Source organism: Astyanax mexicanus, chromosome 17 (genome assembly GCF_023375975.1).
Source record: "Astyanax mexicanus isolate ESR-SI-001 chromosome 17, AstMex3_surface, whole genome shotgun sequence".
Classification (NCBI taxonomy): Eukaryota; Metazoa; Chordata; class Actinopteri; order Characiformes; family Acestrorhamphidae; genus Astyanax; species Astyanax mexicanus.
In genome coordinates, this window is record NC_064424.1 from 18,450,929 (window position 1) to 18,739,286 (window position 288,358).

Genomic DNA, 288,358 nt, shown 5'->3' on the forward strand with positions numbered 1-288,358 from the left:
CTAGCAGTTGTATGTGCTTCATTCTTCATATAAAGAGATTTTTCTTTTTTTTTGCAGAAGTACTGAAGCATACTTTACTCCAATTACGTGTAACATTGAATTGATCTTTGCAATCTGAGAACATGCAGACGCTCTACAAATGTCACAGAGAAGAGAAACTTCTGCTTTTGCATTTGAAAAAAGGAAGACAGAATCGAAAAAGCAAAACAGATTGGACGGTCCCTTGGTCTGTTTCTCCAAACCTTGTGAATATTTATCTCAGCACCCTTGGAGAAGCTCGCATGTATACGTGTCTGTCCCTTAATGCTTGTTGTTGTCCAGATGCAGAAGTTTCTTTGGCTCTGAAGCAAAAGGGGGTTTAATGCTCAACTCTAACTTAATACTGTTTTGGGTGACTTTGACCCCTAGCTTGTGGGAAAAGAAGTTTCCTTTTCTTCCCCCCTCTCACTCACTCACTCTCCCTCCCTCTGCTTTCCTCTCTCTCTCTTTATTTCTGTCTCTCTCTCTTTCTCTCTTACTCTGTGACACACACACTTGGAGGAGAGTGTCTGCAAAAATTGCATGCAGATTTCTTTTTTTTTGCATCAGGAGGTTGAAACTGGGAAGCAAAACCTCTCCTCCTCTCACCACGCTCAGCTGAACGGACTTCTCTTCTCTTCTGTGGATGGGGTAACGGAATAAGGAGAGAACAGGAGAGTGAGAGTCTTGAGGGGCTTCAGGAGAAGCACGTGGATATGGCACACACGGTGAAGACTCCACTGCGGAGGTCCTTCAGCGAGCATGTGAAGGATTCCACCAATAAAGCCTGGGATATATTCTGGAAAAGCGCAAGAGAGAAACGTCTATCAGGTACAGCTGCTGTTTGGCGTCAGGTGCTTCTGAAACACCACAAGGCATTGCTTTACGTTCCTACTGTCCCTGAGGGCTGTTAGCTTCTTGGTTTAGAAGCTGTTTTGGAGAAATAGGGAAATGTCAGGTGTCAGAGAAGTTGTGTGATGTGCCAGAAGATAATCTTGGAGTTTGAACAGTGAACAGCAAGGGATGGAAGGTTGCTTGCATTGCCAGAAAGTTTAAAAATGCTGGTTTAACTTTGCTGATGATGCCTGCGTGTGATTGTTGCAACTTTTACTGTCACTTTTACAAGTCATCAGCCAATTATTCTCAAAGTTCTGACCTATTAAACTGAGCTGATTAGTAAAATATCACAATCTCAAGAGTGAGATTTAAAAAATAAAATTGAAAAAGAATTAAAAACCTCATGACCGTGCAGCTATACTTTCATATACTGTAGTAGGTGGTGTTAAAGATGAAGTGTCCTTACGCTTAACTTGACTAAGAAGCATTTGGCCAATCAAGGCTAAACTGACATGCCAGGAAACAGTTAACAAGACAGGGCTAATTGCTCGGATATCCACATAACCGAAACCTCAAAGGCCTGAAAGGGACCTCAGGAAGTTGCCTCAGGTCAATGAGTGCTTCTCAGAGGACCCAATTTTCCTCTTTATATCCTCCAACCCACTTATCTTCCTCTCTCGCTCTCAGAATCTCAGCATACTCACGTAGGGTGGAGCTTCTACTCGCCATTCATCACAGGCCTGTCCTAATATTTACGCGCCGAGCCGAGTTGTCATAACCCAACCCAAATATGGTTGCATGCTCCTGAGCTCACGAGTGCAAGTCCAGTGCAGGGCCAGCTGTCTTTTAGATTATTTAACGTCAACCCTAAGGATTTACACCATTGATGAAAATGGGTGACTGCACATTTCTATAAGAGATTTATAGTGGTTAATTAATAAATACATTGTGTGAGTTATTAGATGTTTGATATAGATAATGATCCATGTGATAGCTTGTAATTTTTAGGGTTTAAATAAAATAAAAGTTGCATGTTTTCAGTTATTATTCTGGGCTTCATAAGTGGTTACTAAATATATATTTGGCTCACAGTATTTTCACAGTAGTTACTGAATAATACATAGTAGGAGATGTTAAATATTAGATAAAAGTTCAGATCTATAGCTGAAAACATGCAAATGTATGCGTTAAAGTATGGTTTCAATTAATATTCTGGGTTTTAATATTCAAAGTGATTACTGAATAATTACATAATATTAGCTATTAGGTATTAACTATTAAGATGCACAAAGATTTTAAGGCAATATTAGACAAAACTTAAGTTTTGTTTTATAAGTTGCATGTTTTGAGATATTAATTTGAGCTTTAAGATTTATAGTGGATACTGCATAATAAATTGTATAATTTTTTTGATAGTAGATCAAACTTAAAATCTATAACTTAAAACTTTAAGTTTAAAAATTTTAGGGGTTAAACCCCACACGTTTTGCATGTTTCTGTTATTAGCCTGGGCTTTAAGATTCGTGCAATTGTTTTTTCTTAAAAAAATACATGTTCAAATTGTACATAACATTGCAATGTTGTTTTAGATTTTGTTTTTTAAGGAAGTGGTTGCAAAAATGTGAGATGAACCCTTTTCATATTATATGTTGATTATACTAATTAAGGAAAGCAGAAGAAGTTTCACACTGAAAAAATTGACCCGGAACATAACAAGAGGGTTAAAACCTGGATTAATAACTGGAACCATGCTACTTTTGTGGACTTTAACCCCTAATTTTTCATGATTTCAGTTCAGTTACAAATCTTACCTTTTATCTAATGTCTAATATCTCCTACTATGTAAGCTCAATAACTGAAAACCTTTGGGGTATTAGGCATTTTTAGGGGTTAAAGCCAGTAAAGCCTGCAAAAGTGGCCCCTTTATGTCAAACTTTAGCGAGCACAATTAAATCTGCTTGTGATGCAGAGTTGCCACAGCACTTCTCACGAGCCAACAGCCAATGTAAACAGAACCTAGCGCTGTACGAACCCTTCCAAAAAAATGACAGCCTGGTGGCGTCTGGGGTAAACATCTGGCTGTGGGAGCGAGCTGGGGGATTTTATCGGAGCAGGCTGAAGTGTGAGACTGTAGCCTTATCTGCTTTTTGTCTGAGATGCAGGAGAACCCAGAGCAAACACGTTCAAAGCACCCTTCATCCAGCTTCCCCTCGCACTTTTCCTCCTGACTTTTTGCATTGGGCAGATCATGGCTGATCGCCTTGCTTCCCTCAACCACATCGGCTCAGGCATTACCTCATCACACCAGAGCCATGTGTTTCTGTGTGTGCCTGTCAATACAGTGTATGTGTGCGAGAGAGAGCGAGAGAAAGCGAAAGAGGAGGGGGTCTAAGCTCTATTATGATGCAGAGCAGGCCCCTGAGCTGGGGGAGATTACTGCGAGAAAGCCTTCCCAGATGTTGCAATGTCAAAAAAAAAAAAGAAAACGATAAAAAAAGAAGTGTAGAAGTAGAAGGAGAAGAAGTAAAAGGAAAAGAAAAGAAACACACAGCTGGGAAAAAAGGGAGGGGGGAGGAAATGGGGTCAGGTTTCACATTTTTCTTGGCTACAACAACTGCAAAGAGAATCTCTGAAAAAGCTATGATCTATTTACGAAGAGGGTGTCTTTTTTTCTCCCTTCTCTCGGCCATGAATATTTCAGAATCTCGCTTTCCAGAGCATTTTTAACGGGAAATGTTTGATTTCGATACTTTACATCTGGGAAATACATTCCACGCTAAAGCCACGAGAGTTGGTGCGGTCTGTCAATGAAGGGGATAAGGCCTATCAACTTTTCCTTTCTTTCTTTTTCCTTTCTTTTCTTCGTAAAAACGAACCCAGGCCGAGAGTGGAATATTAACAGCAAACCTGATATCAGAGCAGCCCGGTGGCTCACGCCAGCTGATATAAACTTACATAAGTCACAGTCACTGCTAGAGAACAGAACCGTTCTGACTTTAAGCATAAAAGCTGCAGGTGTAACATAAAAAAAAATGGTGCGGCTGGCCTTCGACAGGCCGTAACAAGGGGTGAAATGACTGGCAGCAGCATCCTTGCTGTTTATTCCGCCACCCTTTTCATAGTATCTGGTGTTGCATCTTTTTCTTTCATGTTGCAAGACCACTCTGCCCTGCATTTAGATGAAAGAACACCAGACCACGTTTGTGGAACGAATACTAAACCACAGGCCTGGTTGAATCGCAGGGTTATTTGCCATTATTACCAGTACGGAACCCAATACGTACTGCATGCCTTCAAGCCTCGTTATGCCTTTCACAAGCAAGGCCTTTGGAATGACTGCTCTCCATCACCGTCCAAGACCATAAATTCCACAGGCTTGCATTTCGCCATTCTCTCTCACTTGTTTTCGCACTCTGCCGTCAGTTTTATTAGCTCCGCTGGCACGCAACTGTTGCGCTGTGCCATTTATCCAGCATCCCTGTCCGTGTTTGTATTTTCGCTAATCAGTTATATCTTCATGCTTCAACGAGATAATAGATAGACGGTACGTTTCTTAAAAACAAAAGCACAGACATGACAGAAGTGTCTAGCTCAGGTGTCTGAGGATAATAATGAGAAAGAATGTGCCTGCTGTGATCGTTTCTGATACTTTATTCTTTATGTTCAGATGCTTGTAGATACAGTTTAGGAAAAAGAAATAAGAGACCACTTAAGAAATTGTGAGTTTCTGCTTGAATTTCTGCACCAAGAGTAAAGGCATAAAGTTGTCCAAAAGCAGTGTGTAAGACTGGTGGAGGAGAACATGCCAAGATGCATGAACACTGTGATTAAAAACCAGGGTTACTCCAAATATCAATTTCTGAACTCTTAAAACTTTATGAACATTAACTTGTTTTCTTTGCATTATTTGAGGTCTGAAAGCTCTGCATCTTTTTTGTTGTTTCAGCCATTTCTCATTGTTTTCTCTAGAATGATGGTGCTCATCATCAGACCAGGCCACCACTGCAAGTTTTATCAAGTGTGTGTGTATAAATATCATGAGGGACAACATAAAATTCAAATTTAGTAAAGCAGGTTTTGGGACAGGTTTTTTTGAGGGGCAGTTTTTTGCTCTTTCTATTGGAAAAAGTTGAGAAATGTTATACTTGAATGTAGAATGTAATTATTGTAATGGATTGTAAGTGTTAAATCACAAGTATTTTAAACAAAATGAACGTCTTACTTCATATTCATATTTTCTGCTTAATTATTTCCACAAGTTTCTGCATATTTATCATTATTTAAGTAAATATTTTTATTTATTGTTGTTGTCTTGCCTGGCATTGTGAGTGTGATGTAATGTTCTCTGGAATGATGGTGCTCCATGAAAGGAGTAGTCAACGTTTCTGGATGCAGCACCAACCTGGATATTTTGTTGTAAAGATGATTGTATAGGTATTTATGTGTTAGAAATATTACACTACTTTGGTTAAAGATGTAGATATGTGGTTCTAATGAAAGGAGATCCATGTTAAGTCAGTTTTACCAAAAGCCTAGTGAAGGCAAGGACGTGCACTGACATTACTGTATATGATTAGGACCAGAATCAACATTAACAAAGGGTTGTGACCTGAGTGTTGGATTCAGTATTAAGGAGGGGCATCAGCAACAGCACACAGACAATCACAATAAAGAACTTCCAAATCAGCATTCTAGACACTTAGCGATTAGCGTGCGCTAAACCGAAAGTCGAAGGATTGATTATGTCTGGCGACGGAGCGCTGTAAACAATGCAAATAGCTTATTAGGAAAACAGATTTACACATGGCCCTCTGCATAAAGAGCGAGCAAAGGTCAGGGAGGCATGAGAAAGGTTTTCATACCCTCATAAACGTATATAATCTGGCTTCTCATTGCCAGCCAAGGCCCATTAAACCAGCTGCAGGGCAGATTTACTGCCAGATCTCCATCTAGTGCCCCATGTGACCAGTAAGCCCGCCACTTTGATTGGACAGCAGACGGGTTGCCATTTGTACTGCTACGCCTCTGTGGGTGCAGACCAGGCCACCACTGCAACTTTTATCAAATGTGTGTGTATAAATATCACGAGGGACAACATAAAATTCAAATTTAGTGAAGCAGGTTTTGGGCCTTTTTTTGAGGGGCAGTTTTTTGCTCTTTCTATTGGAAAAAGTTGAGAATTTTTATACTTTAGAATGTAATTATTGTAATGGATTTTAAGTGTTAAATCACAAGTATTCTAAACAAAATGAACATCTTACTTCATATTCACATTTTCTGCTTAATTATTTCCACAAGTTTCTGCATATTTATCATTATTTAAGAAAATATGTTTGTTTGCTGTTGTTGTTGTCTTGCCTGGGATTAAGAGTGTGATGTAATGTTCACAAAGTCTTTGTTGTAGATCTCAAAACACTTACTTGGACCTGGTTTCCCAAAAGTTTTAAGTACACAGTTCGATGGAATCTGGACAAGTTAAGCTAATCTTATTATCATCATGTGTTGGGAAACTGGAGCCAGAATAATTAAAAGCAAGTGGAATTATTTTTTTCTAACTAACTGAATCTGACCGTCACAATTCTAGGCCTCAACTCTTTCTATGCTGATTCCAGATCTGATCATCCTCCCTCTGTCATATGCTGACCTTCGGTTCACCCGTTAGACCTCATTATCTGTGTTTTAAAAAATCAGGTTTGCACTCTCACTTTGCAAAGTATTGCCAACACACCCTTTTTGTCGCATTCCGGTTGTTTACCAAGCCCAATTAAGCCTGGTCTGTTCATTAAATCTGACACTGACCTACTGACACAAGGTACAACAATGTCAGTTCACACTAACCATCACCATCTAAATGAAAAGGGATTCTATAGAAGGATCCCCAGAATGACCCCAGTGTTGACACAGAGGCAAGGCAAGTTTATTTGAATAGGACCTTTCATTCAGAGTGGCTTTTTGTAAACAGATATAAAATACAAAGACATAAAAAAAACTAACTAGATGTGAAAATATACATTTAGACATGTCGTCGCTGTCCAATAAAAAACAAGTATCACCAAAACTTTAACAGGAAACAGTTGAATCCTTCTTAACTTTCAATGGAAGTTGGTGTAAAACAAATTTAATTTAGCGCATTTCTATTGGTCCATTCATCAAAAAACGTTGGGGGTTGCCAGAGCTTACCTGAGGAAGTTGAAACATGGCACTGGACTCCTTAACTGGGTGCATGGGATTACAAATTCTGAAGACTCCCAAAGATTGTTAAAGAACAATGTTGGGCCTAGTGTCAGAAAGCAGGCATTCTTTCAAAGGACATGGACCTTCCAGCAGGACAATGACCCAAAACATACTTCACAAAGCACACAGTACTTTACTGTACTTTACTGTACTGTACCTTTTAGTCCAGTTAAATTGGACTAGATTATTTTGGCTCATTTTTACTCTGTGCAATAAGTTTGAGCAGGATTGAATACACTAATCACATTAAATCCAGACCAAAACAACCGTATCAAGACCCCTGAGAGGAGTTGGTCTCGGTCCAGTCCCAAACAAACTCTGTGGTGATTCATTTGTGATGAGAACATGATTTGACCTCAATCTGACCCAACTATCAGATGCACTCTGCAAGTTTCAACTAAAAAATACAAGTGTAACACTTAACACTCATTAACACAAACAAATAATACACTCCTGATTGCTGCAAAACTCAGTATGAAGTAATTGTATGTCTCAGGAAGGTATATAAATTATGAGGTGTGGTCTGATTGGAGACTGGGTGCCCATCATACACTCTCCAAAAGGCATGTTGCAATGCTCGTTGCTATCTTACACCCCGCCAACAGTCTATTTTCACGCCTTGCGTCCCCGTTGTTAAAATAGCATCAGAGTTTGGGAATATATGTACACTGATGGGTGTGGTGGTCTGGAAGTGAGATGCGTTCAGGTAAATTTCTGGCATGTTTCTATCTTGGTGGCTGGAAATACAGGTGCGCCACTGACTCAACAGTCAGCCAACCAATCCAGACGTGTTGCATTGCACAAACTTGACTTTCACCTCAAAAATAAACAGAATAAAAAATAAAATAACATTGCTGTTCCCTTAAATGAGCTGCTGGTACCTTCACAGTGTGAACGCACAGGTCAGTATCCTCTGCTGAGACACTCAAAGGCGCCACTCTGTTAAGATACCAATGAGCCAAAGTCAGAGTTTACATGGATCTTAAAGGGAATGACAAGTGACAGACTGATTTCGCATTATTAAATCAGTGGGTTTTTTTTCACATTATGCCCAAAACGCACCCCTGATTAATTAATACATGCCTTTTGCGCATTTTGAATGGCACAAGGTGTAGTTCTTGTACCCTCACAATATTAAAGACACACCGACACGCCCTAAATCCAGCTGCATGTTATGCAATTGGTCAATGCGCTGTAGAGCGCTAAAATAGGGCTCTGGTTCTTGCCGAAAGAGGCCACAAAAAGTGCTTCCCCCATTGCCCTATAAACAAAAAGGTTCTCAGGGGCTTCTTTTGGGTAGTCTACCTGTTGGCATGCCTTCTAGACCTGACTCTACAATACACTCAAATACATTTTGCCAAGGAATTACAGGTGTCTATAAGCTTTTGTAACATAAATGGCAGTTAACCTTTTCCTTCAAGCTTGTATAAGCAGCACAGGATATGTCTAGTAGTTTCATGAACTCAAAGAAGCACCTTCCCAGCAATGGTAGCACTGTGTGAAAAGGGGAGTCTCAGTTAATAGGTGTGAAGTGGAAATTGAAGAAATCCTCAGATGATCTGTAGAGACACAGGATATTGGTTTTATTATATTTGGCCTTGTCAATGCAATTTAGGAAGCTAGCTACATAAACTAAACTTGACATGGCTCAGGAAATACTGTACTGGTCTGCTCCTTTGAGAAGGGTTGATGTCCCTGTATTGGGGATGCTATTTGATTGAAGGCAATTTTCTTTTTACAGATTTACTAACAATTTACTTTGATTTCCACTTTGTCCAAAATAAGATACAGTCAGACTATTGATGTGTGAGTTTTTCTCGCTGTGCCTGAAGCTGAATCTTCGTTATTTAATGCTTGGAGTTCCATTAGGAGACATTTTGAATTTTAAAGGAAATGTCTAGAAAATTATGCAAGCCAACAGTATTATTTGCCTACATATGGTTTAATGCTACTTCTAGCAAATCCAGCTTAAAAAATACTCTTTCAGATAACCTCATTTGTTGCAGTAACTTTTTCAGTATACCAAGAAATAAACAAAATCTGATGAATTAACCTGTTAATTTTGTTTATGTATTTCCACTTGGGTCTCAACTGCTCCTATAAACACTTCAAGCTCTAAAAAAGCATCTATCCATTTCTGTTTAAGTAGTTTTGTATCAGAAATCATATCCGTTTACAAACAGTTTGGATGGTTCCCTTATTGTAACATCATAATAAGGAAACATATATAGAACCACCCTGGTTTTCATTTTGGTTGAAACCCTCAGACAATACACAGCAGGATTTGCCAACAGACTTTGTTTGATGAAGGGATCTGTACCTTCTGTCTCTGGCAAGTCTGCAGATGAGGGAGATGTAAGAACTTTTAAATAATAAGTTTTGTACTTCTATCACAGTTTAACATTAATTAAATTGTTTGTGTTTTGCCATTTAGCACAAGCGAACGTGTGGTAAATTCTCAGCGTATACATGACATGGCCAGCAACAGCTTATTTACATATACGTGACAGAGCCCTTAAATAGCTCATTGTGAAATGGACTAAAACTAGCAAGAAAAGAGCTGGTGAGATCTTGTGATTTTGCGCAAAGAACTTTATGATCATGCTTTGTACAGTATAGCCCATAAAAACTATTTTAACCTGTGAAAAAATATATAGCATGTCCCCTTTAAATATTTCAAACATTGAAATATTAAAAAATAGTTTGCTTTGTTAGTTTGCACAAATGTATTGACTGAAATAGTGCTGAATAAAATAATTATTTTTGTAGTCACTAGACTTTCACTTTTGTAGAAACTGACTTTCTAAATAATTAGGTAAGTTAAAAAGCTATTTTTACTGATGTTCTTTCTATTTATATGTTGTAAGTATTTACAACTTAACTTTTAACTTTTAACATAAATAAATTCCTTTATAAACTTGATAACCCCTTTATAAAGAAGCAGAACCAAATAAATCAATAGGATAAGTCTAAAAATAGACTAAAGTGTTTGGGAAATTAAAGGAAAATTAATTTTCTCAAACCAACATTCAGAAACTCTTACCAAAGTCAATTATTTTGACTGTTATTATGTTATCCCACTGTATGCGTGTTGATGCGCTATCTGCTTATAAAACAAGAGTAGTCACGTGACTCTCCCATGTCCATTCTGAGGCATGTGCTGTGTTCCGATACGCAATCCAATGTCCCGCATGCATTTCTCGGCTGTTACATCATGAAAGGCCGTTCCCAACTGGAGAATCTTTTGCGGCCTTCAGTCACCCATGATTTACTGCTCGTGTGTGTGTACGAAAGGCGAAAGGAAAAAAAATAAACGGCACAATAAAAAAAATTGAGTGAAACTGGTGGAAAGCAAAACCTCCATATTTGAGGTTGTTTTATTGTTTAATTTTTATCATTTTTGTGAAGAACACCATACCCCATATCAGCAATTTTTTTTTTTTTTTTTTGCATTTGGTGTCAACACAAAGTCTTGTTAGACTGTTCTAACTATGAATAAATGCTAAAATGATGCTAAAAATAAGTGATGTTCTTATCCAAAGCAACTTATATTAAAATTGCTACACAGTTTGCCAAATGTAGTGTTAGGAGTCTTGCCCAAGGACTCAAATATGATTTTTTGCTCAGATCGGATTTGGCTGTCTTGTTGGATTACACTCACAAATGTAAGTGACCTATATCTGTCTGTAATGTGAACGAATGTGTCCCTGAAATGCCTCACATGCGCACATTGTTTCTTGTATAAATATCACATTTTTCACCACCAACAAAAAACGTCATATTTGAGACGACTCCTAGCTTTAGCAGCTCATATGTGGTGCATCGTTTGTTGGAGTGGAGAGTAATCAGCTGGTCTGAAGTACATGCTCAGGTCGAGGAGGTGAAAAAAGTAAAAGCGTCTTGCTTTTGCTGTTTTTATCAGCTATAGCTGCACAGCTGCACCAAGAGATCTGTGGGTACGAGAGAGAGGCACGTAGCGCTAATGCTAATGTGTAAAAGCAAAAAGAAGCACAAATTCTGATTTGATCTTTCACATTCATGTCGCATGTCCGTGGATCAAATACGTATTTGATTTAGGATCACATATGAAAGTGACTCAAATCTGATTAGAAAAAATCTGATTTGGCACGTTCACACAGCTATAAAAAAAATCTGATCAGAATCACATTGAGCAAAGAATCAGATTTGAGTCACTTCAGCCTGGTAATGTGAACGTAGACTTATTGGTGTTAGGTGATAGTATGCTTGGGTCCCAGTCTGCCGAAAGGAATGCAGTGTTGTTGCCCACTACACTTCACTAACCAAAGTTGTTAAAAACTTCAAAGTACTTCTGCCTGTTTAGCGTTTGCTTCCCTGCTGTGCTCGAGTACAACTTATAAACTCAAGGCAATATGAGCCCACAGGCTAATAGCTAATAAGTAGACTCACCCTTATAATGGCCAAAAAAAGTCCAAAAAAAAAAAACGATCCCCCAGTTTATGAGTTTCCTTCCATGATGCCCCTCATTTCCCTCATCTTAAATCTTCTCCAGCGATGGCTCCTCCTCTAGACTGCCTCATTTTAGGCCTGTCTAAAATGATTATACAGCATTATGGGCTTAGTGGAGGTTTTGCCCCAGAAGGAAAGTTCCGGTTCCTTCATCACCTTTCATTACGCATGAAATCGCCCGCCACCTCCGCCCGCCACCGCCACAGCAGCTGTCAGTCCTCCCAGCGAGTTATTAAATCAATTTCTTAATCAGCACTTTTTCAGGGACAAACCCCTCCTCCCCCCCATCTCTGCTGCACTCCACTGCATATGTAAATGGCGAGCCCAGAAGACTCGGGCTCACAGGCCAAGCCAAACAACCGTAAATCTTCCTCCTTTATCTCCCAGGTAGTTCGGTAGACAGAGATTTGTATTTGCCAATTTAAAAGCATCGTATAAAGATTTCACGTTCAGAGCTTTTTATGTTTACGGATAAAGAAAAAGAGAGATTTGTTATTATCGCAAATTAATACAAGTAAAATGAAGCAGAGGTATTTCTATATTTCTAACAGTCAATTATTAACTAAATAAAAAAAGGCATAAAGAATTAGCTTACAGGCTAACATATCTTAGCTAACTGGCTGATAGACCTGCAGCAAAAAATACAAAACAAAAACGCAGCCCAAGAACAACTTTAGCTGGAAGCTGGTTTCTGATGGTCTAAGCACAATTTAAACCATCCAAGTTGGTTTAAAAACTCATCTTCGAGTTTAAAACGTACCTTGTGCTGGTTGTTTAACTTCAGGTTAGGTTGATCACACTTGTGAACTAGCTAAACCATTATTATATATATATTTTTTTTATACAGGGATATCTTTGTCAATGTCCTCTTGTTTATGTCCTCTTGTAGAGGCTCCTTATACAGTATATTCCCACTGTGAGTACCAGTTAACCGGATAGTTTAGCTAAGCATGTTAGCAAACATTTAGCCTAAGAAAATAAGTAAACATTTAGCACCGTTTTCTTACTGAAAGAGATTTTACATTTAAATTGAAGCAGTTTAACATAGCTTATGGACTTGGCTTGTAATTCACTCAGATTTACCAAACTAAACATTCTCCACAAAGAGGTGCTATAAGCACTTGAGTAGATTTTAGGAGACTTGGAAGTCTTTAGGAGTCTCTTGCTTAGAGTCAGCTTTATGAGGTAGAGTTACCTGAAATGCATTTCAGTTAAAAGCTGTGCTGAACTGTTAAGAGTTCATTTTCACTTTTATTAATTCCTTGTGCTCTTATTGAGACCTTTAAATTTGAGAGCATCAGTTGTGAAATTGTGAAGAGGTAGAGTGGGTATACAGTGAATATTTGCCCTATTTGAATAATGTTCTAATCCATATTCCTATCCACTACTCAACTAAAGTAAAGAGTCAATCAATGCAAAAAGTGTAATCGCAAATACCATCAAACGTTATGATGGAACTGGCACTCATCAGGACTGTCCCATGTAGGGAAGACCAAGAGTTTCCTCGGTTGCACAGGATAAGTTTATCAGAGTTATCAGAGAGCCTCAGAAACCACAAGGTAACAGCTTTCCAGATAAGAGCTCAACTAAATGCTTCACAGAAGACAAAAAGAAAACCGTTGAATGAGAATGAACATTCTGTTCAGCTCTATCCAATGTTTGAGATAAAACATGTGGTAAAACCATGGCACTAACCATATAGACTTAATAATAATGGTACATTCTATGTAGTTTGAAGTCAAAAAATCACATTTATCAAAATGTCTGAAACTATAATATGCTAAAAATATGTATGCTTCAAAAATTCTACCTAAAACTATTCACTTAATGAGTTAATGGAGGCTTTTTTTTTAGGCTGACATACCTCTTTACATTGGTAGAGTTGACATAATCAGGTTAGAGATAGAAGTTAAAGGGTTGAGTAGGGAGTTCAAATAAACATTACTTACCAGTGAGTGACCGGCATCACTCTAAATTCCCTTATTTAGTTTAGCAGTGCAGCTTTTAACCTTTTCTGTTTGTGCGAGATATTTAAAGAACTTTGAAGGTCTAGAATAATTTTTTTTGTACTAGAATACAGCATTCACCTACCCTTCTTCAGGTCACTCAAGAGCGAAGCCAGCAAGTGTGGACGTGTCTGGCTCTTGAAGCCCAGCACACGGAAATGTTTCTAGGAAAATGAAATCTATCTCTATCAAGAAGCAATTTCCTTTATGTGGCTGAAATATGCAAAGCGACTCAGTCCTACGCAGGTTTGCATCATCCTCATTTTCATAATCATCATCATCTTCAAAAAAACAGAAAAAAAGAAAAAGATATAAGCAGGTTGACTGTGTATAATGCTTTTGCCCCTACTATTGCAATCTGTATACTATAATGTCTCTTATGGTTGGTGCTGCTTGGCAAGCAGGTCTGTTATGGAAGGTCTATGGTAAGTGGCTTATACTTGAGCATGGAGAGCCTCATTGCCCTACATGGAAAGAGGCCATCTGAGTGAAACGTGGCTTCAGCTCCATCTCCAGTCTGTTACCAGGCAAAGGTAGAAGTGGAACATTCCAGTCTCTTGGCCACAATCAAATGAACAAATGTAATTAGCAGCTTGTGACAAAGCTCCAGATGCAGCTTGCAGTGAAACAGTGAATAATAAAGAGGCTCTTTAATTTGTTACGCTTCAGTGTCTCAAAGCATTTGCCATATGCCAAACGAGCATTCTAAAGCAGTGGTCTTCAGCCCTGCTCCTGAAGGACTAGCTACTGTCTCGCAGACTATGTAACTGGGGTTCCAAAGCCTATAGGCTGCATCAAGGTAAAGCATTTTTTTTGAAGACTCTACAGCCTAACAAAGTACGGCAGCCAAGAAATGCTACCTGGAGTGTGGAAAGCAATGTTTAAATCCAACCCTAATAGACCCTAAGATAATTATCTAACTAAATACTGCCCTTTAGAAGTCACTGATTGGCTGAATGGGGTGTGCTAGTGTTGTGTAGTGGTGAAATAAATGTAGAAAATAACACGAAGGACTCAGCAGTAGAGTTTAGGTTCTTCTCCTTTACTTGCTCTCACACACTCTGCCCACTCTAGTACATGAAGCTCTTTTTAACTTAGTAGTGACACCTACTGGCAGGAGTATGATATATAACATATTTCCCCTTATGTAGAAAAGCATAATGTTTCTTCACAAGAACTGTGCACAAAAAACCACTTAAACATGTATGTTGTGCATATACAGTAGTATACAAAACAGAATGAACATTTCTTTTGAACAACAATTTTCTTGTAGCACATATACAAAACATACTGAACAGTTTTAGTTTTCTTACTTCCTTCTTTCTACACTATTAAGTAACATAGTCCTTAGCCCAGAAGGGAGCACGGCGAACCCTAGGTCGATGGTTTGTAGCAGGAGGGTCCGGAAGCAAAGCATCAGGCACATGCATCTGGTGTGGGATGTAAGTGTCCTCAGGCAACGTTGATGTGGATGGAGCAACAGAGGACAACGATGTTGGGGCAAGATGAGCAGCATTCCACACTTTCCCATCAGATAGAAGATAAGTGGCTGAGCCACGCTTTGCGACGACTTTATAAGGCAGACTGAATTTGGAATGTCCTTTGCTCACAATTCCTGGTTTCCTAATGCGGACAAAGGAACCCACCTGAATCCCAGGATGAGTAGCAGCACAACGTTTGTCAGTGTACACTTTTGCCTTTTGCTGCTTACGTTGAACTGTCAACTTCCAGGACTTCGTGGACTGTGGAGGTACCCCAGCAGGAAGATCTCGGACATGAAGTTTTGTGTGGATTGTGCGACCATGAAGCAATTCAGCAGGGGAACAGGTAGTGACTGCATGGGGTGTCGCCCTGTAAATGTGAAGGAAGTCAGTGACAAAGGATTTCCATGGCTTACCTTCGATGGTGGCAGTTTGAAGGCAGTCTTTAAAAACCCTGTTGAATCGCTCAATTTCCCCATTAGCTTGAGGATAGTACACTGAGCTGCGACAGTGCTTGATATCTCTCTTTGCTAGAAAGCTTTCAAACTCAGAAGAGGTGAACTGCGAACCATTGTCCGTAACAATCTCACAGGGATTTCCTTCACGACTGAATACAGCAGAAAGAAAAGCAATGATCGTAGCAGAGGTAACTTCAGATGCAAATGCCACCTCAGGCCATCTGCTGTGATAATCAATCAGTGTAATGGCATAGCGGCAATCATGAGAAGCATGGTTGTAGGGACCAACAATGTCAATGGCAACTTTTTCCCAAGCCGCTGTAGGGGTAGGTACTGGATGGAGCGGGGCAGCACGAGTTATGGCGGTCTTATCATGCTGCAAGCATGTGGTGCATGTTCTAATGGCATCTTCTACTTGCAAGTCCATGCCTGGCCACCAATAGAGGTCTCTCAAGCGCTGTTTTGTTCTGACAATTCCTTGATGTGTGTCATGTGCGAGTTGAATGAACTGGGGCTGCAAAGCTGCAGGTACCACTATGCGATGAGTGCCACGAATTATGTATCCCTCATGCACAGCAAGTTCATCTCGTAAGCGATAAAAGGGTGTAAATCTTGAATCCATGCCTTTAGCAGTACAAGGCCATCCTTTCAGCATGTAAGCCTTAACCTGTTGCAAGACAGGGCAGTGGTCAACAGCATGCTGAAGTTCAGCAGCTGTTACAGCAGCAAAATCAGGTAAAATTAGTGCAACCATTTCAGGCTCCTGTTCTTGTTCTCCCTTCACGTTGGGTAATGGCAAACGAGATAAGCAGTCAGCAGTTACATTTTCTTTTCCAGGTTTGTAGGCAATGCTGTAATTAAAGCATAGCAAGCGTGCAGACCATCTGGCAATTCGCATACCTGCTCTACCAAGACCTTTTGTAGAGAGCAAGGTTGTTAGAGGACTGTGGTCTGTTTGCAGTGTAAAATGACGTCCCCAAAGGTATGTGCGCCATTTCTCAGTAGCCCATACACATGCCAAGGCCTCTTTCTCAGTTGCAGAGTATTTTCGCTCACATTCAGTTAGCGTTCTCGAGGCAAAGGCAACTGTCATTTCAGCGTCACCATGCCATTGTGTAAGCACTGCACCTATGCCATAATCTGACGCATCTGTGGTGACAGTGGTTTGGCAGGAGGGGTCAAACAGTGCCAGAGCAGGGCTGGTGGAAATGATCTGCTTTACACAGGAGAAACTTGCCTGTGCTTCATTTGTCCAACAAAATCCAGTAGATTTACGCAGCACAGCACGGAGGGGCTCCACCAAAGTAGCATAGTTTGGTATGAACTTGGAATACCATCCTGTCAGTCCAAGAAATGAGCGTAGGGCGTGTGCGTCTTGTGGAGGCGGGGCTTGCGTCACGGCCAGAACATGCTCAGGATCTGGATGAAGGCCAGCCGCCGAAATGACATGGCCTAAAAAAGGAAGCTCTGTTTTTCTGAAGGAGCATTTCTCCATGTTGAGCTTAAGGCCACGGTCTTGTAGGCGATGTAGCACAGCACGAAGTCTCCACTCATGTGTTTCAGGTGTGTCAGCATGAATTATGATGTCATCAAGGTAGCATTGGACGCCGACCAGTCCATCCAAGATCTGAGACATCATCCTCTGGAATGCACTAGGTGCTGAGGCCAGTCCATATGGGACCCGAGTGAAACGAAACAATCCATCATGCGTAATAAACGCTGTAAGGTCTCTGCTGTCCTCATGCAAAGTCACTTGGTGATATGCATTTTGCAAATCAATAGTCGAAAACACAGCTGACCCCCTGAGATCTGTAAAAACTTCTTCAATGTGGGGTAATGGATGGCTATCAATCACAACAGCTTTGTTTGGCTCTCTCAGGTCAACACACAACCTGATCCCTCCCGACTTCTTTTGGATGACCACCAGGGGTGAGACCCATTCAGAGGAGTCTACTTTCTCAATAATGCCTTCTCTTTCCAGCCTTTTTAACTCTTGTGAGACAGAGTCACGCACAGCAAATGGAAGTCTGCGCAGCTTTTGTTGCACAGGTGGCACATCTGAGCGCAGTTTGACTTTGTGTACAAATCCTACAGCTACACCACAAGTATCAGTAAGGTTGACAGCAGCAGGACACTCAGCATTCTGAGGCATTACAAGGCCATTTCGTATTTCAAGTTGCAGTGCAGTGAACAAGTCCATGCCAAGCAATGGTGTTCCATTCTCCACAATGTAAAAGTCCAGTCGTGTACAGTGAGCATGACATGCAACATTTAGAGCAATGCACCCCAGCACCGGAATTTGCTTCTTCAAGTATGTCATCAGACGAACTTTTGGGGTAGAGAGTGGCAGAGTAGCGAAGAACTGGTGGTAAATGTGTTCAGGCAGAATTGAAACAGCAGAACCAGTATCGACAAGCAAGTCTACATGAATGGACTGTCCATCATCATCACTCAGAGTCACCTTACAGGTAAGTTTGTTCCTTTGCTCTTCAGTAAGTGGGTCTGCAATACTCAGAACTGTAAGGTCTGGTATGGTCACTTCTTGTATATTGCATGCATTTTCAGAACTACGACAGACCCTTGCAAAGTGACCTATTTTCGCACACTTTTTGCATTTCACTTGCTTTGCTGGACATTTTGAACAGTTTGCTAGGTGTGAAGATGAACCACAGCGATAGCACATCTTACCCTGGGCTGGTCGATGAGAACTGGATAGCTGCTTTGGTGCCTTCGCAAACTGAGAAAATTTCTGAGGCTTTACAGTTGAATGTGCACGAGCATTTACAGCCTTTACTGTAACATCACCTGGGCATGTCATTGCTTTAGCTTCAGTAACTGCCGACTCCATTTGTCCTGCAATTGTTACAGCCTTTTGCAAAGTAAGATCAGTCTCTAAGAGCAAGCGCTCTCGAATTCGAGGGTTGCATGTTTTCTCCACAAGCTGATCTCTTACCATGTCATCTGCTAGAGCACCAAAATCACAGTTCACAAGCAGTCCACGCAAAGCAGCCACAAATTGGACAACAGACTCACCCGGTCTCTGAGCACGTTGACGGAATTTATTGCGTTCAGCAACTACATTGATTTTGGGCACAAAGAATGACTTCAGGGCACTTAATGCAGCTGCGTAAGTATCATTCTCCACTTCCAAAGTGTAGAATATGCGTTGGCCCTCTGTACCAAGGCAGTGGATAAGTAAAGCTCTCTTTCTTGTTTCTGGAACGTCGTCTGAGCAGAGTGCCACAATGTAGTTATCAAACATTCGAACCCAGGAGTTAAATGGCATAGCAGGCTCACCAGGGCTCTCCAGAAAAGCAGGTGGTGGTGGAAGTCCAAGTAAAGCCATCCTCGTCGCCAATATGTTGTGTAGTGGTGAAATAAATGTAGAAAATAACACGAAGGACTCAGCAGTAGAGTTTAGGTTCTTCTCCTTTACTTGCTCTCACACACTCTGCCCACTCTAGTACATGAAGCTCTTTTTAACTTAGTAGTGACACCTACTGGCAGGAGTATGATATATAACAGCTAGACTTTGGTTGGTGTTTAAATACCTGCAGGGAGGCAGCTAGCTAACTCTCTAGGTGAAACAGGAAGGCTAGAGACCAAAGGAACATGCTAAAGCAGTGGTCTTCAGCTCTGCTACTGAAGGACTAGATATCTTCTCACAGACTTTGCAGCTGTGTTCCAAAGCATATAGGATAAATCAAGGTATGGTAGGTCCTGTGAAGTCTCTACAGCCTTGCGAAGTCTCATAAAGCTTTGTGGTCATAAAAGAACTTTATGTGCTTCACGTAAATTTATTCTAATTATAGACACAAACATTTTAAATTTGACTCTAATCCCAAGGCTTTTGTTTCCTCCAGTGTTACTCAATTCCTGTTGTGCTTTATCCCCTTCACATTGTACCTGAGCAATGGGAAATTGTGAGTAAGCCAAGGACTTCAAAGGATACATCAGTTGTTTCCATCCAATTGTTTCAATTATGGCAACATTTCCTGGCTGTATATGAAGAGCCTTCGGTGTCAAATCAGCCAAGAAATGCTACCTAGACTATATTTGAATACAGTATTGGAATCCAACCCTAATCCACCCACATAACCAACCAAACACTGCCTTTAGAAGTCCCTGATTGGCTGAAGGGGGTGCGCTAGACTTTGGTTGAAGTTTAAATACCTGCAGGAAGGTATCTAGCTAGCTCTCTAGGTGAAATAAGAAGGCTAGAGACCAAAGGAACATTCTGAAGCAGTGGTCTTCAGCTCTGCTACTGAAGGACTAGCTACCTTCACACAGAATATGTAGCTGTGTTCCAAAGCCTATAAGCTGCATTAAGGTAGGGTAGGTTGAGCCTTGGTTCTTGTAAAACTGTCCTTGAAAGACTCTTCTCAGAAGGCTGTTGGTCACACATATGGAACAGTCTAACGAGGTTTCTAGTGATCTTAAATTCATGTGCTTTTTCATTTCTTTGTGTAAATTAATTATAATTATAATATGTGAACATTTTAAATTTGGTCTTAATTCCAAGGCTTTGATTTCCTCCATGTTTACTTAATTTCTGTAGTGCTGTGTCTCTTGTTTTTCCTTCACATTGTACCTGAGCAGTAGGCAATTGTGGGTAAGCCAAAGGTTTAAAAGGATACATCAGTTGCGTCCAACAAATTGATTCGAATTATGGCAGCATTTATTGGGTGTATATAAAGGTTCCTTCACTTTGGAACAAAAATGCAATCTAGACTTTTCTAGAGATTAATGCGATCATTTTTACCTTGACCCTAATCCCAAGGCTTTGATTTCCTCCATGTTTTCTCAATTTCTGTAGTGCTGTGTCTCTTGATTTCCCTTCACATCGTACCTGAGCAGTGGGCAATTGTGGGTAAGCCAAAAGTTTAGGAGGATACATCAGTTGCGTCCAACAAATTGATTCGAAATTTGGCAGCATTTACTGGCTGCATATGAAGGTTACTTCGCTTTGGAAAAGAAATGCAATCTAGACTTTGGAACGCAGTGTTTGAATCCAACCCTACTCCACCCACATGACCCAAATAAATACTGCCTTCAGTGTCACTGATTGGCTGAAATTGAGTGTGCTAGACTTTGGTTAGAGTTTAAATACCTGCAGGAAGGTAGCTTAAGCTCTCCAGGGCTGGAGACCATTGCGTTAAAGCTTCCATGCACATGCCCTGATTTTCTCCATACAGCTACAGGGAACTGAAGTGTGTGGCAGTAAACTGAGGGGTTATGAAAGAAGTCAAAGGTTTTAGTATATCTCCTTTATGATTTCCTCTGGGGAATCCATCTGAGATCAGACAGTGGCATACTGCGATGCCCTGCGGGGCTTACAACCCTGTTCTTCTGGCTTGTGCTTGCTGCATTTCAAGTCTTCCCGGAATGATACCCCCACACCATTACATCAGACTCCCAGACTGAAAAAAGGCCCCTCGGGGAAAGGGTTTCGAATGGTTCTCTCCAACGCGACACACTTCTCCCAGCAGATGATATCCGTAGAATGTTATTGAGTCCCGTGACATTGACTCCCCTAGTGCTTCTTCGAGTGGAGCTGGCTCCGTGACCGATGCATCTGTGCCATGTAGAAATGTGCTTGAAGCTGATAATGCAGAGTCTCTGTATCTGTACTATCGGGGCTCAGAGCTTGAGCTGAAACAGAACTTCCTGCTGCTAGCTGCAAGATGATCTCAGCCTCAATCCTCCAAAATAACCGCCCATGGTGCTGCTGAATCCAGATTGTAAATAATGCACATTGCCTCGGTTTTTCTTGCTGATGGCAATAGCAAGATCTGCTGCACCAATGAGTTAGTGCTGGACTTCGCAGTGTTCACATACAAGTCCATATCAATAGATTTGCATTTGCATATTTCAGCATGTTTATAGTTGAACGTTGCAAAGTACAATTATATGATTTTGTGGACCTTTCAAATATCATAGTAAGCAAACTAGTAACACCCAGTCAATGACATTACTTGAGCAACCACCTAAGTAGAAACCACCTGGGATACCACAACAACAGCAACTGCCTAGCAACCACTTACGTACCAACACCTTAGCAAACACTAAGCAACATCAGGGCAGGCATCGAAATACCAAATGAATCACCTTGCAGTGCTGTTTGGCAACAACATACAGTACCCAGCTCTTACCAACACCAGAGATACCCACCAAGATCATAGTAAACACTTTGGAACACCACCTCAACCACATTAGAGACCCTTGCAGACATTGCAACTGCTTAGCAACATACTGTGCTTACAAACACTTAGTATTGTGCAGCTATTATGTAATGTTGGTTATATTGCTAACCCAACCTAACCTGCTGCAAACCTAAATTCCCCTGTAGGGGACAGTAAAATATAAGTAAGCATTTTTAGCCGAATCTGATACTCTGATACTCTGATTTAGAGCATGTCAGTGTGTCTTTGCTATTGTAACAACGGGAAGAGTACACCTTGCATAACTCCAAATACACAAAAAGTATGTACTAATTAATCTCTTAAATAATCATGGTTGTGTTTTGGGTATAACATGCAATGAACCAATCAGCATGTCACTTCCTGTTTTTTTTTTTTTTTTAAGCGCCAGGTGTGCTCTGACTTTGGCAGATTGCTATTCCAGGGGTGCAGCTACCCCTGAAGTGTCAATTGTTTCTCAGCAGAGAGAACTGACCTGCTTGTTTATGTTCATTCATTCTGTTTACTGTTGATGTAAAAGTATGCATAGCTGAGAAACCGACATGCACTATGGGTTTGTGCATTGCTGTATGTCCATGTGTGTGTAACAAGTGGCGGTGTGAGCATGTTGAGAACGCAATTGTTGACAATTCACTGCCAAGATAGCACCGTGAAGGTAGACTTCTGTCTAGGTTGAATTCAGTCAGTGGCGCACCTATGTTTTCCATTTTAAAGATAGCAATACTCCAGGAATATACCTAAACACACCTCCTTTTGAGACCACCACACACATTGAGGTGGATATATTCACAAGCTATCACTGTTGCTATTTAAACAACACAGGCGCAAGACATTAAAATAGACATGGTGTAACCAGTTTATTTTTCATAGTAAAAAATGCTGGCATTAAATAGTCCACCCACTTTATTTGAGGTACGCTCTGGGTCTACTTCCTAAAATGAAATGGTGGATTTTGGAGATGATAACCTGTAGCATGTGTACCATTTTCAAAAGTAGAAATGTTCTGTTCTTTTCCGAACCGTTGCCTTAAAGTCTGGCGATATTGTGCAAATGGATGCTTTCAATCAGTTGTAAATGCTACAGAAATTGCCAGAAGTCTATTTGTGCAGGATAGATGCCTCTAAGCTAAGATAATGGATTGTAGTTATATACTACAGCAGTTTTCAGTGACCCAAATACATATCTATTTACTATAGTACACCAAAGATCAAGAGACAAGCACACTATGTAGACAATCCTATCGAGAGAACAAATCATAGACACAACAGACAAATGTGATTAAGCCTCGGGTAAGACATACTCTACTCTATGCATTCATTCAGCTATTTTTATATATTTTTTTACTACTTCTGGTAAGGGTTGCGGTGGCTCTGGAGCCTACCTTGAATCATTGGTGCAAAAAAAAAACTTTAAAAAAAAATATTTAGAGTTTTGTTTCTCAAAAAAACTCAGATCTGTTGAAATGACCACACTGTCCACAATGTCCTTTCCAAGTGATCAGATCGGATTTGTGTGTCTGAACATCACACATGTATTATATCTGCATGGATTGCTGTGGTAACAAAGTCTACAACCACTGCACTCTGGACTTCATCAATTGTTTGTCATGTTAATAGTGATGCAAAAGAGACACTGAATAGTGATGCAAAAGAGACACTGAAATCATCCATTTTTAAATGTGGTTTTGATCTGTTGAGCAAAGCAGTCTGAACACTGCTTTAGTTAGCCAGTCTGGGTTTGTGAGGTAAAAGAGTAAAGTGCAGAGATAAGAACTAAATCTTAAGAAAATGTAATCATATAGACTGAACCTTTTAAAAGGGTTATTTAGTACTGGCAACGGTTCTCAACAGAACAACACATACATGGTTTAAAAAGACTCAATAAAGAACCTTTTAGAATGGTTTTACTGTTGTCACCGGGGAAAGGATGCACACCAAATGACAAAATACTTTTTTCTTGGGTATTTTATTCTGATTTTTATGAAATATAAAAATGTATATGAAATAAAAGCAAAATAAAAACAATCAGCACTTGCTGAGCAGAAATATTAGTCTCAATGCACAACAACACTGCACCACCTATCTTTGACTTACTGCAACTGCAGTGTACAGATTTATAGACTTTTATTAGAGCTTGTACTCAATTGTACTCAAAATAACAAAAATAAAATGAATACACTGTAAAACCCTAGCTTAGAACACAGTACAGTATTTGGTAGTGGCACTAATTACAGAAAATAGATAAATAACATTAATACCACATTAATACCATTAACAGAGCTCTTTTAATATTTGTTTTTAAGCTCACCTCAATTTACTCAGCTTTACTCAACAAGACTTGAGCATTTCATTAAGAGAACTTGGATAAACAGCTTCTGTAACCCAGAAAAATACAAGGCTTGAACACGAGGAGCACACTACCCCACTGAAACAATGCCATCTGCCCGCATCTGGTTGTGATTCACTCAATACATGTTTAGAAAGGCAATATAGGCATCTACTACTGTTATAGGCCAACTAAACCTTATATTGTTCAGTATTTCCTGATTCTTACCTCTAATTTCATTAGGATGGCTCTGGATGAATCCTAAAATGGAGCACCACCATTCACTGCAGCTTGAGCCTCCTTCTCTACCATGCTCTTAGCTCCTCCCTTTCCTCTCTCAGGGTGACAACACTTCTGATTGTGTTTCTTAAAGTTACAGACACACATTTTAAAGGTGTATTCTCAATTCACCACCTGGCTACACTGTGTATCACACTTCGAATGGAGCTTATGATAATAGGACCACGATCGGTCCAACACTACTTGCCATCAGCGGCTGGAGTCTGAGAGAGAGCACAACTAACTGGCTATACTCTCTCAGGGGTTGGGTATAGCACCCTGGGTGGTACTTTCTTCCCACATCACTCTTAAAAAAGTCTCAATAACAAACCTTTTAGAATGTTTTTACTGTGTATCACACTACGAATGGAGCTTACGATAATACCACTATGATCAATCCAACACTACTTGCCATCAGCGGCTGGAGTCTGAGAGAGAGCTCACAACTAACTGGCTATACTCTCTCAGGGATTGGGTATAGCACCCTGGGTGGTACTTTCTTCCCACATTCTTCCCACTCAGTGTAATATTGGTCAGCACAGGCATCTATTAGCTGATTGATCAAAGCTGGGGATCTGGTGCTTTCCTTCAAGTGCATTGGTTGCCCAGTGATTCTGCATTAGCAGTGGTTTAAAAAGAGGTAGTCGCTAACTTCACATGTGTCGAAGGAGGAAGGTGCTAGTCTGTGGGAGTTCTAATGAATAGGGATTGGGTAATTGGGTAGAAAATAGGGTTAAGTAAATGGAATTAAGTAAAATAGTTAGATTGTTTTGAATGTTTGGATAATTCTGCTTGATAACATTAGTCAGAGTGCATTTCCTAGTGAAACTAAAATAGGATATGCTTAATCTTTTAAAGCCTCAGCTTTATTACAACCAAAAATGATTTTTTTCGCAGTCTCACAGCAGTTGGCCATAGAGGTCTGGTCATGCTGGGCTTTTAAGGCATTAAGTAAGCTACTAAGCCTATAAGACTCACTGGTCAACTGCCCATACTGTACTGCAAAGGAGTGACAGTGTTAGTGACAGTTAATCTAGTGATTTTTCTTCAGCGAAGAGATTGAAACAAGTGCAAGTGACAGTTTTGACCTCAAATCTGGTCTTATACAGTCTATCCTCAGTAGGCATCCAGTGCTTGTAAGCTCTCCAGCTGAGAAGCTATAGCTTCCTTTTGATATCTCTCACCAGATACAGTATGAACACGGCTGAGGGTCTGCTCTTTTACACTTGGTATCCTGGTAAAATGTGATATAGGATTTGTGGGCGTTCGGAAGGATCTTGATAATATTTCATATATATTTTTTTGTATGTATGTATGTATGACTATATTTCTAATAAATGGTGCCAGATGCTATTAGCAATGTGCCAGGGCAGAGCAGTTAAGGTAAAGTAAACTTGGAACATGAAAGCGAGTGAGATATTTTAAGATCACAGCTTCCTAAGTGGTTGCAAAGTGTTTCTTGTTAAAATTATTATTATTATTTTTTTTTTAAATACACCCAGGATGTGAGTCTGTATTTCTGTGTAGGACTTTATTTGTTCATTTGTGTGAATACAAATACTCTGAGAAACATTTAGGGTGGTGTTCGCTTAGATGAACTTACCCTGTGGCAGTCCTGATGAGTGCCAGTTTCATCAAAACTTTTTTAATGGTCTTTGTGTAATGGGGTGGAGTGCTACAGATAGGCAGCCCTCCAGCCCAGAGAGTTGTTGAACCCAGTTGCAGAACAGTAGATCTCAAAGCAGGTAAATCCAAAAAAAGAGATATAATAATATTAATAATAATAATAATAATAATAATAATAATAATAATAATAATAATAATAATAAATGTAAATTCATTAAATTCAGTAAATATAAGATGTAAAATGAATAGGGGTGGGGAGCTGTAGTTCATAGGCCTGTCACGATAACAACATTTTGAGGACAATATATTGTCCCCAAAATTATTGCAATAAATGATAAAACACTATAAAAAAATGCTTTTTTTCTGCTTCTGGGCTCCCAAAGGAGCTTTAGGACAACGTGCCACAGTATTAATATACTAGCATAATAATACTATTACACCATTTTACAGTGAAACCAACTTTTTATTATTAAGAACAGACATTGGGCTTCTAATATAAAAATATTTTAATATCCTAAATAAATAAAACAAATAAAGTACAACCACCCTGGGGTTCTGAGAAAACTGCACTAAATAAACAGACCTTTATATAAAAAAAAAAAAAAACTCTTTGTTAACAAAAAGTGCAAAAGGATGACATTAAGTAACACCAAATAGAATTAAGTAATATTTACATTAAAATCAACTTTTTTTTTTAACTCTGGACACAACACAGAGGCACAGATGCAGATTCTTTTTTTCTACACTCTAAAAAACAGAGGTACGATATGAGTACTTTTTTGTACTCAAAGGTACACTCTTCATAATTGAACCCTCAGAGGTACAATATTGGTCTTTACAGGATCAGATTTGTTCCCTCTGAAGTACAAAGTAATTTCTAACAGCAATAAGTACAAATTTGTACCATTTAACCAGCCAAAAGGTACATTCAGTATTCTGTATCACTGTACCAATAAACAATAAATATTTTAATTGCACATTTTTTATTTGAACACCAGACAATTTTGGATCATCACGTTTTTGACACATATTCAGTTGATGATAAGGTTTATAATCTTTATAATCTTTACTGGCACAAAAACCATGGGTACGAAAAAGGACTTTTACTGAAAGGTACTTTTTTGTACCTCGATATAAGGTACAGCCCAAGCGACAAGCTTTGTGCCCAATCTGTACTTACATTTCTTAGTGTGTGATCATATATGTATATGCTATAAAACACAAATTGGTATGTATTTTAACTGTCAGACAGATTCAGAGCAAGGAACACCAACATGTTTAGTATGGGGGGCTTCAGGGAGGATCTCTCTCGGGGAACTATATTCCAATGAAAAACACTTATCTCCAAAACAGCAACTTTACAGGAGAGAGAAAAAACTTTGTAAACTTTCAATGGAAGTCAAAGTAAAAAGAGTTTATTTCAGGTCATTTTGAAGAGTTTCTATTGGTCCGTTCATCAAAAAAAATTGCATAGTTTAAGGGAGAGTTTGTCTGTTCAAATTATGTATTAAACTAAAAATCAGCAAAAATGGATAAAAGTGTTTTTCATAGGGCAACGACGATATTCAATATTAAGCTCGGAAAATCAAACCTAAACGAAACCCAATGGCTATTATCATCATTGTCAAAAATGATTGCAGTTAAAAAAAATATCGGAAGATAAGTCGATAACATAATTATCGCGTCAGACCTAGTAGTTCATTAATATTTAAAGGGACAGACACTCTAACTGGCCAATGGTTATGTATATATACACATACATTTCTTGAGACTTGAGAGGATGTTCATGTAAACCTGCCCACCCCTGCTCTAGATCAATATGCTTGTGAGATCATACCAGGATTCTCGATTCTGTTTCCCTCATATATTACACATATATTGTTTCATATCTATGATGGCCGCCTCTCATCCTTCTGTCTAAAGTTCTGTACTGCATCTTTTGTTCCTATAAGCATAAAAGGGCTCAAAATTGACGAAAATTTCCCTCCAATTGCCCGATGCGCACATTCCTTTTCGGTGTAGCTAGCACAATTTATCCGCCATTAAAACGCTGCTCCTTTGTTCACAGCACAAAGAGGCCTTTTCTTTTTTTTTTTGCAATTCTACCCCTTTATTTTCTCTGCTCTCTCTTCTTTTCCAGGTGCAGCAGCACTCCTCCACTTTTCCCTCGCTCTCGTTTTCACATTTCCGCACCCGGCTTTACAACTCCTCCACCTTGGCTCCGATTTATTACTGCCATCTTTCCTTATCGCGGGGAATCGGCCTCCCATCTCCCAGCACCGTGCCGTTTCGGCTTATCCGTGCCATCTCGCCTCCCTCCATCTCTGTCTCTGTCTCTCCCTCACCCGCCCTATCTCTTCCCCGCTCGCTCCATTGATCCAGTGCTTCCATCTCCCGGACGTGTGCTTCCTCTCATCCCTCTACATCTTCCTCACCTCCTTCTCTTTGAACTCTGCCTCCTCTTACAGAGAGCCGGCATCTCCTACTACTTACTTTCAGTGATAAGGGGTCTTGCGGGGGCTCGGCTGGCGACGGATTCGGGTTGGCCCGAAAGCGTTACCCTAGTTTTAGGGTCGTCCGAGGGTGGAATAGTGCTGGATTAGCACACTGTAAGCCTGGATAAGTGGAATTTGCTTAAAAGATTGAGGAAACCGGCCTTAAAAATAGTTAAGTAATGGGTAATGAAAACTTAAGTTAGCATAACTTAGAACATCAAGTTATTACAACTAAAGGGGAAGTTGATTTAACTTTTTTATTTTTGTTATACTGTAAGAACGGATAAATTGAGTTACTTAACTTTTTAAGGCAGCCGGTTTGCTAAAATTTTTGAGTTGAATTTACTTTAAATATTGACGAAACCGGTTGCCTTAAAAAAGTCAAGTAAATGGGGAATGAAACCTTAAGTTAGCATAAATTAAAACATCAAATTATTACAACTAAAGGGGAAGTTGATTGAACTTTTTTTATTTTTGTTACACTGTAAGACCGGATAAGTTGAGTTTACTTAACTTTTTTAAGGCAGCCGGTTTGCTTATTTTTTTTTAGTTGAATGTACTTAATAAATTTGAGGAAACCAGTTGTCTTAAAAAATAGCATAAATTAAAACATCAAGTCATTAAACTAAAGGGGAAGTTGATTTATTTGTTGGGTAGCCCAGGGGGAATCACTACACACTGATGGTGAGTGTCAGAAACTGTTGGACACACCCAGTGTGCAAATAGATTGTGAGAGAAGCCAATGGGAAAGAAACTGCCAATGGCAACAGTCTAAATTTAGTTATTATTATCAAAATAGCTGAGTATTGTTTAGAAATATCCAATTTTATGTAAAACAGACTTAAATCATTTGAGTTGAAACAACGTATGGGTTTACAGTGCAGGTCGGAGCTGGAGAAGCAGCGGAGGGGCAGAAAAAGAGCTGACTGGAAAGCAATACAGCGGAGAAAAGCTGGAATGGCGTTAAAAATATGTCCAGAGAGAGAGAGAGAGAAGGAAAGAGAGGGAGAAGCTGGGAGAGAGTAAGCAGCAGGTAAACGAGTAGGGAAAAAGGTCACTTTGCACATCTGATCCAATTTGTAGCGAGGGCAGGATGAATGCAGCGTCTAGAAGTGTAAACATGAAGATGCCGGGGTGCAGAGGAGCAGGCGGCTGATGCTATCACAGCTGGATGGATGGGCTCGAGCTGAGACATGCAAAGGCTGCGTACGGGACACTTGATCCACATTATTTTACGTCAGAGATTCCTCATCCCCGTCCCATGCAGCGTTTTTAGATGTAATAGAGCTGAGTCAGCTCACATAGGACTTAGTAATCCGTAGAGGGGTTACATTACGAGTGTTAGAAAAGAAAAACAACAGAAAATATGCAGCAGAGAATGCGTTTTTCGAAGTTATTTCTAATTTAGCTGTATTTACAGTACTGCTAAATAACTTAGCCTCTTAAATTTTTAGCCTCTGAAACTTGGTGTACCACCTTTGGGAGTTGCATAGCCTACACATTAATATTCAGATGCCCCAAAGGCTTTTGTTGGGGCCCAGATACAGCAGGGCCAAAAAAAGCAACAATTAAACTCTTAAGGTATGAGAATGTGTTGTAGAATGTATACCAGGTGTTGGGCAGATCGGTGGCTTAGTGATCAGAAAATTGTTTTCTTTTTTTTGTCATTTTATTCTATAAACTACTGACAACATTTCACCCAAATTACAAAAAAAAAATAAAAATATTGTCATTTAGAGCATTTATTTAGAGCAGAAAATGAGAAATGGAAATAAATGCAATGCTTTCACACCTCAAATAATGCAAAAAAAAAAAAATCACAATACCAATTGTTTTACCCAGGAAGAGTTCAGAATTCAAAATTTGGTGAAATAACTCTGTGTTTTTAACTGCAGCTTTCATCGTGAATGTAATCAAGAGGAAAATGGATGATCACAAGCCATCAAACCAAGCTGAACTGCTTGAATTTTTGCACCAGGAGTGGCATAAGGTCACCCAAAAGCAGTGTGAAAGACTGGTGGAGAGCATGTCAACAGGAAAATACTTTTATTTGGAATTTGGTCATTTTGAAGTGGTCTCTAAATTTTTTGCAGAGATGTATTTTGTCTAACAATTCTTTACCATGCATATGACTGTTGTTGTCAGTCCTGATGCTGACAGTCTGCCTGCTCTGAACTCTGACTTAGTTACTCAAAACTTCACTTCCCAGCATGCACCCACACCAGACTTTCTGGACTCCACTGTTCCCGCTCTCCAAGCTACTATTTATTTCCACCTGTATTCCCTTGTATGTGCATACTTCCACAAGTACATGTTGGACTGGGTGTCTGTTTGAGACAACAAAGGGGTATGAAAGAGAGGAGTCAAAATAATACAAAAGTAAGTTCTGTAACGATATAACAATAAACTAGGCAAGGCAATAAACGATAGTCGGTAATACAAAAAAGGGCAGATAACAAGAAGGCAAAATACAAAGAAGCTAGATAACTAGTTTCAATATTCAGCAACAAGGAGAGCAAACAGAGAGGTATATATACAAGGGAAGACAGGTGGAAACAATTAGTAGCTTGGTGAGCGGGAACTCCCTAGCATCACATGAACAGTGGAGTCCATGAAGTCCGGTGTGGCTGCATGCTGGGAAGTGGGAAGGAGTTTTTTGAGTAACAAAGCAGGCAGGCTGACAGCATCAGAACTGAATGCAGTGAAAATGAATGGAAATGTTATCCAGTAGATTATTTTAATAATGATTTGTTCAACACGTGAATGAGTAAATGGTTGTGTGCAGCTCTCATAAACAGTACGATTGTTTGAACAGCACGTCAGAGATTGGCGTCATGCTGGCTCATGTGCACTCTTTCACTTTCCTGGTTAACGCCCCACGTGAAGCCTATCAGGAAGTGACACGATTGGCCTGACCTGGCTTCACTGGAAACAGCAGGATGACAGCAGGGTCTAGTTTATATATATACTGTCAGAGCTCAGACTGCAGCATTCAGCATTTCACACACAGCAACCGAGCCAGCACCAGGCCAATGTGATTTAGCGCTAATCTGAGACTTTTGTCAGGGATTTCTAAAAACTGGAAAACAGGAAAGAATGACATTGCATTCTCGCAAAAACCTTGTATCACTATGTTTACAGTGTGTCAAAAAGTCATTAGGAGGAAGACAGGCATGAGACAGGCCACAAAGTGGACATCTACGGTGGCCGAGAAAGCCCAGCGCAGTGCAAATTGAAAAGCGCTGCAAAAGCACAAAACACATCCATCAAAATTACAACACAGGCGCAGCAAATAGAAAAACGCGCTGCAAATAGAAAAACGCGCTGCAAATAGAACCACAACACAACGGAAGTGAGTTACAACACAACGGAATTTTCCCGGGGGACCTTAAAAGATGCTGTACCAGCTGTATACAAAGGACAATAAGTGGCAAACAAGCTTCTGAAAAGTAAGTTATGTTTATTACCTGTGATTACCACGGTTGTGTGCATATTAAAAGTTCTGCTTCACAAAACGCCTTGTTTGCCACTTATTGTCCTTCACATAGTGAAGTCCGAGACGTTACTGAAGACGCAGCTTAGCTGGTACAGTATCTTTTAAGGTCCCCCGGGAAAATTCCGTTGTGTTGTGACTCACTTCCGTTGTGTTGTGGTTGTATTTGCAGCGCGTTTTTCTAGTTGCAGCGCGTTTTTCTATTTGCTGCGCCTGTGTTGTAATTTTGATGGATGTGTTTTGTGCTTTTGCAGCGCTTTTCAATTTGCACTGCGTTGGGCTTTCTCGGCCACCGTAGACATCCCATGAAGAAGACAACCCAAGAAGATTATCCAAAAACAAATGAGTCAATGGCAGAACAAGCTGTTTGGCATTGGCAGAGAGGATTTGGCAAATTTTTCATTGGCACAAACCACATACTCTGCTCTATTGCTCATCCCACAAATCCATGTTCCTTACAAACGTGGCCCTATTTAAAACGGGAAATTAAAAGGCTTTCCAAGAGTATGAGATTTGTTGTCTATAAGCATTGTTACAACAAGGAAATTTCTTTATTTTTTGTCTTATGATTATTTAAATATAAATTGTGACTGATTTAGTACAACCCACTTACAAGGTTTCATAACACTTTACATTAAGTGTTGGCTAAATAACATGAATTAATGCATTAGATACCATTAATAAGACATGAGTTAATACATTAACAATGCTTAGGTAATGTTAACAGCATTAACAACAGCATTAATTAATGTTTCTTTCACATTACAAGTGAAACATTTCTTAAGGTGAACAATAAATCATATACTTTACTAATGTTAGATAAGCAAGTAACAACTGCATTAGTTAATCTTCTTGTCATTTGCTTATGTACTGCAGTTATACGTACCGTAATCATTAAATATTTATTAAGTAAATATTAGTCTGGGTAGTGCTTATGCTTCATTTCATCATATATTTGTGTGAGTGTTTGTTGGAATTCAAATTCAACATGGGGAAATTGAGAATATAAACCACGATTAACCAATAATGCCTTTGTTAAGCATTTTTAACATCTGTTAAACATTACTAAGCACTTATACAGTAAAATGTTCAGTAAAATAAATATACCTGATGTAAAGTGAAATAATTCTAATCCATGTAGAGATGTATTTCTAATAGAAGTAAAAACGAAAAAAATATATATTATTATATTAGTTGACTGACATTAGTAAACAATACAAGTAACTGGCTACCACTGCATAAGTCTTATCACGGCCAAATATATTTATAACTTATTATATTTCATTAATAAATATTTAACAATGACTGTATGCATAGCTGCAGCATACTATATTAGCAAATGACAAGAAGAGCAGTTGTTACTTGTTTACCGAACATTAGTTAACATTATGAATGAAGTGTATGATTTATTGTTTATCTTAACAAATGCTTTACTTCTAACGTTAGTTCATGTGAAAAAAATAAAAAATAATTAATGATGTAGTTCAATGTAGTTTAATCAACATTACCTAAGCTTTGTTAATGTATTACCTCATGTCTTATTCATGGTAACTAATGCATTAATTTATGTTAGTTAGTCAACACTTAATGCTTAATGTAAAGTGTTACCCAAGGTTTCAATGAAATTTGCAACTTGGCACGTCCTCTATTACTTGCGGCCAAATGGCCAAATGTTATAAACTGGAAGTGTCCTAAGGCAACCTTTCAAGTTGTTAGCTTGAACTTGCCAAAACAATGCAGACGACTGACTAGATCAAAGCCATACAAGCTTGGCTGAGAAAGATAAAGTTTCCGTCTCACTAATCTGCCTATTCTCTTCCCTATAAATCAGCACTGCGCTGTCATTTAGCAATATTGCAGCTGTTTCCGTTGAAACAGCAAGTTGTTCCTCAGATTTATTGATGAGGATTTCTTGACAGAGGAGCTTCTCTCGTCATCTTTCTCCATTTGACAGCCTATCATTTAAGAAAGAACCCCGAAAAGGGATCGACAAAGGCCGGTTACGGCCTCTCGATGCTGACTCCACCAAAGAGTGTGAAAGTATGCATCCCGCTAGGACATAAATAAGTGTGCTAACCTTAAGGCCATGAAATGCTGGGAGCCAATCATCTCCCTGGTCAGCGCAGCTGGAATTACTTCCATTTACAAACTGGGGTGACCTCGCGGAGGCGCCCAAGGCTAGCACCCGTCAGCCATTGTCCTGTGGCTCTGATGAAAGCCATGCCTCTTTCGCAGCTCTAATGGAGTTTCTCAGTGGGAAGCCTTATGAAGTGAAATAACAGAGCCAAAGCTAGAGCTAGAGCTATGGATACTAAATGCAGTGAGAATAAGCCCAGGTGAAAGACTGCAAATCTGAGCCTTGGAGAACCAGCAGCCCATTCGGAGAGGCTATTTTCACCTTCTGAAATCGTAACAGTGCAAATTCCCAGCATATACTGTATATGGAGATGTGGTGCTAGGGGAAGGTTCAATTTGACACATACGGTATAAAAACGAAACCGAGGCGAGCGTATAACTTTGAAAGGGATACGTAAAAGCCAAAGATGAAATAGATGACGTAGCTAGCAGTTAAAGGAAGACCTCCCAGCACCAGTCTAGACGTAAACATGCGATCCTTTGTCTTGCTCATCTCGGATGTGATGCAATTGGTCGCTCTTGGGAAAGTGTACCTACCTGCACAGGCATCAGTGTCTGGAGAGCTTGGCTTGTTCCACATCACAATGACGAATGAGGCTTCTGAGGGGCCATGTTAGCCGTAATGGAAACCATGATCATAACCGAGTTCGCCGCTCCCGGCCTCCAGTCCATAAAAAGCACCCTAACCTTGAAACTTCAGTCGCCTCCGCTTAGTTCTCGAATTTGTCATGCTACGGCGGTGGCACTCTCTTGTGCCAAACCATGACTGTGGACCTGAATAAGAGATGAGAGGCCTGATGATGTTTAATAACTGATTGACCCAACGAAGACCTGCTTTATTTATTTTTTTTTTTTTCGTTTCAAGACAAAGCACAGTAATTTTTCTCTGTTCTGGCTGGAAGGGCAGATTTGAAAGAAATAGATGGACTAACAATGTAGGGCAGGTCTGTATATTTATAGACTCGTTGTCATAGAAACGGTTGCAAAAATGTCATATTACAATGTTAAGTAGTGTGTAATATGTAAAGCATATGTAACAAACACAACATGCCTGATGTCTTGGCGTTGAGTTATACTGTAGAGGTTCCTAATGGTAAGTCCTTGAGATGGCAGCAGTATGTGGACGAACATTGTGCTGTTGTGCTTTCAGAAAAGTTATGGCCACTAGTTGCAGGGCCTTCTAAATGCAACATTAGGCTATCAAAGTGATTGTAACGAAGACCAAATGTAACCTGGCATTGTACAAATGGCACACCATCAACTGACCTTGGCGCTGTGCACAGTGCCTCCACACATTCATTGGATTCATTGGTCGTCTCCACCAAGAAAAAAGCCGGACTGCAATTCTAAGTCACTCCATGACCGTTGGGCACAACAACCTACCAAGTTTTCAAAGTTCTCTACTGTTGATTCATTATGTATGCAACTGTATTGCAGTTTTGAGAGTTGCAAGAAAGACACGGATTGCCAATGGAAGCGCATTTGGAAAAGTGCATGTAGAGAAGCTGTCTGTCTTTCTGTCTCTCTCTTCAAACATACAAACATTTTATTGAATAAATACAAATCAAATCATAATCAAAACAAAGAAGATTCCATAGTGGATGACTTATTCCCCTTGATAAATGTCCCTCCTTTCTCCTTGGCACAAGAAAGCAAAAAAAAAGCAATGGGGGAAAAAACTAAATCAAACAAGCTCTTATTAATCAAGTTAAATGTCTATGGCAAGGAGACCAGACCGAATGATTTGCCCTGTAATGCTTCCAAATATCTGTCTGGCATGAGCCCGAACTGCCTTGCTTGAGATGCCTCGATCGACTTGCCCTAGGAAGGGTGCAATGTTTCAAATTCTGGAGAACATGCTCTTTTGGTCATCAACCAGCTTGACCCATCAGTCATGCCATGGAAATCAGACAGTGAGACAAGCAATCAATTAGCAAATGAAGCAACCGATCAACGTGGTAATCTTTCATTCGCCTTGATTACGACTTAATGGTGCTTTCAGTGCGGCTATTTATTGTTCAGGCCTGGGGGAAACAGAAAGACTGTGAAGGATCAAGATCAGGTCAAGACACCAATATAAAAGCATACTCAAGTACTCAAGTCAAGCAAGCAGTCAACAAGGTGCCAAACGGCAGATAAATGCCAGGACAAAGCGTACTTCTGGACAGAAAAGCCCAAAACTTTCTGAGTCTCCCCACAGCTACGATGATCCCAATCAGTCTGGGAAGAGACCCGCAGACTGCATAACAAAAGGCATTAGCATCCATGCCATTTGTTTAGTCTCTTCGACCGCGGGGAGAGCACTTTATTTACCTGCCGCAAAAGGACATCTCCCGTGCCCTTGCAGGTGCTGTGACAAATAAAGTCGGGGCGAACCGAGCCACACATGCCCGGCACACCAACTTGCACTCGCTGTTCTCTCCTCCGTCCCAGGCCAGAAAAAGCAGATGGAATGATTCAGAGGCCATGAATCACTTCAGAGCCGCGCCGTTCTCGGCTAATTCTCATCTTAGCCAGGTTGTTAATGGTGTCATGTATGGATAAGCAGTAGATGTATTGAGGGCATTCGTGAACATAATAGCCAGTGTTTCTCCATCGCTGCAACATTTAAACATCGCGACTCTTTTGTTTGATGGTGATTGCCTCAAATACTCTTGTTGTTCCTGAGCTCTGGAAGGTTTTAATCTCATAAAGCTGGAAAGAAAAGACTTTTCATTAGCAGGGGGAATCTAAGGATTAGCTAGGAGGACATTGGTAAAAGCAATGAAAAAAGGGCACTTAGCTTATTAGATAAATTGAGAAGAACTGTGTAAAAAACTTTGCTTTTTTGAACTTCCTTCACAGTAACTGGAGTAATATTTCTGTAAAGTCTTGTAATAAGAGTCTACTACAACCATAGTTCATAGATACAGTTCTGTATCTCTTAGCTTGTCCAGAAATGCATGTGTAAAGCATTTCCTTTCATGGTACCTTGGTCCACATGTTTCCTTTATTTTGGATGCCAGTTTTGCAGCGTGGAGTCAACTAAAAGTAGCCACATTTAGGAAATGACCATCAAACAAGTACAAATAAGTACTGTATAAGACCTAATGAAATGTTTATAAGTTGACATGAGTCTCTTAAAGTATAATTGTTTTGGAATTATGAGAGTGAAATTATTAAAGGATCAGTAGGTTCCTTCTGGAGCTATGGAACAATACAAGTGATTTTTGATTTCACGTGATTGGCTGTAAATATTTAAAGAGCTATGATGCTACAATCTTATCGGGCCCACTACCTGATGGACCATTTTGGCTGACTCCACAATCTCTCTCAGCTTGTCCAGAAATGCATGTGTAAAGCGTGTCCTTTCATGTGATCCAAAGCATGAGTTATGGCCCTTTTTACAGTATACGTCTGCTTTAAACCTTTGCTGTAGCCTTACACATACTCTACTCATTGCGGCTGACCCTACGCTGTAGCCTACACCGTATCCTGAAAGGGACCTCCCCAGAAATGTAACCATGGAATTGATGTGGAGATCAGCACAAGTGCAGTAGCCAGAACATATCTTTAACATCACTTTTTTGTTCATTATTGAGCCCAACACTACAAACAATTCATAATAATTGCATCAGCAATTTGAAATATGTTTTTGAAACAATAATTTGATCTTGATTTTTTTGCAATTTTGTTCTTTTTTTCATTCATAGAGACCGGACCAGAGTCTGGACTTGTGTGACTAGAGACTAAAGAATATACAGACTTATGCAGTCTTTTCCCAATTTGTAATATAATTTGTCAACCCTCCTACACTTACAGCATAACCAGTGCAATAGCTGCAAATTCTGCAATAGCATTTAAATGATTAATTTTAGTGATGCCTGGACAGGAGACCTATAATTCCAAACAGCAATTTCTGAATGGTTGACAGTGTAAGGAAACCAAGAACAGAGTGCAAAATTATGATTATCAAGGTGCCCCAACTTTGCCAGCAGCAGCAGCTGTGATTGGTCGCTAAGTCACCCACACATTGGCTTTTCAAACGCTTCCTAACTAAAAGTAGAGTTCAAAAGTAAGAAATACAGATTCTTACATAATGTTTTTATGTAAGACCTTAAACTTTTCTCACGTTTTTCTTTGTTAAGAACGTAACCATTTAATTAAAACTAGATAAGCAAGTCTAGCATCAATACTGGATTCATCTCCCTCAGCTAAAAAAAAGTCTCCAAGTCATTTGAATAAAGATAAAAACAGCACTGTAACTACGTTGAAGTCTGTGTAGACAGTTTGTGGCTCAAAAAAAAATACAGATATGCTACTCTAGGGTAGCATATCTGCAGGCTTTGTGTTGTGCTGAATACTCGTCTAAGGCTTGAAAGGTTGAGGCAAGTTTCTTCAGCACTTCTTGTTTGGCAGCAGTATATGATATGATTAAACTGTAGAACGTTGCAGGGCTTCGCTTTCTCAGAAGTGTGTGACTGAGTTTTTTAAAAAGCTCTTTGTGATTAAATGGATTGCATTGAATCCAGCCTCTCAGAGCCTAAGAAATCTGGAAGCATCAGAAAGTAGACTTTTGCTGTCTGTCACACAATCTTACCTCACTCTCACTACAGGTTCAAATGCAAACTGCATGGATTGGTCTGTTCTTGAAAGAGTCTTCTATGAATGCCAAGGACAACTGAAGCTCAGAGCACTGTGTGAGAGTTTCAGACTTACAGTGATCATGTTGTAAGGTGCTGCAGAAAGCATTCGTTAAATGTTTGAAGGTTTTTGATGAATGAATAGTATGAATATGTATGAAATGTAGACCTTGGTTGTAGGAGTGCAGTGAAGGATGGGTCAGTGCCATCTTTATACAAGCGGCTATCATTCCTCTTGGAGAATCGTTTCGCGTATGCTTATAATGCTGCTTAATATGCTTCAAGATATGTTAGATATTAGATGTATTAGATTAGTTTTATTAGAGCTAAAACCTTGGGTTCACTACACAACATGTATAGTCATAGAAAATCTTTAATCGATAAATTGACTGATTAAATGACTGATACAATCTAAAAAAAACTTATGGATGGTTTCCGGCTCAATTAGACACAAAAATAAGTTTTCCTTGGGTTGATCTGGCTTAATCAACATTGATGGTGCCTTAAATATTTGAATGAGAAAACTCATTGGAACTGGTTGGAAGAGGAAGTGAATGGGAGAACACATAATACATAAAAGGTCCCAGCCTTCCATAATAAAAAGCCAATCAGCTTCCTAGATACAACATCAGTAGAAGAAGTGTCGACGATATTGTGGTGCTAGCTTATACTCGATGTGGAGATCAGCGCAAGTGCAGTAGCCAGAACAGACAAAAACACATCACTTTTTTACTTTTAATATTGAGCCAAACACTACAAAAAATGCATAAGTATATTATCAGATTTCATCAGTGATTTAAAATATGTTTTTGAAACAATAATTTGATCTTCAGTTTTTGGTATTTTGTTCTTTTTTCATTCATAGAGATCAGAGTCTAGGCTCTACAGACTAAAGACTATACAGACTTCTACAGTCTTTTCACCATTCGTAACATAATATTGTCTACTCTCCTACACTCACAGCATAACCATAAACAGAAGCTGAACATTCATATTTCAACCATTTATCACTTCAAACACTGCTGCAATAGCATTTTAATATTGTATTAATATTTAGTGATGCCTGTACAGGAAACAAATTATTCCAAACAGTAATTTCTGAATGGTTAACAGTGTAAGAACCATCATTTTTGTACATTTGGGGAAAACAATTCAGAATCATAGGTGTGATTATGGTGTTGGGTATGACCTGATTCACATTGTATTGCAACTTCTTAAACAGATTTATATCTGACCAACTAGAGGCATTTATTTATTACTTGGTTTCCCTCATTTTTCCACAATGACAAAGTCCATTAATATGAATGTACAACTTCATTAGAAATGCCCCGTCACTAAGAGGGTGAAAACGTGTCTTCTCCGACACATATAAAGCAAGTCCCTACTTCTTTTTCAAGCTCCTGCCAGTACAGCATCTCTAGGCATCTAATACATTTGAAGCTAACATACATCTTTGCTCAGTTAGGGCATCATACTGAGTATTATGGGGAGGGAATATTATCAATCCATCACAGAGAGAGCAAGACCAATTGTGCTCTCTCAGATTTTGGCTGCTGATGCTTTAGGTAAGCAGCATGATCTAGGATTTGAACCCAAAACTCTTGGGGATCATTGTTACGGAGGGAGATGTTTATATTTTTCTTTGTTGCCTTCCCTTTTCTAAGCTACCTCATTCTTGCGCTCTCCTTCACTCTTTCTATCAGTCCTGCAGGTTACCTGTGAGAGGGAGGAGCTGATTAATTGATCCTGGTCCTGCGTCACTATAAAGCGCTGGCCGATGTGGAGTGCAGCGCGACACCCGACCCATTCAACCACCACGCCGCCCAGACCAAACCACCTGTCGTACTATTCTGATTGTTTGTGCTGTCGTGAGTCAAAACGGAGCTGTTTAGATAACTAAAATATGTTACTTAACTTTGTTATACTACTTCTGTAAATACACTTCAAATAATACTAAAAGCCAAGGTAGCACTGTAGGGGATAAGGCCTGTTTCTTTGGGAGGGGGTTTCTTTTCTCCTGTGTTTTGTTAGTTAGGGAGGGAGGGAAGATTTATGTATTTTTATTTCCTTTTTTTTGTTAGGTAAGTGAGCTCTAAATTTCTAAGTTAGTTTTGTTTGTTTGTTATTTTAGGCATTTCTTATCCCTGACGTAAATGCTACTGATTATTATAAATAAATCATTTTGGCTTGTATTTCTGTGGCTGGTATCATCTTTGGTCTGGGCTAAAAATGCGTGAGCGGGTGTCGTCCTAGCATATGTTACTGGTCTGGCTTTCCAGGCCGTAACATAATTGGGGGCTCGTCTAAACGCCTTTTTGAGCCTGTTGTATGGGCGTTTTTATTTGGTTGGCAGTTTTTTTTTGGTGTGGGGCGGTAGAGGTAAGTGTTAATTATGGCTTCTGGTACCTTTAATTTGACCACTTTCACTCTCTGTCCTTCTATAGAGGAGTTCCAACGGTGCCGTAAGGTGGATTTGTTGCGGATTGCTGACTTCTTTGAAGTTTCTGTACCTGGTGGAGCGTCAAAGCACGTGATCCAAGCTGTGCTTTATACTAAGCTGGTGGAGCTGCAGGTATTGCCAGAATCTGCAGAGCTTGAATCAGTTGCACGTGCGGTCCTTGGGGTGGGCGGGTCAGAAGCGTCTGCGGCGGTGTCGGATCCAAGTCCTGGCCTGGATCAAGCCGCTTCTCCGGAACAGGTAATCCCTCCGGGGGAAGACGTACCGGCTGTAGGGCCATCTCAACTTTTTGCTGCTGCTCCTGTAACATCTCAGGCTGATGCTGTTTTAGCTATACAGCTTAAAGAGCTCGATCTTAAAGTTAAAAGGCAGGAGTATGAGACACAGTTAGTTCGGCTCCGGGCTATTGAACTTGAAACTGATCGTATGCTGCAGTTGAAAAGGCTTGAGTTAGAGGTGGCGTCATCTGTTAAACCCGTCCCAAAACCGAGGCTTTTAATTTCTCCTGCACCTGCTGCATCTAGCTCCCCAAGTTCTGTAAACGCTTCTGCTATGGATCCTGGAACGCCAACAGGTATTGCAACCCCTGCTGTTTTTGATGTTAGCAAGTACATTAACTTGGTGCCCCCGTTTAGAGAGACTGAAGTAGATGCTTATTTCTCTTCATTTGAGCGCATTGCTGCTGCGTTAAAGTGGCCAAAAGAAGTTTGGTCTCTGTTGCTCCAGAGCAAATTTGTTGGGAAAGCGCAAGAGGTGTGCTCTACTCTCTCAGTTGAACAAAGTTTAAATTATGATCTTGTGAAGGTTACGGTCTTACGAGCTTACGAGTTGGTACCAGAAGCCTATAGACAAAAATTTAGAGCCCATGTAAAAACTGCCAACCAAACGTATGTGGAGTTCGCTCATGAAAAGAGAGCCCTTTTTGAAAAATGGTTGTATGCAAGTAAAATCAGTGACATGGAACAGCTAAAGGAGCTGATTTTATTAGAGTCTTTTAAGGAGTGTATTTCGGATAATATTGTTGTATACTTAAATGAGCGAAAAGTTACTTCAGTTGCTAATGCTGCTGTATTTTCTGATGAATTTGTTTTGACTCACAAAACCGAGTTTTCTCCTTCGTTAGGAAGGGAAACGAAAGCGCGCCGTGTTGCTGAAAAGAGTAGTGTTCCAGTCGAGACTTTTCGTAGCGCGTCTACTAAAATAAATACAGCACGAAAAAGTGATAGTTCAGGTGATTCTCGAGTGTGTTTTTATTGTTTGGATCCTGGTCATCTTATTGCAGACTGCAAGGCTTGGCAAAGTAAGAAAACTCCCAAGAGAGGTGGTAGTGGTGCTAAAAATGTTGGCTTTGTGCAGAAAGCAGCTGGTCCTCAAGCCGATTTTGGTAAAGCGGATCCTAGTTACGCACCTTTTTTATTAAATGGTTTCGTCTCCTTTGATTGTGACAGTAGTGAGTGGACGTCTGTTACTATTCTTAGAGACACTGGGGCCGCTCAATCCTTTATACTGGATAGTGTGTTGAATTTTTCTGATTCCTCGTCATGTGGGGTAAGCGTGCTGGTACGCGGCATGGAGCTGGGCTGCATGAAGGTCCCGTTACATACCGTGTACCTTCGATCAGGGCTCGTAACAGGACGGGTAGAATTAGGTGTGTGCTCCAAATTGCCAGTGGATGGTGTAACCCTGTTGTTGGGTAATGATTTGGCTGGGGGAAAAGTGTTCCCTTTACCTGTTGTGGTTGACTCGCCGGAAGGAAATGTGAGTGAATCCTCTGAATTGTTTCAGAAATTTCCCACGATGTTTCCTGCATGTGCTGTGACGCGCGCACAGTCTCGTAAGCTGGATAATGATTTTAATTTGGCCGATACGTTCATGCTTTCACCACAGGAGACTGTGGAATGTGAAATTAAATTGCCATCACACAAAGTTGAACCTTCTTTGAATTCTGAAGGGCACGGTACTTCTAATGCTTATTTTGGCAAAGAAAAACTGGCTCAAGCTCAGAAATTAGACCCTTCTTTAACTAAGTGTATTGACTCTGTGGTAGAGAGAGAAAATATCGATCGCTGTAATTTGGCTTATTATTGGGATGATGGGGTGTTAATGCGAAAATGGTCACCAACCGAAAGTAATGCACGTCAGTGGAATACAACTCACCAACTTGTTGTCCCTGCTTCTTACCGTTCGCACATCCTGGCTCTTGCCCATGATCATGTTCTATCCGGTCATTTGGGTATTAATAAAACGTACGAGCGCATACTTCGTTATTTCTTTTGGCCGGGGCTAAAATCCGACGTTCGGGAGTACTGTCGGTCTTGTTCAGTTTGTCAGGTTGCAGGCAAGCCGAATCAAAACATAGCTCCTGCTCCATTACATCCTATTCCCACCATAGGTGAGCCTTTTGAGCGTATAATATTGGACTGTGTCGGGCCATTGCCAAAATCTAAGTCGGGCCATCAGTATCTTTTAACTATAATGTGTGCGGCCACGCGATTCCCCGAGGCTATACCATTACGCACAATTAATGCCAAAGCTGTGACCAAAGCTCTTGTAAAATTCTTTTCCACTTTCGGTTTGCCGAGAGTTATTCAGACTGACCAGGGGACAAATTTTATGTCCAAGGTGTTCTCGCAGATTCGAAAACAGCTCGGCATTGAGCATAAGTTCTCTAGCGCATGGCATCCTGAATCCCAGGGCGCTTTGGAAAGATTCCATCAGACATTAAAATCCATGCTGCGCACTTTCTGTTTAGATGCAGGTAAGGAATGGGATGAGGGTATTCCCTTGTTGCTGTTCGCGATCCGGGAGACCGTGCAAGAGTCGTTAGGGTTTAGTCCTGCGGACTTAATTTTTGCGCACACGGTTAGAGGTCCACTTCGGCTTCTTCGCGAAGAGTTGTTGTCTGAAAGATATGTGCCGACAAACGTGCTGGATTACGTTAGTGAGTTTCGTGACCGTCTTCAGCATGCTTGTAAATTTGTTCAGACACAGCTGGGTTCAGCTCAGGAGAAAATGAAGAAGAGGTTCGATAAAAAGTCTGTACCCCGCACGTTCAGTGAGGGTGATAAGGTACTTGTGTTGCTACCAGTTGTGGGTTCTGCTTTACAGGCTCGGTTTACCGGTCCTTATGTTGTTGATTCAAAATTGAGTGAAACCAACTATGTCATTTGTACACCTGATCGGCGCAAGAAAACTCGTGTCTGTCATGTTAATATGCTTAAACGGTATGTATCTAGAGAGAGCAATAGCGCGGTGGCAAGTGCTAAAGATAACATGCCTGACTGTGATTTGAAGGTAACTCCAGCTGCGACTGTTACTTTTAATCCTGATTATAATTGTAAAGATGACAACATTGTGATGCGTGATGTTCCAGTCTCTTGCGCACGGTTGGAAAACTCAGTTATTTTATCTGATCTTGATTCGTACTTGTCTTATTTGTCCGAGGCTGAGAAAACGGATGTCACTGACATTTTAAAAGATCATGTGGATCTTTTTGCTGACATTCCTACTAGAACCACTGTGACGCAACATGATATTGATGTTGGTGATTCCCGTCCAATTAAACAGCATGCATATCGTGTTAACCCACATAAAAGAAACCTTATGAAAGGGGAAGTTGATTACTTACTCCAACACGGTTTGGCTGTACCTAGTACTAGTCCGTGGAGCTCTCCGTGTTTGTTAGTGCCTAAACCCGACGGTACATCCCGATTCTGTACAGATTTTCGTCGGGTGAACTCAGTAACAAAGACAGACTCATATCCTCTTCCTAGGATGGATGACTGTGTCGATAGGATTGGGGGTGCTCGTTTTGTAACCAAGTTAGATCTGCTAAAGGGGTATTGGCAGGTACCCTTGACGCCCCGAGCTTCCGAAGTATCTGCTTTTGTGACCCCCGATAATTTCCTCCAGTACACCGTTCTTGCGTTTGGTTTAAAAAATGCCCCTGCCACCTTTCAACGCTTAATGCATTCTGTCTTAGCTGGTGTTGACCACTGTGAGGCGTATTTGGATGATGTTATTTTGTTCTCCTCGTCATGGGGTGAACATCTTCAGCTGCTTAGAACAGTGCTCGGCCGGTTACGTAAGGCATCACTAACTCTAAATTTGGCTAAGTGCGAATTTGGGAAAGCTTCTGTAGTTTATTTGGGAAAACGGGTTGGACAGGGACAAGTGTGTCCTGTGAATGCGAAGGTGGAAAGCATCGCTGATTTTCCCACGCCCACCACCAAACGAGAGCTGCGCCGCTTCCTGGGTATGGTGGGGTATTACAGGGGGTTTTGCAAAAACTTTGCTAGTGTGGTATCCCCGTTAACAGATCTGCTGAGTACAAAAAGGGAGTTTGTGTGGTCTGTAGAGTGTACTACTGCATTTAATTCGATTAAAGCGCTATTGTGTACTGCGCCCGTGTTGGCAGCCCCTGATTTCACACGCCCGTTCAAATTAGAAGTGGATGCTAGCGCTATAGGTGCTGGGGCGGTGTTGCTTCAGGAGCATGCGGATGGTATTGATCATCCTGTTTCTTTTTATTCCAAGAAGTTTAATAAACACCAGGTGAAATACAGCACTATTGAGAAAGAAGCATTGGCACTGTTGCTTGCACTGCAAAACTTTGAGGTATATGTTGGGTCTAGTAGTTTGCCTGTTATTGTATATACGGATCACAACCCGCTGGTATTTTTGAACCGTATGCGTAATTCCAGTCATCGCTTAATGCGCTGGTCTCTTCTGGTCCAGGGATTTAATTTGGAAATCCGGTATAAAAAGGGTTCTGAGAATGTCATTGCTGACGCGCTCTCTCGCGCTTATAGAGAGGTTTAGTCTCAAACATAGTTTGCTCTAAAGGGTGGGGGTGTTACGGAGGGAGATGTTTATATTTTTCTTTGTTGCCTTCCCTTTTCTAAGCTACCTCATTCTTGCGCTCTCCTTCACTCTTTCTATCAGTCCTGCAGGTTACCTGTGAGAGGGAGGAGCTGATTAATTGATCCTGGTCCTGCGTCACTATAAAGCGCTGGCCGATGTGGAGTGCAGCGCGACACCCGACCCATTCAACCACCACGCCGCCCAGACCAAACCACCTGTCGTACTATTCTGATTGTTTGTGCTGTCGTGAGTCAAAACGGAGCTGTTTAGATAACTAAAATATGTTACTTAACTTTGTTATACTACTTCTGTAAATACACTTCAAATAATACTAAAAGCCAAGGTAGCACTGTAGGGGATAAGGCCTGTTTCTTTGGGAGGGGGTTTCTTTTCTCCTGTGTTTTGTTAGTTAGGGAGGGAGGGAAGATTTATGTATTTTTATTTCCTTTTTTTTGTTAGGTAAGTGAGCTCTAAATTTCTAAGTTAGTTTTGTTTGTTTGTTATTTTAGGCATTTCTTATCCCTGACGTAAATGCTACTGATTATTATAAATAAATCATTTTGGCTTGTATTTCTGTGGCTGGTATCATCTTTGGTCTGGGCTAAAAATGCGTGAGCGGGTGTCGTCCTAGCATATGTTACTGGTCTGGCTTTCCAGGCCAGTACTTCAAGATGTTTTCTGGCAAAATTGAGACAAGCCTTATTGTTTTTTTTTGTTTGTTTTGTTTTTGCTCAGCAATGGTTTTAATATGTGCATTGAAATATTGTTGTGAGGTATTTAGTGACCTCTTGGATGAGTCGTCGCTGCACTTGTGGGGTAATTTTGTTGGAACACTGTTCCATGTTTTCGCCATTTAGAGATAATGGCTCTCACTGTGGTTCACTGGAGTCCCAAAACTTTAGAAAAGGCTTTTTAACCTTTTCCAGACTGATAGCTCTCTATTACTTCCTCATGTTTTCCCTGAATTTTGGTTTACTTCACTTTGAAAGACTTTTTAAGTAATTTCTTGATTGAGAATAGGTGTGGAAGTAATCAGACAAATTGAACTCAAGTGTGATAAATCACAGTTATGTTTAACTGGGGGGTAAACACTTTTTCACACAGGGCCATGTAGGTTTGGATTTTTCTCCCATAATAAAAAAACTTTGTTTACAATGATCTGAAACATTTAAGAGTGAAAAACATGCAAAAAAAAAATAAGAAATGATGCAAGGGGCAAACACTTTTTTACACCACTGTGTGTTTGACCACCGAGTAAAAAATTAATTTAAGTAAAATCTTGTCAGATTCTAGACACTAGAGACAACCAGGGTTACACAAGATATCACAGTCTGAAGAAAGTGACAGCATGTTTTTTGGAAATAAAACTGATTATCGAACAGAATGTCAGAGTCTCAAACAACAACTGTAATTTTCTGTTATGAATACTCACCGTACAATTTCTGCCCCTCCCCCTTTAGAAATCTCAGACCAATCAAAACTAATGCTACCTGTCAAGTTGTGTTGTAGCATTAATGCAAGAGCATGTATTGTAACTGGCTGTAAAACGGTAATGGGCTATGAGCCTGAATCTTATCTGGCCGATTTGATCTATTTTAGTTCTCAGCTTGTCCAGAAATGCATGTGTAATGTGAGGCCCTACAGGGGTTGGACAATGAAACTGAAACACCTGCTTTTAGACCACAATAATTTATTGTGGCGACGGACAGTTCTGGTGGAAACAGGAGAGTTGAGGTGCACAATGAATTCTGCCGTGATTTGAGCAGCCGTGGTTTTATGTTTTTTGGATACAATCAGGGTTAGCACACGAACATCCCTTTCAGACAGCTTTCTCTTACAGCGTCCACAGTTAATCCTGTTGGATGTGGTTCGTCCTTCTTGGTGGTATGCTGACATTACCCTGGATACTGTGGCTCTTGATACATCACAAAGACTTGCTGTCTTGGTCACAGATGCGCCAGCAAGACATGCACCAACAATTTGTCCTCTTTTGAATTCTGGTATGTCACCCATAAACCCTGCTAATTGAACCTTCACACTCTGCTCTTACTGGTGCAATAATGTGCAATTAATGAAGATTGGCCACCAGGCTGCTCCAATTTAGCCATGAAACCTCCCAAACTAAAATGACAGGTGTTTCAGTTTCATTGTCCAACCATTGTAAGTGTGAAATACACTTTTCAACTATAATTAGAGCCCAGGGGTAAAAAATGGCAATTCTGACATAACTCTGCTTTAACCTTTTCTTATGTTTCTTATGAGCTTTTCATATCCAAATGCTCTGGTGATTAAATGTTGTAACCACTAATTAAAACTAGAAATGCATTTACATTTTACACCTAAAAAGAGCCCAAGTCAATTTTGAATAAAGATAAAAAAAAACAGAAGTCTGTCTAGACTGCTTTGGCTGAATATTTAGAAAAACTCAAGAAAAAACAACTCAGGGGTTCGCAAGATCTCACAGTCTGAAGAAAGTGACAGCATGTTTTTGGATTGAATACTGATTATCTTCAGAACAGAATGTCAGAATCTCAAACAAAAGCTGTAATCATTAAAAATCTAACCTCTGAACATGCCTAACAGATGTCATATTACAATTAGAAAACATCTCATGTGAAGATGGCGCTAACTTATGCATTTCAAATCAAATCCCTGCTACGAAAATGGATTCTAACAAATGAATCCTGACAATGACTCCCTCATTTAAATGGATTCTGACAATTACCCTTTCATAAAATGGATTCTGACAGTGAACCTCCTGTTTGAAGTCAGACTGGATTATCACAACAATGGACAGCTATATTTAAAAAAAGACCCATTTAAGTATTCCTTTAGTGTTGCCTTCCGTCAGTCAATTCCCAGCAGCGGGAATGAGAACGTGTAAAATGAAGAGCATCGCATTTGCCTGATAGTCGATAAGACAATTGAGCTGATTAAATAATTACTTCCTTTGTCATGTGGTCTAATGTGTTTATTTAATGAGAGGTTCAATATGTTTATATGCTGCCTGTTATGTAGTACTTATGACTTTGGAGATTGTAAGTATGATAGGATTTGTGAAGGGAAGTGGCTTGGTCAAAAAGAACATCAACACCTTGAGAAACACCTTATTTTACAATAGTGATTTTTAAAGCTGGTAACTCTGATGAACTTATCCTATACAATAGTTAACTCTTGGTCTTCCTTCCCTGGGACGGTCCTGATAAGTGCCAGTGTCATCAACATTTCATCAACTTTTTCTTTTTATAATTTATTTTTCATTTTTTCCCCCATTTTCTCCCCAATTTACACTGCCAATTGGGGTCATTAGGACTCCCCCTATCACTAGTGATGCCCCAACAACAGGAGGGTAAAGACTAGCACAACGACTCGGTTCTGATACATCAGCTCACAGACGCCTTGTGCTGATCGACATCACCCTTTGGAGTGATGTGAGGAGAGAGTGCAATCTACCCACCCAGAGAGAGCAAGGCCAATTGTGCTCTCTCAGGACTCCGGTAGCCGATGACAAGCTACATAACCGGGATGCGAACCGTGATCTCCTAATCATAGGCCCTAAGCGCTAAGCCCACTGGACTGCACTTTACTTAATACTTAATTTCTTATTTTAATATTTTAAGAGAGGCAAGAAATTCAAGTAATTAACTCTTGACAAGTTCAGCACAGCTGTTAAATGAAAACTGATCATTCCAGGTGACTCTTCCCCATAAAACTGACTCTATTTAAGCAAGAGGTGTCTGTGCTGAGGTAGCATCCGTTTCCTACATTAAGACTTAACCTTTTCTCAGCATATTTAGATTGAGATTCTTATTTAACAAACACATTTTAAATTTTACTCTAGCCACACATTTATATATTTTTTTCTCCCTCCCAAAAATACAAGGCTGAAAGGTTGAATCGATGAGAATTTGATTTGACATTGTAGATTCCAAAACCAGACCCTATGGTAATCAATTTTAAGCATTTATTTATTTTACTGTTGATAATTATGGCTTATGTCTCAGAAAATAAGAGTATTATATTAGACCAATTGGTACATTTGGCAGTGTGGGCAGAGTGCCAAGTCCTGCTGGAAAAGGAAAATGAAATCCACATATCCATAAACGTTTTCAGCAGATGACATGGCTCCTTAAACTATTACTGACCATTAGTAAATTTTACTTTTCATTTGTAAATCATGGGACTAGATTCTGGAGGAAGAGTGGAGAAACACACAGTCCAAACTTCTTGAGGTCTAGTGTGAAGTTTTCACGCTCAGTGATGGTTTGGATGTCATGTCTGTCATCTGCTGGTGTTGATCCACTGTTTTGAAGTCTAAAGTCAGTTTAGTGTTTTTCCATAAAATCAAAAATCTTACAGCACTTCATTCTTCCTTCTGCTGACTTCTTTTATGGAGATGCGGATTTCATTTTCCAGCAGAACTTGGCACACTGACTGCCCACACTGCCAAATGTACCAATTGGTCTTATAATATAATATTCAAATTTTCTAAAACACGGATTTTTGGGTCTTTTTTTTTAGTTGGCTGTGAGCCATAATCATCAACAATAAAAGAAATACACACTAAACATAGATCCCTCTGTGTGTAATACATTTATATTATAATATATGAGTTTTATATATAAAGTAACTTTTCAATGATATAAAGTTTTTTTTTTTCTTCAAATGCACTAGTACTATAGTACTATAGAGCAAAACTTCTCCATATTCCTTTAAGGGCATTACAATACAATTTTACACATATTTTTATTAAAATATTGTTGTGATTTATGTCATTATGTGATATGCAATTTTTTCTTGAATCAGAGTGCTACTTTTTTAAACTACAGTTATTCTGTATTAGCATTTTTATTAACACAGGGCTAGCAAGTCAGGGCTCATCAAAACATCAGAGTTCCCCCACTCATAAATACATAAGTACATGGTGTTCACATGCACACAATCTTATAAATATGATATTTCCATCACGACTTGAAGGCGGCATAGAGGACAGCCTGTCAAAAGGCTGCTAAAAGGACTCGTTTCATAAAGAGACTTCCCCAACTATTAACTTTACAGTACTTGTCAGCATGTGTATACGAGCTGATAAGAACATCATTTGACTACAAGAGAGCAGCATGAATCACAGGCTGGACAGCTCTTCCGACACATCTCCTCCTCAGCTGATGAATGAGCCTCTCCTCCAGCTATGACATTTTTGGCAGATGCGGCTAGGCCAGTCGCCTCCGGTCTCTTTGGTCACTTGGCTGGATTTTGCTTACTTGTCTGCTGTTTACGCACCCGGGCCAGCTCTTTAATGTCATGATCTTTAACAGGTAATGATTTTCAATAAGAAAGGATAGCATGACATTTTCATCAAAGCTGGGCTCATCCAAAGCATTAGGAGACAGGTGATGGCTATTGGCCTGCAGCTCCACTGCTCTGCACGCATCACACCTCCATATCCACTGTCTATACAAAACTCAAGCTTTACCACACACACACACACGACAGGGGTTGGACAATGAAACTGAAACACCTGGTTATAGAGCACAATAATGTATTGTCCCGACGGACAGTTCTGGTGGAAACAGGAGAGTGATACAATCCGGGTTAGCACCCGAACACCCTTTTAGACAGCTTTCTCTCGCGTCCACAGTTAATCCTGTTGGATGTGGTTGGTCCTTCTTGGTGGTATGCTTATTAATGACATTACCCTGGATACCGTGGCTCTTGATACATCACAAAGACTTGCTGTCTTGGTCACAGATGCTCCAGCAAGACGTGCACCAACAATTTGTCCTCTTTTGAACTCTGGTATGTCACCCATAATGTTGTGTGCATTGCAATATTTAGAGCAAAACTGTGCTCTTACCCTGCTAACTGAATCTTAACACTCTGCTCTTACTGGTGCAATGTGCAATTAATGAAGACTGGCCACCAGTTTTTTATTTTTTATTTTACCAAATTGAAATCCTCTGGAATATAATCAAGAGGAAGACAGATGATCACAAGCCATCAAACCAAACTGAAGTGCTTGAATTATTGCACCAGGAGTGGCATAAAATTATCCAAAAGCAGTATGAAAGACTGGTGGAGGAGAGCATGCCAAGACACTTGGAAGCTGTGATTTAAAATCAGGGTTATTCAAACAAATATTGATTTTTAAGCCCTTCTTGAGCTATGACATTAGTATTTTTGTTGTTGTTGTTAAATTAATTTTAACTTGTTTTCTTTGCATTGTTTGAGGCAATGAAAGCAATGCCTCTTTTTTGATAGTTTGATTTCTCAAAAAAAATCTAATTCTGCAAATAAATGCACTAAATGCTGATATTTTTATTGTAAATTTGGGAGAACTGTTAAGGTATTATGTCAATAGTTTATAGAATAAAACAACAATTACATGAGAGATGAGAGATCTTACTGTGTTTCTGCTACATATATTTTATTGCTGCTAATACTTCAGAATCTTGAGAAATGCCATAAATTCTTATCATTCATACTGAGGGGAAAAAACAAGAGCGTAGTCATAATACAAGCGGTGGTCAAAACAAAAGAGAAAACCTGAGAGATAACCTGAGCCAGATACAGTCCAAACAACCAGAAAACACAGTACAAACAGAACAAAAGGGCTAGCCAAAAATCGAAGTTAAACACAGGAAAAAAGGGTCAATACACAGAAATACAATCAGAAAGTGAACGCTCGGTATGTTGCTGTATAAACAGTGGCAATTCTTTGTGAAAAATAATATAATTATATACATGTACAAATTAGTCAAGTCAAGTCAAGAGTCAAGAGAGAGATAGTCAAGAGGCTTTTATTGTCAGTACAACTGAGTACAGGTACACAGTGTAGTGAAATTACGTTCCTCCGGAACCATGGTGCAACATGGAACAACAAGCAATAGACATAAAGTGCAGGAGTGACGACAGTGCAACATAAACTATAAGACTAAATAACAATAAATACAATAAATACAAAAGACGAGACAATTTAAAGACAGGACAGTGCAGTACCGATACAGTATAATAAAGTGTATAGTGAGGATAAGGTGCAGAGATGTGTAGCATACTGTGACATATAGAACATATATAATCACAGCAGTTACTGAGGTAGATAGTTTATAGTTATTGAGAGTGGCAGCAAATATTGCTGATAGGAATAAAGTCATGTCAGCCTCCGTGTGCTGAGTGGGTGAAGTTCAGTCTTTGTGTGTGTAAGGGGGGGGTTCAGTTCAGTTTTGTGTGAGTGTGTTGGGTGTGTGGTGGGTGGGGTGGGGTTCAGCTATGTCTCTGTGCGTTGAGAAGTCTGACTACCTGGTGGATGAAGATGTTGCAAAGTCTAGTAGTGGAGGCTTGGATGCTCCTGTATCTTCTATTACTAACAGCTGATATCAATTCTAGAATTCTGGAGAAGACGTGAGAAAGACTCCGAACATGTGATGTTGTCAGATGCATGCTGGGGAGGAGTATGTCCATTTACGGGAAAGGGAAAGGCAGAATTAGAAACTCCAGTGTCCATATCAGGCGTGGCAAAATTATGAAATGGACATACCCAAAAAGAGGGATACCCCACAGAGGGAAAGACACAGTAAATTACATGGGAGGGAAATGTAATAAAAAAAAGACAGTCTTTTGATAAGTAAAGAAATGCTAAGTCTAACTTAGCTTGGCTAAAATTACTATCCTAGCCCTGTACAGCTTTTTTTTCAGAAGAAGTATTAATATAGCTGATGGGGAACGTTCCCACAACCTTGTCTAACATTATCTATATTTTTTCCTAAATCTAGGATACGTAGAATGTAACATTTAAAAGATGTTATACATCCTTGTTCAAAGTTGCTCCCATAACATTAAGGTAACATTCTAAAAATGATACACAATCTAAGGTTCAAAGGTTATTCAAAGCTTATCCAATGTTGGGAGGAAATGTTCCAACAGTCAAAATATCCCATTACATGATTTTATGGAATCATTTATGTGTTAAAATGTACTTGAACCTGGGGTTTAATGACTCTCTCAGCCTCCCTCTGCCACCAGCACTGCTAAAAAAAGCCACTGTCTTAATTTAAAGAGATCTTGGTTTCACATGCACTGTCTTACCAAACGCAGGTGTGGACTTATTTCACGGCTGAAAGGAATGATTTGTAAAAGTAGAAAAGATCTGTTGCTGAGCACAAGCGTTCGTCTGTCAGATAAACACGCAGTAAGGCACCCCAGCGGTTATTAGCAGCTTGAGGAACTGTTTGACTGACTAAATGACTCACTTCTGGAGCCGGTAGACATTTTGATTGCAGTAGCACTAGCACAAACATGCATTATTCACACTGTTCAACCCTGTTTAGCAGCGCCTCTATGTATATAGCTGCAAGGTACGGCCTTAATTCAGAGTCATAATTAAGTTGTCATTTACTGGAGATTCTTCCCATTGTAAATTCAGCATGTACTGCAGGGACTGTTATTACCTGTATTAGTGTCTTTCTGCTAAATTCTAATATTTTTAATAGCATTACTGTTTTTGTCTGTATTTATCTATGTAGTCAAATCTGAGTCAAAACTGATACTTTTAGTAGTCGAGTCCGAGTCAAGACTGATACTTTTAGGAGTCGATTCCAAGTCAAGACCAAGACTTTTAGTAGTCAAGTCCAAGTCAAGTCCGATACTTTTAGTATTCAAGTCTGAGTCAAGTCTGAGACTTTTAGTAGTTGAGACCAAGTGAAGTCTAAGACTTTTAGTAGTTGAGACCAAGTGAAGTCTGAGACTTTTAGTAGTTGAGACCAAGTGAAGTCTGAGACTTTTAGTAGTTGAGTCTGAGTCAAGACTGATATTTTTAGTAGGTGATTCCAAGTCAAGTCTGATACTTTTAGTAGTCGAGTCTGAGTCAAGACTAGGACTTTTAGTAGTTGAGTCTGAGTCAAGAGCAAGACTTTAGTAGTCAAGTCCGATACTTTTAGTATTCGAGTCTGAGTCAAGTCTGAGACTTTTACTAGTTGAGACCAAGTAAAGTCTGAGACTTTTAGTAGTTGAATCTGTGTCAAGACGGATATTTTTAGTAGGTGATTGCAAGTCAGGTCTGATACTTTTAGTAGTCGAGTCTGAGTCAAGTCTGAGACATTTAGTAGTTGAGACCAAGTGAAGTCTGAGACTTTTAGTAGTTGAATCTGTGTCAAGACTGATATTTTTAGTAGGTGATTGCAAGTCAGGTCTGATACTTTTAGTAGTCGAGTCTGAGTCAAGTCTGAGACATTTAGTAGTTGAGACCAAGTGAAGTCTGAGACTTTTAGTAGTTGAATCTGTGTCAAGACTGATATTTTTAGTAGGTGATTGCAAGTCAGGTCTGATACTTTTAGTAGTCGAGTCTGAGTCAAGTCTGAGACATTTAGTAGTTGAGACCAAGTGAAGTCTGAGACTTTTAGTAGTTGAGTCTGAATCAAGACTGATATTTTTAGTTGGTGATTGCAAGTCAAGTCTGATACTTTTAGTAGTCGAGTCTGAGTCAAGTCTGAGACTTTTAGTAGTTGAGACCAAGTCAAGACTAGGACTTTTAGTAGTCGAGTCTGAGTCAAGAGCAAGCCTTTTAGTAATTGATTCCGAGTCAAGACCAAGTCTTTTAGTAGTCAAGTTCGAGTCAAGACAAAGACTTTCAGGAGTTGACTCCAAATCAAGTCCAAGACTTTTAGTAGTCAAGTCCAAGTCAAGACAAAGCCTTTTAGTAGTCAAATCTGAATCAAGACCAAGCTTTTTAGTAGTTGAGTCCAAATCAAGACCAAGCCTTTTAGTAGTCAAGTCTGAATCAAGACCAAGTCTTTTAGTAGTCAAGTCTGAATCAAGACCAAGGCTTTTAGTAGTCAAGTCAGAATCAAAAACAAGACTTTTAGTAGTCGAGTCAGAGTCAAGACCACGACTTTTAGTAGCCAAGTTTGAGTCAAGATCACGATTTTAAGTAGTCGAGTCTGAATCAAGACAGAAACTTTTAGTAGTCGATTCCAAGTCAAGATTAAGATTTCAGAAGTCCAGTCAGAGTCAAGACCAAGACTTTTAGTATTTAAGTCGGCCAAGGCTGATTCTTTTTGGAGTCAAGTCCGAGTCAAGATCAAGAATTTTAGTGGTCGAGTCTGAGTCAAGACCAGGATTTTAAGTAGTCCAGTCAGAGTCAAGACCAATACTTTTAGTAGTGAAGTTCTAGTCAAGACCAAGATTATTAGTAGTTGAGTTCGAGTCAAGACCAATACTTTTAGTAGTCAAGTCTGAGTCAAGACCAAGATTTTATGTAGTTGAGTTCAAATCAAGACCAAGACTTTTAGTAGTCGAGTCTGAGTCAAGACCAAGTCTTTTAGTAGTCAAGTCCAAGTCAAGACAAAGCCTTTTAGTAGTCAAATCTGAATCAAGACCAAGCTTTTTAGTAGTTGAGTTCAAATCAAGACCAAGCCTTTTAGTAGTCAAGTCTGAATCAAGACCAAGTCTTTTAGTAGTCAAGTCTGAATCAAGACCAAGGCTTTAGGTAGTCAAGTCAGAATCAAAAACAAGACTTTTAGTAGTTGAGTCAGAGTCAAGACCAAGACTTTTAGTAGTCAAGTCAGAGTCAAGACCACGACTTTTAGTAGCCAAGTTTGAGTCAAGATCACGATTTTAAGTAGTCGAGTCTGAATCAAGACAGAAACTTTTAGTAGTCGATTCCAAGTCAAGATTAAGATTTCAGAAGTCGAGTCAGAGTCAAGACCAAGACTTTTAGTATTCAAGTCGGCCAAGGCTGATTCTTTTTGGAGTCAAGTCCGAGTCAAGATCAAGAATTTTAGTGGTCGAGTCTGAGTCAAGACTAGGATTTTAAGTAGTCCAGTCAGAGTCAAGACCAATACTTTTAGTAGTGAAGTTCTAGTCAAGACCAAGACTTTTAGTGGTCGAGTCTGAGTCAAGACCAAGATTTTTAGTAGTTGAGTTCAAGTCAAGACCAAGACTTTTAGTAGTCAAGTCTGAGTCAAGACCAAGATTTTATGTAGTTGAGTTCGAGTCAAGACCAAGACTTTTAGTAGTCGAGTCTGAGTCAAGATCAAGACTTTTAGTAGTTGAGTTCAAGTCAAGATCAAGATTTTAGTAGTTAAATCCAAGTCAGTACCGAGACTTTTAGTAGTTGAGTCTGAGTCAAGACTAGGACTTTTAGCAGTCGAGTCCATGTCAAGACCGAGACTTTTAGTGGTCAACTCCATATCAATACCAAGCCTTTTAGTAATTGCTTTAGAGTCAAACCAAGATTTTAGTAGTGGAGCCGAGTCTAGACAAAGACTTTTAGTAGTCAAGTCAGAGTCAAGACCAAGACCAATGAGTATTTCATGGAGTGTGACTGTCAGTTTGAAACATTGAGTTATTTGTATATTGGGGAAAAAAAACACATTTTAACCAGTAGCTTTTTTTAGGAGGTATCTCTGCCTTGTGCCCAATGATTCTGGCTAGGCTTCTGAGCTGGATGGACTAATTTTTAGACCTACACAAATGATTTTGTCCTTTTGTGTGTTTTACGATCAGGCCACTGTGAAAAGAACCTTAATGTACTGAAGCTGCAGTACATTACATTCTCTTAACGTCCAGTCAGAAAAACTATTAAATACAAGTTATTCACTTTTTAACATCAGCAATAAGGCTGAAACAGAAAAAAGTCACAGCAGCCATGAAAAAAAAAAACTAAATAGAATATTTAACTTTTTGGTTTTCATCATCCCCTTTTCTATTATTACTGCTGCCATTCTTTTTAGGAGACTGTTCAATGCTGGAAGTTAATTGCTTAATGGCTGTTTGGACTGGAATGTAATAAATGATGTGTGGCCTCTGAATGGTAATTTGAAGAAGCAAGAAAAAGGGCTGAATTAAAAAGCTGGGGATTTGCAGTTAAGTCTAATATTTGAAGCAACTCTGGCCTAAAAGAAGTTCAGAGAAGTGAAATGAGCTTAGAAATGGAAGATTATTGGTTGGTGATCCCCAGGCTTGGCGTCTGTGGCTTCTGGTGCCCCATTTGCACTCTGGAGGCCAAGGTAGCTACTGGTGTGTGTTCTCATTGCTCTAATCACTAGTGTGAGAGTATACATTCACTGCCATGACTGGGTTAAATAAGGAGAATGAATTGTACTGTTGTACTGTGAAAGTGTGAAGTTGTGATTAAACTCCTGTGAGGAAAACTGATGCCATAAATGAATGCTAGGAAAAAATAGAAGATATAAATCTGGGGCAAGATTCATAAAAATTGTAAGCTTTTTACATTTTGCTCTTCACAGCTAGACCTGAAGATTGGAAAAAATGTTAATGACTATGTTACAAGTACTTGAGTATCTTATTGATAAATATTAAAACTTTTTAACCCTCTAAGGCATGAATACATTTTTTGAGGGAATTTCTTTTTACCCCCACTTTGTAGAAGTTTCCAGGGACTCTCATCTCTGCTTCATCACCTATTTTTCTTATAATTATCTGGGTATTAACTGTTATTTCATTAGAATTAGGCATGTTGAAGCAGGGAAAACACAAATATCATCCAGGGCAAATGCCATAGATAAGAACCGTTGCTTTAGAATGAATAAATGCCTCAACAAAAGTATGAAACTACATAATGAGGAAACAAACAACGAGGCAACAAATAAGCAAATGTGGTTCTAGTTACTGATTTTTTGGATTGCTTCATTCCAAGTTAAAATGTCAAACCCACTTCTATCTGTCACACAGCTCTATCTGATCTCACAGCTTTAGACTTCATTGCCCAGAATGCATCACACACTCTGACTCTTTTCACTCATTCTCTCCCTCACATGACTGATCACACAACTACCCCACACCACAATCGCCTGAATATTGACTTCACCTGTTTCACTCATTATATAAACCCTGCAATTGACTCACTCACTGCCGAGTATTAGCTCTGGTATGACAGTTTTTGTTTTCTGAAAAAAATTTTCCTTGCAATGTTCTTGACCTGTACTTTTTTGCCCTTCTTTGACCCTGCCTGTTGTTTACCACGATTGTCCTATCTTAATAAAGCCTCTTTTTTATCTTTACTCGCCTCATCCCTGCCTGGCTCTAACACATTCCTTGCTTTACTGTACTGTACTGTACTGTTTTACTGAGGTGTGATCGTGACACTAAATAATATAATTAAAAAGTGGTTTGTTGCCATGACATAGAGGTTTTATGGAATATGTGAGATCTTCTTAGCCTCTTTTGGAAAACTGCTTTTGACAAAATTCTTTCTACTTCAGAACTTAAGTTTAAGTTTATCTTAAGTATATTTTCTTAGGAAACCTTTTGTAAATATAGCCACTGGATTGTTTTCGTCCAATATATTTTGTTTGTTTTACATAGATTTCCTATGGATTGGACTCTTTTTGTTCAGAATTGTTAGTTAAACCCCTGTAAAATATCAATGTATGAGCCTCCTTGCAAATATTTTAATGTATGACGTGTCCTGATATCTTGTGTAAATGACTTTTACATTACTTGACTTGAGTTTTTGTAGAGTTGTTGTTGTTGTTGTTATTATTATTATAAGAGATATTGTGCATTGAGTGGCACCGAAATAGCATCATAATGACAGAAGCATTAACAGTGTTTTTCACCTCTAAACAATTAAAGCACGGCTCCGGAGGGTTCAACAGGCCACGCAAATGAAGATTCCACTCCAGTAATCACATAACTGTCTGTCTTTTGAAATCCGTCGCTATTTGCGCCGTAGTTCGGCACCATTTTTCAACTTCCTGAAGCAGCAGGAGCACAAACACGCATTATGCGCCGACTGCTCGGTGATGAACCTCTCAAAGTGCGTTCATTCAGAGTCGCAATTAAATTGTCATTTTCTTGAGATTGAGTTTCTCGCCGTAGACTGAACGAGCGCTGACAGCACTTTCAACCCCCCTGTAAAACACACCAGCCTATTCCTGTCAGCTTCTACCTTCAACCTGCTGCACTGCTACGCTAGTGTTTGTCATGCGGGGAGAACGTGAAAAATAAATAATTCATTCATTTGTAAAGCTAAGTGAATGTGCAGTTAGAGTGGATTTGCTCTGTGCATGAAAAAACAAATTAGCCAGACAAATGTGTGATTCTGATGTGGATGATACGCCGAACACTGTGGTTAAGCTGGCTAAAGGTGTTTACGCACACGCAATTTCACCCTAGGCTAATCCTGTGGCAAAAAATATTGGCATATTCACAACAAATGACTGGCTGGATTTAGTTGTGCTTTTTTTTTAATATGCATTAATTCTTCTGTGAAAACAGTCAAAGATTGGAAGATACAGCAACTATTACTTACAATGGATATGGGCAACAGTACTGGGACACTTGTTCATTTAGTCCAAAGTTATCCAAAAGCAGTGTGTAAGACTGGTGGAGGAGAAGAGGCCAAGATGCATGAAAACTGTGATTAAAAACCAGGGTTATTCCTGATTCAAATATTGATTTCTGAACTCTTTAAACTTTATGGATATGAAGATGAGTTTCTTTGATTTTACCAAATTGAAAACCTCTGAAGTATAATCAAGAGGAAGATGGATGATCACAAGCCATCAAACCAAGCTGAACTGCTTGAATTTTTGCACCAGGAGTAAAGGCATAAAGTTATCCAAAAGCAATGTGTAAGACTGGTGGAGGAGAACAAGATGCCAAGATGCATGAAGACTGTGATTAAATTCTGGACTCTTTAAATGTATGAATATGAACTTTTTTCTTTGCGTTACTTGAGGTCTGAAAGCTCTGCATCTTTTTTGTTATTTCGGCCATTTGTAATTTGCTGCAAATAAATGCTCTAAATGACAATATTTTTATTTGGGATTTGGGAGAAATGTTGTCCGTAGTTTACAGAATAAAACAACAGTATTCATTTTAGTTATAAACATCTACCTATATCTTCTTCTTCAGTTGATGCTGTATAACTGTGTAAAACTGCCATTAATAGTCTAAATTAAGTTTATCTGAAGGCTCAAAAACCTACATTATCTCCCACACAGCCTCCAAACATCCCCAAAACCCCTTTCCTTCACCTCAACGAACAGGTATTTCACAGCAGCATGCTATGTTCTGGCCTTGATAGTTGGTAACAAAAGAGGTTAATCACTGTGAAACACACAAGGACCACTACTCTTGCCTCTTATCACATCGTCAAATTTTCTTTTTTAAAGATGGCACACCTGAGTCCATGACGTCCGGTTAAGTAAAATGTCACAGGCGGGTTTGCTAAATGGAGCCCAGAGATTGCTGGAGCACTTCTGCACCGGGATCGGAGTCCGCCCTTGGACAGTAGCCAGGCTCGCTCCTGAAATAAAGAATTGTAAAAAAAAACAGAGCCGAGATTTAATGTATCTGGAAGATGTGTATATTAAAACATTGGCAGCTTAAATATGGTGCTCCATTAACATTTCAAAACAGGATTATGAATCACCAATAACTTCCAGGAGCAAGCACCCCACGCCGCTTCCCCTTCCCTCCACCCCCAACTATCAGTCATCGCAGCTATCAACGGTTTATGGAGCCCATAAAAGTCCGGGTGTTACTTTTTCCCTCTCGTCCTGTCAGATGCACTTTTAGGAAGAGTCTGACGGCAAAGATGCAGTAAGGGAACGGGGGAGATTATGATTTAAATGAGCTCGCTTCCGTCTCATGTGAAGAAGCAAATGTTCTGAAGGTCAGACGCGAGGGCAGGTGAAGAGAGGAATGCATAACACAGTGCTGAGTGCTTCTGTCTGCACCACTCAATAAACCAGCATCTCTCTCTCTGTTTTTATACATCCGCTGACCTGGTTTTATACACTACTGTACGGAAGTCTGGAATGACTGGTCATGTGAGCAACTCATAATATTTGTAAAAAAAAAAAAAAGTGAAAAAGTGTTAAAAATACAGTACAACCAGCTTAAGTACAGGGGTTAGACAATGAAACTGAAACACCTGGTTTTAGACCACAATAATTTACTGTTCTGGTGGAAACAGGAGAGTTGAGGTGCACATTGAATTCTGCGCGATTTGAGCAGCCGTGGTTTTAAGTTTTTTTAGATACAATCCGGGATAGCACCAAAACTTTTCCCTTTCAGACAGCCTCCTCTTACAGCGTCCACAGTTAATCCTGTTGGATGTGGTTCGTCCTTCTTGGTGGTATGCTGACATTACTCTGGATACCATGGCTCTTGATACATCACAAAGACTCACTGTCTTGGTCACAGGTGCGCCAGAAAGACGTGCACCAACAATTTGTCCTCTTTTGAACTCTGGTATGTCACCCATAATGTTGTGTGCATTGCAATATTTTGAGCAAAACTGTGCTCTTACCTTGATAAGTCCTACTCGTACTTAAATGTAGGTACAAATAAAGCACATGCACAAGTCTGTTAGCAAAGTTGCAGGACAAATCTAACCAATTAGAGTCATGATTTTCACTCCGGGGGCGGGGCCAAGACTGTCTTACCCCTTCTCAGCACTCTGATGAAGGAGCTATGCATTGGTTAGTGTAAAATGGGGTGCACGCTGGATTAGTTCAATAGTTAGCTAACTATCATGGAATTGCAACGGTAAATGAGACAAATATTGTAACATATTGTATTATAAGGCCTTTTTAAAGGCTGCCCTTCAATGTGAAACTAATTCACAATAATAGTCATAATAATGACTGGTGAGTTTTGGTGTGTACTTAATATTTTGGCTGACCTGGCATCTTGTAGGCATACAGATGCGTGATATATGTTGGCCAGCTGTACTTGTAGGAAAATTTAGCATTGATTTTGTCATTTGTAGTTGTATTTTTTGGCTGTTAATGGGCATTAAGCTCATATAACTATAAGTCGAGACAGAGAATATGTAGTTGCACTATATTACCCACTATATTAACTGCACGCCACTGAAATTCATATGTACTGTATGTGTTTGTGTCCCCCCTGGCCATATTGCTATTTAACGCATTTTGAAGAAACAACATTTTTGTGGATGATTGGATGGTTTCAGTTAAACATCTGATTAGCTGAGGTGCTAATGTGCTAATTCCATTGTAAACACTCCGTGTACCACCTCATGATGACTTATCATCACTTCACTACACACTTGAATTCCATATTAATGTGCCAAGCCTCTAAAAACAGAGTGCTGTTAATAGACTATTACGTTGGCTGCATGGTCCACTGAGTGTGTTGATGAAGGAAGAATTCTGTTTTGTTTAAACTGAGGAGCTGACCATTTATTTTCTTAACAACTAGAATTACGCTCACTGAGCAGATTTTCTGAGTAGAATCTGGCTTTCCTCTTTAAAACAGCCTCGGTGTTCTGTGTCGTGAATTCGTCTAGATGTTGGCAACATCTTAAATTGTGCTACTGAATTTAGATCTGGCAACTACTGGGAAGACTCCTTTCCATATCCGGTATCAGTATCATTTGCAACAGTTCACTTTCCGTGTGATAGATAATACTGGGATGTTTTTAAAACCAAACTCTTATATCATAAGAAGGCGAGGTTACACTCAGGAGCGAAGTGATTGAATGCCTCGGGCAGTGGTGGCTCATCGATTAGTGCCCCGAGCTATCGATGACTAGCTTGTGGGTTTGATACACTGTTGGGCCCTTGAGCACAGCCCTTAATGTTCACTGCAATGGCTGCCCACCACTCCGGGCACATGTGCTCATTGTCTCTCTATGTTCTGAGAGTATATGTGTGTTCACTGTATGGATGGATTCAATGTGAATGCCAAATTCAATCTGTGCCCAGCACAGATATGGTGCATATATGGTTGTCTTATCTTGTCTTATCTCATTTTGTATTGTTTTGTCTGGCACCTACTGCACAACATGGGGCCTGTGTATTCTAAAGGGGGCATGGCTATAACTGAAAGCATAACTGAATGCATTTAGTCATTGAAAAGAACTCTATTTAGCAACACATCCCATACTCTTTGGTATCATCCTAAAGTTAGGATAGGCACTTTATTATGTCACAGAATGGAAAAATAGATGGGCACTCATTAGGATACATTATTAACTACCTAGAAGGCTTATCACCAACATTTGTTTCAAGATGGGGCACCCTAGCAGGCACTTTGACCACTTTTACCCCACAAAAAGGGCATCCAGTAGGGACATTTTATTGTCTACCACTACAGAGGGCACTTGAAGGCTTGCAGGCACTAAACAAGGGGCAGCTGCCCCCCTTGCTGTCTAACAGTAGCTGGAATGGACCATCTGAATTACATGGAGTAGCTGAGATAATGGAGTAGCTGAGATAATAAGCTGTTAGCAAGCCAGCTAACATTGGTGTAGTTGCTCTCTGTCTTGATCAGTGGTTTAGCCATTTTTTTCTGGTCTGGAATTCCATTCCAGTATATTATTTTGTCATTTTCTTAATCATCACCCATGTGTGCTGGCACTGTCTTACAGTTTATCGTACAACCTTTGGACAAACTGGGTATCCAGTGAAAAAAACGCTGTGCTCAAGGCTTGTAAACTCAATGTAGGCAATCTGAAACACTTGGTATGGAAGAAAGGGGCATGTCTGGCTTGCATATTTGAAAATATTGGCTTTATTTCTATAGAACAGAAAGGTTTTCACAAGATCAGTAAAAGTATTTACAGTATAAATAGCTATTGACGATATATTTGCTGTATTAATTAAAGAAGAGTTTTGTATGCTGTTTGTAAGTCAGTTATGTCACACTGAATTCATAACTCAGGTATGATTAACTAAGTGAATTAGTTAATTCCATTTGCATATTTCAAGTTGAATCATTTATTATTCCTGGTAACTTTTATCTTCCTTCCTATTAATCATTAAATTCACAATGGCTTAAACAGTGGCCTGATTAAGTCTTATTTGTGAATAACATACAGCTCTGGGAAAAAAAAAAAGTAAGAAACCACTTACAAATGAGGAGTTTCTTTAATTTTACCTTATTGAAAACCTATGGAATATAATAAAGATAAAGGTGGACGATCAAAAGCCATCAAACCAAGCTAAACTGCTTGAACTGCTTTTGCACCAGGAGTGGAATAAAGTTATCCAAGAGCAGTGTGTAAGACTGGTGGAGGAGAACATGATGCCATGATGCTTAAAAACTTTGATAAAAAAATCAGGGTTATTCCACCAAATATTGATTTCTGACCTCTTAAAACTTTATGAATATGAACTTTATAAAAATGTCTTTGCATTATTTGAGGTCTAAAAGCTCTGCGTCTTTCTCTCATTTTCTGCAAATAAATGGATTCAAGGAGATTTTATTGTCATTCGCATCACATGTGGTACATGAGGTGGGACGAAATTGTGATCTCACGATCCAGTTTACACGCAAGAGCTGGTGTTAAAATAGATACATAGATAAAATAAGATAAAATAAAAGAATACAATAAAAATTGAATATACAAAATAGATATAGATAAATACCCAAAAAAAAATACAAATAAATAGAGAGATGCTCTAAATGCAATATTTCACAATATTTCAATATTTCACTTCAGAAACTGAAGTAGTCTCTTAATTTTTTTCCAGAGCTGTATATATTAGCAAACAAGTTGAATTTGTCTCTCTATTTCCTTTTTGAGCAAGCAGTGGCGTATCTATCCTTCACCTCTCTTTTTTCCTCTCTCCGGTCATCTATCTCTCATCCATCATCCCATCCGCTTCCCTTCAGCCGTTTTCTGGTTTTCTCTCTCTCTCTCTTTTTCTCCTTGGGACTAAACAGGAAAGCGCTAGATCCATGGCCGGAGGGCAGGACTTAGTTAATTAGGCATGGATTTCCTCTGGAGGCGCATGGCTATAAAAGGCAAAATCACCGGACAAGATCACAGGGTCCGGCCGCCTTCATTGCTTCCTGCGTGTCATTGACGGATCTCCCCTCACAAATCATCGTCTGACCATCCGTTTGAATGATGGACTCGTGCCCTACTTGTTATAGCAAACACATGGGACCCGCCGGCACATCACATATGGGGACTGAGGCTTTTTATGGCAAAACCAATGTCCTCATCCAATTAGGTTTATGTAAGCAGGCACTTCACTCAGTGTTTGTCTGCGGAGAGGTATGTCTGTAAACATTCCCAAAGTTTGAATCATTACAAAGTCCTTCCTAATGAATATGTCCCCTGCAAAACTTCAAAGACATAATAACTTCGTCCCAGACCTGAACTGACTCATATGGCAGATGTTTGTCCCTAATCCAAGAGAGGCAGAATATAGCTGCCAATTATTTACGCCCAGGGTGGAGCGCAGTAATGAGATTTGAAGTCTTTGCACTTATACATCGACTCTTAAGGGAGATGTTGCAGGAACAAATCTGGTTTCCTTTTATATATATATATATATACAGTTGTGGTCAAAAGTTTACATACACTTGTAAAAAAACATAATGTTATGGCTGTCTTGAGTTTTCAATAAGTTCTACAACTCTTATTTTTCTGTGATAGAGTGATCGGAACACATACATGTTTGTCACAAAAAACAGTCATAAAATTTGGTTCTTTCATAAATTTATTATGGGTCTGCTGAAAATGTCACCAAATCTGCTGGGTCAAAAATATACATACAGCAACATTAGTATTTGGTTACATGTCCCTTGGCCATTTTCACGGCAACTAGGCGCTTTTGGTAGCCATCCACAAGCTCCTGGCAAGCTTCAGGTCGAATGTTTGACCACTCTTCTTGGCAGAATTGGTGCAGTTCAGCTAAATGTGATGGTTTTCTTGCATGAACCCGTTTCTTTAGCACTGTCCACATGTTCTCAATGGGGTTTAAGTCAGGACTTTGGGAAGGCCATTCTAAAACCTTAATTCTAGCCTGGTTTAGCCATTCCTTTACCACTTTTGATGTGTGTTTTGGGTCATTGTCTTGTTGGAACACCCAACTGCGCCCAAGACCCAACCTTCGGGCTGATGGTTTTAAGTTTTCCTGCAGAATTTGGAGGTAATCCTCCTTCTTCATTATCCCATTTACTTTCTGCAAAGAACCAGTTCCACTGGCAGCAAAACATCCCCAGAGCATAATACTACCACCACCATGCTTGACAGTAGGCATGGTGTTCCTGGGATTAAAGGCCTCACCTTTTCTCCTCCAAACATATTGCTGGGTGTTGTGGCCAAACAGCTCAATTTTTCCTCCAGAAGGTTTTATCTTTGTCCATGTGATCAGCAGCAAACTTCAGCCGAGTCTTAAGGTGCCTTTTCTGGAGCAAGGGCTTCTTTCTTGCACGGCAGCCTCTCAGTCCATGGCGATGTAGAACACGCTTGACTGTGGAGACTGACACCTGTGTTCCATCAGCTTCCAAATCCTTGCAGACCTGCTTCTTGGTGATTCTTGGTTGACTCTTGACCATCCTGACCAATCTCCTCTCGGCAGCATGTGATAGCTTGCGTTTTCTTCCTGATCGTGGCAGTGACACAACTGTTCCATGCACTTTATACTTGCGTATAATTGTCTGCACAGTTGCTCTTGGGACCTGTAGCTGCTTTGAAATGGCTCCAAGTGACTTCCCTGACTTGTTCAAGTCAATAATTCGCTTTTTCAGATCAAAGAGTTTCAGGTCAAAGAGTTCCTTTGACTTTCCCATTGTAGCTTTTGTAGCTGAGTCTAATCACTGGGTCAAATGAGCCCTATTTAAATGGGCTCATGAGAAGTCAACAGCTGTAGTCAATCAGAATCACTTACAAGAAGTGAAGAGGCCATGACATGAAGCTAATTTGATTGACACAACTCGCTACATCACCAAAATTGACAAATTTTGTTGCTGTATGTATATTTTTGACCCAGCAGATTTGGTGACATTTTCAGCAGACCCATAATAAATTTATGAAAGAACCAAATTTTATGACTGTTTTTTGTAACAAACATGTATGTGTTCCGATCACTCTATCACAGAAAAATAAGAGTTGTAGAACTTATTGAAAACTCAAGACAGCCATAACATTATGTTTTTTTACAAGTGTATGTAAACTTTTGACCACAACTGTATATATATAGAAACTTTCCAGAGGGAGGTAAAGACCTGTTGAGTGTAAAACTGTATTTATTTTGGCACAACTAAATAATAATGATGGTCCAGTACATTGAACTGACCTAACATGAACCACAAACTGCCACAACCAACTATAAAATAATTCTAACTTACTTATTCTAAGCACCACAAACTGTTTGGTTATAAAAAGTTTTCTCAGATAATCTTTCCTCAGGATTCACTGTGTCTTTAGACACTGCTAGCTGTTGTGTCTTCGACTGTGCTTGTGCCAGACTTAGCAGAAAAGTTGAAAAGTTGTTCAGATTTGAGGATCCAGGAAGCTAAAACCAGAAAAGTGGCCAGGAACTAGGCTAAAAGCTAACACACCTCTTTTCATTCAATGTAGCTTTGATAACAGATTTGAGAAACACACTCTTGGTATTTTATTCTCAGTGTCTTTATGAGGTACAATCACCTGGAATTGTTTTTCTTAGAGACTTGAAGGAGTTCCTAGAGGTGCTGAACAATAGTTGCTGCTTTTCCTTCAAGCTGTGAAGCTCCAGCTCATCCCAAATCACCTCAAATCAAAAGTCTTAGTTGATCAGGCTTAGGTCAGGGAAACTGTTTACTATGTAATCAATACATATGTGTGCCTTAGTTGTTTTCATGTATTCAATATTAATCTACAATGTACAAAGTACACAAAGATAAAAGCTAAACCTGATTGAGTAATCTCAACATCTCTCATTGCTTTAAGAGCAACAGTTACAGTGTTCAAAACAATGCTATGCTTTGCAATGCTATGCTATGCTATGCTATCTCCTGTGAAAGGACAATCAGCACTTCTGAGCCAAAGTATCAGCTTTTAATAGTTGTCTAACACCATAATTAGGCATGTTTTTTATGCCTCAACTAAAGTCAAATAGTTTAAAAAGTATATTTAATATTTACTTTAAAAACAAAAGTAAAAGCCACAGTACATACATGCTATGGCATTTTGAAGTCCTTATGGAAAAGCAACAGTATCGCTCAACTTGGATACATCATTATTTATACAAAATCCCCTCAGTTTCTGAATCAGTTTCTCTGATTTTGCTATTTATAGATATATGTTTGATGTTTGGTATATTAACATTGTTGTTTATTATATAAACTACAGACATTTTTCCCAAATTCCAAATATGCATATTGTCATTTAGATCATTTATTTGCAGAAAATGAGAGGAATGGCTAAAATAACAAAAATGATGCAGAGCTTTCAGACCTTAAATATTGCAAAGAAAACAAGTTCATATAAATCAAGTTTTAAGAGTTCAGAAATCAATATTTGGTGGAATAACCCTGGTTTTTAATCACAGTTTTCATGCATCTTGGCATGTTCTCCTCCACCAGTCTTACACACTGCTTTTGGATAACTTTATGCCACTCCTGGAGCAAAATTTAAAGCGGTTCAGCTTGGTTTGATGGCTTCTGAAAATCCATCTTCTTCTTGATTACATTCAAATACATTCAATATGACAAAATCAAAGAAACTCATCATTTTAAGTGCCCTCTTAATTTTTTTTCCAGAGCTGTATATATATCAGTAAAATATATCAAAGTGCACGTTTTAAGGCCCAAAAGGCTCAGTATTCTGATAATAATCTCTATGCTTTCCTACAGTAGATGTTTCTGAGAGAGCTCCATTAATAAAGTGCCTGTAATAGCTCCGCCCTTGTCCACCAGCAGGTGGAGTGTTTGCCTGTACCCTGAACTGCATCGCTCTATTAGATTCTGGCCTTTCTTGCTCCTCCACCACAGGGAAAGCAGATGCTGCAACCGGTGCACAGTCGGGGGGTGGGGTTGGGTGGTGTCGGTTCATGAAATCACCTAGACCTATATGGGCAGGCATATACGCTCTACACACATGCAAACACACACACACACACACATTTTACAGTATTACAACAGCGTCTGTGCTTTTGGACTGGAGTCAGTAGTACAGCATTTAACAGTGAATAACTGTGTGCACGTGTCTCCACACATTTACACACACATACACACACTTATACTCACCCAAGCGTGTCCATTTGTATTATTGTACTGAGTGTGTTTGTGTGTGTGTGTGTGTGTGTGTGTGTGTGTGTGTGTGTGTGTGTGTGTGTGTGTGTGTGTGTGTGTGTGTGTGAGCGAGCACGAGTGTTTATCTAGCACTGCCGGCTGAAGCCAAAGAGAGATTATGCAAAGCTTCTTCTAAACTGTTTGCATACCTTCCACCCTCTCTCTGCATGCTGGCTCTTAAACCCCCCTCCCCCCTCCCCTCCTCACAGCGCTCATCTTCCATTGTGCACGTTCATCCAGTGCAGCCATCCTCTCGTTTCAGCTATATTTTGCTGTTGCAGCTCATTAATAATCAGCCAATGGGCTGGTTGAGTTATCAAGTTGTCTCAGGAACAGATAGATTCAATCAAAATCAAGTATCCAGTGAGACTGACTTAAACATTTAAACATTTACACCAGTTGTTGAGGGCTGTACTTGTGTGGAACTCCAAATCTTCAAATTAACATGAGTTAGAATAGAATAGACCCTAGAATAGAAGCCTGTGGTACTCCACAAAGTATTAAAAACTGTCACCGATACACAAAGGTGTCAAGTAGTACAAGAAGTACAAATACTTTTATACATTTTAAATAGAACCATGTTACTCTTATTTCATTTCAGCTTGTTTTCATCCTGGATTCTCATCGTTCAAAAAAAAAAAAAAAAAGAGAGACCTATCCAAATAAATCTCTTCATCCAAATAGAATAAATTTGATCGTGGTTGGATGAGAAGTATAAACATACACTGTATAAACACTCTGACACCCCATTGGAATATACCTCTGGTGTCAATCAATTGAAAAAAATGTAATATTCTGTGATTAACTGCCATTAATCGCACTTGCTCTTCTTAAGACGCAAGTTTTTATAGTGGATATTAAAATGCAAGGAGCCCTAAAGGGACACGTACACATTACTGACTGGCAATACTGGCAATTACAATTTAAATGGTCATCCCTGCCCCATTGTAAGCATGTGTGCACTACCAAATGCATTTAAATATCCACAAAAAAAAAATTGCTTCTAAAAAAAGAACAAGTGCAATGAATTGCAGTTAATCACAGAATACTGTTGTGATCAATCAAATTAATTTTGTTTATTGATTGGCACCACTAATATATACACACACCCACACAAAATGACAAGACTGAATTAATGAATGTAAGAAATGTAAAATTCAATTATATTTATATTAGTGGTGTCAAATAAAATACTAGTATACACTTGTATGTTTAAGGGGAAATAAATGTGGGGTGTTGGAATAAGAATGCATGACAAATTAGATAGATGAAACTTTTTTATTTTATTGTAAATATCTTAGTTCCGTAGTTAGCGGATGTTATCTTTGTCGCGATTCTTACCACTGAGACTGACCAAAAATTTAAACCCGTTGGTAAAACCCCAAGTTCATTTTTTTAAGCTGCAATGCCAGCCAATGGAAAAAATCTGATTTGCATGGTTAGCATAAAGTGTGGAGGAAAGGTTACTGTAAAGCTTCAAAATCATCAGTAAATACATGCTTTTCAGAACAAATGATCTCAGAAAGCCCTTTGTAAAAGAAGCTTTGGTCTTTCAAACATTGAAATAAGGTTCTTTTACGTTTTCCAAAAGTGGTCCTTTAACCCCTATAACTGCAATATACTCCAAATTAGCATCACTTGTATAGATCCAAGGATAGAACCCTGTTGGACACCACAAAATAAGCTAAACTAATACCAGTATAATTCATACTAGCTTCTGCCTTCTGCTAATTTAAAATCAGGCTCTGGGCTAAATGTGTAATCCAGTTGCCTCAAAGCCATTCAGATTTTCCACATCCCCCCCAAAAAAATCAAGTGTCTACTGAGACTGACCTAAAGATTTACACCCATTGGCGAGCGCTGTTCTTGCGTAAACCCCCAAATCCATAGTTCCAGCCAACGGAAAAAACACAGATGATTCGCATGGTTGGCATGAAGTGTGTTATGAGGATGATAAGCCATTTAACCTACTTCTGGTGGGAAGGTTACTATAAAACATCCAAATCATGAGATTAGGTGTTAGCACCAGTAAACCCTCACACGTGCTCTTCAAACTCATTGTTCTCAGAAAACCCCTTGTAGTAGAATCTACTGGAACTGACCTCAAAAATTTACACCCATTGGCGAGCGCTGTTCTTGTGCCCCCAAATCCACGGTTCTGCCAGCCAACGGACAATTTGCAGATGATTCGCATGGTTGGCATGAAGTGTGTTATGAGGATGATAAGCCATTTAACCTACTTCTGGTGGAGAGGTCCCTGTAAAGCGTCCAAATCATGAGAGGAACCCACTATTAGCATCAGTAAACCCATGGTAGACACATGGTCTTTAAAATTATTGTTCTCAGAAACCCCTTTAAAGGAAGAAGCTTTACATTACATGAGGTGGGGAGTCTCTTTACATTTTACAAAAGGGGTCCTATAACTTCATAGTTTTCACCCACATTAATGCAAATTCCTCTGAATAAATATTGTTTTTTATAGAGCCTACAGTATTATACAACTCTGCCTTACTTCACAAAGTGCATTAAACTGTTACCAATATAAAAAATATATGGTTTCTCGTTTCTGCATTACGCTTGTTTAAAATCAGGCTTGTGCAATCCAGCTGTGTCAAGGAATGTTTAGATTCTCCATAACCCCCCTCACCCCCCAATAAAATCCTGTATCTACTGAGACTGACCTAAAAATGTACACCCATTGGTGAGGGCTCTTCTTGTGGCCCCAAATCCACGGTTCTGCCAGCCAACGGACAATTTGCAGATGATTCGCACGGTTGGCATGAAGTGTGTTATGAGGATGATAAGACATTTAACCTACTTCTGGTGAAGAGGTCCCTGTAAAGCGTCCAAAACCCAATATTAGCATCAGTAAATTATTATTAAACATGGCCTTTAAAAACCCTTGTAGTAGAACATTTGGGGAGTCTTTAAACATTTTAATTAAGTTCTTTTACATTTTACAACAGTGGTCCTATAACTTCATAGTTTTCACCCCTCATAACTGCAATTCTCTCTGAATTAATATCAGTTTCATAGACGATATGATGGAACTCTGTGGTACTTCACTGTTACCAATATAACAAAGTTTCTGCATTAAGCTAGTTTAGATTCTCCTGTTTATAAGTCCCCAAAAAAATCTAGTGTCCACTGAGACTGAGCTAAAAAAAAATTACACTCATTGGTGAGAGCTGTTCTTGCGTAATCATTGTTCTGCCAGCCAACAGAAAATTTGCAGATGATTCGCATGGTTGGCATGAAGTGTGTTTAACCTACTTCTGGTCAAAGGGTCCTTATAAAGCGTCCTAAACATGAGAAAAAAAACACTATTACCCACTATTACCATCAGTAAACCCTCACACATTCTCCTCAAACAAACTAAATGCTCTCAGAAAACCTTTGATTGTAGCTTAAAGCTTTTCAAAGCTTTCCATTATGTTGCATCTTCAACATTTTACTAAAATAGGTCTTTGTGGGCAAATTTACAGGGTATACAATTTAGTTTTCACCCTCATAATTGCAGTTCACTCTGAATTAGCATCAGTTCCATAGACCCTACACTAGAAGCTTGTGGGACTCCACAAAAAAGGCAATTTTTTTAATCAATCTGTTGTAAATCTGAGGAGGTGTAATCCTGTGAGTGAGGCTGAACACTGGAATTTGAGTGATAAAGCCTGTTAAAGGGGACAAGGGAGGCAGTTGGATGGATCAGAGAAGGCATTACCACCCACAGTGGACAACCCAGTTGGTGTTAATGATGGTGACCAGCAGCAGGTGGCTAGAATTTTCTATGCAGAAATCACATCCACATTTAAGCCAGGTCAAGTCAAGTCAAGTCAAGTGAAATTAACTTTATTTATATAGCACATTTAAAAGACAACAAGTGCCAAAGTGCTGTACAATGAGATCACATTGTGAGCAGCTAAAATACTAACAACAGAAACGATCATAAAAAAAACTTGATGACAGGACAGAGATGACCAAGACAAAACAACTAACAACAACTAACAGCATAAACCACTCAGGATACAAATGGAAGATTATTCCAAGGTTTTAGAGCAGCAACAGAAGAGGCCCAATCAATGGTGCTTGTTCTTACAGCCTACAACATACTGTAGAGTATAATTTGTTTAAGTTCAAGCTAATTGTTGGTTTACAGTGTAGACATTTGAAGTGTTTTGCTTGATTTCATGAAACACAAAGTTTAAAACAAAAACTATTACTTAGTCCATCCATTTTGTGTTTTAAACCTGATGTTCTCATCCCTGTCCTGCGGGTTTTAGTGTTTTCCTTGTTCTGACAAGCCCACTTCAACTCAAATAGACCTTAACAGTGAGTTGTTTAGTTGAATCAGGTGAGTTGGAGCAGTGAAAGCACCGTAATATTTGGGGCAAAGGTATTGGAGCAGTAGACTGGGGAATCCCTGTTATTGTCTCTATAATAAAAAGATAATAGTTCTTTGTTTTACTCGTCTGTTAGTGAACAGCAAGTACAGGTAAACTGGCAAGAACGCCAGGACAGCTTAGTACGCTGAGATTTCCGGAACTGGACACCAGGATGACGGATTAGCAGCTCTGTTTTTGCCGTCGCTCTCCGAGAGAAAAAAGAAACACATTGATGGCACGGGGATATCCTGACAGGAATGTTCTATCCCCTGCCCAGGGATCACAGTGACCTTCATGCTCACGCTCTCCAGCCTTTTTCCACTCCACACAGCAGCAGTATGAATGCTCGGATAACCAACTAAAGCCCTGCTTCACAAACAGCGATTTTAGCACTGTAGTCTCATCAGCTCTCTTTAGGATCAAGCAAGAATCAGCAAAGTCTCAGCATAAGACATGCTGGCCTACTGGCTTCAGCAGGAGCGGAAAACCACTGGATTTGGGGCAGCAGTACGGTACCTCGATGTCTGTATCGTAAGCCAACAGACCAATTAGGCTTTAGACACTCTGGTCTGCCCTAAGAGCTTCAGAAGTGGCTGTTTGTATGTTTGGAATGATGCATATGCAGTGACTTCTAGCATTTCTGACTAAACAACAGCAGGGTTCCCAGGCGCCTAGTCTCTGAATAAATCAATTTGGATCACAGTCAATGTGTATGCGTCACTGGCAATCACGTTGAGTGTAGTGTTACACTTAAACTGTGTCTGGAAAAGTAGGCGTTTAGCTGCAAACAAGACAGGGGATAGAGTAAGCAAAATAAAGCAAAATAAAGAAATATCCCTCCTGCCCAAAGATCCAGGGTTAACTCAGGCTCAGGGCTTGATCTCCAGCTCTAAAACCAACTGGCTTTGCTTGAGCTGCTAAAAGCCAAGAGACTCCACTTTAAACAGTGCAAAGCCGTTCTTGAGGTACATTAGGGTTTTCTTATTCAATCAAGAAGCCTTTTCCCAAGTGAATAGCAAAAGCCTGAAAGGGTTATATTTCTACTTAGAGAAAGATGCCCCTAATGAGAAACATCTTTGTCAGAAATGGACAAAATGCAATACTTAATATTGGTGGAAAACTTGTGGTAAACATACTGTATATAAGCCATTGAAGAGATGTTGGCTTTACTGCAAACTTCTGCTTCACTATTAACTCTAAGTTGAATGTAAATGATTCTCTGTTGAGCATAACTCTATGCCTAACCCTAACCCTAATTCCTAACCTCCACCATGATTCAACCCTAAAATTTTACTGTAATCGAAACCTAAAAAACTAAACCTTAAATCTTTCCATAATCACAACCCAAAACATGCTTAGAAGATTAGAGTTTGGGTTAGAGTTGGATGTAGAGTTACATTCAGTATAGAACCATTTATTTTCACCTTAGAGTTCAGTTGCACTTAATAGACATATTTTTAAAAATTGATTGCTTCACTGAAACTGATAAGAAAGCTGTTTAAAGCCTGAATTGCTCAATAAGACAACACAATCTGAATTTAGAATAGGAATTAACCCTCCTACTACCTTTGGGGTCAAATTGATTCCGCATTTAATGGTTAAAGTCTCTGAAAAAAGGGTTGACATTAGTTTTGTGATTCATATTAACCGTCTTCTCCTAATTTGATAAAGACAATAAGTAAAGCATAAGATGTTTCAAAGATATCAACTTCAATGTCTGTATTATTAGGCTGTTTTATTGGCATAACACATAAGAAATCTCAGTATTTTACACATATTTGAGTGGTAATAATGTCAAGTTCACTTTTACATTCAGTTTTATTATTTTTCTCTAAACTTACCTTCAGTTTAGGCCCTGACGTAGCAACAAAATACTTATTATGCTTATATAATAGTAATAAACCACTTATAATAATACCCAAACCACTAATAATTTGTCAAATATACATTCAAAAAGGGTAATTACACTTTGCTAATATGTTTAATTATCTGGAATTATAATCATTTTTTGGAGGTTTAAATTGCTGTGTGTTACTAAATTGGAGGATAGCAGGAGGGTTAAGACATACAGCAAAAAATTCATTAAATACCCATTTTGTCTCTAGACATTCCACCTTAAACAGTGCAGAGCTATTCCTGATGTACACAAGTCATTTTCAGCCAATCAAAAACCATTTCCCCGAGAGGGTGGCAATTCATTTGTCTCGGGACCGTGTCGAGATGGAGCATGTTATTGAAAAGGTCCAGATTTGAGTGGCCAATTTGAATAAAACTGAACGAAACTGAATGGAGTCATTTTCTATTACAGGACTGTCGTGGTTTATATTAGAGATATTATATTATTGTATATTGTAGGGATATATATATTTTTTTTAATAAATGTTTTCATACACTATAAAACATTAAAAAGAGAAATAAGCAGTTGAACTCTTAGCAGTTGAGCGGTTAAAGGACAAAGAAGAAAAGATTCATTCAGCAGCATTCCAGAAATACCTTGGCGAATAACGAGCGTCTTCTCGTTCAATTCTGCCAGGAAAGGACATAATAGCTTGCCCCGACATCAAATTTCATCTTAATGAAAAGAACATCGGCAATGTAGGCTCGGAATTAGAACGTGTCGGGCGAAATGTGATTTCACGCAACAAGATTTGTGACCCGCCCCTCCGAAAAATCCTGGACCGGAGCTTTGTTCTCAATTCTCTCGAAACTCTCAAGGCCAGAGGCAGCGCTCCCCGCCACAGATCATCTATAAGCAGTTAGTGCATTAATGCGATCTCTAATCATGTTCACACTTAATTGAATCTCATTTCAGGGGGCCTCTGGCTGCAGGCCCGTGGCAGACTCTCCTGCTCCAGCTGCGCTATTCTATTAGCTGGTGCCTCCAGTTTCACAGGACCCTTTCAGAATTCAGAGGAGTTACCAAAAGGCTAGAGCACATAGGCCCTCAAAGCACCGTGGGTTATCTAGATAATGGGAGCTCTGTGCCTAAACTCTAATGCGTTTCACACTCTCACCTGTAGGGTAACCAGATGTCCTGTTCCTCCAAAGATAGACTCGATTAAAGCCTTTTTTTAACCTCTTAAACTCCACAGCACCACCGGTGCTTTCTGTTATTTTCCTCCACTGTTATAACTTAAGAATAACTCAGCCAATTTTCTGTGCAAAAAATGCTACATTTGAAAATCGTATTAGTCTACGATTTTCAAATGTAGCATTTTTTGCTAAAAGGCAATTCCATCCCTGTTAATAGTTTTTAAAATTTCTGTATATTTGAGGCATAGTAAAATAAAGTCTTCCCACTGCACAGTTCACTGTGGGTAGTAATGCCTTCTATAAGGTATTCTTGGTACACACATGTACTCTGTGGATCAAGTAATGTTATATGTCTGCAAAACTTGAAAATGTTCAGCATCACTCTTAAGACAAGATAACACCTCACATCTTATACAGATATTTTGATGTTCCGAAGCTGTCCCCTAAGGTAATTAAACACATAATCAATTTACATACTGCGATCACATGACTTTTGATTGCATAGGCAATCAGGGATTCAACTGTAAACAGTAGGAGAGAAATTGTTTGCAAAGTGCAAACATCTACCTATAAATAGCAAGAGTACTGAAAAAACTAAAGTTTTCTCTGATGTTCTTTCAGAGCTGTATGTACTTTTTGTACTTACCTTCTTAAGAGTAGAAGCCTTAGGTGATGTTGGTGATTTACTGCGCTAAAATGTCCATATTTTACTTGTTTAACTTCATTTGTAACATGATACAATATTATTGATCCCACTTTATAATAAGTGTCCCTAAGTACTATGTAGTTACACTGTAACAATCCATGTAACTACAGTGTAACTACTGATGAACTACACATTGTTACAGATTAACTACAGAGGCACAGGTTATGAAATTACACATGTGTATTTAGGTTAATGTTGACATGTGTAAGTACACATGTGTACCAGGGTGAGTGTACTTACACAATTGATAGAGTAAGTGTACTTACACATGTGTAACAATGTGTGTGTGTACTTACATACATGTAATAGTGTGTGTGATAAGTTGAGTATAAACTTATCCAACAGCTATTGTCTAGTATGTAATTAGGGCTGATTGAGTACACACACATTGTTACACATGTGTAAGTGAACTTTATTGTTCACTATTATTACATGTATATTAAGGTTCATTTTGACATGTGTGAGTACATTTGCTCTATTACATGTGTACGTACACCCCCCCAGTACACATGTGTACTTACACAAGCCAAAATCAACCTTAATACACATGTGTAATTACATAACCTGTACCTCTGTTGTTAATCTGTAACAATGTGTACTTCATCAGTAGTTACACTGTAGTTACATGGATTGTTACCCTGTAACTTCATAGTACTTAGGGACATTTATTATAAAGTGGGACCATATTATTATTATTATTATTTTTTTAATTATTATTATTATTATTATCACATGGTCTCCACTTGGCAGTGGTTTGTTTTTGAGGACGCAGAGGATCTCAGTTTGGTCCAGCTCTTCCTGGTTCTTCCTGAAGCGGTGGGGGCCAGACCATTTGGAACCAGCTAGTTTGTATAAGCCGAAAGATCAGCAGATAGGCGCTGCTGCTGGCGACAACAGAGTGCGTACAGGAAGGACAGGCGGGTTCTTGGAGCGAGGGCTTGTGGCCAGCATAGGAAATAGCATTGCTGAGAGTCACAGGCAGCAGAGGAGGTTAAAGTTAGCTACCTCTCAATCCCTCTCACATCTCGACATGTGCAAAAATAAACCGTACACAAACACATCCGACACACCGGACCCCCACCCTGGGGGCAGATGTACACAACCTTGGACACGAGCACCGTCGGACAACACCTCCTTTCGCTAGACCCCCTGCAGTGTTTCTTTACTGGCGTTTCGAGAAAAGGAAGTCTTTGGGAGGGGTCTATGGGGGGTTAGCTTAATTATTGCTACACTGATTGCTACAGTTACAGTGGGGGTGAATGTGTACGAGGTGGGGGGTCAGCCCAAATAGGCCTCTTGTGCCTTTCACTGTACACAAACTGAAGCACCTCCAGAGGACCTCCAGCAAACAATAGAGAGCTCACAGGGCCAGTTCCTTGGGCGTTCACGATCTCTCGCACGGCAAATGTCACTTTGCGTCGCACAATGACGGCGACGTGCGCTAGCAGACGCTTCTGCCACCGCTTCTGCCGCCGCCTCAGAAACGAAGGCCAAAACAAAACCATTCATCTCCATTTGTTTTGGAAGGCTTCTGTCACCTGAGGCCCGCGAATAAATCTTGATCACTTCTCTTTGAGAGGCACCAATGGAGCCACCAGATGTCTCAGGCCTTAACCAACCAGGACAGCAGCCCCAGTGTACGTGGTGTAGACGGGGAGTCTTCAATCTGAATCTTCAAGTCAGTCCTAAGATACGTTGAGCCGAAACCTCTCTTTTTCCGCCCCATCCACACTGGCAGCCTTGCTTTTCCTTCCCAACGCACTCGGTGAAGGGAGCTGCCAGAAGCCTCGAGAATCCGTTAGCGTGTCTGTAAGCGTGACGGCAGACAAAACAAACACTAAAAGAGCCGTAATTATCCACAGGTGTCAAAATAGCTTTCTTCAAAACAAGAGCACCTCACGTAAGAGAAAACAGAAATGTCAGGGGTTGCGCTCAACGGGAGCTTGATGGAGACCGAGGGCGAAGCGTGACTAAGAAAGCCACGACTCGTCAAACTCACAAACCGCATTTCCAATCAGATCCGCGAAGAAACGTTTTTTTGTCAAGTCTGAGAGCTCTCCACGCTTCGTGACCTTTCAAGCATAGTGAACTGGCTTAGTGAAAGCTGAATCTAAATAAACCAGTAGGTGTCTTTTCACATTGACTTCCATGGAAAGTTCCAGTGAAGGTTTTATTTCTGTTTTGGAGATACATACATAGGTTTTTCATTGAACAATGACGTTCCTTGAGGAACTCTTTGAGGTTGGTAGAAGGTACTTTGAGGAACTTTGAGGAAAAAGTTTTGGAAGAAAATGTTCCTTGACTCTAAATAAACCAGTTCTCCAAATGTTGCCAACTACCTAAATTCTGTGAATGCTAAATGTGTAAATGTGTCCTTTTTACATTAACTTTTCCATTGAAAGTTAAGAAAGGTTCTGTTTTGGAGATACGTACATATTTTTCCATTGGACAGTGACGTTCCATGAGAAACTCATTGGGTTTTTTCAATTTGAAACATAAGTTACATTGAGGAACCTTCAAGAAAATGATTTAGAATGTTAAAATGTCCCTTGAATCTAAATAAACCAGTCCTCCAAATGCTGCCAATTTGACTTTTCCATTGAAAGTTAAGAAAGGTTCTGTTTTGGAGATACATACATGTTTTTCATTGTACAGCATAGTTCTTTAAGCAACTTATAGGGGTTCTTCAATTTGAAAGGTACATTGAGGAGAGTTAAAGGAAAGGTTTTAGAAGAAAATGTTCCTTGAATCTAAATAAACCAGTCTTTCAAAGACTTCCAACTGCCTGAAGTATGTGCATGTTAAATAGGTAAATGTGTCATTTTTACATTGACTTCCATTGAAGGTTCTAGTAAAGGTTTCATTTTGGAGATACATTTTTTATTGGACAGACACGTTTCATAAGGACATTTTATGGGGTTTCTTTTTCAATTTGAAGCTACTTTTGGTAGAAGGTACAATGTTCCATAAATCTAAGTAAACCAGTCCTCCAACTGAATGGTAAATGTGTAAATATTCCTTTTACATTGACTTTTCCATTGAAAAGTTAAGAAAGTTGCTGTTTTGGAGATACATACATGTTTTTCATTGGACAGCCACGTTTCATGAGGAACTCTTTGGGGTTCTTTAATTTGAAACATAAGGTACTTTAAAGAACCTTCAAGAAAAAGTTTTAGAAGAAAATGTTCCTTGAATCTAAATACACCAGTCCTCTAAATGCTTCCAATTGCCTGAATTCTGTGAATGCTAAATGTGTAAAGTTACATACATACATACATACATATTTTTCATTCAACAGCGATGTTCCTTGAGGAACTCCTGTTCTTGAATCTAGATAAACCAGTCCTCCAACTGCATCCAACTGTCTAAATTCAGAGAATGTTAAAAGTTTATCTGTGTCCGTGATCTGTTGTTTTAATGTCAGAGTATATTAAGAGACAAACAAACTATTATTACATTAAAAATCTAATAAATTGTCTTAGAAGCTGATTAATGATTGCTCATGCTTAGGAATATATTTGTGGTGATGTTTTAGTTCTAGGGGTGTGACGAGACACTAATCTCATGAGATGAGATGAGAAACGATATTGGGTTCACGAGAACGAGACGAGATTTAAAAATAAAATTTTAAAGAAAATTTCAAAAATGAAAAATTTATAAAAGTATAGTTTTATTCGACAAAATCATATAACGCACAATTAACAGACTGGTTTCTCTCACACATTGATTTTATAGGAAATAAAAATAAGATTAAAAAATAAAAATAAAACTTTTCTAGGTCTTATATAGAGCAAACAACAAGTGCAAACTACAACCAGTCATATTAAGACTATGGTTTGTGTTTTTTTCTCCTAAATCTCTTGTAATTTAACTATTCATAACAATAACCAGTTATTAAGACAATGCTTGAAGTGCAAACAGAGACAGAACATTTTTTAAATACAGTACAGAGCTAAGGGATTAGTATACCTGCCTATGAAACAGTCACGTGTAGGATTTACTTACAGTATTTACATATGGTTTGTGTCTTGTTGGTCACTCTGATACTGTTTATTGTTTCCACTGGAGCCAAAATGCAGCCAGACATACAACTGAAAAGTAGCAGAAGCATCTTCTATGCCAGGGGTAAGTTATTTAATTAGAATTCAGTATGGTCTAGTTCTCGTTTTTCCGCCAGTTTTCGGGCTCCCTATCTCCTTATAAAGGCGTTTTTTCACGAGCGCGACCCTGACAACACGGGTTCGATCCCGCGTGAGGTGTCTATTTTTTTTTTTTCCTTACTGCGTCCGCACAGATCTGATTGACTGAAGAGAGCGTTTGGTGATCTTACCTCACACGTGATTGGTCTGTGATTTACCGCGCCCTCCGAGATCTCGTCACACCCCTATTTAGTTCACTACATAAATCAAACACTCAAATTGTTTCTTACACTCTTTCAAAAATTATTGATGAATGGACCAATCGAAATTCTCCAAAATGGCATATTTTACGTTCATAAGGTTTTATCTCTCTCCTTAAAAGTTGCTGTTTTGGAGATACATACATGGTTCTTACTAGACAGCAACGTTCCATAAGGAACTTTTATTTAAGAGTTTATTCAATTTGAAGCTACTTTTCCAGTAGGTACTTCTTTTCTTGAGGAACATTCAAGAAAATGTTTAGAAGAAAATGTTCCTTGAAGCAGCTTAAGCTTAAGCTTGAAGGTTCCTCAAAGCACCATAAAGGGGTCCTCCCTTTATCCCTAAAGGTTCCTCTTAAGGAACCTATACTTTGAACCCTTTGCAATGAAAAAACATATATATATATATATATATATATATATATATATATATATATATATATATATATATATATATATATATCAATAATTTCTCCCTTTTGCTAAATGTGCTAAAAGTGTCCCACAAGGTTCAGTTTTAGGTCCTATAAAATTGACGTTGTGAAAGCAAACCTTTTTCTTCTTCTCTAAAGTTTTTTGGAGCCATTTCTGGAGATACAACATGACTGCAGCATTTCATTGGTGTAATCAACAACATACAGTGCCAATGATTGGTGACCCAATTTCCTCACAGATACCAAAGACATGCCTATTGGTTAAAAATTTAAAAAATGTTTGGTTTGTGGTGATGATAGCATTGCTTGCCATCCTAAGGGTTAAACATGTCATTGTCTAGCCCAGAGAGACAGGACAAGCTCAGGACGCACTCGAATGTGCAGAGTTAACGGAAACCATGAGAGCAGCGCCGGCTCCATCGTTTCCTCCAGCACGTCCCACCCTTATCATGTGTGAAGTCATTTGGCCGTAGGACACACTGCACTCCTCCCAGCGCTGCTTCCTCTGTTGCTGCCTTTCTGGTCTCAAACTTCCAGCCACTTCTAGCAGCAAGAGATTTAAAACAGCAGGGATTTGCTGTGGTGTAGATATTTTTTATTGTGTTGGGCAGCTTTTTGCTATTAGTCATTTGTGGAAACAATGTTTTTGTGTTGGTCTTCTTATGAAATGTTTCGTCCAAAATCAAGGGGTTAAAAGGAGTTCATCCCTCATCTTCTAAAAGTTCATTGTTTAGTTTTGCTTTGTTTTGAGGATCTTCATGTTTGGGTTAAAGGTCACAGATCAGATCGTAAACAGATCTCTGCACGTCTTTGCTTACACGAATTAAAGCATATTATGAAATATATTATATATTAAAAGTTTATGATTGACATGTTTTTAGATTATTAACTAAATGATCAGCTTAGCACAATCGACTAAAATTGTGTTATAATGCAATACAACTTAAATATTCTATGCACATATGTCATTAAAGTTTAATAAGATGTGCATCTGTATGTATTTCTGTGTGTGCATTTGTATGTATAAAGCTCTGAAAAAAATTAACAGACCACTTAACAGAGTTTCTGAATCAGTTTCTCTGATTTTGCTATTTATATTTATATTTTTGAGTAAAATTAACATTGTGGTTTTATTCTATAAACTACAGACATCATTTCTCCCAAATTCCAAATAAAAATATTTCATTTAGAGCATTTATTTGCAGAAAATGAAAAATTACTGAATTACCAAAAAGAATGCGGAGCTTTCAGACCTAAAATAATGCAAAGAAAACAAGTTCATATTCATAAAGTGTTAAGGGTTCAGAAATCCATATTTGGTGGAATAACCCTGGTTTTTAGTCACAGTTTTCGTGCATCTTGGCATGTTCTCCTCCACCAGTCTTACACACTGCTTTTGGATAACTTTATATATATATTTTGACAGAAAGCATCTTGATAATGCTCAAGACTTAAAAAAAAAATACTGATTAGAACTTATGAGATAATTTTTTTTTTTTTTTTTGGAAGGTGTGTGTCCCATAATATCTGACGTAAAGTAACACCGCATTTCAAAACAAGAGCATTATAACTAAACATTTTGTGTTTATTTGTGTTGCCTTTGATTAATATTTCAATTTGCTTGAGGATCTGAAACACTTAAGGGTGACAAACATGCAAAAGAATTAAAATCATGAAGGGGTCAACACTGTTTTTACAACCAAGCCATCAAACAAACCTGAACTCCTTGAATTTTTGCACCAGGAGTGGTATAAAGTTATCCAAAAGCAGTGTGTAAGACTGGTGGAGGAGAACATGCCAACATGCACGAAAACTGGAATTAAATCCTAGGTTATTCCAACAAACTTTATGAATATGAACTTGTTTTCTTTGCATTATTTGAGGTCTGAAAGCTCTGCATTTTTTATTTATTTATTTATTTTTGTTATTTCAGTCATTTCTCATTTTTTGCAAATATTTGCTCTAAAATGACTTGTTTTTGGAATGTGGGAGAAATGTTGTCTGTAGTTTATAGAATTAAACAACAATGTTCATTTTACTCGAACATGTAACATGTAGCAAAATCAGAGAAACTGAAGTCGTCTCCTAACTTTTTCCTGTATAGAAAAAGTCTTGATCCTTAGGCAACAGATTTCTCTCTCTCTCACCACATTTTCAGGACTTATTACAGACAGACAGGAACACAGAATCTCTCTAAACTCATGATATGCTGTTATATATATGTTCAACCTTATATACTCAATCACCACAGCGCTACAGACAGCACTGCACTACAGCAAAATTTCTACTTTTAAAATGATCCTGTCTAAAGCACTGGCACTGCAATTTAACATCTCTCCTTTAGCTTCTATAAGGGCTGTTTCTCCACTTCAGCTGTAGATTATGGACCCTTCAGATGTTTCAACTTCTTTGTAAGAACAAATTTGACCCATAATATGTTATTTTACTAAGAAGATAAAAGGAGATATAGCATTTTTATTTTTTGTAGGGTAAAAACGTCAGTGAAAGTCAGTGATTGAGGGTTGTTTTACTATGGGGCATGTCAGATAATATGTCTTTAAAGTGTCTTTGGTCTGATTTCCAAAGTAAAAAAAGGTTTTCTGAAAAGAAAGGGTGGGACAGAGTGAGATATGGAAGAGCTGTGTGGTTTACTAGGCTGGAAATGATGTAGTTAGTAGTCTATGTCTAGTCTTATTTCAGAAGGTTATACTCCTTAATTAAGACATATTTGAATATGTACTTGGTCTGACAAAATTTTTTATATATTTAAATATTGGAATCTAGGCATTATCAGACTATGAAATTTCACAAATGTTTAAAATATTCACTTATTTTTTTCATTACTAATTAATAAATATTGGAATCTAGACATTATCAGACTCTGAAATCTCTCAAAGGTCTAACATATCTACTTCTTATTTCACTTATAATTAATCAATATTGGAATTTTGACATTATCAAACTTTAAAATCCCTAAAATGTTTAAAATATCCACTCCTTTTTCATTAGAACATATTGGAATCCAGACATTAGAGATCAAGATCTCTCAAATTTCTAAAATATTTACTTTAACAAATAAATATTGAAATCTAGACTTTGGCTGTCTTTGAAGCCTCTCAAATTTAAAATAAATTTTCTCCTTATTTTACCCTTAATTATTAAATATTGGAATCTGGACTTTGTCAAATTCTAAAAATCGCTAAAATTTCTGGTACATTTGCAACTTAATTCCTTCTTATAATTACTAAGTATTGGAATCTGGGCATTGTGTCACTAAGATCTTACTAAGACTTATTTTTAAAAAAATCAATATATTGATAAATGGTGTGAATTTCTTTATTTGAAATTTTCCCCCTCAAACTTTCCCCCTCAGTGAACAAATATTGGAATCCAAACATGACCTGACTTTGATATCTCTCAACTCATTGATTATTCACAAAAAAACTCCCTTTATTAATACTTTTGGAATATGGACATGTTCTTACCAGGAACTCATGCACATTTCTAATATTCACAAATGTAGTCCACTCTTAATTAACAGAAATTAAATCTTGGACACGTGTCTGAGGTGAAAATCTCTCTGATTTCTAACACAATGTTTATTTTCTACCTCAATTAACAAAGACTGGAATCTGAACATGGCCTGAATGGACCCGATCTGACAAGAAACACTCTAAAATTACTAATATATTCACAAATTGATCCACTTTTAATGAACAAATATTAGATTTGTCTGAAAAAACAAATATTGGAATCTTGATAAAATCATGCCTCACCAAGAAATAGATATATGCAAATTACATTTACCCTAACTTTACCAAAGTTGGATTCTGAACATGATCTCTCAGTTCCGCTTCTGAAAGAAGCACCTTTAATGAACAAATATAGAATGTGGACGATGTCTGACCAGGAACTCGCTCAAATATCAAATAAATTTACTGCTCAGTTTATTCATCTTTTCAGCAGAATCAGAACTGTACAAGGTAACATTCAGTGTTATCTGTATAATTCTATCAAATTTGTATATCTGACAGTGGACATTTTTAAAGTGTCTGTTAAAAGGGTCAGTATCAAGTATATGTACCAAGTTATAAAACAGGTGTTTTCATTTGAAAAAGAAAAAAAGTAAAAAATGGGAGAATATTCATATATTGAAGACAGACAACAAAACCCCTATTCAGATGGGATTATTTTCTCAAAGGGGTCTTGGGGTAATTTTCTCTTTTATGGAGGGGTCGTCTGTGATTTTATTCCCATCCAGAACCACCATGTCATTCTCAGAAGTTTTTCTCTGAGAAAAATTTCTATGAGTTACGTCACCTCACGTTTAATAAAAGAGCTATTTGTCCACTCCCACACACCGTAATTACATTTTGGGTGTGTGTGTTTCCACAGAGATCCATGTAAACACAACATCGAGTGGAAATGGAGGAGCTACTGAACGTGATGTCATGTGACCGAGAAAGTCCAAAAAAACTCACTGGTCCTCCTGTTTTTCAAATTGCAATCCAGATGCAAGAGTTTTATCACTGAGTAGAAGTGTGAAATATTTTTCACAGACGTCCCCCTGAGAAAGTAATCCCGTACAGATAGGGCTTAAGATGGGATTAATATCTATATATGTCTAGAAAGGGTTCTTCTGGTGATTTCCATAAAAGAACCATATTTAAAGGGGATGTTTGTCTAAAGAACCTTTAAATTAATCAAAAAATTACATCGATTTGTTTTTTACAAACTTGGAAGTTTGTAACACTTACACACTTACAGTTTCTCTCTCTCTCTCTCTTTGGCATCGCCTCAAGAACCCTTTATAGCATCTTTATTCTTTAATAGTGTAGATACCATACTTCTAATGGACGGCTTAAACTATGACTTCCTAATGGTGAAGTACAGTATATTATGTATTTGGCTTTGATTTAAGATCTCTTAAATCAAAAAAGAAAGATTTGTTCTACCAAAGATGCATTTTATTACCATGGTCCACCTTTCCCTAATGAATATGAATGATTGGCTTACTTTTGGAGAAATGGTAGAAAGAAACTATTTTAAGTTTAAGACCTTCTATTGACCCTTCTTTTACCTTTTCTATACATCCATGCTTTTTTATCTATCCTTCTGACCGTTGCAGTGGAAACTTCACGCTAGGAAACTTTGCAGGCAGTTAACTGACATGTCAGTCCCAAGCTAATCATCTATTATTGCCAGAAGAACAAATTTCATCTGCCATCAGACGTCAGCCAGACACTTTAAGTGCTGAGTTGGCAGTTGCTGGAGCTGAAGGTCTGCATCAATCTCTGGCCTGCTCTGAGACGTGTCAGGTCAAGTTATATGACAACGTTGGAAAGTATCTCTTAAGAAATCCTTTCAAGGCCCATAAACGGATTGAGGAAAAACAGAACAAGTGCACCCTCCTCCCACCCCAACCCACAGCTTCATCCTCTTCCTCTTTTTCACCAGTTTTATTCTCTCTCCTTTTTGAGCCAAACACAAAAAATGGTGGAAAACTTCAGACTTTCGAGAGGATGCAATCAAACACCTAAGAGAGCCATTAATGCTAATGGGACTCCATCCTAATGAAGCCTTAGACTATTAGCAGTGATGGGCTTCTCCGTAGTTTAAGGGTGGTCATTAGCTCTCTAGCTCTGTGAGTGGGCTATATATGTGCCTTGTCTCTGAGTAAGTACACTTAGAAGAAGTTATTTAGACCAAACTCATGTGGATGGAAATTTCCACTAGAACCATCAATGCCTTCAGCCACGAAATTAATGTTTCAGCAAGCATATAAAGTTTCTGAGGAAATAGACATTGTGGCTACTGTGGTGCACTTTCACCAATGGAATATCATGTACACTTGTCCTAAACTATATTTACTATTATTATTCTGAGGGTATGATGCTTATCTGATATAAATCACTCTGAACTCAAATATTAAAAGTGCCAAAAAGTGTTTTTACGATTACTTTAGGATTGATGAAATGGGTCTGAAAAGCCTCTTAAAAGTTTTAAGAACCTCCAAACAAGGTTTGATTTTTAATTTTTTTTACTTTGGTGGTTGGTAGTCTGTAGCCCTATCCGGATGGGATTAGTTTCTCAGTTTTTCTCACTTCTACTCAGTGATAAAACTCTTGCATCCAGACTGCAACTGAAAAAACAGGAGAACCAGTGAGTTTTTACCATGTTTTTACCACGTGACATCACATTCAGTAGCTCCTTAATTTCCACTCGCTGGTGTGTTTACATGGATCTCCTTGGAAATGCATGCCCAAAGTGTTATTATTGTGTGTGGCACTGGACAAATAGCTATTTTATTAAATAAGAGGTGATGAAACCCCAGAATTAATGTTTCAGAGAGCATATAAAGTTTCTAAGGAAATGGACATTGTGGCTACTGTGGTGCACCAATGGAACACCATGTACACTTGTCTTGAAATATATTTACTATTATTATTTTGAGATTATGATGCTTATTTGGTATAATTCACAAACTCTTTAAAATAAAGGCGCCAAAACGGGTTTTACTGGGTCTGAAAAGCCTCTTAAAAGTTTCAAGAACCTCCAAACAAGATTTGATTCTTTTTTTTTTGTGGTTAGTGGTCTATAGCCCTATCCGGACGAGATTAGTTTCTGAGTTTTTTTTACATTTCTACTCAGTGATAAAACTCTTGCGTCCAGACTGCAACTGAAAAAACAGGAGAACCAGTGAGTTTTTACCACGTTTTTACCACGTGACATCGCGTTCAGTAGCTCCTCCATTTCCACTCGCTGTTGTGTTTACATGGCTCTCCGTGGAAACACACGCTTAAAGTGTAATTATGGTGTGTGGCAGTGGACAAATAGCTATTTTATTAAATAAGAGGTGATAAAACCTCTTGTGATGAAACCACAGATTTAATGTTTCAGCAAGCATATAAAGTTTCTAAGGAAATGGACATTGTGGCTAATGTGGTGCCCTTTCACCAATGGAACACCATGTACACTTGTCTTGAACTATATTTACAATTTGCAATTCTATTAAAGAACTCCAATTGGATCATTTAAGAATAGACAACAGATCCATTTTGTTAATGAAATGAGTCTGAATAGCCTCTTAAAACTTTCAAGAACCTACAAATAAGGTTTGATTCTTTTATTTGTGGTTATAGTCTATGTCTAGTCTTATTTTAGAAGGTTGCACTTCTTTATTAAGACATATTTGGATCTGTAACTGGTCTGACACAGAAATCTCTTGAATGTCTAACATATCAACCACTTATTTTACTCACAATTTATACATATTGGAATCTAGACATTATCAGACTCTAAAATCTCTCAAATGTTTAACATATCCACTCCTTATTTCACTCTAAATTAGTAAATGTTGGAATCTAGACACCATCAGATTCTAAAATATCTCACGTCTTAATTGTTCACTGATTAACAAATACATATTGAAATATGGACTATGGCTGACTCTGAACACCATGTACACATGCCCTTAACTATATGTACTATTATTAGTTTGAGGGGATGATGCTTTTTTTGATATAATTCACTCTGAACTCTTCAAAATAAAGGCGCCAAAATGTGTTTTACTGCAATCCCAGTAAAGGACTCTGTTTGTCTCTTTTAAGAATAGGCAACAGATAAATTTTCATTAATAAAATGGGTCTGAAAAGCCTCTTAAAACTTTTAAGAACCTCCAAATAAGGTTTGATTCTTTTATTTGTGGTTATAATCTATGTCTAGTCTTATTTTAGAAAGTTGCTTATTAACTAAGGCATATTTTAATCTCTACTTGGTCTGAGAAAGAAATCTCTCAAATGTCTAACATGTCCACTCCTTTTTTACTCTTAATTAATACATTTTAGAATCTAGACATCAAAAGTAAGGACTTGTACTTGTAACAAATAAGGAAAAAGAAATGTCACGTACAGCCTCTTCCGAGAGGGGGTGCTTTTCCTGGCAGGGGTGCTGAATTCAGAAATCTGCGCCCCCGCCATGAAAAGTACCCCCTCTCTGCAGCGCATATGCACCGTCTTCTTGATAAAAGTGAAGAGAATTGCTTTAGCTAACTTTTATTAGAAACACTCTCCAGAGAGGGGGTGCTTTTCATGGCGGGGGTGTAGATTTTGGCGAGCTTAGAAAATAAAAGTTTATTTTAAAACAATTTCTGGTTTTTCTGCGGCACCTTTTGGGTTCCCACGCCAATGCTAGACATGACCAGACTCTAAAATCTCTCAAATGCCTTAAATTATTACTGATTAACAAATAAATATTGGAATCTGGACTTTGGCTAACTCTGAAGTCTCTCAATTTTCTAATACTTTAACTCCTTATTTGTCTCTTAATTAATAAATATTGGAATCTGAAATCTCTTAAATTTCTGGTACATTTGCTTCTTAGTAGACATTGTGGCTACTGTGGTGCACTTTTACCAATGGAACACCATGTACACTTGTCCTAAACTATATTTACTTTTATTATTTTGAGGTTATGATGCTTCGATTTGATATAATTCACTCTAAACTCTTAAAAATAAAAGTGCCAAAAAGTGTTTTTACTGCAATCCTATTAAAGAACTCCATTTGGTTCCTTTAAGAATAGGCGACAGATTCAATTTTATTAATGAAATGGGTCTGAAAAGCCTCTTAAAAGTTTCAAGAGCCTCCAAATAAGGTTTGATTCCTTTTCAGTGAAAAGCTTTTTCCATCAACTGTGCGTCTAAGCCAAGTGCCACTTAGAAACCATTGTTTGTAAGAGTCTGGCAGTACATGTCACACTGGTTAGTCATTCATTGTTGTCCTCTAACCCCCCCCCCCCCCCCCCCACACACACACACACACAGAGGAAGCACTGGAGAGACAGCACAGGAGAGGAGGCTATTTTTGGCTTCACAACGAGAAATCGAAGCTCCTGTAAAACTTTTACCACAGGAACCTCAGACCTGAATTAGCTTCTTAGAGCTGTGGTTGGTTTATTTACATGCACTTTCTGTTAATCCAGATATAACTGGATTTTTGTAGCTATCTGATTGTTTTTATATTAATTATTTGGGTACCACTTTAAAATAAGACTACCTTTATAAAGGGTTTATAAATGGTTACTTTATTAATGGTTACTAATTAGGTTGTAAATGCCTTAAAAATCATTAATAATCAGTTATAACACATAAGTAGAAAGGGCAACAATGACCTGTTATTTGGCAAATAGTGAACCCACAGCCATCTATATTCTTTCCCTTTCTAATGATGTGTTATAACTGATTATTAATGATTATTAATCATTCTTATTTATTAACAACTAATAATAATAATGAATTAGTAACCATTAATAAACTAATTGTAAACCATTTATAAACCCTTTATAAAGAAAGTCTTATTTTACAGTGGTACCATTATTTGAGTAGTCTAAGAGTAGAATTCTCTGGTTTCTTCTGATTGGTGTAACATCTAGAAATCTGATTAAGAAATCCAATAAGAAGAGCTGGATTTTAGCTCTTAAACAAAGTATTCTCAGACTTCTCAGTCTGTGCATAGTGAAAACAGGCCATGGTACCAGTAGTGTTCGACATAGCAAGTGTAAGATGGCATTAAATCACTTCCAGAGCGAAGCTGAGCCTAATTTTTATGTTGTAAATGAATATTGAACTTATCCAGACTATGAAGGAACACATAAGGGGTCATGTAGTAACTAAAAAGTGTTAAAAACAAATCAAAATACGAATAAGATGTTCTTATCTGGGGAGCTGTTAACTTTTTAACTTTTAACGTTTTTTTGAGGCTGGTTACTTTGATGAACTGATGAACGTATCCTATGAAACAGAGGTAACTATTGGTCTTACTTTTCTGGGGCAGTTCCTGATGAGAGCCAGTTTCATCATAAACTTTTTTGATTATCTTTATGACTGCACTTAAGGATACATTCTTAAACATATTGACTGAGCTTAATTTCGTAAAGTATTTTTGTTCTTTAATTAGTTGAGTACTACCATAATATGGATTAGAGCATTGCTCAAATAAAACTAATCACTGTATACCTGTAACTCTACCGCTTCACAACTTCACAACTGATGCGCTCAAACACATTAAGAGGTAAGAAATTCCTGTAATTTACTCTTGACAAGTTCAGCACAGCTGTTAACTGAAAGCTGATCATTCTAGGTGACTCTACCTCATAAAAGCCGACTGATAAAATCCAGACAAGATGTGCAAATCTGTCTCTATCTAAGCAAGTGGTGCTGCTTTAAAGAATCTAAAATCTAAAACATATTCTGGTTTGTTTAACTTATGAACTTTTTTAGCTTATGATAATAATAATTCCATATGTTTTGACTTTAGTATTAATCTACAATGCAGATCATTTGAAAATAAGAAAAAACGACTGAAATTAAGGCGTGTTCAAACTTGTGACTGGTACTGTATAGTGCATTTTCTCTGAGATAAAAGTTTAGCTAAAGTCATTTTAAACGTCTGTAATTTGTAGTACAAACATACAAAAATGACTTCACTATTATGTGTTGAATTATTAAATATAATTGTTCTTTATTAATATACAGCTCTGAACAGTTTCTAATTAGTTTCTCTGATTTTGCTATTTATAGGTATATGTTTAAATAAAATTAACATTGTTGTTTTATTCTTTAAACTACGGACTACATTTCTTTCAAATTCCAACAAAATTGTTTTAATTTAGAGCATTTATTTGCAGAAAATGACTGAGAAATGTCTGAAATAACAAAAAAGATGCAGAACTTTTAGACCTCAAATAATGCAAAGAAAACAAGGTCATATTCATAAAGTTTTAAGAGTTCAGAAATCAATATTTGGTGGAATAACCCTGTTTTTTTCTAATCACAGTTTTTTATGCATCTTGGCATGTTCTCCTCCACCAGTCTTACACACTGCTTTTGGATAACTTTATGCTTTCACTCCTGGTGCAAAAAGTCAAGCAGTTCAGTTTGGTTTGATGGCTTGTGATCTTCCATCTTCCTCTTGGTTATATTTCAGAGGTTTTCAATTTGGTAAAATGAAAGAAATTCATCATTTTTAAGTGGTCTCTTCTTTTTTTCCAGAGTTGTAGATGAAAGTCTGGTAGTTTTTAAAGTTCTCTCTCAGTTGCAAAAGAAAAAAAAAATGGATACAAAAATGTAACATATTATTTTCCACGCTGCACACATGCCAGGAGTGACGCATCCCACAGCTACTGACCATTTGAAGCTTTAACTACATGAAGGGCGAGATAAAACTTGGCAGTTGCTCAGTTGAGTTCCTGAAATACTTCCAGGCACTTTGAACACAAATCTCACGCTGGTCTTTTTGTCTGACGCACTGTGGGAACCACCCTCTCAAAGTTCAGAGCGCTTGGTATGGTCCAGTCAGAGCAAAGAGGAATGCCTTCTGGCTGATTTCATTATGGGGACCAGTCTGTATGAGACTAGCTCTGTAAATCTAAATAGAACCAGTGACATTTTATTGTAGCTGGTGCTTATGATTAATAACTTTTATCATGTTTGGAAGTAATTATCATCATTTTATCTTATCTGTAACGTGTAACTGGCAATACATTTTAGCTTGAATTCCAACAAACGCTGAACTACAATGCTGCTTACAAGTAAGTTCTACTTTTTCTACCTTTACCCTGTTTCAGTTGGATCCAGATATTTCATTACTAACTCCATTACGAATTATTCTATCAATATTTAGTGAAATGGTGTTTCACTTACCTCTAACAGGAAATGGTTCAATTAGGACCGCTTAAAAAAAATATACATGTTTAAACCTTTTTTTTAATGTTTCACTACTTTTTTTACTATTGAAAGACCAACATATAAAACACAATAGTTTTACATAATACCAAAATATATACATACCAGTGCAATTATTATTTTTTTTTTTTTGCAAATATGGGGTTGCAGTGGTTGCATATATGTGAGATGAACAATTTGTATATGTTGATTACACTAATTAAGGCAAGCAGCAGAAATTTCATACAGGAAAAAATATATGTTTTAACTATTTTTCCAAGATCTTCAAATTTAAAATGGGTCAGTTTGACCCAGAACATAACAGGAGGGTTAATACTATTTTTGTTTTCAAAATAATTCCATATGTTTTCTTCATATTTGGATGACTTTAGGATTAATCTGCAATGCAGATCAATTAAAAATAAGGAAAATTACTGGAAAAGTACTGGAATTAAGGTGTATCCAAACTTTTGACTGTTACTGTAAAATGCATTTTCTCAGAGATGAAAGTCTTTCTTAAGTATTTTTAAACTTCTGTAATTTGTAGTACAAAAATGCAAAAATGACTTCACTAGTATGTATTATATTACTGTTTCAGTTGGATCCAAATCAGACAAACTCAGCACTCATTATTTATGTGTTTTATATAATGATAGTACAATTTTAAATAGCCTCTAGGCTGTGCATTCATTGTTTAAGGACAGTGACATATTTGGCATCCAACAACCAACCAACCAACCAACCAACCAACCAACCAAGGGTAGATTTGGAGAAGGGGGGGGGGGAGTGGGATGGGGGGGTTAAGGGGAAAACGTGCAAGTGTTAGAACAATTCCCTGGTTCAGATTGGATCACTGAAGCAGGTGCAAGAACTTAATGGCTAATTTAATTAGATCAAAATGTTCCTTAATTAGAGGTGTAAACGTGAGCTTTTGTGAATTAACAAAACGTGAACATCTTGCAGCAGTTTGGACATTCTGTTCTTGTTGAAGTTGGCAGATCTTCATTGTAATTTGGTTTTAGTTTTATGGCTTTTGTAAAAATAAAAAAAGCATGAGAATTCGTCTGTCAGTGAGAAAACTTAGTATTTACATATTAGATATGAATTTAAGAAAACAGTATAAGTAGAGCATTTAGATAGTTTTACAGATATGAACTGTTCTCTGCATATGCTGAAATATGACCTTTATAATACTGTACATCTAACTGATTTAACTGGATCTGATTTGACTGCAATTTACTGATATTGTTTACTGATCTTTATTATATGTTTATTATATCTTTATAATATCTTTGAGCTATTTAGATGTTCTGTTCTTGTTGAACTTGGCAGATCTTCAGTGTAATTTGGTTTTAGTTTTATGGTTTTTGTCAAAAAAAAGTGTGTCAGAAAGTGTTAAATTTTGAACTTAGTATGTAGATATTTTACATATAACTCAGTTTGATTAAACAGCAGAAGTATAGCATGTAAAGTTTTACAGATATAAATTGTTCACTACAGATGCTGATATATGACCATTATATGACCGATATGATAATATATATATATCAGATTTAACTGCACTTTACTAATAAAATAATAAAATAGATGTTGATAATTTAGAGCTGTTTGGACATTCTGTTCTTGTTGAAGTTGGCAGATCTTCAGTGTGATTTGATTTTAGTTGTATGGCTTTTATCAAAAAAATAATCATGATAATTTGTCTGTCAGTGAGAAAGTGTATCTTTAACATTAAATTAAATTAAATAGATAGACTTTAACTAAGTTACATGGGATACATATGAATATATGTTAGCTAGATCTTTCAGATGTTCTGTTCTTGTGGAACTTGGCAGATCTTCAGTGTAATTTTTTATGGTTTCATTGCTTTTATTGTCAAGAAAAATGCACAAAATTCTGTACGTCAGTGAGACAATATATCTTTAATTTAGTATGTAGATATTTAGATATAAAACAATGATGTTTCCTGAAACTCAAACTCAATTTGAGAAAACAGTATAAGTAGAGCAGAGAGATAAGTAGAGTTTTACAGATATAAGCTGTTTATTACATATGCTGAAATATGGCCATTATGATACTGTATATCTATATTTAACTGAATCTGATTTGACTGATAAAACAGATCTGAATATCTCTGAGATATTTGGACAATTTGTTTTTTGTTGAAATCAACAGATATTGAGTATAATTTGATTTTAGTTTAATGGCTTTTGTCAAAACATGCATGAAAAAGTGTCTGTCAGAATAGAGTCTGTATGTATTTAATTCATGTAGAACACATAAACTGTTTACTACATATGCTAAAATATGGGAAGTATGGTCATTATGATATTATTTGATATTATATATATGGTATGACCTAATCTGATTTGACTGTAAATTACTGATAAACAAATATGGCAGATCTTGAGAATAATTAATTCTTTTGTCAAAAAACACACATGAAAATATATCAGTGACTAAAAATAGATTTTAATTTGAATATTCAGTATATATTTCATATACAAGACATTCAACCATCTAAAACTCACTCAGTTTGAGAAGACATGTACACTATAGTACAGTATGTATAGATGTGCTTATAAACAGTGTATACACTGTTTACTACATAACCTTAAATATTACCATTGTGATAGTAATTATCTGATTTGACTGATCATTACTGATAAAAGTAATGTGAATATTGCATTATGGGTCATTTTAACATTCTGTAATTAGAATTGTAGAACTTGGCGGGTCCTGAGTTTAATTTGATTCTAAGTGCCTATGATTTTTATTTTATTTTTTATATGTCTGTTAGTGACAGTAGTGCACATTAAATAAGACTTTGATTTGGATATTCAGTAAATATTTCTTAAATGATACAGAGCAATCAATGATCTGGAACTTACTTAAAAGCTGAACTGCTTGATTTTTTGCATCAGGAGTGTAAAGCATAAAGTTGCCCAAAAGCAGTGTGTAAGACTGGTGGAGGAGAACATGCCAGAATGCATTAAAACTGTGATTAAAAACCCTTAAATCTTCATGAATATGAACTTGTTTTCTTTGCATTATTTGAGGTCTAAAAGCTCTGCATCTTTTTTGTTATTTCAGCCATCTCTCATTTTCTTCAAATAAATGCTCTAAATGACAATATTTTTATTTGGGATTTGGGAGAAATATTGTTTGTAGTTTATAGAATAAAACAACAATGTTCATTTTACACAAACATATAACTATAAATAGCAAAATCAGAGAAACTGATTCAGAAACTGAAGTGGTCTCTTATTTTTTTCCAGAGCTGTATATACTGTAGGTTATGAATTCATCTGATTTGACGGCTAAATGATGGATCAATTTGGACATTCTGTGCTTGTTGAACTTGGCGTACTGTATTTCATGTGTAATACAATTAAACATCTGGAACTTATTTAATAAATGAAGAAATACAATACAATAATGTTATATATATATATATACCACATATGCTGAAATTTGACCACTACGACACTATATATTATATCTGTTGTAACTTAATTTGATTTGACTGCACACTAATGATGGAGTAATTTAGACTTGGCATATTGCATATATAATACAATCAACCATCTGGATCTCCGAACAATATGTGAATACATCTACAGTTCTAACATGTGTAGATGTATAAATATATATAAAGTCTTTCCTACATATGCTGAAATATGACATATATAAGTATATCTGGTCATTGTAAGTAAGTAAGTAATTGTAATGACATGCTAAAATGAGACTGTGGGCCAATTTACAATAAGAACCAGAGCTGCTCTGTTTAGTGGCCCCTGAATGTTGTTAGCAACCAGAGGTAACAAAAGAGTCTGTGAGTAATTATATATATATATATATATATATATATATATATATATATATATATATATATATATATATATATATATATATATATATGACCCAATGCTTCTCTACCTTTCTAGACTCATCAAGAGCAGAGAAAGACTGTGTGCACCCAAATCAAACCTGTCAGTAATGAAACGTTACATGTGGTAGAGTAAGAGAAAGAACAGCTGGCCTCAAAGCTGTGGACAATCCTGTGTATTTACACTACTCAAAAACTCTAAAACACTATCTGCGCCATGTCGAATTCGAGGGATGGTTAAGAAGCCAATGAGCCGTCTCTGTAATTAGGCTGTTTTTACATCCTTATTATGATGATGATGCAGTGACTAATATTCTTGTTCTATAAGCACACGACAGCGACCAGCAAGATTTCAGTTGTTCCCAGAAAAAAAATGATGGGCAATTACATGAACTGACTGAAAATTTGAAGCATGAATCTCTTTGGTTTCAGATACGTGGCAGTCAATTCAGTAGGAACCAATTTTAGTCAAAAATTACTTGATACTCAGCTTTTCTTTGCTAACTGAAGCAACAATAGGCTGCCATAGAGTGCAGTTTTAAATGCCATAGGTGCAATTAATTTTTTTTTTACAGTGCCAGATCACTTTTGGTCTTTATTACCAGCATTTTAAGAGCCAAACATTATTTTATTTTAAAGAGTTTCTTCAAGCCGTGGCCCTACCTGTTCTGAATGCGCTTTTCCAACAGGACAATGCTCACCCACATACTGCAGCTGTGTCAAGGGTTTATATTAAAGACGTGTTGCCAGATCTACAGTATCCCTGATTAAAAATGATTAAAAATGCGTGGGATGCTATTAGAAACACTACCAACACTAGAAACCCTACTGAAATATCTGCAATAACAAGAAAAAAGAATAATCTGCATTGAATGGATAATTGAAGTGCACCATTAGGAACCTCTACAACTCTACAGTGCCCAATACATATGAGCAAGAGTACAGAGCTTGTATCAGAAATGTTTAGTCATTGATTGTTCATGGCAACCTTTATCTTCCTTCCGAAGAGTATTACAGGACCTGGACAATTTGAAGATTGTGAAGCTGAATGATGTAAAACATGCCAAAAAAGTGCTAAGAAGGAACATTTATGGATTAAAGTTTTGCATAAATTAATCATAAAAATATAAACATAATGAATCAGACTGGTTTGGAATGGTTATGAGAACATTCAGGGTCCCATAAGAAAGATAGTCTTCAAAAATAGTTTTATCTCCATTAAAAATGTATATATTTGTTTTAAAGACATTGCATTGCAGTCCCTGTATTGTATTACCAACACTAGTACTTATTATATTATAGTGATGTGGAAAAAAATAGGACAACTTATTGAATACTGTATTCAGTTTTTCAAAACCAAATCACATCTACCAACAAAGTAATTGCAAAAACAATGTAATTAATAATTTATTCAATGAATTATCATCATCTGAAAGCATCTCTATAACATGATCAAGATTCAGCAGACTTTTGACTTTCTTTCTTTTAAGATATTCCACTGTACATTAATTAAAATTATTTTGGTCATTGTCATGTTGCAGGGCCAATCTCCACCTCTTCAAGCACCCTATAAAACAATAAAGAATTCATAGTGGATCTATGATGGAGCATGACAGCCTCTGCAGCTTTTAGCAAGGCAATTGCAATCCGGTTGCCTCGCAAACCGAAACCAAGTGTTTCTAATGGGTTACGGCACTTTCTACCAACTTTTGGGAACTTCACTTTTTCACGTTTTTTTTTTTCAGCTCTTCCAGTCCCATGAAAACCTCCCAGAGTAACTCTCTCCACATTTTTTTAATATGGACACACCACCTTAACAGGTTCAAGATTCAGACTTTTGAATTTCTTTCTTTTAAGACATTCCACTGTACATTTATTGAAATAATTTGGGTCATCGTCATGTTGCATGGTCAAACCTTCACTTCCTCAAGCAGCCTGTAATGCAATAATGAATTAGTAGTGGATCTATAATAGAAAGCTTGACAGACTCTGCAACTTCCAGCAAGGCAATTGCAATCCGGTTGCCTCGCAAACCTAAACCAAGTGTTCCTGGGGTTACGGCACTTTCTACCAACTTTTGGGGACTTCACTTTTTCACGTTTTTTTTTCCAGCTCTTCCAGTCCCATGAAAACCTCCCTGGAGTAACTCTCAAGTCACACCTTTCTAACTTATTCAAAAAGCTAAAGGTTACCCACGCACTCTCCGCGGAGGCGCTCTCAAGGTTAGAATTGCACGAGCTGTCAGCAAAAACAAGATGTTCTGTGCCCCACAGGGGTCCTGCAGATGCTTTTCTCATGTCAATCGACTCTAGAGCGCTGCTTTAGCGAAGGCTGGCATTCATGGTGGTTGCTGCGGCCTCTGGGGACACACTGTAATACTTTATTAGGTGGCTCCGACATGGAGCGCCTCAGTGCATGCGGCCTCTGGAGAAGCAAGCGGTACGGGAGGTTGGGAGGTGGGTTGCAGGGGCGGGGGGGTTCCTAGTCGAACTTCCAGACTGACGGATACTAATCAAGCGTTGGTTTTTGTGTATGTAAAGAGCATACAGCCTAGGCAGCACGTACCACCATCAGCAGAGGCCGTCCCAGACGCTCATAGGCATCCGGAGGCTTGCGGGGTGGGAGGGGGCCAATCGCACGCTACATCTGTTATCAGGATCCAAACCCTGAAAGCATGACTTCCTGTAGGGCCGCCCGGGGTATTTGGAAAAGGAAGTGCCTTTCCCTGCTCGTCTGTATTAAAGGAGGCCTATGCGATAGCATCGCTGCTTATATAATTCTCACGCAAAAGCGTTCTCAATGGCAGCAGCACTAGTAGCAATGCCTAGTTTTTGGGTTTAGAATTTTTGGTTTAAGTTTGGATAGATACTAATATATTTACTGCTAAATGTATGCATGGTACTGTATATAGTGTATATATACTGTATATACAGCTCTAAAAAGAGGAAAAGAGGAAGATGGATGATCACAAGCCATCACACCAAGCTGAACTGCTTAAATTTTTGCCCCAGGAGTGAAGGCATAAAGTTATCCAAAAGCAGTGTGTAAGACTGGTGGAGGAGAACATGCCAAGATGCATGAAAACTGTGATTAAAAACCAGGGTTATTCCACTAAATATTGATTTTTAAAACTTTATGAATATGAACAAACAGGACAAACAGGGTCCTAAAAGATAACTATATATCAACTATATAGCTATAATCAATATTTTGTAAAAAACAAAAAAAATGCTAGCCACTTTTCTATTTCCATTAAAAATATGGCTATATTTGCCTTAAAGACATTGCAGTTACCAACACTAGTACTTATTATATTGCAGTAATTTGGAAAAGAAATAGGACTGTAGTTATTTGTTTTATATAGGCATATTAATATTATTCAATATTAATTCAAATGTCAAATATGTATTTGATGAATCATCATCTGGCAGCATCTCAGCAGGTTTAATATTCAGACTTTTGACTATCTTTCTTTCTTTTTAAAACATTTTACTGTACATTCATTGAAACACTTTGGGTCATCGTCATGTTGCATGGTCAACCTCTACTTCCTCAAGCTCCCTACAATACAACAAAGAATTCATTAGCAGATCTATGATGGAGAGATTGACAGCCTCTGCAGTTTTCAGTAAAGCAGAGGTAAACCATAACATTTCTACCTTTATACTTCATACAGTAATTGGACCATTTGGATTCATTTTTACAAAGCACATTGTTCCAGAAGTCCTGGTCTTTGTCTATGTGTTTATTTCTAAACTTTAGTCTGGCAATGTTGGCAGTTGTTATATATTAAACATATGCCACTTTTAAAAGAATTAGTGCACACTTTTTGTTTGTTAAGTAGTTTATACATACACTCGTATGTATCATTAACCTCCTTTTTGAAGAGAGCTTTGTAGATCTTGATATGGTGGTATTTCTTACTTTAAATAAAACAGGCTCCTCCAAAATCTCTGGGTCTCTAACCATAATCTACTCGTCTGCAGCTAATGCTTGTCTATTTTAGATATTTTAGGTGATAATAAATATGGGACTGTATACAGTACCTTTGAGTAATGTTCACCTGAAAATGTATTAGTTTAATCTAAAGGTTTAATTGTTATATCATTTTTAAAAAAGATAAAGATTTTTTTTTCTACATGAGTGTATATATCTGTGTTTCATTGTTTTGTTCAGTCCGACAGACGGAGGGAGAGAAAGAGAGACAGACAGATAAACAATTTTTGATGATGACAGACCGAATTTGTCACTGGGTACTGTCATCCCCCCCCAAATAGCGATTCACAGCCACAGCGTGAGGCATCTCCACACTGCAGCACCTCATTATTTGGGACACAGTCTGGCTACTACACTCAGGCAAAGTGACACGACAGGAAAGGCGGGCCGTGGCGAAAGCCCGCGTGCACGTCCACAGCAAAACGACATGAAGCCAGTCACATCCAGCGTGAATCTACACATGCTGAGCCCACGCCAGAGCCGAGCGCGGGCGCCTTCTCTACGCCAATCCCCCCACTGTTTACATATCAGAGCCATCTGCTCTGTGTAGCTGACGGTCCAGCTGTCTTCCCTTGACCCTGTGGCTGCCTATGGGAAAGGCAGAACCCGTCCCAAACGCGGAGGTTTTATGGCTGGCCAGCCAGTGCGAAAAGAAAGGATTTGTTTCCACCATCTGTTCCTGGCTGTACTGTGTTAGGAAAGAATCTGAAAAGGTGAAAGCAAATGGGTGGCAGAGGAATAGAGGGACGGACGAGGCGAGGATGGAATCAAAGGGCCCCGGCTGCTTCGCTTTCCCTCTGTCCGCCACATGAAAGCCAAAGACATTCAATTAGCACCAAATTAGTCAGCGCCTCCGCAACATAATCCACAGGAAATTAATGAAATAAGAGGACAGATGAGCGAGGAGGGACGAACAGACTGGTTTCTGGTGGAGGAAAGAAAATAAAATTAAAAAAAAGACAAAAAAGTTTCTCTTTCAATGTTAATTAAGCAGTCAATTTAATTATATGGTAATAGTGTTCTGAATTCTCTGCCATGTTTGCCTGGTAAAAATCAAAGCAACCACAAATGACTCACTCTATATGCACTGTTTCTCTTTGTAGAGATCGAAGCCAAGGAGGCTTGCGATTGGCTGCGAGCGGCCGGCTTCCCCCAGTACGCGCAGCTTTTCAAGGGTAAATATTTATTTGTAAAATTCCTAGTCATGCCTCGCAACAAACTGATCGTGGCTCCGACCGCAAATATGCTAATCGCCAGCAAACACTGGTTTATTGCTATTCAAATTGCCTTGTTTGTCTTCCAGATTGCCGCTTTCCAATCGACATAGACTGGGTAAAGAGCGATCATGAATTCCTGGATAACGATGCAATAGAGTCTCTCTGCAGGTAGGGTGATTTCTTTATCCTTAACCATAGTAGAACTGCATGCACTCTATACTGCTTTACTGCTGGTGTGTATACATTGGTGTGCCAGAGGTCATAAGATACGTAACTTGGTCGTGAAGAGTTTTACTCAAAGGGATGGCTTGGGAACACACCTGTATTGAGGGGTTACCTTGCTTGTGAATGAGGTTGAACACTGGCCACTTAAATTATCAAGGCAAGGCAAGTTCAGGCAAGATCTAATAGTGGGTGACAGATAACTTTTTTGCACCATTTATGAATTTGGGTAGGCATTTAACATTCCTTGATACTGTAAAGGAAGGGAATACTGTATATATAGAGACATGCCTACGAATATCCAAAAATGTTTTGCACGTCAGTGTACTTCTTTGGTAATCATAAGACGTGGGAATTTTGGGAGATATCACAATGCTACAACTCTTGTTTGATGCTTGTTCTTTCTTCTGTGTCCAGGAGATTAGGCACCTTAAACAAATGTGTGGAGATGAAGCTGGAGCTGGGCAGATTCAAAAGACGAGTGAGTTTATGAGAACTATTTGAATACTGCCTCATTACATAAACAAAAGCAATCTGCAGAATAAACTGTCACATAATTATACAAACTTTGTGTTCCACATCCAGAACCGCCTTCCATAAATGTTTTCCCAAAGAGCCTCAAAGCTTTGAGATTCTGTTAACTACAAAAAAGATCACCCGGAAAACTTTTTACAGTAATTGCATAATGCTTTTGCATAACTCATTCCTATCTCTAATCCAGGGTGACCATGACGAACACGAGGAGCCATGCGCCATCAGTCCGAAGTGGTCCTATGACAGCAAGAGTAGGCGCTGGGTTCGTACAGGTGGCATGGACTTCTTGCCGTCTGTGGAAAGCCCTGTCCCAAGCCTCAGGAGGTCAGAGAGTTGTGAAGCTTCTTTGTCAGACAGTGGCGAACACCATGAAATCCTCTCCATGCACAGCTCTAGTGATGCTGACAGCGATGGGGGCAGTACCACCCACAAAACTGCAGAAGAGCAAGAGACAAGCCGAAGTTCCTCCAGATGTTCCTCCACCTACAAGCCCCTGTCCCCGGACAGCTCTTGCAGTGGGCCTCCATCCCCAGGAGAGCCTCACAGTTTCAGTAGTGAAGAACGCCTTCCCGAGAAACCCCCTCTAAAGAAAGGACAGAGCCTCCTCCGAAAGATGGAGAAGCTTCGGCTCAGAGGATCAACCCTAAGACCTCATGGTCATGGCGGGAAAGCCCGACTAGTCATCAGCAGTCCTGTACTTCAAGAGGGTCTAGGTGAGGACAAGCTAGAGCAGTTTCACTGCTTTGACATTTCAGAACTCCAGGATAAAGCTGGTAGCGCATCTGGTTCACCGCCTTCGGACTCCAGCAGCAGTCCCTCCGAGAACAGCAGCGCCATGAGCACCCCTAGCCCAGTCACGAAGATCCGCAGTAACCGCAAACGGATGGAAATCCAGAACAAGGCGAAACAGGAACAGGAAGATACTCATATCAGTGATCAGGAACTCCAAAATCAACGCAATCTGGGAGCCAACCCTGTCTTCGAAGTTCCACATGATCATAAGCCAGGCACTTTTCCAATGGCTTTAAGCCACAACACCATCCTCTCACCTATTGACAACACCTCGGTCAACTGGAGGACTGGGAGCTTCCATGGGTACCGTGGTCGAAGGTGTCGAAGCAGTGGTTCCAAAGACCAGGAAGCCCCCTGCAGCCCTTTGGCAACGTATGATCATCGCGTCAGCATTTACGACAACGTCCCAGATCATCTGCACATCACAGATGACGATGTGTTTTCAGCCTTGGATAGTGTAATGGAACGTATCAGTGGACTGCAGCAGTTGGTCACTTCATGGACGGAAAAACTCTCTGAATATGGAGATTCAGACTTCTCGCCCTCCAGCTCCCCTTCGCCCTCCTCGCTGACGGACATCCACCTTGAGATCAAAGAAACAGATGAGGCAGATCAGACCGGATCAGATCAGCAAAGCTACGACAAGAGTTCAGAGGCACCGTCAGAGACTGTTCAGCCAACGGATCGTCCGTCTTGGTAAGAAAAGTTTATGTCTTGTTGAATTAAAAGATAAAGCAATTGATTCTTCAGACCATGAAAAATGCTTTTTCACTAATCATAGTCAATCATCAGAGACCAGGATACTAATCCAACTGCTGCTGTGTGCTTTTTTGAACATTTCAGTGCTCGGAAGCTTCACTGGTCCAGCGAACAGACCTTCCTAACAAGTACCTCCACCAGCCCAGGCATCGAGGCCCAGCCTGCTTCGCATGTTTTAATGCTGCAGAGATTGAGCCTGCTCAGGCTCACTGCTCTGATGGACAAACACTCACCCTTCAGCAAGCAAGGCTGGAACTGGTAAGATGAGAGAAGACTGATAAAAGGAGGGAAGGGAAGGGATGTGGAGTAAAGAAGCTAGGGAGAAGGAGAGGAAGTCTAAATGAGTGTGAGGGGGAGAGTAAGAGAGAAAAAGACAGAGTGAGACAGACCTGTTGTTTAGAGAATCATTTATTATTTATATGGAGTTGCAACCTTGGCGCGGCCCTCGCCAGACAAAACAGGAGGTTTCAAGAGCAGCGAACTTAAAAAGGGAAGGCAAACCCTTTCACCTTGCCTGCATGATAAAGCATATGCTTGCTATGATTTTCCTTTTGCAAAAAAAGGTGCACAATTTGAGGCATTTTGAGGCCACATCGGATCTTCGTGTGCACAGACATTGAAGGCCACATCGTCTAAACACAAAAGGATTGCTTGTTACTGTGTCACTGTCTCAAAGGTCTCAATGATCTGACTCCAACTGACTTAAGAAAAACTTAAACTTAAATGCTGACGCTTAAAGTATGACCCTTATTGGCTTCTCTTGGCCATCAGCTGCTTGAAACATGCAAGATCTGAGTTACGAGGCCAATGGCTGGAAAGGAAAAGCATGAATGAAGAATGAATGATTCCTTTCTATCAGTACTTGGTGAATAGCGCTGATCTTAGATATTGTATCACCAGATACCCCAGTCCAGTAGGCTTGTCTACATGACCAATTGCCTCTAGTTCTTATTTTCCCTTTCCTTTATTCACTCTTTGTTTGTTTTCGTCTCTCTTTTCACAAGCACTTCAGATGTACATCTATAGCTCCCCACGGGGCAATTAATAACCCATTTGACATTATGCATTTGTGTGCTGAACTGGAGTAAAAGTGATTGCTTAAGGCAAAAAAGAACAGCATAATTGACTTTTTGAGGGCAGAGTAATTGGTCTATTTGTTTTAACAACCATTGAGCTAACTACAAAAGAAATAACCTTCTCAAGATCCCCACTCCACCCCATAACACACTCCCGCAAATGCACAAGCTCCCATTGATTGCTTGATGCTTGGGTGTTCGGCGTTGCCAATTTTGTAGACGAATTAAGGCGCTTGATTTCAGATCTTGTTTTTGCTTGATGCTTCTTGCTGCATGCATTTGCTGCAGCACCTTTTTTAAACTCTTCCTTTCATCTGTGAAGAACGATGTTTGCTACCGGTTATTACAAAAGCAACAAGAAGTGTCAGCAGGGTCTACGTACATGCAAACATTTAGTCACATTCAGGCACCAGTGGAACATTGTTAGGCTAATGGAACGAGGTGGATGCTGATATTGTTTTTAATTGAACAGCCGAGTTTGATGTTTAAGTGTGTTAGGCCAGATTGGAAATGAAGGGCTAATGGAAAGGAGCGCTATCAAGGGGAACCATATTGTATGAAAATTTGCGAATCCAGTTTCGGCCGGGTCGCTCTCGCTCCTGCGGACCGAGATTTGACTGGCTGTGAAGTTTTATCTGGAGGTGCCTGAACCTGATTTATATAGAAATAATGAGAAGCGGCCCTTAAATTGCTGTCAGGTTATCTCCTCGGCTACACAGCTTGTAACCATGGCAGTTAGTTCTCTGGCTAATGAAAACAGGCCTTGCAGAATGTAAATCAATATTGGGCTGCACTGAATGAAATGGACAGTCTGAAATTTATCATGAGCCTTTCGCTAACAGGCCAATATGTATTCAAGGATTAAAACCGCGGTGCCCACGTTAATTGCTTTATTTCTTTACTGCCAGTTTCATCAGGCTTTCAAACACTCAGAAGGTAGCACCGTGCTTACTTCAGCAGGCGAATGAAACGTTCTTAAAAAAATGTCCACTCACAAACTTAACGACAGAGTTGGCGCACTGGCGATTCTTCTCAACTCAACTCATTTTGCAGAGCTGGCTTTTTTCAGAAGTGCCACAAACCAGTCCAGTCCGTCCAGACCAAAGGATCAAAACTGAACCATGGTCTGGTTCATTTGCAGTGTGAAAGCACTTTTCTGGATGGTTCTTGATGAAGGTTCAGACTTTTGGACCAGTCACAGGAAGTTTAGGCAGCCCATTGTCATCCATTTATTTTATTAACAATACAGAAAAAAAACCTGGTGTTGTGCCAGAATTTGACTTCCCTGCATGTGCATGTATTATGCAGCAGTGTAGAAGCAAAATGTCTATGCTTGTGACTTCTGTATCCTGTATCTGTTGTAGAACTGTAGATAAACCCACATTTATGAACAGAAATAAGGAATCCAAGGGTAATCTGTTATGCTAATGCTAATTCTGTAGCAAGCACATAAAGGGGAAGTGAATTCTAGCAGGGAAACAGAATTCAGCAAAACACGTGGAATGGCATCTTGCCAAAAAGACAATGATCTACACTTGACACAATCAGTGTCAGGTATAAGGAGATGTAGTCAGAATGTGATAATGACAGAACATAGGAAAGGTTCTTTAGTCCACTCAATAAACTGCAGTGTGAAACCAAAACTAAACGGATCAAAGGAACCTTGATTCTGACTCTGGCCTGGACTTTCAAGTGTAAAAACTAAGCGAAAGTATTTTAGTCATAAGTCATATTTGAGTCATGTTTTCGTTTTTTGCAGGACTGTGCCCAAAGTCTACAGGAAAACCAAAGCTTCTGAGCACAAGGGCAGGAAGGTGTTTGGGGTTCCTCTGCTCCAAAGTGTCCAGCAGTCAGGAAAACCTCTGCCTCCAAGCATTCTTAGAGCTATGGAGTACTTGAAGACCGAATGTCTGGATCAGGTGAGCACCTAGGATGAAAAAAAAAGCATTTTCAGCCATGAATCTTACAAATTTCATGGCCAACATGTTCATGGCAAGGCAGTGTGAATTATCATTTAATTTAAGTTTGAGTTGAAGCAAGGCCCAATAGTGGGTGTCAGATGCATGGAACATGATTGCTTTTGAGGGACATAGAAAAAGTCATGGGACACATGGGATACTATTTCCTGTTCTTTAACATCAGAGTTCCAACCCTTACTCTACTCAACATCTAATGCTGTATTTTGCTAATACATTAGACTTATATTGTGTATTTTAATTATTTAATTCCTGCTGATGTTGATTAATTCAGTAATGCTGTAATGAACAATTATTCATAAAGATCTCATTCCATCATTTTTTCATTCATTTTAAAATGTCTAGTTGTGGTCTCTAGTACGAATAAATTCCATGTGAGTCGTTTTTTGTGAAAAAAGGGCTCCAGTGATCCGGTATAATGGTGCTTTAGTCCCGTTGGGGAGTAGGATATGCATATGAATATTCTTACATGCAAACATATCACCTCTAATTGGCTAACAGCATTGCGAGGCAGGGAGTTAGAAATGTTTTAAAATATAGATTTTTTACACTAATATCAGACTTTGCAATGTCTTATATTACTTTACAACATGTGTAATGCCTTGCTAAGTGCAGTTCAGCCACTGAGCTAGTCTTAGAGTCTCTGTAAAACGTGAAATCCACCGGAGATCCTATGTTAACTTATGTAAACACACAGAGGTGGGTAGTCCAGGTCCAGAAAGTAAAAATCCACCCAGTGTTTTGTTTTCCTGAGCTGCAGCAAAACCGCATGCTTGTACAACTAACAAAACAAAAAGAACAAGAAAAAATGGATTTTAGCTGAAGGAGACCTTTAACATAATTCTTAAAAAATTACAGGTTGGCCTCTTCCGGAAGCCTGGGGTCAAATCTCGGATTCAGTACCTGAGAGACATGGTGGAGGCGGACCCTGACGGATTTTCCTTCGAGGGCCAGTCAGCCTTTGATGTTGCAGACATGTTAAAACAATATTTCAGAGACCTACCTGAGCCCGTCTTCTCCAGCAAACTGTGCGAGAGCTTCCTACACATCTACCAGTGTAAGTAGTCGCAGGCCTAACTTTTACAGCTGTAAAAAAAAAATCTAAATGCACATTTATTTCATGTTTTTTCATAAATGAGAAGAATTTTACTCACTCCAGTGAAAAATTGTGATGAACGTCAATAATGCACGCCAATGTATTTTTTTTCCTATTTGTTATAAATATCTTCAGTCTATTGTAGTCTTGTTTGTTGCTGCAGTTGGTGCCATTGTGGCACCATAGAGCAGACACGAATAAACACTGCATTGTTTTCAAATAGATGAATGTTTATTAGCATGTACTAAGCTGCTGCGTCTGAGAGACTAGTAGAAAGAAAACACCCACTACTACGTTGGTATCATTGTTCTGATAACGTCAATAACGCTTTATGATTAAAATAGATCCCCAATTCCAGCGTGCAATGATACGTACAGCTAAAAAAAAATTGGGATAGAGCAAAAAAAAGGGCTGGAAATATAAGTGATATTTAAAAAAATCAAGAAACCTACATGAATGGACAGAAAAGAGTCTCTCAGAAGAAAAGAGGCCAAGAGGTTCACCAATCTACAAAAAGATAGTGAAGATTTTGGATATCCTGCCATCTACAATACATAACATAATGGGCCCTATCGTACATCCGGGGCAAGGTGCGATATGATGCTCTTTGCTACTTTACACCCCATAAACGGTCTATTTTTACGCCTTGCACTTGTGCCATTAAAACAGCAACGTAGTTTAGAACTAAATCTACACTGATGGGCGTGGTGGTCCAGAAGTCAGGTGCGTTCAGGTAAATTTCTGGCGCATTGCTATTTTGGTGGCCAAAAACTCTGGTGTGCCGCTGATTGGTTAAAACCATGACAACAGTCAATCATCAGAGTCCATTCCTATAAGTGTACAGCCCCTGGATCTGTGATGCAAAGTGCAAACCTGACTTTTAACTCAACAATAAACAGAATAAAGAGTAAAATAACATTGCTGTTTCCTTACCTCAAGCTGCTGGTGTACCTTCACAATATGAATGCACAGGTTAGTATCCTCTGCTGAGACACGTAAAAGCACTGCGCTGTTAAGATACAAACGTGCCAAAGTCAGAGTGCACCTGGCTCTTAAAGGGAATGACGACCGGCACACTGATTGGTTTATTTCTTGTTACGTCCAAAACACTCCCATGATTAATTAAGAGAATTAGTTAATACCTTTTGCGCATTTCGAGGCATATTTTTTGTGTCCTCACGATCCCAAAGACACATCAACATGTCCTTAATCAAGCTGTGTGATGCGTAATTGAACGGTGCACTATAAATCCCTAAATTAGGACCCAATACCATTAAAGGACTTAGAGGTTCTGGAAAAATTCCCGAGTGCAAGGCCAGACAAGGCCAACAGTTGGTATTGGATGCTGGTGATCTTCGTGCCCTCAGGTAGCAAAGCATCAAAAACTGGCATGCGGTTTGAGGGCCCAAAGATCATTAGGATCTAAATCTTGCACCCATAAATTTGATGTTTGTTACCTTTATTTAATTACATATAAGTTGCTTATCTAAAAATGCACCAATGATTGCAGCACACAGTATACTGTATTTACTGTATGTACCCAGTGAACTGAACAGTCTCCCTGGCTTACTGCGCATCTTGTCCATGGCAATTTTCTTACTCTGAGCCTCCTCCTCATCCATCACAGACTTCCCAAAGGACCAGAAGTTTGCAGCCGCCCAGGCAGCCATCTTCCTCCTGCCTGATGAGAACCGGGAGGCACTTCAGAGCCTCCTCTTCTTCCTCCGAGAAGTGGTGGCCTGCATGGAAGAAAACCAGATGACGGCTACTAATGTCGCCGTGTGCCTGGCCCCTTCTCTCTTCCATCTCAACGTCCTCAAGAGAGAGAGCACCAACAGCAGGTATTTTGAGGGGAAACGGAGAGATCAGCATCTCGCCCGATATCCCAGGAATTACGCAACCCTCTACGTTATTGCATAATGTTGAGCTAGTGCCAGGTTACCTCACATCTGTTTTACTAGCAGTGCCCTAATTAGTTCCACATTGTCCTTTCAGCATTGCGCTCATTTCTAGGGCAGTTCTGCCCAATAAAGATTACATCAAGCTCCGCGGACGGTCCAACTCCAGCTCAAGTGTTTTGAAACACATTTCTGTGTGCGGAGTACTTACGTAACACTGGCATAGTCCCACAGCTGGCTTTAATTTCATTCCTCGGATAAGGGAGATATTGTATTTGTAATACATTGCGATGGCTTCAAAACACTCACATGAAGAGCAGGCTTGAAGCAGAAAGAAAAACGGGGGGTTATGTTGTAGAAATTGTTAATATTGCAGAACTTTCTTTGAACTTCACTTCTGAGGAAATGAGGAAAAGTTCAGTTTGTGTCCTGATTTTTTTATTTTTTTTGGCAGTGATTTTCTCATTAGCATCCAAGCCTGAGATCAGTTATCTGAGATTGCTGCCTAGGAAAACCGGGGACACTAGAGACGATTAGCCTGGTTTGCTCTCCATCCCTCTTGCTTTTGTGTTTAGAAAGTAAAGATCATACTATCATTCACAAGAGGAGGTTGAGATGTCACAGCTAGTCAGTTTAAAGGTCTGGGAAGATAGGGCACCTATGATACGCACTTATTTTGAAGACGTTTATCAACTTATCAAAATTTCATGATCATGCACCTTTCACATTTTCCACCCAAAAAGGGCACCCAAATAGACACTTTGTCTCTTTTTTTACCACTCAAGAGGGACTTTACTGATGTTTTTTTTGTAGATATGGGGGCACCAGAGGGGCGGTTGTCCCCCCTGCTCCCTCGAAGCCCACCACTAAATTGGTCCTGCAGCTTCTCCAGCGGTTTTTGTTAGTATATCTTAATTTTCTGGCCTTTTGTTGGCAAATGTCAACTTATAGAGCACATCATCATAATGTATTGCAAGAAGTGGCACACTAGTGGGCACTTTATCACAATTTCCACACAAGAAGGGCACCCAAAAAGGTACTTTGTCTCTTTTTTGCCACTCAAGGGACTTTTGTGAGGCTTTGAGTTCAGTTCTAATATAAGACTGCTGGCTGTGCAGACCAGGGACACTATAGACAATTAGCCTGCTGTGCTCTTCGTCCCTCTCGCGCTGTGTTTAGAGAAAAAAAGAGCATGATATCATCCACAAGAGGAAGTTGAGATGTCACAGCCAGTCCCCAGAGAGTAAACGCATTCAGGCAGCTGATTCAGACACAATCGACCCGAGCTCCCGCCATCTTTAGCGTGCCAGCTGCTGTGGAGTCGGCTAGCTCCTTCAGCCTTCCTGCTGAGCTCTGGGTGGAGTGCTGTAAATTGGCGCACTTCAGATTGATATCTTTTTCCTTGACTAGACACAAGGAAGTTCTGTGAGGAAGAACACTGGAACAAAAAAGGGGGGTGGATAGAGGGAGTTTTTTTTTATTAGGTTGTGAAAGGAAAAAAAGTGATGCACTAGTGCCACAGGCTTAATATTCTTTTAAATATAAAAGTAAGCAATTTATCATAATAAAAGACTTAGTGTCTTTTGTGTCTTCAGCTAAGGAGTGTAAATTTAATGGAAATACATTTAGACCAGAATTAATCTACCCCTACTCTAAACCTTTTAATAACTTAATAATAAAAGTAATTTTGTTCATTTTATACAGTTTTTTTAAACCTTGGTGTAGGGGTGGGTTCTGTAACGCTGCCTGGTTAAGTTTATATATATTTTAAAAGTGGTTAAATAACAATTTAAAAAAGTGATATTTTGTTAACGTTTGGATTTTTTAATAAGAATATCAATGGGATAACCCTGCCCCTTTAATAAAGTAATTATTGGCATTGGTGACATCACAATCTCCATACTGATTTTTTTTTTCAAGGAACTGGAGGCCCTTTGCCATATGTTTACCTAATATTTCTCATATTGACTCCATCCTGTTCAAAATTCAAAACTTTAGGTCAACCACAGTTTTATTGAATGCTTTTTTTCTCATAAAATTGTAGGACTTTGGTGTAGTGGGAAGGTAAAATAATAAAAAATGCCTATTTGTTTGTATACAGGCCAGATTTTTTTTTTTAAATAAGAAAATCAAAAGATTATCAAATGACTGTTGAGGAACACTTATTCATTATATTAACAGTATTTATTATGTATGTTTCAAGAAATAATATTGCAAGAATTTGAAATATGGGAATGGGAAATGTAGAACTTTTTTTTTTTTTTTTTCGTTTTTTTGGTTGTAAATAGACCAAAATAGAATAGAATAGAATAGAAAGTTTTACCACATTACAGAACTAATATTATAAAGACCTCATGCATATTCATTTAAGATATAAGTTTTAAGTGATATTCTGTAGAAATTGGGAGTAATGGGAAGTAAATCCACGGAAAAGTGTCCATTTGGTTTCGCATAAACCAGATTTTTGAGTTCTATAAAACCAGCAAATCAAACTGAACAGCATGAAATCCATGAGTGTAGCATTTTGGAGTAATAAGAGGTAAAAATGGACAGTTGGGGGGCGTTTGTGCTAAGGGCACCCAAATGGCTAGTGCCAGCACTGCATGCACGACAGAACAAAAAAATAAAAGTGATTAAGCTGGAAAATTCAGTTTCTCTGAAGTCTTTAGTCTTATAAATATAATATACATGTATATTCAGATAGTGACCCAATTTCTTTGTTTTCGTTACATCAATACACTCTCCATAGAGTCTTCCAGTAAGAGGAAGTTCAAAGGAAAGAATGATCCTTATTTGGGCATCCCCAGAGCATCACAGCCAGGTCACCATGCTAGCAGCGTAACACTTTCCATGACAGTTTTCATGACATGTCCTGTTTTTCGGGCACAGGTCAAGCCACAGGAAGTACAGCTTGGGAATTCCGGACCAAAGGGATCTAAGTGAGAACTTGGCTGCCACTCAGGGGCTGGAGCACATGGTGGATGAATGCACTCGCCTCTTCCAGGTACTGTGAGCGTTTTTCCACTGAGCTAGCACTAATGATTGTATTTTCAATCTGACAAATCTGGGATTTTCACAGATATGAGTGTTTGGAATGCATTTTCAGAATGCTGAAATATGAATTAAGTAGCAGCTTTTAATCCAAGTCACAATTTGAAATGGTGTCATTTTAGGATAATATATTTTTTTAAAGAAAACGTACACATTAACTAAGTAACTAAATAAATGAGTTGACCAAAGGCAATACCATTTCAGGGGATGTAAGTAGAGATCCAGAGTGTTAATATCCAAGGAAAAACTACATTTATTATAGCTTCAACCACTGGACTGGATTTATTATATGGGTGCAAACATAAAAGTTCTGCATTCCATTGATCTCCTAAGTTAGAATGTCAGAGCTTCAAATAACATTACACCAGAGTTGACACCATTGGTTGGGCATCAAATCAATGGCTTGGTGCTCTAACCCCTGAGCCACCACTGCCCTCTAACCGTATTTACTGGAGAATGTTGGCATTTATGTCACAGGTTATCATTGTTAGCCAAACTAGTTGATAACAAATCATTATATGGTATATTTTGTGCAAATTTAATGACACAAATAAAGTGCTAATGAATTAGGATTTTACCTAGGGCTATCAACATTAAAGTGTAAATGCACATGATTAATTTGGAATCAGTAATTCTTTTTTTTTTTTTTTTAATGCAATTAATTATACCACCATGTTTGACTCCAATTTTCGCAGTAATCTGCCCCGCCCTCGCCCAACGCGCATTTTTTTTTCTGGAGCGGTTCACTAGTAGGAAGAATGTGATCTGGCCTCAATTTGAGCCAGCTATCAAATATACTTCTTTTTAATTGAGCTAAACTGCTGATTAGGCACAGTTTAATTAGATATATAAGACAGATAATATACTGCTATGCACAAATGCTGTCTCTGCTGCTCCATGCTGTTTACACCATGAGCATGGTAAGTACAGCGTTTACTGTCCGCAGCCGAATGAAAAATCTTTAAGAGTTCTGTGTTAAAGCAGTTTTTCACTGAACATATATACGCGCTGGAACACAATGTTCTCGATTATTATTTTCTTGCTGACCAATCAGAGACAGTTCGCTTGCGTGGTTTATTGGTGAGCATTTTGATGCTCCAAGTAAACAAACTTATCAACTGATCCAGACCATAGAAAAGAACTACAGGTGTGAAATCGCCATTTCCTACTCAAATTAAGTTCTAATTCAGAAATCCTTACAACCAAGCTGAGATTTTTTACAATAAAAAATACATTTTTCTAACCAATTTGTCATGCTTACAAGTATATACTAGTATTTTCATTGACACCACTAAAATAAAAATAATTGCATTTTACATTTCTTACATTCATTCTTTGATTAACATCTAAATATCCATTTAAAAACTTGCATCTTAAGAAGAACAAATGTGATTAATGACAGAATACTGTTGTGATTAATTAGATGAAAAATTTTAATCGATTGACACCAGTTATTCTAACCTCAGTGTTGGGGAGACTTTTACAGCCTTTCGAGTCAGAAATCTAACTTGTGGGGGTGTTCCAATTGACATTTTATAGTTGAAACTTGGACATTGCGATATCTGCGTTAAAATGGAATGCAGCGTAAATTTCCATAGTAGGCAACAGCCTGTATTAGACAACTATATAAACGTGTAGATATTAATACAGGAAGATTGCAGCAAAATCAGTGTTGTTAAGAAACAAAACCTGTTGCTACCTGTGTAAAAAGCATACATTTGTGAGCAGAATATTTTGCTAGACATCATAAAGCCACTGTGGGCTAATTGTGTGGGCGCAACCTGTGTTCCAATCTTTTTTTTCTCATAAATCTGGACATTTTATCTCCACTCACTCACTCACTCATTATAATAAAGGTTAGGGCATAAAGGCGTTAATGTGACATTATCGCGGCAGTTAGTATTATTAAAGTGCATGCTAGCTATTTAAGTTCCTGTCACAGTTTGTCACTGTCCACCTGTTCAGCTGTTTAGCTGTGAAACTTTTTTTCATTCTTGCTTCTTGGCACTATTCTGATTTTTCCCCCTTACTTTTTGCCTCTGCGTTTCATTTTGCTACACTGTTAATGCAAAAACCAATTCACTCTGTGGAGCACTGCCTGTTCACCAGCCCCACCATTCAGAGCACTGCAGCAGCAAAGCTCAATCAGACTCAGCAAACTGGGGTTATATCAGATAAGGAGGGGGTACTGATATAGCTGAATTAGTACTGAACACCTGAATTAGTACGTGAAAAAATGTACATTTGTACATTAATATCTAAGCTTGCAGGTGTTTAATATTTAGTGCAAGTTTTATCACATTTTCTGCTCAAGGAAGGCTCTTTTTCGTCACTAAAGAGAGAATTTAGTGATCCTTTTTTAGCCGTGGGGGCACCAGAGGGGCAGTTGTCTCCACTGCCCCTTCCCCACTGTAGTCCACCAGTTAAAAGTTTGGACACACCTTAAATTCTGTGTTTTGTTTTGTTTCTTTCATTATTTTAAAAATGCTCTGCATCGTAGATTAGCACAAAAGCCATCCAAACTATGCAGAAAAAGGTATGGAATTGTATGGTAAACAAAAAAATGTTAAACCAGAATATGTTTTATATTTTTGATTCTTTAAAGTAGGCGCCTCTTGCTTAGATGACAGCTTTGCACGTCTTGGCTGATCTTGATTTAACAGCTGTGAAGTTGTAAAGAGGTAGAGATAGTAGTATTTTTAAAATAATATTCTAATTAATATTATGACAAAAACTACTCAACTAAGTAAAGAAAAAAAGTCAAAAAATCAGTCAAAAAAATCCCAAAGAATTGTACAAACTTTAAAAGTATCCTTAACCCTTGTGTGGTGTTCATATTTTTTGTTACCCGTTTACTTTGTTACTTGTATTTAATTCAGCAAAATTAAGCAATTTTACATTAAAATGCTTTACACATGCTTGCTTCACCTAAATTGCAAGCAATATAAAGAGCTTACGTGGTTAATATTTGCCCTTTACCTTTCTTATGTTACATTTCTTTCAAAAAGTGCTACTCTTTTTTTTTTTAGTTTTTTAATAAAATTTAAAAGAAAACGAATTAAACTCAAGATATGAGTAGAAAATTGGTTTAGTTTCTAACTTACAAATGAAGCAATGTTTATTAGCCCTTGGCCAAACATACTGTATGTAATATAAATGTGTGTGTGTGTGTGGGGGGGGGGGGGGGGTGTACAGTGTGTGTTTATCGAAAATGTGTTTTGATATATGTTTTTCACAAAAAATGAGCCAATGCCAATGAGTTTGAGTTAGAAAAAAATATTTTTTTAGTATCATTTGATGAAAAATGAAAACGGGTCCCACAGACCCGAACACCACACAAGGGTTAAGTGCAGTCACAAAGACCTTTAAAAACGTTGTGATGAAAGTGGCACTCATCAGGACCACCCTAGGAATGGAAAACCAAGAGTTTCCTCAATTTTTAAGTCTCAGAAACTGCAAGATTACAGCATCCCAGATTAGAAAGATTAGTAAGATTAGAATTCTAACCTATTGTTAACTAAAAAATATATAGTTTTTCATTTATTTATTTTTATCTTGCATTAAAAACTACCTACACTACCTAAATACCACTTTCTCATTCCTCCAAATTCTCCCTTACAGATGCCACATTACTGGGAGGAGCATAACGCTAGCTTGTTACCTGAAGATGCCCTCAACGTGGACGGAAGTTTGGGCTCTCCTCTCCACAGCGGTGAGGCCGACCTATCGGAGCGTTCACGGCTAGAACTCACAGTACAGCAGCTCCTCAGGGAGGTTCGGGAGAAGCCCAAAGGCTGGGTGAGCTGCTCGACCCTCGACCACGTGGACGTGGCATTTAAAAAGGTGAGAGCTTATTTGTTCCGAACATCCTGGTAAAAGTCAGCCAAATGAGGTGTGAGGGACCTCGGGTGTTTCCAGGGAACAGGAAGGTGAGGTGGTGGTAACCACAGTTCCTCTCCTGCAGGTGGAGGACGCATACCCCTTGTTGTTGTGGAAAGGCTCGGTGGAAGTGGATGCCCCCCAGCAAGAAGTCCTTCAGCGCGTCCTGTGGGAACATGGGCAGTGGCAGGGTGACCTCCTGCACAGCGAGGTGGTGGAGACCTTGGACAAGGATGCGGAGGTCTACCAGTACACCCTGCAGGCCGCTGGGGCTCGGCCACCGCTGCAGCATGTGCTGCTGAGGTAATGAGCCGTTTACTGGCCCCGAGTGATTTTTCTTTTGTATGTGTTTAAGCGCTACTAGGAGGTATTAATACTAGTTACACAAGGGTCATTTTCCAGGGTCATGATTCAGAAGGACGATATATTGATCTGAAGGTGCAGATACAGCTGTATTGATTTTGATTCTTTATTTTTTATTGTCTTTACTCCAATAGCAGTGGCGAACCTTTACCATTTGAGTTAGACCATTACCATTTGAGTTTAGCCAATAAAAGTTGAAACTGTAATAAAAATAACTCTACAAAAAGGGATTTTTTTTTTTTACATTTTACAGCAACAAATGTAATTGTATGGTATTGAGATTTAAAGTAATAGACCAACACAAAGTAGCACATAATATACAGAACAGTGAAATGGAATGGAAATGATTGGTTTTCAAACGTTTAATCGTACAAAAGTATTCAAGTATTTATTTTTGATTAATACGCTTGCAGTAAAAATTAGGAGTGACTATAATAATCAAAGCTGAACCAACAAACGTGATCTGAGTACAAGCAAAAGTCAAAATCAGAAAAAAAAAGCCTAGACAAAACATAAGTCCAAATTTATGAGTTTTAGAGAAAAGTGTCACACATACTAATGTCTCTACAGACTTTACCTTTCCACCTTTACAAACTCCACCGCCCATAATGCACCTCTCAGTCATGTGTCTCAACCATCCAATCAGCAAAAGACAAAAAAAGGGGTCAAAACCAGGTCAAAACACATCCGGCAAAACAAAATCAGAGAGAAAAAATAAGAAAGTTTATATACATGGAAAAACACCTGAAATGAATCAAAACACAGGAGGTGAGGCTGATTAAACAATCAGGTACAAATTGGTTAGTTGAGACAAATGACTGGGAGTTGGAGTTTGTGAAGGTGGAAAAGTCTGTAGAGGCATAAAATCCTGCCTTCAGAAGTCAGTAAATTATTTATTAGAGTCCAGCTGTGTATAATTTTGCCTCAGTTTAAATAAACAACTTCCGTGAAGGCCTCAGTGGTTTGAGGAGATTCACCTTCCAGCAAATAACACATATTTGTGAGCAAAATATTTTGATAGACATCATAAAGCCACAATGGGCTAATTGTGGGGGCAACCTGTGTTACCACATTAGGAGGTTGCGATCATTATGTGAACAAGCCACACTGATAACAATGTGGACAGTTCAACAGATTTCAACAGATCAGCTAGTGAATTGGGACACAAAATGCCTTGGGAAAAAACGCCCTTAAAAGGAGATAGGAAGTACAAGGACAGGTGGAAAAATGAGAACGGGCGGAAACTAAAAAAAAAAAAAAAAAAGCTCACCAGAGAAGCACTTTATTTATTATTATTATTATTATTATTATTATTATTATTATTATTTCATTATAGTTCAAACAACCTTCATGGGTCAGATGTTTCATGCTTGTGGGCCACATCTGGCTCGTGGGCCATCTATTGCCAACCTCTGATATATTACAAGTATTACAAATCCAAATACAAACACAATTCTATTTAAAAAAAAAAAGCCCTTTTTAAAGTCCTAAAGGTTCCTCACTGGTAAATGATTACTCTGGTCGCATTTGTGTATTTAGCGTATAAAAAAAGAAAAAAATGGCTGTGGTTTCAGCCAATAAGCTAAAAAAAAACAAAAAACAAAAAGGAGCTTTTGCTTACTTGAAGAAGCCTTCTTCATCAAAGGAGGTCACCAGGAGAGCTTTTGTGTTCTCGCACAGAGAAGGTAATTTTCTGTTGTATTAATCCCGGCATTAACGGAACGACAACACTGAAAAGTGAAGACTAGGTGACTAGCATGATAAGTTCACTGCGCCAGTTGAGACTTGACATGGGTCTCATCCTGGATTAATTGGCCTATTCTGTGACAAATGAGCGCAATAGAGAGAAAATCCCCCGACAACGCCAACTCATGACACGCCCGCCATTTCACATGTAATCCTGTTTACTACTGCTACGGCTGAGCGCGAGCCACCCCACAGTTCAATAAGCCAGCACTGCAGCTTATGCAGAATCCTCAGCTCGACTCACACTTACAGTAAACTTGACTTTCTTCAACTGCAGGACCTGGAACTCTGATCCTTCATCAGGGCCCCTATTTGCGGCATCCACTTCAGTGGAACGCCCCAACATCCAGGCCAGAGGCGTTATGGCCCACGTCTTCTGCTGCCTGTTCCTGGTGGAGCCGATGGGGGCCAAAAGGTCACGACTCACTCGCTTCTGCCGGACTGACACCGGGTGAGTATCGCGAGTCTAAAGTAAGGAATGAAACAATAAACAAAGCAAGAGATGGAAAGACAAAAAAAAGACAAATAGCTCCGCTACACTGTTTCCCCTGTACTTCCGTAGGTGATCAATTTGTTCCCCGCGCCGCTCTTTTGAAGTGAAAGCTCCGGCAGATTTAAATTTTGAAGGAGAATCAATGAAACATGAGCCAGTAATACGGAAAGAGTTGTCGAGAAAATTGAGACGCACACCCGGGGATGTACTGTGACGGCGAAAACATGTAGCGACAATCATTGAAAAATACTGCGCCGGCTTCATTTGGCGGGCACACACCCAGAAGACAGGTCTGGGGGATGTAAAGGAAACAATTCTATATATTGTTTTCTGATTGCATTGCTCCCATTTCCATTTTACTGCCAAAGCAAAGCAAGCCATGCTCTGGTCTGAAACAAGCAATGTACACACTGGCTGCTGCACTTTGAGCGAGAAAAGCTAGCAGGTAAATTAAGATCCTTTCATATTTATCATCATTTTTTTTTTTTTAAATAATATATACTTGAAAAGTTACTTTATTTTAGTAATTTAGTTCAAAACTATGTAAAACTAAGTGTTTATTTCTCTTATTGTTGGTGATTATGGCTTACAGCCAATGAAAACCCAATAGTCAGTATCTCAGAAAATTTGAATATTATATAGCGTGCCAAGTCCTGCTGGAAATAAAAATCTGCATCTTCATAAAACTTATCGGCTGAGGGAAGCATGAAGTGCTGTATAATTTTCCGGGAAAACACTGCACCGACTTTGGACTTGACAGGACACAGTAGATCAACACCAGCATAGGACGTCTCTCAAAACCATCACTAGACTTCAAATGTAAAATCTACTGATGGTCAGTGATGGTTCGGGGAGACATGTCTGTCATCTGCTGGTGTTGATCCACTGTGTTATATTATCAAGTCTAAAGTCAGTGCAGTGTTTTCCCAGAAAATCTTACAGCACTTCATGCTTCCCTCTGCTGACAACTTTTAAGAAGATGCGGATTTCCTTTTCCAGCAGGACTTGGCATAATGACTGCCCAAACTGCCAAAAGTACCAATTGGTCTTATAATATAATATTCTAAGTTTCTGAGACATGGATTTTTGAGACTTCAGTGGCTGTAAGTGATAATCAACAACAATAAAATCTACAACTAGTGCTGAATGATATAACCAAAATTTATTCACAATACACTGTATGTGTTCATTTCTGTCAATACGATATAATTCAGATATTAATACATAACAGGATAAAAGCCATCACCTTGGTGTATGTAATCACGCACTGATAGAGCTGGGCAATATGAAAAAAATATTATATCACAATATTAAAGATCGTTTTTGAAAATTCTTTCATGTATAGTACATTGATTTTTTGTATACTTTTATTGCATATGAGTCAATTAAATTTAGATTTTTTATACTCTCTGTAATTAAATGTACAGTTAGGTCAGTGTCATTTAGCACTAGCTAAACCAAACTTGGTTAAATGATTAACTTGTGCTTAAAGTTTCCAGATTAATAACTATATAATGTTTTAATGTGTTGCCGTTAACAGGGCAATGAACAAAATGTCAGTCTCTGTGCGAAGGTTTCAAAACTTTAAAAATAATACTTAGTTTTTCTATGTCCGGAAAAAACTTGCACTCAGTGTGAAAGGGCCTTTACTCTGCACATCAGCATTTCAGTGCAAAGCTCTGCAATTCATCTGGATGACAACTGTTTGACTGTTTTTAAGTTAATTACAAGCACATCCACGGCCATAAATTACGCTCGGCTCGACCTCCTTTCACAGTCCTCTTAAAACACTTTTTAAAAAAGACGAAATTGCACTTGGTAGAGGAATAATTTGTCGTGGCATTCATTTAAGCCAGTGGCAGCTTGTTTAAAACATTGTGTTTATTTGTGCCTTTTAGAGCTGCTTAACATTGTCTGCAGGCCTAATGGGGCCGATCTCATTAGCCGAGGAGGAAATTGAAAGTAAACCAGTCTTTGTCTGAGGCTCTCGCGACCCATATGTCTCTGTGATGGTCTGCCTAGAGTCCCAGCCCTGTTATTTATCCTGCACTCACTCTGTTCTGCTCTCTTTCTCTATCTCTATCTCTATCAGGGGCCGATCTCCAGAGTGGCACAATAAGGTTGGTGGACACCTGCTTTCTTCCAGTCTGGTGGCAATTAGGGACTCCTTCAGGCCCAAGAGCAAAGAACCCAGGGTGTGAATCGCGGACTCTGGGAAGGGTGAGGTGATTCGCTTGGCCCACGGACAGTTCGGCAATCCCCGGAGCGAAACTACTTTTCAGCTATTTTTCAGCAAATAAGAAAGGAATGGACCGAAGCTAAATGTGCAAGAGCTAGAGCTAATGGACAAAAGCTCCAAATGTATTAGCTCAAGCTACCTGTTTATAGAAAACAATGGACAAAAGCTGGATGTGCAAGAGCTAGAGCTAATTTGGCAAAGAAAGAAAGGAATGGACAAAAGCTGGATGTACAAGAGCTAGAGCTACTTTTGCTACGAAATGAATGGACTAAAGCTAGGCAAGCAAGAGGTAGAGCAACTCTTTACCAAAGAAAGGAATGGATAAAGCTGGATGTGCAAGAATTAGAGCTTCTTTTTCAAAGAAAGGAATGGATAAAGCTGGACATGCATGAGCTAGAGCTACTTTTGCTACGAAATGAATGGACTAAAGCTAGGCAAGCAAGAGGTAGAGCAACTCTTTTCCAAAGAAAGGAATGGATAAAGCTGGATGTGCAAGAATTAGAGCTTCTTTTTCAAAGAAAGGAATGGATAAAGCTGGACATGCATGAGCTAGAGCTACTTTTGCAAAGAAAGGAACGGACAAAAGCTTCAAATGTAACAGCTCAAGCTACTTGTTATAGAAAACAATGGACAAAAGCTGGACATGCAAGAGCTAGAGCTACTTTTCCAAAGAAATGAATGGATAAAGCCAGATATGCAAGAACTAGAGCTACTTTTGCAAAGAAAGAAAGGAATGGGCAAAATATGGATGTACAAGAGCTAGAGCTACTTTTCCAATGAAAGAAAGGAATGGACAAAAGCTGGATGTACAAAAGTTCTAGCTACTTTTGCAAAGAAATGAATGAACTAAAGCTAGGGCTAGAGCTAGAGCTATTTTCCAAAGAAACAAAATGGACTAAAGCAAGGAAAGCACAAGCTAGAGCTACTTCACCAAAGAAACGGATGGATAAAGCCAGACATGCAAGAGCTAGAGCTACTTTACCAAAGAAAAAAAAGGAATGGACAAAAGCTGGATGTACAAAAGCTAGAGCTACATTTCCAAAGAAATCAATGGACTACAGCTAGACATGCTAGATCTAGAGCAACTCTTTTCCAAAGAAAGGAATTGATAAGCTGGACTTGCAAGAGATAGAGCTACTTTTTTTTTTTTTAACCGAAGTGAAACATGCAAAAGCTCAAGCTACTTTTTATAGAAAGAAATGGATAAAGCTGGAGCTATAGAGATGCTTTTTCAAAGAAAGGAATTGACATTAGCTAGACGTGCAAAAGCTTGAGCTACTTTTCCAAAGAAAGAAAGAAATGGACAACAGCTAAACTCCAGCAAGAGCTGCACAGTTGGAAGAGTGTGAAAAAAAGTGGAACTCGGGGGACTCGGAAGTTGTTCCAAAAGAGAGGCATTTTAAATGCGGGGACAATTCAGCCTGCAGAGTAGAAACAACAACAGTATGATGAGATGTTCCAGGAGAGCCACTTAACTTGGCTTGATCAAGACTGACAAGGGAGATTGTCAGAGTAATGAAACGTCTCATCCCATTTGAAGGGCTGTTCCACGGACTAATGCATTGCAAAGGTTGTCTCCAGCACTTCTTTTCTTGCCTCGCTCATTTTTCTTTCCGTTTTTTTTTTGCATTAAAAGAAAGAATGGGAAGGATGTGAAGAAAAATCTATTTCTTTGAGGAGTGGGTCCCTACATCGTTGTTGTACATAGAGCTGCCTCCGCCGCGTCACTTCAAAGCATGACAGACGCGCGGATTCGGGACAGGCGCGTCGCTGTAGGGAGTTTCTTTTGTACATTAGTGACTGTGACACTGATTCGTGCAGGCATGTTGTTGTGTTGGAAACTGTAACATTCACATATTTATTCCAGAGTGTCTGAAAGGGTGTCTGATCAAACTAAACACCTCTATCTGAGGGGGGATGTGACCTGGCACGTTACGATGCACAATGTTTCAGTGCTGTTGACTTAAGAGCCTGTAGTGACTTCAGTTACTACATTTCACTCTCCATGTCTTTGTACATATTTAAAGAGGTGTGTGTTTTGTTTGTGTATATGTGTGTGTGTGTTTGTGTGAGAGAGATTTTGTAATTTGTCATTTTATTCCATTTTGTTTTATCTTTTATGATGATGGAAAAAAATTATAATTTAAAGCTTTATTGACTTTTGTTAATTTTTAAAGAGATATTTTATATTTAAACATATATATATAAAGTATAAATATATATATATATATATATATATATATATATATATATATATATATATATATATATATATATATATATATATATATAGTATAATCCAAAAATTAAGCAGCCTTAACTACTGAAGAGCTATTTTATATTTTATATATAACCACTACCCAACTGTATAAGACCTGTTAAGCTAATTCATTCTACTGAACAGCAAATCCAATGTGTCCAATGTATATTAAAAAAAGTAGTTGCACCCAGAAGGAATCAACAGACAGAAATGAAACTTGGTGGGTAGTCGTGTTAGGCTGTCATGAATGGTAGGTATTCATCTTCTATAATGAGTCCCATCACCAGACCCATCCCTGATTAAAACGTGTTGGATGCTTTATTTTGCCTCCAAACACATTGCAATGTAACACTTCCTTTTGGATGCAACTATGAGAATACAGCTCTGGGAAAAAAAGACCATTTAAAAATGATGAGTTTCTTTGATTTAACCAAATTGGAATCCTTTGGAATATAATAAAGAAGAAGATGGATGATCACAAGCCATCAAACCAATCTGAACTGCTTGAATTTTTGCACCGGTAATTGCATAAAGTTCAGTCCAAAAGCAGTGTGTAAGACTTTTTTGTTTTTGTTTTACTCAAATAAATACCTAAAAATAGCAAAATCAGAGAAACTGATTTAAAAAATCTTATTTTTTTTTCCAGAGATGTATTTGTCATTTTAATAAACCTGAACTAAAAGTCTAAGCAGTGTTTTGTTCTGCAAATGTTCAAACTAAAAAGGTCGTAATCTCTCATTTTTGCACATTTGAACACATTGGAAGGCACCTGATTAAACTCCATGACTATTAAATGTCCGATTTATGGTTGAACCACAGTTTTTTTACTGGTTTGACTGGACTTTCAGCACCTTTCCACACGTTCTTTTCCATTAACTCAATATTATGCTTTTGGGACATGTAAGGTCAAATCAATTGTCTGTTGATGGTATGCTTCATGAATTAAATAAACTCAAATGTTATTGCAAATAGACAGCCTTTGGTTGGTTGTTTGGCTCGCATGCGTGTTCCATTTCGTTTTTTTTTTTTTTTTTTGGCAGTATGGTTGCTTAGGACTTCCCAGCGCTGGGATCTTATGCCCAGATCAGACTACATGATTTTAGCCCGATTTTGACCCGATTTTATTAGAGCCGACAGATTGCCTGCGTCGAATACGAATTTCAGTGTTGCGAGCGACAAAGGTTCGTGTAGTGTGACACAGTTAAAAAGCAGTAATTTGACGTGAGTGACGCCGTCGGAGTGTCTGACAGAAGGACAAACATGTTACAATTTGTTGTATTTTATCGCCTAGTTTGATATGCTGCTCCGCGACCTGCTCCCTGACTCTGACCAATAGGAAGAGTGTTCTGTGGCGCACAGATGTAAAGATGGGAAAAGAAAGCAGGACGGTGCTCCTGTAGTCTGCTGGACGAGAGAAACAGAAAAATAATCTAATAATCTACTTCATCCATGAGATTCTGTTTACAGGCACTGAAACCTAAGTGGCTAGATCTTTACCATACCTCAAGTTCTGTCTGGAGTACAAAAAGCATGTGATGTCCTCCCCACAGTCTCTTCTTTTTTGCGTGTTTCTGAGCACGTAAAGCGCTTCTGTAGCAATAATCGTCAGATGCTATCCTCCTCCCACGCGATTACCTACAAACTCACTTGAGGACGTGAACAATGATTGGTCGGTGACTAACGTTTAGTGTTGCCAGTCTCTCAAATACGACACGAAACGAAGATAACGGCTTAATCTGACATAGTGAACATCGTGAGGGATGAAAATGTTGTGTAGTCTGGGCTTGGCATTAGGTTCAAGTCCTTTTCTGGGTGGAGATCTATGTTTTCTTCCATAGTCCAAAAGCATAGGAGATCAGGTAAACTGATGAGCAGGATGTCCGAAATCGAGATGCGGATTTTATTTACCAGCAGGACTTGGTACAGTTCCCACACTGCCAAAAGTACAAATTGGTCTTATATAATATTCAAACTTTGTGGGGGGGTTTTATTGGCTGTAAGCCATAATAATCAGTAATAAAATAAATAAACGCTTAAAATAGGTCACTCTGTTCTTAACACATCTATATGATAAACGAGTTTCACATTTTGAAGTAACTTTTCAATGAAACTCAACATTTTTGCACTAGTTTATTGTTTGTGTCAAGACCATGAAAATACCATTCATGAAACTGTAAATGGAAAAATCATTAAATATTTATCAATAAGTAAGTCCCTTTTCCTTTTTAAATAATACCACCACACAGATGAAAGACTACACTATGCTGCACAAGGTGAAGAACTGCATAAAGACGAGTCAGAGCTAGCACACAAACTAGCACATTTACCTGCACTTCAGTAAGTAATTAGTACATTTCCCAAATCTATAATTTAGATCTTGCTCGAAAAATTATCGGGGAAGAGCTGGTTACATCCAAAAGAGTAAAGACCAAGCAAAAGGCCCTGCGAGTAAGAAAAATCAGTCCAATTAATCTCCATACTGATTATCAGGCCAGGACACTACATTAATCAGACACGATTCGTTTAATCTTAAAGCCTAAATAAAGAAAAAGCAAGATTATACTCGCTGAATTACTTTATCTAAAATGAAATAATTGCGAGTCTGAGGTCTTTATTTGGAAGGAAATAAATCAAGGGAAAGAGAACTCGCACACAAATAATCTAGATCTCTTTCATAACAACCCAAAGGCTTTTCGTTTCTGCTGCACTGCATTGTAGTTCTATGGTATTTACGGCCAATAAATCTGTAATAATAAAATCTGTTTTGGCAGTGCCACAGCTGAACAACTCATTCATCTGTACTCATTGATGGACATGAATACAGGTATATATATATATATGTTAGGCTGCGCTTTGAAAAGTTATAAACGTCAGTAAATCTTTTTGTAATGGTCTTTTTCTGTACATTTCTGATTTTACGAGCTGTGAAGAATCAAGACTGGCAGCTCTGGCAGGTCGTCCCTCAGTCTTTGGATGGGTATCATGACATTTATGAGAAGAAAATGCTAAACAGAGCCAAACAGGTCTTTACAAGGAGTCATTTGGGTTTTATTCGTTTTACCATAAAATCCAACCGGACATTTATTGTTGGCAAAAAGAGCTTGTGGTCAAGGCAACAACGAGGTCACATCCTCTGGACCGGTTTGAGGCCCAATATGTCAAAGCCCTTCGCCATAACAGCAGCTGTGGCCTCGCACAGGAGCATCCTCCACATGTTGACTTTGACCACCTCCCCTGAGAAGAATAAGAGGAAAAGAAAAAAAAAATAAAGTGTTAGCTGGCAAGTTGGCAATTTTCAGGAACGGCTTTCTTTTCCCATTAAATCAGTGACTACTTGCTCGTGTGGGCTTTTAAAGCCCATTCACTAACTCAACAACGGTAAATGTTATGGGAGGCACTATTGCTGCTTCATTTTCCCCATAAGTGAGATTCAAGCAAGGCTCTGAAAATTCAATAGCAAAGGAACCATAATGAAAAGACTGGATTGGAAAAAAAAAGAGCGCAATAACGAAGCTTTACGAGCAACTGATGTCAATTGAACTGATTAGTGTAATCCATAGACTGTATATAAAGATGGACGCCGTGTCGCCGTTCCCATTCATTCAATGAAAATGAAGCCAAAATCTTCCGCCATTTTGACGATTCAGAGACCAGAGTCTGCGCAGTAGAGACCAGAGGAGGGAGAAAGGCTGTGGAGAGACCGCCTACTCATTTAAATAACCCCGCCCCTGAGGGCTGCCTTGCGGTCACAGACTGCAGAGCGGGGCGGAGCGGAGCTGACGGTCTGTTATTGGTCCCGCCCATAAGCAGCCCTTTTACCATAACCACACCTTTTTTGAATAGAGCCGAATAAAGTTTTAAAAACCGAATTCTGTGGGGATATAAAAAATTGACAATATAAGCAGAGGTTACACTAGCTGTTGCATTTAAATAATGGAGGTAGAATTACAGTATATTAGAAAAAAACGTGATTGAAAGTTGTCTGTTTTGCCATTGAAACCTATGGGGATGGGTGGAGTTACACAGCTTTCTGCAGCTGAACAGCAGGGGGCGCCCGACCTGTGGTGGCTTCACTTTTAAGAGACGATGCTCTGTCCAGCTATATACAGTCTATGGTGTAATCTCTCGAAAAGAGCTGCTTTGGGAAAATTTAAGAACCACAAACAATTAAAAAAAAGGTTACACCATTGAGTAACAATAATAAAAAAAAAGAACTGAAATACGGTTGTAAAGGTTGTTTCATCAATATGGAGACAACTACTGAATAAAGTTACAGTAAATTGTTTAATCCATAACATTCTAAAGTGGTTAATTCAATGCTGAGAGGATGGAAAATCTATAGCAGCAGACGACTGACACTGAAGCTGAAACTTTGCCATTCTGCTGAAGCAAGAATAAATGGTGAGAGAATATCTACAAAAAAAAGCATATATACACACACCACACCAAATCAGAAAAGGTTTTGACAATATAAAAAAAAAAAAATTATACAAACTGTTTTTGTATAAATTTCATGTGCAAATAAACATCCATTTCTGCAATTTAGACTGGCAACATATTCCAAATTAGGGCTAGCCATTACATAAAAAATATATATAATACAGTAAAGACTTACATTCCCAAATGCCACTTCATCTGTTCAAAACAGATGCCTTTATGTAGGGGTGGGCGATATGGCCCTAAAATAATATCACGATATTTCATGGCATCATCACGAAACGATACTCTTGGTGATATGACAAAAAAATTTAAAATAAACAACTGCAACAAAACAAAACTTACGTTTTATTATTGTATACAATATGATATAGCACACCCCTAACTGAGATATAAAAAAACAAGAATTTTAGCAGATTTGTAACAGAAGTGATTCAGAATGTCATTAAGCTACTAATAATAATGCACTCCAAATATCTCCTTACGTCCAGGATTAAAGTACAATAAGTGATACTGAGCAGATATAATCTCTCTCTAGTAGATATTTAATAGGAAATTAGAAATGTGTGTATTTTTCTTTTGCTTAAAACAGCCTAAAAACTAGTACCCGGATGTGATAAGTGGTGAGTGTTATGGCACGATATTTCAGGGTAGAATATCATTCACGATATTCAAAAATGTTGGTGATATTATCGCATACGATACGATATGGCCTACCTTTATGTTAACCGTGTCTAAAAGCATACGCATACAAAGTATTAACTTCTCTGGGCTCGGAGGCATCTGTGATGGACCATCCCACAGTAATGAATCTGTATTCTAGATTTTTGATTTATTTATTAATCTTTTTTTTTTTTTGGAAGAAATGGACACCATAAGCTCTGGATCAAAGACAAAAAGGACCATCCAGACTGTTATCAGCAACAGGTCATGGTATGGTTGTGTCAGTAACATCTTTGATGGCAGCAATAATGGAAAAACAGAACACTGAGGTCTTAGAACATCATATGATGCCTCTTTAAGGGATAGTCATGCATTGTTTAACAAGAGAATGCAAAATCACATGCTGCACATATTACAAAGAAATGGCTGTAAAAAATTGTCAGTGCGCCTTATTATTCACTGTGCCTTATGTATGAATTCTACCAGTCAGGTTGTAAGGAGTAGTAAAGCCACTCGGCTGAAGTACAGTGTTATACAGGAGTTTTATTTTAGTTCTCCAGCACCAAGGATGGAGCAGTAATAGCATTAGCTGCTAACAGAAGTGGGTGTTATACACTGTGTTCCAAATTATTATGCAAAAAGTGTTTAGGTGTGTAAGGTAAGATTTTTTTTGTTTGTCAGCTAAACTCATTGATGGTGATGTGTGACAGGGCTCTTTGTATCACTGAAAGCAATTGCAGACACCTGTGCTAATTAATTTGGTAGGTGTGTCCAATTAAAGGCAAGACTACTTAAGAAGGCTGTCCCACATTATTAAGCAGCCTACATTTTCAGCCAAAATGGGAAAGAAAAAGGATGTGTCGGCTGCTGAGAAGCAACAAATTGTGGAGTGTTTAGGTCAAGGCATGACTACAATCAACATTGCCAAGACACTTCATCGTGATCATCGCACAATCAAGAAGTATGTAGCTGATTCAGAGCACACACGTGTGCGTGCTGACAAGGGAAAATTGAGGACTCTTTCCAACAGGCAATTACGTCAGGTAAAAAGAGCAGCTGTAAAAATGCCTTGTCATAGCAGCAGACAAGTTTTTGAAGCTGCTGGTGCCTCCAACGTCCCCCGAACAACAAGGTGCAGGGTCCTTCAGAGGTTTGCAGCTGTGCGTAAGCCATCCTGTCGACCTCCTCTATTCACTGCACACAAGCAGAAACGGCTCCAGTGGGCCAAACAATATATGAAGACTGACTTTAAAACTGTTTTGTTCACCGATGAGTGCCGTGCAACGCTCGATGGTCCAGATGGATGGAGTGGTGGATGGCTGGTTGATGGACACCCCATGCAAACAAGGCTACGGCGCCAACAAGGAGGAGGTGGAGTAATGTTTTGGGCTGGAATCATGGGGAGAGAGATTGTCGGGCCCTTTAGGATCCCTGAAGGGGTAAAAATGACCTCCATAATGTATGTGGAGTTTCTCAAACAGAACTTCCTGCCATGGTTCAAGAAGAAGAACCGTGCATTCCGCAGCAAGATCATTTTCATGCATGATAATGCACCGTCTCATGCTGCAAAGAACACATCTGCATCTCTGGCTGCTATGGGCATTAAAGGGGACAAACTTATGGTGTGGCCCCCATGCTCCCCTGACCTCAACCCCATTGAGAACCTCTGGAGCATCATCAAAAGGAGTGTCTATGAGGGTGGGAGGCAGTTCACATCGAAGCAACAGCTCTGGGAGGGTATTCTGTCCTCATGCAAAAGAATTGAAGCAGATACCATCCAAAACTTGACAAATTCAATGGACGAGAGAGTTCAGAAGATCCTTTCGAACAAGGGGTCCTATGTGCAAATGTAACATCACCTAGAATAAAGTTTTGACTGGAAAACTGTTTGATTTCAGTTTGTAATAACCTGCTAATGCTTATAATTTCACAAAATACAGTTTTTTTGTTCTTTATAAAAATAAAAAGGTTGAAAACTCTGCTGTGCGTAATAATTTGGAACATGCATTTTGAGTGCATTTTGAGCATTTTATTATTTTTTTAAATATACTGTTATCATTGGCAGTTTGTTCAAAAACCTTTCAATTGTACTCTAATTGATGATGACTAGAAAATTACAATGACTGCAATTCATATAGGTAATTTTAGAAAATCTGAGAAAATATTATTTGCATAATAATTTGGAACACAGTGTAGACCGTAGCCTATGTGTTCACTGTGTTAAAACAAGCTACGTGGGATGAACTGCTAGCTAATATCGCCCTGGCTCCTTATAATCCAGAGTGCCTTATAGTGCAAAAAAATACGGTACTCCATACCGTTGATCTTAACTTGTGCTTGCAGGAAAAAACGGAACACAATAACACCTGAAACACTTCTTTGATTGGTATCCTTGACGACAAACAAGTGTTACTGACAACATTACATAGTGGAAATTGTTTTAGAGATGGAATTCCCAAGTAGATGGATGTAGAGTATATTAGCAAATGAAATGAAATCTTGGTTCATATTGTTTGCAAATGCAGAAAAAGTCAAAGTAAATGTAAAAAACTGTGGGCCCCATTGTACACCCTACCCAAGGCGTGTCACGGTGCTCGTTGCTATCTTACACCCTGTCAACTCCGTCTATTTTCACGCCTTGCGCCACTGACTGATTGAAACCCTGACAACAGTCAACCGCGCAATCCTGTCTTAGCTATGCAGGTAACGCTGTGCCCAAGGCACACCCCCAGCGCATATACAGCCGCTTATACTGCTCATTAAATAAACAATAAACTGAATAGAGAATAAAATAACATTACTTTTTCCTTCACAGCATGAACGCGCAGGTCAGAATCCTCTGCTGAGCTTCGCAAAAGTGCAGCACTGTTAAGATAACAACGCGCCAAAGTCAGAGTGCACTGGGCTGGCACACTGATTGGTGTGTTTTGGGCGTAAAGTGAAATAAACCAATGATTAATTAAGAGAACTTCTGCATTTCATGCTGCGCAAGGTGTATTTTTGCACCCTCATGGTACCAAAGACTCACAGACACGCCCTAAATTAAGCTGCACAATGCTCAAATGAACGGTGTGCTATATAACTCTAAAATAGGGCCCTGTGTTTTTTTGGTGTTTTGTTTCTGCCATTTTGTCCACACATCCACTACCTTCCACTCCTAGCTTGAGTGTTCCACACTGATCTCTATTTTAATTCAATGGGCAGCTTGCATTATATCACAGCTCCTCAATCCCTTTGTCAAACAATAGATCACATCACCCCAAAGTTCAGAAGCCTCCAATCACCACACTTTTCAGAGCAACTTTTTCAATCATGACTAGTCACAGCCCACGAGTGCTTCTAATCTCTTTTGTGAAACCCACTTTTCATTAGTCTGTATTAAAAGAGCTATTTAATCCGAGAAGAGCTAGCTTCATCAGAGTCTGTGTAACCAGCTCTTAACGAGGAAATGTAATTATGACGGGGGGGGGGGGGGGGGGGACACTGTAGTAAGTCCAATAGCATGCAGGGCTTCGGAACAGGATATTGAACTTGAATCTCAGTCGATTCTTCACATTAAAAACACAGTGTTCCTTCATGAACACCTAATGGACAGAAAAAGGCATCTGTACATTAAGGTCATTGTGCTATTTAATTTACTAATGGCGTTATATAATAGAGATATACCATCCTTTTCTAGACTCGTCTCTATAGACAGGTGGATCTTGCTGAGTTCTTAGCAGAGGTCTGCAGACATTAGCGTTTTCTCTCGTTTAACACAATGAACTCAACTCACAAAGGTCTTCCTAATGAGCTGATGAGTTGAATCAGGTGTTTTTAAATGAGTTACACCATTACCTCCAACATGGTGCTGTGATAATGCAAGACTACAAGTCTGACGACAGCACTATGAATGCATGTGTACTATTAAGGGCTTCCTCAAATTTTTAACAACTGCAATTTTTTAAATAAATGCTTATTAAATGCCTATTCACTTTCAAGACTTTAATATTTTAATGTGCTGTACTGGGTAACTACACACTTCTGAGTATTCTGAGTTTCATAACTTAAATTAAGAATAAGGTGCAGATATCAATACCGATACTGTATAAAACAAAAAGATGTATCTGAGCTAAGCACCCCAATGATATCAACCTATCATCAACTATCTACAAGTAATCCAGCCCAGAACAGCAGTTAGCACCACGGCTATGCATTGCTCTAGGCTTCCTAACTAAGGTTTAAGCAGCAAGGCTTCACCTATGTAAGCAGTACAGTGCCTTCAATGTAGTGCATTAGTGGTAAGGTTTGCACATCATCCAATTAAACTGCAATAGTTACACACAACTGTAATGAAACATACAGTTAGGTCAGTGCTTTTTTTTTGTTTGTTTGTTTGTTTTTTAGCAAAGATGATATCCTTGATACTCTTTAATGAAAAAGGATATCACTACACGCTAAAATAACGTCACCTCTACCTGTCATCAAGTGTCGGCGAGAAATATAGCTTGGAAACAAACAAAAAAAAAACAACAAAAAAAAAAACTAAAATCCACTCATTTCCAATTCAATTTAGTTCTATTTTGAATCCCATAGCAGTGATATTGTGCTTTGGTGTGTGTGCAGGGACGTTAAAAATGTTAAGTATTCAGTGTTACTATACATTTTTTATAATAATTTTATAAATATATAGTATTAAATGACAGATTAAACAGTATAACAAGTAATAAAGCTAGGCAATTCAAATTACACAATTGTAAAAAAAAAATTAAAAATGTATGAAAAACATCTTACATTTGTTTGTGTTTAGTGCTTTTTCTGTTAGATCTTGTATGTAAACCCAGACATTAGTTAATAAATATAAATAATAAAACATCAGTTTCATAGGTCCTACAAAAGAACCCTGCAGGACTCCAGAATTAGAATATTATATAAGACCAATTGGTACTTTTGTCACTGTGGGCAGTATGCCAAGTCCTGCTGGAAAATGAAATCTGCATCTCCATCTCCAAGTTGCCAGCAGTGTTTTATCAAGTCCAAAGTCAGCGCAGTGTTTTCCTGGAAAATGTAACAGCACTTCATGCTTCCCTCTGCTGACAACTTTTATGGAGATAAAGATTTCATTTTCCAGCAGTACCAATTGCAAAAAGTACCAGTTGGTCTTACATAATATTCTAATTTTTTGAGATACTGACTTTTGGGTTTCCATTGGCTTTAAGTCATAATCATAAACAATAAAATAAATACACACTTAAAATAAATCACTCTGTGTGTAATACATCTATATAATATATGAAATATATTATAAATTACTGAAATAAAGCAACTTTTCAATGATATTCTAATATTTTGAGATGCACTAGTATGTGTCTGGCACACATGTTTCTCTGAAAAAAACTTGTAGGTGGTACTTTGGGAGCTTTTATTGTTATCAAGTCTGAAAAGTTTCAAAACCAATTCCCTAAGAACATTAGATAATTCAGGCTTGAAGAAAATGCCAGCTCCAAGTCTAATAAATATTACATAGGACAAAATGTTAGCGAGCCAATATTCTCAAACCAGTCATTATTCCATTATTCTGACTCAGCCCACTGTGCAGAAAAACACCCCTAACCCTCAGGTTCAAAGCCATGCAGAGAGCCCCACCTGTCTGCCGGTCCTTCTCCACGCAGTAGCAGCTGTCATAAAACTCTGTGAAGGTGGTGGCCAGCTCGTAGAGGTAGTCGCACAGCGTGTGCAGCAGCAGGTCATCCAGGATCTTCTGCAGGATCTCAGGGAAGCGCAGGATGCACTTGCCCAGCTTCCACTCCTTCTCGTGCTCCAGGACGATCTCGCAGGTCTCGGCCGCTTTGCGCAGAGCGGCTTCCTTGATGTTAGCCAGCCTGGCTATAGACCTGCAGATAACAAGGTGGCATTATATATACAGCTCTGGAAAAAAATTAAAAGACCACTTCAGTTTATCAGATTTTGCTATTTATAAGTATATGTTTGAATAAAATGAACATTGATGTTTTATTCTACAAACTACGGACAACATTTCTCCCAAATTCCAAATAAAAATATTGTCATTTAGAGCATTTATTTGCAGAAAATGAGAGTTCAGAAATCAATATTTGGTGGAATAACCCTGGTTTTTAAATCACAGTTTTCATGCATCTTGGCATGTTCTCCGCCACCAGTCTTACACACTGCTTTTGGATAACTTTATGCCTTTACTCCTGGTGCAAAAATTCAAGCAGTTCAGCTTGGTTTGATGGCTTGAAATCATCCATCTTCCTCTTGAATATATTCCAGAAGTTTTTAATTTGGTAAAATCAAAGACACTCATCATTTTTAAGTGGTCTTTTTGTTTTGATGCATTTTGGAGCACTTGTATTTGCTTGTACTTGTATTTCCCTGTGTAAAACCAACCAAACCAACAACTACTTACGAACTAGTTAATTAATTTGCACTAAAGCAAACCTACAACAGATGTAAAAACCTTTAAAACCTTTTGCATTTGCTGATATGAGTCACTGATAATACTAGCCGGAAGCATCTTAAATCATCTTATTTGTGTAGCAATATTTAAAGAACACTTTGTACTGTGTACATGCTTTGCAAATTATACTGATGCTTTTTGCATCAGACAGAAAAGGTTTAAAGTTCTCGGCTCATTTCAGTCCATTTGCGACCATCACAATCACCATCACAAGCATACACTGGGAATACATACAATGTATGTTTAAATAGGAAGGATTTGAGAAGAAATATTTGGGAAGTTTAGAAAATGTAACAAGATTTCAAAGCCTATAATACAAGCTTTTTTTTCTGATCAGACTCTGAATGAAAGTATAACTAAAAACTAAAAAGTTTGATCATGTCAGTCTTTCTTGAGGAGCTGGGTCCCCCTGGTAGTCACATTAATATTTCCTAGAAGAAAAATGAGCTCTGAATAGAAGTGGCAGGAGTGCAGTGAACTAGACACATGAAAAAGAGAGAGAGAAAGATAGAGAGAGAGAGAGAGCACACACTGAACTGATTCATTACAGGGAGTGAAGTGGCAGCGAAATGCTGGCTCTGTCTCCAGAATAGAAAAAGAAAAAAGGACAGGGGGCCGATGCAGAGAGTACCCCTACAGCCAGAACAAAAAAGGTGTGATGACTCCAAAGCTCTGAACTCCTGCCATGATGCCAAGAGCCTGACAGCGAGGGACAGAGCACAGAGGCACGCTGCTACACCAAATGAGACCTGAGAAGCTCTTCAGTGACTTCACACTGATACACATTCTCACACACACACTGGCGAGTGTGCCAACACAGAGGAACCTCTAACCAACCGCCCGCGTAGGCGTATTAGAAACAGCTGGCCCAAAATCTGACAAGCTTGTATTACAAGTTTTCTAAAGAACTGGACTCTTCAATCTCAAATCCCACTTTGTATAATAATGTTTTATTATCAAGTCTTATTACAATGTTGATACTTCAGTTCTTGATATCCAGTCATCTTCAAAGTAATGTTCGCAAAACTAGTTGTCCCCAGAAGCCCATATGGGGATATGGGCAACTTTTGGTCATATTTGTTTAGCCACACATACAGATGCAGTGTGTAACAGATGTTTAACGAGTTGTAGATGTTCCTAATGGTGTCCAGCAATAATCCATCCTATGCAACTTTAATGTTTATGCATGATGATTTTAACTGATTTTAACAGTAGGGGTGGAGTATTGCACCCATCACATTTACAGCCAGGGATAGGTCGGGCGATGCATTTTGCGTTTGTGTCTTCAAGGCAGGCTCTTATGAAAACACTAGCAGTACGCGGACGAGCGTCGTCCTGCTGAAACAGGCCAAGGTGTGAATTCAGTGAAGCAGACCTGCCAACCTTAAACGAATTTTATAAAATCAACCTTTTTAGTTTAATATACAGCATTCATACACTTTTTAACCAATACATTTCCATGATTTTTTCATGACTTTTCCATGCCTTTAAGGCAAATTTCCATGACCATACGATTTTTAAAACATCAGTGCAGACATGGACAATAAAATCAAAAATTAACTAAAACTATAATTAAAACTGATTATAGTAGATCTAAAATGAAGCAGACGAAATATTGACACACAATCGTTAATAATAAAATGTGTGTCAGTTCCTCAGAGCTCCATTGTGTAGAGTCAAATTACTGAATTAACTCTGAGCTGATGTATTTGTAGCTGAAAGTAGATTTTCTCCATCGATAAACTGAAACAGAGATTTGTAGAGTAAATTTCCATGACTTTTCCAGGTTTTTCATGACCGTATGTACCCTGAATATAATATCTCAGGCAAGAGAAGTTGAGAGAGGAATTGCAAGAATGAGTGAGTGAGTGAGTGAGTGAGAGAGAGAGAGAGCGAGAGAGAGAGAGCGTGAGAGTGAGAGATAGAGAGCGCGAGGGTAGGAATTTAATACCAAAAAGGTAACGACCGAAATGTCTCTGTACTTTATGCATTCTTTAGAACATGGAACAATACAAGCATACTAGGAGGTCAAAATATACTACCGTTGTGCAAAATGCGTACATGTTGGCGGCAACTAATGACTATTTTAGTAGTTGACTAATCTGACGATTCATTTTTCGATTAGCCGATTAGTCCCAATTATTTTTTGCCATGCCCTTAATTTGTACTTTGTACTGGTGAGGCTCTCGATCCAGTGCACTGACTGTTAAATATTTAGGGCCCTAGACCAATAGTGTAGTACATTTTGATAGTTTATATTGACATATATTATATTGACAGATATATTAACCTAAAAATTGCAAAGTATATTATAGGAAACATTCATACAGGCTGGACGTTATTTTTTTATGTCTTCAACTGATATATATATATATATATATATATATATATTCTTTATTGTGGAGTCACAACATAATAAATGTTTCGATTTGTGTTTACTGCATGCGTGTGTTTCTTTCCCTATCTCTCTCAAGATCTGTCTCATGCTGCAAGATCCACCTACACTGAAACCTAACTTTTTTTTCTCACCCGCACTCTCTAGTTCACTCACTCACTCACTCGATCATACGTTAAGTACACATCAAAAATTTAATTTGCCGTTGACAATTTTTTATAGTCGACATTGTCGATTACATCTACTAATCGTTGCAGCCCTATAGTCAGGTCTGGGAAAAGGTAGGGCCCCAGGTTGCAGAACCTTATTAACGCAACATTTTTCAAGGTGATCTGGCATCATATGAAATTACACTCTTCAACTCATTGGAGTTTACCGCTATAGTCCTTTTAACCTCTTGACAGGCAGGCATTTCCGTCAAATTTTAGCCTGACTACACGCCAATATCTTTAGGATATCTATGTGATCATTACATAAAAAGGTTTCATGTCTGATAAGAATCAATACTTAATACTTGCAAGTTTAATAGAATATATTTAGCAAATTCGATGAAAATCTTCAAACTGTTAAAATGAACTTTCCTGAACTGTAATGAATAACATTAATATTTTCCTGAATACACATCAAGAAATTTATGTCCTACAAACCTTTTATTTTTTTTATTCAATTGTCTATTTTTTATGACTATCGTTTTTTAATATTGCAGGATTTGGGTTGATTCCTGTTACTGATCTGTTATTATTAATTGGAGTAGAGAGAAAACAAGCAGCTTCTACCAGTGTCCTGTAAGAATCTCCAAAGTTCAGAACTCAGTATTCAGAATGTAAATAACTAATTTTAGTGCAGAGAAAATGGGATTTGTCTCATCTACACTTGTGGCCCTTATATGGGCCAAGGCCTGTTAAGGGGTTAACTAAAATTGCACAGAGCAGATGCTTAAACCAACTGAACCTTAGAGTTCCTACAGTTCTTCCAACAGGTTAGAAAAACATTGGTAAAGACAGAATAATACAACAAAGTGAACCAATCACAGCTGCTTCAGTCTGCACAGTGATGCATTGTTACATTTCTGTACATTTCTCCATCCTGTAGATTCAACACGAAAGAATAAATTGGCCTTAATATGTTGCTGTGACAGTAGGTTAGCACACACACTCAGTACGCAGTGACCCTCAGGCTTTTTCTCATCCGCCTGATTTATAATATTTCCACTCACTACTCAGTGAAATCATGATTGCAGAAAGTAGAAGGCGAGCTCTTGACCAGCGGCTCTGTGAGAACTCAGCTACAGCCCTGCAGAACCTGAGTGGAGCTTTATTAACAACTGCTTCTCTGCTAACTGCCAAATACTGTCTGAACACGGTACAGTAATGCTGAGAAATTAACCTTAACAGGCCAGGATTTTCATCAAGTTTCTGCCTGATATTACACAACTAAATCTTGAGGATTTCTATTCAAGCACTGGATAAAAATGTTTCATGTTTAATAAGAAACATTACTATGTTACTAAAAATCTTAATTATAATCGACAGAAAATATTCATAAACTGTCAAAATATCACAAATAAATGTCATGAAAGTGCTTTTCTTTAAAAAAAAAAAATCATTATGTTAAAATATTTTAGTGATTTTCAGTTCAGTTCATGTTCACCAAACTTTTTGTTTTGTTACAGTTGTCTATATATTCTGTATTGTGGAGTTAAGTTTTATGGGTATTTTTGTATAATCGTTTGTGTTTGATTTTGTTGAGGTTTTGTGGTAAAGTTATGTTTGCTATGCTATGTTACATAGTTTTTAATTGTACATTATTTATTTTGGTACAATTTTAATATTTAACACAAAATCAGACTCTTAAGTAACTGACGTTTACAGATTTTTGTTTTTTCTTAATGTTTGAAAAAAACATATATTTTTTTGTTGCAGTAGTATACTAGTTCACCTCAAACAATTTGATTAATTAAATTATTGACGCAGTGTTTTCCCTCTTTCCCTCTTACCCCTCCATCTGCTGAAAACCTTTACGGTGGAGCAGATTTTATTTTGCAGCAGGACTTGGCACACAGCCAACACTGCCAAGAGTACCAATTGTTCTAGTATAATATTCAAATTTTCTGAGAATCAACAATAAAAGAAATAAAAGCTTAAAATAGATCACTCTGTGTGTAATACATCTATATACGTGAGTTTCACATTTTGACCTGAGTAACTGAAATAAAGTAATTTTTCAATGATACTGTTTTTTTTTAGATCGACTAGTATTTTTGAAATTAATAAAATACGTATTGTATTTTTTTCGTATTGCCCAAAGTATTATCGCAAAAATAAACCGAAATATTCAGACATTATTTTAGCACTATATCGCCCAGCCCTACTGTTTTCCTACAATGACAGGCTGTTTCTAATAGATTTTTATTTTAAAAGGAAGTCAATTCATTTATCATTTTTACCAATAATCAGTTTTACTGTGGTATGGATTTTGCCCAGTACTAAGTAAAATGGGACTGATTAACAAAAATTCAAATACTTAAATATATAAAATTGTTCTCCATTCTAAAGCTGCAACCTGATTTCTTCACATGGTATTTGTGGGAAATGGGGATGCTGAGAATATTTGGCAAATTAAATTATTTGGATGAACATGGCACAAAAAGCACTTTTTGTTCGGTTGCATACATAAAACAACTAATTAGAATAATTTCTACCAAAACAAGGCTAGTCCATCTGAATTCATACTGCATTGTTTCTTCTAATGCTAGGACTTTTTTAAAGCAGCGGCAGCATTTTTAGTGGATAGCCTTCATATTCTATTCACTCTTGAAACAAAAAAAAAAAAAAAAAAAAAGATCACTTAAATGATGAATTTCTTTCATTTTACCAAATTTAATACAGCTGGAATATAATAAAGAGGAAGATAGATCACAAGCCATCAAACCAAGTTAAACTACTTGAATTTTTGCACCAGGAGTGGCATAAAGTTATCCAAAAGCAGTGTGTAAGACTGGTGGAGGAGAATAAGATGCCACGGTGCATAAAAACTGATTAAAAACCAGGGTTATTCTACCAAATATTGATTTCTGGACTCTTAAAACTTTATGAACATGAACTTGTTTTCTTTGCATTATTTGAGGTCTGAAAGCTCTGCATCTTTTTTGTTATTTCAGCCATTTCTCATTGTCTGCAAATAAATGCTCTAAGTGACAATATTTTTATTTGGAATTTGGGAGAAATGTTGTCCGTAGTTTATAGAATAAAACAACAAATGTTCATTTTACTCAAATATATACCTATAAATAGCAAAATGAGAGAAACTGATTCAGAAACTGAAGCGGTCTCTTAATAAGTAACATTTGAATAGTTAATTACTATAAAATAACCACAATATGACATTATCAGAAGGCCCTATCAAAATCACCCTACACACACACACACTTCTATATTTACAACACAACAGGCAGATACTGGCAAGGCTGCACAAACTCTGCTGTCTGCGAGAGCTATTGATTAGACAAGGTCCATCAAGCACCCCTGGTGAGACTGCTCTTTTCCCCACTCACACAGGAATCAATCCAGCCTCCACTCCCAGCACGGACCCCCTGCCTGCGGCTATCGATCCCCGGTGGGGGCTCACCTGATGCGAGTGAAGGCGTAGAGAAGGTAGGCTGCCGTGTTGCCCCTGTCGTCCAGCATCTTGTCAAAGGAGAAGACGTAGTCGTTGATGCGATTGTGGCACAGGTCGGCGTATTTGATGCAGCCGAAAGCGACGGCATGCTGCGCTAGCGCCAGCTCTTCTGGGGTCAGAACCTGGAGCATGTACACATATATCGAGTTAAGTGAGTGGAACAGAACAGCACATCTAGCCCATAACATTCAAAAACCTCTCAAGTGAGTAAAGACCAATTATTCCCCATACTGCTAACCTGCAGAACGTTGCGGAAACAAAAGGCAGAACCAATAAAGCCACATAAACTGTTAATAAAATATTTTGTCCATTAATAGCTGTAATGCCTTCTTTTCTTGTAATGAAACATACCTTACTTACTTACATTTTTTATAAACGTTCCTAACCTTTAAAAAAACGCTGTTATTGTGGTAATTTCTGCCTCTGCAGCTCCCTCTTAGGTTCAACTGTGCTACAGGTGAGGATGATGTGTCCGTGTACTTTGGTATGTAGCCACTTCACAATATGCAGATAGGTAAATCAATAATACCGCCTTACAGCTATTAGGGGCACACTGCTGTCAGACTCAGCCAATCAGCTGTCCCTCCTGCCCCGCCTCTAAACCCATACATCACCCTGTGCTACTTCCTCTTTTTTGGCTTTTTTCAAATTTGAGCTAAAAAGTCAGCAAAAAACAGGGGGTTTAGTGGCCCTTTAAAGGTACAGCTGGGCAAAAATTTAATATTTTTTTAATAATATTAATATAATTAATAAAAAATAATATAAAAGGTTTCCAACAACTCAGATTTTTTAAAAATAAAAGATATTAAGATATTATTTACGCATTCTATTGTCAGAAGTCTGTAGGTACAGACATCTTTTGTAGGCATTTTTCTGTAGTAATTATATTGTTTATATATATATATATATATATATATATATATATATATATATATATATATATATATATATATATATATATATATCTCAATATCAGGAATCAAGAATATAACCAAAACTAGGAATTGACATTACATTTCACAATATAATTAAGCCCAACTTAAAGACTATACAGACTTCTATGACAGTAATATGGAAACTTTAGCAACACACTGTGTCTGTTTTTGAGTTTGTGAGAGGATACCATTTATGTGATTGAGACGGTATGTCGACTTTACCAAACAGTTAGAAACAGTGTTTAATATGTATGTATATGTATGTATTCATGCATACATACATATTAAACACAGTTTTTAATGAAGTAAAAACACCATCTCGATCACAATAATGAGACTTTCTTGCATATACACTCACTCACTCACAACAGGGTTCATACAGTTTTTAACCAATACATTTCCATGGCTTTTCCATGATTTCAAGGCAAATTTTTTACGACCATATCATTTTTAAAACATCAGTGCGGACATGGGCAATAAAACCAAAAATCAACTCATCAACTATAATCCAAATTGATTACAGTATGCCTAAAACTAATTTGATTAAAAATCATCTTCAATAATAAAATGTGTGTCAAAAAGATTTGTTGAGCAAATTTCCATGACTTTTCCAAAAACTGGGTATTTAAATTTCTGTTTTGAGATTCCATTACCTTTTCAGGTTTTTCATGACCGTCCGAACCCTCACACCCTCTCATACACGGATTGGATTATTTGGGCCATATAAAAGATAGAGTAGTCACCTGTCAATATCATGTTTTTTTTTTCGTACAATGACTTACGTTGTCAATTCTATTTGAACATAGATGTCAGGATTTGAACTTCAACAGGAACGTCTCATAAGTCGGCTTTCCTACTCTGAGAGTCGGGAGAGCCTCACTAATCCTCACTAATAATAAGTTCAGAATCAAAGATGGCTTCACCACACTTCAACATTAGTAGAACAACAGTATTATACAATGTATCATCACTTTTATCTATTTGGATTGACAGAAAGGCTAACTCTAACAGTTTATGTTGTAGTTTAGTCCCATAGTCGGGCAGCTAGGCTAAGATAAGCTAATTAACATTAGCCAACTTGCCTAACACCACAGTACATATCATAACCCAGCTGAATAAAGCTCAAATAACACACATTTAGAAGATAAAGCTCCATGACTTAAAGCACCCCCAACCTGTGGCCATCTTAAATGTATATGATTACAATAGAGCATATTTGGCTATGCAATAAATATAATAGAATACAATAGAATAAATATTGTAATTGATGTCATAATATTAACAGGATTTTGTGGAACAACTCTTCTTCAGAAGAGAACTCGTTTTATCCATGTAAATCCAAGGTTTATTAATTTGTTACTAACCATAATAGTAAGATGAACACCTGTGAATTGGTATCTTTCGTGAATCCCACAGGGTTCAATTTTAGGGTCTCTAAAACTGATGTTAATTATGAAAGCATTGCATTAAGAATGAATGACTTAAATATGGTAATATGTATAGGGCTTAAGAAGTTAAAGGTCAATAGTTTTCAAAAGAACAAATACGCTCAGCAAACCAGTATAGGCATTAAAAAAAGGAAGCTGGCATTGTGCCATCTCAACTGTTAAAATAGGAACAAACCTTTCTGTAAAGTGATCTGAGAAAATAAGAACATTAAGACGCAATTCCCAGCCAACTCCACCCACAGCACTACAAAACTGAAAGCATTTAACACCCTGTGAGTTTCTTAAGCTCCTTAAAAACAAGACTCTTAGCGGTCAAGGCTCTATAAAAGCAACTGCTGAAGTTTTTTTACACGAGTCAAGCAAGTCTAAACTCACGCTGTGCTAAAAAGAAAGTAATTCCCCTAATTAGACAGAAACATCATCCAACAAATTGGCCCAAAACCCATAATTGCGGGAGACATCAGCCTACGTAGAGGAGAAGAACTGCTAATGCTGCGTTTGATGAGAAGCAACCTTCTGCTGGGTAACGAGATCGGCATCAGAGTGCCCATCACCGAGAAGGGGAATTTTCTCGGCAAAGCCACTCAGCGAGCTCCTTAGCAGGTGTTGCTTTTGGGACGACAGCCAGGCTCGGCAGAGAGACGTTCCGGGACGGACGTCTAAACGGTCCGCGGTGCACGTCGTAACAACATCAGATCCTCAAAATAAGTCGGAATTGGCTTCTGCCGCCGATGCCGGGCCTCTAATTGATTGTGCCCTGGGGAACGGGGCGCGATTACACGCCTGCTAACTTTCCCTGCACAATTTAATGCAGCATGTGTAACTTTCAATATCCTTGACAAGTACGTAGGCTGAGCAAAACCACATTAGACGTCACTTCAGAAGAACATGGCTCTGTTTTCGCAGACTCTTCTGCTCTGCAGAAAAAAATATATATAAAAAGGCAGGAAAACCGAACGCTCACAGATACTAAGAGTAAAGCAAAAAGAGTACAAGACCATATCATCTTTTAAAAGCCTTTCAGATCACGTGCGAGGCAGTGGGAAGAGAAGAGACTGCTCTTTTCATCTAAGAGCTGTGTTTTTACGCAGCTCTAAATCAGCACTTCATTTCAGGCGCTTCGGTGTGAAGATGCAGCGCTATTAGAGAATCTTTCATTATAGGCAGGTGAGGCACAGCTAATTGCTGAACTCCCGCAGGAGTCGGTTGAAGTCGACGCACCGAGTCACAATTTTCCATTTTGCTCTTATTTGCTGTGCCTTGATCTTGTTTGAATTGAACCACGAGCCCGGCGAAGGGTAGTGCGAGAGGAATTTAAGGCACATAATACAAACGAGACAGAGAGAGAGAGAGAGAGAGAGAGAGAGAGAGAGAGAGAGAGAGAGAGAGAGAGAGAGAATGTGCGAATCGAATAAGCCTGTATGCCCAATTCCCACCACCCCCACCACCCTTCCTGCATGGAGGAGTACTCACCTTATCTCTCTCCTTCTCTTTGAGTTTGTCCATGGATCTCTTCAAGCCCTCCTCGAGCAAGTCCATTAGCCTAACCGTGTCCCCAGAGCGGGTTTTAAACTTCTTCCTGTGGCAGGGAGACACACGATGAGTTCAGCAGGAGTGCATTAGAGATAGAGTTATGTACCATTCAGCACATAACAATGAAAGGCTTTTCACACAGCAAGCGACAATCTCAAATCCCTCAGTCCGTCTGCACTGAGAGGCAGGTGGACAGGCATTGCAGCGCTGGTGGACTTCATCACAGAAAAAAAAAAGGCCTGCAGCCTCTACAAGACAAATTCTTGCCCACACTACAAGCTGAGATAACAGAGTTAAGTTTATATTTCTGTTCCATCCAGTCTGATCTTGTGTAGCTCACTCTTTGTTTTTTTAAGATTTATTTCTAATTTTCTCCCATTTGTATCCCCAATTTTGCTAGGCCGATTGCCAAGTAGCATCGAAGCGCACTCGGACGAAAGCGCAGCGACTCGGTTCTGATACATCAGCTCACAGACACCTTACGATGGAGTGATTAGGGGGAAAGAAGGGCATCTACCCACCAAAAGAGAGCAAGGCCAATTATGCAATCTTAGGGCAGCTAATGGCAAGCTGCATGACCAGGATTCAAACCAGCAAAGTTTTAGACCGCTGGGCCTCTAGGAACCCCACTCTGTAGAGAAGAGATCAGATCAAGTAAGAAGTAGATGCATTGACATTGTTTAATGTAAATATTCAAAATGACAGGGTGGAGTCACACAGGTGGTAGTTTTGTTTTCTCTCATGTTCTCAGGTTGTGTTTTTGTTTTAATTTGAACAAGATCAGAATAAAATTTACGCAAGTTGTTATGTAACTTTCGTAAGAACTTTTCCAAGATCGTAAATATTGTATAAAACCTAGATCTAGAAGAATCTAAACTTGTTGGTAATTTTTTACCTCCACTAGTTTTTTATGGAAAACCAGGCACAGGTGTGTTGTCAAGATAATGACACATGCACTGAAATAGCAGGAAAAGAAGTGGTTAAAGTGACCACTGTGGCCTTTGTAGATACAAACAGTTTTAATTTAATTTGCTTTAAAATACTATACTTAAATATCAGACTGAAATACATACTAATTAAGAAAAATAAGGTTCATTCTCTAAATCAAAACGTTCAATATTAGCCTTTCGACATGAGCTTTATCTAAGGTGTCGGCCCTTGTTTTCAGGCGTACCCCAAATATCGGCCAGTTCCACATACTGCGCAGTTTCCTTTTCTTTCCTTGCCAATCATGTTAAGGAAATTCTAAACACATGAGCTCTCACCTTTATACAAACACTTTATTCACCTTATCCGCTCTAAAAATCACGCCATAAAACTATGTATTTTTTTTTTTATCACTCACAATAGTGTGGAGCCACATGTCCGTAGAGCAATGGTTATTTTTTTTTCTTCTTCATGATTTAATGTGCACTATTAAGGATGTCTAATTCAAAGTGAACAAAGGTGTTGCCATGTTATTCTGACGTACCGTAATTAGAGTACAGATGCCCACACAGGACAAAGGTGATCTCATTGTACATTGTGCAGAAACACCATGTCTCCTATAGCTGGCGCAGGCAACGACACGGTCCCACAAATAAGCAAAAAGATTTGAAAGTATGCATTTTTACACACATTATCAGACACCAATATTATGTTAAGAGTTGTTCTTATGAAAATAAAAGCATTTAACAGTTAATATAGGGTGTTTTTAAGCAGAAATTAAGGTGACCGATAATAGGGGACACTTCTAATTTCAATACCAAAACTGTATTTTTTTAAAAAACAAAGTTAAACGATTCCTGGATATTACTAAATACGCCTCTCCTGAAAAAATATATATATATTTGGGGGCTAAAACACTCTCAAAAAACATTTCCAATGTTTTGAATTAAATGGCCGATAATAGGGTGATGCACGCTAGCTAGCCTTCTTATCGCCACGTTTACACAATGCAACTTTCTTGCCCGCTGTTTGTGTAGTGGTGCTCAATTTTGACCTTTCATAAAGGAGGTGGAAAAAGGGAGAGTGACAGAGAGAAGGACAAACAGACAAAAAAAAAAAAGATGTTCATGTGCAGTACACTTACTTGTCCTCTCCTAGCACCACTCCAAAGCCTGCATGTTCTACACGTGTGACCTTGGGGTCGTACCAGCCAATGTGCTGAGCTGCAGCAAACACCACATGGAAGTGCATGGCCTGTCATTGAACAAACACACAGAGCAAGTGAGAAAACATGGATCCTTGTGTCCTAGCGTTTAGTTAACATTACAGTACAGCGAGCAGCAATGAAGAGCAAGGTCTACCTTGTATACAAGATCAGCCAATAGAGGAGCTGAATATATTGGTACTATTTTAGCTCCATGAGTTTGATACATCTTGGTCAAGATTTAAAACTTTGTTTTGATACTGTACTGATATCAGTAGACAGGGGTTTGCTTTTAGTGGTTTTGGTACAGTCTGTTGTAGGTGTGGACACTATCTGCTCCCAATGCCATATATAGGGTCGCGTGAGTGGTCCATTGGTGGTCCATTGGTGGTCCATGGTAGGAGACTGAGGAGTCTCGGGGTGGACCAGCAGACTGCGAGACAGCCCCATCCATCAGGCTGTGAGGATGCTGAACTCTCTTCCTGCCCCCCCCCCCCCTTCATTCATTCAGATCTAGGATGTGTTATTTGAGTGTTCCCTTTATTGTTTTGAGCAGTGTATATATATATATATATATATATATATATATATATATATATATATATATATATATATATATACACACATATGTATATGTGTGTATATATATATATATATATATATATATATATATATATATATATATATATATATATATATATATATATATATATATACATTTCTTTTTTTTTTTACTTATATTTATATATCTATTTCTCCCCCACACTACTGCACCTTGTTTTTGTATGTCTATAGTGTCCCTGCTGTATTGTACCCATAGTGTCTCCCATTCTCTTTTATTATATCTATTATCTGTACCTGCTGTAAAATTGGGAAGGAGAGTAACGTAATTTCAATTCTCTGTATGTCCTGTACATATGCAGTATTGACAATAAAACTACTTCACTTGACTTGAGAGGTTCATTGGTGGTTCACTGGTGGTTCACAAGGGATTCATGAGTGATTCATTGGTACTTCCCTTTGAAACAGTATATGTCTAATGAAACCACCCTGTGATAGCACTGGAGAGAGGCTACTATAATATGCTCAACTTTGTCTCACTGTCACTCTGACCTGCGCTGATAAAAATTAAAATCTTCTCCATGCTTGTTTGGAGCAGCTGCTGCATATTGAAATGCAGAGCATCCTAAAAGTGCTGTTCCTCAACTTTTTTGTCCGGTTCTGAGTAAAAAGATAAAAAGCAGCAAGTCAGACAAAGCTTTCAAATACCTGCACAAAGGAAAATGGACACATTAAAGTGAACAATTGATTCATACTTCAAATGAAGTTCATATGTTTATAAGTTCGACTTAAGAACATCCAAAACTAAACTGATTCATTTATCTTATCCATTTAAATAATAGCTGCTCAGATTTCCTCTGAAGATATTGTCTTCATGGACAGTATAAATCTCCAATTTAACAAGATTTTTTTTTTTTACACTCTCTGTAATGAAATCTACAGTTGGGTCTGTTTTCTTTAAGCGCTTATAATATCCTTAATATGCAAACTGTCGATACAATAAGAAAATTCATCGCAATAGAATACAATATCAATATATTGTGCAGCTCTAGTTGAGCCCTACCCGCACCAAGTGTTTCATTCCACACACGATCTCACAAGCCTCTCTACTCTAAAGAACATATACCGATACTGAGATGAAACGTCTGAAGACTTAATGGTCTCCAGCTCATATGCCAATCTTCACACCATATACCATATGCCATTCTTCATTTCCCAAGCCTTCCACAGCATACCCTGTACTGGCAATAGCTTCAGACTTCAAACTTCCACACTGCTAAGCTGACAGTCTCCACCTGCTCAATTCTATTAAAGGAAAGCAGGCTGAAAGGGTAAATCTGAACACAAAACATTTCTAATATATATATATATATATATATATATATATATTAAAAAATATATATATATAAATAAGTATGTGACACTTAAATGAGTAAAGTTGGGTTTGTACTTTGGCAGTTCCAGTTTTGATCTATTCAAGGATTCAAGGATTCAAGGAGATTTTATTGTCATTCGCATCACATGTGGTACATGAGGTGGAACGAAATTGTGATCTAACGATCCAGTTTTACACCCAAAGAGCTGTTATTAATAGATATATAGATAAAAAAAGAATACAATAAAAGAAATAGAATATACAAAATAGATAGATAAATATCCCAAAGAATAATAAAAAAAAATTATAAAAAAATAAATAAATAGAGAGTAGAAGGTTCAGCAACATGAAGTCCAGAGTGCAAGTGTGCTGTAGCAGCATGATAATGTGAATTAGAGCAGTGGAGATAAAGTGTCTCAGTGCAAGTAAAGTGACCATGTTTGTAAACATTAAACAGTAATTTGTCCTTGGTGTCTTAAGAGTCTGTAAGAGTCTTACAGCTTCCGGAATGAAGCTGTTTCTGAGTCTTGTTGTTTTGCACTTAATGCTCCGCAGCCTCCGGCCTGAGGGGAGTGGGACAAAAAGTGCGTGTGCTGGGTGGGTGGGATCCTTCCTGATGCAGGTGGCCCTTTTCCTGCACCTGGAGGTGTAAATGTCTGTGGTGCTGGGGAAGCTAACTCCAACAATCCTCTGTGCAGCCTTCACCACCCTCTGCAGTGCTTTCCTGTCTGCAGCAGAGCAGCTTCCATGCCACACATTGATGCTGGAGCACACAATGCTCTCCACCACACATCTGTAGAAGGAGGTGAGGACTACGCTCCCGAGTCCAGCTCGTCTCAGCCTCCTGAGGAAGTACAGCCGCTGATGTGCCTTCCTGACCAGAGTGGAAGTGTTGTTGCTCCAGGTGAGGTTGCTGGTCAGGTGCACACCCAAGTACCTGTAGCTGTCAACCACTTCCACCGCAGATCCTCCAATGTGCAGGGGGAGGTGGGCATGCTTGACCCTTCTGAAGTCCACAATCATCTCCTTTGTCTTTTTTACATTGATACAGAGGTTGTTTTCTCTGCCCCAATCCTCCAGATGTTCCACCTCCTGCCTGTAGCTGGACTCATCTCTGTTTGTGATGCATCCAACCACTGCTGTGTCGTCTGCAAACTTCACAATATGACAGCCTGGATGGAGAGGTGAGCAGTCATATGTGAGCAGTGTGAACAGGAGGGGGCTCAGCACACAGCCCTGAGGGGAGCCAGTGCTGAGGATTATGGAGGGGGAAGAGATGTTGTGAATCCTCACAGACTGCGGCCTGTTGGTCAGGAAGTCTAGGACCCAGTTGCACAGGGAAGAGCTCAGTCCAAGTGAGGAGAGTTTGGTTATCAGTGTCTGAGGAATCATGGTGTTGAAAGCAGATGTGAAGTCCACAAAGAGCATCCGAACGTAGGAATCCTTCTGCTCCAGGTGGGTGAGGGCAGTGTGGACCACGGAGGAAATGGCATCCTCTGTGGATCGGTTCTTCCTGTATGCATACTGGTGTGGATCCACAGTGATGTTGATGGTGGCTTTGATGTGGGTCTGAACCAGTCTTTCAAAGCACTTTGTGACTATCGGAGTGAGGGCTACTGGCCGGTAGTCATTCAGACCTGTCACTGTGGAGCTCTTGGGGACCGGGATGATGGTGGCGGTCTTCAGGCAAGTGGGGACAGCTGCCTGGATGAGGGACGCGTTGAAAATGTCGGCCAGGACGTCCGAGAGCTGGTCTGCGCAGTCTTTTAGCACCTGTCCGGGGATGTTGTCCGGGCCGGCAGCTTTCCGGGGGTTAATCCTCCTCAGCGTCCTCCTTACTTCTGCTGGTGTCACGCTGAGGGGCTCCTCTCCTGGTGAGTGTGGGAGTCTGGTGCTGGGGGGTGTGTCAGGGTTCTCAAAGCGGGCATAGAACGTGTTGAGAGCCTCAGGCAGGGATGGGTCTTTGGAGCTTTGTGCAACGTTAGATTTGTAGTCCGTGATGCACTTGACGCTCTATGGAACCTGGGAGGAAAAGTGTCCCTGGATTTTCTGAGCATATGCAGCTTTTGCCCTCTTAACTCCAGCAATCAGCTCTCTTCTAGCCCTCTTGAGTTCATCCGAGTCTCCAGATCTGAAGGCAGCATCCCTGGCTGTCAGCAGGGAACGCACCTCTGCGTTCAGCCAGGGCTTCTGGTTCGGGTAGCAAGTCACAGTCTTGGTAGTAGTGACATCCTCCACACACTTGCTGATGTACCCGAGAACAGCAGATGTGTATTCCTCCAGATCCAGCTCCCCCTCACACTCAGCAGCCTCCCTGAAGACCTGCCAGTCTGTGCAGCCGAAGCAGTCCTGCAGCACAGCGGCGCTGTCACTGGGCCACACCGTGATGGTTTTCTGTGTGGGTTTTGAGCGTCGCAGTGGGGGGTGGTATGCGGGGACCAGCACGATGGAGATGTGGTCCGATAGCCCGAGGTGGGGGCGGGGGAAGGCTTTGTAAGCGTCTTTCACAGAGGAGTAAACACGGTCCAGCGTCTTATTACCTCGCGTTGGAATGTTCACGTGTTGGTAAAACCTCGGCAGCGTGTTCTTCAGTTCTACGTGGTTAAAATCCCCCGCTACCACGTAGAACGCGTCCGGATGCTTGTTCTGAAGCGAGCTGATGTTGTCATAAAGCTCCTTCAGCACGTTGTTAGCATTAGCATCCGGTGCTATGTAAACAGCAATCACGAACACCGCCGAAAACTCACGAGGCAGATAGTGAGGACGACACTTCGCCTCGGAGCAGTGGCTGTTTACCAACACGCAGTTTGTGCAACAACCTTTGTTTATGTAGACGCACAAGCCGCCCCCCCGGGCTTTCCCGGATAGCTGGCTGCGGTCCGCTCGGAAGAGCTGCCGGCCGGCGAGCTGGAAGGCTGAGTCCGGCATGGTCTGGTTCAGCCAGGTTTCCGTGAGACAAATCACAGCGCAGTTCCTCATCTCCTCAGAAACATTCATCCTCAGCCGCAGCAGGTCCAGCTTGTTATCCAAAGAGCGAACGTTAGAGAGCAAAAGCGACGGAATCGGGGGTCGGTTAGCATTAGCCTTTAGCCTGGCTAGCAACCCAGCGCGTTTTCCTCTCTTCTGACGCCGCTCGCACCGCCTCCTCCTCTTGCCCTTTGTCTGCAGCGATCCGCTCCCTCACGCCGGAGAGCGGAGGAGCTGCAGCTCGCCCAGCGTAGCTCAGATATTATTGTCCATAGTTGCTGTTTTACTGACCAAACTGTCCTTAATCCTCAGAAGTTCAGTTCTGCTGTAACTCACATGCGTGGGGCACGTAAAGTTGGGTTCAGAACCGACGTAAAAACAGCTCAAAATAGGGTGAGGAGCGTGAGAAGCCACTGCACTACTGCGCGCCGCCATCTTGCCTGTGCTTTACTACATATAAATAAATCAATAAATAAATAAGAAATAAAAATATAATAAGAAATAAGAATTACGAATTACAGCCGTATTCTACATCGTCCCTCAATTTTCAAAGACTCCAAAATAATTGGACAATTAACTGATAAGTTGCATGGCCAGGTGTGGTCTGTTCCCTGCATTATTTCACGACAAATTAAAAAGATAAAAAAAAGTGTGGAGTTGATTTAAAATGCTGAATTGACATCTGGTAGCAGTTCATGGGACGTCTCAATCTCAATAAGCTCGGATGGACGGATGGACGGATACTTTATTGATCCCGAAGGAAATTTAGCAAATTATAAGGCTGACAAAACAAAAACCTGTCAAAATGGTTGTCAAACCAACTGCGAGAAGAAATGTATTGATACATAAACAATAGTAATAATACATAAAAAAAATTCTATATAATACTTTTTGACCACATTATATTATACTGGTCAACTTCGTGGGTAAAACTGTTGGCTCTACTTTTTTGAAGATCCCAGTGTTTTTAAGTTATTGTATCTGAGGAAAAAAAAAAAAAGAAAAATCACTTCGAGCCACTGTTGGACTTTAAAGAACAACATGTTCTAAATGACAGCAATTTCAAAACACTGAAGAGAAAGGCCCAATGCACCCTCTATAAATGTGAAGCGCGGATTGCCAGTTTGAGTCAATATAGAGTCAATCTTTTGGTTTCTGTCGTATATTTCTGTTACGCCCTGCTGATGCCGGGGTAGAACAAAAATCTGTGAAAAGCCCTTTGCTTCTAGGTTGTGACTGATAGTAGTTCAAGTCAGCATGACTGCATTATCCAGGATTAGTCTGGATCACTTTACACATCTCAAATATGCTACCTTGCATGCGGAGGAGTGAGTATGAATGAGAGTACTGTACTCAAATGTTGAAATGATATATGTAGTGCCCTCCCCTCTCGGTGGCTGTGACAAATTACAGTACCTAGATAAGGTTAGCTAACCTTAGCTGAAGCTCAGTGCTTAGCTGTTCAGGAAAAGATTAGCCAGCTTGGCAAAAAAGTTTTATAGGCCTTCTGGGATCTAAACTGTCTCCTTGTAGCTAACGTATTGCCATCATTTAGTGACGTTTTACCCTGTCTCTGGGGTTGCCTGTTAGTGTGTTCTTTACCTGGCAAACCAGGGTGTGGAAATGGGACTGGAAAATGGGCAGTGTCAGCAATGCCATATTGTTCATTTAATAAAGTGTATTCTATTCTACTGATAATTGCTGGGCGGTATGACCAAAAATGTATATCACGGTATTTTTTAAGATTCTCACCGTTTCATGGTATATCACAGAATTTTTTTTTTTATTATTCATTTAATTTATTTTTTTTTATTGCATGACTGGGCTTTTTTATAGGTGTGTGACTTACTCTATGGTTAGGAGTGCATATATTAGAAAACACTAAAGCTTTAAATGAATGCTTTGAATAGTATAGGACTTACTTTGTCCCACAAAGTAATTACACAATATATATAGATATATACATACATAATATATACAAAAAATATCAGACTTGGTTAGCAGAAAAACAGCTGAAAAATGCAAAAATCTTTAAAAAAAAAAAAAAAAAAAAAAGGAGATACGCCAACAACTTTAACACAGCTTCCTTTTTAAAACTACATTTTTAAATGTTCCATAAACACTATAAACAGATCTAAAATACTTAATGTTTAAGTATTTAAAAGAGATATTTCTTAAAAGCTCTATTGCAGAAATAAGACACAAGTTCAATATCAATTTACAATATGTTATTATTGAAGCCGTTAGATTTATTACAGTATTAAAAACAGCCCCAATTCGCTTCTTTCTCTTGTTTACAAACACATTCAATTCAGTGTGCATTAAAAGTATTAATATATTTACAGGGTTTTTGCACCATTTTAAAAGTCAAATATAGTGCTTTTTAAGACCTTTTTATACCGCAATAAATATAATTAGGGAAAGAAAATTATTTATTTAACGTAGCTAACTTGCCTCTAATGTTATCATGATATCTAGCTCGCCGTTAACCTTAGTTCTCTCCCCAGTAATGTAGCTAACTTGCCGCTAATGTTATGTTAGCATGTTAGCTAGCTCACCGCTACTGTTACTATGTTAGCTACCTCTCTGCTAACCTTAGTTCTCTCCCCAGTAATGGAGCTAGATAACGCACTGCTAATGTGAGTATGTTAGCTAGCTCACCGTTAATGTTTAGCTAGCTCTCTGCTAACCTTAGTTCTCTTTCCGGTACATTAGCTAACCTTGGTTCTCTTTCCAATAACGTTAGCTAGCTCTCCGCTAACCTTGGTTCTCTTTCCGATAACGTTAGCTAGCTCTCCGCTAACCTTGGTTCTCTTTCTGGTAATATTAGCTAGCTCTCCGCTAACCTTGGTTCTCTTTCTGGTAATATTAGCTAGCTCTCCGCTAACCTTGGTTCTCTTTCTGGTAATATTAGCTAGCTCTCCGCTAACCCTGGTTTTCTTTCCGGGAACGTTAGCTAACTCACCGCTACAGTTAGCATGTGCCCTTTTCACTGGCATTAAATGGACAGTCTGAAAATTTTATTCAGCAAATTTAAAACAATTTAAGACATTTAAGACTTTTTAAGGACCTGCACGAACCCTGTTTTATACAGGGAAATAGTTGCTTTTTTCTCGTGATAAATAAATAACTCTGCACTCAGGTCCGATTCTGGGCTCATCTGGAGATGAGACGAACGTCTGTGGATTAATTGCAAAATTCCATTCCTCTCACTTCACTTACTCCAGTTTGTTAGCTTGTGATGCTAACTGGCTAGCGTTATTCAGCGAGCTGTATGCTTCTTTGGCGGCATTATTCTACACAGCACGCTCCGCAGCGCTTCTAGTGGTATGGCGGTATGTAAAAAAAGCCTACTGGTTTTAATTTTTCCTCTGGTATATCTTATAAACCTGTATAAGTTACCGCCAAACACTACTACTTGCTATTAAACATGAAGAAAAAAATATTACTAAAAATGCTGAATGCTGGTATAACTCTGATCCAGGATTTTGCATGCTACCTTGGTTAAGGCAGCAGGAATCTGTGCGCATTGTACGCAGACAGGCTTACATTCATAGCAGGTTTATTCAGAGTGCAATGATACTAATGTATGAACCTGATGCAGTGAGAAAGACTGGTGCATACCAGAGAACTGGCCTGGCCTGTATTAATATTTGATGTGCTGAGAAGAAACACCTATACACACACACAAGCATGCGCAGGTTCGTCTTCCTGCAGAGGTGTGAGCTTTGGGGCATGACTGGACTTTCTAGTCTACAACCCCTCCACAGATTGCTAATGTCCAGTGGGACCACACACACACACACACACACACACACACCTGGCCACTGTCTGTCACATAGATGATGATGTCAGCCTTCTCTTCAAAGAGACGCTGCCTGAGGGCTGCCAGGTCCGATGTGTCGTAGGTGTAGCCCCCGTCAGACTTCACCACCGTCAGGGGGATGGACTGACCTGGAGTGAACACTATCTTCCTGCCCTCATCCAACTCCACCAGGCCTGAGAGAGAGAGAGAGAGAGAGAGAGAGAGAGAGAGGGAGAGAAGGGGGGGGGTTAGAGAGAGAAAGAAAGAAATAATGTATTAGAGGAGGGGAAAGAGAGGTGGAAAATAGAGAGAAAGAGAAAAAGAGAGAGAATAAGAGAGAGACAAAGATAAAGAGAGAGAGAGAGAGAACAAAATGAGCTTGTTGAAACAACACTGGCCCCTATTGGCTAGAGAATCAACCACAGCCTGTCTAATCCTTACAATTTTACTATTCAATGAAATTGTTAGTGTCACATTCATTATTACAAAAAAAAAAAAACAGTATGGGATGCTGATAGAAATGTCTGAAAGAAAATGTTTAATTACGCATCTCATTGTTTAATTGTCTTTCACAGGGTTCCAAACACAAACACACTGACTTCAGTGCATTCAGTGCATCTGAATAAAATGTACAGATAGGTAGGAAAACAGTATGAGATCTAAAACCTTGATATAATACTAATCTCTTATCACTGCTCTGATTGCAGATTTATGAAAAAAAGTAAAGTTTTTTTTCCCCCCCACCAATTTGATCCCACTACCTTAACGCTAACTGTCAGCCAATACTTATTCCAATGTAATCCGATCTTTACATTTTTATGTGAATTACACATTAGTATACCTCAGTGTTTCTGCATTGTTTAATTTCACTTCGGATATGATGCTATATTTTCATGCTCCGCTGTAAAATAGTTCCCCAATGCAAACTCTAACTTAACCCTTTCATTTGCCTTTTTAAGAACCTCTTCTCACTATATAGCATATCAAGATCTTCAGTTCCAAAAAAGGATGAGAATTTAGTTCCTCATGGTATGGGTCCTTTAACAAAATAAAAGTAATCTTATGTTCATAAAATACATGTGGGTAGCGAGCTACAAATTACTTATGGTCCACGGATATAAGATGACCTCTGGGACAGCTGTTCCCCCTATTTGCGGGCCGAACTTTAGCTCTCCAGGTTTAGCTTTAGCTTTGACTCTTCAGGTTGCTTAGACTCAAAGATAAGACAGAGCCATATTAGCACTGTGATTGGCGAGAGAGGTATGCTGGTGTAAACCTGAGCCAATATTAGGACTGCCCATTTTACATCAAGAGGAGAGCAATGTTGGTAACATATAGGAGACATTTATTACACTTTGGGAACATATTAAAAGGGCATATACTTTGTTACGTTACACTGCGGGTTCTGAGGGAATAAAAAGATTTAAATACCCTGGGGCTATAAAATACATAGTACATCAAGCTCTTCTGCTTCAAAAAAAGGAATAAAAGGAACTAAATCATTTGGTTCCACATGATATGGGTCCTTTAACATCACAAAAGTGGTTTTACATCCATTTAATGCACATACCCACAATGATTTGGCCTGATTCTTGCAGGTTTTAATAAATAAGGTATGCAATACAGCTCTCTTAAAAAAAATTAAGAGACCGCTTAAGTTTCTGAATCAGCTTCCCTGATTTTGCTATTTATAGGTTTATGTTTGAGTAAAATGAACATTGTTGTTTTTTCTCTAAACTACATACAACATTTCTACCAAATTCCAAATAAAAATACTGTCATTTAGAGCATTTATTTGCAGAAAATGAGAAATGACTGAAATAACAAAAAGATGCAGAGCTTTCAGACCTCAAATAATGCAAAATAAAAACAATTTCATAGTCATAAAGTTTGAAGAGTTCAGAAATCAATATTTGGTGGAATAACCCTGGTTTTTAATCACAGTTTTTATGCATCTTGGCATGTTCTCCTCCACCAGTCTTACACACTGCTTTTGGATAACTTTATGCTTTACACTCCTGGTGCAAAAATTCAAGCAGTTCAGTTTGGTTTGATGGCTTATGATCATCCATCTTCCTCTTGATTATATTTCCAGATGTTTTCAATTTGGTAAAATCAAAGAAACTCATCATTTTTAGGTGGTCTCTTATTTTTTCCTGACAGGAGACACATTTACCTTTCTCCTCAAACTCCTTCACCACTGCAGTCATCCTGTCCTGGTAGTAGGACTCCCCTCGTTCGATGATCTGGATGCCCAAGCAGTCGTACACTCTCTGGAACTCTACCACCATGAAAGAGAGCAAGAGAGAAAGAGAGGGAGAGAGAGAGAAAAAGAGAGAGAGGGAAGGGGGCGTTTAATTACAGGAGCCACACCTCGGGGGAAATCAAACTAAGCAAGCGCCTCGAGTTAGCAAAAAAAGCGGATTTGACGTGTTCAGCAGGAAAAAGACGGCACACTCACACAAACGCGCGCGCGCACACACACACACACACACACACACACACACACACACAGACACTAATTGACCTTCATTAGATAAGTCTACATTCAGAGGGAAGTGTGTGTGTGTCGGGAGGTGGTTTAGGTTATTAAGGTGTTGAGGGTACTGAGAAACTCCCAGCACTTCACATCAAGATAAATATGAACCTGCAGTGAAAAGCGGCGCTCGATACGGAGGGAAGAAGAGGAGGAGGAGGGCGGGAAGGAGGAGGAGGTAGACGAGGAGGAAGAGGATGCAGTCAGCGACAGTGCCTGGGGGTGCCCGTGCCCTTCAGAGTTCAGAAGCTACAGCAGCGCTGGATGGAATAGATTCACTTTTTGGAAAAGGTCTCTATTAAACGTGGAGGCTGAAGCGGGAGGTGGGGGGAGGCTGAGGGAGAGGGATTAGCTGGAGAAGGTCTCAGTCTATAATTTTAAAGTGATGTGGAATTAAAGGGAGCGCTCCCCCAATTCAAAAACGAGATTGCAGGCGCTCCAGTTAAAAAGGATGGCTCAACACTGTGAAGGTTACAGAGGCTACTCGTCTGTTCCTGAGACAAGGCCAGACAGCTGATTGGGCTGACTTCAATTCATTCGGCTAAGCTAAGCGCTCCTGTCTGTCTGCGCAGCTGAGTACTAGAGTTGTAGCCTGAAAGGGAGTTGCACAAGGTTGCAGGGTAATGGGGCATACTGTGCACGAACTGTGAGTGCTGGAACTCCATGCAAGGCTGTTTCATTATTGTATTATTATTCTTTTTTGTTGGTTTGTATGACTGGAACAACCACTGTTGGTTTAGCTAATAGTATTCCTACTAAGGATGTGCGATATGGGGCGCCGAGTGGTCTGGTGAGATCAGGAGATTGTCGGTTCGAATCCTGTTCATGCAGCTTGCAATCCGCTACCGACGAGAGCCAGGAAGAGCACAATTGGCCTTGCCTTTTCTGGGTGGGTAGATGGCACTCTCTCCTCGCATTACTGCACAGGGTGATGACGCTCAGCCTGAGGCATCTGTGAGCTGGTGTATCAGTACCGAGTCGCTGCACTTTCTTCCAAATGTGCTGTGATGCTACTCGGCAATGCTGCATCAGCAGCAGTTCAAAAAGAGGCAGTGGCTGACTTCACATGTATCGGAGGAGGCATTGTGCTAGTCTTCACCCTCCTTTTGTGTTGGGGCATCACTAGTGACAGGGGTGGTCCTAATGAGTGGGTTGGGTATTTGCCGTGTAAATTGGGGAGGGAAAAAAAAAAAAAAAAAGATCAAATTATAAATAAATTAGTGTTTGAGAACACTGTTGGATACCCTGGTATCGATGTAATCAATGCACAATAAATAAAGATCCTAAATTAGATTCTAACTCCTCACATCGCTTGACTGCACTCATTTTGCCCAGGAAATGAATAAGTTTTGCTTTCTGTGTTTTTACTGTAGCACTGTACCTCACTCTACCTCCAGCCTTGTTAGGTCACGTGATCTCAGTTTGCAGCATGAAGAGCTCCCTCTGTTGATGCACACTTTGAGTTTCCATTATTCACATTGCTACTCTATGTAATTATTTTTAAAACTCATCACTATTACGATAGAAATATGATTTATCTTACAGCTCTAATTCCTACGCAAAAAAAACTGTAAATTATAGTTCTTAATTATTGTAGAATTATATTACAGCATGTATTGGCGGCCTGTCCAGGGTGTATACTGCCTTCCACCTGATGCTGGCTGGGAAAGGCTCTGTGTGAATTATAAAATTTAACAACAGAGGACATGGACAAGATAGGACAATGAGACTGCAATGCTATGTCTTAATAACCTCACTATCTCTCTAGCACCTTGTTTTATGAAGCATGTCCATGGTTTCAGAGTTGTTGCTGGGCACTGGTAAACTGAATAATTCTGGAACTCTTCACAGAAAAACAAACCATTATGAAAATAGAATTATATGCATAGGTGCATCTAAAAAAATAGAATACTTAAATATTTAATATTTAAAAATGTAACTTTATTTCAGTAACTCAGTTCAAAAAGTGAAACTCATATATACTATATAAGTGCAATACACACACAGTGATCTATTTTAAGTCTTTAGACTTGATATAAAACACAGTGGATCAACACCAGCAGATGACAGACATGTCTCTCCAAACCATCACTGATTGGTGGAAACTTCACACTAGACCTCAAGCAGTTTGGAATGTGTGTCTCTCCATTCTTCCTCCAGACTCTGCTCTCTTGAATTCCAAATGAAATGTAAAATTTACTGATGATCAGTGATTGTTTGGCGAGACATGCCATCTGCTAGTGTTGATCCACTGTGTTATAATATCAAGTCCAAAATCAGTGCAGTGTTTTCCTGGAAAATCTTACAGCACTTCATGCTTCTCTCTGCTGCTGACACCTTTAATGGAGATGCAGATTTCATTTTCCAGCAGGATTTTGCATATTGGCCTCACTGTCAAAAGTACCAATTGGACTTAAATAATATTCTAATTTTCTAAAACGCAGATTTTTGGGTTTTTATTGGCTGTAAGCCATAATCATCAACAATAAAAGAAATATATGAATAAAAATGCACCTGTATTTTAGAAACAAATCATTCAAATGTTCTCTATCCCTTCAAAAAGCAGCACCTTAACATACAGCAGAGAAGTTACATGAACTAAACTACGCAGCAAAGTACGGACATTAGCTACCGCTGCTGCTTGTGAGCTTCTCTGCCTCAGGCAACAGGACTTCAAAAAAGCTAATGCACTTTAGCCTATAGCCTACACACACAGGCTGTATCCCCAAGATAGCCACAAAGAACGAACGTGGAGAATTGGTGTAAACACACCGCTCATGCAGCTACCACTTGACCATGTGGACAAGCGCGCACATCGGTCTGGAAAACCACGTAGGCAGCAAGGCCAACAACAAGGCCTTTCTTACCTTTCTGCTGGAATAAAACCAGAGCCTTGCAGTTAGTTAAGCTTCTGAGCTGCTTTTTAAGCCCTCTGTAATTATTTTCAACCCTAATGCACCGAAGCTCTGCACAAAATGGGCTTTAAAGCTGCTAGCTGCTTTACCTCAGCTTTTTTACCTCATAAAGAGAAAAAAAAAACTGCAGAGTCCTGAGAACTGGTGACTAAATAACAAATTTCTCTCTATTTATTTACCCGCCACAGGTAAATAAATGAAGCCTCTTTCAATCTGCCAGTAGCGTGTGATGTAATCAAGATATAGTGCATGAGGCAGGTGGTAAATGCTACCACGAAGCTATTAGGTGTCTCCGAATATTAGGAACACCATTCAGCTAAACATGGCTCGGGTCGTGAATCAGGACAGTAGGGGTGGGAATCGATTACTATCTCACGATTCGATTCGATTCCGATTTTGGGGGCCACGATTCGATTCAAAATCGATTTTTGATTCAAAACGATTTGAATTATAAATATTTCTGCTTCTGGCTTATGAATCTTATTGAAAAAAAAACCCTCCATAATATACACTGGTCCTGGAGCAAGTAATGTGTTACAAAAACAATAAAATGTGCAGGAATGTGGGTCCTCAGTGACAGAGGAATCACTGGGATATCACAATGACGTTAATGAACAATAAATAAATAATAAATAACACTGCTTTATTACCAGGCTACTAGCGGTGGTGTGTAGGTGACGCTGCTGGGCTGATGTGATGATAGCAGTGGAGCGCTAAAGTTCAGGAGCAGCTGCTGATTAACTAGTTAATTTAAGGTCGTTGTATTTCTTCAGAAAGGGAGCAGGAGGTGGAGAAATTAATTCATATTGTCCATTCCTTAATTCCTCTGTGATGAGGAGCTGAAATGAGCTCTGATTAGCTTATTGTTATTTTTCCGTTCCGCCTTAAATGCTGCAGCCCGCAGCCACCTGTAGCGTTATTTAAGGTGGAACTGGAAAGTTAGCTTGTTAGCTAGCTAACAGTTACTGAAACTAACTACTAGCGATCTTTTTTATGCTTGTTATGAAGCATTCTGCCATAAAACATTAAAACTACACGTTAATCTAAGGTAATATAGTGCTTGTTCTGCCATCTTACCGGTGATTCTCAAACACCTACTACGCTCTGTGTGGGTCTGGAAGACCTCGGTTTGAAGGGACAAGCGGGTTGCCAGGTCCAACAAAAATACCCAGCCCAAAATCAGTCCAAAACCCGCCCCTCAGAATCGATTTTGGGACATTTTAAATCGATTCTGAATCGTAGTAAATGAGAATCAAGATTCTTATGTGAATCGATTTTTTGGCACACCTCTACAGGACAGCTTCAAATCATCACAGATTTCCAAAAAAAAAAAAGACACTTGTTTAAAATCTCAGCTAAAGTGCAACTCTGACCCCTAGTGGTGCTGCATGCTTATAAACTGTATTTTGAGACATATACAGCTCTGGAAAAAAAAGAGACCGCTTCAGTTTCAGAATCAGTTTCTCTGATTTTGATATTTATAGGTATATTTTTTAGTGAAATAAACATTGTTGTTTTATTCTATAAACTACAGACAACATTTCTCCCAAATGTCAAATAAAAATAGTATTTTTTGAGCATTTATTTGCAGAAAATGAGAAATGGCTGAAATAACAAAAAAAATGCAGAGCTTTCAGACCTTAAATAATGCAAAGAAAACAAATTCATGTTCATAAAGTTTTAAGAGTTCAGACATCAATATTTGGTGGAATAACCCTGTTTTTTAATCAGTTTTTATGCATCTTGGCATGTTCTCCTCCACCAGTCTTACACACTGCTTTTGGATAACTTTATGCCACACCTAGTGCAAACATTCAAGCAGTTAAGCTTGGTGTCATAATTTTTATTTCATAACACTGGCCTGACTTTGGACTTGATATAACACAGTGGTCCAAAACCAGCAGATGCCATGTCTTTCTTTAAATTACAATTATTTGACAATCTAAGATACCTAAATACCAGTACGTATGGATTACACAGGCATACCTTTCCTGGACACGTCACAAATGAGGTTCCAGGCCTTGATGAAATCTGGCTCTTTGCTCTGCAGCCGGACCACACACTGATAGGCCCTCTTCTTAAACTCTTGGTCATCATCGAAGCGCTTCTTAGACTCCTGAGAAAAAAGAGGAGAAAGAACAATTTACTTTTTTAAGCATTAAACATATTTCAACAGATAAAATAGCCTTTTAATTGAAGCGCATCACTTTGAGACACATTTAAATGTGCAATATAAATAAATTGTATTTAATAACACAGAATTGTGTTTATGTTGATTATTATAGCTAAAAATTGTCTGAAAAAGAATGTTCTTAAACTGTAAGCCTAGGCCTTTCATGATAGTTACAATATTGTACGACTTATCGTACAATAAAATGGACATAACATCAATAATATTTGATAACTATAATAGCATCTAATGTGTTTATTTGTATGTTTGCTCACATATGTAACAGTGAAGAATATTTTAGCCAGTCATACTTCAATAACTGTGACTCCATACACACAGTGTGTGGTACATATTTCCCAAACATGCTACAGTATTATCATTATGTCAGTGGCATTTAATGGTCTTAAAATCATTTCTCTCAATAATGCGTACACAAAGAATTTAAGCCTCTTTCAATCTGCCAACTTGAGTAAACGTCACACCATTATCTAAAGAAAAACAATTTTAAATCTCTTAAACAATTGCTGTTCATTTGCCCAGTATAAACATACCATAGGGGTTCTATGTCTATAAAAAATAAAAACTGGCTGTTTTATATACAAAAAAAAAAAATACAGAAAAGAAAAGAATAATCAAACATTACTGATGTTCTAATTCCACTTTTAGTGTATCATCAGAACAGCACTTTTAAGATGTAATCACACTCCCTTCATCAAAGCATCTTTATAATAAGCTAAATTAAGGGATCTTACTTTGTAAAAAGCCTGAAGATCTGAGATTGGTGGGGAAATACTCAGATAATCTGGGAACTTGTCCTGCAAGTGAGCGATGAGCATTCCGAACTGCGTTCCCCAGTCTCCGACATGGTTCAACCTGATGGAGGAAATTGTTTTAAATCCAGGGCAAATAAGTTTAACAGAAGATAAATCACAGAAAAAAAGTCACAGAAAATTTTGTACATGAAGCATTGATACAGTCTTTTAAATTAGGTACTTGTAAACTGATGTAGATTAAAGCTGTGTATTGGAAAGAACTTGGAGATAAGATATGTCACAACAAATTAGTACTGGGTGGTATATCACTGTATTTTTCAAGATTCTGACAATTTCATAGTATATCGTGGTATTTTTATTTTATTTTATTTTTTTGCATGCCTGGTCTTAAATATAGGTCTGTGACTTACTGTGCTGTTAGGTGTACATATAATATAAAACACTAAGGCTTTAAAATAAGGTTTTTATTAGTATTGGGTTTACTTTGTCCCACACAATAACTCAATATATGAAGAAATCAGACTGCATTAGCAAAAAAAAGGTGAAGAAAAAAAAAAATAGCAAAAAATAGACTATAAAAACAAATACGCCAAAAACTTTAACACAGCTTCCTTTTTAAATAGCTTTAGAAAACACTATAAATGGACCTAAAATACTAAAAATGTAAGCATTTTAAGAAATTATATTCCCAAAAGCTCTATTGCACAAGCAGGACACAAGTTTAATATCAATTTACAATATGTTATTATTAAAGCCATTTGAGGCATTACAGTATTAAAATCAGCCATAATTCCCTTTTTTCAACAGTTAACAACTACAATCAATTTAGTTTGCATTAAAATTATCCTTCCAGCTACAGTATTATTTTTTTATTATTATTTACAAGGGCTATAGTTAATGCTCTTGAAGTTTATTTGCACCTTGTATCTGGAGTTTTAGGAAGTTAGGGAGCTCTTCAAAGAGCACTTACTCTCTTAACACCTCTAACAAACTAACTACTTCTAAACTCATTTCCTTCTTCCCCTACTTCACTCCTCTATCCCATTTTTACCCTTTGACCTCCTATAGGCCCTATATCTCAATATGTTTTTATCTTTAATTTTTAGTAATTTTGTACTTCACTATTGTAAGTCGCTTTGAACAAAAGCGTCTGCCAAATGCAATGTAATGTAATGTAATGTAAATTTCTCGTGATGAATAAATGATTCTGTAATTGTCTAGAGGACGAGAGGTACTTTTCTTCGAGCTGTGGTTCGATTGCACACTTTCATTTGTCTCTTTTCTGAGTGAAAAAAATCATACCGGTTTTAATTTCCCCTCCAGTATACCGGATGAACTGGTACGCACCTAGTGTTGACATTTATGATCTTTGATCTGCACATCAATTACTTTGCCTGCACAAGCTGAGCAACCTGTAAGTTCAACTCTTGTTGTTGTACAGGATCATACTGAACATACTGACTCATCACAGTTCTGTATAAATCAAGTCCAACAAGGACTGCCTATTATAAGGGATAATTTAGAGTAGACTACATTACCACGGACTCACCTCAAGACATCATGACCGAGGAACTCAAAGAGGCGGCACATGCTGTCTCCTATGATGGTAGATCGCAAGTGACCCACATGCATCTCCTTCGCAATGTTTGGAGAGGAGAAATCAACTATTACCTTAAAAAAAAGATAGAAAAATATATGTAACTTTATCTGTAGCAGATAATAGGAGAGTGCTTTCATAAAAAAATACTAAAACTGTTTTTTTCAGATAAAGTTAAAGAACTGTCATACCCTCTTTTTCTTATCTAAGGTTGGAGGCTGCACTCCATTCATAAGCATGTTTGTGAGAAGCTTCGACACAAATGTCTTCTTGAGGTGAACATTAATAAATCCTGAAAAAAATAAAAAATAATAATAATAAAATAAATAAAAATTATCACAGCAAGACAGATGAAAAATCTCCTTCTCTGGGTTATAATTTATATTTATAAATAGAAGTGATTTACAAACCTGGTCCAGCAATGTCTGTTTTCTCAATCAACTCGTTGTCAGGAATGTTTTGGACAATCTTCTCTGCTATCTCTCTAGGGTTAACCTTCTGTCCCTTAGACTTCATCATCTAAAAAGAGAAAGACCTATAAAATGTTACTTAATGTTGTTTATTACTCTAAGGCTTACAATTTGTAATTATTCTATGTTACAGAGCAGATAAAAATAATTAGTAATTTGTGATAGAGATGTGTCATTTTTGAAGCAACAAGTGTGAACAACACAAACATACAAATTATTACATTTTTTAATTCCAATTTGCCCCCCTTTAATATGTGGTGCAAAAATCTGATATATATTCTGAACATTCAATTCTGAATTGGAATTCGTGGGACTTTTAAGTCAAGGAGAAAATAGACGACAGCAGCATTTGAAGGATTCAAGTGGCAGAATAATGACTCAATTACTTTCATACCAGTTAACACACCCATAAATATTTGTGGTGACATCTTTTTTTTATAAAACAAATAGAAGGTACATTGCAACTGCTCCATGTTTGGATGAAATGGCTAAACTTGGCCATTTAAACAAGGACACAAACTAAATAACACTCATTTTTTACAGCAAATGTAAACACATTCTGAGTGATAAACACAGATGTCAGTCACTGTAACTTCTTGAGAGCATCTGTGATACTGTCAAAAAAAACGAAACCGAAACTTCAATGAAGCAATGCTCTTTGGAATGTAAGGTATAGACATGCAAACTGTACTTCAGGAAAACATCTGATGAAAGTCAAATCAGGTCACAGACACATAAAATAAATACACATATGGCTACTTCTACATGTTGTGTGAATGTAGCCTAAACTGTGTCATTATTAAGTTTCAAAATGGAGAAATAAAAGCCTAGGTTGCAAAAAAAAAAAAACATTAGGACAATGCTGGATTGACAGAGCAAGACAAAAAATACCGGATAAAAGCAAGTAAAGACACTACTAACAGGACAACTTAAAGCAAAATCAGACAGAAAATGGAATGTACCAGTAACTTAGAAACAAATGATAAATGCAGTTGTGGTGTGAACTGAATGCACTGGTGGTGGTGCAGGTGACTGACCTGAGCCATTGCCATGGCACTGTTGCACTGGTAATCCCCAAACTTGGCCTGCTGGTTGGGAGTGACAGCTAGTGGTGGGTCTTCCAGATCAGGGTAGGCGACACTGATGGCATCCCCAAAGATCTCCTGGAGTCGCTGGTTGATGTTGGTCATGCTCTTGCTGTTGGAGCTCCGCTCTTCCTGCAGGCTCTATATAAAAAAAAAAAATAAAAAAAAAGCAACCAGACAAGGTACAAATGTTAAACATACAGTATTTAAAATCCCCTAAAACAACAAGATCAAAGAGTGGCAAAAACAAAATTCAACATTGTGACACTGTAACTTGGTTACATCCGAATAAAATACTTATGGGTGGACAGCTATCATTCAATTATGGGTAATTTTTTTGTACTTTCTATGGAAACAACAGTGCCTGTCAAAAGTCTAGATGTAACTCTTCTCATTCAATCTATTTTCTTTCTATTTTTTTAAGCTATTTTGAATTATTTTGTAAACCAAAATAGAATAGAATTTGGTTTATACTTCAGATTCTATTTTTGGTATTTTAATCCAATCGTCTTCATGAGGGAGAGTCACCTAAAATAGTTTTCTCATCGTCTTGAAGGAAGGAGTTCCTGGAGGTGCTGAACAATAGCTGGTGCTTTTTCTTCACGTTGTGAAGCTCAAGCTCATCCAAAATCACCTCAAATCACCATCTCAGTTAATCAGCCTTTGATCAGCAGATTGCGGAGGACAAACACTTTCTTGTTTAATGTTTACTATGTAATAGTAATAAATTAAAAGTGACCCTTAATTGTTTTCATGACTTCAATATTAATCCACACTGTAGAATTTCTTTTAATAAAAAATAAAGAAAAACACTAAATGAGAAGGTGTGTCCGAACTTTTGACTATGTTTTTACTGTATGTAGGGCAACAGGATGATATTGATGGATGTGCGGACTTGAGTACCTAAAGTTAAATATGCACTAGAACCGGAATCATGCTCACAGGAAGCAGAGAAGGAAGTCACCACAAGAATAATTGCTGACTACTCAACTTATTGGCAGATTATGCAGCTACCAAAATAATCATTAGTTTCAGCCCAAAAATGGATGTTACTTCCAGGTAAAAGGAGGTCCTTTGTGTTTTTCTAAACCTTTAACACCTTTTGTTGGAAAAGGAATGTTTTTGACCACTGATACCAGCTGTATTCCAAACGCACATATCTAATATCCTTCAATAAACATTAAACACGTTCTAAATCAAAATGAAAACTTACAGAATAGAAAATGAAAGTAAATTGCTGGAACTTTCCTTTACCCCACCCCAAAACAAAAACAGGCAGCGTCAATTAAACCACTTGCATGCATGTGACAATGCAATTATATGACACATATTTGGTTATTTAATTGTCCCCTGGGTGGGTTTTTTCAAATGTGTGTTCATTTTTTATTACAGACATCCCGCTGATAAACTAATTCAATCTGATTAGGCCTACAGTGGGCGTGCAGCTTCCCCTTACAATCACTACAATCATTCTTACTGCTATTTCTCAAGCAAATCAGCAAATGCTCTTACAGCCAAAAGTTTAACACTGAGCTAAAATCAAAGCCAAGATCAAGGCTTCTGTGCAACTTTAGATTGGATTCTGTCTGGATAAGCCTGTGCCAGCTGTCTGTAGAGTGCAGATTCTGGCTCATTTATAAGCCTAGGATAGAGCCTATTCATTTTGTCCATATTTGTGCACATTTTCTGAAAGCTGATGGCTACAGGTGTAAAGAAGAGGAAATAACACTGAAAATTGAGAGGCAGTGTAGCCAACTCAATCCGCACAACACCAACACTGCCATATGGACATGACAAAAAAATAAACTCTGGCAATAAAGGAACTGACCAAACATTTTGCACTGTTGATGTTTACACCATTGCTTCTTTCGTCTTTTTAGAGCAGCTATATTATTCTATTAAATCCCCCTGTTAATTATATGCTGTTATTCCCCTGTTGCTGTCAGATACACTAAAATAAGTTACCAAAAAAAATAAAAAAAAATACAAGGACAAAACACTCATGTCATGTTGACCAGTTTGCCCTCACCTTCTTTAGGATGTTGAGACGGTACTTTAGCCTGGTGTTCTCCTCCCTCAGCTCATCAAGGCCTGTGGAAGAAAAGTCCAGGCTCTGTGGGTCCTTTAGCCGCTCTATCTCGGCTGAGAGGAGCTTGATCTCCTTTTCCTGTCAGGCGAGATGGAAAAGATAAAGTCTTTTATCAACATAACAGCCAAACTTAACGTGGTGGCACCAAATATCAGCCATTTCTGTTCATTATTCACACATCTGCATAAATGTTTAGCCCCAATCTAGGGTTATTTAAGCTATTACACTATATATACACATATATACACATCATTCACCATTTTTAAGTGGTCTCTTATTTTATCCATATACACACTCTAACCTACAAACCTCTGGAATATAATCAAGAGGAAGATGGATGATCACAAGCCATCAAACCAAGCTGAACTGCTTGAATTTTTGCCCCAGGAAGTTTCAAATACAAAAGCAGTGTGTAAGACTGGTGGAGGAGAACATGCCAAGATGCATGAAACTGTGATTTAAAAACCAGGGTTATTCCACCAAATATTGATTTCTGAACTCTTAAAACTTTATGAATATGAACTTTGTTATTTAAAAATAAACCAGACACAATGTTTTCCTCTGCAAATAATAATTTAGGCTAAGATAGCTTAGGTTAAGTAGTTAACAAGTTAGCTAGCGTTAACTAACAAGAAATATGAATATGAAGAAATAAGATATTAACAGTTACATCTTTATCCTTTAACAGACATAGGTACATTTTAACTCTTAATCATAAAGCGAATTTCCCTTGTACATATAAGCTAACAGGGTAATAATATTAGAGTATATAACCTAACCTGACCTGACCTGACTGGGTTAATAATGCGCTCTACTGGTTTTATGAGTTTCATCAGCTGAGTTAGTTTGCTAACTGTTACATCAGCAGCTCCCACATGCTAAGCTAACGCTAAGCTACACTAAGAGACATGAGGAACCGCTGGATAAATATATATTTCAAGCTTTATGTATCATTTCCGCTCGCCAGACTCCGGTAAAGCTTACCTGCTGCAGGAGCCGGGCCGTGTACTCGCTCACGGGGTCGTCCATTCTCGGAGAAATCGCTCGCTAAAAGCTAAAAACAGGGAAAATTGAAGTTCAGCACTTCAGCACGACTCTGCACTGCTCTCCACACCGGCTCTCACTAAAAACCAGGGGTTTCGTGCATGACGTATTTTTGGGGGCGGAGTTGTGGGAAGGCTGTTGTCGTAAGGGGAGGGACTTGAATAGGGTCAAGGAGCATGCGCAGAGAGGAACCCGCACAATTCAAAAGGCCGGTGTGAATCTGCTGCCGAAAAAAGAAACCGCTGGAGCAAGAAAGGTACAGTATAAGCTTTAAAACACATTGTTTGTGAAATAAAAAATGCACGTAACGAATACAATTATTAAAATCTAGGAAGAACAGTGTTTATTTATGGTGCTGTGTAATATCTGAGGCTCAATTCCATTTATTTATCAATGTAAAGCTCCAAAACGCCCCAAAGTTAGCTTTGCTGAACAATATTATTGAATGTACAGCAGTGTTGGGGCATCTGAATCTTAAATTACACCTAATTTAGTTCGATTGAGGTGACCATATCTGTTTAGTATCTTGCTTACATACCTGGTTGGTCTGGGGGGATTTCATGTTAGTTTAGTTCAATCTGATTTATATATATCTGGTATCCAAATACCTGGTTGGTCTGGCAGGTATTTCATGTTAGTTTAGTTCAATCTGATTTATATATATCTGGTATCCAAATACCTGGTTGGTCTGGCGGGTATTTCATGTCAGTGCAGTTTAAACTGATTTATATATATCTGGTATCCAAATACCTGGATGTTGTGGCGGGTATTTCACGTTAGTTTAGTTCAATCTGATTTATATATATCTGGTATCCAAATACCTGGTTGGTCTGGCAGGTATTTCATGTTAGTTTAGTTCAATCTGATTTATATATATCTGGTATCCAAATACCTGGTTGGTCTGGCGGGTATTTCATGTCAGTGCAGTTTAAACTGTTTTATATATATCTGGTATCCAAATACCTGGATGGTCTGGCGGGTATTTCATGTTAGTATAGTTTAATCTGATTTATATATATCTGGTATCCAAATACCTGGATGGTCTGGCGGGTATTTCATGTTAGTTTAGTTTAATCTGATTTATATATATCTGGTGTCCAAATACCTGGATGGTCTGGCGGGTATTTCATGTTAGTATAGTTTAATCTGATTTATATATATCTGGTATCCAAATACCTGGTTGGTCTGGCAGGTATTTCATGTTAGTTTAGTTCAATCTGATTTATATATATCTGGTATCCAAATACCTGGATGGTCTGGGGGGTATTTCATGTCAGTGTAGTTTAATCTGATTTATATATATCTGGTATCCAAATACCTGGATGGTCTGGCGGGTATTTCATGTCAGTGTAGTTTAATCTGATTTATATATATCTGGTATCCAAATACCTGGATGGTCTGGCAGGTATTTCATGTTAGTTTAGTTTAATCTGATTCATATATATCTGGTATCCAAATACCTGGTTGGTCTGGCGGGTATTTCATGTCAGTTTAGTTTAATCTGATTTATATATATCTGGTATCCAAATACCTGGACGTTGTGGCGGGTATTTCATGTCAATGCAGTTTAACCTGTTTTATCTGGTATCCAAATACCTGGTTGGTCTGGCGGGTATTTCATGTTAGTTTAGTTTAATCTGATTCATATATATCTGGTATCCAAATACCTGGTTGGTCTGGCAGGTATTTCATGTTAGTTTAGTTTAATCTGATTCATATATATCTGGTATCCAAATACCTGGTTGGTCTGGCGGGTATTTCATGTCAGTTTAGTTTAATCTGATTTATATATATCTGGTATCCAAATACCTGGACGTTGTGGCGGGTATTTCATGTCAATGCAGTTTAACCTGTTTTATATATATCTGGTATCCAAATACCTGGTTGGTCTGGCGGGTATTTCATGTTAGTTTAGTTTAATCTGATTCATATATATCTGGTATCCAAATACCTGGTTGGTCTGGCAGGTATTTCATGTTAGTTTAGTTTAATCTGATTCATATATATCTGGTATCCAAATACCTGGTTGGTCTGGCGGGTATTTCATGTCAGTGCAGTTTAATCTGATTTATATATATCTGGTGTCCAAATACCTGGATGTTGTGGCGGGTATTTCATGTTAGTTTAGTTTAATCTGATTCATATATATCTGGTATCCAAATACCTGGTTGGTCTGGCGGGTATTTCATGTCAGTGCAGTTTAATCTGATTTATATATATCTGGTATCCAAATACCTGGATGTTGTGGCGGGTATTTCATGTTAGTATAGTTTAATCTGATTTATATATATATCTGGTATCCAAATACCTGGATGTTGTGGCGGGTATTTCATGTTAGTTTAGTTTAATCTGATTTATATATATCTGGTGTCCAAATACCTGGATGTTGTGGCGGGTATTTCATGTCAGTGCAGTTTAAACTGATTTATATATATCTGGTATCCAAATACCTGGTTGGTCTGGTGGGTATTTCATGTGCAGGATATGTATCTTATATCGTTTTCATGTTCATGCACTCTATAGTGCTAATAACTTTATTCATATTCCTCAATAGCCTGTGTTACTCTTTGTACTGGTCCTGATATTCAGGGTACATTTACTCTGTTAGTTGTAAAATCTGTGTATTTTGTTTAAAACTGTGATTTTGTAGTAATCTATATTTATTTACTATGATTTTTCCCCAAATAAGTCATAAATCTTGTTATTGTTGAATTTCTTTGTGATAAATAAATGTATATATTTTTTTCTAGGTGGCGATCGTGTGAACAGTCAATCATGAAGATCCATCAGAACTTCTTCTGTACTGTCAAGAACACACTCAAGTGCCTTCTTGTCTTTTAGAGAAAAGTTGGTAAAATGTCCATGCAGTTTTTCCTCTTAATTCTGATACCAGCTCCACAGTAACCGAATACTAGTCTTTATTGCAAGTGAAAAACTTGCTGCATCGTAAACCTTAGACTGCAATGTACAGGGCCATCTCACAAAGTTACTATTTCAGTAATTCAGTTAAAAATGTGAAACTCGTATATTATAAAGATATATTACACACAAAGTGATCTATATTTTAAGCGTGTGAAATGAAAACCTAAAAATCAGTGAATCAGAAAATTAGAATATTATATAAGACCAATTGGTACTTTCTGCAGTGTGGGAACTGTGCCAAGTCCTGCTGGAAAATGAAATCTGCATCTCCATAAAAGTTGTCAGCAGAGGGAAGAAGCATGAAGTGCTGTAAGATTTTGGGGGGAAACAAAACTGCACCGACTTTAGACTTGATAATAAAACACAGTGGATCAACACCAGCAGATGACAGACATGTCTCTCCAACCATCACTGATCATCAGTAAATTTTACATTTTATTTGGAAATCAAGGGAGAGGAGTCTGGAGGAAGAGTGGAGAGACACACAGTCCAAACTGCATGAGGTCTAGTGTGAAGTTTCCACAATCAGTGATGGTTTGGAGAGACATGTCTGTCATCTGCTGGTGTTGATAAACTGTGTTTTATTATCAAGTCTAAAGTCAGTGCAGTTTTGTTTTCCCACAAAATATTACAACACTTCATGCTTCCCTCTGCTGACAGCTTTTATGAAGATGAAGATTTCATTTTCCAGCAGGACTTGGCACACTGCCCACACTGCAGAAAGTACCAATTGGTTTTAAATAATATTCTAATTTTCTGATGCACTGATTTTTGGGTTTTCATTGGCTGTAAGCTTCATAATCATCAACAATAAAATAAATAAATGCTTAAAATAGATCACTGTGTTTAATACATCTATATAATGAGTTTCACATTTTTAACCAAATTACTAAAATAAAGTAACTTTTCAAAGATATTACAATTATTTGAGGTGGCCCTGTACACTCTATAGCTAACTTCAAGTAATAATTTTTGTACACAGTACTTTTGATGTTTGATAGTGCACATGTAAAATGTTTAAAATAAAGTGTCTTTCTTTTAACTTTCTTTTAACAGTTATCCTGAGTCGGAACATAGTTTGCCTCTGTGTCAGATGTATGGGATTTAATACAATCTAGATATAAGGCATGAAAACAATGTTAACAATAAAAGTATGTTTATGAGCATATTGTTTCTAAACTCAAATAGCAAATGTATTAAATTCTGAAGTATACAAAAAGAGAACATTATATTGACCTAAATGTAGTTTCGTTGAGGAACATATTTTCCAGCTTTTTCTATCTAAAAAGGGCACAAAGTTCATTTACATTCTTTAGTCTCAGCAAGTGAGGGTTAGCATGTGCTGTGTCAAAATAAATAGTTGAATTGGCAAACTGTAATTGATGGAAACTATAAAAGGTATTGTCTTTAAAAAATAAACAACCTCAGGTGACAAAGTCTACAATAAAGTTATAACATACATCTTTAAGGTGTGTTTTTTTTTATACATAAAATGAAAAAGAAGTCTGATTAGAGTTGTTGGAAAACAGTGGTAGCAATGACATTTAAAAGCAGGGTCAGCGGATGAGTTAGTTGGTAGGGGCTGTCTTATATCTTGCACAAAGGGCAAAGGAACTCCTCCTCTTCAGGTGAGTTTCCGACACATGAATGGTGGAACCACTTGTTGCATCAGTCACAGGCAATCTAAAAAATCAAGCAATAATTAAAACAATTGATAACATGTCAGATTTTAAATGTATGTTTTCTGACCTTATTTTTGAATTTAAAATCTGTGACAACCAAATAACTCAAAATATATACAGAAACCAAAATTATCTTCATTTGTACCCATTTAGAAGCAGTAGCAGTGAAATAAATCAGATTAAACTAAACTAACATGAAATACCTGCCACAACATCCAGGTATTTGGATACCAGATATATATAAATCAGATTGAACTAAACTAACATGAAATACCTGCCAGACCAACCAGGTATTTGGATACCAGATATATATAAATCAGATTGAACTAAACTAACATGAAATACCTGCCAGACCAACCAGGTATTTGGATACCAGATATATATAAATCAGATTGAACTAAACTAACATGAAATACCCGCCACAACATCCAGGTATTTGGATACCAGATATATATAAAACAGTTTAAACTGCACTGACATGAAATACCCGCCAGACCAACCAGGTATTTGGATACCAGATATATATAAATCAGATTGAACTAAACTAACATGAAATACCTGCCAGACCAACCAGGTATTTGGATACCAGATATATATAAATCAGATTAAACTATACTAACATGAAATACCCGCCAGACCATCCAGGTATTTGGATACCAGATATATGTAAATCAGATTAAACTACACTGACATGAAATACCCGCCAGACCATCCAGGTATTTGGATACCAGATATATATAAAACAGTTTAAACTGCACTGACATGAAATACCCGCCAGACCAACCAGGTATTTGGATACCAGATATATATAAATCAGATTGAACTAAACTAACATGAAATCCCCCCAGACCAACCAGGTATGTAAGCAAGATACTAAACAGATATGGTCACCTCAATCGAACTAAATTAGGTGTAATTTAAGATTCAGATGCCCCAACACTGCTGTACATTCAATAATATTGTTCAGCAAAGCTAACTTTGGGGCGTTTTGGAGCTTTACATTGATAAATAAATGGAATTGAGCCTCAGATATTACACAGCACCATAAATAAACACTGTTCTTCCTAGATTTTAATAATTGTATTCGTTACGTGCATTTTTTATTTCACAAACAATGTGTTTTAAAGCTTATACTGTACCTTTCTTGCTCCAGCGGTTTCTTTTTTCGGCAGCAGATTCACACCGGCCTTTTGAATTGTGCGGGTTCCTCTCTGCGCATGCTCCTTGACCCTATTCAAGTCCCTCCCCTTACGACAACAGCCTTCCCACAACTCCGCCCCCAAAAATACGTCATGCACGAAACCCCTGGGCTGCGTCCGAAATCGCGTACTTCCATACTAAACAGTATGCAAAAGCAGTATGCGAGATCGGGTAGTGTGTCCGAATGCGCAGTAGGCGAGTTTGAGTACGCGAAAAGTTCCCGGATGACGTACTGCACCGGGAGACATTTTTAAGTATACAAGCCCAGCACACTTCACCCGCTAATATTTCCCACAATCCACCGGGAGCCGCGCTGAGCTGAGTGACCCGTCAGTGAGCGGCGGAGCGGCGGAGGAGAGGAGTGGAGAGAGAGAGAAGTTTATGAGGTGAGGAGATTCAGATATATAAACTGTTTTGGTTGTTTGTGATCTCAGGCTGTAAATGAAAGATTTATGAGGGTTAGTTTAAGTTAAAGTAGCGAGTTATAGGGGTGTGGTTTTGTTATTAATGCTGTTGCAGACAGAACATCTTTATTTTCGTATCTGAACTGCTTTACTGAGCAGCGTTAGCCCTGTGCTACTGAGATCAGTTAGCTTAGCTAGAGTTATCAAACTTATCACAACTCTTTATTAATCTTCTGTTCTACAACACCAGCGTTTACTAACTCACTACAGCCCTGTATACTGCTGCAGTGCTGAAGAGCTGGGGCAGTTTTAACTTAATACTGATCAGTCTGTATAAACTCATCTGAGAAAAAAGGCTGCTGATATCAGAGAGGCTTTTCAACAGACAGACAGACAGACTGGTTGCCAAAAATCACATTAATAAATTATAACCAAAATCTGACCATTTTATTTAGTTTTATTAAATAGCTAGCTAACCAGCCAGGATGGTAAGACTTTTATGTTGTTCAGAATTTATATTATATTTGTTTAATGACCAAGCTAAACTGTTTTAATCTGTGTGTGTTTCAGATTCAACTATCTTTCCTACTCGAGAGGATGAAGATGAAGAGAGGGAGAAAAATGAACAATGAATAAAAAAATAAAAATAAAGCTACTTTAAAGACTTGTCATTCTTGTATTTTGTGAGAAATGTATTTGTGTAAATATGCAAGTGAGGGAAAAATTATATTAAATAAAATAACTAAAATATTTTTTTATTGCCAAATATGATCCCCAGTTTTCCAGAAACTGACTGGTTCTAGCATATTTTATTTACATCAGTAATGCATATATGTTGCCTTTATGTTTAATGCAGTCAGTAAAAGATAATGTATAACAATAAGGATCATGTGTTTAAATATTTAGGCTAGAAAAGGAAATTCTGAGGTGAAATGGAAAGGCAGGAATTAATTAACATTTTGGTATTTATCTTTGAAACTTTTTGATAATTGTTTTGTTGCATAAGCTAGTATTATTAATATACTTCATGAATATTAAACAGTCTGTTCATATTTATTATTAAATATTTCATATTTGAGGAAATATTAATTTTAAGTTTTATTTACAGTCTGTTTATTAAATAGGACAGTTTGGGGGTTTATTTATTAATAAGAGCTGATTAATGAGGGGATTTTAATGAAATTAATTAGGGTAAAGCTCTGTAAAGTGTGCCTCTGGTTAGGAGGGGTGAGAGGTGAAAGGGCGTCAGAGGTAAGATGGTGGATGTAGTGCGTCCGAGGCTGCGTGCGTACTGCGGTCTGGCGTACTGAAAAAGCGTACTGCTTTGCTCGACAAGCAGTGCGTACTCACCCCAATCCAGTACGTACTGCTTAAGTACGCGATTTCGGACGCAGCCCTGGTTTTTAGTGAGAGCCCTCCAACACCGGCCTGCTGCTTTCGCTTCCCCGTCACGTGGTCCGCCGGTGTCGTGACGAATAATATGAATAGCCAGTCAGCATTCGCCTACAGAAACGACCCCCCCCCCCCCCCCCCCCAAACCATTTTTGTTAAATTGAGAATTGCCACAGTTTTATTATTTTTCAAGAGCAACTTAAAGTAAGGTGTTTAAAACTAAGGAAAATATACGAATAAAAACCTTTGTGTATTTTTAATGACAACAGAGTTTTTAAATATATATTCACAGAAAAACACAACTGTGTTTAACAAACTGATATAAGGAAGCAATTTGCATTTTATTATTTTTATTAAACGAAATTAAACTGTCTCAGAATGTTAATTAATTTAGCACATTTTTACATTGTAAAAAATTGCATGATTTGATCTATATGTATTTTTAATTTATGTGTTTAGTTTATTGTATGATGGGAAAAGTAACTAACCCGCTGGCACACAACTGACCTTCAACGTTGAAATGTGGTTGAAATATGACTAAAGTATGTTGTTTTTACAACGTTGAAACAACGTTGAATCAACATTTAGCGTTCAATGGTTGTGCTAACGTTGAAATTTTAACGTTGAATCAACATAATGTCCACAACCTTCTGCCTTTTGGATCAACGTTTTATATTTCGTCACTATATAATTTCTAAAAACGTTTGGAAGGAGGAATGAAACAGTGTTTTACTTCTATTTGCAGTATCTTCTTTTAATTTAACATCATGTTCATGTTCTAATAGTTTTACGGTTTTAGTGTTTTTGAGATCAGATGTTGAATTAGATTGGTAAATCTGCAGGCAAAGAATTAACTTCTCATACATAATAACTGCTTATTTCAGTTTCTAACAGCAGGACTAGCTATGTCTTTAACAGGTTAATGTTACCTATTTTCAACTTTAAGTCCTATTTCCTGTCAAAGTGGGTTTCCTTCTATTTCAGAGGAAACCTTTCTCTTGTAAACAGAAAGCCGCAAAAACCCGGAAGCTCTGTTTTTGATACGTTCGTGTATGAATACTATGGAGTCAAAAAAGGGTCATAAAGATTTTGAGTTTGTAAAACAGAAGTCACAAATGTACTGAAACTGTACTGAATGTACAGTAGAAATGTACTGAAACTGTAACTGCGTATAAACAACTACATGCACGAAAATCCAAATCCACAAATTAACTGCAATGTGCAAACTTGAAACAGAAAGTAATATTAATAATAATTCAAATTTACAAATGTGAAAAAATATTTTAATTATATATAAATATATATTTTTAAATTTGTAAATCCAATCTCTTGAATGTGTGAATCAGTACTGCTCAAATGGCTTAAGCTGGGTCAGACCAAAAATCACATGGAATTTGTGAGGTTGTAAATGTGACAGTGGGCGTTTTTCACTGTGGAGCTAAAAATCCTCTCATTCACCTTCTCTGCTGCGGGTGCGAAGCTCTAGCTGCAGTTGCGAATTTTGACCCTGTTTTTACGCCTGATTGATGGACCAATAGGAAAGCTTTATCTAGACCAATCAGATTACGGGGTTTGTTTAACCAATCAGAACACTGGGTGGGTCTCTGCAGCTCGGAGTACTGGGCGTGTCGAAAGGTGTGGGCGTGTCGAAAGTGTGGCCGCCATTTTGGAGTCGGCCACCATGCGCCCCCCAGTGGATTAATTTACACTGAGGAAGGAGTTTAATAAACCGATAATATTCATAACTCTACCAATTTTTACCCGATTTACACACGGTTTGGTTTGTTACAAACAGCAGGGATGTAGTTATGATACAGGACACTGTGACACATTACAAATACCTGCTTTCATGCTGAAATACTTTATATTATGCTTTATATTATATATTATATACTTTGTGCAAAACCCTGCGCAAACAAGACGAACAACCCGACAATTAATCCAGAGATGAGTTTGCAAAATACTGATGTTTGTTATGCTGTTGTACACGAAAAACACACTAGATGTCAGCAAAAAATATCTTTTGTGAATTTAAAGTTTATATGAAAGCATATGGGTTGGAGTTTATTATTTTATCTTATCAGTGCACTGAAAGCATTTTTTACTGTGAATATGCAGCCTTTTTAAGTTAGACACAGCAAACAGCACATATAACAGTATGAAAGATATAACAGGACGCCATCATTTACAGCTGTTTTTTTGTTAGATCGTATCCATATATATGTATATATATATATATATATATATATATATATATATATATATATATATATATATATATATATATATATATATATATATATATATATGTAAACACAATGCAACAAACGTTGTCATGTAATGTATTTCTGTGATAGTATTATTTTTTAACACGATACATTCAAACATGAAAAAATGTGTCTGTGCTATTACACAAATATAAAGACACAAATGTTTAATATTACGTATGTAAATGTTGTATTTAATTTTTATTTATTAAATTATGTGCAAATAAATAGCTGTTATTACTACTAATATAAAAAATATTTAATTGTAAATAAAGCATAGTATTACATTTACATATAAATATTACACTTTCACTTTATTTATTTTATTTAATCAATTTCTGGGCAAAACAAATGCTGTTATTTCTAAAATAGAAAAATTATTTGTAAGGAAAACATAGAATTACACAAAATAAATATTACACACTTCTGTTTTGTATTTAGTTTTATTTAATTACATTTTGCGCAAATAATTTGCTGTTATTTCTTATAAACAAAAATAATAATTTTTATTTTAAGTAAAAAAAAATAAAAAAAATAATAATAATTTATTTGTAAGTAAAACATAAAATTACACAAACGTTTAATTTCATTTATAAATATTACACGTTTACGTTTTGATGTATTTTATTTATTTACATTATGTGCAAATAAATTGCGGCTATTTCTAATAAACAAAAATAATTATGTATAAATATTACATTTTAGCATTTTTTAAAAATACATTTAATGAACGATTGAATGAATGAATAAATGAATAAATGAATGAATGAATGAATGAATGAATGAATGAATGAATGAGTTATTGAACAAATAGGTGAGTAAACTAATTTCTGTGCAAATAATAATATATATATATATATATATATATATATATATATATATATATATATATATATATATATATATATATGTGTGTGTGTGTGTGTGTGTGTGTGTGTGTGTGTTACAGTTTTACATTTATATTAATTACTTGTATTTATATTCATATTTATTAACTGAACATCATTCACAGATGAAATACACTGTATGCAGATTGATGGGAGCAGCTCTCCAGTCCAACAGGGGGCAAGATGGTTGGGTCCTGCACTAAAGCTGGAGCGGAGGCAGAATGAGAGTGTGGTCCATGAGAATCTGCAGAAGATAGAATGAACTGGAATTGATGTAAGTGGAGAAAAGCTGTAGCGGTTCATCATCGCTCAGTCTGAGCTGTGTATGATCTGACTCTGCTGCTGCTGTAACTGAGACTCACAGCTGTGAGCGAGCGCTGAGGCTGGCTCTGCATCTGGAGCTGAACTCAGTTAGAAATGTCAGCAGCACAAGGTTGTTTATAGTAACTTGTTGTAACATGTTGTGGTGCTGAGCTAAGATGTTCACTGTGAACTGTTCACTATGAGCTGTTTACTGTTAATACTGCAGGAGTGCAGTAAAGATGCGCTGAACTCCTGCAGCTAGCTTGGCTAGCTAATATAAGTTACGACATCATTAGCTAGTTAGCTTGCTATCATAGCTATCCTAGCCTAGCTCTGGCTCCTGTATAACTCTGTAAACACCAGCTAAGCTGGCTGCTTGTTGGAAGGATTGTTTAAGCTAAGTTCAGGCTGTAATTGTGATGTATAATGTTTTGAGCAGGGAATTGTCTGTTGTGTGTGGATTTGTTTCAGGTGTGCTGCTCATATCCATGTGACTCAGTGGCTCTTTGTTTGGCCACAGAGCTAACTGAGCTACACGGCAGCTAATCTAGCAACCGGTGAGAGATCCCACCAAGAGAAACCAGCCACCTGATTCTCCATCTGCAGAGAGGTAGTGACTATTATTACACATAATGCAAAAGGTTAAGGTTTGAATGAATTAATACATGAGTTATTAAATGATTCAATAAGTGAATGAATGAATGAATGAATTATTAAATGATTCAATAAGTGAAAGCATGAATAATTGGATGTATGAACGAGTAATTGAATGAATTAATGAATGAGTGAATAAATAAACAAATGAATGAGTGATGAACAAATGAGTCAGTGAATAGATGCATGAGTAAGTAAATGAATGAGTGAATAAATTAATGAATAAATAAATGGATGAATTTAAAAAATGAGTGAATGAATGAATGATTAAATGAATAGGTAATTTATCAAATGAATGATTGAATGAGTGATTAAATGAATGATAGAGTGATATGTAATTGAATGGAAAACGAATGAATGAATAATTTAATGTGTAAATGAATAAACAAATGAAAGAACTTATAAGTGAATGATTGAATGAGTAAATGAATGGACAAGTGAGTGAGTGAATAAATAAATAAACAAACACATGGATGAATACGTGATTGAATGGACACATGAATGGATGAATAAACAAGTGAATGAATGAGTAAGTGAATGAATGTATGAGTGAATGAATGAACAAAAGAATGAATAATTGATTGAGTAATTGAATGGATGAATGATTTAATGAGTGATTAAATTAATGATAGACTGATTGAATAAATACATAATTGAATGGATAGGGAATGAATGAATAAGTGTTTGAGTGAATAAATGAGAAAACAAACGAATGAATGATTGAGTAATTGATAGGATGAATGAATGAATAAATGAATGAGTGAATGAACGATTGAAGGAATAACTGAACAAAAATAAATAAATAAATAAATAAACAAGTTATTGAATGAGTGAGTAAGACTCGCTGTTTAAAATAACCCACGTTTGCACTCCTCCTCAGATTTTGCACTAGCATGTCTGTCTCAGTCATCATTAAGTGGGGCGGGCAGGAGTACTCCATCACTTCCCTGTCTGAGGAGGACACAGTGCTGGACCTGAAGCAGTCCATCAAATCTCTTACAGGAGTTCTCCCTGAACGCCAGAAGCTGCTCGGACTGAAGGTGAAAGGTAAAGACACAGTTTCTGTTTTCCACACAATGTCTACAAAACACACGCTGGACCATACCTCACTTGGTAAATGTTGATCTTTGCCTGCAGGTAAGCCAGCAGATGATGAGACGAAGCTGGGCACCTTAAAGCTGAAGCCAAACACTAAGATCATGATGATGGGCACCAGAGAGGAAAGCCTGGTAGGCATCAATATGTTTATTGTAAACTGACCTTATTATCTCTTTGAAATCATGATCGGTTTCAGGAAATTTGCTACAAAGCAACTGTGAAGATATTAAATGCATACAGTTTGCGAATATTGTTTTTCGCCATTTAGAGGTGAGCATATCGGACTGTAGCCTGTGTTTACTGTGTTAAAACACAGGCTAGCTGATAGCGCCGTGGGTTAACGGAACACTAAGGGTTCCTCAGTCTAGTGCTGTCAGGTGGGTAGGGCTGCTACTAACTGTGCTAAAATACTGAAAATGGAAGCTTACTTAAATCTAACCAGGTAGGTGGAAGTGCTTTACTCAGTAAACAGTTTTCAAGTATGACTTTTTTTTTTCTTTTTTCTTTTTTAAGTATTACAGATTTGCTTATTTAGAATTAGAAGGGAAACATGGTGATACCCTTGTTCCTTACTTTTGTCGCTTAAAATGCACCCTAGGCACCGGTGTGCCTAATGTAGAAAATAGACCAGACATGCGCCTTATAGTCCGTAAAATACTGTAAATCATTTGCTGCATGTTGAAGTGTTCCCACTGTTTTTATTTTAGCTAAGTATGTTAAGTACATAAGTTAAGTATGTCAGTACATAAAGTTCACCATTCATTTACATGTTATCTCATGACTTTTGGCATTCCAGTGTACAAGCTGTGGGAACTGCTCTTGGCATTTGGAGGAGTTCAAAGTAGCTAAATGATCTGATAGGAAGGGGTAGCTTCATGTTTTTGGCATGTGTACTTGTTACAGTATTGTAACAAAGCTCTTGCTCTGATTTGGCTTCAGTCACTCATTTGTATGTTCTCCTGAAGGAAGACGTCTTGGCTCCACCTCCTGAAAACGATGACGTGGTCAATGACTTCGACATTGAAGAGGAGGTGATTGAGGTAGAAAACAGGTCAGTTATTTTAAATGTTATTATAATCACCTGATCTCATATTTGACATGCTAGACATCCTGAGACATGCATGTGATTTTATAATTGCTTGTCTTTTTTATTTTTATTTAGAGAGGAGAATCTGGCTAAGATAGCTCGTCGTGTAAAAGACTACAAAGTGGAGGAGCTGAACCCACCGAGGGAAGGGAAGAGATTACTTGTATTAGACGTTGACTACACACTGTTTGGTAAGAGTGAGCAACTTCATTCATGTATGGTTTCATGTAAATTTAAATCTTAAGCTTTTTGATTATTTATACAGGTAGTGTGAGAATTGGATTGATGAATGGGCCAATAGGAATGCTCTGGAAAATATGAAATGGAAATATCCAGTGGAAAAATATGCTTTGTTTCTGGTCATTTACGCTGCGCTGTAAACTCAATAATGGCAATTTAAGACGCTTGTTTTGAAAGAAGGAGAAAGGTTTACCAAATGTGTAGGCTGGTCTGGCTCCATGTCTAGTTTCTAATTGGCAAAATTAACAACATGGCTTGATTTCTATAAAACAGAAGGAAACAGAACCCCTGTATCTGTATATATTACATACATATGTTTGTTAAAATACAAATGGGAAAGTACTGATTGGTTTCTTTCACAAACAACTCTACTAAAAATGCATGATTCCTTTATGCTGTAGAATTTATTTGTGGGTATATGTTTTGTTGTAGATCACAAATCATGTGCAGAAACAGGACAAGAGCTCATGAGGCCCTTCCTCCACGAGTTCCTCACCTCTGCTTACGAGGACTACGACATCGTCATCTGGTGTGAGTGAAAAATCAGCTGCCTCTTGCCCCACACTGTTATGATCATAAGACAGAGAAAGCGAGAAAGATCCTTGATTAGTTGTGCTCTCATTTAAGTTTAATGTTATTTTATGGTGGAACCAAATCATTTGACCTCATTCTCTCTGGTTCTGTTTCAGCTGCAACAAGCATGAAATGGATTGATGCCAAAATGAAGGTGTGTCACATGACCTTGTTTGACTCTGTTTCAGCATTCAGAAACCGTATAAAAATGCTGAGACCAAATTTAATACTAGTTTTAAGCCAAATGTACTTGAGCAGTTTTTCATTGTTCCTTTAGGAGCTAGGTGTGACCGACAACCCCAACTACAAGATCACCTTCATGCTGGACAGTGGCGCCATGATCACAGTGCACACGCCCAAAAGGGGGATTGTGGAGGTGATGTATTACCTTAATTAAATTACACTTTAGCCAGATGTAGTCCGGGCACCGCCATCTTAAAGTACTAAACTGAAACTGAAACTCCTGTATAACGCTGCACTTCAGCGGAGTGGCTTTACTGCTCCTTACAACCTGACAAAATTCATACATAAGGTGCACCGGATTATAAGGCGCACTGATGATTTTTTTGGGAAAATTAAAGAATTTTAAGTGCTCCTTACAGTGCAAACAATGCTGTAGTAATTCTTTAGCTTCCATGTGTAATGATAAATGTCAGGGGACACAATAATAGGCCCACGCCCCATGAGATTTAGCATATTATTCTATATTAGGTTATATAGTGACTGTGCCGTGCATAACATCATGCACTGAGACAGGCCAGCAGCTTCTGATAATAATAATAATAATAATAATAATAATAATAATAATAATAATAATAATCTCTTCTCAGGTGAAGCCACTTGGAGTAATATGGGGAAAATATGGCGAGTTTTACAGCCGAAAAAATACCATCATGTTTGATGACATTGGAAGGAACTTCCTTATGAATCCACAAAATGGACTGAAGGTAAGAGAAACAGAATGGCCATTATTAGATACACTGAAAAGTGTTGATTATATGATATATAATAATATTTTCAGCTCTAAAAAGAAGTACTTTACTTTAAGCTACTTTATTTTGAATCCACTCTCTTTTGCAGATTAGACCGTTTATGAAAGCACATTTAAACCGAGAGAAAGACAAGGAACTCCTCAAGCTCTCTCATTACCTGAAAGAGATCGCCAAGCTAGATGACTTCTCAGGACTCAATCACAAACACTGGGAACGGTAAGTCTATGGGAGAACATACCTTAATATTTAGCATACAAGACACTTGTAGATGGAAAACATGGGAGTAAAATAATTAGATTTACAAAATTTTCAAAGTTGTTGAAAGTATCAAATCTTTTGTATTTGTCTGAAATTTTGCAAATAATTCTTTGTCTTTGTACTTTACTTGTATTTAAAGTACCACCTAGTTGTAACTTACCAACTGAGGCTGCAACGATTAGTCGATATAATCGGCAATCTCGATTAAAGAAATTTATCGACTAATCGTTCATTTGCAGCACTACACAAAGTACTGGGGACACTCCCACAGTTTGCACTCAACTCGGCCTGCACTCAACGCAACAGATGACCCATTTCATCACTAAATATCAGCACTTTCCACATTTAAAGGGCAATGTTCTGGACATTTGAAGGGCATTTAAATCACTTGTTTAGCAGTTTCTGTCGATTTAAAGCGAAGACAAAGCTAGAAACAGGAGCCGTACCCGCAGAAAGCAACTGCCTGGAAGTGCAATTAACCACCTGGAGTACCACAACAACCACCCGGAGTACCACAACAACCACCCGGAGTACCACAACAACCACCCGGAGTACCACAACAACCACCCGGAGTACCACAACAACCACCCGGAGTACCACAACATTCACCTAGTATTAATTAACTAACTGCCTGCAAGTGCAATTAACCACCTGCAGTACCACAAGAACACCTAGAATGAGCTTACTAACTGCATGGATATGCAATTAACTGCCTGGAGTACCACAACAACCACCTAGAATTAGCTTACCAACTGCCTGGAAGTGCAATTAACCACCTGCAGTACCACAAGAACACCTAGAATGAGCTTACTAACTGCCTGTAGGTGCAATTAACCACCTGGAGTACCACAACAACCACCTAAAATTAGCTTACCAACTGCCTGTAGGTGCAATTAACCACCTGGAGTACCACAACAACCACCTAAAATTAGCTTACCAACTGCCTGTAGGTGCAATTAACCACCTGGAGTACCACAACAACCACCTAGTAGTAGCTAACCAAATGCCTGGATGTCCATTTAACCACCTGAAGTACAACAACAACCACGTAGTATAAGCTTTCCAACTATTTGGAAATGGTATTTTATTAAGGCTGTTTTGTTTTCCCAATTTTTAAAATGTTTAAAAAAGTTTAGAAAATGCAGTAACTTTTTTTTATTTATTTATTGTTCTTTTGTTCTTTCTTTACTATGATTTCGTATGAGATAACTGAAGTCTTTATTCTTAAATTCTGGGCTACCAGCTTATATTATGACTTATAAAATCTTGTGTTGGACTAAAGAACTTGCCTTTAACCTGCAGGTACCTCTCAAAGAAACAGAGTCAATGAAGCTGTCGCCACACGCCAAATCACTGACCATTCCTCAAGAACAAGCGGTGCTGGACACCCACAAGCCCTCAATAAACAACTCCCTACCTTCAGCCTAGCTTTCTCTCATCTCTCCATGCTCCCTTGTTCCTGGGGAAAGAAGGTTTAAAACGTTCACCTGTCCTCACACTACACTGTGGCATGACAAAGTTTGAGCTCCCTTGGTCAGTATTTCTGTTAGTGGCCTTACTTTTAGCTACATAACCTAGCAGCTAATTTAAGTTTAGTTTACAGCAAGTTTCTTTCATTGTTTACTTGAAAATGACAAAGTATTTGTACAAAAATGAAATATAAATGAAACTAATCATGCATGAAATCTTTCATATTGAATTTGCAAGTCTTTTGCAAATCATTTGGTTAATCTTCTATTCACTTCTCTAATATTTACACTAACAGAAATTATGACCACGGTGCTTACATACTTTTTGTGTGTCCCTGTCCTTGTTTTCAAGCCAATAACTGCATCAACTGTAGCTACCATGAGCATGACTGCCCGCCCTGCCCCGCCCCACCTCACCTTCTACTTTGAAATCATGGCTTGCGGGGTATTTTTTTACAGGATGGGCTAATTGCCATATTTAGGTACCAAGTCTGCCTGATTTACTGAGACTGGTTAAATGGTACGTGTGTTTAAATTGCTGCTTTGACATATACAGCTCTGGAAAAAAGAGACCACTTTAAAATTATGAGTTTCTTTCATTTTACCAAATTGAAAACCTCTGGAATATAACCAAGAGGAAGATGGATGATCACAAGTCATCAAACCAAGCTGTACTGCTTGAATTTTTGCACCAGGAGTGGCATAAAGTCATCCAAAAGCAGTGTGTAAGACTGGTGGAGGAGAACATGCCAAGATGCGTGAAAACTGTGATTAATAACGAGGGATATTCCACCAAATATTGATTTTTGAACTCTGATTTAAAACTTTTTGAATATGAACTTGTTTTCTTTGCATTATTGAGGTCTGAAAGCTTGGCCATTTCTCATTTTCTGCAAATAAATGCTCTAAATGACAATATTTTTATTTGAAATTTGAGAGAAATGTTGTCTGTAGTTCATATAATTAAAACAAAAATGTACATTTTACTTAAATATATACCTATTAATAGCAAAATCAGAAAAAAATGATGTGGTCTCTTAATTTCTTCCTGAGCTGTATATATGTGTATGTGTATATACATATATTGTATATACATATGTATGTTTTCTGCACACACTTACGGTACCAACAAAATCTTGTTTCCTGTACAAGGCAAGTGCCATCATGTCAAGAAATGAGTCCCCAAAATATTTAATTATGATCTTTTTACCCTCAATGCTGTGCGACTTGAATTACACCCTAAGAAATAAATACAGTAAATACAAGCAAAGCAATGGCAACTGTTAACAACAGTTAAATATGTGTATCATAGTGGTGGCCAGGCACTTGTTTTACTGATTGGGTCTATTTTGAGAGCATTGGCGTTTCCCTTTATTGGGAATTTTGTACATCACTTAAAAACATATTTACTAATATCTTACTAGTTTACAGCTTTACGATGAGTGTGTTTACATGCAGTTCATAATCCAGCTACTGTAGAACATCTGAGATCATCAATATTTTTTTAAAGTATTTAATATGTAAGCGTGAACGTTGGAAATCAGTTTACTTTATTAAAAAAAGTAGAATTTTGGTTTGCAACCAGCCAATAATCTTTTAAAATAAGTTTCCAAATTTAATGCCACAATATGAACATACATCAGCTGGAGAATGAAGATAATATTAATCCTTCAGCTAATCCTTAAAATAAATTAAGGTAAGCTAAGTGAAAAAAAACTGTAATTATTAAAAAAAAAACATTTTCTTTTAAAGTCAAACGAGTGCTGGATGTTAATCTACACAGATTTCTCTCCTGAAAACCGTTTCTTTGGATAAGTTAAGCGCTTTTGTTTATTTACAGTAACCTTAGATTTATAGATTTCCACTGAGGCTGAGTACAGCAGCATTAGCATTAGCGGCTAACCACTAGTAAATGCCGCCTGACAGCACTACACTGAGGAACCCTGAGTGTTCTGGTAAGCCAGTGCGATATTAGCTAGCGGTTTGTCTCATGTAACAAAATAAACGCACAGGGTACAGTCCGATATACTCGCCTCTGAACAGCCAAAGAGCTAGCACTTAGCGTGTTTAGCTACTAATGCTAACACTCCTCCAACCTAGGTTCTGAAGAACTAAAACTCCTGTGTGGCTTTACTGCTCCGTAATACCTGACTGGTACATTTCACACACAAGGAGCCCCAGATTATAAGATCTTTGGGAAAATTATATGATTTTAAGTGCGCATTATAGTGTGAAAAATGTAGTGTTTACATGACTTCTTGAGTAATCCAATTGCTGCAGTAATTAGGTTATGAACGTGCATGTAAACGCCCTCATTGTGTGCAAATTTTAAGACAAATGGACCAATTAAAAAGGGTCCATAATTACATTACTAGTTATCATTTTGGCCTCATACAGTCTCACCCATCTGGCAATGATGCATGAATTCAACTCTATTAATGTTCATTATAATTCTACATTTTTCAAACCAGATTAAGTTGTGAGAAAGCATATGTTTACATATAGTCATTTTTTTATTTTATTTATTTCTTGTTGTTATGAACATGTTTGGACCCTGAGATCACTACAAGCTCTTATAAGCTGATTCCTAAAATGACGCAGCAGTAAAACTGAAATAAAATTAAATAAATGGATACTGGAATTACAGGCACGCTAAATGTGGAGGACTTGGGGCATCTAAAGGTTTACATCAGTATTGTTTCTTTTGAAACATGAAATATTTATTACTGATACTGTTAGCAGTTTATTTGTAGTGTTATTTTATTTGATTATTATTTTTTGTTGAGTGTTAGAAGTTTAAGTTACATTGATTGCCAGCTCTGAATTTAGTTTTTTGGACTCTGAGATGACTTGGAGTCTGCCAGCAAATAAATGCAAGAAGCTGCTTTTGAAGACTGACTTTTTATACCTATTTGTGACATTGAAACTTGTGTTTTTAATTTTATTGTGTGTATGTTTTTTTTTGTTTGAATAGAATATAGGATATTAATTTGAAATATTCAAATTTTTTGTATTTCATTATTTCATGTTGATAGATGTCCTCTCACGGCCCTAGTCGTGTATATTGTCATTTCATTTGAACCAGAACACAGATGTGAGCACTGAATTTATGGATGCAACTCAAGTGTAAATAAAAAAAAAAGGACATGATTTTATAACGAGTTTTCAATATTGTGTTTATTTTTACAAATAAAATATATATCTCAATACATATATCTCTTAACAGAACATTGTCAGCGACACATTAGCTTGGTTAAATACAGTTTATGAATGAATTGCCTATGTTTATAACATTTTCAGTATTTAAACAGGATTTATATTAATAATTAAATGCTCAAAATTAAATACAGCTCTGGAAAAAAAAATAAGCGACCACTTATGTTTCTGAATCAGTTTCTCTGATTTTGCTATTTATAGGTATGTGTTTGAGTTAAATGAACATTGTTCAAATCAATAATTGGTGAAAAACACAAAATCACAGTTTTCATGCATCTTGGCATGTTCTCCTCCACCAGTCTTACACACTGCTTTTGGATAACTTAATGCCACTCCTGCTGCAAAATTAATCAGATTAGCTTGGTTTGATGGCTTGTGATCATCCATCTTCCTCATGATTATATTCCAGATGTTTTCAATTTGGTAAAATCTAAGAAACTCATCATTTTAAGTGGTCTTTTGTATTTTTTAAAAACAACAAGTCTTTATAGCAACCAGCCTGCCAGTTGCAACAAATCATCAACAATCAAGTGTTTTTCTAAAGTGATGCCATGGAAGAACTACATTGCTTTTTTAAATTACCCATGCATTGAAAAAAAAATACATTTCTGCATGTGAACCCAAATAAAAACTTTCTGTCACAGTGCATTATTGAATCTATGATTAAGAATCTCTTCAGAAATTCATTGAAAGTTTGTAAATATGAAGATGCACTCCTGGAAGCATCCCGTCAACGGTAGTGATAAGATATATACTGTTTTCTTCCAGACCTGTTCAAAATGAAGAGAATGAGATGAGTGGATACTTATTTAGAAAGTAATATGGGAAATCATGACAGTACATGCAGTATGAGGTCAAGGAACATAACGTACCTTCTTTACTTTTGCTTGCTGACCCTGTGGAGAAACAGAAAGAAATATTACAAAAAAAGAAAAGAATCAATACGTTTTGGACAGTAAAATTCTCTATTTATGGCATTTAGCTGATATTCTAATACAGAAATCAGTGTCTTAGAAATTTAGAATATTATATAAGACCAATTGGTACTTTAGGCAGTGTGGGCAGTCAGTGTGCCAAGTCCTGCAGGAAAAATTCAATCTGCATCTCCATAATAAAAGTTGTCAACAGAGGGAGCCATAAAGTGCTGTAAGATGTTCTGGCAAAAACACTGCACTGACTTTACACTTGATAGAACACAGTGGATCAACACCAGCAGATGACAGACATGTCTCTCCATACCATCACTGATCATCAGTAAATTTTACATTTCATATGGAAATCAGGGGAGCAGAGTCTGGAGGAAGAGTGGAGAGACACACAGTTTAAACTGCTTGAGGTCTAGAGTGAAGTTTCCACCAATCAGTGATGGTTTGTCTGTCATCTGCTGGTGTTGATCCACTGTGTTCTATCGAGCCCAAAGTCAGTGCTGTTTTGTTTTCCCAGAATATTTTACAGCACTTCATGCTTCCCTCTGTTGACAACTTTTATAGAGATCCAGATTTCATTTTCAAGCAGGACTTGACACACTGAGTGCCCACACTTCCAAAAGTACCAGTTGGTCTGATTTTTGAGTTTTCATTGGCTGTCAGCCATAATCATCAACAATAAAAGAAATAAACGCTTAAAATAGATCACTCTGTATGTTATACATCTATATAATATACTGTATGAGTTTCACATTTTGAAATAAATCACTGAAATAAAGTAACTTTTCAATTATGTTCTAATTTTTTAATTTTTACTTATTGGTGTCGTGCAGAATAGTCACCCACACCGGAAATTGAACCTCAAACAAGAAAACTACAGAAAATCACTCACTTCTCCTCGCTCCATTCACTCCAGACTTGATTGGTGAGGGAATCCTGGGCTCTTACACAGAAGGTATAACTCTTTCTGGAGTTGACCTTATACTGTGTCAAATTTGTGTAATGGGGCTAAAGATAAAAACAGCAAATATGCATAGTTATAGTATATTCATAATATTTTCAATACAGTAAATGACTTCAAAAATGACAGTTTTAAATATCTAAACATTTAACAAATTTTAGGGGAAATTTGGATTGAGATTCATTTACAACACTAGTCATTAGACTGTAAAAATATTTAAATGTTTAATTAATAATGCTATATATGGTTTTGTAAAGCTTCAATCAAACTGAACTGTTGGAAGGTTACAGATTTACACCTTTTATTCAAAACATTCTGAACAAAACCTATTACCAATCATTAATTTATTAACTAATTTAAGATTTTCATACATACTTTTTGTAACCATAAAATATATGCAACTCTGGAAAAAAATAAGAGACCACTTCAGTTCCGGAATCAGTTTCTCTGATTTTGCTATTTATAGGTATATGTTTTAGTTTTCAGACCTCAAATAATGCAAAGAAAACAAGTTCATATTCATAAAGTCTTAAGAGTTCCTAAAATCAATATTTGGTGGAATAACCCTGGTTTTTAATCACAGTTTTCAGGCATCTTGGCATGTCCTCCTTCACCAGTCTTACACACTGCTTTTGGATAACTTTAGGCTTTCACTCCTGGTGCAAAAATTCAAGCAGTTCAGCTTGGTTTGATGACTTGTGATCATCCATCTTTCTCTTGATTATATTCCAGAGGTTTTCAATTTGGTAAAATGAAAGAAACTCATCATTTTTAAATGGTCTCTTATTTTCTTTCCAGAACTGTATATTTCTTGTATCATATGTAAATCTTTACATTGGTACAGTATTGGTACAGTAAATGATGCTTTTATATCTGAAAAAGACAGGGCCCTGTAGGTCATGACCTCACCTCTGAATGGTTTCCTATATGAGTACAGTCCTTGCGATGAGAGACCACCTTCACTTCATACATCAGTGGGTAGTAAGAGCATGGGGTGTTCCATGTTGAAGGCTGTTCCCACTCAAACTCATCATCTTTTGACTTTACGATGCTCACCTTATCCGGTTTAACTGTAAGAACAGGGCAGTGTAAGTTTACTGAACGTGCCGAACTTCAGCTTGGTCTGTGCCTTAGCATAGACTTAGCACATGACTGATGTATATACATTTTTATATATATAACCTGACATGTTTTTAATAAATCTAAAGGCATATTTTTCCACTAAGCCTTTTCATTCTTTATTCTTTCTAAGCTGTTGAAGGAGCCCATGTAACATTCAACAAAAACAAACAATATATATATATATATATATATATATATATATATATATATATATATATATATATATATATATATATATATATATATAATAAAAAAATAATACATTTTGCATACTTTCAAAAAAACAGAAAAAACAAACACTATTATTTGCCTGAGTGGGTCCACATTTACAAAAAGCTGCACTGGGAATTTTAAAATTGGCTCACACCCATTTGTGAGATTATTGGCTAGAAATTCAATTATTTCCTGACTTCCAATTATCTGTTCAAGCAATGATCTGATAACTGTCAAAATCTAATTTTCTGCTTTTCCAAATTTTGGATTATTAAATGCATGTAAACACAATGATTGGATAACTGTCAAAATCCAATTTTCTGATTTTCCAAGTTTTTGGATTATTAGACAAAATCTAAATTTTCTCCAGATGTCAAATTAGCAAATGAATGTAAATATGGTGACCAGATTACAGACAATTTTTTTTGCAATTGGCAATTGGCAGATTTAATAAATGCATGTAAATGCAATGATTTCAATATTGATAAAATCAGATTTTCTGCTTTTTTCAGATAATTAAATGCATGTAAATATGTTGATCGGATTACTGACAAAATCGAATTTTCTGCAATTGTGGGATTTATTAAATGCATGTAAATGCAATGATTGGATAACTGTCAAAATCTAATTTTCTGACTTTCCAAGTTTTTGGATTATTAGACAAAATCTAAATTTCTTCAGAAGTCAAATTAGTAAATGCATGTAAATAGGGTTACCAGATTACAGACATTTCTTTTTGCAATTGGCAATTGGCCGATTTAATAAATGCATGTAAATGCAATGATTTGAATATTGATTTGAATAAAGATTTTCTGCATTTCTCAGATAATTAAATGCATGTAAATATGTTGATCGGATTACTGATCAAAATCAGATTTTTTGTGTGCATGTAAACATGTTAAAAGGATTACTGACATCTTTGACTATGTAAAATCAGATTTTCTGTAGTTACCAGAGTAAATGCATGCAACAGTGCTCAATGTATTACATCAGATTAAAAAAAAACTTTTTTTTTTTTTTAAATCACTACTTTGCTATGTGATTACAATTACAGTTTGCTATTTAAAAAAAAAATTCTTTTTCTGAAATGTTGTAAAGGTACGTTTCAGGTATGTTTTGATGTTTTGTTCTAACAGTGACCACATATTTATGTATGTCTTCTTATTTGTATATATTTTAAAATCTTATTTATACAAAGTATGTATGTCCACTGTACTCTGCATTCTATTACTGTAAAAAACATAACTTTTCTTTGTGTGTCAATAAGCTTTATCTGATCTCAGAACTCAGAGAAGAGTGAGCTCATCACAGCACTGTCCAGAAGAGGGCACTGGAAGCTCTTACTGATATCATGGATGAAGAAAGTCTTCTGGTGCTCCTCCAGGCGGTACTGGCTCCGGACCATCAGGGTGAGGCTGATGCGATTTACCTCCTCAGAGGATGGGCACTGCTGTTCCTCACAGGTCAGCCCGTTGTTATCAGCATCCAGGGAACAGTTCATAAGCTGAGAGTTTCTGTGGAACAGTGGCCTAATTATAGCTTATCATAATACAATAATATCTACTCAGACTACACTCAGTAGGCTGAATATGGAATCATAACAGGACTGGAATATACACCATTACGGCCATAAAATTAAAACATTTCACATTTTGGCATCTTTTCAAACATTTTGCCATTTTTTTTCACAATTGAATAAAGAAAAAAAGAGAAACAATCAAAAATGAAACACACTATCAAAGCACAATACCTCAGCAGTGCTATTCTAATCATGGGTTTATTTCAGTAGTGTTACTCCAATCACACATTTATCATGGCAGTGTAATTTTAGACATGCATTTACCTCAGCAGAGCTATTCTTACTCTGTTCTTATATGTACAGTGCTATTTTAGTCATTTATTTACCTAAGTAGAATTATTCTATTAATAAATTTACCTCAGCAGTGCAATTTTAATCATGACTTTTTTTTCTCAGTAGAGCTAATCCAATAATAAATTTACCATAATAGTGGAATTTTAGTAATTACGTTTCTTCAGTACAGCTATTCTAATCATAAATTTACCTCAGCAGTGCAATTTTAGTTATTGCTTTTCTTCAGTAGATCTATTTTAACACTAACTTTACATCAGTAGTGCACTTTTAGTCATTGCTTTCCTCAGTAGAGATTTTCCAATAATAAATATACCTTAATAGTGCAATTTTAGTAATTACTATTTTTCAGTACAGCTTTTCTAATCATGAATTTACCTCAGAAGTGCAATTTTAATAATTATGATTTTTTTTTATCAGTAGAGCTATTCTAACACTAACTTTACATCAGTAGTGCTATTTTAGTAATTTCTTTCCTTAATACAGCTTTTCTAATCATAAATTTGCCTCAGCAGTGCAACTTTAGTCATTACTTTTCTTCAGTAGAGCCATTTTAACACTAATTTTACCTCAGCAGTGCAATTTTTGTCATTTCTAATCATAAATCTATTCTAATCATAAATTTACCTCAGCAGTGCAGCTATGTTCAAGCGACACATTTATGTATGCAAAAGGAAATGATCTTTTTCTTACCGGGAAGCTTTGACGAATACCACAACTCCATTCCTCTTTGAATCCCATTTCCAAAAGCAATGAAATGGCCCACTGTAGTTCCTCGCTACACAGGTGATGAATTCTAGACAAAATTAAATGTATATATTTAAAAAATTTGGATAGACAAATCTTTGCTAACAATGTCATACTGCTGCTAAATATCGAACACTAGACCTGTCATAATAACTGTTATTTTTTTGCACAATATATTTTCCCAGAAGCAATTGAGATAAATGATGTAATTGTCATTTTTAAATTATTTTATACCATTGATTTAATGTTAAAGCGACCATCTGTACGTTTTTGGCATTTGGGGATATAGAGACCTCTTTGGTGAGAATGTATAACTGCACAGAGCATGTGGAGGTAGAGTATATCTAATTCAGGTTAATGTGAATAAATTGCTGTGTGAAATTCAGTGGTTTTAAGTATATTATATTGCTCGTTTTTTATTTTGTGAAAAACTGTCAAAATATAGTGATTACATCCAACAAACCTACCAGAGCACTTTATAAATGAATGTAAATAAAATAAATTTAGTTGCAGAGAGTTACCTTTATCAGTCTTACCATATTCTTATATGCACAGTGATATTTTATTCATTTATTTACTTCAGTAGAATTATTCTAATCATACATTTACTTCAGCAGAGCTATTCTTATCATGTTTATATATGTACAGTCCTATTTTAGTCATTTATTTACTTTAATAGATATTATACTGTTCCTTTTTTCATTTGTGAAATGCTGTCAAAATATAAAGAGTGATTACATCCAACAAACCTAAAAGACCACTTTGTTTTTAAATTAATGTAAATGAAATAAATGTGTAAGTTGCAGGGATAATCTTGCCAGGAGACTGAGCTACCTTTATCAGTCTTACCATGTTTTTATATGTACAGTGCTATTTTAGTCATTTATTTACCTTAGTAGAATTATTCTAATCATACATTTACCTCAGCAGAGCTATTCTTATTATGTTCATATATGTACAGTGCTATTTTAGTTAATTTTTTACCTTAGTAGAATTATTCTAATCATAGATTTACCTCAGCAGAGCTATTCTTATCATGTTCATATATGTACAGTGCTATTTTAGTCATTTATTTACTTCATTTGTGAAATGCTGTCAAAATATAGAGAGTGATTACATCCAACAAACCTACCAGACCACTGTTTTTAAATGAATGTAAATGAAGTAAAGATGCCAGGAGACTGAGTTACCTTTATCAGTCGCTGTCAGAATAGCCTTCTCGAAATCCACTGGTTTGACCAGCACTAACGTGTGGTTCAGAAGCTCTCCTGATGGATTGTGGCAGGTGTAGTTTCCCCCCAGCATGCCGTAGATAGCAATGATTATATTGTTACCCTGATCAGGAATAGTCATTCCATTCTTCTGCCAGTGAATCTCACTTCCTTCAAACTGATCTCCACAGTGTAACAAAACATCACTCTTCTGTATCATAGGATCCCCATTCACTTCCAAACCAAGAACTGCAACAGTCCAGACATACAGCTTTATCATACAACTTGCACCATATCACACTACGTACAGCTCTGAATAAAAAATAAGAGACTACTTAAAAATTATGAGTTTCTTTGATTTTACCAAATTGAAAACCTCTGGAATATAATCAAGAGGAAGATGGATGATTACAAGCCAACAAACCAAGCTGAACTGATTGAATTTTTGCACCAGGAGAGGCATAAAGTTATCCAAAAGCAGTGTGTAAGACTGGTGGAGGAGAACATGCCAATATACATGTAAACTGTGATTAAAAACCAGGGTTATTCCACCAGATATTGATTTCTGAACTCTTAAAACTTTATAATTATGAACTTGTTTTCTGAAAGCCCTGCATATTTTTTGTTATTTCAGCCGTTTCTCATTTTCTGCAAATAAATGCTCTAAATTATTATTTTTATTTAGATTTTGGGAGAAATGTTGTCCATAGTTTATAGAATAAAACAACAACATTTTGCTCAAACATATACCTATAAATAGCAAAATCAGAGAAACTGATTCAGAAACTAAAGTGGTATCTAATTTTTTTCCCAGAGCTGTATATAATAATAAATAGTAATATAATTATTGGAACATTATGTCTTGTGATATACGAGCCTTCCTGGATATTAGATTGGATATATTTCTTTCTTTCTTTTTATTTTTTGACATAAAAAATGTAAAATATGCTTTATTTAGACTATTTATATTTTTTCCATCCATGAAGACACTTAAAATAAAGTAGCTTTCAATAGTAAAGTAAATAATTGATTTCTCAAAATCACCAATATATGGTTATATGTATAGACCTATTAAAATGGCAATCATAAAAATAAAATCTATCCTCATGAAGTCCTTTTGGAGCATTTCTATTGGTCCATTCATAAATGTCTTAAACATTGTAAATTATGTAAAATTGTCAAATTATAACCCCATAATCTATAAACCTTATAACCATCCAAAAGAGCAATGTTTGTAACTTTTAGAAATGTTGAAATGCTGAATTCACACACTATCAAAAAACCCAAAACAAAACTGTATATACTAGGTTTTGCTAGACATTGACATATATAGAATTATGCTGTTTTAAATAATTATAGAATAGAAAATTTACCATTTGGCTTGATAAACTGAAGTGATGTGCTGTTTCTCACATTGAGAAAGATAAAAAGCAAGAAAAAGAAGACTCCCTTCATCTGAAAGAAAAAAAACACAATAGAATGATCCCTTTCTTGTATCAAAATTTGAACAAAAAGACTAATGATTAATGCTGATATTAAACAAATCTCTGTCCTACCTTCACTTTTGTCTGATCGATTACAACACGATTCCTCAGCTCTGGTCACACTGAACTGATTTGTTTGAATGCAGCAGGTTTTATAGGTAGAAGCCAAAAAAATCCCAAAGTACAACAATAGCATCTGAGAAAAAAAAAGGAAGACACTTAGGTGGAATTCACACTCTGATGACTTTTGTCACTATTGCATAATTGCATAAAGGCCACTGTGCTTGTGGGTCCCAATTAAATGGCATGAGGGGATGGGATGGGGGGGGGGGGGGCTGTTTGTGGTAGAGGGTAGGTGTGAGTGTGTAATAGATAAGTGGCTAGGTATAGATAAAATTTAAATTTAATGTCGGTCAATACAATATCATTCCAATATTGTTATGAGCAATAAAAAAGCCACAAAAACAAATGTCCTTATCTATAAACCTATGAAAAAATCTGTTTAAAGCTTTGAACACAACTTCTCATTCAAAGTTTATGTTTTACATCATTAATGTATAAGACTATGAAGGAACACATAAGGGATCATTCAGTAAATTAAAAAGGTTAAACAAACCCAAATACTTATACTTATACTTATCTGGGGTGCTGTTTATTTATTCGGTTTCTGAGGCTGGTAACTTTGAAGAACTAATCCTGTACAAAAGAGGTAACTCTCGGTCTTCCTGTCCTGGGGTGGTCCTGATGAGTGCCACTTTCATCATAACATTTTTGATGGTCTTTGCGACTGAACTGATTTTTATTTTTATTTTTTTCAGACATTTTAGTACTTAGATAATAGATCTATTCCCTGTATTATACCAACTCTACCTCTTCACAAAACAACTGATGGTAACTCTTGAGAAGTTCAGCACAGCTGTTAACTGATAAAAAAGTAATTCCAGGTGACTCTACTTTATAAAACTGAGTGAGAAAATCCAGCCAAGATGGACAAAACTGTCTATATCTAAGCAAGAGGTGCCTAATTTGAAGAATCTAATATAAAAAAACATATTCTGGTTTGTTTAACACTTTTTTTTGCTAAATAATTCTAAATAATTTCTTCATAGTTTCATAATTCATAGTTTCTTCATAGTTCATGATCATGATCCCCTTCTTTCGGAAACTGGGCAGCATGGCAGATTTTTCAACACAATAACGACCCCAAAAACACCTCAGGGAAGCTAGTAAGGTAAAGGTAAAGTTGATGGACTGTCCAAGAACCCAATTGAGCACCTGTGGGGCATCCTCACACAGAAGGTGGAGGAGCACAAGGTCTCTAACATCCACCAGCTCCGTGAATTAATATTTGGCCCGTATTTTCACTGTGATTATGGGTCCTAATGAAGAAAAGTGGAACAGGAGCGAGGTGCGGGTGGGGGAGCATTGTGGTCAGGGGTGATATGAATATCGTCGCCACTAAACACGATACCCTGTCCAGGAAATATGTATTGAGTATTGAGCTGCATGCTGGGAGGTCAGATCTGAAAAAGGAAAACGCTTGGTCAAACGGATCGGTGTCCGGTTGCATCAGTGTGTGTGTGTCACGTTTCCATGTGGAATTTTTCAACCATTGATCTTTTCAGCCATAAATGTCAGAAGATAAAGAAGAAGAAGTTCCACACACGTGGCAATGGCACAGTTGTGGTGAACTGGGAAGTGAGATACAAATTACATGAGAAGGCCTTGTAAAAAAACGCAAACACACACACACACACACCACACACACAAAGAGGGAGACTTCTGCAGATGACGTAACAAGGAAAAAACATTCATAAGGCTAGAGGAAGTCCAGGAGGTCATCAATGGATCATGAAAAAAGAACAAAGCCGGGGAAGCAGTGAAAGTACTGCTTGTAAAGCTATCGGTTAACACCTTCCACCGCAGTGTCAAAATGTGTCTATAGGTGTTGCACCTAAAAACAGGGGTCTTCACACTTGGTCTACCACATATAGATCACACACACATACAGGTTTTACACACATAAACACGTGTTCATACCTCAGGGAATTTCACAGTGTTCCTATTAATTTGACAATGCAAGAAAGGAGTTTTCTGAGTTTGTTTAGGTCTTTTTTTCACTCAGTGGTCAGAAACATTTAAGCTGTAAGGCTTTTAAGCTTTGATGGAACTACTAAGGCATCTCAAAAAATTAGAATATCATTGAAAAGTTACTTTATTTCAGTAATTCAGTTCAAAATGTAAAACTTATATTTTCTTGTTGATGATTATGGCTTACAGCCAATGAAAACCCAAAAATCAGTGTCTTAGAAAATTAAAACAGACAATTCCTGCTGGAAAATTTAATCCGCATCTCAATTAAACGTTGTAAGCAGAGGAAATCATAAAGTGCTTGATAGAACACAGTGGACCAACACCAGCAGATGACATGACTCTCCAAACCATCACAGTAAATTTTGCATTTTATATGGAAATCAAGTGAAGAGGCACACAGTCCAAGCTGCTTGAGGTCTAGCGTGAAATTTCCACAATCAGTGATGGCCTAAGAAGCCATGTCATCTGCTGGTGTTGGTTTATGGAAATGCGGATTTCATTTTCCAGCAGGACTTGGCACACTGACAGGGTGGATCATTTTTAGCAGAAATTGGCAAGATAATAACCCGCCCAACGTTTTTGTTGTGGTCATTTCTGCCCCTGCAGTGTCCTCTCAGGTTTATCTGTTTAACTGTACTCAGAAATTGGTACACATCTTTTGGTACGTGGACACTCACAATATGCAGAGCAGTCAATTAATAAAAAAACCCAACAAACCCAGCTGACGTCCAACCATCTGCGTCTCATCGCTGTCAGCTTAGCCAATCAGCTCTACCTCGTGCCCCACTCCTAAACCCAAACATCACCCAGTGCCCTTCTAAACTACTCCTCCAATTGTTTTTTGTCTTTGTTAAATGTGAGCTAAAGGTGGAGTCAGCTAAAACCAGAGGGTAGTTAGTGCCCCTTTAAGTAAAAGTAATGTTTTATTTCAGTTCCTTTTGGAGCACTTCTATTGGCCCATTAATCATGAAATTCGGACACAATATGAAGAACTGCTAGGATCGCATTATGTCAAAAAGTGAAGAAAAAAAAAAGGTTAAATGTTAAAGGTTTTGCGTGAATCAGTGTCAGTTGATAATAATGTATAATCATCATCACAGTAATTTCCAAATCAGGTCAGTCTGAATGAAGTAATGCTAATTCATCACAGCTGTATTAGGAACAAATGTCTCAGTGAATCTGATGTGCCAACAAAACGACGTGTTCCCTTTACTGTCACAAGATGTTTGGGTCATCAAAAGGGGCTAGACCTACATAGATATAAATCATCTATTTTTTTATTACAAAACATCATATTTATTAGAAATGGCAGCTTAAACTGTACCACGGTTTATATTGTAAATGTGCATCTATGGATCTTCTGTTTTAATTTTATCTCAGTCAGATGCCGCATTTAGGAATGAGGTTCAAAGGTGTTGGACCTGTATGTAATGAATGTAGTTACATTCCTTACTCAAGTAAAAGTACAGCTCTGAAAAAAATGAAGAGACCACTTCAGTGTCTGAATCAGTTTCTCTCATTTTGCTATTTATAGGTGTATGTTTTAGTAAAATTAACATTTCTCCCAAATTCCAAATAAAAATATTGCCATTTAGAGCATCTTTTTGCAGAAAATGAGAAATGGCTAAAGTAACCAAAAAGATGCAGAGCTTTCAGACCTTAAATAATGCAAAGAAAACAAGTTTATATTCATAAAGTTTTAAGAAATCAGAAATCAATATTAGGTGGAATAACCCTGTTTTTTTTATCAACATTTTGGTATGTTCTCCTCCACCAGTCTTACACACTGCTTTTGAATAACTTTATGCCACTCCTGGTGCAATTTCAGGCAGTTCAGCTTGGTTTGATGGCTTGTGATCCAACTCATAATTTTAAGCGGTCTCTTTTTCTTTTTACCTGAGCTGTATTTAAAAGCCACAATGACTAAAATGTTATTTTAAAATATTAATGTTAATAAATTTGGGATTCACTAGGCTCCCTGTTTCAGCCGCATATATATGCCCATTTGAAATAAATGCATTTTAGTTCAATGCAAATATATTAAAGAAGCTTAGTTGGGACATTTCGAGTGCTCGAGTTCTCTTGAGTCTCTGAACTGATCATCTTCATAATAGGCTTCAGGTTTATATTTATACTTCTCATCCAACCACAATCAAATTCACTCTATCTGGATACAGCAATTTATCTTTTTTTTTTTTTTTTTAATGATGAAAAACCGGAATGAAAACTGAAAGCTGAATTAAATAGGACGAAATAACAAGGCTACAAAAAGAAAGTAAACTGAAAAACAATTACAGTAAATTTAAGGTTACCAACATTTCTAGTTAAAGTAACAAAGTACTTGTACTTTGTTACTTGAAACCTCTGATGATGTCACATTTGCTCCAGTTAAAAATTCCAATAAATGTACACTATTTTAAAACATTTCCAAATAAAAGTTAAATAAACACTTGTTTGTAATTTTCCCACAAACATGTTTGTCAATTCTACACAAACAATATTTTCCACTTTTTGAGTTCCAAGTTAACACTGTTAGCGATAACAGTAAATAACATATTATAAGGTATATAGGTAATTAGAATACCATGGAAACATGTCAACAACTTAAACAAATAAAAAAGTTCAAAGAGTCTATCGTTGATTTGATGAAACACAAATAGATAAAAATGCTAATAAAATGCAAAAGCATACTACTGCTTGTAGCGCTGTTGATTTGGGGTGCTGCCATCAACTGCTATATTAATTGAATATTTTTTTTCAATCAAAAGTTAACATTATAAATACTACAGACATTTGGAATAACTTATAAGCTGATTAACTCAAACTAACCCAAAATGGAGAGTTAGGATATATACTCACTTCTTTGAGTAAGATAAACTATTTGTTTTATTTATATTTTTGGTAAAGGTGAAATGATTTAATTGACATATACAGACTGAGTGATCTGAGCTGGGTGCCTTATTTTCATTTTTAGTTTTACTGCAATTCTGATGAGTAAAACACCTTTGGCATTGATTCTGGGACTTTTCTTTCCTTTGCCCTCACGTTTTCTTCAGTGTGTAGTCATTCCCCCCTGCGACCTTTCCTCTGTGTTAAGTTATAACATATATCCCCAGTCACATCTTAAATGTTCATTATTTTAAAATGCTTTACATTGTAGATTAATACTAAAGTCATCCAAACTATGACGAAAAACATGAAATTGTTGGCCTTCAGTTAACAGCTTTGAACTGGTCAAGAGTGAATTACTTGAATTTCTTGCCTCTTAATGTGATTGAGAGCATCAGTTTCGAAAAGGTAGAGTTGGTATACAGTGAATATCTCTATTTAAATAGTGTTCTAATCCATATTTTGGCAAGAACTTCTAATTTACGCAAAGAAAAAAATACTTTAAAAATGAAGGTGAGTTGATCCAAAACATTTCATGAAGAAAGTATCCTCAAGTGCAGTCACAGCAAAGACCATCTAAAATGTAATGATAAAACTGGCTCTCATCAGGACCACCCTAGGAAAGGAAGGTCAAGAGTTACCTCTGTTGAACAGGATAAATTCATCAGAGTTACCAGCCTCATGCAGAAACCACAAATTAACAGCACCCCAGACTTTTTTTATTTACTACATGATTCCATATACATTCTTTCATCGTCGGGATGACTTCAGTATTTCTTTCTAATGTAGCAAAAATAATAAAATAAAAAAAAATGAATGAAAAAGTGCGTCCAAACTTTTGGCAACATTTAACACTTTTTTTGTTTACTAAATTATTTAATATGTTTTTCTGCATAGTTTAGGTGACTTTAATATAAATCTAAACTGAATGTAAGCTGTGTCTATTGGCTCTGCATTTAATTGGCTCTGTACCTGTTCTTTGCACATGAATTAAAAATAATAATAATCAAATCTAATCTTGTTTTTTTTTATTAATAACAGAAATAGGACTTTTCAAAATGACTAATTAGATTTATGTGTAATGAATAGAATAGAGTTAAGAGTGTTTGACTCCAGACAAAGAGGGGAAAAAAGGAGTGTATCAAGAAGCCTTGTGAATAAACAAAGGCTATTGTCTGCATTGTCTGTAATGTCAATCAGGAGATGAAAGAGATTGTTGAGCTGGTCCACAAACAAATTTGTTTTTCTTGGCATGCCTTATGAAAGTGGTAGGATTTAAAAAGCTGAAGCAACTGCATGCCGAGCTGCACACTGACGTCTGCGTGCGCACGCACTTGCGGCTTGGTTGAATGAATTCCGATATTCTGATATTTGCACTTCAAAGCACAATGTACATTGTCTGACACACCCTGACTTCCACATTGCGTGTCGTTTCTGACCGCAGTGAGCAGAGCTTCCATTGTATGGTGAGATAAATGAAACTCAAGCTTGAATAGTTTGGACTAGATTTCTTCACCACAATCAGGGGTGAGGGAGGGTTGTGGTTGGGTCCAATACAATTGTGTTGTGCATGTAATCCCTAAATGATATATCACAATATTTAAAGACATTCATGATACACAAAGTATTGTAATGCATGTGATCCCTGTCAAAATCCATCACTGTAAATACATCCTTAAAAAACAATTAAATTAAGTTAAATTCTGTCCCATACAGTTTTCCCTTACATTGACTTTTATTTAAAGTTTTTCGCACTATAAGGTGCATAAGATTATAAGGCGCATTATGTGACACTAGTAAGGAATAGTGGTGTCGCCATGCTTTCCTTCTAATTTAGCAATAATAAAGCTAAGATGAGTAAACAAAACTAATTCTTAAAGAAAAAAAAACAAGCTCTGGATGTTAATCTACAAAGATTTCTATTCTGAAAAGTGTTTACTTGGGTGAGTAAAGCGCTTCTGTTTATTTACAGTAAGATCAGATTTCCGGATTTCCACTAAGGCTAAGTGCAGAGGTGGTTAGTGGCTAATGCCGCCCGACAGCGCTAAACTGAGGAACCCTGAGTGTTCTGGTTTGCCAGGGCAATATTAGCTAGCGGTAGCTTGAAACTTTACCACAGTAAACCCAAGCTAGCACCTAGCACAGTTAGCGGGTAGAGCTAATGATGCTCCAGTAGTGCTAGCCAGGGTAAGCAGCAGGCTACAGGCCGATAATACTCACCTCTGTACGGCGAAAGAGCTAGCGCTTAGCACAGTTAGCGGATAGAGCTAATGATGCTTCAGCAGTGCTAGCCAAGTTTAGCAGCAGGCTACAGGCAGATAATACTCACCTCTGTACGGCGAAAGAGCCAGCGCTTAGCACAGTTAGCGGGTAATGCTAATGATGCTCCAGCAGTGCTAGCCAAGTTTAGCAGCAGGCTACAGGCAGATAATACTCACCTCTGTACGGCGAAAGAGCCAGCGCTTAGCACGGTTAGCGGGTAATGCTAATGATGCTCCAGCAGTGCTAGCCAGGGTTAGCAGCAGGCTACAGGCTGATAATACTCACCTCTGAATGGCAAAAGAGCTTGCACTTATTGTGATTAGCAGCTAATGCTATTGCCGTTGTAGAACTAAACCACTGTTGAGCCCTTGAGCAAAGCCCTTAAAAGGAGAAATCCAGTGTGAAATGGACTTGTGGTGTAGTAGTGAAACATGATGATGAGTAAGAACTTTGATCCATTCACCCCCCGCATTCTGAAATACTGCACTTTTAGCCGATGCTCCCAACAGGCTTACAGTGCTACTGATAGGGGCATAGAGTTTCCCATGCAAAAAAAAATCTCTATTTTTAACACCATCAACAAATAGCTCAAAGTAGCTCCACACTTCACTGGTAGAATTCAGAGGGCTCTGACATTTAAAAAGAGGCACTGAAAACCTGCACAGGTTGTTTAAAGTTCTCAGTGCCTCGTTCTGCAAACGCAGACTGATTTCTTTATATGTTGCGTGACTTTGTGACACAAACACTGGAGTAAGGAGAGAGATGTGCCTTTTTTTGCTGGAAATACAGACCTTATACTGAGTTTGAAACACAACGTAAAATCTGAAGAAACACTTGGAGTCACAGCGACACACTTACAGAACAAGTCCCAAAGGTGGGGCGAAGCTTCCAATAAAGTGAGTTTTGGCAAAACTGTTATGTTGAGGCGGCAGTAATCAGTAATCAGATTGCTTTTTAAAAAAGTAATTGTGTGTTCACAAAAAACATATGCATTTTTTGATAATACCACCCAGAATTAAGGAAAACTAATAGTTAAACTAATAGATACTGTTTTCCAAAACACATACAGTATTGCAAAACAAAAAATGTTAATACAATATGACATGATATCAACAGCTCTGGAAAAAATTAAGAGGCCACTTTAGTTTCTGAATCAGTTTCTCTGATTTTGCAATTTATAGGTATACGTTTGAGGGAAATGAACATTGTTTTTTTAATTCTATAAACTACAGACATTTCTTTCCAAATTCCAAAACAAAATATTGTCATTTAGAGCATTTATTTGCAGAAAATGAGAAATGGCTGAAATAACAAAAACGATGCAGAGCTTTCAGACCTCAAATAATGCAAAAAAACAAGTTCATAATCATAAAGTTTTAAGTTCAGAGTTCAGAAATCAATATCTGGTGGAATAACTCTGGTTTTTAATCACAGTTTTCATGCATCTTGGCATGTTCTCCTCCACCAGTCTTACACACTGCTTTTGGATAACTTTATGCCACTCCTGGTGCAAAAAATCAAGCAGTTCAGCTTGGTTTGATGGCTTGTGGTTGCCTATCTTCCTTTTGATTATATTCAATAGGTTTTCAATTTGGTAAAATCAAAGAAACTCATCATTTTTAAATGGTCTCTTATTTTTTTCCCAGAGCTGTGTGTTCCTGAGTGTGATTGTGAGTGTTCACTAAGCAGATGGGTTAAATGCAGAGGTTATTTTTGCACACAAGTATAGTTTTCAGCACACGTATGGTGTATATAGTTGCATTGTCTATATTGCACAGCTCTACTTGAGACAATCTGAATTAAACACACCAGAAACTGCAGCAGGGTGGAGTACAAATGTTCGTCATATTTTAATTAAAAACGCATTCTGTATCATTAAAATATCCCACCGACTTTGCAATTCTCTCTCGACGGAACGGGCGCCTCGATGCCCGATTTGAAAAACACATACAAACAAATTGCAATAATGTCCTCCTCCCGTACGAAGCTACATTCAGAGGGGAGCTGTGATGGCCTCGCGCGCTGTCCATATTTGCCTTCATATTAGCACCAAATCAAACGTGGCACAGAGAGACACATGGTGCCAGCCACCCCTCCTTTTAACCACCACCCCCCCACCCCCTCTCCAACCCACAGTGTCTGTAAAAACCACTCCATTCTGCGCCGCTTTCCCTGTGCATGATTACACCCCTTTCTAAATACCACGCTGCTCTCATGTCACACGTCCACACGGTGCCATGGCAACCTTGTGGTGCTGACTAAATTCTTGTCGTAGCGAGCTGAAACGCACAGAGCGACACGCTGACATCTTCTCCCCGGGCCTCGGCCTCTCTCAGCCTCTCTCGCTTCTCGTCTCAGGCACAGGAAAAAGTGAGAGTGACCAACAGAAACACGTATAGAGGGTGGAGGATCCGTGATGGTTTCCCTGCGTAAAAGCACATGAGTCAAGATCTACGCAAAAGGCCAAATAGCTGATTTATTACACACACTCTGGAAAAAGAAAAAAAGAAAAAATTCCCCTCTGCATCTTTGCTTCTGCATAACCGCTAATAAAAAAAAGGCCTACTCTCTGTAGGATTGTTTAGAGTGCAAGAAAAAAAGTCATTGACTTAAGAATAATACCAAAAAAAAAAAAGAACAGCAATATGTTGGACCAACAAACATGAACAAGAAAAAAACCTAAAAAAACTGATACATCGTCATCAACGTTTCCCCTTCCGTCGCAAATTCCCAATCTGTTCTTTTTTTTTTCTTTTGGTAAAACAGTTTCCCATTACAAAGCAAATAAAAAAAAATATTCATAAAAAAAGTGATTTTTCACTTTTTCTTCACAAAGTTAAAAGCCAAGGTGTGGCTGTACATCTCGACAGATTGCTCGTGATGCTGCTGCTGCTTCTTCAGTTTTAGAAGAACCAAACGTCCAAATGTCCGTAGTTCAGGTCTGCCTTGCAGACATATACTCTTGTCACAAGAAAAAAAAAAAAAAGGTTAGACAGGAGGAGCTGGAAGACCATTCCTCTGCGTGACTTCCCAAAATGACTCAAGCTTCTGTTAGTTAGAGGCATGATGGAATCGCTATAGCTTTCTCTATAGTCTTCCTCTTGCCGATGATCTGCAGAAGATGCTGCAGCTACTAGGAGCACCACCATTCCACGTTTAGCTCCTTAAATTTTAGCCAAGACTGCAAGACTGCTTGAGATTTTAATCCTGCATTATTTTTGTTTCTCCAAACCCTGCAGAAACAGGTGCTGTTGGAGTTGGTGTTCTCCACGTCTGTTGTCCATCCATTTACCCCTTTCAATGGACCTTGGGTGCGTTCCACAAAGGATATCTCCCCAGGGCAGGTGCTAGTTCTCCACAGGTGTTGGGTTCTGCTGAGGAGGCGGAGTTCCTGGTGGCTGGCTGACGATCACCTGCACCACGTAGTCTCTTGAGATCTTCAGCTCTTCCAGCTTCATCTTATCGGTGAGCGGCCGGCCAGAAAAGAACCATCGCTGGCTGCTGGCCACCACGCCCTCCTGGGCCTGCAGCCGCCGCTTCATGTGCTGCACGCTGTCGCTGGTGCGTACGGCCAGACGCAAGTCGCGGCCCGTGGAGAGCCGGAGCCGCAGCTGGCACTCTTGGCCTTCGCTGGCCGGCACCTCGGGTACCTCCAGCGCCTCCATCTCGCTCTTCTCCTCGATCATGTTGACCGGAGGGGAGAGGCAGTAAACGGGCAGCTGGTAGCGGTTGCCAAGCTCATCGTAGCACTCCGTCAGAGCACCTAGAGAGAGCGACAGAAGCAGAGAGAGGGAAACTCAGTCAGTTGGGGCAACCTAGTAATGTCTTGGTTAAGAAACTCCTGCTGATTGGTCAGAATAAAAACTTATTCAAATGTTTTGAATCCATACTTGACATTAGACACAGGAACAGACTTGTAAAGTAGTTTAATAAGGCTAATAATAAATAGGTCTGTTTTAAACAATCTAACAGTCACTGTCCACATACTTTTATGAGTCCTTTACGTTGACATGTATGTTAAGTAGTTTAAAATCAGTTGAGTCAGTTTCTAAAGAGGGAGCAGTGTAAGCGGCTGTAAATTGATGTGAATGTAAACAATGTAAAAAAATACGTTTATGAAACCTTTCCTTAACCTCCATTGTCTGCAGTAGCTAGTAAGTAGCTAGAGCACTTACTCTCTAACCTCACTTCCTTCTTCCCCTCCTTCACTCCTCTATCCCATTATTTCCCTTTGACCTCCTTTAGGTCCTATCTAAATATGTTTTTACCTTCTATTACTTTTGTACTTGACTATTGTAAGTCGCTTTGGACAAAAGCGTCTGCCAAATGTAATGTAATGTAATAGAAAATATCCAGAAAAATGAGTCGATTGGGAAAAGCACCCTTGTCTACGTTTACCCATGAGTTAGTATAGAGCAGCACTAGGAACAGCATGGTGATTTGTTCCTGTGTTATTTGTGCAAATAACACATCAGTGTTTATATGCATTGCCCAGTAATTCAGAGCTAAGGAACAAATGGTTAGAATTTGTCTATGGAACACCAGCAGTGAGGTACAAGGAACAATTCTTCTTATTTACATAAGTTACCTAGCTAGCTAGCTAGCTATCTTGTGTAGGAAGAGGGGGGTAGTCCAGGTCCAGGAAAGTAAAAATCCACCCCAGATTTTTGGAATGAATGGAACGAGACGCTTAACTTTCGTTAAAGGTCCAATATTGGCCCAATGATTTCCAGTTATACTGCTCCATTCCGTCCGTACCCATTAGCTATTTTACATGGCAAAAATATTATATCACAATATTTAGCAAGACATTTTTTATACTAAAAGTGTGCCATATTGAATCGTGCACAATAATACTGTTTTTTTATCCCTATTGTTTCTACTGTTATACTTTATACAATTATAACATTTATTTTGTTGCAGTAGTCAGTTCTTAAAAAAAAAAAAAAACATTTTTATTTTCAGTTTTGTACGCATGTCATAATAATTATATTATCATCCTATCGTACAAACTATGGGCATTAGCTCAATTACTGTTGCTTACCTCAATATTATCTATTATGTGTTTTTTTTTTTTTAGCAAGGACAGGCCATAACACGAAGTTGCCTGAATGTCGACATTGTTTAAAAACAGAGTTTTTAATTTTATTTATGATTTATTTATTTTGAATATTTGCTTTACTCTCTTTCTCACACTCATCTGAAAAGTCTTAAGAACAAAAACTTTATTGCTCTTAAAAATTTGTGCAATTAAATTATCCTGCTATTACATTATCTTTATATCAGGGTTATAAAATGAGGCTACAACAATATCGTTTATCACAATGAATTCTGGGACAATATATAATCCAAACAAAAAAATAGACAGACCTACTGTTTTGTAATATCAGCAAAAATATCATCAAAATACAATGATATTATTTCAGGGCCATATCGCTCACTCCCCTGCTTTATACACAAGCACACATGATCTCTTCATAAATGTGCTGAAGGTACCAGCTAAAAGAAAATTAAATGCTAATACAAACAAAGACATTCAATTGCAGTCAAACTTACAGTACACTCAGTAAAACACAGCTAAAAAAATGAGAGGAAGTAAAAGTTTGAAACCAGTCAGAAATAAACAGAATTGAAATCTCTAGCAAAGAGGAATTGTGAAGCCCCTGGTATTACCTGAGATGTTTTTCATTACTTGGAAGTATATGACATAAGATTAAAAGTGCCTGGGTAGAAATGGATGATTGAATAGTTTCAATTTCAACTCATATCGATATTACAGCCAAATGATGTAAGTTTCAGTTATTATTTTAACCATTTGATTGAAAGAGATATTACACGCACATGAGGAGAAATGCATGAATCTTTCTGTGATCTTTTACCATCTCTAAGTTACACTCATTCTCAAAGCACACCAAGAAACACACCAAAAAGGAGTTATTGGAACTATTATAAATATATGTGACAGTAACAGAATTAGAGGTATAAAGTATATAATAGTATTATAGTGTTTTAGTACTCGAGTCTGGAATCGGTTTTGTCTCAGTCTCGGGGAGACTGTAGACAAGACCAGCCAAGTCTGAGTCCTCTGTCTGAGGTAAAATTCATTAGAATCTGAACCGTTTTCTATCGTTACTGAATATAAGCAATTAATTCAAACACACCCAATCAGTCCTTTTTCTGTGTGCTTAAAATCTGCACACAGATAGGCTAACAGCGAAAAAACAAGCTACTGTTATCTGGAAGAGTACTAAAGCTAGTGACTAGCTAGCTAACCTTAGCGACAAGCTAGCTAACCTGGGAGAGTACTAAAGCTAGCGACAAGCTAGCTAACCTTAGTGATGAGCTAGCTAAAATACTAATGTTACCTGGGAGAGTACTAAAGCTAGGGACAAGCTAGCTAATCTTAGTGACGAGCTAGCTAAAATACTAATGTTACCTGGGAGAGTACTAAAGCTAGCGACAAGCTAGCTAATCTTAGTGACGAGCTAGCTAAAATACTAATGTTACCTGGGAAAGTACTAAAACTAGTGACAAGCTAGCTAATCTTAGTGACGAGCTAGCTAAAATACTAACGTTACCTGGGAGAGTACTAAAACTAGCGTAAAAAGCTGGCTAACCTTAGTGATGAGCTAAATTACACATTAATGTTACTGTAAAGAGAAGTATAGCTAGTGACAAGCTAGCTAATCTTAGTGATGAGCTAGCTAAAATACTAATGTTACCTAGGAGAGTACTAAAACTAGTGACAAGCTAGCTAACGTTAGTGATGAGCTAGCTAAAACACTAATGTTACCTGGAAGAGTACTAAAACTAGCGACAAGCTAGCTAACCTTAGTGATGAGCTAGCTAAAATAATAATGTTACCGGGGAGAGAACTAAAACAAGCGACAAGCTAGCTAACCTTAGTGATGAGCTAAATTACACACTAATGTTACCGTAAAGAGAAGTAAAGCTAGTGACAAGCTAGCTAATCTTAGTGATGAGCTAGCTAAAATAATAATGTTACCTAGGAGAGTACTAAAACTAGCGACAAGCTAGCTAACCTTAGTGATGAGCTAGCTAAAATACTAATGTTACCTGGAAGAGTACTAAAGCTAGCGACAAGCTAGCTAACCTTAGTGATAAGCTAAACTACACACTAATGTCACCGTAAAGAGAAGTAAAGCTAGTGACAAGCTAGCTAATCTTAGTGATGAGCTAGCTAAAATAATAATGTTACCTAGGAGAGTACTAAAACTAGCGACAAGCTAGCTAACCTTAGTGATGAGCTAGCTAAAATACTAATGTTACCTGGAAGAGTACTAAAGCTAGCGACAAGCTAGCTAACCTTAGTGATGAGCTAAATTACACACTAATGTTACCGTAAAGAGAAGTAAAGCTAGTGACAAGCTAGCTAATCTTAGTGATGAGCTAGCTAAAATAATAATGTTACCAGGGAGAGAACTACTGTTTGGGTGAGTGATGCTGAAAATCTCCCACTGGTCTGTGTGCGCGTGCGTGCGTCGTATCCTCCGAGAGATTTTTAAGGGTTTTTTTTGTTGTTTGCATGGGAATCATAGCCTGATTCTTATAATTTTCTTAAATATTCATCAAACTGCGGGAGATGTTAAACTCCCGCTCCCGCCAACAACAATTCAGTTCTGTCCCGCGCCGCAACATATTCTGACGGGTCCCGCGAGGATGCAGACCTCTACACCAAAGCACATTTTTAAGTCGCTCTGGATAAGGGCACCTGGTAACTACCCTAAATAAAAATGTAACTGTAAACTGTACAGTTAAAAAGAGGCTCTAATACCCTGTTGGGCAGCCTCTAGCCTGGATACAAGATGGCCCCAGTCTGCCCCTGTAAATGCTTGATTAACGATGCTCACAACACCACAGCAAAAAAAAGGCACTAATGGATGTCTTAGATGACCTAGATGACCTAGAGGCATGTCTAGCAGTCAACCTTCTCTCACCGAGAGGTACACTATCCAAACGTAGCCTCCGAGAGCAAGAAAATATTTTTTTGCCATCTTGTAGCATAAAGACCCAGTGTCTAATCAGACCACGGTAGATATCATTTATCATTTATTATGTTCCTGAGACATTATTGCATGGCAAATTTGGCAGCAATCCTTGGTTGCGTATGTTTTTCGCTCCATCCATCATTGTGCTCAGATTTTTGAAGGACATTTGATTAATAATAGTAGTGGTTATCTTTAGGGAACCAGGGATATCAGGGTTAGGTTTATGATTAATGATTTACAGTGTTTGATAGGTAGTGTCGTTTCACTAGTAGTCAAATGAGGAAGTTTTTTTTTTTTATTACCTGCAGGAGAATGTGTACTGAAAGCACAGTAAAAGTACACAAAACTCCACCGAAACGACTAAAACTAGGACAACGGCCCACACAATCCTGACCTCTCACTGTCGTCTTCTGAACACTTCTCTTTTACATTCTCCAAATGAATGATTTAAGAAAAAAAAACATTTAGCAAGACTAACGCATAAGATCATCCTGAAGTCCCAAAGTGTTTATGTGAATCAAAAGGGGGCAAAAGGGAAAAGAAATCTACATGCAAGCCTTTCACTTCTGCTGCTCATAGAGACGCCAAACAGAAACATGAGCAGAAGACGTGACGGTGACTGACACATGACTCCTGATGATGCCTGTCTTTTACCGAGGGCAGCAACATCTTCCTGATTGGTGCTTTCATCTTATAGACGAGTCCCTGGCAAAATCTGTCAGACGAGTGCAGTGCTACTGTCAGTCAGTCTGTCGCCTACTGGCGATAACAAGCCAGCACAAAACTGATGGGTGATGGGCCTCCATCAAATGAGACGGAGCACCATAGGAGCAGCACTGACCAGATATTATTTAGATTATCCACTACACTAGTCCATCATTCAGAGTCAGTTTCTGACCACAGCATCTCAAACAAATGGAGAAACTGATAACAACTGCAATTATATACAGCAAATAGAAAAACAAATCTGAAAATAACTGTTTTCAAAAATATTCCTTTCATCATACCTTTCATTGTGTCAAAAATGTTTAAGACACAGTGCTGTTAAAGAATATTTTACAATTGAGTCCTTTACATCTCTGGGGAGGAATTTTGGCTCACTCTTCTTTGCAGAATTGTTTCAAGCCAGCCACATTAAAGGGTTTTCGAGCATGAACAGCATGTTTAAGTTTGTGCAACAGCATCTCAGACTGATCACTGTCCTGATGCAGAACCCAAGTATGCTTGAGCTTAAGGTCACAAACTGATGGACAGACATTGCCCTTCAGGATATTTTGGTAGAGAGCAGAATTCATCAATTACATCAGTTACAGAAAGTTGTCCAGGTCCCAAAGCAGCAAAGCCTTGGTACTCTCACATGGATGCCATTTTCGCTCAGTCACTTTCTTATTATTGAATCAGTAATACTGACCTTAACTGAGGCAAGTGAGACCTGTAGAGATCTGGGTTCTTTTGGGACCTCCTGGATGAGTTGTCCATGCCCTTTTGAAGTAATTTTGGCAAGCCAGTAATTTCTGGGAAGGTTCACCTCTATTCCATGCTATCTCCATTTGTGAATAATAGCCCTCACTGTAGTCTGCAATCTTAGAAATGACTTTGTAACCTTTTCCAGAGTGATAGATGTCAATGACTTTGTTTTTTTATCTGTTCTTTAATTTCAATCGGGGCATAATGTACTTTTATACTGCTTTATGACAGGATCAATTTAAGTGATTTCTTGATTCTACAGGTCTGGCAGTAATCAGGCCTGGTTGTGATTAGTAAAATGTAACTTAAATTGAACATACATTAAAATTTTAAATAAACAGGAATATTGCATGTTGAGATAAGAACATACAATGCTTTTATTTCATGATTTCACCTCAGCATTGTAAAAATTATAGGGCCCTATAGAAAAAGTCCCATTACTTCTGTAAAGACCTCTTCATACTCAGTGTTAACAAGGCACGAACGAGCATTTAAGATAAGTTAAGTGATCCAAACTAGTGCTGGCTAATGCCGCCATGCTAAAACATGCTAATGGGAACTTTTATCAGTCACATTGAAGGAGCAGACAATATTAGAATCAGTTAAGATAAAAATGACCACATTCATAATATCCAACCTGCTATACATATTACAATATGTGTAAGATTTTATTCTAAAAAAAGAATGTTTTTTTTTATCAAATATCAAGAATGTAAAAATATCGCCATTTCCCTTCAGAATGTCAAAGTTTGAGTTGTTTTTGTCATACATCACCCAGCTCTAATCCCAACAGAGACTGTGCCTCCACTTTTAAAGATTCCTTATTTGCTGCCCCTGACAAAAGTCCCTGACAAATTCAGCCAGGCATGCACAATGGTATTGTCCATTTCTGTACAAAAGTGATGCAAAAAGGGATTCCATAAAGAATAAACAGATTAGAGTGATATAATAATAATATTGAAACTTTGTGCCATTCCTTCCCTACCCTTCTCAAGACCTTTTAAGCCTAAACGATTCAGTCCGTCTACTTAAAAAGCTATTTATAAAGCATTCTTCTGGCCTTGGGTTTACCCAAGACACCTTGAAACTAGCTTCAGAGGAATTTGAGGATTTATCTTCTTTTTTTTCTCTCTCTATTACCTCAAGTGAACTTGATATTGTGTGAGTGAGAAGCAGTGCAGTATGGTCAAATGTCCTACTCATTCTATGCCTCGCAGAGCTCTAAAATATCAAAAGCACAAAGCATGAGCAGAATTTTTTTTTTAAAGGAAGAAAGACGTGCCTCAGGAAGATGGAGAAATATTGGAAGGCTGATGCACAGGGGCAAAGATAAGCAGAGTGAATTATGGGGAAAAAAAAGACTCAAAATGCTACAAAAAACTCAATTTAAATTCTGTCTCAAACTATGGTTAAAAAAGTTCTCGGTAAAGTGTGATGTTTACGCCAAGGCTGATGCTGAAGCAACGGCCACAGAGTTCACACCTTAAATGGTCTGTTACTGTTTTTTTCTCCACATCTGGAGGGCGTTATCTGCTTTGTAGGTGCTTGAAAGCATTCATAACATATGTTGTCTTTTCCCAGCTGTCCAGCAAAAAGGTATGTTTTCCAAGATTAGCTTATAGATTATAGATTCACATGAGATAAGAAAAGTCCGCAAAAATGACTAAGATGGGAGTGGCTACTTGATTTATGTACTGCTGTCACCATACAACATATAAAATCTGATCTTAGAACCCACTTGAAGTAACAATAAAACTGTAGTTTGAACATTAGCAGCAATATGTTCATAATGTAAAGTATCCAAGATCTAGGCTACGATACACAATGAGTTGCTTAAAGCTTTGTGCCTTTAAGTAGTAGGCGATAAAGCAAATCCTCTTCTTGATTTGAGTGTTGTTCGTCATATAAGACTTGAGGTTTGCCACAGACTTAAGCGATCCGAGTCATTTGTGTCATTCACAATGAGACTAAGACTAACGCCTTACATAAGTTACTCCAAACTTTTCAAAAGCAGTTTTTTCACAGTATTCGCTGCAATATTTAGTCATATGTGGATTTGCAAGGGATTACTATAATCTTTTTATGGATTGCTTTACAGAAGGTAGCATAAGGCACTTTCAGAAGGGACAAAAAACATTAAAAACTACTATAATAAGTACTTTACCCTGTACCCATGAAAAGCTCATTTTAGTCTTAATTTTATGTCTACAACTTCAAAACCTGAACAATGTAAAGCACAACTGTACAGCATACAGTATTTCAAATACTGTATGTTTATTAAATTTGTCTGTAAACTTCAGCTAGTTCAAAATGTGCAAGGCAGGGGTCCTTACAAAAACTAAAAAATCAATTCGTATCCGCCCAGTTCTATCAGCACTGCCCTTACCTTTAGTGTACTAATTTCATATTATAATTATTTTTTTTATTCTATTATAAGCCATCACAATTACTTAGATCACAGGGTGCTGAACTCTTAGTTCTCAGAAATCAGAAGGCTTCAGCAGGGGGAAGACACTTTTTTCCTCTAAAGCCCCTGAACTCTGGAACAACCTTTCAAATAAAATGTTTGGGACTCATCGTCATCTTCATGTCAAGGCAAAAAAAAAAAAACTCTCTTGTTTTCTTTAGCTTTTGGTATTGTTTTTTCACTTAAGGTAAAGTTTTAGATCCTAGGGTTCATAGACATAGGCAATTGTGGTAATACCCCTGAGATGCTGGAGCGGTCACTCTGCCACTTGTACACAAAGGTTTGTGGAATTGATGGACGCCATTTAACTTTTACATGAGTTGTAGGCTGCAGTGGTAGTGCTGGGCGATATGGGAAAAATCATATATCACGATATGGAATTTTTTATATCACGATAACGATATATGTCATGATATACCACATTTAAGTATGTTTTCAGTTATTCTTCGAAAAATATGACAAAATATTATTGCTTACGTTTTTTCAAAGTGACATTAAACCAAAATTTCACAAATGAGAATTACAACCTTTTAGTTCAGCAATATATATGTATCAAATGAAAACAGATGAGGTAGATGCAGTAGCTATTTTTTCCTAAATTATACAGGTATTTAAATTAAGATATCAAAATAAACTCAATTAACATTTTTTAAAGTATCTGTCAAATAACGTAAAGCAGTGTAATTTTTTGCGAAGATTACTTTATTATCACTTATATAAACCGAGTTTATGCAAAGTGACCACGCCAATACATTTTATCGTAGCCTACTTTATATATTTGCATAAATAATTGATGAAATTACTGTAGAAACGATAGGGACGATAGGAGGTAAGTACGAGACACTTTTTTTTTATCGTCCCCACGATACTTATCATCATATCGCACAGCACTATGCGGTGGTATGAAAAAGTTTGGGCACCCCTTCATAATTTTCATGATTTTCCTTTATAAATCGTACTTACCTCCTATCGTTGTTCGGATCAGCAATTTTAGTTAATTATATCATATAGCAGGAGAACACAGTGATATTTGAGAAGTGGATTCAAGTTTATAGGATTTACAGAAAGTTTGCAATAATTCTTTAAACCAAATTAGACAGGTGCATAAATTTGGGCACTCTTGTCTTTTTATTGATTTGAATACCTTTAGCACTAATTATTGGAGCACAAAATTAGTTTGGTAAGCTTATTGACCCAGTTACAAAGTTGAAGTTGTGTCGGGGCTGGATATTTTAACAAGACAATGACCCTAAACATAAACATAGCTCAAAATCTACTAAAGCATTCATGCAGAGAAACAAGTACAACATTCTGGAATGTGGATCATCTCAGTCCCTAGACCTGAATATTATTTAAAAAAACTGTGCTGTGATTTAAAGTGGGCTGCTCATGCTCAGAAACCACCAAACCTGACTGAACTGGAAATGTTGTGTAAAGAAGAAAGCATGCTAATTGCTCACTCTCCACTTACTTGAACTATATTTACCATCGCTACTATCACGACTAATATAAAACAGACTTGTGATATGATGGCACAGTGACTTTTTTCCTTTCTTTTTTTTTTTTACCAATAATTTATAATTGGTAACTGACCAGAGGAGGATGGGTCCTCTCTTGTGTGTTTTACTTCCTCTCAGTGTTTTTACATCTAGCCATTGTTGCATTTGGATTGCTCACTTAGGCTTTGATGTTTGTACGTGCTGATGTTTGAACGTCAGTTGTTAAAAAGCACCACCCAAATTGAATAATTGTACATGTAATTATATTTAATCTCCGTATGTGTTTGTTGCTATTGCCGGTTACCTCTTCTGGGCTTTGCGCAGATCAAAAACACCCATGATATTACCGATTATACGCCAACACACGATGTTCTACCAGAGGGGTCAGAACAACAACAAACTCTGACGCACTGCCATACCAGTTTCTCCCTCACTCTGCCAGAGATTCTATTTTGGCTCCTGTTCAGTTCCCAGCGCTGAGGAGAATGAATAAGACCAGATGGCTATGAACAATCACCACATCAAAAGCCCGGGAAGGCCGCAGACAAGCTGGCTACATTAGTGCCAATACATCACATGTGGGTACTGAGAGGCTCATTGAGGTGTCTTTTATACCCTCTCCAACTCAAACCGCTCTTGAGAGGCCCGTAAACAGACCACAAAAATGGCTTTACAAAGCGCAGTGTCTTGCGATGGAGAATAAGGCCATTGAGGACGGGATAAAAGTGACAATCGCATGACATCCTCTGCGGGGCAGCTAATATTTGAGGAGCCATATTTGGTGGAGCTATGAGGACACTTGATTTGTCTCAAATGGAAGCATTCTATGGTCCAAAAAGATGTAAAAAGAGTGTATCAAATGCATTTCGACTCTAGCTGTGTGGCAGCGCGAAAGCCTTTAGAAAGAAAGACTGTACTAAAAAAAAAAAAAAAAAAAAAGCCTCTAGGTCACCGACGGCATGTTGTAGCCTATTTATCTTTCACGGCGCCGCTTTCTCCATCTCATGTTCCTCAGCGGCCCGGCAGTCAGAGAGCGTCACGACCCCACCTTCGCTGACAGTTGCTGGTAAAGGAGCAGCGGGTGGGGGGGTTGGGGGTAAACTCCACGGTTTGACCTTTTAGCTGGGCGAGTCTCGTAGCGCTGTCTTTCGCTGCTATAAATAAGGGCGCACTGCTTTTCTGAGGCCATGTTATTAACCCCCCTAGGCCTGAGGTTGAAAAGTGAGAAGCCCCCGAAAGTGAGGCGGGGGGGCGCCCCCCCTACCACCCCCCACCCGCGATGCCTTCCTTTAACATTAGCGGTGTGAGAGGAATTGTCTCGTTGCTGACGAGAGTACTGACATTCACTATGACTTTTCACTGGGTTTTGCAGAGGTTTCGCTCCCCATCGCGGGGGGCTTGAGCAGCGTAGCGGTGGAATTAAGGTTAAATCAGACCACAAAGGGGAGGTCTGCTGAAATTTCTCTGAACAACCCACTGACCACAGACCTACTTTTTCTGAACATATTTGCAGGCAGGTCCTTTTTTTATTTTTTTTTATTTTTTTTGTGCAGCAATAGGCAGGTAGGGATGTTCCAATGACAATTTTTTTTTGTCCCCGAGTCAGTCATTTCATTTTAAGTGTCTGCCGATACAGAGTACCGATTTGATACTTTGGCAATGCAGTAAAAAAAGAAGAAAAAAAGATTTAAAAAAGACTAGATTTAGACTAGACTTTTTACTGTATTATAGTCCTTTTAATGCTTTTTAAATTAAAATATTGTAATGTTCTGAGTTGCTGAGTTAAACTGAGAGCTTAATGGGGGAAATACACCCTAGTGTAGCTGCATATATTGCATTTTTATTTTATTTTTTTCATTATAATATATATATTTTTTTTGCATATTCCACATCGGAAACAGGAAACGCTAAGTGTGCATGCATGCACGATTGTGTATGACAGAGAGACAGAAAGAGAGAGAGAGAGAGAGAGACTTCTTCAGCACAGTGACTGTGTATCTGCAGTTTGCAGGAAAATAAAGTGTGGAGAAAAGTAGTATACAGCTCAATTGGTAGCTTGCTGGATGAACCTGTGTTCACAGGAAACACAGATAAACAGTGTGAGAGCGCAATATGAGGGACTTGTCACTGCCATGTGAAAGCATCATTGGTGTTCTCAAAGCATGTGTGCAGTAGAGCTTATAGTGAACTCGTGGAGTAACAAAGTAATGTTACATTTTTGATACATCAGTGATTCTGATCTTTTCAGCCAATTCCGATACTTGAAAATTACATCAGCCCTGATTTCCAATCACGTTACAGGATCAGGGACATCCAAGCAGCAGGCATCTTCAAAATCTTTAAAAGGGTAGCATATAAGAGCCAGTTATGATTCCCTGAAGAAGCTCTGAATTACAGCGGAGACCCACTCAGAAACGATGTGAGTATGTTTGCGGTGATCATTCAAATTGTCAACACATCGCCACTGTGCTAAAATTTCAGCCGCTTGTTGTCGTGCTGTCTCTCGCTAACTCACGCTGTCTTTCTCTCACTCACTGTCTCTCCCTCTCACTCACGCTGTCTCCCCCTTCTTGCTCCTGAGATATTAAAATACAGTAATAAAGCTAAAGCTCTACTCTGCCTGACCCAAAACAACACTACATTATTATTACTGCCCACCTTTCAAAAATACAGGGAAATAACAGCAAGAAAAAAAGAATCATGATTCTAATACATTTTCAAGTGATTGACACTGCTTATATAATTTAATTTTGTCAATGTAATGTTGATATTTTTTTTAAAGAATAATTAAAAACAAAAAGCATAAATCAGAATGTGTAGACAAAGTATTTGTAGTTTAAGAACAAAGAATGTTTTTTTCTTTTTAATAAAGTGCCACAAATAGGAGAATGAGATTACTCATATCGGCTGTTAAATAAATACGTTGTGTAATAATAATTATTATTATTATTTTTTTTTTGTATTTTTTTGGATACAATTTTGAAAAAGGTTAAAAAAAATGTATCATCATTAGGGTACAGGTAACAAATTCAAAATATCATATCGATATTAGTACCGTTATCAAAAGCTTTAAAACGATACCCAGCCCTAGCTTTTGGTACATTTCTGAGTTGCGAGGGCCAAAAATGACCGAATTCAAAAAACGTATAAATAAAGATATAAAGATTAATACAGAAACTCTTAATATATTCACAGCAGAGGTTTTTTAAACCCTAGATTTTTATTCTTGCTCATGTTTTACTCTCCAACCGCAGAAGCTTTTCTCAGAAAACCAGGTCATTAAGAGAAAACAGTGGTTTCTTGCTTTTAAGATACTGAGTGTCTCTTTTCTATAAGCATCCTAATTGCTTTTGCTCTTCTTTCATTAGACCCTCGCTGAGCCTCCATGTTTGTTTATCCCTCCTGACTTCAAAGAAAGACCCCAAAGACAAGAGCAAAAGCCAAGAATACGCACTCACTGATCTATTATATGAATTCATTCAATGCAACTGGAGGCATCAAGCTAATTATCTGGCATTCACAGTGCTTGCATGTTCAGAGAAAAATCTTTTTCACTCCACTATCATAGTAGTGGATACTTATGAAAGGTCCTGTGTGTCTGTAATATATGTAGAATAGAAGTATGCAGGCTTAGTAGGTCACTGTAATAATAATAAAAATATATATATATACATATATACAGTCCAAGAAGTATTTGATCCCTTGCTGATTTTCTTCGTTGGCCCACTAATAAAGACATGATCATTCTATACTTTTAATGGTAGATGTATTCTTACATGGAGAGACAGAATATTAAAAAGAAAATCCAGAAAATAAATCTAAGGAATATATATTAATTGACTTGTATTTCATCGAGTGAAATAAGTATTTGATCCCTTAGTATTCATTAGCAGTTCTGGCTTTTACAGACCAGTTAGACACTCCCAATCAACTTGTTACCTGACCTGAAGCCACCTGTTCTCACTAATCACTTGTGTGAAAAACACCTGTCCACAGAATCAGACAGATCACACATTTCAAGTCTCCAACATGGGTAAAACCAAAGAGCTGTCACAGGACCTCAGAGTCAGAATTGTTGACCTTCACAAAGCTGGAATGGGCTACAAAAAGTTAGTGAGGTGTTGGATGTGAAAGTAACAACTATTGGTGCAATTATCAGAAAGTTTAATGAGTATAACATGACAATCAACAGACCTCGGCCCGGTGCTCCAAAGAAGATTTCGCCTCGTGGGGTGGCAATGATGCTGAGAACGGTCAGAAATCGTCCTGCAACCACTCGGCAGGAGTTAGCAAATGACCTGAAGGCAGCTGGGACCACAGTTTGCAAGGAAACAATTGGCAACACTTTGCGCAACAATGGATTCACATCCTGCAGTGCCCGAAAGGTACCCCTGCTGAAGAGAGCACATGTGGAGGCGCGCCTCAAGTATGCCAATGATCATTTGAAAGATGAACCAAGTTATTGGGAGAAGGTTTTGTGGTCAGACGAGACCAAAATTGAACTTTTTGGCCTCAACTCCACCCGCCATGTGTGGAGGAAGAAAAATGCTGCCTATGACCCCAAGAACACTGTGCCCACCGTCAAGCATGGAGGTGGAAGCATAATGTTTTGGGGGTGTTTCTCTGCCAAGGGTACAGGGCTACTTCACCGCATCACTGGGAAGATGGATGGAGCCATGTACCGCACAATCCTGAGGGACAACCTCCTCCCCTCTGCCAGGGATCTGAAAATGGGCCGTGGTTGGGTCTTCCAACATGATAACGACCCTAAACATACAGCAAAGGCAACAAAGGATTGGCTCAAGAAAAATCACATTAAGGTCATGGAGTGGCCCAGCCAGTCGCCAGACCTCAATCCGATCGAAAATCTATGGAGGGAGCTGAAGGTCAGAGTTGCCAAGCGACAGCCCACCAACCTTCATGATTTAGAGAGGATCTGCAAAGAAGAGTGGGCCAAAATTCCCCTTGGTGTGTGTGCTAAACTTGTGGTTAACTACAACAAACGTCTCACCGCTGTGCTTGCAAACAAAGGCTTTGCCACTAAGTATTGAGTGTGTTTGGCAAGAGGGATCAAATACTTATTTTCCTCATTGAAATACAAATTAATTAAAATATATTCTTTAAAATTATATTCTGGATTTTTGTCTTGATATTCTGTCTCTCCATGTTAGAATATATCTACCATTAAAAGTGCAGAAGTATAGTGTCTTTATTAGTGGGCAAACAAAGAAAATCAGCAAGGGATCAAATACTTCTTGGACTCACTGTATATATATATATATATATATATATATATATATATATATATATATATATATATATATATATCAATTTTACATTAAATACATTACATTAATAAACAACTGTTTTAATGGTAGGTTTACTTACAGAGTGTTAGCACACCGAATGCCTACTAACATAAGTAAAATGCCTGAATTTTTTACATTAAAAATCAATTAATCAATGGAGAGCTCATGCATGGCTGCAGACACTCATTAAAGCAAGTGTCTATTATTTTTTTATTTTTTTACATTTTCTTACTAAAAATCAACTATTTGTAGAGTAGTATTTGTAAAGAAATAACAGGTCTTGTGGAGGAAAGAGAGTTAATATTCTTTCACCACTAACTGTATACCCCTCTCAAGAGTGCCAAATACAAGTACAATGAGAATCAAAACACAGCAGAGCTAACAAATGCTACTAACCACACCAAACAACAACTTATTTGTTACTAAATAAGCAGCCTTTTGTCTTGTGCTTCCACTCACCACAGCTCCACAGTGCAGTTGGAGTATGAGAATTCACAGACTCTCTCAGTTAGTGCTCGGAACTCCAAAGTGCACAAGTAGTTCATAAAAATAAAAATTAACTTAAATACTCGCATTATGTTGAAGTAGATTTGGTGCAACAAGAGTTGGCAAATATTGGAAGGATGGCAGAATATGAGGGCACATACTCCAATCCGTTCCCCTATCCTACCTATTCTTTGTTGCCCGTCAGTAATTACAAATTACCTTAAATTACTATGTGTATAAACAGTGTTTTTAATAAATTATTAGTGCACTTTTTTTTTTGTAAGTTCTCAGTGCCCCGTTTTAGATGTTAGGGTAATCATAAGTCTACCAATGAAGCGTGGAGCTACTTTGACCTTATTAATGGTGTAAAAATAGATATTTCTTTGCATAGGCAATGCTATGCCCCTATCGATAGCATTGTAAGCCTGTTGGGAGCATCGGCTAAAAGCGCTGTATTTCAGAATGTTGGGGGTGAACGGAGGTGGGTGATTCAGCAAAAGTTTTGTACTCTTCATCATGTTTCACTACAACTACACTACAACACTACAACAAAGTCCATTTCACGCCAAATTTCTCCTTTAAGTGCATGTACAGGGGTTGGACAATGAAACTGAAACACCTGTCATTTTACTGTGGGAGGTTTCATGGCTAAATTGGACCAGCCTGGTGGCCAATCTTAATTAATTGGACATTGTACCAGTAAGAGCAGAGTGTGAAGGTTCAATTAGCAGGGTAAGAGCACAGTTTTGATCAAAATATTGCAATGCACACAACATTATGGGGGACATACCAGAGTTCAAAAGAAAACAAATTGTTGGTGCATGTCTTGCTGGCGCATCTGTGACCAAGATAGCGAGTCTTTGTGATGTATCAAGAGCCACGGTATCCAGGGTAATGTCAGCATACCACCAAGAAGGACGAACCACATCCAACAGGATTAACTGTGGATGCAAGAGAAAGCTGTCTGAAAGGGATGTTCGGGTGCTAACCCGGATTGTATCCAAAAAACATAAAACCACGGCTGCTCAAATCACGGTAGAATTCAACGTGCACCTCAACTCTCCTGTTTCCACCAGAACTGTCCGTCGCCACAATAAATTATTGTGGTCTAAAACCAAGTGTTTCAGTTTCATTGTCCAACCCCTGTATATGCACTCAGTGTGACCCCTGGATATTACCACTGTGTAATAACACTGTTGTTAAGTGACTCATGAGAAGGAAATATACAAACAGCTCTGAATACTGTGTTTATTTACATCTTAATGTCTAAATTATGCAGGAATTTGAAAAAATGTTCGTTTGAGGCTTTTGCAATCTGTTTTGCATTATATGTGGAAAAAAAAAAACATTACTGGTCGTCAAAAAATAAAGCTTGCTGGAGGCAGTGCAATACACTGTGAACAATCAATCAGCGAGACCTTTCCAGATTACAGTTGTGTGAAACCAAATCAAATCAAAGAAATTAGCGACATCCAAGCTTCATTTCAGAGAGATTGCCATGGGTACACGACGTAGCATTAAAGGTAAATGCAATGACGCAGGTGAAGGGAAAGGAAAGCACTAGTACAGACAGGCAAATTAAACTGTAAAAGAAAAAAAACAGAAAAAAAGGACACCTCGGCCTGATTTAGCTGTTTTAATTAGCAAGCAATCTTCAAAGCAAGACGCTAGAGCAGTGTTCTTCAGTAGGCACGGGGAACAGATGACAAAAACACGGCCAGCTGTCGGGAAGAGCCTCACGTTTAATTAATTAAATATATACATAAACAGAAATGTGTACCTCCTTTGTTAGAATTGATAGAAGAAATCAAAAGTTGACCATGTCAACCTTCTTAAATGATGAATGAGAGTGTCTAGCTTTTCTAAAATGAAATTATGTATTAGCTTATTCAGAGACTGACGTGGCTGAAGCTATAACTCGACTGTGGTTCGTCTGATATAAACCGCAGGGGAGAAGGCATGTCGGTTCTTTAGTTATATTGTTTCATAGATTCATGGAGACATATACCAGCTGAGACTGAGGCACTGCGGTCACAAAGATCTTGGGCCCCGTCTTACACTCTGCGCAAAGTGCATCGCGATGGTAATTGCAATCTTGCACCCCGCCAACAGTCCATTTTCATGGTTTGCACCTGTGTTGTTAAAGGTTTCATTCAAATATTTTTTTCATTCATTTGAAAATGTCTATTTGTGGTCTCTAGTATAAATAAATGCCATTCGAGATGCCCAGGTGTTTCTATTTAGAAACTGCTTTAGATCACTGAATTAGAGGTCATGAATATTCATACATGCAAACATATCGCCTCTGATTGGCAAACAGAACGCCTACCTGCCTTCCCCCACAGTTAATTTTACAGCTCTAAAACTGAAAGGACAAAATGTTTTTTTTTTTTTTTTAGAGATACAGCCTTTGTTGTAAATATATAGCACTGAGTGTTAGGTAAAGTGGCCCCGCAGCCAAAAGAAGTGCTTTCAATGCTGCGATGCGAGTGTAGGCTGACCGCTTGAAAAACAAACAAGTAAAGGTGCTTGTAAATATATATGGTCAGGAAACTATCTGTGTTCAGGTATATTTCTGGCGTATTGCTATCTTGGAAACAGAAAACACAGGGGAAATCTGTCTAGTACAAAAAAAAATAAAGATCATCTCCTTACAAGAATGGCAATCAGATAGGGCGCCCTCTGTTGGGATATGGTGGTAGAGGGTTGTGCTTTTTTCTTACAGGGTAATCAAGAAGGTAAGACACAAGAAAAAGTCAAAGTTATAAGTTACAAAACAAAAGGATGAGCTGAACAATATCTTTTTTTGTTAACATTTAACTATCTTTTTTGTAATAAACTGACATTCCTAAATTCATGGGTTAGCAGTATGTCAATAAATTACTTTAGGGAATGGCTTAAGAATGCCCACGACTATGCAAGTTGTGAGGTTTTATCTAGTAAGTGAATGCAGGTTGAAAACCTGGCCAGTGTTCCCATGACAAAGTGACATAAATTATTTATTGCAGGACAATTATTACCCACAGCGTTACGTATATATTAGGAATACCGCACTTAAAATTCTTTAATTCTCCCAAAATTGACAGAATTTAGAAATTAATACTACCAGTCAGGTTGTAAGGAGCAGTAAAGCCAGTCTGCTGAAGTACAGCGTTATAAAGGAGTTTCAGTGAAGTTTCTCGAATACCGAGGCTAGAGCAGTATTAGCATTAGCCGCCAATCCCAGTGCTAGCTCTTTTGTAGTTCAGAGGTGAGTATTTTAGACTGTAGCCTGGATGATTATCGCATTTAAACAAGCTATGTGAGACAAACCGCTAGCTGATCTTAACAGAACACTCACGGTTACTCAGTGTAGCGCTGTCAGGAGGCATTTACTAGCGCTAAGCACTGCTAACCATGGCTAGTGCTGCTGCTAACCGCGCTAAAATATTGGAAATCCAAACCCTTGTTCCTTACTACTGTCGCTTGAAATGCATCTTATAATATGGTATAATTATATTATGTATAAAAACAGATCAGAATATAGACGTTCACTGATATTGCGCCTTATAGTCCATTAAATACGGTATATATGATGTTGGGTGATAGTGATTGCAATCATCAGCGTCTGGCTAGAATTGTCCCACACACTACCCTGTAGGTCAGTGCAGAATTCTTGAAACTCTTTAGGATATGATGAAAGTAATGGGACACGATTACCCATTCCTTGACAGAGCCTCTGAACAGGATATTAGCCAATAAATTAACTATGCTTAAATACTAATTGCATTCATGCTGGAAAAATGTTCATCATACATGTCCAGGTAAAGGTCAGACAAAATTATTTAATTCAGTCATGTAATTATTTTCATTCTTTTCTTTTTTTTTTTTGTTGCACCTAATTTGAACACATTTTTGGAGGTCCATCATTTACTGTTAATTATTAACTAAAGCAACTGACCTGGTCATTTTTGTTTACATAATTGAGTGCAAAATTAAAAAAATGGAAATCAGGGTCAACAAATGGCCAAACATCATTATAAATGTAATGAAATAAAATTAATGAGCAGAAATGCAAACTAGCAATAGTTATTCATATTTGCAGTTAAGAGTTAAAGGTTCCTGTACCATGTGGAAGAGTAATGCTGGCCCCGTCGATGATGGCTTGAGCAAGCTCGTGATCATTGCTCTCGAAGGCTTGGGCAGCAGCTTTGAGCGCGTCCCAGATTTCCTTGCGGCCCTCAAAGGCAGGCGCCGTATCCCAGAATTCATCGCGCTTGCTCCGCAGCTGGCCGTCTGTCATTGGGTAGTCACTCTTCCATTTGGGCTTCTCTCTCTTCAGGGGCTGATTACGCCCCAGTGCCACTACAAGATGGACAGGAGAGAACAAAGCTGATGTTAAAAACCATAGAAAGTGTGGCATTGTGGATTTTAAATGCCATTTAAATGCTCAGAAGGCATTTAAAGATGAAATGTGCTGATATTTAGAGAAATATGCAATCTGTTGTGTCTTTCACGTTTGGTGACCAATCTGAGCGGGAACTAGGTGAGTAATCAGTTCTTAACCCTCTCCTATTGAGTCTCTCTCCCAATTACCTTGTTTAGCGCATTGCAGTTACAAATTAATGATTGATCAATACAGACATTTTGAGAAATTTGACATTGTCAATTATGTCAATTAATCGTTGCACCCTTGTGTGAATGTGAAATGTGAAACCGACCCCAGAATAGGTTACATTTTAATGATTAAAGTTTAATTTTTAATGTTTGCCTCAACCAGAAAACAGTGTTACTGTACGAGTTGGACAATTCAATTTATGCACTAGAAAACAAGACATTTTGAGGAAAAATATATAACACAAAACATGTTTTTCTCCAGTTGTGTATTCAAGAGTGATCATTTTATAAAAATATTTTTTTATGATTCAATTATTTTATTATTTATAATGATTTAAACATATTAAACAAGATCTCATATGGTAGATTAAAAATACTTTTTTCAAGTAAAAAAGACTCACACTGAGGCTTATGTAGTCCCTGTCAAAAAAAAAAGGATTTTCTCTGATTAAAACTTTTTATTTATGCAATGTATCATTTGTAAATGAAAATATAAATAAAAGTTTACATTTCTGCTGATTTACATGAATGGGTTCTACTTGCACAGATTTTTTTTTTTGACAATATTGAGGCCAAAAATGATTGTGGTCATATCCATAATATTAAATGATAAGTCAATAACAGAATTTGTCACGGATACTCGGCAATCAAAATAATTCTGCAACAACTGTAAAAAGCAACGTTCAGGCCGACCTAGTAAAAAAAACGAATAATACATTTAGGAATTTATCTTTTTTTTTTTTAAGTGGCAAAATTAACAAAAAAAATGCTTAATTTTGTTTGAATACAAATCTACTTGTATTTGATTCACAATGTCTATCATATCGTAATCTCCACATGAGAAAAACATACAGCAAAATAAAAATAAAGTAGCGCTGCCGTTCACTGCAAGTGTCTACTCTGCCTTCCTTTCCCATGTTTCTGCGTGCCAAAACTCTTCTAGCTGCCCAGGCCATTTGGGATATTCTAAAACGGGGCATTTCCCTCAGTATATTAACTTGCTACACTGGAAAAAATGCACAGTATTAGAAACATCCATCACAGCACAATGCTACAGGCCCAAACATGTACCGGACGCGCTCTCTGTTTGCAGGCTTCGTGAACACTGGTTGAATTACACAGAGACTGAAGTCCCAGCAGTTACATCAGCGGGCAGCCAGAGACGCCTCTGTGAGAAAGCGATTTATTAGGGAAAACATCTGTCTGTCATTACATACAACCTTACAGAGCAGAACACAATGTAACAAACCAAGAGAGCCAATGAGTCCAGTGCTTGCTAATGCTATTACGAACAGCAGCTGTGATCTTCTTAGTTTGTACAGTGGTAGACGAGATCATGGTAGCTCATATCACATCTAAATACATTTCTCTAAAGTTGAAGGCTTGAGTGACAGTATAAAAAAAAATCTAAATGTAAAATATATAGATATAGATTTTTAATGTTTTGTCTGGTCAGCTTCAGTTAACTTGTTAGTATACATCCATTTCTGCATTTCAACATTTCAAAAAGTTGAGACAGGGCCAACAATAAGAAGACAAAAAAAAAAGTGGTTGGTGTGGTGCAGTGGATAACAACACTGTCTACTAGTGAGCCGTCACAGCATGGGGTAGACTAGGGTTAAATTCTGTCCAGTCTGGATGACTATGCTGGGCTACACCAATAAGAGACCCTGGGCAAGACTCCTAACACTACATTGGGCCCCCCTCTGCAATAGGAATACCTTTGTAAGTCACTTTAAAAAAATGCCGTAAATGTAAATGTAAATGATGTCAATCAATGACTAAATCATGATTTTGGAGCAAAGCATATTCAGTTTATCAACAAATGCATGAAAAAAATATTTGAAAACTATGTTTTTAAATGAAACACTGGAAGTGATTTTCATTGTTCTCCCACTATACTGCATAACACCATTAAACGTTTTGAGGAATCAGGAGGAATGTTACTGTGTAACGAGCAAGGGCACAAGCCTAGGCTGAGGTGATTCAAATCGGATTTTTTGCTCAATATGGTTGAGATCTGATTTTTTCATGGCTGTGTGAATGTGCCAAATAATATTTATTCAAATCAGATCTTAGTCAACTTTCATTTGTGGTCCTAAATCGTATAGGTATCTGATCCATGGACATACGACCTCAGCATGTACTTCAGGCAAGCTGTTTGATGCTCCACATAGGAGCTGCTAACGCATTCATTTTCCTTTGTAAAGCTACAAGTCATCCCTTAAATATGATGTTTTTTGTTGTTGGTAAAGAAGGTGGTGTTTATACATGTATCAATGTGTACAACATTACACACAGATACAGGTCACTTACATTTGTGAATGTGAACCATCAAGATCAAGAGCCAAATCCGATCTGAGCAAAAAAAAGCGGATTTGAGAAATGTGGCTTGTAATGTGAACGTAGCCTCCGATTCCTCAGACACCACTGCATCAAAAAAAAAACATCATCAATCATCATCAACAGCAGATCATTGAACCACATGGGCAAGAGATTACTTTGGCAAAACGTCTTCAAAAGGAATACACATTCACAAATGCCACTTAAAACTTGACTATTCTAAATTTCCAGAAGGGTAAGCAACTTCTCTGGGTTTAGAAAAATGATTTAGAATTAATTCTCAAAGGTACAAATGTGTACTGTGGCCAGACAAATCAGTATTACAGCATCCACTTTCTAGAAGAAGTGGATGTTGTGTGCTCTCCATGCATTGTTTAACAAGACAATGCAAAACCACATGCTGCACACATTACAAAGGCAAGGTTCTAGAAGAAGATGGTTTGAGTACTGAACTGGCTTGTCTCAATAGAAAATGTGTGGAGAATTTTGAATTTCTTGGGTATCTTGGGTTCAAGTAAACACAAACACTAGGAGTGGGCAATATCATATCGTATACAATATATCGGGACACAGAAATATCATGATATTCATATCAATTCATATCGTGATAATAGGGTTGTTATGTCTTAAAAGTAGTCTATTATTTACTGTGAAGCTTTAGGTTTATTTACTGTATAATTGTTTTAGTTTGCAGTTTATATGCATGCACTAAATATTCTACAATATTATTTGCTGCATTATATTATTTTATGCTATATTATTTATTTTATTTATTATGATTATACTGTTATACTATTTTACTATATTCCTGAAATGAATGAATTATTTTAGTTTTCATATATCGCCAAGTATATCGTTATCGCAAAAATACCCTGAAATATCGTGATATTATTTTAGAGCCATATCGCCCACCCCTAACAAACACTGCTGTTTGGGGTTGTTGTGGAGTAGAAGAGGCCTGAGAATATCAGTTATAACATACAAATATTTGTGTATATTTTATTGAACACAGTAGTAATGTTACATCATACATAACAATGACAAATGACTGGAAACTGTGCAGTTCGCAAGAAAGAAACCCTTTTTTAATAGTTTTTTTTTTTTTTTTAGAAAAGAATGAAAGATCCAATAAATCTAGTACTATTTGAAATGTGTCAGTATTAAACAGATAATACACCTCAGATAGAATCTGAGATGAAAAGAAAATGTGACATTAAGGGCTCAGTTTGGAGGTATCTTCCCTGTCAAATCCTCACAGACAGCTTTTTTAAATTCTTTTTTTATGAACTGGTTCACAGCAGTGAAAGTACCATCCCGACAAAGTAACAGAAGAGCCCTGAAATAGCGCTACCTGTTTTTCAAGAGAGTCACTCTCCGTGCCAACCTTCACCAGCGGACAGAGTTTAACTGCAGCCACTGGCCATCAATAATTCAGTCACTAGCAATGAATCAGAACAGCACTTTTTCCCTGTGACCCAGAAAAAGTCACCACAGACAGAGGGGGAGAGACAGAGACCGAGACAGAGACTGAGGGAGAGGCAGAGGGTGGGCATGGACACAATGATCTCACAAACTCTAATCAACTCTTCTCTACAAACAGCTTTCCCCGTTGACCAACTCAACAGTCCAAAGCATCTGCTTCCTGCATTTATTGTCACTGTCAAAAATGCTCGCTTCCTGTTGCACGAGTCAGTCACGCAAAGAGAAACCCCTCCCTGTCTTTCGATGATGGCCCTAATCTATATTGCGGAAGACGAGCGAAGGGCGACCACCAAACAAACTGGTAAAACCACGCCCAATGTAGACAGTTGGCTCTGATAGAAAATGTTGAAAAAATAGTATGTATTTAAAAAATGATGAATGAGGTGTAAATGTTTTAGGACATCCTGTTCATTCCTATCCCCCAAGCCCAATTTACAGTGTGTCCAGAGTTCCACCTCACCAATACATGCAAGATCCAGTCAACACAGTGTTTTATCCATGGGTTGAGCACAGCTCAACCCAGCAACCAACCAATGCAAAAAACAAACAAACAAAAAAAACAGGAACTGTACTGACTGGGTCAATGTTTGACCTTTAAGAGTGGGTTGGGGTATCAGCGTAAGCTGACGCCTGATCAGACAACACAAAAGGTGTCTGCTGAGCCTTTATCTTAGTGTGCCCCCTTGTGTCTATGTGTCTATTGTCTTCAGTTTGGTGGAACTACAGGCCTGTAGGCCATCAACTAGGGGTGGACGACTGGCCTGTATCAACTTATCGTACAGTATAAGAAATGACCTGAATAACTGTGTAATCATATTAACTTGTGTGTTTATTTGGGCATGAACTTTTGCAAAATTTTGTGGAAACGTTGACAGGCAGTATGAATTGCCAAAACCTTCCAAAGTTATTTGATTTTTAAAAGGGTGTTTCGCTTTTTGTCACTTTACAACCACAAGCTTAAATGTTTTTTACATGATTTTAAATTAAGTGATGGACCAACACAAAGTAGCCTAAATTGTGAAGTGGAACAAAAATGATACATAGTTTAATGATAATATTATAATCAAATAAAAATCTGAAAAGTGTGATGTGCAACAGTATTCAGCCATCTCTATATATCAGCTTTGGGCATCTAGAGACTGAGATTTTTGCCTATTCGTTTTGGCAAAATAGCTCAAGCTCAGCCAGGTTGAATGGACAGCATCTATGAACAGCAATTTTCATGTCTTGCCACAGATGCTAAATGGGATTTAGGTCAGGAAATTGACTGGGCCATTCTTTTGCTGTATGTTTAGGGTCATTGTCTTGCTGGAAGGTGAATCTCCTTGCAAGTCTCAAGTCTTTTGCAGCCTCCACCAGGATTGGCCCGTATTTAGTAAAGTTCAAGGGGTATGAATACTTTTGCAAGCCACTGTTTGTTCTCTTATCATTAAGTTATTGATGTCAAACACTGGTCTAAAAATGACAGAAATAATGACAATTATATCAACTATTTCTGGCACAACATATCTTCCATGCAGTTTTAGAATTATTGTAAACAGGCCTAGTTGCCCTATCATATTCCTAAAATAATATTCTAATATTTCAGGGTATTTGTGCCATGTGAAGAAACACAGAAAAATATTTTTATGAATTTCAAGAATATTCTATTGCAACAAAATGAATAATGATTTATATAGTGAACCAGCTTCAAAGATTCAGTAACAACAAAAACATCTGTAAAATATAAATAATCATTATGTAACAAAACAATGTAACATAATAATAATGAAAACACAAGTGCAGAATATTTAGAGCATGCATATAAAGTGCAAACACAAACATATACAAAAAATACCAACAAAGAGTCACAATAAATAGCAACACAAACATAAAATAGAATGCTTTTAAGGCTTTTTTTTTTAGATATTCTAAAATATAACAATATTATTGTGTAAAAAGTGATAGGGCATTCCCCTAGCTACACGTCCACCAACTCAACAGTCTACTGTGCCTACAGTATCCAAATTTCCACTCAACAAACTGTGAAATCTGTAAAATTCAGTTTTTAATCAAGCACAATACCATCCCTGTAAATGTCCCTTCAATCAATACAAGAACTAGTCCTTGAAGACTCCATATCGATCGACCACTAGATCAAAGACAGCCTGTTGTTGCCATGGTGACCTCCCTGCTCTTGGCTCTATAAAGAGGTACAGTGAATTTGTCTTGATAGGTTTGATCAGAGCCAGAAATTCAACAGCCTTCAGACCGGTGCTTACTGAGAGTATTTCACAACTACAAGAAAGAGTAGTTGACTGGCACAACAGCCAGATCTCTGTAGGGTCCCATTCTTAAAGGGCAGCTGGAATTGCTCACTGGGATCCTCAGCAGGTTCCCAGAAGGCTCGATTCAGTTCCAACGGTCATGCTGGAGAAACTACACTTAATTGCCCTTATTTTCCTGATCACTAATGATTGCTGTGGCCCTGAGCAATGAAGATGCTCCTAGGCTTGTGAAACATGGCAGGCTGAAAGAAGGTGCTCTATAGTAGCCCTATCCAGCAAAAGATAAAAGTTTCCCCCTAAGCCTGTCACAAAATTATGTTATCGACTCTACGCATTTGCTAAATTTGTCTATTGTGTCTGCTTAGCAAAAAGAGCCCATTAATGATAACAATAAAAGGTGCTATAACAATTAAAAATAATAAAAAAAAAATCCATAATTTGCACCTTCATTTTTCAATAATATCAATAATTGGTCCAAGATAATCAGCCAAATCTTTTCCCACATATTATTTGGGTTGCATTAAGTACCTTTCTTAAAAAACAGCAGCAAAACCACTGCCATGATAGTGTGTGTGTGTGTGTGGTGCTAATACAAGTGTATAAAGCACAGTGGTGTTGCTAATGTTTTTATAAATGTCAGAGTCACGGCTGGGTTGAGAGTAGCCCCCCGCCCAAAAATATCCAGTCAAGCGTCTCTGATCAGAAACGGATCACTGATGCAGGGTAACAGATGGGCTACAGTTCTAACCATGACTGGAAGTAGAGATGGGCAATATGATAGTATTTCATTGTATTGTGATACATTTTCTTATCACATAGACGATACACTTTTTAATTTTATGGCAAAAAGTGCAATTATTACAATTTAATTGGACAAGGGACAGGAAGATTTAAACAAAAAAAAAAAAACTTTACTCAGAATTAGACTATTGACGAGGTTTTGGCGATACACTACGAATCACAATACAGGGCTTTCGATTCAATATTCTGTATTGCAAAAATATTTTTGTGATATTTTATATTATGATATTATTAGTGATGTTAAACCCTTGAAAAAAAACGTAATCACAATTGATCTCCTTATTAAGATGTATTTATGCTTTATTAGTGGATATTTAAAATTATAAAATTAAAAAAGGAGGCTACAGTCTGATATACTCAGTTTTGAATGGTGTAAGAGCTAGTGCTTGGTGCGGTTAGCGGCTAATGCTAATGATGAAAGATAGAGTACTCATTGTGTAATACTTCCTTTATTTTTTTTTCTTAATTATATGAATTAAAACCACACTCAATCTACTGCTGCTTTTCAAATGCACTGCATATACTCCAGAAGCTGTAAACTACTTACACAGGCCTCTCTCTGATTAAGACTGACAGGTTTCTGACGTGATGGGTGTGTCTTTGGTAATTTCCTTATTGTGTCCATTGGTCAGTTCCATGTGTTATTTCTTTCAAATGTATTGTAGGTATGTGCAGGTTTGAGGTAAAAAAAAATGCTCTAAAACAGATAACTGAACATGTATAAAATGAAAAATTAGTAAAATTAAGCAGAAACTGTTACTGTGGCTCATTTATACTAGAATGTCAGTTTTGTTGAAAGGAACACTAAAAAAATGTTGCCATGGCTAATTTTGGAATAAACATACTGCTAGGCCTGTTATGATAACGACACCCTCGACTTATTGTAAAATACATAGACATGACCGTAATCATTTTCGCAGGACTCAAAACACCTCAAAACACATTCTCCTCTATACTCGGGAGACTTTCGTGTTATTACAGAGCTGTTTAGCTGCTGGCTGATTTTGTTCAGCAACTGTTTTGGTAACACAGTTAAATGTCAGCACCCATAACACACTTAACTTTAATTTGATGGGGCTGTGTTTACTAATAACACCGGCCAATTCAACGCAACTGCACAGCTGAGCACCTTACTGCACTGAGTCCCCTGTAAATAGCAGGCCACTTCATGCATATTGTTTATCAGGATTATATCTGGATAAGCAACTTCTCAAACATGTAGATACATTTTTCTAACATATCTGGTCAAATTTCTTGCACTGGACTTTCCCCAGTGGTGTCAATAATCATAAACTGCACGTCACTTAAGTCAAAATTCCTTCTTGCACAGATAATCCTAATTTAAATATGTATTCTCATTTTTAAAAAGAGAAGCAAATGGCAGTGTGACAAGTGTTTGCTTGTGCTGAACAACCATAAGTGTTAATTCCTCTGTTACTTAGCAGCTTGTTGCAAAATTATAGGCGAAACGTCCAATACCAGAAGCAGATAACAAAAAGTCAGTATTGCTGCTAGAGGTTATAACAGTCTCATGTTCATGTCAAGACTTTCTAAGGCTAACAGCTACAGCTACTCCTGACAAGCTAATGCTACAGTTAAACCTGAAGCTGGAGCTAAAGATGTAGAACTAAAGCTAATTCTACAGCTAAACCTGGAGAGCTGAAGCTGAAGCTGTATAGTTAACGATAATTTTTCAGATAAACTTAAAAGGGCTGAAGCTAAAGTTGTAGAGCTAAAGCTAATTTGTCAGCTAAACCTGCAGAGCTGAAGCTAAAGCTGTAGAGCATAAGTTAAATCTACAGCTAAACCTGGAGAGCTAAAGCTAATTTCACAGCTAAACATGGAGAGCTAACGCTAAAGCCATAGAGCTAAAATTAATTCTACAGCTAAAACTGTAGAGCATAAGCTATACAGCTAAACCTGTAGAGCTAAAGCTAAATATGTAAAGGGTAAAGCTATTTCTACAGCTAAACCCAGAGAACTGAAGATAAAGCTGTAGAGCTAAAGCTAATTCTACAGCTAAACCAAGAGAACTTAAGCTAAAGGCTATATAACTAAAGCTAATTTCACAGCTAAACCTGGAGAGCTGAAGCTAAAGCTGTAGAGCTAATTCTACAGCTAAACCTGGAGAGCTGATGCTAAAGCTGCATATCTAAGGCTAATTCTACGGCTAAACCTAAAAAGCTGCTTGAGGCTAAAGCTAAACCTACACCTGGCAAAAGTTCTTATAGGGAAGTCAGTCCACTCAGAGGCCATCTTGGCAGTCATTCAATACCATCCTGTTTAAAAGGAGAGAGACCAAAATACTGGAAACCAAACATTGAATTACCATTTCAGGGACATATTTAAATCATTCATACAATCTAATAAAAAACTACACGAACAGTTTATATTGTCTATCATAAAGCTAAACCTGGAGAGCTAAAGCAACAACTAAACCTGTAGAGGTAATGCTTAATCCGAAACTAGAAAGTTAGAGCTAAACCTAGAGAGCTAAAGCTACAACTAAACGTGTAAAGGTAATGCTTAAGCCAAATCTGGAGAGCTAAAACTAAAGCTACAGCTAAACCTGAAAAGCTAATGGTGAAGCTACAACTAAATCTGGAGAGCTAAAGCTAAAGTTACAGCTAAACATGGAGAGCTAAAGCTAAAGTTAAACCTTGAGTGCTAAAGCTAAACCTAGGGAGCCAAAACTAAACCTAGAGAGCTAAAGCTAAACCTGGTGAGCTAAAAATCTGCACGTTGTGTCTTCCTTCCTGCTAAACTTACTTCTAAGTTTAATGCACTGCTTCTGCACCCCTTAACGTCATGGTTTGTCTCAGACCACCTCCTGAAGTGGTTTGAGTAAATGGATTTGTATCTGTTTCTCATGTGATTTGCGTGTATTCACACTTGTATTCTTAAGTGGCTTAGACTAATCCAGATACTCTTGGCAATATGACAAATCACTTAATTTTTTTTCTCTCAAAAATACACTATACACTGCAAGAAAATAAAAAAATATATATTCTTTATTATTACATACAATATAATACTGCACACCCTTAAGTGAGATATTAAAAAATACAAGAATCTTATCAGATTTGTAACATCTGAGTCAATGATCCAGAATGTCATGATAATAATAATAATAATAACAATAATAATGCACTCCAAATATCTCAATATATCCAGGATTAAAGTAAAATAAATGATACTGGACAGATATATTCTATCTCTAGTAGATATATGATGGAAAGTGGGATGGGTGATATGGCACGATATTTTAGGGTATAATATCGTTCATGATATTTAAAAATTTTGACGATATTATCGTGTACGATACGATATGGCACACCCCTAGTATGAAGTAACCATGTGTAAATGCAGTCTCAATAAGGTCATCTTACTTCCTTAATCATCCTTTAAGCTACTATTTCATAAGACAACAAAATAATGTGATGCACTGCCCAGGAATATCCACATTCCAACACACTAAACTGAAACAGAGCAAACACTCCTATCAACAATGGCCCTCATCTTCTGTTTGTCATAGTGCAAAAACACTAATTCTCTCTTGGAGGGAGAGTGACTGTTGTGTCGAGAACTGCCCTCTCGAGGAGCGCATGCATCTCTGAACAGCAGACAGAAAATCCATGGCTCGATTAGCATCATAGGACTGTTTCCTGTTTAGCGGATGATGCCCAGGCCACGCAGCAAGACGGATGAGTGCACATGTTAATCTAATTTATCTTCGAGGCACAGTGCTGCTGGAAGTCGTCCCTGAGCGTGGGGTCCTCAGCGGAACCAAGCACAGCAAATCAGAGAAGGTCACTCTTCCATAAGGGAGGTCATTACAATACTGAAAAAATAAACTAAAAGGTTGATTGTGCATGGCCATGCCACCTGCCATTTGCAGCCTCAAAGGAACAGTTGTGAAAAGCAGATTTATTCATTACACAATGCAAGAGACATTGCCAAGAGACAAACCAATTCAGGGTTCAGTACAGTAGAAAAAAACAACAACAACAAAAAGGCTTCTGCATGCAACTGGCTTGTATATTTAATTTTCACTTGCTGGAGTTGTAGAAAATATTAGTATATCAAAGTAACATGATATTATGTTTTGCCATACTGTACTGATACAGAAACAAAAAAAAAGTTGTTAAGTTGTTCATTTTACTCAGATTTTATTTTTATGATACACTATATTGCCAAAAGTATTCACTCACCCATCCAAATCATTGAACTCAGGTATAAAATATATATTTTTTTCTTATTTTGAGCAATGTGAATTGTAAACATTGGTGTCAGACAGTGGTTCATTTTGTGCTGGGTTTAATCCTCTACCACTAGATTGCAGTGTTGTTAGATCCCACTCTGTTGTTAGATCCCACTGTTCTGACTGGATCAAGAGTAAATCTTTCTTTTATTCAGAATAAAATAAATTAAATTTAAATTTAGTAAAATCAAAGAAAGTCATCATTTTTAAGTGGTCTCTTTTTTTTTCCAGAGCTATATATCGCCATATTCTTGCTTGTACAAAGCACTAATTCTACTGAAAAAAATGGTCAGTTATTTAGTACTGCAGTTTTAATTAATAAATACCAGTTTAGGTCTACTTGTACTCTCTGTAATTAACAAACAACTCAGGAATATGGTTAAAATGTGGTCAACTGTTTTAAAAAAGGCAAACGATATTAACAGGGTTTTTTATTGAATGACTAATAAAGGCTGCCTATTCAGAGCAGCTAATGAAGACTCATCATCTTCTACATGAGGTATTTTTTTTTTCTAAAAAAAGACAAAGCAGTACCATGGTAATACGTTAGGGCAGACTGTATTGTCCATGTTAGCCAGAGCAGCTAACATCTCAATTTACATAAGATAGATTAGACTTACATGCCAAAAGTCATGGAAGAACAGTATGTAAACTGACCATGAAGTGTTAGCTTACTTACGAGATCTTACAGCTGTGTGAACACTGAAAAGCATGCTTTTGGCAAGGCAATGTGAATTATCAAGCAAGTTCAAGCAAGGCATGATAGTGTGTACCAGGTTTATAGGACCTTTATTCCATTTTTAAAGTGTTACACATATGTACTGTGAGAAGTGGAATGTCATGAATGTGACCACCAATGTCTGGCTATAATTGTCCATGTAAACAATCAAGTGATTTCATCACATATCTAAGCAAAGCACTGATATTTTACAGTCCTTTAAAAACACTCTCAGCATGAACTGTACAAATTGCAATGAACCCTCTGCCAGTTGCTCCAGAGAAGTTCACAGAAGCCTGAAAATGGTATGTATCTTTCCACATTTCCCCCATTACATATTCCTGGCAAGCAAGTGACCCAGCCCCTCTCCTGCTTCCTCCACCCAGCCACAAACCCAGCGAACTCCATCGCCTCACAGCTTCCAAGAACTAACAGTTACACACCTGCACATTGTGATGCATATGGTGTCCAGATAGCTTGTAAAATCTCTTCTGCTGGGCTTAATGGTGAAACGCTGCAAATGTGTCCAGACACAGTACAGTTACGGAGTTTTCACACCAGCACTATTTAGTTTGGTTAAAACTTGACTCATTCTTTTGCACTCTTGGTGCGCTCCATTTTAGCAGATGTAAATTACAGAGTAATTGCACTCGGGTGTGGACCAAAACAACCCCGTGGAGACTGGCAACAGAAGGTGGTCTTAGTCCAGTCTAAAAAAAACTCTAGCGGTCTGTTTGTGGTGAGAATGTGAACAAACCTCGATTCAACCCAACAATCATATATCATATCTCTTCCTGTTTGAGTTAAAAGGCTGTTAAGAAGCAGTTTAATCTGATTTATTACCCAGATATTTACTACAGCTATTACAGGGTTCGTACGGTCATGAAGAAACTGGAAAAGTCATGGAATTTGAAAATAGCAATTTCCAGGCCTGGATAAGATTTGGAAAAATAAAAATACCCAGAAAGTCATAGAAATTTGGAGGTTCAACATGCCAAGAGGGAAGCACTCCTTCAATATGGAGATATGTGCAAGTTGCATTAGCCATAACAAATCAGTACAATAGAGTTTAAAGAACTTTGGCTCCTTTGTTTTTGTTTTGCAACAAGAGTTTCCTATGTAACCAAAAAATATCCAATTTAAAAAATGACCAATTCTGAGAATATATTGTGGATACTTAAGTACATTCAACTTTTACACATACTGAAAAACTAGTCAGTATTAGTAATTAGTATAATTGGGATGCACACATTGTTTTCCTCAACTTGAATAGATCAAAAACGTCTCGATTGTCCATCTTCTAAAAATGACGAACTATTGACTGTAGCTCTGAATCCACACTGGTGGAAAGAACTATAAGCTCAAGCTTGACAGACAGCTTATGTCCAATGGCGATAACAGACAAAGAACAGAGGCAGACTGGATGACCACTAATGGCCACCATTAAGGGATAGTGTTCCTTTTACAGGAAGCTGATGGGTCAGTGCATTGGAAAAGCTTGTGGTTAAACACTCACTCAATAGCTCACCAGTCGCGACTTATGTATGGCTGAAAACAGACATATGCTAACAATGCCCGGGGAGCTATTTACGAGTATCAGTATACCTGAAAGGGATTTACACAGGCCTATAAATGCCTTACAATTTGCTGTTTAGGATTGAAAACTAACAGCACAGCAAATAGCAGAGCCTGCGGATCCTGGCCGCGTTTTTGAAGGATTACAGTGAGTGAATTTAATTATCATAAGAATCCCAAATGAGGACCATCTGCATTAGGCTCTAAAAGGAGAAGGGTTTACACAGAGAGTTTATGCAGTGTTTGTGTGTATGAGATTGAGAGAGAGAGAGGGAGGGAGAGAGAGAAAACAGCAAGCACACCCCCTCTCATAAAAGCAGCAAGAAAACGACTTCATCCTTGAGGTATTTTATACTGCATGGGCTTCCCATCAGGAGAACTCGGCTGAAAAAAGTCAAAAACTCTCCAAGAGGCATTCGGGCTGAGGGTGTGTTGACATCTGGGAACTATCGGCTCAGACAGGCCAGTCCATGCAAGTGTCTCTGATGCACCGACCACAGAGACACAGAGGGAGGAAGAGAGAGAGGAAGACAGCGTGCTAAGCACTGCCACTATGGTCAGGAGATTGCCAGTTCGAATCCTGTTCATGTAGCTTGCCATCGACTACCGGAGCCCTGAGAGAGCACAACTGGCCTTGCGTTTTCTGGGTGGGTAGATGGTGCGCTTGCCCCACATCACCCCCAAAGGGTGATGTCTGCAGCAAAAGGCGTCTGTAAGCTGATGTATCAGAACAGAGTCGCTGCGTTTTCCTCCGAGTGCAGCATTGCTGTGAGGATTTGATTGCATTCAATGACAAAAAAACAGTAGGGTGGCCAGGATGTTGGATGATCACCACCCCATCTTGATCCCAACAAAATATTGGATGGTACACCATCATTCTAGAAAACACAGTTTCTTTCACTGCTCCATAAATTAATGCTTTGGGGCTTTATACCCATCTAAAAGGGGTGTCCACAAACATTAGCACATAGCATACACTACCATAATTTTATCACCCAGGCTTAACCAGGTCATGCCCTGTTTCACACAAACTTTAACAACACAAGAAAACAGTGGGTATCCTTCTGTCTCATTTCCAAGTTGTAAGTCTCCACCAGTTGGGTCACATGTCAAGAAAAAAGGCAGCAGTGGAAAGAAAGCAAGGGGAAGAGACTTCTCGTTTTCACAAGATGAGCCCAAGCACACATGGGCCGGGATCACATGACAGAGGAGGTCAAGTTGCACAACTTGTAGCTTCTCCAGCACTGAGGCCTCAGACCTAGTGGAGACAGTTGCAGCTGTGCGCTTTCTCCACTCTACTTCACAGAACCCGCGGGAGGATAGGTGTCCATCAAGGTCTGCTATTGCTCAACACACATTCATGCCTGTCAACACTGACCTACTACCAGTGCTAGTGCACTTAATGCCCAGCCCACCATCCTGAGGTCACCAACTGGGCTATACTTCCAGCTTTTTGAAGCCGTTTGTGTAACTCTGTAGTAGACGATGACTCAACAATGACATTTTTAATTTTCAGGATGGGCAAAACATCAGAAGTATATCACAAGACAATTTCACAACACACAACGAACAAAATGCAGACATAAGGTTGAAACAAACAAGGCACTAGCATTAGCGCACCATATCAATAAACATCTATTTTCTGGTCTATTTTCATACATAAGGCACACTGGATCATAAGGCTCATTTTAAGCGACAACAGTACGGAACAAGGGTGTCGCTGTGTTTCTCTTCTAGTTCAAGCAGTTCTTGCTGCTGGGGGTGTCCAATTAAACAAAAACTCAAACTCAAAAAAGTCAAATAAGCGCTGGATGTTAATCTACACAGATTTCTCACCTGTATGGGTGAGTAAAGCACTTCCCTTTACTTACAGTAAGCTTAGATTTCCAAAATTTTAGCACAGTTAGCAGCGCTTACTGCTAGTAAATGCCGGCTGACAGCAATACACTGAGGAACCCTGACTGAGTGTTCCGGTAACCCAGGGTGCCATCATCCCATGTAGCTTGTTTAACACGGAAAATACACAGACTACAGTCGGATATACTCACTTTTGTACCCTTTCACAAAATGACTGTTTTCCAAATGAAAGGTTTAAGCTGTAAAGTGCTAGGATAGTAAATGTTTTCTTATGTTCAGTTTTGGTTTTAGACAAAAATTAACATTTTAGTGCATCTCCAAAAAGCATGTTACACACTACCCTGTACATTCAATGACTTGAATGCTCAACAAAGAGCTTCAACAAAAGCCCTATCCAGACAGGATTAGTTTCTCAGGGGGTCCTGTGGTAATTCTTTTTCTTTTATAGGGGATTCTCTGATTTTATTGCTGTCCGGAACAACCACGTACACATTTTTTCAGACGTCCTTTGAGAACATTACAGGCTTCGTGGTCCTACGGTAATTTTAGTCCCATCTGGATGCAAATCTTTGAGTTTCAGCATCTTGCTTTTAAGTAAAATAGCTACACTTTGGGCGCACGTTTCCACAGAGATATATACATAAACATAACAGCGAGTGTAAATGGAGAAGCTACTAAGCGCGATGTCATGTGATCGCGAAAGCCTAAAAACTCACAGGTTTATTGCAGTCTAGATGCAAGAGTTTTATCACTGAGTAGAAGTGTGAAATATTTTTCACAGACGTCCCCCTGAGAAACTAATCCCGTCCAGATAGGGCTAAAGACTACACTCTGAAACGGTTAAATAAAAAAGGAAAACAACTGTTATTAGTTTAAATACAGCAATGATGGGCTGGTTCCACAAGAAAAAGTCTTATGTAAGATACACACAAACTGAAACCACCCAGTGAATTACATTAAAAAAATGTGTTTTGATGCAAGACGAAGAGCAACTCTGTTTGCATTAGTGAACAAGAAACCCTAATAAAGAGCTCTGTGGTTTATTTCAACAGGCAGCACTGCTTGCACTGTTTACTATTGCACTGTGGTTTTGGTTTTAGTCACTTATATTATACAACTATTCCTAGCTTCTGGCATTGTTTCATTCTGTGTGTTCTGTTTTTTTTTCACTCACCACTGAGAGTGAGTTAAGCTATGCACAGTTTTTGGATAATGGTGAAATGCCATGCTTTCCATTTCCATTTCTTTTTTTACTTATTGAATTGTGCACCACTGCATACTGCAGCTTTCGTTTTATGTATATTACTCTGGCCAACCAATCAATAACATGATTTGGTTCATACAAGTTTTTTTTTTTAATTAAATTACTGTTACTATAAAAAAAAATCAACATGTATGACTTATCATATTGTCATTATATTCAGACACATTATTGAACATCTCAAACAACTAAAAGTGCTTTTTTTTCTAATTCTACAATAGAAGTATGTATAAACAGGCTACAGATATGATATTTCTGTGCCGGTGGGATGTCACTCAATTTCAGATTCTGGAAGCACTCCTTTTAACCTTTACCAAAGCTTCACAACAAATATCACAGCAGCTAATTTGTTTTTCTCTGAAACCCAGGGAGTTGCTTTAGAGTCACAAGCAGGGAATTCAGAATTGGATGACCTTGCAATCAATTTGCAAAAAAATGATGAAAGAAATGGTCAGGAACAGGGAAATGTTTCATGCAAATCTCTTACTGAATATAAGACAAACCAATACTTTAGCTACGTCCACACAAGGGGAAAAGTGACCCAAATCCAATGTTCACACAATCTTAAAAAATTAATATGACCCAAACCTGACATCTGTGTGAACACAGTTTGCACTGTTTAGCTGACGTGCATGAGCTAAAGATCAATGGGTGATGTTAAGTTTCAGTTTCATCCTTGCCAAACTCACAGGAACTATATCCATATAGTTCCAGCAGAGTCTGACAGAGGACTGACAGTTTATGGCTAATAAATATGTTCAAGCTTGCTATAAGGGCACTCTTCATCCACTGACACTTGTAATCTGTGTTCAGACAATTCATTAGAGACACAGTGCAGTGTAGATCCGAGCCTTATAGTATTATTGATACAGAGACATAATTTCTAATATTTTTAGAGGTATTTCACTATCTTGCCCCTGAAGGCTGTCCGTTTTCCCATCTACTTGGGTCCATTTCCCTGTCTACTCACAGCCCTTTTCTCCCTTTCGTTTGAATCCAGATCTGGTTGTTTACACACAGTCGCACTACTTTGAATCAGATGTGTATCAAATTTAAATAACATATACTAAATAAAACGAATAAGAATTAAAAATGTCTAATTTAATGTGTTTTATCTGCTGTGTGAACGTATCCTTTGTATGTATGTTTTTTACCTTAATAGCTCCTCAAAATCTACTTGTGCTGTCGCTCAGCTTGCTTAATTTGACATGATCAGGCTGAGGTAAATCAAATCAACCGTAATGTGGGTTAGATCTAGTTTTTTGAGGGTAGAGTGGACAAGGCAAATCTGATGTTTTCACGGCCAAATTAGGTGATCCAATGAACACACTCCCTCACTACGACTTCCCTCATCACTTACAATTCCCCCACAACTCGAGAGGAGAGTAAGGACAAGCACATGCCTCCTCTGATACATGTAAAGTCAGCCGCCCCCACGTTTTCAACACTAAGAAGTCAACACACTCAGAGGAAAGCGCTGGATCACCAGCTCTGATACATCAACCTACAGACAGACACCTGTGCTGATCAGATTCAGATTTGGAAGTGATAGGTGAGGGAGCACCATCTACCCACCCAAAGGAAGCATATCCAATTGTACTCTCTCAGACTCTGGCTGCTGATGGTGCAGCACCATAATGTGATTATCACAGAATATATGTGATTGTAATTATTTAAGACATATCTTTGGTTTACTTAATGTAGTAATAAGCCTTTGTAAATGTAGTTAAATGTGTTCCCTGTAAAATAAAGGCATTTTTGTCCTCCCTCTAAAGTATAGAGATACTAAAGACATCGTTTTACATATCGTTACTGACGCTGTCCGATACAAAACAAGTATCTCCAAAAAAAGGAGCTTTACAGAAAAGAGATAAAACCTTCCTAACCTCCTAATTTTGATACAGTGTAAGGGTAATTTTGTTTGTTCAAATTTTGTAGTAAACTAAAAATCAACAAGCCTGGAGAAACTGTTTTTTCATTGGACAGTGATGATATATTCTCTGGGGCTTAAATCAAATCAATAATTACAGACCTGTGAATCAAATTGTCTTGGGATTAAACTCCTTAGTAAATGACAATAATAACACAATACACTGACTAAAGACAGTTAGCAAGGTAAATGCCTATAATTACAGCAATTATGAGGAATCTTTCTGCATTTCAACAGGCAAAGCTATATTTTATGCTTCACTGTGACAATAGGTAAACTAAATCGTCATTCTATCTGTAATAAAGTGCTCTGTGTGTAAATATGAATCAAAGTTTAACCTTCTCATAATTCAGGTATTGGTGTAATTGCTTTGAGAGTATTCTCATGGCCATCATTGGGCGCATTCATCTCAAATCAATTATTGCTTGAATGCCACAGCCTATTTGAGTATAACTGCATCCCTTCCTGGCCACAACTGCTACAACTGCTACAACTGACCCTCTAACGATCTTCTAATGGCCATCTCCAGTATGTGGATGCACCATGTGCATCACAAAGCAAAGGCTGAATAAAGCTGCTTTCTTGAACAAGGCAACAAGTACAATGTTCTAAATCCAATAGAACACCTTTGAAATGCAGCAGAATGCAAGATTCTGCAGGAATGGCGTCATGCAATCATCTCAACATCTGCAGGAATTGCGTCATGTGATCATGTCAACACAGATCAGAATCTTAAGGAATGTTTCCAACATTTTCTGGAAGCATGGCTGTTCTGAGAGCAAGGGGAGGCCCAACCTAGTGTACAGTGTGCTCTTAGTACAGTGCTCAGTAGGTGTATAAGATCTTATCCTGGACAAATCTATCATTAAGATAAACGTCTTGTGTTGCCTTATAATAATAAAATATGCCAGGAAAATTAAAAAGATTTTAAAAGATTGAATACAATAGCGTCACTGATTACAGAGGGTATGCAATGACATCACATTCCAACCAGCACCACGTGATGGATGACGCGTTTAGATTAAAAATAACCATCTGACAAGATTTAATGGAGAATAGATTATTTATTATATCGAATACTATTTATTATCGAATACATTAACAGCTCCTTCTCATCCATCACCACAGAAAGACATTACAATGTACAAAACTATATTAGCCAAAAACGTTAAAGAAAACATTTGGTAAAATACTGGATTTTTGGCATTTAATGGAAAATACATATGATGGGTAATTATTATTATTATTATTATTAAATTTACTTTATTATAATTACTATTAATATTATTTATTTCGTGGTTTTGATACATTTTTGATAAGCCTAATTTTTTTATTTTTTTTTAGCAATTAATTGCAATGGTTCTTCATACTTCTTAAGACGTCTTAAGGACGTTTTTGTTAGTTATGAGATGTAATCCATATTTCAGCATAAATAAAAAAAATTGTTGAGCTACCGTATGAACTCGACAGTCGTGACGGTGTATTTAAGATGCTAAATTAAATTGCTAGTAGATCTGTAAACTTGATAATGTGATCGATTTGTGTAAAAAAATACGTTTCTAGATTAATTGCATGTGTTAGCACCCTAACATTGACAGCACTAGGTTCCTGACATTTTCATCTACCTGATTTAAACACCAGGAAAAAACACATGAAGTCGAGCCTAAAAGCATACATGTTTTGATAGCCTGGATTTAAGCTGGTTCATTGGCTTCTCACTTCTTTGGATTTCGGCAAAAGAATAGCTCCAACATTTTTTGAATCTGTTTTTTTTGTGTTTTCACAGTATTCACACTAAACTCTAACACTGCCACTCAGTCTGTCTTTTTGCCACTGAGTAGGCATGACCACAGGGACTGCTGCCAACTGTTATGTCATGTGCATAACCTCCGTAGTTCTTCTGACTTCCATACAAAGTGTTTTTACATCCATTAACTTTAGAATAACTTTTTACATTTCTCTCTGTGTAACATCTCCTTAATGCAGCTGAACTGTGATCAGTGATGAGTAAGCCACTGTCAACTTAGTGTTCTACCAATCAAGAAGCTTTATTATGGGGTGAACAGCAAAATAACTGTTTCTAAGATGCCGTCTTAAAACAATCATGGGACAAAACGTCACCTCCATTACAAAGAGATAAAAGCTCCCCGTTCATCTCCATGACGACTCGGCCTGAGTCTGGCACTGGGACCGAAGAGCCTGTCTGCTTGCAGAAGTCGAGCACTGCATAATGCAGAACGGACAACGGGCTCAGATTTCGCCTCATGCACACCCCAAAACATCAACCAGTACCAGGCCGGAGTGATTAAGGATGCACTTGGAGAGGTACAATGTAAAACTTACAAGCACTACTCAGAAAATGATACATCTTTGCTGTGTTCATGTGCTCATTAAAAGGTATTATATACGACTGGGTAACTAGTAATTACAACTTCACTCCATTTAGGTGCCTGTCAGAAGATCTGCCCACTAAGCATCATGAATGGTGGTCTGCAGGAAATTCCAAAACAATGACAGAATTGTCAAAAAATACTGAGTATCATTATTATTTTTTACTACAATAAATTGACATTAGTCAGCTAAGCAAAGGCTGGTCGAGTGCCATTTACAAGTGGACAAACAGCATTTTCCAGTTTCTGACACCTTTTGAACACTGCATATGATCCCATTTACACCTTGTCAGTTCATGAATTTCATATCTGGACCGAATCCTGAGAAGATTTGACCACATTAAAAGTAAAATTAGTAATCACATGCACATTTTATGCAGCAACCAGTTGTTTAAGTTCAGCCTCTTTCTATTTTGTACTAAAATATTGTTACTCCTTAGAAATTGGAAATTTTATACGCAGTTTTGCATTTCTACAAACTTGCTGATGGAAAAAACAACTGTTTGGACTGATTAACTCAGCAATACATACTGCACGGGGAGGAGTCTGACCTGCACTGGGAGGAGTTTTGTTTGCTGAATGTGTCCTAGGGTGTCTTGAAGGGACTAAAGGACTTTTTCTACATCATGTCATCAGTAGCTGAGTGGGCTGCATCTCACTATACTTCATATTCACTGGTTTGTAGAATGTTGTATTAGCATGAATTCTGTCTCAACGTTTGCATCCATCCTGCCCTGGTTTGTTTAAAGACTGCCCACAACTTCCTGTAATTGGTCTAAAAAAGTGTTTGCACACTGCCTGGATCTATTGAAACATGGTCTCTGGTCCACTTGCAGAGAACAACTCTTTTGGCTGGATAAAACTCTGGTTCTTTGGTCCGGACCGTCGTTCGCAGCCCCTTTCTTAACTGCTTCGTTGGCTTGGAACCAAACTGAAAAGTCAGAAAGTCCATATCAACCAAAAGAGGTGTGAGAGCACATATATAACAAGTGACTCAAAGGTGTCTCAGATCACCTCATGAAGAATTTTAAACAATCAGATACAGTATTTGTGAAATGTCTATTCGGTGCATTTGTACTCACATTTTTTGTGCATTTTGGCCTTATTTAGATATAGTCCTGATACACAAACTTGATAAAGTCACCAGATGTAACTTGAGCAGGTAAAAGTGGTACAAATTCAATATTTTTTAGTAATATGCAACATAGATATGATACCTATGTAATAGTGTAAACAGGAACAATTGATCTGAGAGTTTTTTAGTTTTTTTGTGGAAGTGAAATACAATACATATCCAATATGCAATAATGCAACACAGTCTGCACAGCCAGATCACAATTGTATAGAATATATATCAGATTCAGATTCACAATTATGTTTTGCTCAACAACCTAAACATTGGATTTGGTAAAGAAACTTTAACAGCTGTGTTTGTAAGTACAAACTCCTACTACCTATACTGTAGGTACCTATACTCTAAAAGGTCCTTAATATTAAAAATATTGTATAAAACAGAAGGTAGCCTACAGCTCTCAATTATGGTGTAATTAGCATTAGCAACTTAACACGGATTGTCACATAATTCAATAACAAAAACATTTCAACATTCATAACTTCTGACCTTTTTAGCAATATTTTGTTTATGCTCAGTTCAGCTCAGGCTTGCGATCTGAATAGTCAGCAAACTACTACTCTTTGCTATTCTATTCCACTCTGAATATCTAATGCACCTCGTGCTAGTGCATTTTCCCTGGAACTTGTCATAGTGGTGTTACCTTTCCAAAACACCTGCAATCCCCGGTGACATACTAGGCCTAATTACCATTCCTTTGGGAAGCAAGTTTTTTTTTTTTTTCTTGAAGCTGTTAGAGGAGCAGTAAGAGGAACAGTACTGGATGTCATTAAGATTGTACACACTCTAAAACTGGAGTACTTGAACTGGATTTCATCAACACAACGTTTACACATCTCTTGTACAGTGTTATGTGTCAACACAGCTGGGTTTTCAGGTTTTCATCACCAAAACTGTTTCATGCTAAAAAACAAGTCAAACTTGTCATAACGGTTGAGTTGCAAAAGTCCTACATTTTCATGTTTATTATTTATTTTTATTTTTTGTTGCAAAATTCAGGATGCAATTTTTATGCCATCTGTTGTGGGACAAAAATTACAGAAAAATGACATAATATGATAATAGGAGGGAGGCATGGTCTTACAGAAATTGTATTTATCACAATAACCTTTTATCAATATCTATTATTACATTATTGTCATCATGATAGTGTTTTAAACAAAACACTAAATTTAGAAGACATTGCACGAGTACTGTCTAAGTATTACTTAAATGTACCAAAGACACATAAGGCTTACTAAGATATAAATTGATACTCAGTATGCATTAAGTGACCAGGGGTAAGACTCCCCCAGTACAATGCCAAACACCATTAACAACTGCCACACAACCACCGTGTTTGCATATTCAATCCCACACAGCAATTAGATTTCAGTCAGGCTAACCAAAGATGCATAGACTACAAACTTTAAAATAATGTGTAAAATAAATACAACATTAATCAAATAAAATCATTGTTTTTACAGTCAACCACCAACCAGTTCACACTAATGGGCTATCCTTGTTAAAAAATAGTAATAATGGACAATATCAAGGTCAGTAAAAATTATTGAGATCTTGTCCATATATATGTACAATAATTTGGTAGCGTAATTATCGTGACAGGGCAAACATCAAGCCAACAATCTGGTGAAACAGCAGCTGGTGTTTCAAACAACACTGTGTGCACTCAGAATTGCAGAACACCTTATTACTGAACACTGGCACGAGTCTGCTCACAGGTAAAGCATTCCAGATGTTATGTGACGGTTTGAACCAAGATGGACCCTGTGTGAGATAAATAAATCTACTATGTATTCGCAATGTACCAGTAGAAAGACGTTTTATAGGAAAGCTGCGTCTGGTGCAACATGATGTGCAGGCAGACATACCTTCATACACTCAAGCAACCATCCATGCTGTCTCTTTGTGTCCTGCCGGCCCATCCCCCAAAAATCAAAAGCACAACTTCTGCTAGCTCACTGCATTTAGCAACATCTGTAATAGCAGCAAACACCGGAAACCCTGGGTGTGGGGCAGCTAAAGCTAACAAGAGATAGAGAACGTGAAAAAGAAAGACACAGCAAAAGAAAAGCCTTTGTTTCCGAGGCTAATAAAAGTTTCCAACCTAAAATCCATTTCAATATAAAACAGGACAGGATTTACTTACTGAAATGCTTCTGAAGCCTAAGCATGAACAGAGACAGCCAGACAAGGTAGTAAACATTAGTGTTGTGTGATAATGCACAATTTGGTATTGGTCTGATAAGCAGATAAAGCAGTTTTTGTAGATTCCTTAAAAAAATAATTTTAGAGAGACAGACTAGGCAAATACAAATGATGCAAAAGAACAAGACACAAAAAGGTCAATAACTTGAAAATATACAAACGGAAAGGAAGCTGATATTGGTCGAGCCACCCAAATATTGATTTATATATTGACTTCTGGCTATAAGTGAGTAGCCTGAGTAATACAGCAGCCTACTGGTGGCTGCAATTCAAGTGATTGTCAAGGAAAGAAAAAGAATTTAAATATACATTATGTAACTTTAAAATTTCCTAAATTGTTTTTTATCCTTTTCTTTATATCTGTATGTTTCAGATCTGTTAATTCGACTTGTTATGATGTTTAATTGTTACTTATACAACATGTCAGGGCATAAGTGCATTAAAAGGCTAATGGTGAGGTAGAAAGAATCCACTAAAGTGTCATTGCTGCTGTGAACAATTCTGACCTAAAATAATTTAGTTTTTGCTCTACATCAGTTATTCTGCCATTGCACTTATTGTTTTGTTTTGTTTTTGTGCCATTTTGTGGCAAAAAAAAAAACAGGAAGGTCCTAGAAAACAGAATTCTTCACTATATAGAAATGTATGGCAAATGAAGAAATATAGACATTTAAATACGTACACATTACACAGGTTGTTTATTTTTTTTATATACATCAAAAGATTTATTTGTTTTACTTGATTCATATCTGTACTATAGAACTGTAGGTTAACACATTGGCAATACAAATGAACTTTTCCTTTACTTTACTTTGTCAATCCATGGGATTTTTTTTCTTGGGCTGCCCAAGATTGCATCCCGTAATGTTTACAATACAATCACTTACGCCTTTCCACGGACATGATACAGTACAAAACAATACAATGAACAGAAAAAGACAATTAAAAAATTAACAAGTAAATAAATTACGCACACATCTGTTAGAACTAAGAAATGTGATAGGTGCAGGGACAAAGGAATTCCTGTACCCAACTAACCTACACCTTGGCACTCTGAATCCCCCTTCTGAAGGGAGAAGCTGATACTCTGGGAAAAGAACATGGTAAGGATCAGAAGTAATTCGTTTTGCTAACCTAAAAACAGACCCAAGCAGTTCTGATAACACTAGCTTATTTATTTTTTAGCTGTGTTAAAAGATTACAAAACCAGACAAAGATGCCATACCTTAAAAATGCTCTAATATGGACTGGTAAAACAGGGTCATCATTTTCTGTTCCACACCAAAGCTTCTTAGTTTCCTCAAAAATTACAGTCTCTTCTGCAGTCAGCTCCACATGGGTCGACCACTCTAATGTACTCTCAATGTAGACACACAGATATTTATAAGAGTTTAACTAAGATATAGTGCTGTTATGAATATCCAGTGGACAGTGATTCCCAATTTTTTTAGGGTCAAAAGACCTATGCGGATAGGATTAGTTTCTCAGGGGGACAAATATTTCACACTTCTACACAGTGATAAAACTCTTGCATCCGGACTGCAATCGAAAAAACTGGATGACCAGTGAGTTAAGTTTTTTTTTTTGCTTTCTTCGTTACATGACATCGACATCATGTTGTCACATGAGGAATTGGTTTAGTAACGCCTCCATTTCCACTCGCTGTTGTGTTTACATGGTTCTCGCCCAAAGTGTAATTACAGTGTGTAGCAGTGGAAAAAATTGCTATTTTATTAAACGCGAGGTGATGGAGCTCAGAGATGTGAGTCCGGATGGGACCACAGAGTTCAGCGAAAAACAGTAGGTATTCTGCCTGTAATTTTCTCAGAAGACATCTGAGAAAAACATGTACATGGTCCTTCTGGACGAGAATAAAATCACAGAGGACCCCCCCCCCCCCATAAAAGAAAAAAATACTCCAGGACACCTAAATAACTAATCCTGTCCAGATAGGGCTTTTGACACATTTAGATTAAGGTGGTTCATGTCACACCATTCCACAAATTTACAAAGGGTATCTCTGCAAAATAAAATGGAGTAAAGTGAATTTGAAGATACCTAGGACTAGTTCACAAAGTTGTATTAGCTAGTTGGCCATCTTAGCTTTCCTACTGGCAAGCTAGCTTACCTAGTTAGTTGACAGCCTAAGTTAACTAGCTAACACACCAACCAAAACATTCATCAAGGTTAGCTAGCTAACTAGCTCAGCTGCTGTGTGTTGGTGTGTGTTTTTTTTAAACACACCACCTTAACTAACTGGCTAACTAACTAGATAGACAGATATGAGCCTGGACCATGGCCTGTGTAGCACATAGCTAGTTAGCTAACTAGCTAGGTTAGATACAACTGCTGCAGATGGAGAGAAGAGCCCCGGCATGTTCTGCATTCCGGTGCGAAAACCCTCAGTGAGTGTGACCCACATTTTAAAAGAAAAAAAAAAAACGCTAGCTGGCTGCTAGCTAGCTGGTAGTGAACAGCGTTTGCGTGCACGTTATTTTTAAAGCAGCTAGGTTAAAGCGAGCTAGCATGAGACGAAGAAGAGAGAGGAGTCGCGAGCGCGTTGTGTTTTTTTTTTTTATCTCCACAGCGCATTTAAACGTTATTGTTTGGGCTGTTTGTTTTTAAACAGAAACAGAAACGGTTAAAGCACGAGCGCCTCTGCCTCCAGTGCACGCGCGCAGGAGGCGAACACAGGGGGAACACAGAGGCAGCTGCAGCGGCAGCAGCGAGCAGGAAAAAGGGGAACCACACGTACGCCTCAAAATATACAGCGATATAACCTATATACACACAAATATGCGCGCCGCTCGCCCCGCGTACATGTGGAACTTGCTTCCTACCTCCGGTTCCGTCCGAGTTCTCGTTTAAACTGCCCGAAGAATCATGGTGACTGCCCACACAGCCACCCATGGATGTTTCACTGCGCTCGCCCCCCGCACAGTCTCGCCTGTTTTGTTTCCCCCCTTCCTCAGCTCCTCTCTCTCCCTCCGTGTAGACATGGAGAGGGCGCGCATCAGCTGGCTGGAGAGGCGGGGTGGAGACAGCCCAGGCTCCACATCATCACAAGGTGACCGAGCGAGAGACGCTCACAAACAAAGCCAAGAAGAAGCGAGAGGCGCGGAGAGAGAGAGCTAGATGTTGGAGGAGCCCGCAGCCTGCAGCCAGTGACGGGTTCCTCTTTCGTTCACTGCTCAGGATTTCCGTCAGTGAAGATGTTTTACACAGGGTTCAGTTCTCTGTATTGAAAAAGAGGAAAGACGTCCCTTTCAGCCCAGCCTGTGTTTAAAAAAAACTCTAATAAAGTGACCTGACTAGTTAAAATAGTGTGGATAACTATTAAATCACTTTAAAGGCTGCTGCATAACATGGAAAACAAGGCTGAAGTATGTGTACATCCTTCACAAAGTTTCAAACCCACTCCCTTTTCTATATTCAGCTTCATTTTTAAATATGCAAGCTAACTATCTGCATATTCAGTGTTTTAAATAATATAATATGTATGTTATATATAATATGTAATAAAATGTATAAATTTAAAAAATGAAATTGTGCGTAAAATACAGCTCTGCAAAAAAATAAGAGATCACTTAAAAAATTAAGTTTTTTTTTATTTTACCAAATTGAAAACCTCTGGTATATTCAAGAGGAAGATGGATGATCACAAGCCACCAAACCAAGCTTGATTTCCTTTGCAGTTCTCCAAAAGCAGTGTGTAAGATTGGTGGAGGAGAACATGCCAAGATGCATGGAAATTAAAAACCAGGGTTATTCCACCAAATATTGATTTCTGAACTCTTAAAACTTTAGAAATGTGAACTTTTTTTGTTTGTTTTTTTTTTTTTGCATTCTTTGAGGTCTTAGAGCTATGCATCTTTTTTGTTACTTCAGCCATTTCTCATTTTCTGCAAATTAATGCTCTAAATTACAATATTTGTATATGGAATTTGGGAGAAATGTTGTCCGTAGTTTATAGAATAAAACAATGTTACTTTAACACAAACATATATCTATAAATAGCTAAATCAGAGAAACTGATTCAAAAACTAAAGTGGTTTCTTATTTTTTTCCAGAGCTGTATATGAATATAGGAAATTATATTTAAAACTGTTTATTTTGATAGTAACCTTTTATTATCAACCAACATTGGAATAAACACAAATAAATAACACATAGGGCCCTATCTTACACCCTGAGCAAGGCGCATGATGCTAATTGCTACATTACACCCCACAAACATTCTTTACACATTTCCACACCTTGCACCTTTTTTTTTTTTTTTTTTTTTCAAATTTTCTCCCAATTTAGCTAGGCCAATTGTCCCACCCATTCAGATGGTACTCAGCTGTATATCAACCATCACTGGATGGTTAAGACTAGCACGTGCCTCCTCTGACACATGTGAAGTAAGCCACCATCTCTTTTTAAACTGCTGCTGATGCAGCATTGCTGAGTAACCAGCTAGCTAATGTGTGTCTAAACTTTCTAATGGTTCTGTGGGTCTGAAATGAGCCTGGAGGGTGTATGTAATGCCAATGAGGTGAGTGAGTGGATGAGTTAGAATATGGGTGAAGGGAATGGACTGGGCTGGATGTAGGATTTTTTTATTATTTGTTTTATTTTATTTCAATTCACTATGGCTATTTCTTTTGATGGACTTAAACTGGAAATTGTAAAAGCTTCATTTTTATGTAAAGCAGGGGAATTCGAAAGTTGATTGAACATTATTCTTTATTCATATTTCTTCTGTAATTTTACTTTCATAGAAATTTAGATGAACTCCTCACTTGGTGTGGGATGAAAGGCTCTATGATGATATTCTGAACGGCTGGGAAAGATCTACAAACAGTCCTATTGAGCAGCTTTATTCACTGAAACTGTGCTGTCTGGAGTCTCAGTGTTGCCTTTATTGATCTCAATCTACCTTTCTTTCCTTCCTCCATTTAAATAAAAAGCCTACACAATTGGCAGAGAACAAGGGTTACAATGCATTTGAAGCACTTGCAGTCAGACCTATCTGTCTTGCATATTAGGACAGGACATTCTGCTATTATTTAATAATAAAAGTGTCAATAGAATAGCTTCAAAATTACTTGATAATGTTTGTATACATTGGCCTTTATCCATAGTCAACATTAAGCAATATGTTAATTGTTGCTTACTGATTGGAAAAATCTGATAATATTTTGTCACACTTGGTTCTATTATAGGGTCTATGAAACTGATGCTAATTGAGATATAACTGCAGTTCTAAGAGTGAATACCTGAAATGTCATGTGTGTGCAAATGTACAGGGTTTATGGCACATGTGTCAAACACAAGGCCCGCGGGCCAAATGTGGCCCGCCACGTCTTTTTATGTGGCCCGCGAGAGCTTGTAAGATCTTAGTGTCTATAATAAATAAGTCAGAAGCGTTCTTTGACCAAAAAATACATTTCCCACAATGCTTGTCGATTGTATTACCCGCAAAGTTATGGCTTACTGCCACTACACGGCAGTGTAGTCATTGATGTGGAAACCCTGCCGGAGGGAAGGTGTAACTTCGCGGGTGGAATTGAGACATATAAATGTTTATCCCATAATGTCCAGAAAAAGAGAAGTTGATGCAGACGGACGGCTGTGCTTCAAGGCGAAAGACCGGTATGCCTTTTGTGTTACGAAGAGTGTTACTGACCAAAATAAACGCTTTTTAGGAGAGATATAAGTTCTGTGTAAACATTTATAAGACAATAGCTGACAAAATCTGTTTTAATGACGTTAATAAACATCACTGTGACAGCGCTAGTCGCAGTTTCACCGCAGCAAAGTACGAGGACATGAATAACTTATCTAACCAGCCTTTACTAATTTCTGCCCTCAATAACCCTTTCAATAACCTCCAATAGCCTTTAATAGTCTTCAGTAGCCTTCAACAGTCTAACCTTGCAGCCGTGGTGTGTCCACTAAACTCCGTAGTTATAAACATTCTGAGGTTAGCAGCGCGATAACTGACCTGTTTATAATGTAATCCCAGCAGTGACTCATGCTCTAAACGGCTGCTGTTAGCTGATTGGGCTGAAAGATGAACTGTAGAGAGCTGTATTATTCGGTTACAAAAATCTTTATTTCATACACAGAAGAACTTAAAATTTTTAAAAACGCTCCAGACTGGCTGAGCTGAGCCCTGTAGCCCGTGGCTGGGCTGTAGCTCTGACTCAGTAAAGACTGCGGACTTGTGGTGCTGCTGCTGCAGCTCCCACTAGTGGTTGGATGAGGAACTGCTAAATCTGAGGAAATGCTATGTTCTTAACAGCTCACAATTTTTGATTTTATATTTATTAAGCCTTATTTCAGTTAATAATTTCAAAGTTAATATAACTTGATGTCATTTCTATTCACTTGAATAGTTTGGTTCTTGATTGATGGAGTTTTTGGATTTCATGACATGACAAATTAAAAGGATTTATGTTAATAGAGCAACAAGCAAACATTTTTTCCATGCAACTGTAATATTTGATTGAATAAATAATATATTGAGAGTTATTTAACATTAAGGAGTAATTACATTCATTTACATATATTACATTTGGTTACATTTTATTACATTTATAAGTTACATCTGGCCCTCGGAGGACAGCCAATATGCCAATGTGGCCCTCGGCCAAAATGAGTTTGACACCCCTGGTTTATGGTGTTACATTTTTTTTTTTACCTTCTCTGCTCCACAGTTTGCATTGGGTATGATGAACTTAAGGTTATACTGTATATACAGCTGCCAAGTAGCTGAGTTCGCCATGTATGCTAAAGTGCATGCCCTGACAAAGGATACTGTTGCTTTGACAGCATGTTAGACTCCTTCAAGTCAGAAAAAAGTTATTCAGAAATGTGTCTCCTGAATATCCCTTAAACTCACACTGTGGCGCTCCCTAGTGGCTAAGTGCAATGATGTATCAGGGAAAAGCAGTCATAGATACTCTTGGATTCTGCACCCATGCAAACATATTTTTTTTTATGGGGGGGGGGGGGGGGGGGAGAATATTATAACAGCATCTACTTCTAGTACCACATTGTTGTACAATCAAGAGCAAGTCAAATTAATGTCAGAGGTTTAAATAAGAGAGCCTCCTATACCTTTCCAACCATGTTCTAATCATTTGCTGTTAAAGTGCTGCATCTGATCTTAATTTTACACATTTTAGGTAGTAATAAATGTAAGGGTGTTCTATCTTTTCCTCACAAGAATACAGAAGTTTTATAAATGATGGTTAAAAGATATTGGACTCTATTGTACACCGTGCACAAAGGGGCATTGCGATGCTCGTTGCTGTCTTACACCCCCATCAACAGTCTATATCTTGTTCCTGCGCAGTTAAAATAGTGTTGAAGTTTAGAAATATATCTACGCCGATGGGTGTGGTAGGCTGAAACTGCGTTGTGTTTAGATAAATATCTGGTGTGTTTCTATCATGCCGATAGAGGTGTGCCACTGACTAATTAAAACCCTGACAACAGTCAACAGTCAGCTGCACAATCCTGTCTTAGGCATGCAGGAGCTTCATTGTGCAAATCAGTGTGCAAATCCAACGTATACATCAACAATACACATGTTATGTTTTAAGCTGTGCAAGGCATATTTTTGCACCGTCACAATACCAAAGACACACCTACATGCCCTAAAATATGCTGCATGTTGTGCAATTGACTGGTGCATTTATAGATCGCTAAAATAAGGCCCATTCTGTCAGATGGTCTTTTAAACTTCGACAGATTTTGGTCAGAAGTTATTATACCTTTCATTTACTTGGTAAATTGTATTGACTATGTCAGCAGTGTCCAATTAACAGCTTTTTGCTCAGCTCAGTTGAAACCTAAAATGACCTAATTATGACACTGAAATTATTTTAAATTACCTTGGCAACCAGCCACTGTTATTCTAATAATGGAGGTGAATTCCACAGTGAAGTTTGTCATAATGAAGTAAAGACAGAGTAAGAAAAAGAACAGAAAATACAAAGGAAGGTTTTAAACACAGAGGTCCCTATTTTAGCAATCTATAGCGAAACCGGTTTTGTTTGTTCAGAGAATAACGCTTAGATCTACAGCAGAAATTTGTGAAACGTTCCAGTTCTGAAAATAAACCATAGAGCAGGGGTGTCAAACTCATTTTGGCCGAGGGCCACATTGGCATATTGGCTGTCCTCCGAGGGCCAGATGTAACTTATAAATGTAATAAAATGTAACCAAATGTAATATATGTAAATGAATGTAATTACTCCTTAATGTTAAATAACTCTCAATATATTATTTATTCAATCAAATATTACAGTTGCATGGAAAAAATGTTTGCTTGTTGCTCTATTAACATAAATCCTTTTAATTTGTCATGTCATGAAATCCAAAAACTCCATCAATCAAGAACCAAACTATTCAAGTGAATAGAAATGACATCAAGTTATATTAACTTTGAAATTATTAACTGAAATAAGGCTTAATAAATATAAAATCAAAAATTGTGAGCTGTTAAGAACATAGCATTTCCTCAGATTTAGCAGTTCCTCATCCAACCACTAGTGGGAGCTGCAGCAGCAGCACCACAAGTCCGCAGTCTTTACTGAGTCAGAGCTACAGCCCAGCCACGGGCTACAGGGCTCAGCTCAGCCAGTCTGGAGCGTTTTTAAAAATTTTAAGTTCTTCTGTGTATGAAATAAAGATTTTTGTAACCGAATAATACAGCTCTCTACAGTTCATCTTTCAGCCCAATCAGCTAACAGCAGCCGTTTAGAGCATGAGTCACTGCTGGGAATACATTATAAACAGGTCAGTTATCGCGCTGCTAACCTCAGAATGTTTATAACTACGGAGTTTAGTGGACACACCACGGCTGCAAGGTTAGACTGTTGAAGGCTACTGAAGACTATTAAAGGCTATTGGAGGTTATTGAAAGGGTTATTGAGGGCAGAAATTAGTAAAGGCTGGTTAGATAAGTGATTCACGTCCTCGTACTTTGCTGCGGTGAAACTGCGACTAGCGCTGTCACAGTGATGTTTATTAACGTCATTAAAACAGATTTTGTCAGCTATTGTCTTATAAATGTTTACACAGAACTTATATCTCTCCTAAAAAGCGTTTATTTTGGTCAGTAACACTCTTCGTAACACAAAAGGCATACCGGTCTTTCGCCTTGAAGCACAGCCGTCCGTCTGCATCAACTTCTCTTTTTCTGGACATTATGGGATAAACATTTATATGTCTCAATTCCACCCGCGAAGTTACACCTTCCCTCCGGCAGGGTTTCCACATCAATGACTACACTGCCGTGTAGTGGCAGTAAGCCGTAACTTTGCGGGTAATACAATCGACAAGCATTGTGGGAAATGTATTTTTTGGTCAAAGAACGCTTCTGACTTATTTATTATAGACACTAAGATCTTACAAGCTCTCGCGGGCCACATAAAAAGACGTGGCGGGCCACATTTGGCCCGCGGGCCTTGTGTTTGACACATGTGCCATAGAGGATAGGACGAAGCACATTAACATAACAGGACAAGCACTGGCAAGAAAATATAACAAGAATTTGACAATCACTGTGCCTAGCGCCAAAAAATGATGTCACACCCCCGATTGAGACTCAGGAATTGTGTAAGTTGTAACATATTTTAAATACAATTTTAAAACAATGTGAAGAACAACTGTCAGATTAAAATATATTAACAAATTAAAAATGCCAAAAATATAGATAAATTACTTTTGCAGGACATTTATGTTATAAAATGATAAAACATGTAATTGAGTAGTGAGCACTGAAACAAAATACAAATGTCCCAAGAGTTAACAGTTAATACCAATCTCTGGATATGCAAAAAATAATTCTTTTTTAAAAAGCATCTGTAATGTTAAAAAAAAAACAATACAATACAATACATCAGAAAAAACTTTGATGGAAAACATTATTTTCTTTCGTCAATTGATCTCCCAAACTCCATTTCTCTGCAGTCAGTCTCTCTGAGACTCATACTATCTCTCTGGCTCTCATAAAAAAGAAACATGTTTAACTATCTCAGAATCTACTGGCCCTTCAGAAAGAACCATCCGGCCGTAACTTATTACGGTGAATGTGAGTCTGCTTTGGAAGGGTTTGTCAAGCCATCTTGGACATGATCTGTTTCATAAGGCCAGTTCCCATCTCCTGTTATCAACAGGACATTCATCATGTTCCGAGCTACACTTTACTGTTCTGCACTGGAACATAATGGGGGAAATGGGAAGTGTCAAGACTGCATGTAGGACTCAGGCCTTAGTATTCTGTCTTGTGACCATAATCCCGTGTAGTGGGGACAAGATGACAGTGGTTTGATGTTTCCACCTCTGGGTACCATTTGAACTGCACATTTTGGGTCTGCTTTCTCTAAGACTTAAAATTATTATCAGCTAATAATCAAACGTATGTGTTAAAGCACAAAAAATGCTACCTTTTTAAATTTGATTTGTGTAGAACCAGACTTTTAGCAGGTCCATATTGTCATTCCCGTATTGTTAATCGCCTCGTTAATCAATTCACATTTTTTGACAGTATTTGACACTCAATGGAATTTGACCTGTAACTGTCTATTATCTTAATTATTCTCACAGAGATTTTATAAATAAGGAGATCAGGCACTGGTACGCGGTTACTGGTATAAATGAAATCCGGTCTGGCTGTTCACATTTTTATTGCATGCCACAAATCAGATATTTATGGTAGAGGCTATTTACATGTGTATATGGTAAGATCACACTATTTGCACATATTATGGTGTTACTAGTGTTGGTGCATTTAGTATATAGCAACTGCAGATACTCTTTGCACTCTGCAAGTGTACAAAGTATTTTAATTCTGTATATTCTTAAAAATAGTATGTAAATAGTATATGGCTATTCCTTGCATTTACATTTATTGGTGTGCTACAGTCACATGATTTACCAGTGCACTTATTCATAGTCATTTACATGTCTTCACAGTGCTAAAGCAATCAAATCTGTGTTATATTAATGTAGAAACTCTGATTTGAGTCACTTTTTTGTCTGGTAAAGTGAATGTAGCCTTACATATAGCACCAGCTAGTAACCAGTCAGGTTGTAAAAAGCAGTAAAGTGCTAGCTCTTTTTGCCTTATAATCCAGTTCGCCTTATGTATGAAAACATACCGGAAAATAGACATTCATTAATAGTGCGCAGTATAATATGATGCTGTAAAATACACATATAACCATGTATAGAACCATATTTAAGGATCTTTAAAATATTTTCTAAAACCCAATTTGCATTATAGGGAAGAACCATTTAAAGAAAACATCCACCATCATTAACCCTGCGTTCCTAGTAGGAGGTGACAAGTCACTTGTCACCCCACGTTTGTCCCTTGTTTGTGCTTTAAACCAGACTGATTTGTCTTTAAACAGAGAGACTGCTACTGACACATACTACTCTCTAGGTGGCGCCTATTGCACAAAAAAAGTACTTTGAGAAGGAACATTCACCACACTTGCTTCAGCCACTGTACTTATTTTCATTTATTTTGATCAGATTAACTGTGTACACAACCTATTCTTATGGAACCGTAAATTTAAAATGAATAACTTTTTTATTATTATTTCATTGGGTTTTCTTGCAAATGTTTTCTGTTTCTTTTAATAGATGGGTGATGAATAGCATCATCCATAATGTCCAGTAGTTTGTCTTCTTTGCCACCATGACCAGAGAGTCCAGCTTCATGTTGACCACCAGCCAGCCTGCCTGATCAAACTGCCTTCTCTTCCAGTTTGCTTTTTAGGATCACTAATATTTAAACCCATTAGATACAAAACACATTTAATTTCACTTAAAAACAAAGTTTCAATAGATCATTAAAAATAATGCTATACCTTATACAAAAAATTTAACAATGTAATTATAATGTAATTAGCTCCATTATAATAGCAGCACAGCACACTTTACAAAGGTAAATTTAGTGTTTTTATGTATATCAATGTATTTTCAAGATTCTGACGGTTTCACAGTATATCACAGTATTTTTAGTATTTTATTTCACTTATTTATTTGTATGACTGGGCTTTAATATAGGTTCGTGATTTACTGTACTCTTAGGAGTACATACACTGCAAAAAAAATCCATTGGCAAAAACTAGACAAAATATATGCAAATTAAGACAAATATATGTATATTATGTGAAAAAATCTACCAATGGGGTATGCAAAATTTTCTTAGTAAGATTTATTACAAAAAGCAATGGCAAAGTCTCAAAATGAGTAAAGTAACACCTAAATCAAGCAAAAAAAAAAAGTCACTGTTTTTGGACACAAGAATCAGAATAACTTGATTGCTGCTTGATTGTGCTAATTTTGAGTTCAAATTACTTAAAATAAGGTACAAATTCTAAGTAAGAATGATTAAGATAATTATCCCTAAAATAAGCAAAATAATCTAACACTTACAATGCTTAGTAAGACAAAAAGTCTTATCAGAGAAGAAAATAAGATTTATTGCCTTAAATGTAGAACATTTCACTTGCTAAGATTTAGTTTTTTGCAGTGTATTAAACTTTAAATTAGTGTTTTGTTTACTATTGGGTTTACTTTTGTCCCACAAAAGTTACACAATATATGAAGAAATCAGACTTCATTAGCAGAAAACCAGCTGAAGAATGTAAACAACAGACCTTAAAATTAGATTAAGGCCAACAAATTTAACACAACTTTATAGTTTAAACCATTAGAAGTATTAAAATCAGCCACAATTCCCTTCTTTCTCCAGTTAACAAATAAATTCAGTTCAGTGTGCATTAAAATTATCCTTCAAGCTACAGTATTCATATATTTAAACAGGGCTTTAGTTACTGCTCAGCTCATATCCTTGAGTTTTAGGTAGTATTGTCACTTGCTGGATAAATTATTCTGTACTCAGGACCATTTCTGGGATCGTCTGTGGGAAAAGGTGCTGTTCTCAGGCAGGATGGAGAGAGGGACCAGTGTTTAGGCTCCATAGTGCTGAGCTACTGTCAACTCCAGTGTTGTTAGCTTGTTATGCTAACTAGCTAGCTAACGTTAGCTAGCGAGCTGTCCCAGCATGCTTCTTTTTGCTGTGCTGCTCTACACTATGCTTCGCAGTGCCTCTAGTGGTATGGCGGTATGAGAAAAATACATACTGGTTCTAAATTCCCCTCCGGTACACCATATGAACCAGTATACTGTCCAGCACTAGGCAAAATCTAAACAAAAACAAATATTAGGGTGACCAATAATAGGGTGACCCAGGATTTTTTCAAAAAGTGAGGAAATGTCCTGTTTTTTAAATTACCTTCATTGGACCATTAAAGGCACTTGGGCACTGCGCACAGCGCTGCGTGTGATATAATCCCTGAGTCGCGTCAGTGAGAGCAGCCCTCTTCTTAAGGGGGGGTTTACAGCCTAGAGGGGGCGCCAAATCAAAGCTCCACATAAATTTCCTCTCCGGAGAAACAGCTTGCTGTTTTGCACAAGTAATGAAAAAACTCATGTAATTCACGTAAAAAATAAGTTATTGTAAAAAACTGACGGCCTATTTAAAAAGCAACAGAAGTTGTTTATTTGTAACATTTCTAACATATTTAGGATGTTTTTTACTCACTTTTTTACTCCCACAACCTTAATCCTTTACAGCTTCAAAAACATGTATTATGAAAATTAGGTGTTTAGCCAGGTGTCCTGGTTTACCCAAATAAAAATATGGTCACCCTACAAATATATTAGCTTTTATACAAATTAACTGCAAATTGTAAAATGGAAGCAGAGGAACTGTGTTCTGGAATAATGATGGGACTCCATTCAACTTTTGGGATGAGCTGAGAAGTTAAAAAAAGCTGAGAAGCATAAACTATTTTTTAAAATCCTTCATTTCAATAAAAACAAATAAGCCAGTGTCTTAATACTTTCGTCCACATACTGTATAGCGCTTGGCTGCTTGAATGTTGTAACATGTTGCTTCAAAGACCACAAACTCTCCTCACTCCTTCAGCTTTCCTCTTGATAAGCCAGAGCCCACGTCTGCTAACAGAGCCACATCTATTCCAACACATCCTGTTGTGTGGGCAGAACACCTGCTGGCAGACTGCAGACCATTTGCCTCTTGTATTCAAGGAGGGGGGATGTGGGGCATTCTCGGCTGCTAGCGGCTGCCGTCGTCAGGTCGCTCTGTAAGAAGGAATGATTCAGACGCTCCTGCAGGGAGCCCGGCCGCACGCTGCGGAGTCTGTGGGTGATGGCGTTGGCTTGGCCCCCAGAGCCGCTGCCCTCTGACCTTACCTAAAGCTCCTGCTTTCGGTTCACGTCAGCTTCATGAATTGAGCGTTTTTCTTCGGCTCCTTCCTTCTCTCCACTCTCTCTTTCATATCCCGCTCCTAAAAACAGCCCGCTGAGCGCAGTACGAAGGTCTCAGGGTCGGCAATCATCCTCCATCTTCCCCCACAGAGCCCCGGGATATTTTTGAAGGTCTCGACGGAGGCCCAGAGTATTTATCTACCTGTGTGATGTGAGCAGTCGCACTTTTGCTTCATTTCATTCAGGAGAAAAAAAAATAGACAAGGATAAAAACACTTTGATTCCACTAGAGTGTTTTTATAAAGTAGCCTTGGAGTAAGCAGAAGATCTACGTAAAGACAGGCCTTGTGTTAAAGGATTTATCTAGAGATTTCAGAGCAAATAAAGGGATGTTAGGTCCTGAAACTGAATTTGCAGGAATGAAGAAGAGTTTTGTGTAGTGCTACAGCATGAGATTACAGACTATTTTTTTGCAAAAAATAGCTAAACAAGTAATTTCCATCCACTATAGTTGTGTGAAGAAACTTTGACAGAGATTACTTAAAAAACATACGACCACACGAATAGTCAAACGGTTCAGTGCCATTTATTAAACATAAAGGAGAACACAGACACAGATCAACCTACATAATTGTTTATTAATTGTTATCAATGTAAAAACTTTATGAATGTCAGCATTTATGGATGTTTGCTTAAGACACTTAAGAGTACAGTCTAGACGATTCTAGGATCAGAGGTTTAGGGGTGCTGAGCACCCAACAAAGCTCAATGAATTTGAGCATGTGTCTCATATAAGCAGAAATAGAATCGTTTGTATTCAAATCAGACACACAAACTATTGTGTACTGGGGCATGTGTGTCAACATCTAATCAGCAGACAAGAAGATAAAACTGTTGGGCACTCAAACACATATTTATATATTTTTTGGTGCATCTGCTCACACTGAGCAATGAAATCCCATCATTTATTTTCACCTTATTTTCTCACCTGAAACTGAACCTGCTCTTTACTTTAGAAAACAACCCAATACCTTTGGATTGACTGACTTGGACCTGATGACCACACAAGTATCAAGAGTGGGACATCACCTGTTTCATCATTAATTATCTGATACACATACAAACTAGCCTATCACCTTGCCTTTAATACAAACACGCCCAGCAAACATGCCCACACTGGGCCAATGAGGGCCCAATGTGGGCCAACACATCGGCCCCGTATGGGCAGCCCACATCGGGCCATTGGGGATTTGCACATCGGTGCGGTATCGGCCCCACGCCATCGGCCCCATATGGGCAGCCCACATCGGGCCATTGGGGACTTGCACGTTGGTGCGGTATCGGCCCCACGCCATCGGCCCCATATGGGCAGCCCACATCGGGCCATTGGGGATTTGCACATCGGTGCGGTATCGGCCCCACGCCATCGGCCCCATATGGGCAGCCCAAATCGGACCATTGGGGACTTGCACGTCGGTGCAGTATCGCCCCCATATGGGCAGCCCACTCTGGGCCAACGGAGATTTGCTCATTGGGACGGCACCAGCACCATGGCGTCGGCCCATTTCAGGCAGCCCACATTGGGCCAATGGAGATTTGCTCACCAGTATAGCGTCGGCCCCACGGCGTGGGCCCTTTTCAGGCAGCCCACATTTGGCCAGCGAAGATTTACTCCTCTATGCAAAATCAACACCAAAGCATTGGCCCATTGGGCCAACAGAGATTTGCAGAGCTCTAACACACACACACACACACACACACACACACACACACACACACACACACACACACACTGACTCATGCCCTCAGTGGAAAACCAATTGTGGCCCCAAATTTTTAGAACTGTGCAATATTGAACAGAGAACACTTTTCAAGGAAGAAAATTTAAAGCTGTGCTATTGGCACTTTGACATTTTTTGCAACTGGCTGTAAAACAATTAAATAAATAACACAATTTAAAGTGTATAGTAAATTAATTAATTTATTACAAAGTATCATGTATGAAATATAAACAACACACAACATTATTTAAGTAAATTACTTAATAATAAATCCCAAATTTATATTTTAGCATGTAGATAAACATGTACTGCATAAATATCTCCATTTGCAAAAACAGTATTTATAATAAACAGTATGATATAAATATCAAACATAATACAAAATAACAAAGAATTATACAACTTAAATTAATATATATATAAACATCAATAAAAACAGCAAATCATATTCTTGAATAAATACTTAAATGCACTAGACTGATGTAGTAGATGAATAATAAACTGATACTATTATTGCTACTGGAACAAAGCCTCTGGGGTGGGTTTCCCGAAAACAGTCAACCTTAGCCAATAACAAATGACGTGAGTAAAGAACGAGCCAGTTCTGCGAGTGTTTCCCAAAGAGCTTCGCAACGTGAAAATTAACAAAGGAGGTTAAAGAACATCTTTGTTGACTCCTCCCCCGAAACAGCGCGCTCAATCGATCCACAAATATCGATTATTATGCAGTATTTATTCAGTATTACACCCTAAAAATGTAAAAAAGTGTTGTAATCATCAATATTATACATATTTTGAAATTTAAATTACAAAAGGATGTACTTTGGCATTAATAAAATACTCCTAAAGATACATATGACTAAATAAATAAGTCATATGTTTATATATAAATGTTTAATAAAAATTTAACTTTTTTTACTTTTTTAAAACTATTATTGTTAATATATATATATATATTATATTAATAGATATTGTACTAATATTATTAATAGTAATATTGATAATATTAATTTATTATTATTATAATTATTAATAATATAAAAATAATATAATAATACATATACGTATGTTCCGGTGTGTGTGTGTATATATATATATATATATATACACACACACACACACACACACACACACACACACACTCTGTAAAGCTCCAGCTCATCCTAAATCACCATCTCAGTTGGGTTTAGGTCAGGGGATTGTAAAGGCCATGCACCTTTTTGTTTACTAGATAATTCCATATGCGTCAATTAATTATTTTCATAGTTTTAATATTAATCGACAATGTAAAAAAAAAAAAACATTAAATGAGACGTGTCAACTGACTGGTATTTATATATTTGCGAGCTGACACACCCCAGAGTTTGCCCAGATGAACGGCCACAATCTTGGTTAGAAGCATCTAAATAAAGAATAATATTAAATATTACCTGCACATTCACTGATACCCTTTACAATACGTGTAGGTGTGATTAAAGAAACCGCAGGCGTCCCCTGCACCGGACCTACAGTACCAGGGATTTTCCCAATAGCATGGAAATATATTGTATTGTGCTGTAATTCCCGGGCTGGTGGGACGTGTATATAAGTGTGTATTCCACAGTAACAGCCTGATTACAGAATCCACGGACTTGGTGACTTTGCAGCTTTGCTTAGACCGTGAGCATCATCTACAGGAATCTGGATTTTAATAATTTATGGGTTTGATTGGTCAATTCCAGTATGCCCAGTCAGACTACAAGCCACAGACAAAGTTGGCATTATAATATAATATAATATAATATAATATAATATAATATAATATAATATAATATAACTCATTCACTCACTGGCTGGAGTCTATACCAGCCGGGATCGGGCTGAAGGCAGAATACACCCTGGACAGGCCGCCAATCCATCGCAGGGCAGACAGACACACAGACACATCCACTCACACACTCACACCTAAGGGGCAATTTTTATCCGACATCCAATTAGCTTTGGACTGTGGGAGGAAACCGGAGCACCCGCAGACACGTCAAATAATATAATATAATATAATATAATATAATATAAATTATTATAATAATTATATATATATATATATATATATATATATATATATATATATATATATATATATATATAATATAATTTGTTATAATTAATAGTAACAAAATATAATTGCTTCAACAAGGGAAATTATAATTTTTCTCCCTCAAAATTGACGGTCCCTGTTGTTTAAGGTGCTGAACTGCAAGTAGAGATCCCCTAAAGAAGCTCTTTAAGAATAACGACTGGGTCAGAGCACTCGTTAATCTGCGAGTGAGTTTACGTAGTACTTTAGTTACGCACGGGTTTGGGAAACACTCTTTAATTAACGATCAATCTTAAGTACGAGTTAACGAAGTTCTTAGCGTTACGAAGCTTTCAGGAAACCCACCCCTGATCTCTATTATTAATTTTATTCCTCTTGCTTGTAGACTTGGAACCAAAATGTCATCCCAATCAAACCAGTAAAAAAAAATTCTAATTGAATATAACATTAGTTTTTGCATTAAGTTTTTTATCTCACAGCAATAATAATGAAGGAGAAAATAGACACATGTATTTTACATAAATAGAACAGATATAGTTAATCATAATATCAAAAATGAATATTGTTTATGCATTAATATAGCATAGATCATAAATTAACTATTTTTTTGAAGAGACTGCATGAGACGATGCTTCCGTCCACCTGAACGGTCCCGTGAATTCCAAAGCCAAACCTTTGCAACCTGCTCGATCTCTGCATCCTTTGGTGGTGGCATGATTGATCTTCTCACGGCCTCTTAAAATAATAATATAGAGATATGAGAATGCAGTCAGGTAAATACTACATCTGTTAGTGTCTTTTCATGTACAATGCTTAATTTTAGAGTATATTTAGAGTGTATTTGATTACAGTGATTCTTATATAGTGATAGTTATTTGAATTTGAATTTCTTCAGGCTATTCATGGTGAAACATAAATAGCCTTTACAGTCACTGTGTGTGACTGGTAGTTACATTCTATAAACATGTGAGGTGGCCGATATCAGGATATCAGGTTCACAAAAATACCAAAACTTTTTAAAATGATATCTTTCCCTTAGCTTAACTGGCTAGCTTTCCCTTAGCTTAGCTGGATATCTTTCCCTTAGCTTAACTGGCTATATTTCCGTTAGCTTAGCTGGATATCTTTCCCTTAGCTTAACTGGCTATATTTCCGTTAGCTTAGCTGGCTAGCTTTCCGTTAGCTTAACTGGCTATCTTTCCCTTAGCTTAACTGGCTATCTTTCCCTTAGCTTAGCTGGATATCTTTCCCTTAGCTTAAGTGGCTATCTTTCCCTTAGCTTAGCTGGATATCTTTCCCTTAGCTTAAGTGGATATCTTTCCATTTTCCATTTCCCTTAATATTTCCCTTAGCAAGCCATTGTTCCCTTAGCTGGTTATTGTTGACATACTTGGATATAAAGTTAACTTACTTAACAGCAGTCTTTCTCCAAGAGCCGAGATAAGCTGCCAACTTGGGAGCCCCTTGTGTTATTTAAATGTGAGGTAAATTCTCATTCTAACTTAGCACAATGCTAACTTTTTTTAGCACAATGCTAACTTCGACATAGCTACCCTTATAATGCTACAATAACCTGAGAGTGGTAACTGCATTAGCACCACATTAGCATACATTAGCAAAAAATAGAAAAGCGGATAGTAGAACAGAAATTATAACTTACCTTTTAGTCACTTTGACAGACCAAAGTCACTCACTGACTTTGCCTTTAAGCTTGATCGTTGCTCTGTGGTAAAGGCACGTGCAGGGAGGGGGGAGGGGGAGGGGGGTGGATTCGTTGGTCACATGATCCACATTGACATGCCCTCACTGCCCTGTCGCGCCCACACGAATACACACAAATTAAATATCACATGCAAAAATAAAAAAATATGTAACTTTTATAACCTTGCTTGCTGGCTTACACAAAGTGTATAGTCAAGCACAAATACATTTATAATTTAATATTTTTATTTATTTATTATCAGCACTACCAATAATAAAGGTGAGATTATGAATCAGCACCATGGAGCAAATTCGTAGCTATCCAAAATATAAAATAAAAATATTTTTATAAATAAAAATGTATAGCTATACAGTATATGTCTTGAAAAATATGAGATGTTACTGGGTGTGTGTGTGTGTGTGTGTGTGTGTGTTTTATGTGCATCAGAGTTTATCAATGATATTGCAGGTGTTTCAAATTTTTGCTCCATGTGCACCCTTTTGACTTTGAGCACCTGCCCCTCCAAAGGTCTCTGCACAACTCTGCTGTGGTACCTTGATTTTTCTCCACTTTTGGTTTAGAAAATATTTCAGAGCTGATGCTACATTTCACACAGTGTTGCTCCTATCCACTAAGCTAGCTAATCTACCTAGCTCTCACAGACAAAAACAATAAAAAATATTCAGATACCCTTCATATGAACTTGTTATGACACAAACTTTCAGATTGTAAAATATTGAATGGTAAATTTGGGCTGACCCAGAGTAACCTAGCATAGGATTTGTGTGGGCATGCTCACATATGTGTGCGTGCTGCCCACATATAACCCACAATGCCTACAGTGTGTAAATGGTGCAGGCTGAATTTGGGCTGACCCACAGTGTCCCTGCATGACATTTGTGTGCACATGCCAAAGTGCAGGTTGCAGACATATAACCCATACCGGCCCTTCAGGGTATGAAATGGTGCAGGCTGAATTTGGGCTGACCACACTGGCTCTGCATGGGAATTGTATGGGCATGCTAAACTGTGCTTTGCCCACATATATCCTACACTGGCCCTTCAGGATGTAAAATGGTGCAGGCTGAATTTGGGCTGACCCACACTGGCTCTGCATGGGATTTGTGTAGGCATGCTAAAGTGTTTTGCCCACATATATCCTACACTGGCCCTTCAGGGTGTGAAATGGTGCAGTGCACTGGCTCTGCATGGGATTTGTGTGGGCATGCCAGAGTGTGGGTTGCCCACATTTAACCCACACTGGCCCTTCAGGGTGTGAAATAGTGCAGGCTGAATTTGGGCTGACCCACACTGGCTCTGCATGGGATTTGTGTAGGCATGCTAAAGTGCAGGTTGCCCACATATATCCCACACTGGCCCTTCAGGGTGTAAAATGGTGCAGGCTGAATTTGGGCTGACCCACACTGGCTCTGCATGGGATTTGTGTGGGCATGCCAGAGTGCGGGTTGCCCACATATAACCCACACTGGCCCTTCAGGGTGTGAAATGGTGCAGGCTGAATGTGGGCTGACCCACAGTGGGCCTGCCTGGGATTTGTGTGGGCATGCCAGAGAGCGGGTTGCCCACATATAACCCACACTGGCCCTTCAGGGTGTGAAATGGTGCAGGCTGAATGTGGGCTGACCCACACTGGCTCTGCATGGGATTTGTGTGGGCATGCCAGAGTGCGGGTTGCCCACATATAACCCACACTGGCCCTTCAGGGTGTGAAATGGTGCAGGCTGAATGTGGGCTGACCCACAGTGGGCCTGCCTGGGATTTGTGTGGGCATGCCAGAGTGCGGGTTGCCCACATATAACCCTCACTGGCCCTTCAGGGTGTGAAATAGTGCAGGCTGAATTTGGGCTGACCCACACTGGCTCTGCATGGGATTTGTGTGGGCATGCCAGAGTGCGGGTTGCCCACATATAACCCACACTGGCCCTTCAGGGTGTGAAATGGTGCAGGCTGAATGTGGGCTGACCCACAGTTGGCCTGCCTGGGATTTGTGTGGGCATGCCAGAGTGTGGGTTGCCCACATTAAACCCATGTTGGGCCTGTTTGGAATTTTAATGGGCTGGCCCCTGCCCACAGTGCCCACACTTAGCCCACGAAGGGCCGATGTGTAGCTTTTTGCTGGGACACTGACTGATCAACAGCACCACGAAAATTTCTGTTTAAGAAAATAACAAAAACTATAACTTTCTGCTTTTCCTTTCAAGGGGTGCTGGGACACATATTAGGGGTTCTTAAGCCCCCCTAAAAAAAGGGATAGTGTCGCCCTGCTGGATGGCAATAGCAAAAGCCAGAAAAAAGTACTATATCAGCTTCATTTGAGCCCGATCAATCCAAATGACCCGTTCTCTCTCTCATGCTGTCTTCCAGCTGCACCTCTGCCTGAGTAGGTTTGTTTGTGAGTCGAGTGCATTTATAACCGAGCAGGCCAGACAATTATATTTGGCTTGCCATCCAGCAGGGCGGTGCGCCACATGCGAGCTAGGCCTGACAAAGCCGAATTTCCATGGCAGAGTAAACATCTAGACAGGTAATTGAAAGGGATGTTTTTTCCCTTTTGGAACATGCTGACCAAACGTTTAGCCACACAGGACACTTCCTGTAGTCCTGAAAGGCTAATGACATACAGTAGCTTGATGGGAAAAGGTGGCTGTCCTTGAAAACGCCAACTGAACAACATGTTTACATACCTGTCAAGTCTCCCGTTTTGGCCGGGAAACTACCGTATTTTACTCCTCTTTCCCGCCGTCCTCCCGTATTAGTATTTTCCCGTAAATTTCCCGTATTTTATTAAAATAAAAAAATATATATTATTGAGGATACAGGGCACTGACCGCTCTGTGTCTCTTAACCAATCGTGGAGCCGGTTCAAGGAGAAAGTCCCGCCTTTCAGGAGAAACAGCCAATCAGCTTGCAAGGAGGGTCAGTGTGGGGAAGCCCCGCCCTCCTCGCTGTGAGTTCAGGCAGCTAGTTGGAGCTGCTGATGTTAAAACATACATGCAGCGATTTTTCTAAAAGAAAGGTAACGGTAGTCTAATCATGGAAACTGTGATGAGATTTTTCTGATAGCTGCTTAAAAATACTCCGAAATAAAACACACAGATTAAACCTTTTAAAATAAAAAAAATTACAGCTTGTGACTCAGTTTAACTAGAAATGTGGAGAGGACCGACATTAACTGAACTGATCAGGGGTGGAGTGATCAAAAGAAAGAAGTATTAATTAAAAATTATTGTGTAGGCCCCTTAGGACTAATTTTTACTGATGGAATATATCTGGTCCATGTCCTTTTAGTAAAAGCTCATAATACCATTTTTAGGTCACCAACAGTCATTTTGCAGAATTTGTGCACTCTTTGTTCAATTTTAAATCCATTAAATAAATAAAAAATATATCATATAAAAGAGTGCATTTATTACAAAAAAGACATGAAATCTTAAATAAAAAAAAAGATATAGAAAAAGGTTTTTAATTTGGCTGTATTAAAAGAATGACATATGTAGGAATGTCCACAACATTTCAGATTCTGATAATCTAATTGTAGTGTGTAAGTGGTTCACATGTGGTTATTTTAGATTTTTTGTAAACCTGTTTTAAAATGTAAGAGATACTGAACCTTCGTTGGGCTGGTGGGACGGCTTTAAGCGGACAGAGGAAAATATCCCTTATTTTTAAATATAAAACTTGACAGGTATGTGTTTAGGAAACAAGATTGGTTCTGCTGTTCTGATGCAAAAGGAAAAGGAAGTAGGAGCTGCAGATGAAGAAGTCAGTTATGCAACTTAATTCAGCTTCATTTTTCAAACCTTTTTATATGCTTTTTTTTTATGTGACTGCATAATTTGCCCCGCTTAAGCAATTTGGCAAAAATGGATCACCACTTGGGTGAAATTAGATGGAGAAAAGTACACTCAAATTTACATATGAAGCACATCTTAATGGTCGTAATTCTGAACATAATGTGGGTTAAAAATGAACATTTCGCTCTGTCCATTATTCTGTAAGCAATCTTTAAACCAATCATGGGCGTAATATACAACACCCAATTAAACGCTCCTCAGCCGCGGCAGTCGCTCCAGCTGAAAGGTTAAATGCAGGTTGAGTCTGGTGCCTCGGTTTAGTTCAGCGCGTTACAGCTGTGTTCATCGAGACGTCTTCCTGATCAAAACACTGCATACTAAGCACTAATATACCCTAGTGGGAGCTTTATTACCTGGTCTTTTTGACTACACAACACAGACTATAACAGTATGAGACCCAATCTCATTTGTCATTCACATCTCTACCCCTTGTTTCCAAGTGTCACCTTGGTTGAAATCCTTCATTTAGGAAATGGGTCAACGTGTTAATTTTTCAATGTATTTTCAATAAATATTTTTCAAAATATGTATAATAAAAAAGAACACTGCTTCATTGCAGGTCACCCTGCCGGTTTGTCATGATAGAAGAGCAGCGGTAAAGATCTTCTTATATCATGCTGCGGCCACAGGTGACCGAATGTTCAACAAATATACACCCGAAATACAACTACCTATCTGTGAAACAGTGTTACATTTTGGAAATGCAAACCTTTCTCAGGTTAAAGCACTATATTGTAACCTTTACGTAATGTATAGACCACAATTCAAACTCTTATCAAAGAGAAAAATCCATGTGCTATCAAATGAAACAACGTAATTTCAAATAACATTACTGTAGGACTCCACTGAAGTCTTGAAGAACACTTACCATAGTACACTTGTCATAGTATTCCTTATGTATGTTTCAAGTGATAATACTGTACGTAGTAAAATGAAGTAGCAAAATTACCTATTCAGTTGTATATAGACCAAAGTTTGTAGTCCTAAAAAACATAAAAGTCAAAAGGATATGATATCACACCAATAAATGTGCAAATATATCATTCTTATGTATTTAAGGTAAATGTTTCAAGTGATATGACTGTAGCTGTTTCAATAAACCAGATTTTGGTGTTTAACAAAACAACTGTGATCAAATGACACCATTAAGTTTGAAGAAGCCTTTCTATACTATTAATGATACAATTATTAAGGTATATTACTGTAGCATTTTGGAGTAATTGGAGGTTAGACTTTATACTGCCTTCACCATCTTTCTGCATCTTCAGCAAAACGGAACTGAAACTTGCTCTGGCAGAAGTGCTTCTGAGTTCAGCTTCATTGCTTCAACACACACTTTCTGGGGGAAGTGCTGGCTGTCAGTGGAGACTGCGCCCCATACAGGCATCACTGAATGCTTCTAGTCCTGCTAGTAAAACATGTCATCACTTTCCTTCATTTGTTTTTGACAGTAATTGCTTCTCAAACTTGTCAGTGCAAATTCACGCTAGCAGGTGACAAGATGCTTAAATCCCCCCAAGTTTGTCTCTTGTGGGCGTGTAATTGTGCTCTTGCTTTAACGCATGTGGATATGTACAGCATTCAGCCTTTCGACAGGAAATTGCAATAGCCAAAATAAATACTACAGTGCAATGCCAGCACATGTCTTAGGACACAAAACAGCACTACAACTACACAGCAAAGGGTATGCTCACCATCTCAACAATGGAGCCTGTGGGCTTTAGAAGGCTTATTAAAATACGACCCACACACAAATTACCTAATCACTTGTACACCTTATCTGAGTTTATTTTATTTTTTCAAATTTATTCACAATTCAGAATGTCAGTTGTTCCTGAGCATAATGTGCATACTGCCAAGCTGTGGATATTTCAGAGGTAGCTGAAGATCAATTCATTAAACATTTGCCTTGCAGCCTGCAACAAGCCTTATAAATGTTGTATTTAGGCCCGAGCAATTGAATTCAGAATCCATGTTCTTACGACTGTCAGACAAACAAAGTCAGAGTCAGGCAAATATTTTACCCAGAACTTTTTGATTAAATTAGAAATTTTTAACTGGCTTCTTTTAAAAAAAAATAAACTTAATTCAACCCGGACTGCACAGAACAGTGCCAGGAACAGTCACATTTAATCCATCAAAATCTCATTTTCAGCTAATGAAGAAGGACATTCTTCAAAGCACTGAAACCTGCTGTAGCTCAGTAACATAGTAAATGTTTTTACTGTCAAGCTCAACCTAATATTTATGCAGTGGGCTGTAGTTGTATTCGTAGATGTTCCCACACTGGGTGAGACCGAATGATTGTCAGTTGCAGTATTTCTTATTGCTGCCATAATATAGAACATGGGGTCTCCACACATGGGCTAGCAAAGTCAATGAACCATGCTTGTTCAAAACAACATGAATGAACATCATCAACCTTAGATTACCAAGACATGCTAATACTTTAAAGCTCTGAAAGAGGCTGAATATAGAGCTGAAAGTTAGGGTTATGGGTTAATTCATACTATCTTTACATACAAAAGTGAATATGAGCATTTCAAATCACTGCCCACGTCTACCCTCTATCTTTCTATTATGGTTTAGCTTGGCAGGGGTATGAAGAAATATATAAAGTAGAGGTCAATTCAGAGTCACAATGATGGTAGAGGAGGTAATAATGAACTCAATGCGAAAAGATGAAAGAGACAGTAGTGTAAATGGCAGTAAAAAAAAAAAAAAAAACACTTCCCGCCATAAGTTTAATTTCTGCCAGGGTGTTCATATGGTAGTGCTTGTGTTTCGCTTGCACTATTGGCTGCACTGCCCTCTGATTCCTAATGGTACTGCTCAGCGGCGTGTACACAAACGCCGACCTACACATAGATTTATATTAGAACTAAATATTCTCTGTCTCAACAGCCCAAAAATACAGCTACAAACTACAAAATCAATGCTTAATTTTCCTACAATACAGCCAGCCAACAAATATCACTCATTTGTATGCCTACTAGACGCCAGGTCAGCCGATACATTAAGTACACACAAAAACTCACCAGTCAGGCAGCCTATTATTGTGAATTAGTTTCACATTGAAGGGCAGCCTTTAAAAAAAGGCTTTTTAATACGATATGATACAATATTTGTCTCATTTTCCGTTGCAGTTCCATTATAGTTCGCTAACTATTGAACTAATCCAGCATGAGCTCCGTTTTACACTAAGCAACACCTAACGCCTTCAGCAGAACACAGAGAAGGGGTTAGACAGTGATGGCCCCGCCCCCGGAGTAAAAATCATGAATCTGATTGGTTGAATTGTCCTGCTGCTTTCCTAATATACTCACTACTACACCCTTCAAAAAATCAGCAGAAGGGTCACGCAGACATGTGGACAGAAGCAATTTTAAAAAGTTTTGATTGGTTAGAACAGATAAGAGTCCTGTAGCAACTGAAAAACACAATTAGTTGCTGATTTTTACTTTAGTTAATTTATAAAATATATGCTTAAAGTTTACAGTAATTATAATATATATTTCCTGATTAAATATTATGTAATTATTTACATGCACCTATTGTCACCCCTTCTCTGAAGGATTAGAAGACTGTCATTGCACACCACTGGTACTGCTCCAACTCATCTGTATCCATATCTTATCTCAGTGTAGAACTCATACAGAAACAGGTCTTTTTCAGTACTGAGGCGAGGTAGATTAGGAAATTGTTGTTGAGACCATTTTTACTTTAAATTAAATAACAGTTATGATTACGGGTGCTCAAAGCAATGTGCTTCACAACTCAACTTGTGTCATTCAGCATCACGTCTTAACTCAAGTTATAACTCAGACTCAATGTGTCCTTTTCTTGTTCTTGGGGTATTGACTACAAAACTAATAAATGAGATCATCTTCATTACTTTTTTGTAATTAAATTTAGAGGCATCACATAACAAAGTACAAACCTTTTTTTATCTTACTTAGGTTGAAATTTTGGTCATCTATATTTTACCAGAGCAATTCTTTTTCAGACAATTTTTCATTAAACAAAAAGTGCTTCTTCTATAGCACTGCTTAAAATATATTTTGTAGCACCTTTATTTTTTTAAAAGTGTACATAAACTCAAGGGCGGTATATACCCCTAGTGATCGATGAAGCAGTACATGGAACACCATGTATTGTTTGAGATGGGGGACAATCATTAACCCGTCCCATCTCTCCTCTTCAAGTCCATATGTTCTACATGTACAGCTCTGGAAAAAAAATAAGAGAACACTTAAAAAGTATGAGTTTTTTTTTATTTTACCAAATTGAAAACCTCTGGAATATAATCAAGAGGAAGATGGACGATCACAAGCCATCAAAGCAAGCTGAACCGCTTGGATTTTTGTGAGAGGAGTGGCATAAAGTTATCCAAAAGCAGTGTGTAAGACTGGTGGAGGAGAACATAAGATGCATGAAAACTGTGATTAAAAACCAGGGTTATTCCATCAAATATTGATTTTTAAACTTTTAAAACTATATAAATATGAACTTGTTTTCTTTGCATTATTTAAGATTTCTCATTTTCTGCAAATAAATGCTCTAAATGACAATATGTTTGATTGGAATTTGGGAGAAATGTTGTCCGTAGTTTATAGAATAAAACAATTTTCTTTTTTTATATAAAATAAATAGCAAAAATCAGAGAAACTGATTCAAAAACTGAAGTGGTCTCTTATTTTTTTCCAGAGCTGTATGTAGTGTGTCTGTGATGTTGTAATCATTCCTCCATGGCCTACATCCATGAAATTAGTGATTAGATCCATCTATTATGCATGCATTGCGTCATCAACATGCTTGACCATCATTTTCGTGTGCAATCTCATCTACACAGCAGAAACACAGACTAACAAATCCTTGCAAAGTTAATCTGTAAACAAAAAAGCATAAAAGAATAGCGTCTGCACCAAATCCAATCCAATGATCATTTGGTTATTGACATTTAATTGGCCATCAGCAGATCGTGTGTAGCTTCAGGCTAAGCTCATTTGGGCGGTTCACAGGCAGGCTACAGAGAAACGTCAATATCTTAGGAAAGGTGCATAGTCACCTAAGGGGCTGTCTGGTGAGCAAAATTGTGTTGTTAAAGAAGAGCTCTGGACAGACCGCTGAGCTTTCCTCTCCCTGTGTGAGTCCAGGCTTAGACAGGCCACTAGTGTTTTTACACCAATCAGTGGGAATGTTCACATGTGGAATAAAATATCGAAAAAAGTGGTTTTCCAAAACAATTGCATATATATCTCTGTAATATGTTTCTTTTAATTTAGAGCCAGTCGCCTTATCTAGGTTATAACCAGATTGATTCCTGATCGTCTGGACAGCCAGAAACAACATGAAATCCACACATTTTGGAGGTGGTTTTAAATGAGTTACAATCAAATTTGTACGGATGCATTTTGGTCTGGATGCACTGGATACTTAAATCTGATTTCAATATTGTTGTTTTTATTAATAAATTATGTAAAAAGTGTTTTTCATATATAAAATAGGTTATATTATTCTGATGTTAAAGTTTGTTTGATGATCTGAAAAATGGTCATCTCCAAGTGTCCTTTTGGGCATACCCAAGTGTCCTTTTTGTCATCTCCAAGTGCCCTTTTTGGTATCTCCAAGTGTCCTTTTTGGTATCTCCAAGTGTCCTTTTTGGCATCTCCAAGTGTCCTTTTGAGCATCTCCAAGTGTCCTTTTGAGCATCTCCAAGTGTCCTTTTGAGCATCTCCAAGTGTCCTTTTGGGCATCTTCAAGTGCCCATTTTGGCATCTCCAACTGTCTTTTATGGCATGCCAAATTGTTCTTTTTGGCATCTCTAGGTGTCTTTTATGGCATCCCAAATTGTTCTTTTGGGCATCTCCAAGAGTCATTTTGGGTATCTCCAAGAGTCCTTTTGGGCATCTCCATGAGTCCTTTCGGGTATCTCCAAGTGTCCTTTTTGGCATCTCCAGGTGTCGTTTTCGGCATCTCTGAATGTGCTTTTGGGCATTTCCAAGTGTCTGTTTGGGCTTCTACAAGTGTCCATTTTGGACATCTCCAAGTGTCCTTTTTGGGCATCTTCAAGTGTCCATTTGGGCATCTCTAAGTGTCCTTTTGGACATTTCCAAGTGTCTATTTTGGACATCTCCAAGTGTCCTTTTTGGGCATCTTCAAGTGTCCATTTGGGCATCTCCAAGCTTCCTTTTGGGCATCTCCAAGTGTCTTCTGTGCATTTCAAAGTATTCTTTTAAGTATCTCCAAGTGTACGTTTGGGCATCTCCAAGTGTCCTTTTGGGCATCTCCAAGTGTCCTTTTGGGCATCTCCAAGTGTCCATTTGGGAATCTCCAAGTATCCTTTTGGGCATCTACAAGTGTCCATTTGGGCATTTCCAAGTGTCCTCTAGGCATCTCCAAGTGTCATTTAGGCATCTCCAAGTGTCCTTTTTGGCATCTCAAAATGTTCTTTTGGGCATCTCCAAGTGTCCTTTTGGCATCTTCAGGTATCCTTTTTTGCATCTCTAGGTGTCATTTTGGGCATCTCCAAGTTTCCTTTAGGCATCTCCGAGTGCCCTTTTTGGGCATCTCCAAGTATCCTCTTGGACATCTCCAAATGTCCTCTAGGCATCTCCAAGTGTCTTTCTGGACATTTACAAGTACCCTTTTGGACATCTCCAAGTGTCCTCTAGGCATCTCCAAGTGTCCTTTTGGGCATCTCCAAGTGTCTTCTGGGCATCTTGAAGTATTCTTTTAAGTATCTCCAAGTGTCCTTTTTAGTATCTCCAAATGTCCTTTTTGACATCTCCAAGTGTTCTTTTGGATATCTCCAAGTGTCTATTTGGGCATCTCCAAGTGTCCTTTTGGGCATCTCCAAGTGTCCATTTGGGCATTTCCAA

At 38.0% G+C, this 288,358-nt stretch overlaps 5 protein-coding genes and 1 long non-coding RNA gene across 10 annotated transcripts; 2 read left to right on the forward strand and 4 right to left on the reverse strand.

Moving 5' to 3' along the window:
• Positions 1 to 285: 285 nt before the first annotated feature.
• On the forward strand, positions 286 to 125,553 carry si:dkeyp-23e4.3 (rho GTPase-activating protein 7). 3 transcript variants are annotated; one of them, XR_007424978.1, is made up of 15 exons: positions 286 to 849; positions 103,690 to 103,761; positions 103,890 to 103,971; positions 104,443 to 104,506; positions 104,747 to 106,047; positions 106,195 to 106,368; positions 108,946 to 109,105; positions 110,021 to 110,219; positions 111,886 to 112,099; positions 115,046 to 115,160; positions 118,829 to 119,050; positions 119,172 to 119,389; positions 121,473 to 121,646; positions 123,781 to 124,216; positions 124,373 to 125,553. XR_007424978.1 is itself a non-coding variant. In XM_007231705.3 (14 exons), the coding sequence occupies exons 1-14, from the start codon at positions 735 to 737 to the stop codon at positions 123,887 to 123,889; spliced, it is 3,219 nt and encodes a 1,072-aa protein (XP_007231767.3). In that variant the 5' UTR covers positions 286 to 734; the 3' UTR covers positions 123,890 to 125,553. The 3 variants fall into 3 exon arrangements, 2 of the variants coding, with proteins under 2 accessions (XP_007231767.3, XP_007231768.3); XM_007231705.3 differs by having other exon boundaries at positions 123,781 to 125,553; XM_007231706.4 differs by lacking the exon at positions 286 to 849 and adding an exon at positions 94,316 to 94,568 and having other exon boundaries at positions 123,781 to 125,553.
• Positions 125,554 to 129,213: 3,660 nt separating this feature from the next.
• rars1 (arginyl-tRNA synthetase 1) lies at positions 129,214 to 173,324 on the reverse strand. Its single transcript, XM_022676250.2, has 15 exons — positions 173,195 to 173,324; positions 172,151 to 172,288; positions 170,074 to 170,262; positions 168,977 to 169,085; positions 168,758 to 168,858; positions 168,519 to 168,640; positions 166,949 to 167,069; positions 166,013 to 166,142; positions 160,752 to 160,856; positions 158,591 to 158,769; positions 149,808 to 149,917; positions 147,677 to 147,782; positions 143,770 to 143,942; positions 136,913 to 137,160; positions 129,214 to 129,421 (listed from the first exon to the last, which is right to left on the reverse strand). The coding sequence occupies exons 1-15, from the start codon at positions 173,237 to 173,239 to the stop codon at positions 129,312 to 129,314; spliced, it is 1,986 nt and encodes a 661-aa protein (XP_022531971.2). The 5' UTR covers positions 173,240 to 173,324; the 3' UTR covers positions 129,214 to 129,311.
• Positions 173,325 to 177,680: 4,356 nt separating this feature from the next.
• LOC125782489 (uncharacterized) lies at positions 177,681 to 179,479 on the reverse strand. Of its 2 annotated transcripts, none has more exons than XR_007425168.1 (2): positions 178,998 to 179,479; positions 177,681 to 177,859 (listed from the first exon to the last, which is right to left on the reverse strand). It is a non-coding gene; the product is annotated as an uncharacterized LOC125782489 (long non-coding RNA). The 2 variants fall into 2 exon arrangements; XR_007425169.1 differs by lacking the exon at positions 178,998 to 179,479 and adding an exon at positions 178,004 to 178,274.
• Positions 179,480 to 184,176: 4,697 nt separating this feature from the next.
• On the forward strand, positions 184,177 to 191,224 carry ublcp1 (ubiquitin-like domain containing CTD phosphatase 1). Of its 2 annotated transcripts, none has more exons than XM_007231703.4 (12): positions 184,177 to 184,282; positions 184,783 to 184,921; positions 185,846 to 186,012; positions 186,103 to 186,194; positions 187,029 to 187,114; positions 187,226 to 187,341; positions 187,823 to 187,921; positions 188,080 to 188,117; positions 188,241 to 188,339; positions 188,794 to 188,910; positions 189,044 to 189,171; positions 190,516 to 191,224. In XM_007231703.4, exons 3-12 carry the CDS (start codon positions 185,859 to 185,861, stop codon positions 190,541 to 190,543), a joined length of 957 nt encoding a protein of 318 aa, XP_007231765.3. In that variant the 5' UTR covers positions 184,177 to 184,282; positions 184,783 to 184,921; positions 185,846 to 185,858; the 3' UTR covers positions 190,544 to 191,224. The 2 variants fall into 2 exon arrangements, with proteins under 2 accessions (XP_007231765.3, XP_022531970.2); XM_022676249.2 differs by lacking the exon at positions 184,177 to 184,282 and adding an exon at positions 184,351 to 184,441.
• Positions 191,225 to 194,155: 2,931 nt separating this feature from the next.
• il12bb (interleukin 12B, b) lies at positions 194,156 to 206,460 on the reverse strand. Its single transcript, XM_022676248.2, has 9 exons — positions 202,505 to 206,460; positions 202,322 to 202,403; positions 200,928 to 201,197; positions 199,684 to 199,786; positions 198,465 to 198,634; positions 196,695 to 196,855; positions 195,717 to 195,832; positions 194,771 to 194,794; positions 194,156 to 194,668 (listed from the first exon to the last, which is right to left on the reverse strand). The coding sequence occupies exons 2-8, from the start codon at positions 202,401 to 202,403 to the stop codon at positions 194,776 to 194,778; spliced, it is 921 nt and encodes a 306-aa protein (XP_022531969.2). The 5' UTR covers positions 202,505 to 206,460; the 3' UTR covers positions 194,156 to 194,668; positions 194,771 to 194,775.
• A 5,043-nt stretch (positions 206,461 to 211,503) lies between these two features.
• ubtd2 (ubiquitin domain containing 2) lies at positions 211,504 to 260,911 on the reverse strand. The gene is made up of 3 exons (XM_022676247.2): positions 260,576 to 260,911; positions 233,022 to 233,258; positions 211,504 to 213,440 (listed from the first exon to the last, which is right to left on the reverse strand). The coding sequence occupies exons 1-3, from the start codon at positions 260,643 to 260,645 to the stop codon at positions 213,025 to 213,027; spliced, it is 723 nt and encodes a 240-aa protein (XP_022531968.2). The 5' UTR covers positions 260,646 to 260,911; the 3' UTR covers positions 211,504 to 213,024.
• Between the last annotated feature and the right edge of the window lie 27,447 nt (positions 260,912 to 288,358).

What these genes read in the sequence shown, in the direction of transcription:
- si:dkeyp-23e4.3 (XM_007231705.3), top strand. Translation starts at nt 735, where the DNA reads ATGGCACACACGGTGAAGACTCCACTGCGGAGGTCCTTCAGCGAGCAT. An exon ending in GCAATAGAGTCTCTCTGCAG is followed by an intron (nt 103,972 to 104,442) that starts GTAGGGTGATTT and finishes TTCTGTGTCCAG; the next exon opens with GAGATTAGGCACCTTAAACA. An exon ending in TGGGCAGATTCAAAAGACGA is followed by an intron (nt 104,507 to 104,746) that starts GTGAGTTTATGA and finishes TCTCTAATCCAG; the next exon opens with GGTGACCATGACGAACACGA.
- rars1 (XM_022676250.2), bottom strand. Translation starts at nt 173,239, where the DNA reads ATGGACGACCCCGTGAGCGAGTACACGGCCCGGCTCCTGCAGCAG. An exon ending in AACAGACATTGCTGGACCAG is followed by an intron (nt 168,859 to 168,976) that starts GTTTGTAAATCA and finishes TATTTTTTTCAG; the next exon opens with GATTTATTAATGTTCACCTC. An exon ending in GGAGAAGGACCGGCAGACAG is followed by an intron (nt 129,422 to 136,912) that starts GTGGGGCTCTCT and finishes TATTCTTCTCAG; the next exon opens with GGGAGGTGGTCAAAGTCAAC.
- ublcp1 (XM_007231703.4), top strand. Translation starts at nt 185,859, where the DNA reads ATGTCTGTCTCAGTCATCATTAAGTGGGGCGGGCAGGAGTACTCCATC. An exon ending in GCTCGGACTGAAGGTGAAAG is followed by an intron (nt 186,013 to 186,102) that starts GTAAAGACACAG and finishes CTTTGCCTGCAG; the next exon opens with GTAAGCCAGCAGATGATGAG. An exon ending in CGTTGACTACACACTGTTTG is followed by an intron (nt 187,342 to 187,822) that starts GTAAGAGTGAGC and finishes GTTTTGTTGTAG; the next exon opens with ATCACAAATCATGTGCAGAA.
- il12bb (XM_022676248.2), bottom strand. Translation starts at nt 202,403, where the DNA reads ATGAAGGGAGTCTTCTTTTTCTTGCTTTTTATCTTTCTCAATGTGAGA. An exon ending in TCAGTTTATCAAGCCAAATG is followed by an intron (nt 201,198 to 202,321) that starts GTAAATTTTCTA and finishes GGACTGTTGCAG; the next exon opens with TTCTTGGTTTGGAAGTGAAT. An exon ending in TTTCTTCATCCATGATATCA is followed by an intron (nt 196,856 to 198,464) that starts GTAAGAGCTTCC and finishes CTGTTCTTACAG; the next exon opens with TTAAACCGGATAAGGTGAGC.
- ubtd2 (XM_022676247.2), bottom strand. Translation starts at nt 260,645, where the DNA reads ATGGGTGGCTGTGTGGGCAGTCACCATGATTCTTCGGGCAGTTTAAAC. An exon ending in GAACTCGGACGGAACCGGAG is followed by an intron (nt 233,259 to 260,575) that starts GTAGGAAGCAAG and finishes TCCATCTTGTAG; the next exon opens with TGGCACTGGGGCGTAATCAG. An exon ending in CAGCATTACTCTTCCACATG is followed by an intron (nt 213,441 to 233,021) that starts GTACAGGAACCT and finishes CGCTCTCTCTAG; the next exon opens with GTGCTCTGACGGAGTGCTAC.